General features: G+C 48.5%; 3 protein-coding genes across 7 annotated transcripts; 2 read left to right on the top strand and 1 right to left on the bottom strand.

The window, feature by feature from the left end:
* The first annotated feature begins 46215 nt into the window (after positions 1-46215).
* Positions 46216-97029, top strand: PSD2 (pleckstrin and Sec7 domain containing 2). The gene is made up of 16 exons (XM_057409897.1): positions 46216-46302; positions 60856-60958; positions 62650-62988; positions 66385-66873; positions 68263-68457; positions 70075-70155; positions 70702-70814; positions 72724-72782; positions 79992-80081; positions 80771-80814; positions 83879-84069; positions 85198-85268; positions 91367-91524; positions 92574-92718; positions 93627-93770; positions 95252-97029. Exons 3-16 carry the CDS (start codon positions 62711-62713, stop codon positions 95456-95458), a joined length of 2265 nt encoding a protein of 754 aa, XP_057265880.1. The 5' UTR covers positions 46216-46302; positions 60856-60958; positions 62650-62710; the 3' UTR covers positions 95459-97029.
* Positions 97030-99845: 2816 nt separating this feature from the next.
* Positions 99846-252028, bottom strand: NRG2 (neuregulin 2). Of its 5 annotated transcripts, none has more exons than XM_057409886.1 (12): positions 251537-252028; positions 158011-158182; positions 146298-146416; positions 142100-142165; positions 132562-132682; positions 123141-123199; positions 112877-112900; positions 108493-108595; positions 107447-107570; positions 105842-105969; positions 103223-103447; positions 99846-102233 (listed from the first exon to the last, which is right to left on the bottom strand). In XM_057409886.1, the coding sequence occupies exons 1-12, from the start codon at positions 251964-251966 to the stop codon at positions 101576-101578; spliced, it is 2229 nt and encodes a 742-aa protein (XP_057265869.1). In that variant the 5' UTR covers positions 251967-252028; the 3' UTR covers positions 99846-101575. The 5 variants fall into 5 exon arrangements, with proteins under 5 accessions (XP_057265869.1, XP_057265873.1, XP_057265870.1 ...); XM_057409890.1 differs by lacking the exon at positions 251537-252028 and adding an exon at positions 182234-182336; XM_057409887.1 differs by lacking the exons at positions 112877-112900; positions 123141-123199 and adding an exon at positions 123452-123528.
* Positions 252029-265892: 13864 nt separating this feature from the next.
* PURA (purine rich element binding protein A) lies at positions 265893-286571 on the top strand. Its single transcript, XM_057409891.1, is given in 7 exon segments — positions 265893-266774; positions 266776-266889; positions 267006-267080; positions 283380-283445; positions 283536-283591; positions 285444-285525; positions 286007-286571. Coding segments are annotated over 7 exon segments (1308 nt in total). The 5' UTR covers positions 265893-265907; the 3' UTR covers positions 286055-286571.
* Positions 286572-288358: the final 1787 nt, after the last annotated feature.

The raw sequence follows: 288358 nt of genomic DNA, 5'->3' as shown, positions 1-288358 counted from the left end.
TTCAGACACTAAACAGTCAGGGAGCCTCCTTCACCCTCCTCAACCTCACCTGGGACATCTGCATAGGGTTTCCACCTTAACCAAGCTATAACACGCATCCACCTTTGTTCTGGCCTCCCAAAGGACCTCCCACGCCTCCATAGAGCTGGTGACAGGCATGGGCTTTGGGGTCTGGCAGATGAGGCACATCTCCTAGCCTTATCCATCCCTCACTGCTGATATCAGCCCCAAAGGGTGTTCCTCTGCCAGGGCACTTTCTGGGTGGCTGACCAGATGGAAAGAACTGTGATCAAATGCAGCCATCCCCACTGCCCTTGCTTCATACATGGCAGCTCATTGTGAAATGCCATGCGCTGCCCTGTTTATTTCAGGTGAAAGTCTCCTCTCTAGGGCCCCTTTCCCCAGGCAGAATACTTCATTTGTATAAGTACTTCAGGAGGAAAGGCAAGCAGCACTAAAACTAAACCCTGCTCTCTCATCACTCCTGAGGAGTCCAGCTGAAACTGCTATAGCACCCCTGCTTTACTTTCCAGGAGGAGAAGAGATCCTTCCCATGGCAGGGAGACAGCTCTGCCAATGTTTCCTTCTCATACCTAGCACTGGCAGTAATTTCAGCTGTGGCAAGATTCATCAAAGTTAATCATCTGACCCTCATCTACATGAGATGATTTTTCAGTGAGCAGAATTTGCCAGTAGCCTCAGCTGGCATCACGCAGACCAACATGAGCAAATCACATCCTGTTCCAGGTCTGGCTTTCCAAATCCCAAGCAGGGAAAGAGAGCAGCGGGCGTCAGAGCCTGAGGAAGACCTAGATTCAATTCAGCGCTTGGTGTTCGGCCATACGGCTGCCTCAGGTAGCTCTTCAGTGCAAAGCTGACAGTCCCCAAAACTTCACGAACACTTCTGGCCCTGAGCGGCTGGCATCTTGCAAAACCTTCTGATCTGACAAGTTTGCCAACATCCTGAATGGTGAGCATCTCATGGGGTAGGCGGTTCTTGGGAGGCTTCCATGCATCTTCTGTCGGCTCTGAAAACCTGTCTGAAAAAAAACTGGTCTCCTTCTGGCTTTGCATTCAGCCCGGCACCAAACCTATGGAGGCAGGTTCAATTGGAAGGGTCCCATCTCTGCAGGGGTTTTGAGCCAACCTTCTGATTTGATGTGAACAGTATGTACGAATGCCACTGAATGACATGTTTCCATGATAAAGAGTGTGGTGATGAAATTCTTCTGCGTGCCAAGGATGGAAACAAAAAAGTCGGTGGGCAGCTGCAACACATCACAAGAGCTGGAAAACAAAACCTTTCCCTATTCCCAGAGGAGTTCTACAAGGTCTTGGACACCTTCCTGCCCCCTGTGAGGGACCTGTGCTCACCAGGTACACGCAAAAGCAGACGCTGTCACTGTATTAAAGCTGAACAAATACTTCACACAGGAGATGCTCGTATGGGGAGATATTGTTTGAGTGACAAAGGCTGATAAATCGTTCTCTGGATTTTCTCCTCTTTGCTTGGCTTCTTCCCATTGATCCATAGGAAATCAATGGGACTTTGCATGTGAAAATCCATAACCCAAAAGCCCATGCATTGATGACTTTGAGCAAGTCATGTTCTCAGGTAACACACCAATTTTGGTTTTCATTAGTATTGTTCTTCTGTAGGGAGGAGGGTAAAGAATGCCCGGGGTGATTTTTAAAGTAGGGACAACAGACCCAGTCTGTGTTCTCATGTCAAAGCAGCTCCCAGGCCCATCCTGGTGAGATGCAGACCAACCGTTTGTCACCCATCCCTGGTACTACTGGGAGCTGCAAAAACTGAACATGACCCAGCTTCAGTGTGCGCTTGAGCCCAGAACCCCCCCGTGTGCTGGGCTGCACCCCCAGAGCATGAGCACAGGTGAAGGGAGAGGATTCTGCCCCTCTGCTGTGCTCTGAGGAGACCCCCCCTGCAGTCCTGATCCAGCTCTGGGGCAACAGCACAAGAGGGATGTGGAGCTGCTGGAGCGAGTCCAGAGGAGGCCACGGAGATGCTGCGAGGGCTGGAGCAGCTCTGCTCTGGAGCCAGGCTGAGAGAGCTGGGCTGGGTCAGCCTGGACAAGAGAAGGCTCCTGAAGGGGAGACCTTAGAGCAGCTCCAGTGCCTGAAGGGGCTGCAGGAAAGCTGGAGAGGGGCTTTGGACAAGGGCCTGTAGGGACAGGCCAAGGGGAATGGCTTTAACCTGCCAGAGGGGAGACTGAGATGAGCTCTTAGGCAGAAGCTCTTCCCTGTGAGGGTGCTGAGGCGCTGGCACAGGGTGCCCAGAGAAGCTGTGGCTGCCCCATCCCTGTCAGTGTTCAAGGCCAGGTTGGACACAGGGTTTTGGAGCAAGCTGCTCTAGTGGAAGGTGTCCCTGCCTGTGGCAGGGTTTGGGACTGGATGAGCTTTAAGATCCTTTCCAACCCAAACCATTCTATGTTTCTATCTCAGTGGCTCTCAGGCTTTTAGGAACTGAGACCAATTATCTAAACACGTGGTATTGATGCAGATGATGCTTCATGGACAGCTGGAAGTTGGTGTATACCTGGAGGCTCAAGAGTCCAGCAGACACCCAAGGAGCTCGCCCTGCCTGCTCTGCATCAGAACATTACTCCACAGCTCCCCATCTTTCAAAGAGGGATGACAGCACTCACTGTGGTCTCAGCATGTAAGGATGCTTTTTCAGCCTGAAGGCTGTATATTTTAGGCCCACTGTGGTGGGTTGACCCTGGCCGTCAGCTAAGCACCCAGACAGCTGTTTGCTGGCTCCCTCCCCACAGCAGGATGGGGGTGACAATAGGAAGAGCAAAAGTGAGAAAACTCATGAGTCAAGGTAAAGGCAGTTCAGAAGTGAAACAAAGCTGTGAGGTAGTGAACGGAAGTGAAGCATTCATTCACTCCAGCTGGATGTCCAGCTGCTTCCTGGAGAGCAGGGCTTGCTACATGTGATGGTTTCTTGGAGAGACAAACATCTCCATGAACACCCCTGCTTCATCCTCCTTCCCCTTGGCTTTTACTGCTGACATCACTGAGTACAGAGCATCCCTTTGGTCAGTCCTGGCTCTGACTCCTCCCAGCCTCTTTCCCACCCCCTGCCCAGGGCCAGGACGGGAGTCAGGGAAATTCTCAACGCAACATAAACACTGCTCAGAAACAGCAGAGCACCAGTGTGATATCAACACTGGTTTAGTCACAAATCCAGAACACGGCACCATACAGGCTGCTGTGAGGACAATTAACTTCATCCCACCAGACCCAGTACACCCACAAAGTGCTGTGCCTGGGACATCAATTTCTGTCTGCCATCGACAAAAGCTGCACAGGGCTCTGAAGATCATATACAGAAATGGGTCCATCAAGACCATTTTCCCATGCAAATCTATTGATCCAAAGGGACATAGAGGCCAGAGGAAAGATCTAGTGGTTAAAGTTCAATTTAGGAAACTAGGAGACCTTCATCTCACTTTGATGTCCTGAAGAAGGATTGAGTCATCTCTCTTCCCTGTGTCTCATTTCACAGTGCCCAGAACAGAAGTTACAGTGCTTGTGTCCCAGGGGTTGGTGGTGATGCAGGGATGTCAGGGAGGGAGATGTAAAATCACTTGGCGCTGGCTCTGTTGCATAGATATTGTGTCATCTACCCTCTGTCCTTGTTTGTCTTTGAGCTGCCTCTTCCATAAGACGTAACCTCCACCTCCAAACGATTTGGTTTAAGACTCGCGGAAGTTTCCCTGCAGATCTGTGCCACAAGATGTGATGTGAACCTGCACAACATATGGTTCAGATCTCCTTATTTCATGTAAAATGGGACTTATCTCCATAAATCCTGAACTAAACAGAAAGAGATACAAGCAGAGCCAGAAGGGAGCATCACTGCCACTCTCCTGCCAGTTTTCTGGGTCGGCATTGACTTACACACATCTCTGCACAAGCGTTCAGCAATCAGTCAGTCTCACCCACCAAAACTCATTTCCAAGCATCCAGATGGGGACTGAGTCAGGTTTTAACTGAACCACTTCCAGGAGGTGTACCCAGTAGCCTCAGGCAAACCTTGACTTGCGCTGCAGCTCCTGTGCTGGGTTATATTGGCATGCAGGTCTGCATGATGCAGGGTATTTCTCAGCTTTGGGGTCCTGAAAGGGCTCTGAAGTGAGCAACCAGTGGCACTATTGACCCTGTGTTGGCAATGGGGGGGGGCTGACAAATCCTCTCTCTTTGTCTTGCCAGCATCATGGGACACAGCTTTGGATCATAAACTTGCCCATAAGGGCTTCTCAGTGTGGGTAAAGTGCATGTGCCCAGGCAGGCAAGCAGGACTTCGCTGTCGTTTACTCTCTGGCTGCTGTAGCTCTTTTTGAGCCTTACCCTGAGTTTGACCCAGGCTTTTCTACTCTTCTTTTATCCCCCACTCAGATGTAGTTATTCAGGTTTTCTTTCCTTCTTGAGTTTCAGCCCAGTGAAGAGTTCAGGATTCAGCTGCTTTGGTTGTTTGCTGGGTTTCCTTACTTTGTACCTGTATCCTTAAGACCATTTCTCTAAGGAACTGCCAGCAGTCGTGGTCTCTGTGCCTCTTGACCTCCTGCGAGCTCACCTCCTGGCTCTCGGAGGCTGTAGGGGATGTCTCTCAAGCCTATTGTCTTTCTCTTGCTACTCTCCTGCCACTCTCCTGCCACTCAGAACTGTGAACTCTCACAGCTGCTCTCACCCAAGGTGCCTCCCACTTTCTGTTTGCAAGGATTCCACATCAAATGCATGCAGCCTAAAGCTAACAGATATCCTTCCAGCCCATCAGCTCAGTAGGAAACTGAGATTCAGATTTTTACCGTCACTTGTTCCACTGTACAAAAGGTTCCCTGGGATAAAAGCTGGCTTCAGTGAGCACCAGCTCAGCCCTTCATGCTGTAGTCCTTCTGTGAAGGTCTCATCATGACATTTTACTGCAGATGCTCTCTTAGGATACAGAGTTGAAAACAAGTAACCTCAACAGTCCTAGATATCACATTTTGGCTGATTATAGGACTCTATAGTCTCTGCAGCCCAGAATCCCCCCGTGTGCTGGGCTGCACCCCCAGAGGGTGAGCAGCAGTCGAGGGAGGGGATCCTCCTGCTCTGCTGTGCTCTGGGGAGATCCCCCCTGCAGTCCTGATCCAGCTCTGGGGCAGCAGCACAAGAGGGATGTGGAGCTGCTGGAGCCAGTCCAGAGGAGGCCATGGAGGTGCTGTGAGGGCTGGAGCAGCTCTGCTCTGGAGCCAGGCTGAGAGAGCTGGGCTGGGTCAGCCTGGAGAAGGGAAGGCTCCTGAAGGGGAGACCTCAGAGCAGCTCCAGTGCCTAAAGGGGCTACAGGAAACCTGGAGAGGGGCTTTGGACAAGGGCCTGTAGGGACAGGACAGGGGGAATGGCTTTAACCTGCCAGAGGGGAGACTGAGATGGGATCTTAGGCAGAAGCTCTTCCCTGTGAGGGTGCTGAGGCGCTGGCACAGGGTGCCCAGAGAAGCTGTGGCTGCCCCATCCCTGGCAGTGTTCAAGGCCAGGTTGAACACAGGGGCTTGGAGCAAGCTGCTCCAGTGGAAGATGTCCCTGCCCGTGGCAGGGGGTTGGAACTGGATGAGCTTTAAGGTCCCTTCCAACTCAAAGCACTCTGGGATTCTGTGATATTTCTACAATTCTCCAGGTCTATTCAGGAGATTTTTAGCTCAAACTGGATATTGCCTGCATCACCAAAGTTTACTAAAGAGCTGATGTTCTTTTTTATACCTGTGCTCAGACAGCTGGAAAGAACAATCACACTCATGAAGAACCACTGTAAATTTACCAGAGGACCAGAGGAGAGCTGTGAGTCTGTCTTAACAGCACAGCTACACAAAGGAATGGCAAGGCTTTGTGCAGTTCCAGGGCAAGAAGACCTTCCTTTACAATAGTGTTGGACCTGCTTGGGAGGAAAACTTGCCTTCATGGCCTATGAGCACCAGTTAGCCAAGCAGGGCCAGTCCTTCCTTGGGTGTCCAAGCTCACATCCTCACCTCCCACCCCTGCACCTCCATATTCAAGAAGGAAAGAATGGATGTAAAAGAGAAAAGTACCAGTTGCTTTTCAGTACTCATAAGCGTGTGGCTGCTCCCTGGCTTTTACCAGGGTCTGCACATGTGTTAAGGGCAGGTTGCTCTTTTTGATGATTCACCACAAAACGCATCGTCCCAGCAGCATCCCCTGTAGCCAGCCCAGCTCTGCAGAGCTGTGAGTCATGCAGAGCAGCAAGATTTCATTCCTGTCACTACCACATCAGTTCAGCCTGATGCGCCAGGGAGCTGGTGGGCTGGGTAAGGAGGTGCCATTTTTATGTGCATTTTCCAGCCAGGAGTCGGACTTTTCTCAAGGTTTTTTTTTTTTTTTACAGCATCTTGGCAAATAAAACTGAGCACAGAGGGTCAGGACACACTGCATAAAACAGTCATTGCATTCTCTCATCTCCTGCTATCCCCTGCCTGCACCTCAACACTGACATGGCTTGCTGCTGAGGTCTCCAGAGGGACACACAAGTCAGCAGGGAGCAGGAGGACTCCTGGAACTGTCAGCAGAGGAGATGGGACACCACAAAGGGACTGTTGGATGGAAGGTGAATTAGGAAAGTTGGGCATAACCACTGGCCTTTGATAAGACACAGCCAGAGTTCCCAGAGAAGTTAGGAGAAGTAGGTATTCACCATCTGCTTATCCAAATTTACCCATTGTCCAATGGGCAATGTTATGGTCAAAGCAGGATCACACCTTGATCTTTCCCAACAGCCAGGAAGTCTTGGTCTCCTGCCTTGACCATGTGGATCCCTCTCCTGACTTTAGAAAACTAAATATTTCTTCCCTAAGGGACTCATCTGATCTCCTTGATAAGGAAGAGAGACCTCTCACCTCAGAGGCCATTTTGTCCCAGGCAGAGGAAAACACTAGCTGCAGTTTCTCCGGCTGTAATGGGAGCTCAGACATCAAGCTGTGATTTAGGTAAGGATCTATTGGGTGTGAGAAGCTACCTGGGATAATTCATGGCTTTGTGGGGTGTGGGAAAGGCTAATCTCCCTTTCCTTCTGTGAGTTGCTCCATGCTTTTTCTGTCCCTGACCTGGCTCTCTGGGCATACTTTACTCAAGAACAAAGGGACAAAATGTATCTGTTGAGCAAATGCAGTAGCTTAAAGCTTCTTGAACGGCTTCTACCCTAAACATCCAGAAATACTCCAATGCCCCTTCCTGGTCAAGCCTGGTGAGAGTGGGGCCCAGTGTTGAGAGATTCTCACACTGACTGAGGACCTGCCTAAATCAAGGTACATCAGTTCTCTGTAATTGTGTATATAATCTTTACATTTGCATTTTACACAAACGAAGTTTCTACAAGAGCTGAAATCTATGAGTGGACCAAAGAGAGCAGACAATAAAGGAAAAGGATGCATTTAAGCTTTGTTATTGAACAAAAGGGAAACCAATGCCTTCTCCACTCACATCCGTCACAGACACAAAGAAATGTTAATGGGAAGGGACCTCTGAAGATTTCTGCTCAAAGCTGGACTATAGCCAATGCTACGCCACGTCACCTGTGGTTTGTTCTAATTGTTAAAAGCACTATTTCTCTGTGACCTGTTCTGGCATAGAAACACCCACATGGAGAAGACATTTTCCAACCAGAACATCTCAAGCACAACTTGTGTCCATTGTCCTTTGTTTTACTCGTCACTGATGATTGACTAGCTTCCCACCACATCACTATACCACACAGTGATGGAAAGGAAGGTGTTGGCAAAGGTATCAGTCGGTGGGTGTCCCTGTCAGTGTGTGCATAGAAGAAAGGTTTCAGTGGGGTCTTTCTATGTGCATTGGGAAGCTACCAGAAAAACCCTGCACTGACAGCCTCACCAAGCAGGCAGCCAGGAGTCCTGCCCCTACTGTGGAAATAAGATATGCTCAAACATTGAACGGGAGAGGATCCAAGAGGCAGTGTTAAGCAGATTGTTCCTGGCAGGACCTGACAGTATGGCAGGGTCACTTGAGTCCTGTCCAGTTTGCTTGTATGTGGGAAGAAATTGTCAAAACCAAGTGCAACTGCTAAGCAAGATCTCCCAATTACCTGCAGCTGGAAGAGTTTTGATGCTTCTCGGACCAAAGACAGGAGGTTCTGCAAACGGCATTACTCCAACCATTTCAAGGAGCATTGATGCATGCAACTAATTGGTTTTGAAAGGTGAGAGATAAAGGTACCCCACTTAAATGACTGAAGTCCTTCATTCAGAACACAGAGAAGAGTGGGGTGCAGGAGAGGAACTTACTGTCTGGGGCTGGGCATGCATGTAGAGACAGAAAGAGTGGCTCCAGACATGTCCCCTTTTGCTTATAGCACCACACATCAAAATTCCCCCTCCCGCTGGGCTTCCTTGCCCATGGCAAAAGCTGGCAAGAAGCTTCTTTGTGCTGGATAATTGAAGCCATGTGCTAGTAGCCGTTATCTGGAGCTGTGGAGACTGAGAAAACGCCCATTCTTTCTTACCTATTGGCAGGCACAACGCCATCTCTGTCCAGAGGTGCTGGGTTAAACTGGGGGCTCTCTCAGCGATGTCCACAAGGAGTTCAGCAGCTTCTTCAACTTCCCTGAGTTGAAAAATGTTTTGAATGGTTGCCCATGAGCACAGTGAAGTTGCAAAGGTCTCCCTCCCAGAGAAAAAATTGCCATGGACCAAAAGCATTCTGTTTAAATATGGTTTCTGGAAAAAAAAAAGTGAATGATCATAATTCTGCAGCAACTGGCAAATGTCAGATTGAATTCGTGTCAACTTCAGCTTATTTATTAACAAGTGTCAGACTTTCCCTTTAAATAAGGTTCCATCAAATATTTTGACCAGCTCCCCTAAGAGTGGCTTTAATTGTGATCTATTTAACCTATCGGTGTCCATCAAATGACAGAGGTGAGGGCACAGCCCAAAAATTGCTTGCAAATGGTATCAAGGACAGATGAGGAATTCCCTACCCCCATGATAAAAACCCACCCACTGCCGAGGAAAGCTCATTGCTCAGACTTTAAACACTACAGCTTGTGCTTAATTTGGATACCACGGTTCTCCTGCTAGGAGGAAAAAGTGCCAGTCTTACTCCAGGCAAAGAAAAACTTGGGGCTTAGCAGAGCTGCCAGGACCCATCTTGCCACAGGAGCAATGCCATGGTCTATAGCAGTCACGGTTGCAGCAGCAGGTATTGGCTCAGACACATAAGAGCGAGTTAGGGATGGGCAGGAGGAGGGATTTTTTACATGCTGGGAGTCAGTCCAGCTCTATTTCACCTTAAGACAGAAAGTTATTTCCCTAGAGCACAGGCCGGTGTGATTAACCCACAAGGTCTCAACAGTGTGGAGGAGATAACAAGAGGCAATGGGCATTGGCTGAATCTTCATATCGGACATCACAGATCATTTCTTCCCCAGATGGGTGATGCAGCCCTGGGTCGGGTCACAGATGTGGGATTTTTCAAGTCCTGGCCGAACAAAGCCCCATCTGACTGACAGCAGTCCTGCTACAAGTAGGAGGCTGGACTAGAGACGTCCCAAGGGACAGGCTCTCTTGCAGGTTTTATTTCATGTCTCAGTCTGGCAGACTGTGCCATTATCTGTTTCACTGAGCTCAGGTGTAGCAGCCTCTGCAAAGGGCTCTTGTGAGCAGCCAGACCTTGGGAAAACACTGAGCCATTGATGTGCAATGATTTGTTTGGGGAAGGTGAACACATACAGACAAAGGCAGGATAGATGCTGCAAACATTTCTTAGCCAACAGCCTCTGTCCTTACAAAGCTTAGGAGAAGCACTGCTCTTCCCAGGTCAGCTGAGGTTACCACTGCTGGGTGGGCTTCGGACAACAGCCCAAATCCATCCAGGTCAATGAGCCTTCTCGACCTCTGGTCAGATCAGGACCAAGGGGTGGATTTGGACTCTTCTTGGACCTCAGCCCCCATCCAGGCTCCCAGGCTGGCTGCTTTGATTGTGCTCTGCCTTCCAACAGGGACGAACAAGGTGGAATTCAGAGAAGAGCAGCAGGAATGATTACAGGGGTGGAGGTAATGGCTGGGGAGGAAAGATTTAGAAATTTAAAGACGCATAGCCAGGCTACAAGCCTATATACAGGGATATTATCATCAGTCATTAAGCGACACAATACTTCAGAGCTAGGGCAGGCTCATGATTCAAGACAGCCCAGCCTCCAAAGTGCCACAGCCCACAGGAGCAGTGCAAGGCCAGGCAGCAGAAGCCCTTTCACACATGAACGTATTCTTTTCACCCTCAATCAACATCTCATATTAAGAAGTGAATTTCTGCTTGGCACTGGACAGTACCACAGGGACACCAGGGAAAGTAAACCTCAGGCTTAGCATGAGGGAGACTGTCTAGAAGCTGGAATTGACTTGGTGTGGTGATGATCACCCAAAGAAAGAGTCAGGACACTGAAGTTAGACCGGAACAAAGCATCAACCAGTAGACAATGGTGAGTAATCCGCAGACACAGAGTGCTCGGAGGAAGGCTTTCCCAGTGCAGATTTGCAGGAGAGGGGCCAGATTTGCCTCCGGTGTAATCCTCAGCTCGCCAGCCTCTTTGCGAGAGGTGGTGTGCCAAGCCCTCCTCACACCTTCACCCAGCGAAGAGCCGGGCTTGGATCGCAATGTGTTCGCACAAAGTTTGCAAACCGCAAATGTCATGCGGCGAGACGGGGAGGGAGCAAGCGGGAGGAGAAAGGAGAGCAATTAATATGCAGCTGGTGCACGAGCTGGAGTGAAAGGAGCCGACGATGACCACCCGGAGCTGACGCTTAGAAACGTACAATAAAAGCTGAACGGATGGCTGAATGCGAGCCCTAGCAAATCAAAACAGATGCAATAAGCTGAGGCCAGTGGAACCAGCAGCCAACAATGACAGCAGAGCCCACGGGCTGGGGGCACGTGGTTGGCACAGAGAAAGGAGGAGGCCAGAAAGAAGCGCAGATGAGCGCTACCAAGGGAATCAAAACCCTGCTGTTTTTGAAAGCCAGAACAAACGGCAAGTGTGCTCCTGCCACACATGGCACTGACAGCGGGAGCTGCGTGGTGCTCCACGTCCCTCCAGAAACCACCCGGAGGCTGCCTGCTTGCAGGCTCAGTGCAGGATCCTTCATCATCCCTCCTACCTTCCTCCAGGGAGGGCTGCCCTCAGCCACACACTGCTGGAGGGAGGTCAGGCGGCTGCTCTTCCAAAGCCTTCCTACAGCCAAAACTCCATCCCCCAGCATTCAAGTCCTTCCCATCACGAGGGAGGGAGATCATTCATCCCTCGCCCAGCATGCTTCGTGGGCTTGGTCACCAGGGGCAAGGGCTGCACTAGCTTGTGGTTCCCAGATTGGCTCTGTGATGTGGGACTCATGTGAAGACTTGGGAAGGGAAGAAAAGGTCCTCCTGTCCCTTGATCTGCTGGGGCATCGTGCTGTGGGTTAGCACAGCAACTGATGCCATGAGCCAAGAACACTGTGACAATACATCTTTTGATTTTGTAGCCAAGGGCACAGACACCCGGCCTAGGAGCTCTTGTGTTGGCAGCATCCATGAATCTGTGCAGGACATTTGTGCACATGCGAAGAGCAAGCATAGATAGCAAGCACTCACGATTCATATCAAACACGCAGGGTAGTGGATTTATGTACCTGGTGAGGAATGTCTGTAGTTTGAAATAGCTGGAGCAGATCTGCAGGGGTGTAACCAGCATGGGGCTTCTGCAAAGCTGTGCAGAAGAGAGCACCTAGTCCCTAACATCACGTGCATGGGTGCAAAAGCCCCAAGTCATTGGCTTCCTTCCAGCACACAAAGGACAACAAGACAAAAGCTGGGCCTATCTGCACTTATGACCTCCAGGAGCAGTAAACCTGCCTTGAACAACTCAGGCCATTTCAAGAAATAATAACCCCAAACTAAACACCTGAAAGGCGTCTTTTGACTCCTGGCATCTCGTCCATTTCCTTGTGGTCTCCCTTGTGAGAGACCATAAAAGAAGTTTTTGCAAAGGATAGGGGATTTTTTGAGATTCTTCTTGCTGCTCCCAATGCACAGCCCAATTTAGAGGAGTGTTGCTTTATCTCCCCAGCTCCTCACAGTTAACCTGTAGAGCAAGACAGGCTCGGCAGTGCTGTAACAACCCATTAGACAGCCAGTCAATCACATCAGTGATCACTATAATGGTACATACACCAGCAGGTGCTTCTCCACCAGAGCTGGGCACAGCAGTGGACCAGCAGGTCCCCCCCCATACCTACCAAGGGATCAAAGGATACTAAAGGGGTAAAAATGAAATACTCAACTTGATCTCTGTTCTGGCTGCCTCTCCCTCCTGCTTGTAACAACACAGCATCTTCAGGATGCCCATGGCAGGAGTGTCCTTTTCAGCTGGTGCTCAGCCCCTATCTGAAGCCTCATCTCTATTCAGCTCACCAGTACCCTCTTCATACAAAGCCAAAATCTGCCTGCAGGATGTGCTAAAGGCAGGAGTCTGTCCGTGTCCCTGCCATAGGCCTTCTGAAGCCTTGTGATGACTGATGCCGTCATGGAGATACCACAGAGGGAGTGTGGCTATCCAGGGCAAACTGGTCTTTGCTTTGGTACAGCACTCTCCTTTCTCTTTCCTCTTCCATTTTGTTATGTCCTGTCCCTAGAGTGGGATGGATACAGGGACCAGCTCCACAGTTACCTCTTGGTTCCAGAGAAGATGCACCCTGTAGCAAATCCCTCAAAATCTCGATGCAGACTGCTTTAGAAAACCACTAAGCCATCTCCATATCAGGAGATGGTTTTATTTCTCCTCCAGCCAGAAGCCCTCTAAAGAGTGTTGCCCATAGACTTAAGCTCTTTCCAGCAAGTCTCAGACTAACTAAAATATAAATATACCCCAAGTCTCCAAAATATCATAGAATCATATCCCAGAATGGTTTGGTTGGAAGGGACCTTAAGATAATTTAGTTCCAAGCCCCTGCCATGGACAGAGTCACCTTCCACTAGAGCAGGTTGTTCCAAGCCCCATCCAACCTGGCCTTGAGCACTGCCAGGGATGGGGCAGCCACAGCTTCTCTGGGCAACTTTTGCTAGTGCCTCAGCACCCTCACTGGGAAGAACTTCTGCCTAAGAGCTCATCTAATTCAAAACCTTTCATAAAACTCAGCCAAACCAGCAACCTCTCAATGCCTCAAACAGAAGGCTTTTCTGGAAGAGAAGCCTTGGATCTCTTCACATTACTGGACATTGTGCAGGGACAACTGGATAAGAGCATCTGGACTCTGCCAGTTAAAATGACCTGTTTCTTCTGGACTTAAAACTCATTTATCAAGAACACGCCAGCTCTGTACTGTGCCAGCAAAGCCTCTATTATAGATCTGCAACAAGATGTCCAAATTTACAGTAGCCATTGACACCACCATGACGGATGGGCTGGAGAAAGCTTGGGTAAAGGAGTGGCACATATATAACAAGGAATATGGTACATATATAAATATGTGCAGACTTCTGTAAGCAATAAATCAGTTGAGGACCCCTTAGTGTTTAGAGACAACCAAGCTATGTTCTAGTCAATCAATCTGTGGCTGAAAATAGTATTAATGCTTGGCATATAGATTTATGGTGAAGGCTAGATGCATGCAAAAGAAATAGTTGTTAGTGGGAAGTTTTGATGACTGTGCTGAAATATTAGTGAAAAGAAAGCTAAATGGAATCATCATGCTCATTTATCAGGGAACAGAATCATCTTCATCTGTTGTCCACCTTAACATGCAGGATACCTGGGCTCGCCTGTCTCTCCTTTTGCCTTGAATGCAAGTTAAAACTGGGTGCCTGTACACCTAACATTGTGGCAGGAGTTTTGTCATCATCATGTTATTCCCAACACAATTAGAGCTGTAGGGCCTCAGCCTGCGTTCAGAACCTAACAGCACGAAGTCACCGTGTAGAATGTCACCTCAGTGAGATCAAATGCATGTCTACATGCAGGGATGGACACGAGGAGGGAAGAGGAGCATCCCATCTATAGCCTTTGTTCAGCAGGGTGGTCAAAGAGCTCTAAAGAAATGTAGCATCAACACAAGGTCAATATGAAGAGCAGCTTGTACTACCATGAACATCTCTGACACTACTTGAAAGTTTGTGGACTGATGCTGTTGTATGGTTCTCTTTGCAGTGGTGCAAGTTGCAACCTCTCCTCATTCCAGCCCTGCTGGTCCTGTTCCCACTTTGCTATCACTACCTCCTGCCTTCCCCAAGAAGATGCCTGAGTGGCAGTTAGACCTGGAGTGGTCATTCCTTCTCAGCAGCCTACCTGGAAGTGTTCACAGTGTGGAAGAGCCATGACACTGAGGGATCTTTGTCAGAAATGCACTGCCGGGTCCTGTGGGATATGCTGACTTCATCCTGCCCTGCACCTCCATGGAGATGTTCAGGTATAGGCATGGATGAAGCAAACACAAGATGAGTTACAGTCTCCACAGCAGGAGGAGCTCATGACAGTTGCAAATGGAGGCCATCTGGACACTTCCTCTGCCATGCTGAGCAGCCCAGCTCTAGGACCACTGCTCCAGCATCAGCCTCAAGCTCTGCCCTTCCATCCCAAGGCCTTACACTGCCTGGCTCAGCTCTCTGCCCGCTCAGCTTCCTCTCTTCCCTTTACTGCTGTTTTTGTTTTCTTTCCACAGCTCGTTTTCTCGGTCATCCATGGCTTTGTGCATCATATATCATGCCTGTGTGTCCGGAGGAAAGAAAGATCCCCTCCAACCCAGCAGCCCGGTAACGGATGGACCTTCCCGATTCGCAGCTAGCTGACAGCTTGTGAGAACAACAGCTTGAATTACTGAAAGAACTTTTCCCACTGAGTTAATCTGCAATGGATGTAGGTGACCTTCTAAAGACATCTATTAATCAAAAAACCAGTGCCCATTCACTGTGCTAGGCTGAGCCCCTTGGGGGAGGGGGCTACTAATTTCCCTCTGAGATAAATCATAATTTGACAATAATCATCTGCCCTAATCACTCTGATTCTTCCCTTTAATTATTTGTACACACAGCTCTTCCTGCCTGAGAAACACAAAGGATGACGACATTAAATGTGGTGTTTGCAACAGTGGAAGGGTGAAACGCTGAAGGCTCCAATCACAGCCCTAAATCACCCCATGCAGTGCAGAGAACCCAAAGGAGCCAAACTGCCAGGGCTTGGGCCAGCTCTGGTCCAGCCTCCACCCAGGGAGCAGGGAGCAGAATTTCCTGGAGAAGAGACACCACTTCCAGCCATGGGCTGAGAACAGGGAGCAGTTCTGGGACCAAAGCATCAGGGTGAGGGCTGCTGGAGAGGAGATAGAAGAGAGATGAGGGGGTCTTGAGCTCTCCCAGCAGCCTGGGGTATCAACCATGGCTGGAAGAGGCTGGAAGCAGCATCCATCCCTCACGTCTTCCCACTTGGAGGACTCTGATAACAGTGAGGATGTGGAGAGCACGGGGTTAATCTCACATCAGTGCCCCTTGGACGCTGGGAGGAAGGGCCACGGGCTGGGAAGCCAGCAGACCGTGGGAGGGAGGAAGGAGGGAGGAAGGAAGGGAGGGAGGGGTGGCTTGGGTGGCCTTGCTCTGTGCTGATGCATTGCTCTGGCCTGGGGCTGTGAGGGATCCCAGCATGGGGTTAGACCCTCACCCAGCACTGTGAGGGGATGCTCTACAGGCACCCACAGCCCCTGGCCTGGGCAGAGGCTCTCAGTGATGCCAGAGTGAGCACGATGCCTGGAGTGAGCACAATGCCTGGAGTGAGAGTGGTGCCTGGCTGCCTGGCTGTACTCCAAGGACCCAGCATGGGCAAGGACTCCACTTCTCGGCATCTCCTTTCATGCTGGCCATGGAACTGCAGGGGTGTGGAGCTGGGTCTCATTACTGCCTCTAGCAGCTGGTCCTTCCGTTCAGCCACCTCGGAGCCATTGTGGTCCTGAAGGCAGGCAGGCTTCTCTGATCCTCCTGAGGCACTGATGGGATTGGTGATGTGTCCTTGGACACCTGTAAAAGCAGAGGGGGTGCTGACAGGGGTCAGGTGAGCCTTTTGCCAAATCCTGTGTCTGTGGGGTATAAGTATAAATGCCAGCAGTGTGAGAATTAGCCCATTGCTATGGCTGGAGTGAAGGCAGTGTCTGGTTTTCCCCATGACAGCAAGGGTACAGTGGTCCTCGGGTGTGACTCGCTGAAAACTGCTCAGCAAAACTCTTTTTCAGGAGATTCGTGGGATGAGGCAAACAGTGCCTGCTGTCCCTGGGAAAATGGGGCTCCTCCTTTTTCTCCTTGGGAAGAAATCCTCTAAAACTGGAAACAGCCAGGAAATGCTGCACAGCACCTCATGGGAAGTGAGATTTCTCACTGTACCCATCTCCTCTCCCACTGGCCTGTGCCCACAGCATCTCCCGCAGTTCAGGCTTGCAGGCACAGGCTGGGTGCATCCGCTCCTCACCACCAGCCCCCACGGGATGTGCAGCCTGGGGGTGTACAGCCCAATGCTGTACCCAGGATGGGCTCCCAAGTGCAGCAACATTACTGCAGAAACACACTGGCCACATTTCATCTGCTGCTATGTCAGGTTTGGGGCAGGACTTCTGGGGATTTAAACATCTGCCCTCCCAAAAAAAAACGAGCAGAATCAGAGACAGCCCCCACAAGCTTCCCCAGTGCTGCTGGGCTAACTTCTAGTAATTCCCGGAGCCCAGGTCAGGATGATGTCTTGCAAGCTGTACCATGGACCTACAGCACCGTATGCTGGCCTAGTTTAGCATCTACACGGCAGTGCAGCCTGCCTCACTGAGCCCCTGGTCTCTGCAAAGCAGTGTAGATGTGGAGCAGGCCATCTGGTCCGGGTCTGTTGGGGAGCTGTGGATGGGTGGAGATGCTCCCCACTCCCTGCAGTGGGGACACCCCCGAGAAGGGAGCATGGCAGTGCTGGACCAGTGTCACTTGTGTGTGCGATCCTCAGAGAGCGGGTTCCCGGGATGCCCGTTGAGCTGGTGTGGGCAGAGGGAGGTGGAGCTCAGCCTGAGCTGTGGCTCTGGGCAGGGCTGTCCTCCCTGACCTGCTCCAGCCTCGAGCTGCCCTGATCTGCCCTTTGTCCACTGCGCAGTGCTGTGCCAAAGCCCACCCTGTGAACGCTTCTCTCCAGTTTCAGCATCCCCGAGGATAATGAAGCTTCCCCCTGGGACCCCACAACTGCCCAGGGACCCTGTGGGGACCAGCAGCTGCCCCATGGGAGTCCAGTTGAGGCCAGCTTTGGATCCTGCCCCACCGGCAGTGTTCAGACCGGTCAGGCTCAGCGCAGCTCCTCTCATAATCCTCCCTCTGATGGGAGGGACAAAGTGACCCTGAGCAGCTCTGAAAGTAACCACATTAACATTGAGCTGTGGAGGCTGTTTCCCGAAAGTCTAATCCATGGGACTCCCTGCTGTGAGGAACAAGCAGTGCTAAGAGCCAAGGATACAGGAATAAAGACTTAATACAACTGATGAGGACTAACTGCATCACAGAAAAGCAAGGAACGTGCTACTATGTGCCTGATACCTTTGTCTCCTGTTTCTCGTCACTAGGTGCCCTATGGGCTGTCTAGCATGGACCAGGGAAATGCTACAAGCTTAGATTGCAGAGCTTGTCGTAGAGTCATAGAATCCCAGGTTGGAAGGGACCTCAAGGATCATCTGGGCCAACCTTTCTTGGCAAAGCATGACCCAGACTAGATGTCCCAGCACTGTCCAGCTGAATCTTCTGAAGTAATGAGGCATCACTGAGTACAGGCTTCCTGGAAGAGGCAATTCTGCACTGCCATGGTGTTCCACAGGGGATGGCTCAAAACTCCGTGTTCCTCTGGAGCAATGCTGGCAACAAATCTTGAGACTTGTTTGGGACACTCTGTGTTACTTGGCCTGTTTCTGAGTCCTGCCATGAGCATGAGGGATGGATGGTTCATCGTGGAAGGTGAGGCAGCTCTGAAGTGCATGTCCCTGTATGGTAGCATAGCCCAAACCAGAAACTGCTGGGAGAAATCTATTCTCATCTTAAGCCATAGACCAGCGCAGGTCTTTCCTGTCCATAAAGCCTGCAGGGGCAGAGCTGGAGCTCATCCAGTTCCAGCCCCCTGCCATGGGCAGGGACACCTTCCACTAGAGCAGCTTGCTCCAAGTCCCTGTGTCCAACCTGGCCTTGAACACTGACAGGGATGGGGAAGCCACAGCTTCTCTGGGCACCCTGTGCCAGCGCCTCAGCACCCTCACAGGGAAGAGCTTCTGCCTCAGAGCTCATCTCAGTCTCCCCTCTGGCAGGTTAAAGACATTCCCTTTGTCCTGTCCCTACAGGCCCTTGTTCAAAGCCCCTCTCCAGGTTTCCTGAAGCCCCTTTAAGCACTGGAGCTGTTCTAAGCTCTCCCCAGAGTGCAGCAGAAGTGGAGAATCCCATCCCTTGATGGCTGCTCAAGCTCTGGAGACGCAGCCCAGCACATGGGGAGTTCTGGTCTCAAGCATAGACTGAAGCTGGGTCATGGGGAGCTTCTCATCACCCAACATCCCCAAGTCCTTCTCCTTAGGGCTGCTCCATCCAGTCCCTACCCAGCTTGTGTCTGTGCTGGGGCTTGCCGTGTATTACCAGTCCACCACATGCTCCAGCTGCCCTTGATCTGCAGAGAAACATATCCTCCTGTTCTGGCTGAGCCTCTCCTCCATATGGGATGTGCCCATGAGTGAGAACATATTCAGTGCCCAGCAAGCAGAGAGATGATCCCGCAGTCTCACAATACGTGCTGTGTCCCTACTACCAGTTGCCCACAGAAATGTGGGACTCCAGTGTAGAGCCTGGGGAGAAACGAAGAGAGCATTTGCCCCCAGAAGTCTAAGAAGGGAAGGAACCAAACAGAATGCAAGAGGTCAGAAAACACAGTGCAGCAATTAGCACAGGCAGGTGGGGAGGAGACACCGAGACAATGCAATTTATGGAGTTCAGGAGAGGGAATTCTCTGGGGGCCCTACTCACGCACTCTAAATACCTTCAAGGTAATGACATAAATGGAGTGAATTATTTACCATCTCTGATGGTGGGAGGGCAGGAGGCAATGACCTGGATCTGTGGAAGGGAAGTCTGGGTGGGAGGAAGCCTGGGCAGCAGGAGCAGCCTGGCATGGGATGCGCTCCCGGGGCAGCCTGTGTTCTGAGCAGAGTCCACCTCTAACACATCCTTGGCGAGGCCCACGTCAGCACCAGTGCTGAGGCCGACTCATGGGCTGTGTGGGAGCTCCCAGCATGCGTGTCCCTCCTGGCGTGGAGGGAATAGATGAAGTTTCCTGCATCTCAATGGGTCTGTCCAATACATGTAGCCTGCAGCTGAGCAGGCAAACAGCTCCTCTTGCCTGCGCGAGTGAACCGTGTCTGCCTGTCCCCACAGAGGTGGGAATGGATGGAGATCAGGTTGGTGTTTGTGATAACCACCAAGCTGGGCAAGTCCCTTGTGGGGACACTTGAAGCGTCTTATCATGGCCAGTAGGTCCAAGAGATAGCCATGAGTCCCCCAGAATTGCTTATGGGGCAGGATAGCATTGGGGTAGCCACTCCTGGCAGAGGCAGATGCTGGAAGGCAAGTGACCAGACAGATAGTTCAGAGAGTTCAGATAGTTCTTGTAACCTCTTCAGGGAACAAGCACCTAACATGCAGAGTCACATCATGAGCCAGGGTCCTGCATGTGCTGTCTGAGCCATGCTGGTGCCCAGAGACAGGAAGAAGTCTCTTGCATTGCTTGCCCATCACTGCCTTGTGTAGATGGCATGGGATGGAATGGCTTCTGAAGCAGAGAGTCTAGAGGATGCTTGCTGGCTCTGCAACCACAGGATCTCCTGTTCCCTCTTACCACACAGGTGGTCGTGGGCAGGGTGATCAGCCTGACTGCTGGAGGAAAGCAAAATCCACATGGGAAGAACATGGCTTTGGCATCCCCGGGCAAGCTGCCTGGTCCATGTGTCTCCCATGGAGAAGAACTGTTAAATTCATTGTTTCTGGGCAGTGGCATGAAGCTGTATAGCAACAGAAGGGTAACAATGATCCCATAGACCCAAGTCAGTTCTGTCCTGCATGGGTAAAGATGCAGTGTCTGTCTCAGGCCCTGATGCTGTGTGCAGAGAACAAGAACATGGGTCTGGTCCAGCATAGGGCTTGAAGCTTTACAGGCCAGAGGAAAGAGGAAAGGCAAAGGAATCTGCCTCCTAAATGTGAAATAACTGGAGGCTGGCTCCAGCCCGTCAACACAAAGCCATAAATCTGCCTAGCCCTGCTGCGAAAGCATGAGACACCCTGGAACAGCCACATGGCGTCACAGTGTCCTTGATCTCTGTTTTCTCTTCCATCCCCTTCCTTTCATCCCCGCCACCCCCGGAGGCATGTTCAGTCTCCCGGTAACTACGGGTTTCTCAGCCTGCTCCAACACTGTTCTCTCCCGTCCTGCTGTGTTTTATAGCAGGCTGGGTCAGGTTGCAGTTGCTAACAGCACTCGCCAAGCCTGGCGCAGAGGGAGAGCAGCCCCATGAAGGACAAGGGGGACTGAAGCCCCACTGCAGCAGGAAGGTGCTGGCATCCTGCCCCAGCTCCTTGCGTCCCATCTGGGAGGCATCAGGAGCCCTGACCTGCGCAGGGAATGCAAACTGTGGCTGTTCTCCCCCTGGGGCTCGTGTTGTGTCATGCGCTGACAGCGCATCCCATCACATGGTGGGAGCGGGTCTGCGGCCATGCGTGACCCATGGCTGCAGTGGGCATGGAGCGCTGCCCCAGGCTGGCTGTGGGTCACAGGACCCATGTGACAGCTCCTGACCCTCCTTTGTTTGCTGGGCTTGGATTTCCCTTGTAAGCAGAGATGAACAGAGCAGCTCTGGGAAGGGTGAGCCACGTTGACGCCTCTTCCCAACGCAGAGCTGACACTGAGACGTCCCCCAGGGAGGCATGACCTAGCCCGGCTCCCCGCTTGCTTTAAAAGTGAGTGTGCTTTGAAGCCACAGACTTCCCTCCCACAACAGCAAGCGAGGAGACAGTCTCAAAGGCTGCCCAAACCACATCCAGGCAAGGCCATTGCCTGCTTGTCCCCATTTGACCATGTCCTGGACATCGTCTGGAAGTCAGGGAACAAAGCAGAAAGGGCATAAAGCCATCGCCTTGCTCTCCCCTGATTTAGCTCCACGGAGTGTAGGCAGAATCATCACGTAAGCCACAAAAAGTCTGTGCTACATTTGTCTCCTTTGTGTTTCTGAGCTTGCTGCACAAGGAGCAGGGGGAAGAGAAATGTGTTCAGCCTGTAACTAATGCCAGAGCCTAAGAAATGGATCAATTCACCCCCAATTTGCAATGCAAAGGGAGCTGCTCTCCTCTTGGTTTACTCCTCCCCACGCACAGACACATGCACAGCCCCTCTTTCCCACATCCCTGCTTGGGAGCAAAGCAGCCCATGGCCCCAGCGCAGACAGAACACTCCATCCCTCAGCCCCCACCGGCTCTCCAGGCTGATTGCCTCCTTCCTGATTTAAATCCCTGGCACGGGCACCCCGGTGCCTGGCCACCCTTTGGCACCAGCGAGTCTGGAGCCGTGAAGGCTGGATGCTGGGGAGGGGTAACCCCGCAATATTGGCAGAGCACATCTCAGCTCTCCATGTCTCCAAAGGTTTCTCTCCCAAGCGTGCACGACTAATTAGTAAACGGAGCCTAAACCTTTTGGTCCCCATCGATCTTATCTTTAAACCCTGCAGACAACAATTCCTCAATCGATACCTCATTTAATTGCAGCCACCAGGCTGACAGCTGGGGTTCTGGCTGCGGGAGCCGGGCTGTCACATGGCAGGTTGCCAGTGCCACCTTCTAATCCCAAACTGATTTATCCTCATGCCGCTCTTCCTGCCCCCCCCCAGTCCATGTGCGTGTGTGTCCCCGACCCTATTCCTGCCCCTCCTTCCTTGTGCAAGGGGGTAGGAGCAGCCCTGGCTGCACGCACCCCCCCATGGACACATCCCATCCCCGTGCTCCCTCGCTCCCGGAGCACAGCTGTGATCACTGTCACATTGATGAGCACGGAGCATAAACACGCAGGCTCCGTGCACGCTGCGGGACCCAGAGCGACCGGAGCCAGCCCATGGAGCAGAGCAGGGTCGGAGCAGGGGACGGGGTACCATGTGTCATGGTTCCCAACCAGCCCATGATGGGGACAGGCAGCTCCTGCCCTGCGCAGCCCGATGCTACATGTGGCCTCTGCATTCTTTGCCATTGCCTTCCTCCATGGGATCCATTGTGTGCTGGGCATGATCCAGTCACTGGCTGCTGTTTCTGGTGAGCCCCAGGAAATGGATTTTTAGGGATGGCTGTGGCTCTCTGAGCAGCAGCAGGTACACAGGCAAGCCATGGCTGCTATTCTGGCTTAGGCTGCACTGTGGAGTCAGGCTCTGACTTCCCTGTTAAGCATCTGGCTTGGGGCTCGAGGAGGTATGGCAGGCAGATAAAGCTTCTATGTTGGGTGCTAGCCACGGCTGCGCAGTGTTTGCTCTGGCTCAGCGTTTGGACCTTTATTTTTGCTGTAATTTAATAATAACCACTGGTGCAACTTGCATTGTTTTCAGTGGCAGATACGTGAAATATTGTTGTAACCCTGAGCTTTGATCAGTTTTGAGTTTGTCATCTGCAGTTCTTGATGGCCTCTGTGGTGATGCTGATTGCTTTGTCAGAGCAGTTTGGACAGGAATAGAACTTGTATGTGGACACATCACCAGCAGTACTACCAAAATGAAGCCTAGGCTGGCCTCTAGATTGAGATCGTGCCCCACGGTAAGAACCACGAGCCTGGGGTCTGCCTAGCAAGGATGTGCTTGCTTTCACTGGGACCTGTGTGATCAGCACATCTGCAGCTCAGCCCAGCCACTGAGACCCACTGCAGAGCTGGTCTTGGCCACACCAGCTTTCAAACAGCAGTACCTACAAATCCACAGCATAAACCGCTATAGAGACAGATCCCACTGCAGTCTGTGAACTTCCAGCCCAGGAGGGTTGGAACTGGATGATCTTTGAGGTCTTTGCCAAACCAAACCATTCTGTGGTTCTCTAACCTTGGCCAAAAAAGCAGACTGTGTTCTTGGTGCAGGCTGCTGAGGCTGGAGGACATGACAGAGGTCAGGCTGAAGTTAGAGGTACCTGAATCCCAGCTCTCTGGGACAGAAACTGTTTGCAGAGCCTTTGAGTCTGGACAGAACCTAGCCTGTATGTCCAAGGGGTCTTGCTAGTGAGCTCCAGCAGTGTCTGTAAGTGAGACACCCTGTCAGGGTGCAGTCTTAGGAGAAGCTCTGCCCTGTACCCAGCCTCCAGGCCGCAGCTCCCCAGTGAACCAGAGAGGGAGGTGAATGCTCAGTAGCTCCATTAATGAGGGCCATGAAAGCTTGCTACCACGCTAGTGGGAGTGGGGGGCTTGTGTGTTATCAGCAACCAATTATTTCCCCTGGCATTAATAGTCCTGATCTAGTTGAAGATGTCCCTGCATACTGCAGGGGGGTTGGACTAGATGGACTTTGAAGGTCTCCTCCAACCCAAACTATTCCATGATTCAGGACTGCTGTTCACTGCAGCCTGCTTGTGCCAGGTCCTCTGTGAGCCAGGCTGGAGCAAAGGGGACCCAGGCAGGCAGTCCCAGTGGGAGCGGTGGCTGGTGGCATGGGCAGGATGGGGCTGGCTGCTGTGCAGGCAGTGGCACAGGAGTTACCAACCCTGCAGTCGTCCCTCGCCTTGGTGCAAGAGGGTGCCTGACACATGCTGCTGGGAGAGCAGCACTTGGCCCCGAGCGTGCCCCAGATGGTTTAATGCCAGGGTGTTTGCACACAGCTCTGCCATTTAATGGGGAGAGAAGGCAGAGCTGATCCCAGCTGAAGCCATACACTAAAATGCTGACAGACTGTTTGTCGAGACACAAACATTGGCAAATGGCCCCGTTTGCCATATACTTAGAGTCACGGCAGAGAGCGAGGGAACCCAAGAACAGGGCTGTCTCTGGCAGTCACTGAGAGCCCTCCAAGTGCAGCTCAGTGCATGCTTCTGGGAAGGGGGAAGTCACCTTCTTGGGACATCTGAAACATCCTTCTCCAAATGGGTGGAACAGCTTCTAGACATGAGGCTGGGGGCGATGGGGATGGCTGGGTATGTTTCTCATACAGCAGAGTCTGGAGGATGAAGCATCCCCCCTGTCCAGGCAGGATGGTTCCTCTTTGATACCCCACGCTTGGTGTGTTCAGTGCTACTTCTCCAAAGAAAGTCAGCATCTTGGATGTGCCAGAGACTCCTCTTCAGGCAGGTAATGCAGGGCTGTGGTGGTGCTGGCTCTGCTCAGTGCCCTTCCAGGGCTGTGCCTTTAGCTCTCCCCATTTGGGGTTCCACACACCAGAAAGGAGGGGATGGGAGAAGGTTGCACTGAAAACATGGGTCAGAGCTGGGCAACGTGGGGCAGAAACCAGGGACCAGTGTTGTGCCCCGCAGGTGGGATGGGTCTGCTCACCTCGGGGTCAGGCTGGGATCTGCCATGAATTTACAGAAGGGAAGAATTACCTATGAACAGCATCTGACCTCTAGCGCATCCCCTGGGGTACCTGGCTTTGTGCCCTGGGAAAGCCAGGTCACATTCCCTGAGTTTTCAGCCCAGAAAAGCTAGCTCCAGGTGGCAAAAGGTTTCCGAAGTCACTGAGACAGACAGCTCCTGTTTACAGCTTCCCATCAAACTAGGGGAAAGAAGTGCTGCTCCTGTGCTGATCTGCCAGCAGGAGCCTGTTGGCTCTCAGGTCCCTCCAGTTGGAAGAAACTTTTGAACCTCATTGTTAACCTGCCTGGGCCTCAGTTCAAGATGACTGGGACAAGGAGTCCTGTGTTTCCAGGAGCACTTCCCATTGTGATAGCATGGGTGAGAGGGGCACTCGGAGAAAAGAAAACATGGCCCACATGGGTGGGGACACAGAAGAAGGGTAATGAGGAAGGGAGGAGCTGTCTTCTGGGAAGAATTACAAGCAGAGTAAGGCTTTTCCACTTATCCAGGCACCTCTCTGGGGCAGTCTGATGTTAAAAGGAGTCCACAGTTTTACATTACCATTAATGACCCCATCAAAACTAGCAGAATTTGGGGTCAAGGTCAATGAGCTAGGGAAGTACCACACCAACTGCTCATCCCCAGTGAGCCAAGTAAGACCCCCCCCCCCCCCCTTGTCCCTAGGAGGGGGAATGAGCCGGTAACTGAAATGCCTCTCTTCAGCATGATCTCCCTGACCTGAAACCCTCCAGAGACCTCAATCCAGGTTAACAACATCTTGCTGATGCTGAGCTCTTCCTCCTTGTCTTGACCTTAGTGACGTGGTTTAGTGGTGGACATGGCAGTCCTGGGATAAAGGTTGGGCTTGATGACCTCAAAGTTCTTTTCCAAACTAGTTGATTCTGATTCTATGATTCTATGACCTCTTTCTTCCCACTTCAGAGGTTTCCTTGTGAGGTGTGGGGGTGTCATTCATGGTGCCTTTAATGTCATCTCCCACATCGCCCTTCCCTTATCCAAAGGCTCCCTGGCGGCTGCATCCCCTCCTATACCGGGTTCAGTGCCTGGTGGCACCACAGCCTCCCGGGATGGGTGGGATCCTGTCTCTTAGCAGCACTGTATCCCAAAGGATGATGCGGGATGAAGGTGGGTCCCCCCACGCCGGAGCAGGTCGCAGTGTTGGGCTTTGGCCGGCAGAGGGCGGCAAAGGGGGACTGCGGCCGTCGCGAAGCCTCTTTGCCGCCCTCTGCCGGCCAAAGCCCAACACTGCGCCCGGTAAGGGAGGCCGGTTCCCGGTGTCCCGGTGGGTGCACAGAGCGGAAGCGGATTCCCGATGGCTGCACGCGTGTCCCGGAGCGGCGGGGACGTGGAAGCGGAGGTGGGCAGGGCAAAGAGGGCAGCGGTGAGTGCGAGCGTTACCTCACACTGGGAAAACCATCTCTAGATGTGGGAACAGTGGGGTCAGGAAGAGTGATTCATCCCCAAAATCCCTTCCCAGAGGTGTGTTATCCCCTGTGTTGGAGAAATGGGGTGTCTCTACGTGTATTGGCTGTAGGATGTGGGATGGGATGCTTGAGGTGATGCACGCAGTTCTCTGTGCAAGCCAAGCAGTGCCCCAAGCTGGTGTGAGCACCCCCAAGGAACACCATTCCTCTCACAAGCCCTGTTGCTTCAGATGACTTGAAGATGATTCCTTCTGCTGAGTTTAAAGAAGGCTGTCTTTCCCTGGAGAGCCTCCTGGAAGGAGCACTGGGAGATTAAGTGGTGTTGTGCTGTCTCAGAGGGCTGTGATACTTCTCAGTCTGTTCAGGGAAGAAGTTGATGTGTGGATTTTGGAGCATCTGAGGCCTGGCAGAGGGTTTTCTGCTGCCCCGTTCCTGGCCAGCTGCTTCCTTGTCCAGTGCCTCTCTGGCTTTCTTCTGTGTAACGGAGCAGGCTCAAATGAGTGGCAGAAACATCCTTTCAACCACCATCCAGTGGTGTGTAAGACATGAACCAGAGAAGCAGCATCCTGGCCAGGCTCTAAGCAGTGCTCCTTTGCTCGGACATGGGCAGAGGCTCTGGGGCGTGCTGTAATTCCCAACATAGAGGGAATGCTGAGAAGCAGAATTAAAAAGGTGTGACATGGAGAGCCCCATTCAAGCTCTCTTGCAGGTCACCTTGGTCTGATGGACAAGAATTGCACCGTGACGGTTTCAGGCTTTTCTTGGCAAGCAAAGTTTGCAACCTCTTGGCAAAGTTGTCTGGGTGGGACAGGGAGCTCTTGCTGCGAGCACCGGTCTTCTAAGTGCTGTTAAATGTATTCAGCTTCAAGTTCACTGTCAGTCCCTCTGGGCAGTGCTCGTAGGAGGAAAGCAGACCTTACCTGTTGATTAGAGTGCATCAGCTTTCACCTTTCCCCACATACTCTGGGGGAGATAGAGGCCAGGTTTAAAGCTAGCAGAATATTTGCTAAATAAGGTTGCTTTTCTGAAATAACTTTAAGTAAAGGAAAATATCACATGTTCAGAAATAAATTCTTGTTTGTGGGTTTGAGATGATTCCTTTGTGTAGAATGAGAGACTGAAGTAAAAAATCACTGTCTCAAAGCGAGTACCTCTGCTTCTTTCTGCCCAGCCAAAATCGGCACCCGTGTGGCATGAAAAGGGCAGAAAGAGTTTCTGGGTTCAGCGTGAGGGAGGCGGCAGCGCTGGTGAGGGATGGGTTGGCCTTCGAGCCGGCAGCTTGTGCACCTGCACTCAGTTTGCGCAGCTCAGAGACGGCGTCAGCCTGCTCCCTGCTGTCGGCAAAGTGAATTTCACTGCTGTGAGGCCAAAGGCAGCGATCGTCCGTCCCATCGCCCCCGCTGGCCCTGGAACAGGACTCGGGCAGCTCTGGGCTGGAGATGGTGGTCGCTTCTGTCCCACTGCTTCCTGTTACCCCATGGTGATGGGCTTTCTGCATCCAGATGCTGCCTGAATCTGCCCTGCCTGATGCGCAATGTAGTAACTCCTCCTGCCCCAAATGCCTGCTCCTTTCCTGAAGACAAGTGCTTGTGAGCAGCCGCTGTAGCAGCCCTAGCAAAGACCAAAGAAACCTCTCCCCACCTCTCAACTTCATCTTATGTAGGTGTGCAAGTTCCCTTAGCCCAGAGTGAGTGCCTGGGCAGCTGAATTCAATGCCAGGCAGTTAAAGGGACATTGTGGGTGATGATAACTCTGAGGTTAAAAGGAAGCTGATGTGGGGATACTTGTGAAATGAGCTTCATGGCTTTTCTCAGGGTGGGCTCAGCTGCCGGGTTAGCTAGATCCTCAGTTTAGGGTCTGTGAGGGGACTGCCAGGGCTCATACCTGAGTTCTTGGCTGCCCCAAGGCTGCTTATTGCCAGTCTGAGTCTAAGAAAAACCATACCCAGCAGAGAGACTGTTCTCTGGAGGGGCTGAAAGCATTCTGCAAAGGGACCTGGATGGTTTCCTGCTCCTTCCTTTGAGAGCAGCAACAACAAGGAACAGGGTTTTGAATGGTGTCCGGAGACCTGGTGCTCCAGGTTTCCGTTCCAGCACAGGGTTCTAAGCCAAGAAAACTGCCTGTCCTGCCAAGGCTGGGTAAGAAACTGGGCCCTGAAGCAGCTGGTCAGTGGCAAGGCATTAACTCCTCTCTGCAGACAGAGTGAGGCTCCTCTGAGGAGCGTGCTATCTGTGGCATTTACTTCCTCGCTTCTTGATGAAAGACTCCTCATGCCTGGCTTAGCTGCAGCCTGATGGCTGGCTGTTGGGATGTGGAGCTTTTGAAGATGGTAATGCAAGTTCAGTGCTGATCCTTATTCACTTATCACATCCTCTCTGAACAATGCTCTGCCAATAGGCTGGAAACCTGGCTAGGGGATAGATGCTGAGGTGCAAGGAGTTGAGCAGAGGTAGGTGGGCTTGAGCCAGTGGAGGAGGTGGCTTCAGCAGCAGAGAGCTTCAGAAGCAGTTTACAAGCATTAGACTTGGTCTGGCACTTGAGCAGTCAGGCACATAGAGTCTTCTCATGTTTTCCCTCTTGGGTTTAGCAGATCAGGTCAATCTGTTAGGTTTGGGCACACACATCCCACAGGCTCCTGGGGCAGGATAGTGCTTCTGGTAGGCAGGTACACTGCCTGTCAGCAGCAAGTCTACCAGTCATCTCAGAGCAATGGAGAGCTGCTCAGCTTTGACTGGGGACCGTTCATCCCAGCTGCTCACCTGAACATGGTACGTGTCTGTGCTGAGCTGTCTCCTGTCAGGTTAGACATGTGGATGGACAAGCAGCCTGTATCTGCTGCTCCTGCTGTGGTGACCAGATGTCCTACTCTTTAGTGATGTTGTCCTACTTTCAAGTAGGTTAATCTATTTTTGCTTGGCCTAGAGAGCTGGACTGTCCTTTCTTGTGACTTTGCCTTTCTACACATCCTGCGCCCGGCTTTCCCATGGCAGAGGTGGGAGATCTGCAGGCTGTGGTCCCAAGCAGTGTAAGCTGCTTCCCTTTGATGTGATTCCTGGGGGCAGCACTTGGTATTTGATAGCAATCAGTCTTACAGACAAGGTATTGGCCCTGTGGCCCAGTGCACGGGTCTGAGCCTGCCTCCTTAAGGATGATGACATACTGAAGGACCTCAGAGGAAAGGGTTGGGCTTCCAGCTTGCTGTAAGGGTCTGGATGTCCTTGTGCTAGCTGGCAGTCATGAGAAGGTGGTTGCCCTTGTTTGCATGTCTTGTCTTCAAGTGCCAGCACTTCCAGGATGTGGGAGAGATGTCTGAAGAGAAGGGAAGAAGGACTTTCAGGGCTGAGAGTGAGTTGGGGATGGAATTGAAGCCTTGTCCTATAGCTGAAAACAAGAGGCAGGTTGAAGCCTTGGTACTGCAGGGAACCGACTTCCAACTCCCAAGCCTTCCTCTGCAAATGCCTTGTCTTTGGCTTGCCAGTCCCTGCTGATCCTGATCTCTGGCATTCTCTCTTCTTAACCACTAGTTTACCCTTTGACTTTAAAGACAGCAGCTTCTTGTTTAAGGTAGCTGTGACATACTGAGGTCTGCACGTGTGAAGGGTCTGTGAGCTGCCCGAGGTGGACTCCAATTGTGCTGGCATGGCTGCAAGGCTGTGGTCATGGAAAAAGGCAAGGGAGCTGAACTCCCCTGCCAGGTACACTGTGCTGTGCTGGGAAGAGAGCACAAAGGGTGGAAACTGAAGGCCAATGAGCTTTGGACCAGTGCTGCAGTTTATTTATGGCCTGCTTAGCAATCTCAGGCAGGCAGTGTGGGTTAAGGCATCTCCTGTCCTGGATTGACAGTACCGATCCAATTAGCCATGAAAGCCTCTAATTATTTGTCCTGAATTGCTCTGGTGGTAACCAAGGCTCTGCTATCTCCTCCTTTTGTCTGTGTCCCAGCTGGAAATGCCCCAGTGTCCCAGCATCTAGAGCAGCAAGTGTGATGTGTGAGCAGAGTCAGCACAACCTAATCAAAGGGGACAGGCCCTGTGAGTTAATGAGGGGCTGGACCCGGTTCGTTAACTTTGGGGAGTTCTCAAGCCCTGTCCAGAGAGACATAGGACTGGGATTTTGCGTGGCCAAGATAAGGTGCGTGTAATGAATTGCTGCAGTGGGAGAGCTGGATGGAGATGCTGCAGACCACAGGGAGGGAGCGGGATGGCTGGAAGAAAAGACCTGAAAGCAGAAGGTCCCTTATATCTCTGCGAGGCAGTCATGTCCCTCAGAGTGCAATATCAATGCCCAGACCAGGTCACTTGCTCCCATGTTTCATTCCTCCCTTTGAAGCTGTGCTGCCAGGAAGGTGCTCAGGGCTCAGGAACAGCAAACGCTCCCCTTGGTCTGCCTGTTCTCTGCAGCCCTTGCTGTTGCCAGCTCTCCAGAAGGACACCTTACCTATGTGAATGGCATGTTCTCCTCTGGCCACAGTGAGTCAGCCCCAAACTCTTCTTGCTGCTCATCTGTGCCTGGTCTGTCAATGATCCAGTTGGCTCTGCAGCATATCAGACTGATGGAGGTGACTGTCCCAGGGCAATGCCCCCAGCTCTCTGGGACAGAAGCCAGGTCTCTAAGCTTGGCCAACCCAACAGTGTTGTGGGTTGGCAGCTGAAGTGGGGTTACACAAGCAAGGACCAAAGACTTCTTTTCTCCCAGACATAAGTGCTAAGTTACAGCTGTGGATTCTCAACTGCATCACTATTTTAAGGTGAAAAAAGCTTTGCAGGGCACTGATGGCATCCTCGTACTGATTCTGGGTGCTCATTGTGCAAAAGAGGAGTCTCAGCTGTCTGCGAGAGAAAATGTGTCATGTGTGTTCTTAGTAACCTTAACTCTGACCTAAAATGACAGCGAGTAGCTCTCGGATGAGGCCGGGCAGCCAGGCTTGGTTTTAAAGCAAAATTTTACATAAATAATATTCAGCTCCTGTACGAGGGGTCAGCTGAGGGCTCCCACCAGTGTTTACAGGTCACAGGGTCCCCAGCAATGGGGTTTACGTCATTGTCTTGAGATGCTGCCTGAAGCAAGCACGGCTTTGCTCACCACATGCATGTTTTCTCTGTGTGGACATATGAGGCCAGTACTGCAACAGACCCTGCCAGTGCCATGGCTCTGCAGCAAGAGTGCCCACCCTGGGGGAAGCTGGCAGCTGCTCAGAGGCATCCATGGTGGGACCCAGGTTGCTGGAGCACCGAATCATAGAATTATAGACTGGTTTGGGTTGGAAGGGACCTTAAAGCTCATCCAGTTCCAACCCCCTGCAATGGGCAGGGACACCTTCCACTGCAGCAGCTTGCTTCAAGCCCCATCCCATCTAGCCTAAGATCCTAAGATCCCATCTTCATCTCTCCTCTGGCAGGTTAGAGCCATTCCCCTTGTCCTGTCCCTACAGGCCCTTGTCCAAAGCCTCTCTTCAGGTTTCCTGCAGCCCCTTTAGGCACTGGAGCTGCTCGAAGGTCTCCCCTTCAGGAGCCTTCTCTTGTCCAGGCTGACCCAGCCCAGCTCTCTCAGCCTGGCTCCAGAGCAGAGCTGCTCCAGCCTCGCAGCATCTCCATGGCCTCCTCTGGACTCACTCAAGCAGGTCAAAACCTCTCTGTGCCCTCCAGCCAGGGGATGTTGAAACAGAACCTGTCTCTGCCAGGGCCAGTGTGGGTCCAGCAGGGCTAGGAAGCAGCTGACACATCCTTGAGGCCTCGGTGTCCTTCCCTGCCAAGTTCAAACCAGAGAGCTTCCCCCATACAAATGGGGACGAGGGGGGCGGGCTGTTAACGTACAAAAACTGTTTCTTTCCTGCCTGCATGGAAAGTGGAGCTATTGAATTTTAAGCAGCAAAGACAAAACTCTGCTGAAGAGCTCTCTTCTGTGCTTGCTCGGTGAAACCACTGATCGCAGTGGTGCGGGGAGCCCAGGAAGATGCCAGGCTTGGCCTTATTAATGACTCTGTTGTTGTCTGCTCTAGTTTGTTGGTCTTCGCTTTGCCAAAGCAGCAACTGTTTTCTCTAGAGAAGCTCTCTTGCGAGCTGCCCCCGTGGCAGGAGCTGTTCCCCTTTGTGGCTGGTTCACAGCACCGGCTCTTGGACCAGCCTGCGGAGTGCTGCTGGACTAACAGAATGCTCTGGGGGCCTCCTTTACGGCCACAAAACCAGAACCTGTGGGTAGAGGGGCCGTAGGTGAGAGGAGGCAGCGGCTCTGTTCCACCAGGAGCTTTTCCCCTCTGGCTTTTAAGGATGCCCAGTCTGCAGCTCAGTATCCTGAGAAGGGTCACCCACTTCTCCTGCCTGGGGAGGAGATTTGGCTGGGCTGGGGACACAATAGCAGCCCAACTCATGTTCTTCATCCAGCACTTTGACCATCCAGCAAAGCAGCTGTGCAGTTCTGCCCTGCACACCTCCTGTTTCCCACCCCAAGCTCAGAGCATCAGGCCCTCTTGCCGGTGTTTTTCTCCTTGAACCACCTAGTTTTAAAATAGAGCAATTATCTTCCTTCAGAAAGGAGCTTCTTTGCTCCAATCTAGGGCAGTTTGACAGTGCAGCAGCCTGCACAGCTCTCGCTGAGAGCAGGGCTGCGTTCCCAACATGGGTGCTGCTCAGAGGCAAGGGGGGTCACACCTGTGGCTATGGATGATGGTTGGGTCTGTGGCTCAGGGCCTGAGAAGGGGCATTGCTGGGGTTGAGCTGTGAGTCCTTGGTCCCAGTGTTGTCTTCATAAATGTGCATACATCAGGGGGTTCAGGCTTGGCTCCTTAGCAGCAAGGCAAAGATGTTCTGCCAGAGCTCACAGCCCTGCCTCCATGGCCAAGCCCAGAGGGATCTCCACATGGGAAAGCTTACCTTGTCCCTGGGACTACATGATAGGAGAACACAGACCTGCTGACTCTCTCCTACATGTATGTCAACAAGTGATAGATCTGCTGGGCTGGCAGGAGCTTTGAGAGGTGGCCTAGTCCAAGACAGGACCAGTTCTTATATAGTTTGCTGCCAGCAGAGGCTTCTCCAACCTGCTCCTAAGATCCCTGCATGTGACCCCTACCTCTTGTGCAAGGTGGGGAGTGAACTGACTGTGAATTGGGGTACACACTTGATTCTGGGATTCAATGCGTGAAATTTAAGAGACCCTTTGCAGTGATGGGTTCAGTGATGGAGCAGATTTCTGCTGGTGTCAGCTGCAGTGCTGGCAGTGGTGGGAAGGGTTTACATCCTTGGACAGCCTGATCTCGTCTGCCTTGGGATCCTTCTGCTTTCTCACAAGCCTGCACCCAGCTGTTGTTTAATTAAACAGGTAGTCAGAAGGAAAATGCAGCTGTTTTATTCTTTATGTGTCCTCGATGCTTTTGTGACATCGTGTCTGGGGACAACAGCTCTGAGCCTTCAATTTTAATTCTTGCTTTGCCAAGCCGATTGTTTTAGTTGGGAACAAAGCTGTGGACAGTGAATGCCCCATGTCAAGCAAACTGGCCCTGGTGTCAGAGCAGAATGATGCCTTCTTCCCCCTTTGTACTGCCCAATGGATCAGCTGGGGCAAGGCTTAAGCCATGGCCTAGGTGAGGAAGAGTTTGCTCTGGGAACAGAAAGACCAGGACAGGACTTTGGACTTCCCCTGCAGGACTGCAAAGATTTCATCCCATATCATAGGCCCCAGATCATAGATGCTGTCAGGGTTCAACCCACCAGCATTGGTCACTGCATCACTCCATTGCTACAGAGCAAATGCAGTGGTACAGAGCCAGCTACCGCTTTGCTAAGGCCTGGAGGCAGATTAGTGTCAGTCTTTTACTTGGCATCTGCCATCTGTGGCATCTTTGACCAAGGCAGAGGAGTGTTTATGGATTAAGCTCCACTGCACTCCTCCTGCAGTGATAATGTTTATTTTCCTACTGGAAATGGAGATTTGCAGAGGTGAAGGAAGTCAGAGCTGTGGGGAGGGAGAGGAAAAGAACCCAGGAAAGCTGTAAAGCTGCCATTTCAGTTTGTTCTATTGTGCCCTGAGAACATCATCAACGCTGGAGCTGCCACCCCAGCTGCTCATCTAATGGGAGCTTCTGGAGATTTGCAAGTAGAAGAGCTTTAAACAAGGGACAGTGTGGGTTGAACCTGACACCCACCCCGTCAGACTCTCCTTCTCTAGGTCCCTGACCACCAATAGGCACCTCTTTGGTTTTGCATATAACATGACCTATTGTATAAATATTTAGTCACTCTGTTGGGAACGTTAATTATAAATGGAGATGAAGCTTTTGAAAGCTGCCTGTGGGTCTGGGCACCCAATTTCCATTAATTTTAATGAGACCCAGGCATCTAAATCCCATTCAGCAGCTCTGAGCATCTCAGGGAAGAAGCTTCATTTGGCACTTCCCTCCTTAATTCTCCTCACTCTGCAATTTAAGAGTGAGATTTTGCAAATACCTTACAAATCCTGCAGATGCCTGAGTTGCCCTTGTGCCATCATTCATTGCTGGGGATGCTTGGCTGGTAGCTTCAGAACTGTTTGTAAGAAGTTCATTTAATCCATCCCATTAGTTCTTTTCCTCTGTATCCCCCGAAACCGTGATGCCTGAATGAACCCCCAGCCTGTGTGGTTTTTGCCAGAGAAGCTTTGATGCTTGTAAATGACGGCTGCGTGGAGCAGGTCTGAGATGAGTGATTGAATTATCTGACTGATTAAAGATGTGCTGTGGCTCGGAAGACCTGATGGCAATTGTTCATGTAGGCAACTCGCATGGAAGAGAGCACATGTGCATGTAGGGGGTGTGTTTGTGTGTGCATGGGCAAAAACAGCCAGTAAAATGTGGTGAACACCCAGAGCCGCTTCTTAAGCTCAAAATCCTTTCAAAAGCTCCATATCTGCTGCATGAGGCTCAGCAAAAGCTGACACTCAGTGTGGTTGTGGGGATAATGATTATTTAGACAGGCGTCAGCAGTGGTTTAGGAAATGCGAGTTAAAAGGTAGTGCAGGGTGAGGAACTACTTAACTGCATCCCAGTCCCATACCGACCTGTGGCTGAGGAATGATAAACTCTCCCATTGAAAACACGGTCCCCATCCCTTTGCTCATAGTGCAAAGGAGCCCCGGGGATGCCAGCTCCATGGGAATGTGTCCTGTGATGGAGATTTCTGAGGAGCATGAACCCCAGTGAGATTATCTATAAATGGTTGGAAGGATGGAGAAAGGAAGATTGGTTATGGCTGTGCCCTTGATGCTGTCTGTGATGGCAACAGATGTGTTAATGCATGAGAGACAGTCACAGCCTTTCCAGACCTATCTCAGCTTCCTTCCTAGTCCCCTTATAGTGAATTGTCCCTTCCCTATGCTTTACAGAACTCCGGCTCCACTAGAACATAAGCAAAATATCTGGAAGTGAAAGGAATGGGAAGAAATGCAATTAAAAGAAAGTTTCTTTGCAGATGGAACACATTTTGTCAGCTCAGCTAGTTCACAGCTTCCCACGGGAGTTTCACACAGGGAAAAAATCACGTTAGAAAGGTCACAGTTGTAGCTCTTTGTTGCAAATGCTCTTATTCTGAGAGTTTACTGAAATTGATTTTTTCCTAAATTGTTTAACTGCTCCCCATCTCCCTGCTTGCAGAAGATCACTATCTTCCTCTGACTTCTAGCTCAAAAGGGATGAAACATCGGGCTACAACTAATTGCTTTATCAGAAAATGTATTGGTTTAATCTCTCAGTCCAGCCACTGAATAATTTGTTCTTTGCCCCTTCCACTGCCATTAGCTGCAGTGATATTTGGTGTCTGTAATGGCTTTAGCCATGCAGTTTCGTGCTTCCTGTCCCAGTTCCAGTGGTCATTTCAACAAGATTAAATGCTACAGCTACAGTAGTCCTAAGGGCACCCATAGCTAATGGTAATTCATTGGTATCTGTGTCATCTCTCCATCAGCATTCCAAAATGTCCTGTTATTGAATCCACTTTAGCAACCCAGGAATGCTCAGAACAGAGAAGATGCTGGGATCCTTCTCTCAGAGGTTCCTGTAGCTGCAAGCCTCATCATTGCTAACTGCCCCACTGCAACCTAGCACCTTCCCAGATGTGGAAGTCCCATGCTTTCTGTGTGTCTGTTCCGCATATGTCCCAGCCAGACCCTAACTCTTGATCTTAAATGAAACATCAGATCATTCAGATGTGCATATCAATATTTATAGACAATATAAAATAAATCAGGTTTGTCTTTAATCCCCCTTCCCCTGACTCAGTGGAGTGCTGGGGCTGGCAGGAGCCCTTAGCTGAGGTAGACCTTTATGATTCTATGACCTGACAAATACCTGTGGTTAAAGGAGGAAGGTGACTCTGAACCATGAATCAATTTGGCTGTCACAGCAAACAATGAGCTCTGTAGATTTGTGTGAACAAAGTTATTGGTAAGCACCTTACAGACATCTGAGGTTGAAATACAGGGAAGTGGGTAGAAAGGAGATTGTGCAGTTGTCCCATACACCAATGCTGTTCACCTGGGCAATAAACAGACATCAAAAATCTCATTTACAGGAGTAAATAGGACATCCTAATGGTACTGAGACACAGTGACACAGGCCTGAAGCACTGGACACCCTAGTCAGCCAGGGCAGAGAGCTGGAGATGGGACCTTCATAGGAATCTAAGAGCCAAGCAGTGTCAGGAGAAAGCCATGCTCTGCCTGTCACAGCCACTAATGGAGAGATCTTGGTGAGCTGGGGAGGTTCCACTGTTCCATTGGAGATGCAGCAGAACTTTGCCTCCCTGGAATGGCAGTGGGGCAGACAGTGCCTTAGGGATAACCGCAGACAGCACCAATGGGGCTGTGGACATCTCTGGAAGTTGCTTTCCCTCGAGTGTAGTGAATGGATTTGCTAACAGATCCTTTTTGCCTCCAAATCATCGGCCTTTCCTGTGACAGTGACCACATGCTTGTCCTAATGCACAGCAAAGGGCTGCTCTTCCATTTAGGTTCAAGTTGATCTGCCCCAGCACAGATGCATCCCTGCAGACTACCAGATTGAACTAGGGGGCTGGACAAATAACAGCTTCCCTAAACAGCTTCATAACAAAGTGAAAGAAAATCCATGTTCCCAGAACAGCTTTTCAGCCTCAGGGATAGATGCTGAAGGATTCGTGCTGATGCCAATAACACAGCCCCAGAGTTCCTAAAAATGACAGATGATAATTTTCTGTTACCAAAAGCATTGCAGTGAATTTGGTGTAATTCTTTATCAGACCTCAGTCCGATAGATAAAGGTGAATTGATTCCCGAACTCAGAATTAATGGTTACTTAAATGACCTAATTGCATTTGTTACGAGCAGAATGTAACCCTCAATTGATAATACATATGCAAGGCACTTTGAAGTGGTCAATTTTCCAAAGTTGAGAACAATTACAAGTAAGAAATGGAGGAAAAACTGCGATAAAATAATGTGTATTATGAGTGAGGGTTGTTTAAGGAAACTTTGATAGATGCTATCTCCTCCACAGCACGCACACAGCTTTGCAGTCATCAAAGGTATTCTTAGATACAAATCTATCATTGCTAAGGAAGAGAAAGCAGAAATAATAACAGTAATAAAAAAAAACAAATAGAAAAAGAAGGGATTTGGCAACAAAAGCTATGAATTAACTGTTACGTTCTGCAGAGACCTGGAGGGCTCATGTGAGAGAGCAGTCAATGAAAATGATGTTTACTAGCGTTAAGGACTGTAAGAGAGTGTGTGTGTATTTCTATGCGTATATTTCAGGAAGAAAATAAATGCTGTGTGTTGGTTTTAGATGAAGGTGGTAAATGAGTCTGCTCTGATACTGTGAAACAGTGTCCAGCCAAAGATACATAGCTCTGGAGAAAAGCAGTCTGATGGGTTCATATCTTACAGAGATGGTGGAAAGCTGCTTGCTCCGGTAGTAACCAGGCAGCATGTTAAATGGCAGCTGGTAAACTGAAATGTTTGTACATATCTGGGACTAGGATAAAACTGCATTGAACTGTTTCATGAGACATGGCAGAGAAATCCTGTTAGGGTGTTGATACTTCATGTGTGTTTGTACCTGGGGTGCTGGGGAAAGGTGTATTTGCACCTCAAGTTAGTCAGACAAAATAGGGTGATGTTTGTTTAGGTGAGATGATGAATAGTAGAGAGGGGAGACTCATTGTCTTGGGATGTAACAAAAGATGGGAGAGATGCTGCAGACCCCTTGTAGCCAGAAGAACAGCAGGGTCCCTGTTGGACCTCCCAGAGTTTGCCAAGGGTACAGTTTTCATACACTAAAAGTTAGAAGAATTAGGACAAGTCGCAAGCTGACAGTGGTCAGATCTGCTTGGGGAGCTGATTTGTGTCAAGTGGGCTCTCTGGAGGAGAAATGCAAATTCATACCCTCAGGAACGAGCAGAGAGAAGATGGTGTTTTGGAGGACAGTGACTCAACTGGAAGTTGACATGCAGGAAGATAGAGCGTGATCATCCAGCAGCATCAGTCTTGCTTTCTGCCAAAACCTGAAATGCCAGGAATGATGTCTCCCATATTCCAGGCTGGGGTTTCCCAGGCAGAAATGCCTGCACTGGGCAGAGGATCAAAAATCTCCAGAGCACGTCAAGATTTCTTTTGCATGGGGTGACCAGTGCTCACACAGGAGGTTCGTGCTGTGCACAGTGTTGTCTCAGGGCTCCCACAGGGCACTGGAGATCGTGGTGGCTGGTAGTCAAGTCTGAGTTGTGGCCCAGCACCCAGAACGTTATCAAGAAACTCAGAGTGAACCATGGTGTAGAAAAATAGGCTCCTATGGAGCCACGTTCCTCTTGAATGTATATCCAGGAGGAGGTTATAGGGGGAATTGGTCACAGTCTATGCAGTAAAACAACTCCTAGGAGAAAAATGCTTGCAGTTAGATGGGCTTTGTCACCTCAGAAGAGCCAACGGTTGAGGGTGACACCAGACAGTGTGTTTAGATGCAAGTCCTGGGACTGGGGTTAGAGTCATTTTCCCCATGAGCTAATGAACTGATGGGGAGTCTGTCTCATGATGAGGTGCTTGGTGTAGCTCAGTGCTTGGCTGTCTTCCCCTTGTGCCTGTAACTCAGCCAACAGGCTGCTCTGGTGCAGAAATGCTTGGTGTGGGCTTTCTGACCATGTCTTGTCTCCAAGGACGCTTTGTTCCCCTTCTCATCCTCCTGCAGGAGCAGCTGCCAGTGTGGGCCATGGCCTCTGGATCTGGCAGTACCTGCCATAAGCAACACCACCTTCAGGCTGAGAGGCTTTTTTCTGTACGTAAATGGCAGCTTCTTTCCTGGAGCACACATTGCATCTGGGCTTTCCAAACCTTTCAGGCCAAAGAGTTTCCAGCTGGCTGTTAAAGCAGAGGCTCTGGCAATTCCCCCTTCATAGCATCTCTCTCCCACCACCTCCTGAACCATCATAGCACCGTGGTCCCCCCATGGCTCTGCGACCTCACACCAATCACGAGCCACCCCAGAACAAGGCATTGTGGAGCAGTAACAATGTGAATGGAGAAGAGGGGCCAGCTTTGGGTCTCATGCTCAGTGTCTGAGGCTTCAGCTCCAGTCCAGCAAAGTGTTGCACTCTATGGGGCCTCTCCAAGTGCACACACTCATGCACTGATGCACACAGACACAAAGGTGTGCGCTTTCCTTCGGCCCTCTCCTGAGAGACTCTCCTGTTCCTTTCCCGTTTCCATCTCCCCAGACTTACAAACCTGCTGGCCACCCTCCTGCCTCAGGGCTCAAAGGAGCTCTTTGCATGCACCCTATTTCTCATTGTTCTTTTTAAAGCATCATTTCTGTCATCCAGCCACCGAGGGGGAGAGGAACAAATCTCAGCTCTCCCAGCCCTGAGGAGCCATCTCCCCACCAGCCCTCGTGCCCCTGATGTGAACCACCATTTTCATATCTTGCAGCCAGCTCAAACAGCTCCAGGGGACACTTTTCAGGACAGCCATTATCCAGAGCAAAGAGACAATTTAAGTGTCAAGAGAAATGCAGACAAAGGCTTAGAATGATTGTCCCTTCTTCTTCAAGGGACCTTACTCCCCTCAATGTGCCCCTTCCCTCACTACCTGCAAAGAGCATGAAGCAAAGTCCTTGTAGAGCTTTCTCCTAATTCTGGGTTCTATCAAAGTGACTTGTGCTTGAAGTTAGTGAGTCCCAGCTGGGAATTCCAAGGGATTTCCTAAGAAAAACATCCGTGGGAAGACACAGAAGCAAAATCATTCCTGGATGCATGAGAACACTTGTGATGTTTTCATAGGGAAAATGAGAAGGCTGAGCAGCACCCAGGAGTGTCCTTTTGCCACACTAAGTACTGTGAGCAGGGCATGGTTGGAAATCTGCTTGTGACAGGGCTGCAGCATTTCAAACAGGCACTAAGCTGCATTTAAGGCACTTGTAAAATTGTAAGGTGAAGTCAATAAACCCTGTGGGGTTGTAGGATAAGTGGTTCTGGCTTCGCCACTCAGAATAAAGGAGGAGCAGAGCCAGGGTTGGAGCAGCCTTGCAGCTTAGGTTGTCAGTGCGTCGCATGGGAGTACCTGACCATGAACAGGACCACAAGCTCCCATCTTTTTCCAGGTGTCTCCCATCAGCCTAACTGGAGTGTTTCCATGGTCTGCATAGTGTAGCTGATGAACTTTCATGCCTGTTGTAGTGTTGCTTTTGGTGTCTGCAGTTCCCTGCTGAATCTTCATGCTTTCACCTGCTAGGGGCTTGAGGGGTTGGCTCCCCTGGTGTTGGTATGGAGGGAGGTTGGCCTTTCCTTTGGTTGCTTCCCCAGATCACTTCTGTCACAGGTGGCATTCACATGCACATCCAGGCAGTTAAAATGCTTGTCCAAACTTGCTGTAGTTTAAGAGCTTTCTTAAGTAAAACAAAGCAAAATGTTATCACGTACACAGGGCACCTAACACAGGTCTACCAGCAACACAGCAACAATCTCAGTACTACTGTCAGGAGTGTCTCATAAATGATAAGGACAGCACCACCACCCTGCTCCAGGGGTGAGAGGAGGTTTCTCCCTGAATCCAGCTGTTGATCCACTCATTCCCAGGAGCAGAATGATTGATAACCCAGTTATTTGGAACCCACTAGTGGAGGTATTCTTAGAAACGAGAACCTCATTTTCTCATGCTGCAAAATGTCATTTCCTAGGACTGGCTGTGCAGAAATTGGATTTTGTTACTTGCCTTCAGACCTGAACAGCACAATGGACTGATGAATATTGATCGTGCTTTTTATTTTTGTTGTTGTTGTTGTTAAAGCACCCTAACCTGATAGCTGGTTGATTACAAATACATTAGAATTGATCAGAGGGAGGAGCAGGGCAGACTTTTGTGATGGTGTAAGGTGAATCCTATCTCTCAGAGGACGGAATCCCAAGGGAGGTCAATCCAGTCCCACACCTGGATTTGTCCACCTTCTCACTGCCCTTATCCATGGCCATGAGATCCATTTCATGTGTCTCTTCAGCACAGTAACCTTCATTCACACTTGCATTTGTTGGATAACTCCTGAGTATAGCTGCAGGGTGGCTCATTACATGGTTCATTACCGATACTATCCCTGGCACACAACCCTGTGTGCTGTGCTGTGGGGTATCCCTTCTGGAAGACTATACGGCCGTGTTCTGCTGAGCTGCTCCAGGACATTATTTCATCTAATGGCTACACATTGTAATATTTTTCATTTGGGATGCTGGGGATTTGTCTGCTCAGTCAGCAGTGTGCATCCTCAGGAGCAAGCTTTCCAAGAGGCACAAGAGATCTAGGGAGTGCTTTTCTGCAGGGAATCAGGAATCCATTGGCTGTCTTGGAATACGTGTCTGGGACAGACACCAAACCCTTCTTCCTCAGCTGAAAGGTCTAGCCTGGGACTGCTTTTTCTGCATTACCCCGAGTAAGCCCTTGGTTCCCTGCAAGCTGTTAGAAGGGAGGATGGGATGGGATGCTATGGGATAGGATATTATAGGATATGATGCGATGGGATGTGATGGGATGGGGCTGCAGCTGGTGGGAGTGCCCAGAGGCACAGAGCAAGCCAACCTGCAGTGCTGGGGCTGCACCAAGGTGGGTCCTTGAAGCATTTCCAGTGCTGTACATCTGTGTCTGGAAGTGCATCAGTTGTTAACGACAGCATGAGTACATGGCAGGATTTCGACCCAAAACTTCAGCCTGAGCTTGAAGGGCAATGGTTTCCTGGAAGGATGCAGACCTGTTCCCACTGCTTTGCAGGTGCATGTGGGGTGACAAACCCCAGCACCCCTGGGAAAACTGTTGGCAGCTCCTGCACAGCCTGAGCCTCAAGTGGAGCCTCCCAGCCGGGCAGCAGGGCTGCTCCTGCCGTGTGCTCTCCGGGAGCTTCTCCAGCAAGGGCTTTATTCCATCCTTTCACTGGGTCCGTTCACCATCACTCCTTGCCTCCTCCCCTTCTCCCTGTCCCCTCCCACCCTGCCTGCTGGATCCCCGGCAGTCCCTTGACACCTTGGGGGAAGGCTGGGAGGTGTAACCATCGCCAGCGGGAGAGAGGGAGGGAAGGGAGAAGGAAGCCAGTAGCAGGGAGGTCCAGGAAGGCGGCGGAGGGGGAGGGACGGGGCCACTCCTCCATCGGTGGGACTGCAGATTATTTTGCATGGATTGTTGAAGAGAAAAGGGAGCTGCGTTGGTGAAGGGACCTAAAAATCCACAGAGCTCATTGCTGGGGTAAGTGCAGATGTGAGCTCCCCTGCGCTCGTTGTCATGCGGTGCCTTGATCCCCCCTCCCCATCCGATTTTGCTCAGTTATAGTGGGTTTGGTTCTTATCGGGATTATTCGATGCATCAGCTGTATGCTTCAGTTGCTAGAGATTGAATCTCCCGGATACGTGTGTGTGTGTGTGCGTGCATGGGGAAAGATGCCCGTTCTCTGAATGTACATTGACACATTTTTCCAGCTCCCAGTGGTGTCTCGTCGGAGATGTTACACTACAGCATGCTGCACACACACACTGACGGTGCTGCTGTTACTGCTTTTAAAATCTGCTCATCCACGCAGTGACAGCAAAACTGGTTTGGGCAGCTGAAAATTAAAGGGGGGGTGGGGGGGTGGTCTTAAATCCCAATGCTCACTGGTAGGGGGCTCGTCTTCTTTATCCTGAGCCTGACATGTTCAGTATTATGTTTTATAACAAAGCTACATTTAAAGATCAATTCGGCAGTGGTTATTGCATCCAAATTACATGGTTGTCATGGAGATGGTACAGAGAAGCTGAAGTGATATGACTGCATCTGGACTGGAGTGGGGCTTCACCACCGACTGAGATCCTGCCTTGCCTCCTGTGTCTTTTTGTCTGTGCTAGGTTACAATTTCTTTTAATCTTCAAGGGAGCAGTACCATATTAGAGGATTTAGAGGTCGAGCTGCTGCGAAGGGTGTGCGTTGCCCCCGTTCAGCACTGTGTTATTACAGTAATTGTTATATTAGCATCTGTGTCTCCCTGAATTTCTTCTACAAGTCTGGGGAGGAGGAAGGCGTGAGAAGGACAGAGTTTCCTGAGCACAGCCAGGGCTGGGAGTACTTTCCAAAGGATACCTGCCATGCCCACACCTCCCTGCCGGCTCCAGCATCTTGGGGGACAAAAGGGAAAGGGTTCTCTGATTTTAGCCATGTTTTTCTTCCATTTTCCTGCCTTAACTTTGAGCATACAAGAAGCTGTTCACCTGCTCATCCCTGTATCAAGGGAATAGCATGGATTTTTTTGTTACCATATTTGTTTCCTTTGCAACTGGTCATATGAATGTGTTGGCAGTTGGGAAAGAAAATCCATAATTTATGAGAATAAAATTTTCCTGCTTAAGGCTAGCTAGAATACAAAGAGTATATCTGTGGGAAGGGCATGTTATATGTTACAGATGTGGATTTCTCTAGCGGCTGGGAGTAAATCACACTATTGTGCTCATCTTCATTATTTTGGGGTGTTAGGCTGGCTTTAGTCAATATTTAATCTGAGCTCATTGTGTGCTCACACAATAAATGTGCAATTTGGAGCCTAACTTTGCACCTATAAAATGCTTTGGGAAGTGTGTGTGGCATTGTCTCCATAAATGCAATTTCACCCTTTTTCTGTAAGACCAAGCCTATTGTGAGGATGTAAATACAGGAGAAGGCTCTGGTGGAAACAAGCCCATCAGTATGGCAGGGTTTCTCTAATTGTATCACTAAGCATAAGAGAGAATTAATTACTAGGATAAACAGAGCTTTGTAGCTGTTGGATCAGGGTAATATTTGCATAGAGTTCCAGGCCTGCACTACAGTAGCTGGTATTATGGCTTAAATTCCCCCCATGCCAGTAGATAATGTTTTTAGCCAGGAGTGTAGTGTATTATCATTAGGTATTTTTGTATTAAAAATATGCTAAATCCCCATGCTGTCATTAAATTGTCCATTGCAACTGCTCCAAAGGGTGGGATTCAGCTAGGATTTTCTTTAACGTGATTTTTCCAGTCCAAGTCCAAGCTAACAATGGATAAAGTCTGAAAGTGGGCGACCGAGCCCAGAGGGGAAGTCAGGGAGATGGCTGATTCACAAAATGGATGGTTCTCATTTTGACTCTTCTTTCCCCCTAAAAGTTAGGCACAAGTGTAGTTGAGGTGGGTGGTTTTCCCTGGAGATCTCCTTGAATCCATGAGGCTGGAAGCCAAATAGTTCTGAATTAGTACTGAGTTTCCTCCTGTCTCCGTGCAGTGTCATCCTCCAGTCCACCCTGGGACATGGCTGTATTATCCTCTGGGGAAACTGAGGCTTTGGTTGGTCAAGTGACTTTGCCAAAGTGACAGCAGCAGCACTGGGCAGAGGATACAGGAGCTCTGACAGCAAACCCCTTTCTTTGGCCACCAGGCCAGTTCAGCATCCAGACTGTTTGGTCTTGTTTGTAGGTGCAGTGGGAAGCAGTCCATGCCCATGGAGACTGGGTGGATGGAGTAAGGGTGCTCTTTGCTGAGGCCACTCATTAGAGCTGCATGGCAAGAGGGAGTTGAGCAGCTTTCCACCAGCTTCTGTGGTGTGCAAGATGAGGACATGCTGTCAGACCCCACCTACAGGGTAACTGAAACAAAGCCCCCTTTGGTGTCCTTGTTACATGACCCTTTACATGGCTGTTCACATGGAGGTGAATGTTTAATGCTCAGCAGGAGATACTTGTCTTATTTCTCTTTATGGTTGCATCCAGCTCTGAGTGTGAAGCCTTTACAGGTGTCTTGGCTTTCCGCTGTCCCCACTAGTGCTGCTTACATGCTGTAATACCCTGTATTGCTCTTCCTGACTTTAACCTATAGCCCCATTCCTCCTCTTCCCTTGTCCTTCCCTTTTTGTCCCTTTCCTCCATGAGTTTTTCCACTGATGAAGATCCCTCCAACCAGTGTTGCCACAAGTTTTAGCCCATGCTGTGATTTTTATGTGCTGTGCTCATCCACGTTAAAGGGACTGAAGTGAAGTCTCCTCTCAAGTCTGGAGTGCCTTCTCCACCTGTGGAGTTTCCCCATGCGGTGTTGGTGGTTCTGCCCGGAGCTGGAGTTGGTGCTGGCTGCTAGAAAGAAATGGAAAGGCCTGCTCAGCTCAGACATCTGTGTGTGGCCCTGCTGACTACCACAGGTTGATGGTGTTGCCAGAAGGATGCTCTCAGGCCTGAGAGAGAGCTGCTGCTACTGCCACCAAAGCACTGGCTATCGGCTGAGTGATTCCTGCTGAGGGAAAAGTCTGCTTGGACACTGGAGTCCCTGGAGTGGGTGATCTGCTGCTCCAAATGGCCACATCTCTTGAGGCTGCTGCTTGCTCTGCTACTTGACAGCAGTCTTTGTTCTGGAGACGTCTTGCAGGATTTGCTGAGGGTGAAAACGTCCTCTTTGCCCTTTGGACACGTCTGACGCCTGTCAGACGTGTCCAAAGGAGTCGTACCATGAAGCTCACGGTGCTTCTCTGTGGCATTTATTGTGCAGGAATCATAGGTGAGAGGGACAGGCTCAGTTCTGGCTCCCTCCACTGTTACCCCTGGGAGGTGGCTGACAGGCTCACTGCTGGAGAGGCACTTGTCCCATCTGGACAGTAACCACCTCACCCTTCGTCCTCACTGCTGGCCCTTTGTCTTCCTGCAGGAGCTCCAGGAGACGGGTGGCTGAGATGCTCAGGGAAGTCCTTCTCTGCAGTCCATAACCTGGCTTTCCTGACCCTGGGCAGCACCTAGCTCTGCTCAGGTCCCAGGTAGGGACACTAGTGATTCCTTATGTAGAGCAAACACTGCTCCTGTCACTGGAGCAGCCCCAGTGCTCCCTCACTTGCACCAGGCAGGGCCAGAGAACATAAGGAGCTGCAGGCAGCCTGAACAGAGACAGTGCAGCTGAACCAAGCCTCTTCTTGTGCTTTCCATGCTTTTTCTGGGCTCTGGGCTTCAGCCTGGCTCTGGGCGCATGATTTGTCACCTGCTTCTTCACCACCACTGCTTACATGTCCTCCACTCCTTCCTCTTCCTCCTTCTCATCTCCCCACACCCTCGCCTCATGGTTTTTGAGCTCTGTGGCATGTGAACCATTCTTGAAGGGCCTTGCTTCATCTCCTCCTAGGTCCTAGTCTTATCTGAGGCATCCTGAGGAGCTCTCAATAAGGGTAATGTTGATGGGATGCCCTGTTGTTGCTCTTTGCCTTGAGGGCTCAAGAAAGGGGCAATGTTTCCTTTCAAGCATGATGGGCAAGGGATTCATCCCAGGATTTTCTGCCTTCCTATACAGCATGGGACATAGCTTGGTTCCTAGGATCATCTCCCAAGGCCCTACAATGGCAGAGCTGTAGTCCACTGGTTTTGTATCTCCTGCTGGAGCTTTAAGCACATTGTGAGGGTGGCAGGGAGCATGTTGGGGACAGGACCACTCCGTGATCTTCTGCATGAAGTGTTTTCTCAACTGAGAGGAGGCTTACAGCTGGATTTGGTGCCTTGTGCAGTCATTTCCCATCCTGCATCCCCCTTCCAGGCAGTGCAGCTGAGCTCCTCATCTCTCTGTGGCCTTTCTGCGGCTCTGTGATGGGCAACTGAATGCTCCCTGAACAGACAAAACCTGAAGGTCTGCATTAAGGGAGCAAATCTCAGTGCTGCTCCCTTTTTGGAGGCTGAAACATGTTCCTCTGAGCTCTCCTGGTCTGCATCAAGCAGGAAAACTTACATGAGACTCAGGTGACTGATACACTTACGGTTCACCAACCATAGTGAAACCCCCAGAGCAAATGATGTGAGCTCAGCTGCCTCTCTCAGTTCTCCTCCTCTCTGTGTCGCTTGTCTCTCTGTTATTTTCTTGATATGAAAAAAAACCCACCAAATTTGGCCCAAATATTTTTTTCTTTTAAATGCTTAAAAACTGGGAAGTTTGTAGGGAAGTGCTGTAATAACAAACTAAATGGAAGGGATTCTACTTTGGTTTCCAGTTTTGGTTATCTGTATTTGCTTAGATGCTCCAAAGCCAAAGCATAATGCTCTGTTCTTGTGACCTTTTTTCTTCTTAACACTTTGGGGATTCTTATTTGAATCCAGCTCTTCCGTGGCCTCAGCACAAGAGCACACAAATGTAGGTGCGATTCAGCTGAGCTAAAATTGCAATTTTCGGGCAATGAACAATTTTTCCAAAAAATTACCCATGGTTCTGGGAAAAAGCCTCATGGAAATGGAGAGGGAGCTCCCTGTGGTGCCTTCCCCACCTCCCTGCAGCTGGATGGGTAGAGGCCAGCTCAGAGGAACATCCATGTGCTGCTCCATGCAAAGCAGGACCGACAGTAGCATCCTCCACAGCAAGCCCTGTGCAGAGGCCTCTGTCCACTATATGCAGGGCCACTTGATGTTGGTCACATACAGAAGGAGACTGCACCTTCTCCAGTTGACCTCAGCCTTCCCCTATTGCATGTCCTGAAGCAGCAACTTCTTCCCACTGTGCTTCCCAGCAGATGAATGCTGCAGAGCTGGATGAGATGCACGAGGCTCCCAAGGCAGAGCTCCCCTGAGGTGGGGCTCTGCTCCTGCCAAGCTCTGCATGTTTGGTCCTCAAAAGGGCACTGCGTACCCAGGCAGTGGAAGTGGATGGAGACAGACTGAGACCCTGGTATTTCAGACACGCTCTAGGAACAAAAGCAACCGAGCTATGGACACAGCCTGCCCAAGCAGCACACGGGCATGATGGGGAGCAGAGGTGGTTTCTGGCCAGAAGGGGATACACAATGCAGGGGGATTCTGCTAAATTAAAACCACATATTTGTCTTTGCTGGTACCACGGAAGCGAGGGGAGCAGGCGAAAGGAAAGTGAGGAAGCTTTATTTAATTAGATTATGAGGCCCCAAAGGCTTCAGACTCATAAAAAATGAAATTATTTTTGTAATTGAAGATGGAGTTTTTGCCAAGTGCTGTTTTAATGAGTATTTAGGTTTCATCTCATAAGTTAGCAACACCAGGCAAGGCCAGCTATTCGAGCCACCCCTCACCAGAGCCCTGAGCTTGCTGCAGCAGGAGCTGGGTGCCTGCAGCTGGGAATGGAAAGGGCATCCTGTGTCCTTTCAAGGGTCTTCATCTAGGCCCCTTGGTATTCTCTTACCACTAAAACTCACTTTCTTCCCCAGGTCCCAGGAGGCAGCTTTCTCTATTGCTTAGGTGTGGAAACTGAGGCAGCAGATAACCACAGGGTTTGTTTTCCTCCCAGAAGCAGAGAGAATTAATTTGCTGCAGCAGCTGATGCAGTTCCCTTTGATAGCTCTTTCCTAGGTGTGATGGGTGCATGGCACTGTTGGACCGTGGCATCACTGTGGCCTTTGCTGGATGGATGTGCAGAGGGGCAGCCTGGCCAGATCTGCCTGGCTGTCTTCATCCCAGACAACCACCCAGAGCCTGTCACACACATGGCAGTAGAAGTAGTGTTCCTGGCCCCCATCTGGCCTGATTCCCTGAACCAAGATGGGATGTTGGGCTGAGAAACACTCAGCCACCCCCTTGCCTTGACTTTGGAGTGCTGTGTGAACTGGTCTCTGCTCCTTCTGACCCTTCCCTCTCCCAGTCCTGCTGTCCCTACTTGTCATTAAACCAGCAGGCTTATCCCAGCCAAGAAGCCTATCAGGAGCTGGGGCACACGGATGTTCTCACCTGGGGTGTCTTGATCCCAGCAATGCAGAATAGGAGAGCTGGCAATTGTCTTACAGAACAGAAAAGCATCCTGCCTGTCTGTTAGGCCAGCCCTTGATTTTAGGCTCCCTCTAATTAGTTGTTTTGAAAGGACTAAGGCAGGTGGTGAGCATTTGCAGCTCACCCTGTGTTGCAGGCAGTATTTCTGAGGTGCTCAGAAGCGCCTGTCTGCAAGGAGACAAAAGCCTCTGCTCATCATTTATTAACTCTTTATAAACTAAATACATTTATGCTTTATAATAAAGCATGACCTTCTTACTGGCAACCTCTCCCTACCCTTCCTTGGGTGGTCCTTGCTGTGGGCTGTTCCTCACAGGCAGCTGCCAGCCCCCAGTACAGCATCCATAACCACTGCAGCCATGGAGTCTGTCTTGTACCATTTCTGTTTGGGATGGTGCCTGCTCCTGCAGCTGCTTCCCAGTGTCCACACCATGTACTGTGCAAGGGTGTTTGATGCGAGGACCTGCCTCTGGCATGGAACCTGGCAGTGTGAGGCATGGGACACTAGGATGGTCATTATCCCTCACCCCCAAATCATAGCACTGTCTTAAAAGAGCAAGAGATTTTTATCCCAAGCTTTTGGAGCTGCCTGCTTTTGCCACTTGGAGCTCTGGTATTCTCCATGATTCCTCTGCAGTTCTTTCATTTTTGCATCGAAGAAGGGGGAAGAGTTGAGTGCCTGGTGGGAGTGTTGGAGCAGAGCTGCCTGGGGACCAGCAGCAGAGTAGCAGCTCCAGGTGAAACACAGACTTGGATGTGCAGCATCACAGCACAATCACAGCGTGATAGCAACACCTAAAATGCAGATGTGTTACTATTACCAGGAGAGAAGTGGCCACAAATTACAGCACCTCCTGGTAGATGTAGGGAATGATCCTGTAGCAGACACTTGTACTTTAACATTGATGCTTTCTGCAAGCACAAGCAGAATGATAGGGAACCCATTGCTCTCCAGGTAACAGCAGACTGTAAGGAGTGCACCTTGGTGGCCCTGTACCTTTAATTTTGTATGCTATAAAAGTCACATTCCCAGTGTCAGCCATAGGATGCACAGCTTGCACCATTGTCTCAGGCTGCATGCTCTCGCAGCAAGCCCAGGTGCCACTCCTCCTGTGCCACTGTGTCATTGGGTCACCCGATGAACCACGCTGAACGGCGTTCATCTCCTGAACCTTTATTTCATCTTTACAACACACTTATTTCTGGCAGACCCCTCTGGCCTCTCTGCATCAGTGAAGACTCAGTCCAGGATGTAATACATCAGTTCCTAAAGTTGCTGTCCAATGCCTAAATGTAATGAATCTAAGGAGCAGGAGAAAAGCTCTGAGAGCTCTGTGCTTTAAAGAAAGCCTGCTAAGGGGCAGAATGACATACTGCAGTCTGGGATAGCAACTCCTCTGTAGCCTTGTCACAAGATCTGGTGCAAGGCATTTCTTGTGTAGGGAGACTGGGAGAGCTTCAGGGTCCCAGAGCAGGTGTAGTTTAAAGCAGTGCACTGCCCTGACGCAGTTATGTCAACCTGATGGTGCTTTTTGCTCTTATAATTCCCTTGAGGAGAAGAAATGGCCCTGTCTCTATAAAGAACCTTAACATCAGTGTAGGAGCATGCCTGTTAGAGTTATATTCCTTTATCAGGAAAATCACTCCTATTGGCGTGGTTATCCAGCACGTCCATTAAGGGCAGACCAAGCCTCTGCACAGGAGCTGCAAAATGGCTCCATCAGGTTTGCAGTACCTTCTGGGCAACTTGCTCGGGTTTCAGAACAAGTCAGCCTCAACAGTTGATGCTGCTCAAAGAGATCCATGCTTAGAGAAGGGAGTTTTGGTTGTGTCAGAAAGTGATGTTCTGGGGGGTGTTGCTCACAGGGTCCTCATGACAGCAGCCCTTCCAGAATGGGGAAACCTACTCAGAAAACCTCACCGGTTCTTTGTGAAGCATCTGTTTGCTCAAACTGAGCGCACAGCAATGCAAGCTGGAGCCCCTTTCATCTGCCTGGGGGAAGAAAGACTTGCAGGTCTCAGGAAGGGCGGTTCTGTACTCATTAGCTGTGTGATGAAAGCAGAAGCCTGTCTGTGGACAGCTGTGTACAGAGGAAGCTTTTGCAGCTTGAATGTGGCCAGCAGTGCTGGGCAGGAGGCCTGTTGTCTAAGAGTAGGTGTCTGCATCATAAACCTCAGCAGTGCCAGGCTATGGAGGTCTCGCCACTTCACGGTGAACATTGAACCGGAAAAACAGAGTGTGTTTTTCTGATTGTAACTCAGACTCCTAATACATCTCAGATGCAGTCTTTCTGCTGACTCCTAAGAGAGCCTGGGGGCTGAGCTCAGCTGGAGGTGTCTGCATTTGAGGGAGATGAATCCTAGTCAAAGTGCTTTCCCATGTGTTAAAGCAAGTTCTGGTATAGTCAAGTTCCTGTTGCCATGTTAAAGATGGTGATAATGTACCGTATCCTAATGGAGCAGTGAAATCCTGCTTTACTTGCAGTGACTCCATCCCAGTCTGTAAGTTCTGTAAAGAAATATGCAATTACCTTTTTGGTCATTTGTTGACTCTCTGCACCCTGCAGGCTGCAGTCTGGGAGCCTGAGCTCCCATTGCTGCAGAGGTGTGATGGACCAAGCAAAGACATAGGTGATTTTCCTAGACCACTGTCTTATCTCTTCCTCTGTAGAGGCTTGCTCTCTTCAGTTTGCTTCCCAGATGTCTTGATTTGGTCTTGATGATGTGTAAAATCCCTTCATATTAGGTTGTATTTTCTCAGGCTGCTCCTGAGGTCCTCTGGGCAAACAGCTTTATGCCCAAGCAGAGCTGCTGATTTCAGTGGAAATGCCATGTTTCATGCCCTGACACTCTGCAATGTTGGGCAGTGAAGTTTTGGCCCTATTCCCTGTCAGCAAATCCTGGACAAGCCTGTGTTCTCAGGCCAAATGAAGTGCATCTCAGTTTGATTCGTGTGAGGGAAGCTGATCTGCCTTTCCTTCACAGGGATGCAACTAGAAAATCCCCACTTGTGGGAGAGATACCCAACTGTTTCCCTCACCTTTGGGCTTGGTTGTCTCACCTTACATCCAAAGTGGGCACTAGTTGATCCCATCTTAGGTTTTGCTTGCTGGAGGGCTTAGTCCTATCTGGACAATGTCCTGGCCTTCTCCAGCAGTGTTTTCTAGACTCAATGATTTCCAGGCCTGAACATCTTCAGCAATCAAGGTATGTGTTACGTGGTCATGGATGCCTTGGCATCAATGCTCTTGGTTTGGAGGCCAGCTGGAAATACAAGTTGGCCAGGTTGACAAGGGGTCACTCAGTAGCATTCGAGTCTTGAACCAGTTGTTGTTCTACATGGGGATCCCAAGGACATGAGGACCAAAGTGGTGTGCTGCTGTGGCCTGGAGAGTGAAAGATGAAAACACACCTGATGGATAGAGCAGGGCTGAGTCTCTGCTGGGTAAAACAAGGACTGTTCTTCTCTGCTGAAGGAGCCCTAGTTCCCCTCCTCATATAGAAGAGACAGAAAGTTATTCCTTTTTCACTGAAGATGGTCCAGGATGGAAAGGCAGACCTTTTGAGATGTCTGTGGATGTATATAATCCCCAATACTTGCTGTTCTCTTCCTCAAAGGGGGATTCTCTCCCTGCTCCTCCAGCTTTTAGAGTGGCTGTCCCATTCACACTAATGTCATCAGGTTGCTTCTGTTGGTTCCCTATGGATGAAGGACTTGACAGTCTGCTTGAATGAATATAGACCTTGCCCTTCACAGATGAGTTCTGTGTTGAGAAAAGGGAGATTTCATGCTCTCATGAATAAGTGAGGAGCTATCTGGTCTTCCAGGGTGATGCACATGAGCTGTGGGCAGCAGCAGCTGGGTTCAAAGTAGCTGTCTCTGATGTTAGCACCCACAAAAGCCTGATTGCTCTCTTCCCACTTTCTTGGCAGGTCTGGGAAGTGCTCAGGAAGACCTTGTTCCCTGCAGTGCTCTCCAGATCACTCTGAGCTCCCAAGCAGCCCAAAGCCAGCACCTAGCCATCTCTTCAGGTTTCTGTGCTGTTGGACTCCATGTCCCTTGGGCTGGGGTCCATTTGTCTTCAAACAACTTGTCTACCAACAGCATCTCTCTAAAGATCTGGTGTCTTTACTAGGCCTCTATGAGGAAAGGGTTTTTCCTCATCCCCAAATGAGAGGTTTATTGATGTGTTGGAGTATGAAGGGAAGTTCCTTTTCATTTCATTCTGCGTTACCAGTCTCCATCACGCTGGATGTTTCTTCTAGTGGACAAGAAGGATGGGCTGCCTCCTGCAACCTTGCTAAGGTCTCGCAGCAAGGCATTGCATAGGTTTAGTGTTGATGGCATGGCAGGAATTTCATTTTCTGGGTCTGAGTCAGCTGCCGGCCCTGTTTTATTAATTTGGGTACAGGGAGAATGTGGGGAGGGAGGATCAAAGCAAAAGGAGGATAAAAAGGGGGAAGAAGGCTGTTTCCATTTAGGGTTATGAGAAGCAGTTAGAGCTCTTGTGGACTTTTATGGAAGGTAACCCTGGCTGTGGGGAAAGCTGGGTTTAATGAATTCAATTACAGTGCTGCACGGAACTGGATGGAAAGGTCCCATAAACAGCCTGTTTCCATAATAAAACATACTGACAACCAGGACAGAAGCCCAGTATACAGCCACCTGAACTGTAAAGCCCCACATCAAGAGAAGGTGAGTACCAGAGCAAATAGACAAAGGTGAGGACGGAACCAGCTCTGAGCTGAGCTAAGGAACCCTGCTACTCACAGCCAAAGAGGGATAAGGTTTCTGAAGTCCCCTTTGACAACTCGTATCTTGAACAGCATGGGCTGATTATGAGCTGTTTGCTCTGCACCAACACAGGGTTTAAGTCACTGGGACCCACATGCTGCTCAGACAAGCACCCTGCTCTCAAGCTCTTTTCTTAGCTTGGGACTGCCTGAAGATGGGGTGCCAGGGCATAGAAACCCTCTGCTCCTTTCCCTCTGCCTTTGCCTCCACACCAGGGAGGGGTGGTACGGATCCTTGCACATTGGGAGTCTTTTGGTGTTCCTGTAACCTGCCTTTACAGCTGAAGGCTTTATACCTGCACTGCAGGCTTATGGCCTTAAGCTCCTGCAGCAACCAGCCACCTTGGCCAGATCCACTTAGAGGGGAGCATGGTCTTGGGGAGGCAGCAGCAGCAGCTGCTGCTATATAGACAGGGAGCTCCTATAAGAGCTGCTATAAGAACAGCTCCCTATCTATATAGGGAGCTTCCTATCTATATAGGGAGCTGCTTTTCTCCTCCTCCCCAGGGTGCACTAGAAGTTTGCCCTCCTTTGCTGCTCCCTCTCTGGATTCCTGCTTCTCTCTGAGCCACAGGAGGATTCGTGTGAATCACAGCAGCTTTCTGCCCATGGGGAGCCCTGCAAGGTCTTCAAAGGGGTCAAGGATTGCTTCTGCAGGAGTGGGGATCTAAGGCTCAGACAGACCCCACTAGCTGCTCTACCCCTGATAGGACCTTTGTCCTCCCATAGTCAAACCTGGAAGTCCTGGATGGGGTTTTAGAGGAGCCTGTTCCAGGAAGACAACTGACCAAACACGCTCTCTAGAATAGACGGACAATTCAGGTCCCTGTTCATCAGCTGCCTGGACCTTCCATCTCAAGTTCAGCTTCTCCTGGGGGACACATAAGTTCACTGTTCTTATGCTTTGGCTTTTTTTTTTTTTGCAGCTTAAGCAGCTCCTACCACCTCACCAGGATGTAAAGTGATGCTGCAGTCCAGCCTTTCACCATAGGCTGGAGGCGGTGACCGTGTTTCCCCTCTGCAAAGAACGGTCAGGTCTGAATGATGCATGCACAGGGCTGGAGTAAGGCTCAGTGCACAAAGTGCTGTGTAGCCAAGGTTTTAGCACAAAGAAAAGGACATGTGAAAAATACTCAGTGTATTCTCTTATGTCCCCTCTTTTAGCTGCAGAAGAGTGCAAACAGGAAAGCTGTTGAGGATTGTAAGATTCAGTTTTATTGTCTTCTATAAGCAAAACCCTGCCATTTTTTCCCCAAGCTGAAGTTTTGCAGGAGTCATTTGGCTCTGGAAGTGAACTAATTGCTCTGGGGGCTCTTAATAAAAATTCAAACTAAAGAGCTCTAGGATTTGGCTTCAAGAAAAAGTATGTTCCATGCACAGTGATTTCTGATTACCCAAAAGCTCCTTTTTTTAGCATGTAGCTGGTTTATTTTAGTCTGTGGGATATGTTTTATCCATGGCCTCTTTTCTGCACTGCAAGCAAAGGATGTAGGAACTGCAGTTTAAACTGTCGGTGATGGGTAGTTTATACTCATGGGACAGTATATTGCCCATGAGCAATGACCCGCAGTACCCCAGGGGCTCTGGAAAGCACATCATTGAGTGCTCATATTTCTTTGCTGAACCACATTTCCTTTTAGCCCAGGTGAGTGCTGGCATGCAGCGGTACCCAGGCTGGCCCTGGAGACTCTCATCTTGTTGGGTCCCAGAAACTCAGTTTGGGGCTCCCACAGCATTGCATTGGCCCTTGTCCACCCTAAGTCCCAACCTAAGTTGGGTTAGGAGTGGTGAATACACAGACCTGACCCTCTGGTGGGTGTCCAATCTCTCCCCTTCTGGAGAGCATCTCTCACTCCTTATAGCCCTCCCAGGGCACAGAGCAGTGCTCCTCTAACAGGTTTCTGGGAGCAAGAGGTTGACTGGATTGCCTTGTCTCAGAAAGGCTGTTGCAAAGCAGGGATAGGATGGGTTTTTTAAGTCACAAGTAACCAAAACTGGTGCTGTACAAATCTTTGCTGTGTCCACATCTTGAGTTCACTGGGCAGTATGCTCTCTCCATCTAAAGACTGTAATAGAGCAATAGGAGTAATAAACTTAGAGAAAATCCAAAGAAAGGTAGTCAAAAATGCTCCAGGGGGTGGAGCAGCTGTCAGATGAGAACAGGCTAAGAAGGCAGGGACTTCAATCTGGAGAGAAGAGGTGAGAGGTGATTATGATTGAGGTCTTAGAAGTCAGACAAAACCAGGCCTCCAGCTCATGGAAGAAATAAATGAGGATTTTCACAATAAGAATGGTAAAAGCTTTTTAGTTTCATCTGTGTTGAAAGGGCAGAGGTCAAAGCAGAGACATAAGAAGAAGAGGTACTTCAAAAGGAAGTACCATGGCTATGATCTTTCCATCTCTCTATGAGTTTGCCTCCTCAAAGAAGCCTCATTGTGCTCATGCACACAGCTTCTGCCCAGGGTGATGTGCTGCACCTGTATTGTGTAAATTCATTGGTGAGTTGGGTCATAAAAGCACATCTCTTCCTGCTCACCAGCCACATCATGGGTGGGATCAACATGTGTAGATCAAATAGCCATACGGCATGTTTCATTCCTGCTCCAAGGGGATGGGAGCTTAGAGCACATGGTTTATCACAGCAGAGGATGTTACTGCAGGCATTTTAGCCCAAGGAGTTCAAGGGCTCTCTCTAACAGGAGTGACCAAGGGAATTTTTAAGCTGTTACAAAACCCAAGCCAGATGCCCAGAAAACCAGGTTTGGCACATTAATGCTTCCTGCTCCAAGTAAAGCAGAAGTCAGGCAGAGCAGGCTGGCTGTAAAGCAGATGGGGACACGGCCCAGCTGCACACAAGGGGTGGAAGGTCCCAGCACCTTCCTTCCCCTGGGGTCTGCACCCAGCATACCCCAGAGTGGGGCAGCCTGCCTTGCACCCCTTCCCCTTGCAGGTATTCCCCCACCTCCCCACTTCCTGAGCTTGACTCTGAGGTTGTCGGATGAGCACAGGATCTGCTTTCTTTCTTCTTTGTCTCCATGGGATCCACATCCCAATGCACCTTTCTCCTCCGTGTCATCCCTGTACCTCCTGCTCACCCCTGGACACCCTTGCAGTGCCAGGGTGAGGACAGAGCCCTCATGAAGGAGCTGCTGCCCCATCTCAAGCCTGAGGAAACAGGATGCGGAGCAGCAAGGCAAAGGAAGGCTGCAGCATGAAGCAGCCCAGCTCAGCATGAGCTTGAGGAAAAGCTCATGCTCGACTAAGCAGCAGGATCCTTCGCTTTCCTGTGTTGCAGCAGCCAAGTGGTTACACAAAACTGAAGTGGGAGCCTTTCCAGTTCCTAACACAGGGAAGAAAATTAAAAATAAATCATTTCCCACCAGCCATTCAGCTTCAACAAAAGCTGGGATTCTTCCAGAGCCAGGCCCTGAAAGAGCTGCTGTGTGGTTTCCAACCCCTCACACAATCAAGGCAAACTTTCCTGTGTCTTTGCCCAGCCTCTTTGGGACTGGAGCTTCCCTGCAGTGGATGCCAGCCCTGCTTTGCTGTCCCCATTGCAAATCCAGCCATCATCCCGAAGTAAGTGATGGGCATTTCTGCTCTTCTTCCCCTGTAACCATCCCTGCCCCTCCTCCTTGTGGTCCAGGGGCAGAAAATGACCCTAAGGACAGAGCAGGGCTATAGCAGGAGTTGTTGGCTGTCCTGTGTTGTTATTCTGTGGCACCGGGCACATAACAGTGGTGGGCTGGTGTCTCTGGGATTCTGATAAATGAAGTTCATAGCAGTTGGCTTTCTTGGATCTGGCCTTCAAGAAACAGCAGCATCAGAGGTCCACAAGGAAAGGGATCCTCAGTCCCTTCTGCCTCTCTCCCACCTTGCAGTGGAAGCACCAATCCCAGAACTAAGGAGGACATGGAAAGGCTTTGGTTAGCACTGGATTGTGGACACCTTGGCTTCTGTTAGTCTTTCCTACAGCACCAATAGCTTCTTGCCAGCATGAATCCGTGTTCTTCTGTTCATGTGGGCCTTACAGAGCTGCTCTGGCTCAAATTGACGTAACTGCAGCTTCACAAGTGTCTACAAATCAGCAGGGCCACAGCCGCCATCAGTATGAACTGTCCTGGCCAGGACATGTACCAAGTCTGTCCATTTTCTTGCCAGACCCTTTTTCATATGCTAACCCATGTTACATTTGCAGGAGGCTGGGAGCAGTAGACATGCGAGTGATGCCCACCCTGCCCAGGGTGCACCTAGAGGAGCAGCAGTTACTTGAGAGGATGCCTGAGCCTGCAGAAAGGGCAAGACTCTGTGACTGTGTGCAAATCCATCGGTAGGAGCCCAGACACCACCCTCCATCCCTGAAGTGGGGGTGCTGGAGAGCTCTTGGCAAAGAAGAAACAGAAAGAAACCAGCAGGGACATGGGGACTATCAGCCTGCAGTCCAGCTCAGCCTCCTGTCGGTCAGGCTCTACTGCTCTGGGGCAATGCAAAGGAACCCCGGAGAGAGACCTTTGAACACCTGCTCCCCCCTTGTCCCTACCCTCAGTGCTGCAGTGGCCTGGTAGAAGTTGTGGCTGCTGGAGCTGCACTTTCATGCTTATTCAGAGCTAACAGAAAGGCACTGAAAATCCCTCTTTGGGCTCTGTCCAGCCTTGGCAACCTTCCAGATGTTTGCTGGAGGCAGATGTTCAACCAGCTGTTCCATCCTTGGATGTCTTCCTTTGAATCAGATTTGTGCCATCACAGCCTATGTCCTCTTCCCTTTGTCCATGTACCCCCAACCTCCCAGTTCCTCTGGAGCTCCCGGGAAGCCTCAACCACCCATAGCTGGGTGTGCTTCAAGTGACTGTCACTGCAAGCAGGAATCAAGCAGCTAGTGACCTGCTGGGTAATCCGTCATGGGCTGATAGACACTCAGTTTGCCTGCAGGCTTCAGGTGCACATCACAACCTCCATCCACGTGTGTGCAATGGAATGTGGATCCAACAAGAGATGTACAAATCTCAGAGGGGTCAGGAGACTCTGCTCAGAGCAGCTGGGAGCTGTTGGTCCTCCTGGCTCAGCAACAGTCTGTGCTTGCATCCTCCCAGGGCTTTCCTGGTGTCTCTTCTCCAGCAGGAAGGCAGGCCAAGGAAGAGCATGCCTAAGGGTTAACTATTGACTCCTCAGGCCTTCTTCCAGACCATGAATACCCCAGCTGGACTTCACAGAGGGTAAAGCAGAGTAGGCACAATGCAGTAGTTTATACACAATAACACAAATGTTATTTTTTATATATTAATCATATAAGTTGGTTAAAGTTAGGAGGGCTGGATGGGCCATCGCACTCCCTAAGGTTTGCCAACATTTCTTACTCAGGCCTGTCTCCTAACCGCATTTAGCTTCCTGTTTTCCTGTGCCAAGCTTTAGCTATTCGACTGGAATTCAGCTTCAGCAGTGTCTGGATGGCGGGGAGGTAGGGAATTTCAGCCCAACCCCTTTGGCTGGTTTTAAAACACTGGACTCAAAAAAGCTGCATTATTCATCTCATGTTAAGAAAAAGGCTTTGCTGGGAAGGTTCCTCCAAAGATTTGAGCACTGGCTTTGCGTTGCATGTCTATATTATGCCTTCACTATGGGAAAGACAAAATCTTTCCCACTTTAGGTTTTCAGTATTACTGGAGAAGTCAGTGTGGTCATGCTCAAGAAAGTCTTGGAGGTTTGGCAGATGAGCTCCTTGAAGATGCTGCATTGGCTCAGCCCTGCTGGCAGTGCATGGGAAGACCAAGTGCCTGGGACTGATTTTGTGTCCTGGATTTGGTGGGACAGAGATTTGCAGATCTTTCATCTTCATTTGGGATGGCAGAAGAGCAAGGTAGAGGAGACCTGGCCCACATGTGTGAAACCTGAGGAATGTCCCAGGTTGACCTCTTTGGAGGACCTACAGGTCCTGTAGGTGGGATTCTGGGCCACAAAAGGCCAATGTGCTGGTGTCCCAGGATGCCTAGGCTGGCCTTTCTCGTGCCACGGAGAAGTGGGCTGGCTGAGAGAGAGGCTGAAGGCCAATGAGTACCAGCCCAAAAGAGGGTGAAAGCGGATCCCTCCACTGGGACTTGACACAGATATCTGCTGCCAAGCTCCTCCATGGGCTCTTTCCAGCCATTGGAAAGCAGGTGTCCTTTTAGGGCTTGATCTACCCAGCCTTGACCCATAACAGCTCCCAGGCCATGGTACCCTTGTCTGTCTGTCTCTATCAACTCCAGCAAGCCTGGCCTGCTAGCTCAGGCAATAGTCTATAGATGACACACCATCGGTGATGACCAGACCTGCTCCTCCAGCCTGGGGTCACCTCAGGGAATGGCATCACTGCCCCTGCCAGCCTGCAGGTTACAGTATACTCTGCAAGAGAAATGTCACTACATCTGTGAAGTTGATAGGTCAGATTTGTGCCTCTAACCTGGGTCTTGGTTTGTTGGTGGGGCTAGCGAGGACTGTTGGGGGGGATCCCTCTGTAAGACTGCTATCTCCCTCTACGGATCTGGTGGGTGAAATCAGATGTTCTATGGACTCATCAAGTTTCTTCCTGCAACCTGCAAGCACAGGTTGCTCTGCTCTGCTTTAATTTGCTCTGATTTAATTGGTCAGGGAGACTTTATAAAGAGAGAGGTCCTTTCTAAGGATTGCTCCTGCATTTGGTTGCTCCTGAAAGCCAGGGAGTGCAGAGGGAAGAATACTCGCAGTGCTTTGCAAAGAACAGGCTATGGAGCAGTGGCAGGAGGTCAGTGGGGTTCTCTTCTCTGGCCTGAGTCTCACTTTCTGATCCCTTCTTACAGGCAGTGATCCTGCAGGAACTGGAAGCTCCTGGTTGTGCCTCGTGTGATAGGAGCAGTGATGCTGTGACAGCAGGGAATGTACACAGATGCACCTGGAGAAAAGGTAAAGCTGCCAGTGTCACCTGGGAGGGACCTGCCCCATCTCATGACTGTGGCATGTGCTACCCTTGATGAATGCTTCTCCCCAGACCCACCCTGTATGGGGCTCTGAACTCCTCAGCCCACCATGTATCTAACTGTGGGGAGCAGGACGTGAAGGGCAGGCCAGATCCTGGGTCCAGTTTTGCCTGGGTTGTGGGACTGGAGCAAAGTCAGCCGGGGATTGGGGTTACCCTTGGGGTCCTGCTCAGTTAGGAACTCAGCGCCTACCTGTGTGGATCTGCCTGTACCCAGGCTGTTGAGGGGTATTTAGGATTGAATCCCACCTCTCTCCTTGCCCAAGTGTAGAGGAATCATCAGCAGGGAGGAGGCTGCTGACACCCCCAGGGTGATGGGTTGTAAGAGCGGAGGAAGCTGTCAACCAGCACCTCTTGTTACTAAGAACTGAGAGCCCTGCACTGGCCCAGCAATTAGTGATTTTACCACTAACAAGGGCTGCAGCTCAGGAAGCTGGATCACCCAGAACCCATTGCTGGCATCTGAGCACCCTTGTGGCTTCTTAGAGGTGATGTATAATCCCTGGTTTACTGAGACGGAAGCTGAGGCCGAAAGTTGAAATGATCCGCTTGAGATGCGAGTTAGGAACAGAACTGGGGGAGAATACAGGGGTTCCATCTGCCTGCTGTAATTGATTAGCCATGCTTCCTACGCAGGTGGAGACAGATAATGTTTGCAAAATCAGCTGTTATCATGGTCAGCCTGAGCATCATACAGAAACTCCTGCTCCTACAAGCGATCATTTCTGGTGGCACTTGACTGCAGCTGCAGGGGTTGCAATGGAGAATCATAGAACAGTTTGGGTTGGAAGGGACCTTCAAAGGTCATCTGGTTCCAGCCCCCCGCGTGGCACTGTGGGGCTACAGCCCATGGCAAAGGACAGTGCTTGTGAGACCTGCAAACCTACTGTCCATGGGCATGTTTGCCAATAAGGACGTCTCATTTGTTGCAGTACAGCATCCTTCCCTTGCCCTCTAGAGAGCATTCCGGGGTATATTCAGTACAAATACTTTCGCCAGTCTTAGCTGGCAACGCATGACACCTTTCAGCAGTACTTGTGTGTTGGGAAAAGAGAAGTGTTACTCTGGCAGGCAAGAAGTTCTGCAGAAAGGCAGAGTCAGCAGGGAGAATCACAAAGCCTGAATCACATCCCAGCTGCTTAGATGTGTTCAAAAAGAATAAATCACACCTATCTCCTACTTCCCCTCTCTCTCCTATTTCTGCTGGGCAGGGAATAGTTGGGAATAGCACCATGGTAGCCAGTATGGGAAAATCAGAGGTGCCATATTCCTGTTCCCAGCCCTGCCATAGCTGTGTTATTAACATTCTGTGTGGTGCAGGTCACCTGTGCTTGATGCTGGGACTGTCTGGGGGTTGTGGGAGCAGCAGGAGAAGGTGCCTGGGCCCCTGATGGCTCAGGACTATGCTGGCAGGTTTTCCTCTCTGGCTCTCACTGTGCTGAGCAACGAGCACCGGTCTTTGCCAAAGTGGCAAACCCTAGTTTGGGGTTTTTGCTTTTGCTCTGAGGAGTCAAAAGCAGTGGGGGACATTTTGCTGTGCTCTGCTTCGAACTGCTGCCCCTCTGAGCTGTGATCAGCAAGCCCGTGCCTTTCATGACGTGTTTCTTCTCTGCTGTAGGTGGTGCCGAGCCTGAGCTGAGTGCGGGGAGGGAGCCCGTAAGCGCTGGGACGAGTAGAATATGAGCGAGAACAGCCACGTCCCATGGCCGGCTGCAGATGGCTGCGAGCAGCAGTGCCCAGCCCGCAGCAATGGGGATGAGCCACCTCCAGAGCCTGATGGGGAGCAGAGCCTGGCAAACGGTGCGGAGCAGGACGGCGGCATGGGCAGCCCCAGCAGCGCAGGTCCGGAGCACAGGAGGCAGGAGGACCCTGGTGAGACCCTCAGCAAGGAGCGGTGGCACAGCGTCCTGGGGTCCTCGGGAGCTCTGAGCATTGATGAGCAGGAGGAGGAGCTTGGGTGAGTGTGAAGCGATCCTACTGCTGGCTCAGGGCTGGTTTACGTGTGTTGGTTCTCAAGCCTCCCTGGTTTGGGTTACTCTGTTCCATGTGTAACTCATCAGCTTTAAAAGCTGCAGCTGCTCTCATGGCTGAATGTGGCTTTTCACTCTTTTTCTCTCTGGGCCTCTTGCACTGCTTTTCCCTGCTACAAATGCAGAGAAGCTGGGGTTAGAGCCGGTGTCTGCCCACAGAGTCACTAAAGCAAAGGAGAAGCTTTAAGGGTCTCGAGGGTGCTGGCTGTGATCACTTTGGGATGTCCTACTTGCAAGTTGGAGATTCAGCTGCAGCCCTTACAGCAGTTACCTGAAATAACTTGCCACAGAATCCTGGGAGGAGTATGGATGTTTCCCTTTGCCAACAGAAGTCATCCAGGGGTCTGTGTTGTAGTCACCTGAGGTCGATGCTTCTGTGACTCTCTTGGCCCTGCCTGTGTACCTACTCTGGCACAGGAGAGATGCTGCAAGCACCCATATGTTGGTGCTTCTATGATGTGTTTTTTTCACTGAATCCTGAAGTACACTACAAGAAGAGGCTGAGTCTTGCTTTTCCCACTTGAACCAATTGAGGATTAAAGGGGAGAAAAGTCATCCAGGGTTACTGACTCCCTGGCAGAGCTGGAGAAAGAAACCATGATTGCCCCACTGAAGGTAGGTTAGTGCAGCTATGCAGGAAATGGTTGCTAAGAAAGTCGAGGAAATAAAGTTTAGTACTAAAGCTAAAGCACAGCTAAAGCTAAACTGCTTGTGCTGCAGTCTGCATTAACTAGATCCGTTTTACCCCTTTCTAGTTTATCCCATGGCATCCATTAGCATGCCAATATATCGGTTGTTAAAGCCCTATTTTCCTATCATTGTGGCTTTGCTGCCTAGAGGTCTTGCACCTTCCTAGAAGCCTCTAGCACTGGCCTGGTTGATCAGGCAGGTCTCAGCTCTGCAGCCAGACTGTGAGCTTCACCAGGGAATGATTCTCTGCTTTCAGCCCCATGAACTCATACAAAGGTAAAACTTTTTAATAGAGGTATCCCCACCTTTGGCTTGCAGATGCATTTAGTACCCCAGGTTTGGGACTGCTGCCTTTGCCCACACGTTTCCTCCCATGGTGTCCTATAGCATCAAGCAAGTCAAGTTCCACTAAGTTTCAGAAAAGCTTTTCAGAAAGCCTGCAGCACGTGGTTGGGGAAGTGCTGATTCCATCATGTCCTGCTCTGACAGGACTCCCCGCTCCCCCAGCACAGTGAGGTAGGTTGTACTTTATTACAACTAATTAAACAGTGAGAAACGACATGTAAACAGCTCAGTGTATAAAAACCCAGTACAGTTTGGCTGCAATAGGAAGGCAGTGCATTGCTCTGCGTGCCTTGCCATGAGCAATAAAACAGTGCTTCAGAGCTGACTGGGAAAGGAGCACAGGCAATTAGATACAGTGTCACTTCAATACACTGACAAAAGGTGGTGATTACAATGCAAATAAATATATGGCTCCTTATTTAAGGAAAGCAATTGCCTTCCCTGCTGTGTAATAAGTAGGCACACTTCTCTGTGGGGAGGCTGTGTCAGGTTCATTCACACAAGTGAGGTCTTTCACTGTCTTCCACCTTAGCCTGGTTTTGCTTGGATTAGATGCAGACAGTACTTCTGAACTGATGCAAGCTCTAGGAAGTCTCTTTGTCTTCTCTGGAACCACACAAGGACAGATGTGATGTGCCTGACTTGTTGGTGCCCACTGACCCCTTCAGGGCCATGGCTCCTGCCCTGGTCTCTGCAGTCTGCCCTATGCAGCCTTTCCCACATTTTTGCCTGCTGTATGAATTTGGGTTCAAGAGATAATGAAAGGTCTGGAGAGTACAAGTGCTGTGATATGGACAGTTAATGGTAGTGTGATGGCTGTCTTGGAGGACCTGGGGACACTAAAAAGGGGTTTTTCCTTTGGAGTGGGGAGGATGTAGACCCTCTGTAGGGGAGGGGAGGTGGAAGTTCACTGGAGATGGAGGCTATTGCAAGAAGTTTGTCACTGCGATGAGCTGCCAGGGTAGGCCTGTAGTTCCCACTGCTGGGTGTAATGGAGGCTGCAAAGTACTTCCTGTCACAAGGGGATAGAACTTGTAAAGTTCCACCTGCTTTGTGAAAGCCAGTCTTTTCTGTACACAACATCATGGCCAGGAACTGCAGTTCACCCTGCAGGGATGGATGGATTTGTGAAGGCAAGCAGTCCTGAGGATGAGGGCTCTTTGAGCTGGAGCTGCTGTCTCATTTCTGCTTATGTCTGATTTGCTGCATGGCCAGATCTGATGAACTGGGTGACAGTTTTCTTAAGCCCTGAGCTCCTGGAATCAAGGAATTACGTGAGTCTACAGATTCATGTAAGTTTTTACCGTTGTGGGTGTAGAGCTAGGTTTGAAAATGGTGTGCAAGGAGAAGCATTACTAACAGGAGCTGGTTTAGGCATGCACAGGTTCAGCATCTTGTTCACTGGCACAGGAAACCTGCTTATCCCTGATCCACCCCCAGAATTCATCAGGGCAGCATGTTCTGCTGCAAAGTAAGACCATGCTCATGAGCAGGGACACTGGGCACAGCCATGGTGCTGACACAGGGTTTCCAAACTGAGACAACCGCTGAGGAGGTGCAGTGTGTTGACTCCAGCCAGCAACTAAGCACCTACCCAGCCACTTGCTCCTCATTGTTGGCTGGGGAGAGGATCAGAAGAGGAAAGTGAGCAGACTTGTGGGTTGAGATAAAAGCAGTTTAATAAGTGAAAGGTGGGGGAAAGTGACACAAAAGCAAGCACTCAGCATCTCCCACCAGCAGACCAATGCCCAGCCAGCCTCTGAGCAATGGCTCCTTTGAAAGACCACCCATCACCCCCTCCATTTTTTCCCTCTTTTTTTCTGAGGATGACATTATATGGCATGAAATATGTCTTTGGTCAGTTCAGGTCAGCTGTACCAGCTGTGTCCCCTCCTAGCCTCTTGCATACCCCCAGCCTACTTGTAGGTTCCTAGCTGTAATGCTGTGCCTGAACCCCGCAGGTTAGCTGTGAAGCAACATGGAGCCTCCCTTGCCTGGGTGTGTGTTCATCACCTTTTACATCTCTCCTAGTGGAGAGAAAAGTATTTGTACAGTGCCTTGCTCTTCTGGAGTGCCTTATCCAAGAAAAAAGGCTTAAGTTACAGCATATGAATTGCTCCCTAAAAGCTTCTGCTTTTTCTCTGCTATAAAAGGGATCAAGGACATTTGCTGCCCACATTTGAAGTTAGATGAAATGGCCTTGATCTTAAGGGTCTTCATGCTTTTGAAGTGGAACAATGCAAGCAATTGCCTTGACAGTATTTTTTACTTTTCCCCTTTTGGTCCAGGTTTGCTTCTGGAGATGCCAAGCTGAGCTGCAGTGAGGATGACAAGGAACATTTTCAATTCAAAGACATCAGGGATGGGTTCAGCTCAACCTTTGAGAAGATCGTTGAGTCTGACCTTATGAAGGGTACATACTACAGCAGCTTGGACTCTCTGGATGTCCTCTCTCTCACAGATGAGACAGACAGCTGTGTCAGTTTTGAGGCCCCACTCACCCCATTGATCCAGCAAAGAGTCAAGGACAGCCCAGAGCTCCTGGAGCAGAAACTGGTAGCCCAGCAGAGAGAAGCTCTTCACCACATGGCTGCTGATAAGCAAGAACAGGCAGCAGCAAAGCCAGTGGAGGGGGATTTTGGGAGCCCTCTCAGGCACTCAATCACCAGCAGCAGGTCAGAGAATGTGCTAAGCCGGTTGTCCTTGAAGAGTATCCCAAACGGGTTCCACGTGGAAGGGTCAGAGGAAGATGCCACCAAGATCATTAACTCCATCAGGTAAGACAGGCTGGAAATTCCTTGGGCAAGGCTTCTTTGTCTTATGGGGTCTCAGTCTAGGAGCAAGACGCAGAGGACATGCTAGAGATGGAGCTGCCTTTTTCCCCCTTGTGTTTCCTTGCATGTGCTGTCATGGCAGAGAGGCCAAATGCCAATGGGAAAACCTTTCCTACCTGTAAGTTAGGACTGCAGCTGGGGACCAAGGTCTTATGGCATTAGGCCAGGTAGTCACCAGCAGACCTGTGTCTGAGTCCTCACTGTTCTCAAACCCAGGACCCCAAACTGCAGTGAGCTGCAGGCTCCTGTAGGAGCCCTGCAAGCCCAGGAAAAGCCAAGGCTCTGCACTTGGTGTGGATGCTTGCTCTGGAACTCACCACCATTCATCTGGCTGCTCACAAATCCTGTCCTTGCAGCAAGCAAAGCTGGGACTCCTCTGGGTACACCCCTGGTCTGCCTGACATCTGTAAAAGCCCTTGGCATGTTGGAGGCAGTCAGGCACACTCGCAAACGTGCGCTGAAGGGCAGGGACACTTCAAGGTTCAGATAGGACTGGGTGCCCCTGTAGAGGCCTTCCCAAAGGTTCTTCTGCAGGCAGTGATATCAGCAGAGACTTCATCCTCTGGATCAGGTCAGACCCAAACGTTCATCACTGGGAGGCAGCAGCTTATCTGCAGGGTACTTCCTTGCATGAGGAAGGCTGGTGATGAGTAGGCAGGTCATGAGAGGACAGGAACTGGATGTCCAGCTAGCTTATCAGCCTTCAGTGAGTCACACTGCCCAAAACCATGTGAATAGGTGCCAGAACTGGCCTTGGGCAAGAAAATAAGTGGATGCATCCCCATCTACATGATGCCAGTGGGGCTGCTCAGCATTTTGTCTGTGGGAACATCTGGCCACAACACCAACAAGCAGCTCGAAGAGGAGCAAACCACCACTGACAGAAGCTCTGGTGCCAGTCCCAGACCTATGGCATGATTTGTACAAGGGCAGTTTCTCATCCTCAGCAAATAATCTGAACTGGAAAGCATATCATCCATCCCTAAGGTTCCCTGAAAGCTCAGAGCTCTGAAAGAGCTTGGTATCCCTTTCCATACAAGTGGAGAGAGAGGAAGCTTAAAAAGGTGTTGGGGCTGGTTTTCTGAAGGGTTACATCCTTATTTCTCAGGGAGAAGTCACCTTCCCTTCAATTATTCTCTACAAATTTGAAATTAAATTGTACTGTTTCCTTTGACCTGCAATGAAAGGGTTTGTCCAATGCCAAATTCACAGCTGTATTCTTGGTCTTCCCTACTTTTTGGTTAGGACAAGAAGAACTCAAAATATGTTCTTTTCTGTGGGTTTCCTCAAGTCACTTTGCTGCTCCTTGAATTGTTTCTTGTTTCTGTGTAGCGATGCCAGCTTAAAAGATGCGCTGTCAGACTCCGACTCTGACTTGGGCAGCACGGAGCAGCTTGACCAGGGCAGCACAGACACCTTGGCCAACGGCTGCAGGGCAGATAGCGAGGCTGCCAAGAGGCTGGCCAAGCGCCTTTACAACCTTGAAGGGTTCAAGCGCTGCGATGTGGCACGCCAGCTCGGGAAGAAGTAAGTGGGGATGTGGTGGGGAGGGTCCGGGGGGCACTGATCTTGATGGGAAGGTGGAACAAAGCAGGAAGGGACTTGCAGCTGTTGTTACAAGGGCTTGTTGGATGGAGCTGGGGCTGTTGGAGATCCTTCCAGTTGAAACTGGTCCAAGCACAATGCCCTGGCAATCTGAATCCTACAAGTTGCCTGTGTGTATTGGGTATCAAATGCCACAAGCTGCTGTCCACCAGAACCAAGAGCTTCCTGCCTTGGGAAAGGGCCCAGCAAGACTGCCCCTAAAGCAATCCCCAGGCTAAAGGATTTGGGATCCAGTCCTGGATTGCACTGTGCCACCTGCCAGTCACTAGGTTTTTCATGTCTATACCCCAACATCATCTGAGCCGGTCTATAGATGGCCTGAAGGGTTTGATGGAGAGCCAGCTACACACTGGGGTCCAAGCTGGTAGATTTGCCTGGGCAAGTGGAAGAGTTACAGAGATTTCTAAAAGACAGAGTAACAGTAACGAGTGTAGCAGTAACAGATTATTTTAGGATGCCAGTGGGTGTGAAGACACCAATCCGCATCATCCTTCTGAATCAGATATAATCTGTGTTGCTGGGGTGGTTTTTTATGTCTTTGAAATGCCTCAGTCCTGTCCGCATCAGCAGAACACAAGCGTCCCTCAGCAAATACCCAAGCTTTCGGTGCCAAGGATCACCTGTGACTCCCAGCTTAGTCCTGGGAAAAGGGAGTCCATGAATGATCTTCTAGAGGCTCTTTGCATCACTGGCAGCATCCCTGGCAGCATCCCTGTTCTCTTTTGCTGTGGTTCTTGTAGCAGGTGCATTGCTGGTTGCTGCTGCCTCACGTCTAACCTTCTTTCAAATTTGACGTCACAGCTTACTGTCATATATCATATACAATATGTTTAGCAATATGTTTTTCTTGTGGGGAGAAGGAAAAGAAATTGTATATGGCAAAGCCTGAGCATAGTGAGATAATCTTCCATTTCCTGCCAGAATTCATTGATTATTCTTGCACTTCCACTGCCTGAGTTGGCTTTAAAGCCAACATGTCCCCAAGCACCCCCCAAAAACATGGCAGGGGAGCAGCTTCTGGAGAAGCATTCAGGGATAAGCAGGGTCAGGATCTCAGCTGAGCTCTCCTTTTCCATTCCCAGCAGCATCCACCTGACATGCGAGCAGTGTGCTGGGTTGAGAGGGTGAGATAGGAGCTGATGTGGGGTGCAGAGCAGGAGTACTCAGGAGGGCAGGACCAGTTAGGAGAGAAGGTGCCTGCTTAGCACAGCACATACTTATGGCCTCCTTCTCCTGTCTGGTTTGGGAGGAGGCTCTGTCTGGCCAGCAGCATGGCAGAGGGGTGCAGTGGGTACAGGCATCTCTCCCTGTGAGCTGTCTAGGGCTAGCAGCTGCAGTGCTAGGATGGGGGCACGTCAGGGCCTTTTGGAGGTCTTCAGCAGCATTTCAAGCTAGGAGAAAGTCTCCCTGAGTCTGGGATCACATCTGCAGTGTCTCACTGGGAGCTGGGCTGGCTGGGTGGCAGCAGTCTGCTGTTCCTCTTGTAAACAGTGTCTTCTTCCCTGATGAAAGGGCTGACTGCTCCCTCTTTAATTACAGTAACGAGTTCAGCAAGTTGGTAGCAGAGGAGTATCTCAGCTTCTTTGACTTCACTGGCCTGACCCTTGACAAAGCACTCAGGTGAGCTGGTCTCTGGCGCTGGGGTGGACGGAGCAGCGCAGTGGGTTTCTCCTCCAGGCTTCCTGATGCCATGGAGGCTGCCTGTGTGATAGGAGCAGGGACTGGGGGAGCTCCAGGTTGTCATTTAATCTTTGCTTTGGTGTCACATTTGGCACAAGGTACTGCCACCAAAAGTGGGCTTCGACAGGAGGGCCCACAGCCTGCTTTCCCCATGGTGGAGAGCAGCTTTCCCAGGAATCCCATTCCGTACAAAATCAGAGCAAGTGGGAGCAACTTCTTCCCTGGGCACGGACAACCCATCCTGGTGCCATCAAGCCAGAGGTGGATCAGATCTCAGCTGGCAGCATGTTTCCCTACAGAGCCAAGAGCTGGCTCCATAGAAACCCTTTGTATTGTACCTGCAAGGGTCCAGGGGTGCACAGGCTGGGGGGAGTACAAAAGTCTTCCTAGCTGCTCTGAGGACCTCCTTTCCATCTCCTGCCTTAGCATGGATGCTGCCCAGCAGATTGATCCATCACATTTTTAAGTATCCATTTCTCTTTGCAGGACATTCTTGAAAGCATTCCCACTGATGGGAGAGACACAGGAGCGGGAGCGCGTGCTCATCCATTTCTCCCGGCGGTACTGCCAGTGCAACCCAGAGGAGAGCACGTCCGAAGGTAGCCCTTTTCGTTCCTTGGCTCTAGTGCCCATTGTACTCACCGTGCATGTTTGTCACAGCCCGAGTGTGAAACCACGCATCCACAGCTAGGCCTGACTAACACCCATTGGTCAGGTGAGGCTGATCCATCCCTGCTGATGCTCCTTGTACTGGTAGGGACTGGGTGCTGTACAGACCCTCCCAAGGGAGCCAGATCAGGATTTGACCCTTCAGGGTATTTGGAGGGCAGTGACTGGTCAAGCAAAATGCAAGCTGTGCCATGTGGGTAACAAAAGTTACAAAGCTGGGGAGGGAGCCACACTACAGCAGTGGTTCAGAACGGAGTTAAACTATTTCATATTGCATGGCCCTCAGTGGAGATGTCACTGCTGCTAGTGGGGTCTGTTTTGAAAATGTTACACTTCCAAATGGCACAAAACTACTAAGAATAAGGAAAAGTGGATCTGAAACCCATTACTGCTACTGCTGTTATGACCATTAACCTTCGCTTCATGTCGTTAAGCAGATACTGCAAAAGCAGGCACTAGATGGATGGTAACCTGACAAAGCTATTGCACGTTCTTCCTTCAGGAAGCAGTTCCTTGTTGCCTCCAGCCTAAACTTGCAAAGGGTGTTCTAGCAAGAAGAAGTTTAAGCCACTGTGTATTATCCAGATTTCTAAAGAATCACCTCTGGCTGTGATGGTCTATTGGCATAGAGACATGGAAGAGTCAGGACAGTTTTGTCTGGAGATGAGAAGGTTCTACAGCTCTCCAAGATATTTCAGGGTGTTGCTACATGCTTATTCAGTAACAGTTCCACTGACAGAGATGTGGCTGTTGCAGCACCCAGGGTCACTTCAGCCTTGAATGCTGGGATGCTGCAAGCAAAAGTGGCAGAAGCTGAGTGGGGTGACTGGTTTCATTCCCAGAAAGTGGTGTCTTGGGCACATTATTAATGCTTTTCTGTACTGGTGAATCCCAGACATGGAGGAACTATGTGGTTGTGTTGTGACACTGAGCAGAGAGAAAAAGTGAATGAAACTGAGCCCAGCAAGAGTGAAAGAATAGCAGGTTTAGGGACACCAACTCCCCCTTGGGGCCATGTGGGACGTGGTGTACCTGACCAAAGTGATACCGTAAAGCCAGGTGTAAGAAGTCAGCCTAGGACCTCACGCAGAGACTAAAATATACACACTGGGAAGGCATTTTGTCCTAAGCCTAAAGCTGCTCCTTGTGAAAGTGAAGGAAGAATCTTTCTGAGGAAGTGTTTCTCTTGAAGGGCAACGTCCATCACACCATCTCCCAAGGACTGCAAGCCCTCATAGGGAAATACATGATATTCCCATAAGAAATTCTTCCTCAGACCATGGCTCTTCCAAGAAAGAGAGAAGCTCATGTGCTCAGCTATCTTCATCCTGGGCTTGTGTGCTTTGCTGCCTTTAGCTGGCAGCATTTAGAGCTTGGTGGCTGACCTGGACAGGAACAGGACATAGCTGGCTCTCTGTGGCCGCACATCTACCTCCACAAGAAGCAACCAGTGCTACTTCCCCATGCAGACCTGAGGGGAAGTCACGCCCTGACCCTTGGGCAGCAATTCACAGAGCAGCATGCACAAGGGAAATAAGCCAGGAGCATCATGTCATGTCTGGCTTGGTTCAGTGGAGCAGCCCCTCTGTGTGAGCACACTGACAACTATCTTACACAGTTGAAGAAGACAGGTATTCTTTAAGGTCCCCAGATGTAACAGTTACCCTTGTTTAGCAATGGGTGGGCTGTCAAGACAGCAAACACCAAAATTGCATGGGAAGGGGGTGTCCGAGAGCAGGGGGAGGGCAAGAAAGGGGGGGGGAAGTGAGCGAACGAATTACCTGACTGGGTTTAAACCGCCGCAGTTCGGTAATCCTTGTTATCTGACTGTTGTTTCAGATGGGGTTCATACGCTCACTTGTGCCCTGATGCTGCTAAACACAGACCTTCATGGCCATGTAAGTAGCGCTTGAAGCTTCCTCCTCTCCATTTTCCTTCCTGGTATAGAGGTGTGTCCCCTTACGCAGGCTGTGCAAACTGAGATATTGTCAATACTCTGACGAGCTCCACATGGGGAGTTTTGGATGCCAGGTCCAGACATGGGGAAAAGCCAAAGTCACATCTCCTGCTGACATCAGCCATCTTACACAGGCACAGGCAATGCAGCTTCTTCCCAGGACCTGTTGCATGCATCAGCCCTGTCCCAGGAGCTCTTAGGGAGAGCTCTTCACCACCAGTCCCTGTGAGGCTGGCAAACAGCAGCACCAGTTGTGCTGCAGTTTCTTGCAGTGCAAACACCAGAAGCCCCCCCTCATCGCAGAAACTACTTCAAGGGAGAAAAATGACTTCTTATAGGTCTGGATTTGATCTTTTCTTCCCAAAACGTGAAGTAAGTCTCAACTGTTTGTCTTCCTTAAGACGTAACAGCCAGCCACTGGAGAGTTTTGTATCAGAGAGGCCTCTGGACAAAGGGCAGGATGAGCAGAGCTCAGTGCCCAAAGGACAGCAGAGGCTGTCAGAAGATCTCTCACCACCTTTTAGAGGCTCTTTCAGGTGCACAGGTTGTTTCTTTCCTAAAAGGTCAAGCAGGGTGTCGATAACAGAGCAGAGCAGGAAGAGAACTGCAGGGGAAAGATGTGCCAGGGCAAAGGGGATGACACTGGGACACTGTCTACCCTTAGAAGAGTGTAAACCCCTCAGGTTGAGATAAGAACAGTTTAATAACTGAAATATTGTGATAATAGAAATAATGTCAACGATAACAATACTGATAGTAATAATGGGGAACAGCAGAAAAGGAGAAATGAAAATTCAGAAAGCTAACTGCGGGAAGGAGACTGTGAGCCTCAGGGGGCTCCTTCCCAGGGGAGAGGGCTCATCAAGTCTCAGGTCACTGAGAATTACCTTCTTTCATAGCCCCTCTGGGAGCTCTGACCTGGAGCCACAGACTCCTCAGAAGTTACGTGAAGTTGGAGGAGGAATGGCAGTGGATGGGGTGGAGTGCACGTGTCTTTTTACTGCACCTTGTGCATGTGAAACCCGCACACGGTCTTTCTGCCCCATAAGCCCATGATGTCCGGGCTGTACTATCGGTGTCCTCTTCTGCCTCCGGCTGGTAACCATTGGTTGTGCGTCTGCAGGTTTGCCCTGATTTTGCCAGATAAGGAAGGAGCAGTAGGTCATCGCCCAGCTCCTTTTTTGTACACTGGTTTACAATCACCTTTGATAGGAGCCTTCTGTGGGGGGTGAGAAGAGAACACTACAGGAGTGCTCTTTACCTATAATGGTGATGATGCAAAGGCCACCAGTTCCATCCCGACAGTTCAGCTGGGGAGACCCTCCCCATCATTACAGCACAGACAGAGCCTTCATGACACTGGCAGGGCTTTGAAACAGCAGTCAGTGAAGAGTATTACTGGTCTGTGCAAGAGCATCTTTTCCAGATGTGCGCTGTGGCCTGCATCAAGCTGGCTACAGCTGCTGTGATCTCATCCTTTGGGGACCTGACACTGGGTCCATTCCCACCACATGGCTGCCAGTGATGTGTCTAGGCACACTGCCTCTGTATGTGGTGGGATATCGGTGGGGCTGCATCCTGGGAAGGTCTCACAAAGCATTCATCCTTCATCAGGGATAGTTGGAGCTAAGAAAATACTTTCAGCAAAGTACTTCCTGCAGCAGGCAGCATTACGGCAGAAGGCAAAGTATGCAGCTTGATTCCAAAATAATCTTATTTTGTCTAGATTTTTAGTGGAAAAATCCCAAATATGTCTCTGGGAAGATAGAAATCATTGAAAAGTCAAAAAAAAAACCAAACCAAACCCACCCCAACCCTCAACCTCTAAAACCTCGCCATTTCTATTTTTCATTGAGAAGCTGGCTAAGAGCCCTGGTAAGAAGAAATGATCTCATGCTATCTAGGCAAAGGAAAAGCAGCTTTCTTTTGGGCAGGTGTAGAAATGCCTGAGTGTTTCTGTGAAAAACCTTCTCTTTATTTTTCCTCATGTATAATATTAATTTCTTCTTCTCCTTCTCCTCCTTTTTTGTTTTCTTCCTTCTGCTCCTGGAACCTCTCTTTCTGCTCTTTAACCCTTTACCAGGTGGTAAGTGCAGTCATTCTAGTGTTTTGCTTTAAAGCACTGGCATTTGACTTATTTTTTCTGTGTTAAAGAAAGACTTTTGTTTGTCTGGATCCCTCAGTGGTTGTGCAGTGTCCCTCACTACTTAGCAATCCATTGGCAGCTGATATGCATCACATGAACTTCTGTGAAGAAACCTCCATAAACTGCAGTGTACATGGGATTGTGTCACTTGATCTCTCACCCCTTTTTGTTAAAGATGCTGTCGTGATATTGTCATCACTATTTATTTGATTTCCTAATTTGATATTGTGTGTGTCTCTGTTTTAGTGTGCATTGCCATGGAATGGGAAATTCCTTTGGTTAGGAAAGGGTGGTTGATTTGTTTCTGTAAAGGGGCAGTTCCCTACAGCAGTGTCTTTAGAGTGGGCTAGTTCACCATTCCAGCAGCATTCAGCATATACTGAGTCCAGACTTAAAAGTGGTAAGACTGGCTTTAAAATGTGATATTTAAAACATTTTCTACAGCAGGTAGACTCAAACTCTGTGTCCAAACTGGCCAGAAAACTTACTGTCTTTAAATGACATTTTCATTTTCATAGAACCACCCAGAGTTGGTGTTTAAAAGCCAGCAGTCACCATCAAACATTAGAAGCCTTGTAATCCACGTTATTGCAACTCTCTACATTGCTCTGCTGGTGCTTTTTGAGCTCCAGGAGATGTTATGGCAAAGTAGGTGCTCCTCTACTCCATCTCTGCCCCTTGGAGACAAAGCTTTGGGCTGTTTCCTTTTCAGCTGTCAGCGTTATCCCTCCTTGTTCAGAACTGCTGGCCATGGAAGGACTGTGACAGATCAACACCAAGGCATCACCAGCACTTGTGGTTGTGTTTTGGTACTTGAAGAAAGCCCAGCTTCTGGAGTCACTTTGTAATATGACAACCTTTAGCATTTGTTCCAAAGCAGGCCAGCAGCTCTCATGGCCACTAAACAAAGCCTGAACTTGGATCCCTGACAGCTCCTAACTCTACATGTCCATTCCTATTAATCTTGCAAACCCTCTCATATTGTCCTTAAGCCAAACATATGGTTTGGTGTTAGCACTGCTGTGTAAATAGCATTTGGACAGCTGAAGAGTCTTGAGATGCAAGCAATGGCTTGCATATTCTGCAGAGTGACAGCAGTCTGCCCACAGCAGCTTTGCCTGGCCGAGGGACCATTGGTACCCCAAGTTTGCAGGTTTGTTCCCTGCAGTTGGGTAGTTCCTTTCCTGCAGCCTAGATCACATCTACTACCAGATCCCTTGGTCCAGTCACACCAATGACTATCACTTCATGCTGATGCATAAATGTAGTTGTAGGGTATTTTCTCCTGAAGATTAGTATTTGGGAGAGATCAGAAGAACCTGGGTAAAAGCAGGGCTTCCTAGGGGCAAGATGCTCATGCTGGGGAGCTCAGAGGTGTGCACTTTGCAGCTGAGCTGTTTGATGCCTGGGGCCTCCAGTCAAGAAGCTCAAGTGGTTCAACACCTCACAGAGGGGATGCTGGGGAGAGCACCAAAGGCTCTGGGCCCCAGGAGAGCTCCTCCTTGAGCTTTTCACATGGTACCTGCTTTTCCCACTGAGCACCCAGCTCCATATTCACCTGCCCAGCCTCCTAATGCTGGGACTTGGCAAGAGCCAAGGAATGCCAGGCTACTGCCCAGAGTCTTCTGGAGGTGGACAGAGCCATCCTGCACATTTCAGGAGATGCTCTGCAATCATCTTGGGTGAGTCAGCGCAGCTGCTGAGGCTCAGGGGAGGCAAGGACCCCAGGAAATGTAAATAGATGAGTTACACTGGCTTGAAATAATGGGATGGCAGGATCAGCCCTCTTTATCCCCCATCAGATCAATCTCATCCTTCATAATTTATTCTAATGCACTCTAACTGCTGACATACACCTTATCTCTGCATCTCTTCATTCTCATACACTCTGTGTACATCCACCTCTGTCCATCCATTCCCGTACTTTGCCTACCCATTTATCTAACTATTCATTCCTTCTCATCTCTTTAATCCGCTGCTCACTCACTTGCTTTCCATCCAAGCACACCATGGTGCCAGCTGATTGTCTGATAGTGATTTCTCATGCTTTGCTGTATGGCCTGGAGCAAGATGGGATGAAGTTCTTTTCTGCCGGGGGGACATACCAGGAATAGCAGCTCTGTGTGGCTGTGAAGCAGCCTCACCGGCTTTTTCTATTGCTGGGAAGTGACTGATGCACCAGAAAATAAGCAAAGTATCTTTATCTGTGTGGCTGGCCATAAATGAAGGTGCATCTCCCTACCCAGAGGTCCCAGTTCAGCAGGGGACAGAGAACATCTGAACTCTGAGCTTTGAGGTGTGCAGATGCATTCTCCTGAAGGTTATGTCCGCATGTGATGACGTTGCTGAATCAGCAAGATGACCAACAGTCTAACAAGGCACCCTCCTCTGCCCTCAGAGTGCCCTTCCAGAGTTGTTCCTGGGTTTCCCTGTACTTGCTAAATCCTGAGCGAAAGCTTAGGCAGTGCCTGGTTCCTGAGTAACTCATGATCACAGAACTATTTCATTGCAAGTGTTGGTCAAGTGAAGCTGCAGTGTGTCCTGGAGTGGTTCTTTGTTTTCTCTATTCAGCTGGTGTTGATTTGGAGGCATTTGCAGGGCTTTGCATTTGCGTGGCAGGCTGCAGCCCGTTTCTCAGAGCAGAAAGCTGAAGTATTAAGATATTGTTGACTTGAAGTTGCACTTCATCTGAGCCACCCCAGCATCCTGTTATCAGTCCTACTGCCAGCCAGCCTGAATCCTGCCCCTGACTCTGCAGTGTTTGACAACCTTGTCCAACAAGCTGATTCACAGTATTAGCATCCTTGCTGGAGCTTTCTCATCACCTCTTCTGGTTGTCAGACAAAGGGTGTGTTTTCATCCTTCTCAACTGCTCACCAATTAGCCACTTCTTCACAGTGTGGCTGCTGTCTCAGTTTGAGCTCAGAGATCTTCTTGGGCAAGAGAAGGAGACAGATCACAGGATAAAAAAGAAGCCATCCCTTAGGATTAATATATACCCTGGATGCAACGTGTGAGAAATGCAAGAAAGGGCCTCAAGGCTGGTTAACTTGTGCCACTCTTATCTCTCTGTATCCAGTCATTATTAAAATGTGTTGGCCTCTGCATTTGTTGCTGGCTCACTGCAGAAGGATCTCTGCAGGCAGAAAGACCTGTGCTGTGCACTCTGCTCTCCTGCCTCCTGGTAGGGGTAGAAGTAGTCATCTTTTCTCTGTGCAAAGTGATGTGGCGCCTTAAGGTCCCAGGCAATGTACCTACCTGACCTCCAAACTCCTGCCCTCATGGATGCTCATTAGTGCATTTTGTACCTTCTCTCACCCTCCTTCCTTCCTCCATGTGCATTGTGCTGCTGGCTTGCTTTCTGTTATTTACTGGCCATCACATACACAAATCTGTCTTCCTTCTGCTGAAAACACAGCATGTCTGCAGGTTTCTCTGCAGCTCTCTGAGCTGGCAGTAGTCTCTAGCTATGGGGTGCAGTTACGGGCATCAGCCATGGGGCTCCCCTGTGAGAAAACAGAGGCAGCTGAGTCTTGATTTTTGCTGCACCATGTGCCCAGGCACTGCAGGTTTGTAGCAGTGCATTATTCCTCTTTTCCCTTCTCTCTCAAGGGTGCCAGCTCATCTGGAGCTGGCACTGACAGGAGGCATAATTATGAGACAGAGGTGCTCAGATGCAGCGCTGGCTCCCTATGTAGCCAGAGTGTGTCTGCACACACAGATTGGTGGGAGAAGGGGGGGCACACTTATTGTGGGCTAATCCCGAGGCCTCACTCTTTGCTGATGCTTTCTCTTGGGGAGAAGCCTCCAGGTGAGCTGTTGTGCGTGTTTGTGGGCAGGGGCTTCTGGTGTCAGTCTCTTTCGAGAGGTTATTTTCTTGCACAGAGGACCCATCTTCGCATGTCCTAAAGGATCTGCTGCAGCTTCATCCCCTTCCAGTGACTCAGTGAGGTCCTTCTTCCTCACTGAATCCCTGAGCAGGGTCCTGGCTCTGTTGTTCTTGGCCATCCTCCGAGGTCCTCCTGGATGGGCATCCTGGTGCAAAGCCCACTCAGTGTCAGGATCCTCTTAGGACTGCTGGTGGCAGCTTGTGCTCTCTCCTCACTAACTCCAATGTTCGCCCTATGCGCTGTCACCACAGGGTCTATCCTTGGGGACCTCAGGGCGTGAAGACTGCAATATGACAAGGATACACCTATGTTTCCTTTGTGGTGTCAGACTCCCCTACAGTTCCCACTGGCTCCTCCACACCTCTGCTAAAGTCCTTTGCAGAGGTATGAGTTCAGGAGGAGGCTTGGAAAAAGGCTGCCTCCAGCCCTTGGCCCTTGCAGGCTGACAAAGTGACTCCCCTGGCTATGCTCACGGGGTTTGGGAAGACAGACTGGGGTGCCAGATGACCTGGCAGCATTAGCACCAAATAGCCATGGCATTAGTTAGTGATGGATGGGTTCCAGGTTGTGCGTTTCCAGTGTATGTGTATTGCCCTCACATGCCACAGCACTCAAATTCACACAGTACCACTAGCTGGATCATCTCTTTTCGTAATGACTATCAGTAGTTTCTGTCAAGGACAAGTCATTGCCCAATGCTGGCTGTCTTCCGATGCTCACACTGCAGGCTCGCGCAATTCCTCATGTGGCAGGCTTGGACACCCATCAGGCGTTGCAGTTTCAAGGCAGTCTGAGTGGTTGGTTTGAGTTTTGGGACACAGACTGTGTCAGAACTAACATAGAGGCCAAGGTGAGATCACTTAGAAAGTCTGGAGCAAGAGCTGGAGAGGTTATTTTCATCTTTTTCATCTTCATTAAAAAAGAGGTCATTTGAAATGTCTGGTGCTGGCATTAGCAAATAAAGCCAGTAGAAAATCAGAGTAGTAGACCTTTCAGCATTGAGCTTTTGGGGCAAACCCAAACATGACCGCTACATACATAACTGCTCTTTAACACACTCTGGTTAAAGTCACACCTCTGCAGAAGTTTAATGAGCTGCTTCTTTGCCTTACAGAATATTGGCAAGAAGATGTCGTGTCAACAGTTCATAGCAAACCTGGATGGGCTGAATGATGGGAAAGACTTTGCAAAGGATTTGCTGAAGGTAACGTGATACAAATAGACAGTGGGATGCTGTCATTGTTACTGTAGTGCCACCTAAGTCCTGCTGGGACTCTGGGACACTGAGCCCTTGAATCAGCATTTTCCAGTGCACAGTTATTTCATTAAAAGAATGTAACCCACGTGGATAGCTTTGCCAAGCAGTGAGCCATCAGACATCTGTTCCCTGGTGGTCTTTTATCCAGATTTGTGGCATATCTGCCCTTAGAACATACCAGGGTCCCTCTTCCCCATGGTAGCTCTGTGATGCACCAGACCATGCACCAGACCATGCACCCCCCCTCAAATATGACCATGTGGCACTGATACTTAACTAAGACATCAGAGGTGTCTGCTCATACCCCAGAGTCTTCTACCATACTTGTGTAGGCCAGGATTGACTCATGACTAGATGCAGCACCCAGAACTAGTCCAAAATATCATATACAAGCCTCTAAGCTGGGCTGGCTGTCAGACCCCTCTGCTGCTGATGTGTGCAGCCCAGTACCTAGCATGGCACACAGACAAAAAGGGGTCTAGCAGGACAGCAGTTGTGCTGCTCACTGGTGAATACTTCTCCAGGACAGTTCAACAAGGAAGGTATCTCTCCAAGAGCACAAACAGGGTGTGGAGGAGATGGTCTCCACAAGCCAGGCATGTTTTCTATGAGCTAACACCATGTTTTTGTTTCAGACACTATATAACTCCATCAAGAACGAGAAGCTGGAGTGGGCCATGTAAGTATATGTTAAGCATTTGAGAGAGTGTCTTTCAAAGTAGCTGACAGGTTTTTAGTCATGGTTTTAGCCCCAGAAGCTCCCAGAACATTTCCAAGCCTATAAACACTGATGTCCTTCCTGTAGGTAAGCTGAGTTTATTTATGGCTTAGACACAAAGCAGATGGGGAGGCTGGTGGCAGTCTGTGGACACAGGGTTCACAGGCGCGATCTAAAAGAAGGGAATGCCCTCTTTGTTTACTATTACACCTATGGTCCCCCTTCAGGTGCTTTAGAGGTCTTTGTACAAGGAGCTTGAGATCTGGTGTTCTTTTGGTCACTGAGACTTTCCATCTCTTCCACATACTTTCTTTTGGAAACGGTATCAGCGAAATCACTCAGGCAGGAAGAGACCTTGTGAGATCTCCAGTCCAGCTTCCTCCACAAAATATGGTCAACGTTGAATTAAGACCAGGATACTAAGGGCTTTGTTCAGTTTGATCCTGAAAACGCCCAAGGATAGAGGATCTCAACCGAACTCTCTCCACCTTGTTGATGCCCTTTCCTGTACTGGAGGCCCAATACTGTTTGCTGTGTCAAGATGCGATGAGTGCATGGTAGAGAAGGATCACTTCTCTTGGCCTCCTCACAGTGCCGCTGTTACACAGCCGACTGACTGCTCCTGTTCATCCCGCTGCTCACCCGGAGCCTGAGGGCCGTTTCTGCTGAGCTGCTGCGCAGTCAGCCAGCCCCATCCGATCCTTCTGCAGGACCCCTCCACCCCTGCGCTGTACTGGCGTGCTGCATGTAGTGGTGCTCTTGTCCCTCTGGGTGGTGGCTCCATACCTCTCACTTTATATTGTCCGCACACTCAATGAGATGCACTGTCTGCTCCTCCACATCATCATTTGTTACCCTGAAACAAGTTTGGGAACAGCATGATGGCCTCTATGAGAGGTTCACGCAGCATCTTCCTCAGCCCTGCTTCCCCTGCTCTGCTACACATTCCCTGCTAGAGCAAAGGGCAGGACCCTCAGCAAGGAGTGCACTGTGCTCCCAGCCCAGATGCCTCCCCACCACTGCCATGGGGAAGCCCATGATAGACCTGGGGGTTCAAGCTAACACTGTGGACATCTTCCCTCTCCTCTCCTCCTTAGCCACAGACCACTCTGTCTACAGAGGGTCATGGGACTGAGCAGGACCTTGTAGGCCATTAGCTCCATCACCTGCTCTTTTCATTGTTCTGCCCAGAAAAGTGGTCTGATCCTATCTCCCTCCCCAGCTACCTGAGTCAAGCTTTGCAGAGCAGGAGCCTCCACTGCCAGCCACGTCCTGATGGCAGCAGTGATCCCTGTGGGGTGGTGTCTCCTCTGGAAGGGACAAAGCCAGCAGTGTCCCCGGAGGGGCAGTGGTTTCTTAGCAGGTGACATAGCACCAATTTCAGTTCAGAAATGTCATCCTGCATGGCGTCTGTGCGAGAGGCAAGCAGCGGTGCCAGCTCTGCAGCAGCAGCAGGGTCGGCTGGTGGACGCGGTCACGAGAGGGAGCTCTGCAGCTCCGCAGAAGGTGCCGGTGGGATGGTTTATGTAAGGGGAGTTCAGCAGAAGTGCATCTGCTCGCTGGATGCGGGCAGTGGTTACACAATGCCTGCCAGCACACGCTGCATGGCTGGGCACATCCAAGGGGTGTCAGCACCGCGGGATCCCCCTGCAGTGCTGCAGCTCCACTCAGCAGCATCTGCCCCACTCCTGCCCTCCTCTACCCACCCTGCTTGTATCCTTCCCCCCATCATTCACCCCACACCGGCCCGGGACCTGCCTTGCTGCAGGGTGTCCTGCTTGGTTGTAGATGGACAGGATGCAACAGGAGAGACAACTCTGCTCCTCTGCTGTGGGACAGATGCTCCTGGACGTGGGTATCTGGTTTTCTTTCAGAGATGTGGCACTGAGTTGTAACCTTACACGGGTTTCCCTCTGTCTTCTGTCCTTGTCATCCCAGAGAATGAAATGCCCTTGCTCGCAAAATCCAGTCAGACAGGCAGGTATATGGCCGTCATCCCAGCAGAAAGCCTGAGCTCAGAGGGGTCCCTCTGGTGCAGCTCAGAGAGCTGAGCCCCACTAAATCCCTACCAAGGCAGAGTGCCTAGGTTCTGCCTAAGCACCAGGGCTCCTGTGGGTGCTGAGGGCTGAGAAATCATCCTTCTCTTCATCCCAGATAGTGGATTCATCCCCTCAGCTGAGGTTTGGTCCCAATCTAATCTGCAAGCCAAGTTTGCAGATACCATTCAGACACTGACATGTATCACACAGAGCAGAAATTCCCTGCTTGCTCTCCCTCAGTGTCCCAGCGACACTGGAAAACATCACTTTCCATACAGATTCTAGTTTCTAAGCACCAGAGTAGATTTTACTTCATACAGGCGTGGTGGAGTCACTGGACACTTCCCTAAGCTGCTCAGCCCATGCTATCCAGGATCCAGGACCAGGATACCCGTGAGGAGAAGCAGGTTTTATGGAAATGACTAGTATTTCTTGCTCTCTCCTGGCTCACACTGAGGACACAAATGGGGAGCTGATGTATAACCCATCCCCGGGTTTGTGGGTTTCTGATCAAGTGGTCCATCTCCCTGATGTCTGCAGGGCTTTTGTTCCTCGGAGATGCAGAGGATACCCCTCAAGCTCCTTCAGTATCTAGGAGGCCCTAGGGGCTGCCTCTCAGAGGCTGAGAAACCCCAGTGAGAGCTGATCTTCAGCAAAAGACCTCTCATTTTATGAGACTGTCCCTGTGGGACGCTTGCAGTCCTCAGCAATGGTGTGTCTGCAGTCTCCTGGTGTTCAGACAAGCACTCACTCCCTCACCTGCTTTGAGTAGCCTCACTGGGACAGGTACCTGCCACCCACCCTCCTCCCAACTATGTCCTGATCACCACCATTGGCACACTGAGTGCTACAGTCCCTCTATCTCTACCTTATTTCCCTGACCGGACTTGTAATAAAGGAGTCTCTTTAAAACCCAAGAGATGGGATACACTGTGACCCGACCGGCATGTCCTCCACTCAATGTGTTCTCTGACTTTGTTTCCAAGCGATGAGGACGAGTTGCGGAAGTCGCTCTCGGAGCTGGTGGATGACAAATTCGGAGCCAGCGCCAAGAAAGTGACAAGGATTGTTGACAGCAGCAACCCCTTCCTGGACATCCCCCAAGCGCTGAATGCCATCACCTACAAGCATGGTGTCCTCACTCGGAAAACCCATGCAGACATGGATGGGAAGAGAAGTACGTGTTAATGGGGTGGGAGGAGATGTGCCCCAGGGAGTAGCAGAGCCTTGCCCTAGCCTCTTCCCTGGCTCTCCTGCATCAGCTCACCACTTCCTGGGGAACACGTGAGAGATCCCCAGATCCATGAGTGCCAGGGCACAGGGACAGGAGGGTCTCCTGAGGCATTTGTAGACATGTTTTCGGGGGGCCTCAGTCTTCCAAAGAACCTAACTGTGCCTGTCCCACAGAGGTAGACCTAGTCTTCCACCCTGTTCATGGGCATAACCCTGAATCCCACACTCTAAGCTGGTTCCACAGCAGTTGCCCATCTCAACCCCAACTTTGGTGTTGGTCTGGTTTTGAAGCTTTGTTTCTGTCCATATCCTGCCATGTGCCGGGAACAGCTGCTGTGTGCTGCCTGGGCAGCGGGATGCATCACAGCTCTGCTGACAGCATATGGAATGACAGGAAAGGTAAAGGAAAATATATTTGGGAACTGAGCAGGGATTAATAAAACCCTTAATACCCCCTTTTGCTGATGATATGATTGGCCCAGTCACCGCAGTCTTGAGTAGAGATTACCACCAAAGACCTCCCTTGCTTCCACCACTTTCTTAATAGCCTGTGCATGGAGGATCAGCTGTCTTGTGGTGGTGTAAATGGCTCCCCTCCCCTCCTGTCTCTTTCCAGCTTCCAGCAAGCTTTCTGTCCGCAGGTCCATCAAGACAGCTGGTGGTAATGCTCCTTAGACAGTGGAGCAAAAGCTGCCTTGTCCAGGCTGTATCTGCCTAACTTACCTGAAACAGAAGAGCTTAAGGACTGTCTCTGCTCCTCAAGCACTTAGTCCAAGGAACACGAACCTGGGTTTGGAGGAGCAGAGGCTTCCTGCACATGTCGGCTGTGCTCATCTCAGTTTTTAACCTGCTTGTGTTCCTGCTGGAAGGCTGCATATCCCAGCCCATGTCTCTCAACCATGTGTCCCTGGAGACAAGCAACTCATAATCAATAGCTTGGAGGCATATAACATCTGGCCATCAGTGTGTGCCAGTGGTAGGTCAGGAGAAGGGTTTGTTTTGTCAGAAATGTGGAGGTCAAACAGCACTGGCAGAAGCAGACATGTATAATTCAATGTTCTTCCTGTTCTAGCTCCCAGAGGAAGAAGAGGCTGGAAGAAATTTTATGCTGTGCTTAAAGGGACCGTCCTTTATTTACAAAAGGTAACTGTGGTGGACTATCCCGTTTGATGTTTCATGCTGTCTCCAAAGCAGTCATACTGTCCTAAAAAGGAGACCCACAGATGCAAGTAGAGGTGAATCCATGTTCTAATGCATGCATGGGCATCTGCAGAGCTCCTCCAGAGGCCAGTATACTGAACTGGAGGGTGCTGTCATCTTGATGGTGGTATTCATGCTGAAGGCACTATTCACAGCCTCAGAAGAGGGCAATACAGGAATAAGTGTGAAAGAGGGAACACTGAAGCAAGATTTCTGCAGAAATGTCCCAGCATGTAGGAGTTGTTTTGGAGGATGAATGAACAGATGGCATAGGGAGTTGGTGAAATAAGGTGAGACACGCAATAGGAAGCTGAAGAGGCAAAGCATCAGACCACTCTTATCCTGCCTATTGTTTTGTTTGCTGGCACAGATCTGATTATGAACAGCTTCACTGAGTCTGGTATAGACCATGCTGAAAGTTTATCTTCTCCATCAGGACCTTGCTGAACTGGGTCCCTCCATGGGTTGCCAAGTGACACTTTCTCCCTCTCTTCATCTCTGTTCATTCTGTAGCAGCCTTTAGTCAAGTATGCAATGTATGCAAGTATAAATCTCAGGTCCTCACCGGAGGCAAAGTCACTATGGATGAGCTTCCTTGCATGCTATAGCATTCCTATCTCTGCCTTTCAAGACACTTGGATGCTAGGAGGATTTTCATGGATAGTCTTTTCTGTGGGAAAATCCAAGAAGACTGGATAGGGGCTCACTTGAATGTCAGTGTGAGCCAGCCAGGGATGCCAAATGTCTGTTCATCATGCATGGCATAACCCACTGAACTAAGACTGAACTACCTTAGTAGGTAGCTCATGCTATGCAGTAACCCGTTGAACTCACCTTGCTGGAACAGCACTCCCTGTGGGTAGGTGTTCCTAGGCATTGCAGCATTATCTCCAGAGCAATGAGAGTAAACAAACATTGGATTATATAAGGAAGGCAGAAAGATCCTCAGGGCAGCATGGAGTTATGACTCAGAGCTCGTAGCACACCCCAGTGGTTCTCATGTTTTGCCAGATCCTATGGCACATGTCACAAAGCCAACAGACGTCTGGCAGCAGGCCGTTGTAATTTACAGTATGGGTTACTCTTAGCCAAGTGGTGTTTTTACAGCCTTGCCACTGTCTCCTGCAGCTGGGGGAAGCTGCAGCATACAGGAGAGCCCAGATTTTCTCCATCTCTCAAAGCACGGTGTTCAAGTCAGGAGCACTCTTCTTACATCTCAGTCTCTTGTCTTGTTACAAGCCTCTACATGGAGTCCACCAAAGAGGTCCTCATTCTGACCATGAGGATTTACCATCGACATTAATTTTATGACAATTTTTCGGGGGTGGGGGGAGGGAACGGAGGGAATGCAATTTCATCAAAATCACAGGAACCATTTAGAACTAAAAGAATTTTTCACCAAGACCCATGTCTCTTGGGATGAGTCTGTTCAGGGAGTACATTCAGAATGAAATACACTTTCAGGACCGGATTTTCTTCCCACGCTGTTTACTTCAGTTTACTGAAGGTTTTCCTGACTGCTTGGAGAGCAGTAGAAAGAGCCATGAAGCCAACACTGAGTGTCATTGTTGCTGATGGGGCAGAGGGTTTGGGTTTTCTTTGCTGTGCAAGGCTAGGAGCATGACCATCCAAACTGTTGTATTAACACAGTTCCTTCTGTTAGTACTGGGTTTAAAATTAAAAAGAGAGTGAGGATGAGACTGACATGTCAGTTAGAAGACCAGTGTTATTTACATGACCTTCGGGTTCAGAGATTGAGGGCTTTCTTGATTGAGGGCAAGGACTCAAGAAGCAGAACACATGAGATATGGCTGGATTATGAAACTGTCTGACAAATAACAGCCATGACTGATATGTAATCAATCAGCAGGAGAGACCAGAATTGTCAAGGGTGCCCCAAGGAAGTACAATTTGGAGCAACAACAAAAATTAACCTGATGAATGTTTCGACAAAGGATTTGGGCAAAGAGGGGTTTCTTAGTCTTGAGATGCTGTCAGACTATATGTCCCCCTTCAAAGGATTCCTTGGGCTGGGCTGTAGACAGTGTCTATCAGGCTTGCAGAGACAGGGAAGAAGCATGAGACCATGAAGACAAAGTCCTTGCTCTGCCACTTCCAAGCATTCCCAGCACCACAAGAGGATGTTAAACGTCCACTTGCCCTGTGGATTCTTAGTGCAATTTCGTGCCTATGGGGTGGTTTGCAAAACAAGAATTGCACAATATGGGAAGGAAAAGTGCCAGCCTCCCAAGCTCTCAGTGGAAGATGCCTGCAAATAAACATGAGTAGAACATGGCTTTATCACAAATCACTGTGAAAAGCTTTTCTGATGTGAAGAGATAGAAGAAAGTACCTGGTTCCAGACCCACCTGATGCCATGGAGCACAGGTTCAGGCTATTCCAGTTTTTTGCTCTGACCAAACTAAGGATCTAGGCTTTAATAGAAACTTCCCAAAACTTTAATAGGAAGCTCTCCTCAGTTTGGTTTTGCAGAGCAAGTTGAGTAGAAATAAGAGAGAGATGGAAGAAGGGCCTGGGGTGATGTATAGAAGGAAGGAATGGGCAGATGGAAAGAGAGGTGGACATAAAATAGGCAGAAGAATGGGTGGGTGGACAGGTATAAGTTTGTTTGAAGCAATTCGGGCAGCAGCCATAACCTGCTGATGGGGTGATGTCACATGTCACTGACTCGCCAGTGTTAATTGCTGGATTAGTGTGTTCTAGCATAGTCTGTTGAAGCAATTGTTTGATCCCCTAAAGGGATGCAGCACAATCTGGGGGAAGAAATGCAGGGAGCAGGGCGCACCTCTCCTGTGCTCTAATCTGCACTGGGCACTGACTCACTCCATGGCCTTTGGCAACTTACTTCACCTGTGTGAAATGGAGATAATAACCCTTAATCATCACACATAGAGGGGTATTGAGAGGCATGATGGAGAGCTATAAAGCATGAAGTGCTTTTATATGGAAGTACTGGAAAGGGTGCAGGTCTTCCAGCCCCACACCGTGAAGGAGTTCCCCCTGCAGCCCCAAGCCACAGATGCTGTCCCGTGCAGGCAGGCCCTTGACATGGTAGTGCTACTTGGAGAGCCAATTTCATGCCCAGACTGAAAAGGGCACAGTGGTTGGTTTTCCTCATTACATGGTTTGTTTAAGGTGAGATGTGAGCTGAGGAAAAGGAAAAGGAGGAAAACTCACTCATCAGCCAGAGCATGAGAAATCTCTGTAATTCCATGTGCATATTCCAGTGACTGCCCAGGGCTAGTGTTGAGTAGTGCTGACTACAGAGGAGAGGGCAGCAGGACCAACACACTGGGCTCTCTTGCCCCATTCAGGTTCTCTATGGAGTCAGGCACAAAAGATAGGCACATTTTCTTGACAAAACAAGTTTTAAGCTGGGGAATTCATATTAGTTATGGATCTCCCACTGCTCACTCGCAGGAGTGGGCAACAGGGGAGAGCTGGCATGAGAAAAGTGAATTGAAGACACCATGGATGACTGCCATGGCACAGACTAATCCCAGGCAAGGGGGTAGTCATGCATGTTTAAGCAGAGCCTTTGTGAAGGCAGGAGAGGCACATAAATGCAGTCTGTCTACACCATCAACATTAAAAGCTGAAAGAGAATGAGATTAATTTAGAGGGATTCCGAAACAAAGCTTCCACATCTGGGCTCAATTCCTGCATAAGATATTACCAAAACAGACCCTGAAAAATTGTTGCACCTATGGGGAAATAAACATGTCACCATTCAAGGGCTGGGGGCTAAGGGTAACTGGAATGGTGTAGCACAGCATACCTTGCCCATTTCCTAGTGGGAAGTATCTGTGTGAACAGTGCAGGACATGTAAGAGAGAAATTCAACATCCCTGTGATACCAAATTAACTTCTTTGCCAGGAATTCTGTGGCAGGATAATAGCACCGAGAAAAAGGTGAGAGTGAGGTTAGCGGTACTATAGCATGGGCAAGACATTGCCTGAAGTTACTCCAAATGTGATACTGCCTGTGTTTTAGTATGAATTGGTTTATTTGAGAGTTAATCCCTTCACTGAAAGCGTCTGAGTTACTGTTATGGTTTTGGACATGTCTCTTCCTCAGCAGCAGTTTGTGCATGCACTTAAACTGACATCAAAGCCCATAAAGGGAGTGAGCAAAACATAGAGAAGCTGCTGGAGGCTTCGGAGAAGAGCTGACATGCTTTGCTGGAGGGCATGGGATTATTCCCCAGGGAAGGGCTACATGGTGGAGCCTACACTATGGTGTCAGTGCTGAGCGCTGTGGTGGGCTCCAGCTGTGTGTGTGAGGCATTGTGCAGCACTGGAGCTGTGTGTGGAGGGTACCTGTTTAAGAGCACAGAGAGGTCTCCCAGCAGCAACAGCCATACACAGAATCACAACTATTACAGCACAGGCATTAAGTGCCTAAGTGAGTCTCCAGCATCATGTCCTCCTGCAAACACAGCCTGTTTCCACCAGCAGGGAGGCAGAAAAACCTGCTTGATTCAGCCTTATGCTGGTTTACTGGGCCAAGTGTTAGGAAAAAAGATTTGGCTTTTCCTTACATCTACATTGCTGTCTCTGAGCCTGAAATCAGTAGAGGCAATACATGATGATACCATTCGAGGTGAAGATCTGCATTAGTCAAACCAGTTGGCAGTGGTGGTAGTTTCTCCTTGTCACATGCCATTAAGCCTAGCAATTTGCACTTGTATTTTTGGAAAGCTTGTCTTGAAATGAGAAATGATGGGTATCACAGCCAGATTTATTCGGATCCAAAGAGCTTCAGCCTTGGAAAAACATCCAGAAGTGGAAATCTCTTTACAATACATGAGGCCTGAGCAGCAACTATTTCTCTCGAAGTGAGGTAACATATTAGGTCATCATAGGACAAAGCATTTGTTGTTCATTGTTAAAAAGTTAATAGCCCTTTCCTCTTGCTCCTGAAATCCCCGCTGTAGAAAGGTAATCTATACTGCCATGCAGTGCAGTCCTTCTGGATGTCACCCTGAACGCAGGGTGCCTATAGCAGCCACCCCTTCCTCTGCAGGAAATCTAGGGCTTTTCTTTGGGGTTCACCCTTAAGAAGGCAGTTGTATGAGCCAGGAGCCCGTACCAGACATCTCTGGGCTCTAGGTCCCATGACATTTCTTTGCACATGGGCAAGTATCACGTGCCAGTGAACGCAGTATGGCAACCACACCAATCATCTGGGATGATTGCTTCTAAAAAGGAAGGAAGGAAAGGCTTTGGAAACTTATTTCTCATCAGAAGCAAGGATCTGGGTGAGCCATATCCTTGGGCTAGGGAGTGCTGGTTTCTGGTGCTCTGAAGAGCAGCAGAGGAGACTTTTCTGACCAGCGCTGGCAACCAGGAAACTAGCACAACTTTTCCCTGGATTTGTACCAGCAGGACACAGGAAAAAAAACATCTTTTCACAGATCTGCAGAACAGACCAAGGCCTAGCTTGAAAGCTAAGAAGGGCTGGGACATGTAGACCATCGCCATCGGACAGAGCCATCCCTGTGCTGACAGCCAAGGACAGCCAAGGGAGGCAAAACACAAGAGCAAATTAGTCTTGTAGGTTTGCAGTGTAATCAGCAGGGCAAGCCAGGCTCATCCCCCGACCTGCACGGAGGTGCACTGGCTTCAGACCTGCCTGAGATCATGCAGAACCCAAAGCCAGATGCTCTACCACACAGCCGCAGCATCAGGGCAGGTCACTGATACGGGCTCTGCACTGCGGGAAGCTCTGCAGAAACCCTCCCGCAAAGCCTCAGGCATGTGCCATGTTAGAGAGAACTATCGATAATTACATTTAAAAGTTTCATCTCCTTCTTCACATCTTCCCAGTGAACTTAATGACAGACGAATTTGCCAGATGTTAGTTATTATCATTATCAGCTCCTCGCAGTTATGGTACAAAGCAGCGCTTTTCCTGCTCTTGGCACTCTGTGATTATAACACACAGAGAAAGGCAGGTTCATTAAAGTAGCCCACAAATGGTAGCGGTGTCATTATCCAATTAACGTTCCTCTCTGCAGGATGAATACAAACCTGACAAAGACCTCTCTGAAGTAGATCTGAAAAACGCCATCCGTGTGCACCACGCCTTAGCCACCAAAGCCTCTGACTACAGCAAGAAGTCCAACGTGCTCAAGCTGAAGACAGCTGACTGGAGAGTCTTCCTCTTCCAGGCCCCGTAAGTACCAGCTCTTCCCACAGAACCTCGAGGGGCAGCCTGATCTCCAGCCACCACCAGACTCCCTCCGACCTGGCCAGATCAACACACGTATTAGGGGACAAACCTGTGGGGAGGAAGGTGCTGAGCAGGAGAGATGAAGGTGAGGTCTGTAGGGTTGTGCAAAGGACTTGGTCATAGTTTCTACCTGTTGCTCTTGACAGCTTGTCAGTCCTGGAGGTCCTTTCTTATGTGTCACCAAGCTGTGCTGAGCAGGATGGGCTGGGATATAAAGGGCCGAGTAAAGGACTCCCCTTACCTAACTTCTATTGTCAGTCTGTGGAAGGGAGAAAATCTATATGGTGCACTGAACTAAGGAGCTGGTGGTTCCCTTTGTCAGCTTTTGATGGGGAAGCTGTCTAAAGCTTATTAAAGGAGTCTCCCCAGCCAGGCTATATCTTTTTCTTCTTTAGTCCACTGCAGAGGAAAGTTGCTCTGCTAGTGAGTGTCAAGTGTGATTGAGTCATCATCTGCCTGATGGTTTTTTTTTGTCTCATACTGAGATAGGTGACATTGCCTGTTAAGTTGGGCTGAGGTACTAATGTCAAGCTAAAGCCTGACATCTGGATTTGTGCAGTGAAAGCCCACTGGAGGGCTGGAGGAGCAGTTCCTGAGCACATCTGATGAGGGATCCTGTGTCCTATAAATGGCACAAACGAGGTGTCCACGCTGCTCTGTGGGACCTCTGCTATGTGGCTCTAACTCTCCAAAGAGCAGGATGTCCGTGGTCATGGACACCATGCTACCTCTCCCCAGCTCCTCAGGAAATGCAATCAGTTGAGGAGGAAGGGAGGCCTCCCAGGGCTTCAAGAAGCCCACAAGAGCCCTGGAATCATTCCTCCGTGTTTTCCTCTGCTCACAACCCAGGCTGGCACAGGAATGCCTTCAAAGCAAGGCTACCAGTGGCACTCCTGAAAGCAGGTGGAGCTCCAGGGCTGTTCTGAGCTGGCTGGTCCTGGGTCAGGAGCATTTACAAAAAAAACCTCTATTCTCCCCTCCTCCTTAAACAGAAGTAAGGAAGAAATGCTCTCCTGGATCCTGAGAATCAACCTTGTTGCTGCCATTTTCTCTGCCCCAGCCTTCCCAGCTGCAATCTGCTCCATGAAGAAGTTCTGCCGCCCACTCCTACCTTCATCCATGACCAAGCTGTGCCAGGTAAGGTGTGAGAGAAGGAGTGATGGAAGGGGGCCCAGAGCTCAGCCAGCCCTTCGGCACACAGCTCAGTCTGTGCTTGTCTGCAGCATCCCCAGCTACTGCCTGATTCAGGTGCTCAGGGCAGGAACAGGGAAGTGGAGTGGGCAATTTGGACAGACCATGACAAATTCTGGTGTCTGGCCAATGCTTCCTATGCAATGGCTATAGAACAGCCCTATGCATACACACGTGTGTGTATGGCTGTTGATTCCTGCTTGTTCATTACTCTTTGCCCATCATATCCCAGCACCTTTCGGTTGCTGGAGTTGATGCAGCTGGTGCTGCTCAGCCCAACAGCTGGTTATAGCCCTGGTTTATTTTGGATGGCATCTGCCATGCAAAGAGTAGCTTTTGTTTGCACTGGCCAAGGAAAGCCCAACATGACTTAGCATCTCCAGAAAGTAGGGACACACTGTCACTGGTCCCCGGCAAAAGGGAGGACAGCCTGAAATGTCAGGGCAGAGGCACAGATCCTATTTGCTAAACCAGATACGGCCAGATGCTGCCTTTCTCAGAGTCCAGTCCACTTTTATCTGCAAAAAGAGCAGAATGAGCAGCTCTTGGGACACTGCTGGTTCTGCCTGGCTGTTAAAGGGTGTAGAGCATTTCGTGTTTATGATGCTAAAGAAACCCAGGTTCCAGAGAAATCTACTCGTGGCACTTGCAGCACCTGAGGTTTGATCTCACTCAAATACCTGTGTTTCAGCTGCTCCTTATCAGATAAATTTGCAAATGTACTGCACACCTTTGGCTCCAGTGTGGTAGCTGAGCTTCTGTCCTTGCAGAAACAGATCCCACATCAATAGGCAGGCGGTGCACTTGGGTGTTGCTCTCCTGTGTTTTAATACCTGACACGCTTCTCTCGGCAGGAGGAACAGCTGAGGTCTCATGAAAATAAAATGAAGCAGATTGCAGATGAATTAGCAGAGCATAAATTACATCCTGTAGAGAAGAGCCTTAAGTCAAAGGAGGCTGAGGAATACAGACTCAAAGAACATTACCTAATATTCGAGGTAAAGGAACTTTCATCTTTTCTGTGATAAATGATATCTTGACTGATTGAGGAGAACTAAGAACTCCGGAGTGGATGCTATGAAAGGAGGGAGAAGGATGATGGCTCACAAGCTGGATGGATGTCTTGGGGCAGCAGCAAGCCTCACTGTTTTGCACTGAAGCTAAAAAAAGAAATAACAGACATTTCCTCCCTCTGTCATCTCTAGCCAGAGGAGAGGGAAACTGATGAGAGAAATAAAATCTTCCTTTACTGTGCAAAACTTGACATTTCCTCAGGTCCCAAGTAAGAAAGTGGTTCAGTTCTCAGTGTGAATCAGTCTTTTTCAGCAGCATTAATGAAAAGCTCAGGGAATTCCTGGGAGAATTAATCTTGGTTTGCTGCAATCACTTCTGTAAATAAAGCCAAACCCAGCATTACAGCTGATTGCCCTCCCTTTGAGGATGCGTGTAGCTAAGCTGAGACTCTCTGAGATGTTTAAGGAGCATTTAAATGGGAGAGAAATGGGATATTTTGTTCCAGTGAGAGCTGAGAAGAAGGTATGATTCCTGCCATATAGATGTCAGTGGGAAGGGACTTCTGGAAGCCTCTAATCCTACTTCCAGCAGCAGCTTAGATTATCCCCCCATTAGCTCAGGCTGAGTGTTCCACTTCCCTCCTACCAGGGCTGTACCACTGTTTTGTATAACACCCAGCCTAACTCTCCAAGCCAGTTTCTGGCTGCTAGCTCCCTTGTTTTAGTAGCAGTCTTTCAAATAGTTGCTTATTGCTATCTCATGTTTTACAGACATCTTATTTTGGAAGCCTGCAGTGCAGTCTCCATCTGAGCTGCCTTTTCAGTCTGCAAGGAGAAGCTGGCACTTCGAGTATAATTCATCTCATCTTTCTTACGAGATGTGCTCTAGAAATGCTTGTTTCTCTATGCAGACAAAGAATTGAGTATAGACTGCCTCAGAGAGGTTAGGGGAAAGAGGAGTGTTATACAAGCCTATGAAAAGAGGTCCCATCTTGCCTTGGAATAAAGATGAGATGCCTCCCTTTGTGTGTGCTCTATGAAGAGCAATGGGGACACAACTCATCAGCAGTAAGTGGATCACTAGATGGGAACAGTGGCAAGCAGAAGCATTTGAATCAATTGAGGGGAACTCCTAAATAAGGAAGGAGCAGATCTGTTAATTTCATTTTGGCATCAGTATCTACCTTATACAGAGTGGCAGTCAAGACCCCTAAAAGCAACTGGAGAGGCTTGTATAATCTTCCCATTTCTCCTCAACCCTTTCAATGATGTGTTGATCCCTCTTTGCAGGCTTTTCATAGACCATGCATTGTGCTGTGGTTAAACAGTACTTGTTGTGTGTGAATAACAGCATCCCGATGATACAAGATGGGTTTTCCTACAGTAGCACATGCACTGCATCTGCTTTCCACATATGTCATAGCTTGTCCCTGTTCCCAGGCTTTCTGTACCCTCTTTCCCTGCAGAAGAGCCGCTATGAGACATACATCAACCTGCTGTGCATGAAGATAAAAGTCGGGACCGATGACCTGGAGAGAATTGAAACCAGTTTCTTTAAGGTGGAAGCTGACGACATTGCTTTGCGGAAGACACATTCCAGCCCTTCCTTGAGCCAAGGGCACATGTCCATCAGCTGTAAGGTGGAAAAGGACATTTTAGAGCAGAACACTTAACAAGGAAGGTGTGCACAGCGGGATGAACCGGCGATGCTTTGCTCCTGGAACAGATTGATGAGCACAATTTTACCTAGGAAATTACATGAGCAAAACCATAGACGTGTATGACACGGTGATTGCTCTAGTGAAAGAAATCAAAGAAGCTTTAGTTGACACTCTCTGGCAATGCTCTGGCGTTTCAGCATCATAGACACACCATCTCTTCCTCATCTCCAACAGCACCAGTGGCTTTTATTTCCCTCCTACCACAGCCTGTACAACAAATGGATATGCTGGTTCTCTAAGGGCCAGGTTGCTCTTTTCTCCACCAGCCCTCTCTCTCCTCCTCCTCCTTCTCTCCCTGGAGTCCCCTCCAGTTCATGTCCACAGCGCTCGGCAGTGCAGGAAACTGAGCTGAGATGTTGGTCTGTGGCACCAGCAGTGCTCCCAGAGGAGGGCACGGTGTGGCGGGGAGCAGGTCCCTCCCGTGAGAGGAGCACCGGTCGGCAGGGTGACAGCACGGGTGTCATGAGCCACTCACTGACCAAGCGAGAGGCGTCTTTAGCACAGCCTGTGGGCACATCATCTGCCCGCGGCGGGAGAGGCCTGAAGTGCCCTCTGTCACCTTATCCTTTCTTTTTTATATATATATATATATAAATATATATACATATGAATATATATAAATATATATATATATATATATATATATAAGGAAACTTTAATGTGGGTTTTTAACCTCAGTGTGCCAGTGAAGGCTAGCTGCCTGGGGAAGACACAAGAGACCGTGGAGGGTCTGACCAGCCCACCAAGATGTTTTAAGAAATGCAGTAGCCTATGTGTCCTTTTTCCTTTTTTTCCCCTCCTTTTTTTACTGGAATGGAAATCCCACCTGGCTTTGCTGTGAAACATCGCTCTCCTGTTCCTGCTCCTTCAGACAGACTGCCCAAGTGGCTGCTTATTTAGCATCCATGGCATCTGCCACTTGGGGTTCGAGGCACGATTGGAGCCGTGCTTCGAATCCAGCCAAACCTTCATGTGCAGGAGTGATTCCACCTGCCCATCACTGTCGTACTGCCTACATTTGCGATGCACATGCTATACTCTTTTAAGCGGGGAATTGTGTTTCTGTTCCTTTCTGCTGTCTGTGGTCTAATGATTTACTGTTGTGCTAGAAGTGATTTCTCTGCATTTCCACACCACGACTGTCCTCCCACACTTTATTTATTTATTTCACTGTTTGCTTTGGTCCTTTATCTCAGATTGCTTTTCCTTCCCCTAGGTGCATTCACAGTAATCAAGTTCCAGTTTTGAAGGATCTTGTAGCTGCTAATTACAGTCATTTATGGTTTATATTTTGCAGCTTTTTTTAAAACAAACAAATAAGATTTATTGGGACCTTCAACGTTTGAGAGCCTATGGATTACTGTTTTCCATGATGGTTCATGACACTAAAAACCTCTGCCCAGCTTTGTCACCTCTTCTTTTATCTCTGTTTCTTTGTACAGTTTGATAGTTTATTTGAAATGATGCACTAATAATCATGTAAAAAAGAATAACAATAAAGCTGAATCTGTTGGTAAAGAGAACTGGTCTGAAGTACAGTTCCACCATACACTGGATTGGTCCCAGGCTTCACAGCACTGAATGGCTGGGCTGACACAGACCTCCACCAGTGCCACATGGAAATCAGGTTCCTATGGACAGACAATGCTGGAAGATCACAGTGCCTTTCCGTGAGTGAGTACCAGCCTGTCCATCCTCCTGGGTGCTGAAAGCAGTGGCCTGCTTGTGCTCTTGATGGATAGCTCACCCATGGAGCAAGTGTGGACAGATGGGCTGCTTTGGGAACACATTCAGGTAACTCTTCCCTTCACCTGGTGCATCCCACGTCTGTCTGTCCACATGCAACCCAGAGGTTTATGGGAGGAGAACAATGCCAATATCTGCACTGGTGGTTGGAGATGTCCTGGGAACTGTTCCCAGAGGAGCCCAGGACTAAACTGAGTGTCATGGCTGTTTCTCTGAGGCATCATTTGCTTTGCTGTGTCAGGCACTGTACAGGCATCCCTTTCACTGAAGACCTCCAAGATGCTGCTACTCACACGAAGCATCTGGTGCCCAGACTCACACCGTGAAAACCTGGGGGAAAGCCAAATCCTCACCAAAATCCCAGGTAATGTTTGTACCTCAGCCTGTCCTTTCTGACTGCCCCCTCCAGCAGGCAGTGATGTCTCCAGTGTGTCTGAAGAAACCACCAAGGGCAGCTCAGTTCTTCATGCTAGAGGTGCCAGGCAGCCATTCTCAGTTGGGAGTAAGCTCCAGGGAAAAGCAAGATCTTGTGATCCTGTGGGCACCAGGGGAGGGTCTCAGAGCCATGAGACTCACCACCTAATGAATGTGGAAAGGGGTGGCAGACGGTGTTAAACAGCCCTTGGCAAGGCAGCTAGGAGGGTTAAACTGGCACTTTTTACAACCAGCAGTTTGCCCTGATGCGCAAGTGCTGATCTGGATGCATATGCACGTGGAGATGTGCTGAGCAGCCAAATTGCCTTGTTTGACCAACCTGAAGCCTCAGATTGTGACCAGGAAGAAAATGCTTTCTTTCTCCCTTTTTCCCTCCCATCTCCCATCCTTATTCAGCCATTCACCAAGAGGGAAGAGCAGCATCTCAGAGGAATTAAGCAGCCACATCTTTTTCTCACTGAGGTACCCAAATGCACTTTCTAGCACAGCCCCACCTGTGCCAGCCCCTCCAGCAGGCAGTGCTGGCACTTGGACAGCATGCCCTGGCAGCGCTGGTGCAGCCTGACCTTCCTGTCAGGCCCCTTCTCCCAGACACAACCCGACACCAAATTCAATTTAAACATACATTTTGTAGGCTCTTCAATCCCAAAGCCAGGATCTGATGCTCCTCTCCTGCTTGCATCACCCCCTCTGTGCCAGCAATTCCTTCCCCCCTGGGAAGGGTGGCAAAGGCATCATACATGTGGAATAGAGCTGGCAGGAGGCTGCCCCCACCTGTGAAAATTGCTGTAAAATGTTTACAGCCAAAACCTAGGAATACGCATGGATGGAAATGAGGGGTCTAAAAATAAACCAGTCAGGGAAAAAGGAGAGAGATACAAGCTTCCTTTAGAGGCAATTGGAGAGAAAATTGAAGTAGTGTAAGTCCCTCCAAATATAGAACACCATTATGGGAATCAAGGGGCGTGTTGAACAAGAAATCACTACAAGAAATCACGAGGCTGCCATGGCTCAAAGCTCGCTGTGTCTCAGCAGATGCAAAGCATCACAAATCCCAGTGAGCAGTAAAACATCCCTCTGCATGGGACAGCACTGGGCAAACCCACAGCTCCTTTCCAAAGGCATCAGAGAGCAGATCGTGATGGTGATGCCTGGTGTGGATCAGCTGCACCGAGCACTGAGCACACCCCACAGCGCTGCACCCCAGCAGGAGCTGCAGCCTTCTTGTAATGGAGATGCTGCTGTGCCAGCCCCAGGTAGACTTAGAGAATGATGTGGGATGGAAGGGACCTTTAAAGCTCATCTAGCCCAAGCCCTCCATGGGAACAATTTCAGCCACATCAGGCTGCTCTGAGCCCCATCTAATCTGGCCTTGAACACTGCCAGGGATGGCACATCTCTCACCTCTCTGGGCACCCTGTGCCAGTGTTTCTACACCCTTACTGTAAAAAAAACATTTCTTCCACTGAATCTAGGTTAAGACCATTGCCCCCTGTCCTACTGCAACAGGTACTACCAAAAGGTCTGTACCTGCTTTCTTATAAGCCCCCTTAAAGTACTGAAAGGCCACACTAAAGTCTCCCCAGAGCCTCCTCTTCTCCAGGCTGAACATGCCTGGCCCTCTCAACCTCTCTCCAGAGTAGACAAGAGTCAAATGTCCACACCAGGTAGAAAAACACCCACCTCAGTGTCTCTACAGATGTTTATGTGGGGAGAGGCTGAGGAAGCTGGGACTGTTCAGCCTAGAGGAGGCTCGGGGAGGGGGGATGCTATCCATGTGTATAAATACCTGATGGGAGGCAGTGAAGAAGGAGGAGGTGGGCTCTTCTCAGTAGTACCCAGTAACAAGACCAGAGGCAATGGGCACACAATTAAAAACCAGGAGATTCTGCCTGAACACAAGAACACACTTTTTTGCTTCGAGGGTTACCAAGCACTGGCAGGGGTTTCCCAAATTTGTGGTGTCACCACCCCTGCAGATACTCATACCTGATTGGGCACAGTCCTGGGAAACTATCTGAGTGAGCTGGTTGAGAAGGTGAGTTAGAGCAGATGACCTCCAGAAGTCCCTTCCAGCCTCAACCAGCCTGTGATTCTGTGTATGGTACCAGCTCCCCATTTGCTCCCCAAAGTGCCTGAGATTAATGCAGCCCACAGCTTGTTATTTCTTATTTTATTTATAATATAAAAAATGTTCAAGTGTTAAACAGTCGAGAATTCTGACATTCAGACAATCCAGAGCAAACTTTGACTATCATCTTATGACAAATTAGCAGAGTTTTCTATCTGACCCCATCATGGGTGAGGAATAGAGGGTTTAGTTACTTTATTGCTAAAAGTTAAATGAAATAATACACTGTCAATTGTTGTATTATCTTCTCAGTCACAGCTTCACCATGCATCCAATCTACAGTATCTGAAATGCAAAGGACATGCAGAAGTAAAAATATAAAAAGAAAAAAGTCAGGCTACAATGTAAACAGGTTTGCTGCAGAGAACTGAGGAGAGAGGGGCACTTCCACGGGGGTGCTCTGCTGCCTGGACACGCAGGACTGTCTCTTTGCACCACAGAGCTGATGGCCAGAGCTGCTCCAAGCTTGGAAACACGATGTCCATCACCGGTGGCAAGATGTGACGGTAACAACTGTTTTTACAACACATGGCACAGAGGAATCCGCTTGCTGGGGCTGCCCCACGCGGGGCCTGTCCAGCCAGCACAGGAGTGACAAGCAGAGCTTTGGCACCTACCAAACCCCAGACAGCATGGCTGGCAGACGGCTGGCACAGCGACCAGGACAAGCCTTGGCCGTGCTGTGCCTTGGGGCCACCTCCATGCTTCCTCCCACAACCACCTGAACCATGGTGTGTGGGACACCACAGCCCCGGCAGCCCTATGGCAACACCACGCTGCAGCTACACTGCTCTGTGAAGGGGATGCTGCAGTTGGCATGGCACTGGTACAGCACCGCAGCTCTGTCGGGACCACCACACCGTGCCATCTGCCTGCCAGGGCAGTGCGCTGGGCTCTACCCTGTGTGATGGGGCATTATCTCACCATGTTCATATGGGCATCTGCCTTGTCTGACAAACCTGTGCCAACCCAACTTGAGACCCACGGGTGAAATGGCCAAAGGTTGAGAGCTATTCTGTAAAGGCTGCTGCTTCTGCGACTGTGTTTTCTCTTCCTACCTGTGTGGCAAAAGAAGCATCACTTCTCCATTCCAGTATGGTGCTGTTGGATTTCTTTTTTCTTCTGATTTAAGCGAAAACACGAGCGTCTTACAGGGCAAGACAGATCCCCATTAGACATGATAATGGTAATGATCCCACTCCTGTCCATGATGTGTGTTTAAACAATACCTTAAAGAATAAGATCATTAATAGCAGGGTACGGGACAAAGTGGCAAGGCTGTTTTCTTCCAACGGAGGAGCGCCCTTGTGACAGGTTGTCTCCCAAACAAAAATATATGATCTTAAAAAATGCTACTGAAACAGACTCCTCGGCATGAATCCCAGCACTAGCGTACAGCAAAAAGGCACCACGATAGTTTTGTTTTTCTATTTTTTAAGTAGTCAAAAATTGGCCCACTTTTTTTTTAACTTTATTGTTTGTTTTCTTTTTTTTTTTTTCAACTTTTTTTTTTTTTCTTGGAAGCTGTAAATCAAGACATTACATATAAATAGAGATTCCTTATAAAAAAGTCATTGTCGTTAGCTATTATAAGACAACTTTGCTAAAATGAAAATAAAACATTTTATTTGTTATAATTTCCTCCCCCCCCTCCCTTCTTTTATATAAAATAAAAATATTTATCTTTGTTTTGTCTCATCCCTCCTCGGCCTCCTCCGCACAGCTCGTGTCTGTGGGCGCACAAGTCTGGGAGGTGCCTAGAGAGGATCCGGGTCGGGTTTGGGCGTCGTGTGCGCCAGGCTGCTGCGCCCGCTCTCCCCAGGCGCGCTGTGCCTGCTGCAGGAGTAGTGAGTCCGGCTGTCACCCGGCCGGTGCAGCGGCGGCGACCCTGTGTGCACCACCTCATTGTTCTGAGTGCTTAGGAACGGCGTGCTCTCGGCCACCAGCTCCTCGTCAGACTCACTGTAAGAGGCGCTGCTGAAGGAGAAGGAGTCCCGGACGGCTCTGGCTCTGTGAGGGATGTGCCCATTCAGTTTGGATTTTTTCCACCGCCTGTTGCTGCTGGCTGTTTTCTTTGGCTGCTCTAGCGCTGTGACATACTCCTGCGTCGTCTCATACTCGTCGTCCTCCGTGATGCGGAAGGGGCTGGAGGGCAGGCTCCCCATGCTGTCGTTTAGGTAGGTCTTCCTTTGGTAGTAGCTGTCGTACCGCTGCGTGTCCTGGAAGGGGAGCTGGTACCGCCGCAGCAGGGGCTGCTGCTCCTCCACGCGGAAGCTGATGGGGGCCGCCGGGGGCAGGGACACCGCGTGCGCTGAGTTGGGGGATGTGATCTCGAAGGTGGGCACCTGCGCGGCCATTGAGTAGTGGAAGTCGACAGGCGACAGGCGTGCTGGTGTGGTCAGCGCTGACACGTACCTGAGAGAAGCAACGCATCTGTTTAGATACCAAACAACCCCAAAACCTCCAGCTGAGCCTCTGCTCTGCTGAGCACCCGTGTGGGCTCCAACGCACATGGTCCTGGAGCTCAGCATCTCCTGTGGAACCAGACAGAGAGACCTTGCACTGCTGTGCTGAGGGAGGATGAGCTGCTGGCTTCAGTGGGTGCTTGGGCACCACGCACCATGCATCCCAGGACTGCCTCTCCCAAGGGACTTGGTGTGCAATTCCCATCCTGTGTTGCTGCAAACCCTGTACCATCTCCCAGCAGACTTCCCTGCTACTCATCTGCCTGACAGCTGCTTTCTGTTCTGCCTGGAGCTGCAAGGGTTGCATCTGAGGAACCTGCCCAAAATGCCCTCCCCCTGCTCAAGCCACAGATGGGGAAAGCGTGGGCATTTCTTCCTCTAGCTCAACAAAAACCTTGTGTCTCTAAAAGGCATCTACTTCTTTCATCTACTCTAGTGAGAACATCAGTGTGACAACTTGGGTCTGGTCCAGCCCCTCTCCAAACAGCCCTTCCTTCGGCATTACCTCTTTCTAAGGAGCACGTTTCATTTCCTCTCTGTAGCGCCGATGGGGGTGTCTGCTTATTCAGCACACCTGCTCATCAGGCGATCCAGGACTACGCCGAGGATGCGCATCTCTCCCCCATATACCTGAGGGCCAGATCCTGCTTGAGCTGCCAGCCTACCAAGCTGCCTGGGGTGTATTCTCAGCCAGGTTTTCTTCACCAGTTGCTGACTGCACCCCTGTGTTTCAAACTTACATTGTCACCATGTGGGCAGGGTTCAGTGTTTGCTGCACTACCAGAGTGGCATCCTGGGGTAGCGGCTTTCTTTGGTAGGACCAGAGCTGGAGTTTCTCCAGTGCCACCACAGGACTGCTGGGCAGTCATTTTTGTGTCTGGCACAGAGGGATGGCTCTCCTCTGCTGTGCCAGAGCAGCACCAAGCAGTGGGGTCTGACCTCTCGCTGTGTGGTGAGTCCCGCAGAGAATCCACCGAGTCACGGTACTGTGTCATGGGCCTCCGTGAGTCCTCGATGCAGAAGGTGGCCCCGCGGCGAGCCCGTGCCTCCACGCACGCAGGGCTGTTACATTTACTGGTTCCCACCGAGGACAGCATTATCCCGGACTGGGAATCTGAAGTCAGACTCTCCGTCCGCTCCAAGCTCCAGGTGTGGCTTTCATGTCTGTGGACCAAACCCAAATGGGCAGTGAGCAAGGAATCCCCACCAAGGTTTTCTCCAAAGAGCTGCATGCAGGTACAGCTCACACTCCGCTCTGCATTGGCATCCCATTTCTCTCTCTCACTAGGATACATCTGGCCTGGGATGCCCAACTTCCCAACCCTGCCTTTGAGTTGCTTTTGCTACTTCTTGAAGATATGATCAGAGCTTAAAGGCAAATCAGTGCATTCCAGGTATTTATCACACCACCTTCTGACAGCTGGTGATAGGATGGGGCAGCCTTTGGAGGAAGGCCAGGGCAATTCTCCTTTGCGCTTGTGAAGTGTTCTGGGTGTGGAGCAATGCGCTGGCCTTGCCAAGGCAAGTCTGCAAAGGATCTTCAGATGTGCCATCTGCATTGCCAATCGACAGCCCCTTCAGAAATGCTACCAGAAAGGAGCCAATAAAAACCAAAAACCCCACTCTGCTTCTCCATCAGCAGAGAAAAGCATCTCAAAGGTAGGTCTGGATGTTCAGTTTCCACTGGTTTATAAAAGATTTTGGCAGCAAAACACAAGGTGCTAAACAAAAACACTGATACAGCGGATAGACCCTCCTGAGCACTTGGAGCTCCACCTGCCCTAGTCCTGGTGCGAAGAAGACATCCCACAAGGGTTCTCTGGGGATGCAAGGGGCCACGTGCACACTGGAGGTCCACCTGCACTATGGCCACAGGCTGACCCTGCTCCATAGCAGAAATATGTTGTCTATTACAGCAGAATCTCCGAACTCCCAAACTGCAGCAGATGGAGCTGTGCCGACAGAGGATTTGGGGTGGGGGTGGGGGGTGCAGAGGACAGCAGCCCTCATTAAGACTTCCCAAGAACTTGCTAATTATTGATGGCTCCAGGCACATGCTTGGCTGCAACCACCACATCATTTATAACTTCAAACAGCGTCCTCATTAGAGGCAGGCATTGAGCAAACCAGAGCCTGATCATGCCAGTATTTTGCCTCTGGCATGACTTCAAGAAACACCTGCTTGCTGCACTTGACTCAGGAAGATTAGGTGGCAGGTAGCCAGGACCAGAGGCTATGTGAGGTAGGTGCCTCCCCGTAGCTGTGATGGGTTAATGCTGCCCTCCAGACACACCTTTGCATCTTCAGGAGGTTCCCAGAGGTGGCCCCAGGGTCCCAGGGCTTTGAAGTGAGCATGGGAAGCCAGCAAGGTGCAGCTCTGCAGGCACAGGGGCCTCTGTGCAACTGGCTCAAGCTTGCACACACCTAGCCAGGGTTGGGCTGCAGCATACAAATTGTAAAAACCCTGGAAAACACACCAGGAATAGGATTTCTGTGGACAAAGGCAGCCATTTCCAGCCCTCCAAGTCATTCTTGGCTCCCTCTCTGCTTGCTGGAGGTCTAGCCAAAGGATTCTGCAGAGGAATTCACCTGAAAACCTAAGTTCAATATCTGAAATTGATCTGACACGTTGCACCGTGAGAGCACTTGCTCATCCCTGATGAATGACTGAACGCTGAAGAAACCTGCTGGGAGCTAACTTTGAGCTTTAGCTGAAAGGATTCATTGCTTCCTGGGAAAACAGAGACAAACACATCGGGCTACAGCAGTAAACAAGCCAGGACATGTTTTGCTTTATAAAAAGTCAATGCAACGTGATCTATACATCACTGACCCCGCTGTACCTCCAGTCACTTGTCAAAGGCAAGTGGTCTGCTAGGGAAACACTGTCACTGGAATAAGCACAAGAGCTGTGTAAGAGGAAGAACCTGAACACCCAAATTCAAACCAGCACAGGACTTTCTCTAGGGTGATCTCTAGGTTGTGATTCTGATGTAGCTTTCTGGACTGTGATAAATTGCACAGGAGTGGGTATTTTTCGGGTGAAAAACCATGGCTCCCAACTCAGACCCTAACTTGGAGGAACTGCCCAAAACATTTTGTGATGTTTTGTGTACTTTGCCTTCCACAAGGACATACAGTTCAAATACATCAAGCATGAAACAACCTGAGTGTGCTTAATGAATTATTGCAGTTATCAGTGTGGCTGCAAACCCCGCTTGCGAAACCTTTCCTAGATGCAGCCTCCCATTCATGTCTGTGCAAAGCAGGAAAGCACAACTTCATTTCCTCCTGGTTCACAGTCATGTCAGTGCTGCAGGCTCCTGCTGGCACCTTGCTGCAGGTCAAGAATCACACCTTTCCACACCTCTCACTAACTAACTCACTAGTGCCAGTGAAGACCAGCAGTGTCACCATGGCCTGCATGCCAGCACAGTGCCAAACAGCAAGTGAAAACAGGAAAGGGAGGTGAAAGAAAAAGCTGTTCCTGGCTTTGAATCTCATAGCATCCTAAGGCAAAGAGGGGAAGAAGGTTCAGGGGAAAACAGTATACATCACCTCTGGCTGGACGTTGGAGTGGCTGTGGAGCAGTGATGAGATGGAGAGCAGGAGTGACTTCCTGAAAAGGTTGTCTCTGTTTCCCTTCGGATCACATGCTCAGTGGCAGAAACATTCTTAGAGATATACTGTAAAACATGTAGAATCACACACATCAGCTCGGCCATGCTGCCACAGCCAAATTTGGCTGGCTTAATTATTTCTGGTGAAATCAGATGAGGACTGAGTGAACCCAGTAGCTTCACACACCATAGAAAGACAAGGAGGCTGGAGCTCTGCCCCTGCACTTTGCACAGTGTCATGGGGACTGCAGAAGGGTAAGAAGAGCCAAGGGGCTCCCCAGAGGACAGTGGTACCACGTGTAGCTATTGAGCAGAAAAACATCTCTGCTCAAAGAGGTTATGCACCCGACAGAGTACCAACAAAAGACAACCACACGAGATCAGTGAGACATTCAAGTCCCACAGAAATGCCAGGTATCAGCCAAATATTTATGCTGAGATATTGCTCCATCCACCAACAAGCACTGCTTTTTACAGGTACACTGAGATCTCTGTGGGAGTCAGCACTTCAGTTCAGAGGGATGTGGTTCTTAGAAATTCCCTTTCCCTCTTCCTTCATAGCTGGGATTCAACCAAGCTAAATTTTAGCATCCAAAGGGTGACCCAGCAAACCTTGTAACTGAGTCACTGTAGTCATTTGATCATCGAATCACAGCCTGGTTTGTGTTGGAAGGGAGCTTAAAGCTCCTCCAGTCCCAACCCCTTCCACAGGCAGGGACACCTTCCACTAGAGCAGCTTGCTCCAAGCCCCTGTGTCCAACCTGGCCTTGAACACTGCCAGGGATGGGGCAGCCACAGCTTCTCTGGGCACCCTGTGCCAGCGCCTCAGCACCCTCACAGGGAAGAGCTTCTGCCTAAGAGCTCATCTCAGTCTCCCCTCTGGCAGGTTAAAGCCATTCCCCTTGGCCTGTCCCTACAGGCCCTTGTCCAAAGCCCCTCTCCAGCTTTCCTGCAGCCCCTTTAGGCACTGGAGCTGCTCTGAGGTCTCCCCTTCAGGAGCCTTCTCTTGTCCAGGCTGACCCAGCCCAGCTCTCTCAGCCTGGCTCCAGAGCAGAGCTGCACCAGCCCTCACAGCATCTCCGTGGCCTCCTCTGCACTCACTCCAGCAGCTCCACATCCCTCTTGTGCTGCTGCCCCAGAACTGGATCAGGACTGCAGGGGGGATCTCCCCAGAGTGCAGCAGAGGGGGAGAATCCCCTTCCTCAAAGTGCTACTCATGCTCTGGGGGTGCAGCTGCAATAGCTTAATAAACAGGCACCATCAGGAACATCTCTCTCAAACAGGATCACATTTTATTCATCAAAGTAAGTCTGTTCCAAGTGCCCTATTTTCACCCTGCCATTCAAAGTAAAATCACTTTTCACTTCAGATATCATTTTTGGAAATGTTTCTATGTAGAATCTCATCTTTTCATTCAAGTTTGTTACTGTTTCACTCCTCACACACATGCCCACAGGTGTATAAGCACCCACATCCACATCAAATCCCTGGCAGAAAACAGGAACTCAGTAACATGCATCGAGATGGAGACAAAAGGTCTTACATCGGCCATTTGGATTTCCTCGGGATCCAAACGTGGATGGCTTGGCCCGTTCGCAAGGCTCCTGTTCTGATGGGCAGGGCACATGTTCTGACGTAAATGATTATGCATTTGTTTTCTTTGTTTCCTTTAAAACAGAAAGGAAAAAATCCATCAGGAAGACTTATGGGGCTCTCTGCCCCAGAGACACCTGGAAGATGCAAGATAGAGAAGGCAAGTATCAGACGTGCTTGTTTCAATGGTGTTTGTGAAAGCTGCAAACAGGAGGAAACAATGCATTCAACACTTGCCACCTTCTGCTGCTTCTGCTATAAAAGATGAACATTTCTTATCATGGGCAATTTGGGAAGCTGGGTCCAAGGTCTCCTCTTGCAAGGCAAGGCTCAGCACAATGCAGTGGAGCCAGGGGTACCATGGTGCTGGGAGCAGAGGAGAAAAGCAGGGAGGTGGAAACCGGGAAGCAGGTCCTGGCTTGGCCTTGGTGGCAAGGCACTCGACCTGTCCTTCATTAAGCACAAACTGGTAAAGCCTACAATAGCAGGGCATCCACTCTGCAAGACCCCTCATGTCCCAGGGGCACCCTGGACTGAGGTGAGGCGCAAGTGAAGTAGGGAAAAATGTGCTGCCCAGGAAGAAAAAGCTGGCCATAAAAGAGGTCCCCAAGCATCTTGTTCCATCAAGATAACTCTGAAAGTCCCTGAAATGTACATAGCTGAGCCGACAGCTCCTGCACAACAGCCCAGTGTGCTTCTGCTGTCAGGAGATGAGCTGCTGCCTTGAGGACCAGCTTTACTCAGTAACAGAGCATCACCTGGCTGGAGGAAATGATGCTGATTCAGGGGATAAGCAGATGGTCCCAGGAAAACATCCTGCTCAGGCACAGCCTGCTAGGTGGCTTCACTGTTCTCCTTCATGAGACCTTGCTGGGAACACCACAGCACAGCATCTCCTTAAAGTAGCATTTGGGTGAAGAGCATGAAAGCACAAAGCATGATCACGGCCACTCCGTAACCTCTAGCCAGTGCTGTCTGCTAACCACCCATACTCACTTGGTTTTACAGTAAGCTACCACACAGACGATGCCCACCACAAGCAAGGCAACGCAGATTCCTGTGATGGTTAAAACTCTCTTCTGGTAGAGCTCTTCCGCTTCTGCAAATGGAGAGAAGAAACCACAATGACAAATGGGCTCCAGCACCAGGGATGCGCCTGGCTGCACAGGAACCAGCACTGTGTGTGGGTGAGATGGAGAACAGGGCTCAGTCAGACCTCCTGCCAATCCACTGCCTGTCTCCAATAGCTGCCCCAAACCTGAGACCAGCTGGCCCAACCTTGCTCACCCCGCAGGAGACCTTCACTGCTTTTGCCTCTCTGCACCTTTGCCCTCTTTCACTCACCCCTTCTGTGCTCAAACACGCTGCTTGCTTTCCTTGCCCACAGCATAACTCAGTGACTAGTCTCAAACAGTCCCACGACTCTCCTCTCCCTTCCAGCACATCCCTCTTCTCAGGAACTCAGTAGCCTTCAAAGAAGCCCCCGAGCAACCCCCATTCACCACGTACACCCATGCCCTGTGATGCTCTCTCCCATCACAGGCTCTCTGCTCTGACTTAGAATGCCTTTTCCTTGCAGCAGCTGCATGCCCTGGAGCTCTGCGGTGTGGCTAGAAACCACCAAGAAACAGGCTCCAAAGCATGTAGGTGCTGAAGAGGACATCCTAAAACAGTCCAAAAGCAGAATGAGGATGGAAAAGTGATAGTGTGTGAGACAAAGAAAAGGGAGTGGAGCAGTTGAAATACAGTAACGGGTTACAGTTATGGATCTTTAATGAAACCCTAGGAAATTATTAATTTCATTGCACCAGATAACTGAGATGCACGCACAGAATTCAAGCAGCATGCTGCTGCTTCTCTCAAATACCACCATTTGTCACGGACCGCCTTTCAAACCAGGAAAGTCAGTCACTTGCATCAAAATCCAAACCATGCTGAAGTGAGGTAATTGTTCACATTAATCAAGGCTTCAAGGGAACACTCGGATGCCGCTTGCTGGGTAACTACACCTAGGCAGCAATCACATGGCAAGGGCACCTCTTCCTCTGTGGCTACACCAGAGCAGATGCTCTTCACGGCAACATCCAGCAATCTCCACTGAGATCAGCAGAAGCAATTTGTCTCTGGGGCTGGAGGACTGAGAGAAGGATTCAGTGCACACCTGCCATGAGCATTTTAGTTCAACATCTATGGGAGATGTCCTGATGCCTGCATAGTTACATGTTAATGTTAATGGGATTTGTGCCTTCTTTAATATTCATTGAAATATTTTTTCATATAGATCAGGCAACAAAACTCATGCTGTGGCTGCTGTGCTCACCATGCCACACTAAATAACCTTGAATGGACTATATGATAGCCCCAGACAATGAAATTCAAAACCAGAAAAGAAACAGGTCTGGTGTTAGAAACTCTGGACTTCAGCAAAAAAGCACGGGGCAAGCAATGAAGCATTCCAGATAACTGGATATTTAGACAAATTTCACCCTTTTGTTTTGGGAAGGAAAAGGCATTTTTGGGAAATAAAAAAAACCAAAAGTGCTAGGAAAAATGTTTATCTCTTTCTAACTTTTAAAAAGAGAACGAAGAAAGATTTGCTAAACAAGGGCTGAGAACGACGGCCCTGGCTTGGAGATGTAAAACATCATCAGTAGAGCTTTCTTCATACCTGTGCTGCAAAATCTCAGTATAAAGCAACACATTTCCATCCATTTTGTTTCAGCACTGGCCTCTGGCTTCATGAGGCACTCAGGGTGCTGCTGGTGGGTCTCCAGGAAGGCCATGTGCCACCATTCACTACAGGCAGCTGAGACTCTCCCACACTCATGAGGGTGTGGACCAGGAACAACAGATATGGGTCTCCTGTGGCCTGGAAGTTGCTGCTCCGTCAGCTTCACCAGCTAGCTGCATCCCTCAGAGCCGACGCCTGTATGGCCTGGGACCTCTTAGAGGAGCAGCTGGGTGCTGGCTGACATACTCCTTGTGCTTTACTACAAGGAACAATGTGGAGCTGGCATGGGGAAAGAGCTCACTGAGGTGAGACACCTCCCTCAGTGACATGTTCCCATTGCACGGATGCCCTATTCCAGGCATCTGCAACCATGGCAGACAAATTTTCTCGCTCTTGCACACCTCTAGGACCTGGATTCTAGCTCTTCCCTTCAGCCAGGAGTTTCAGGGATTTTATCAGGGTCAGGAAAACCAGCCAGGTTCATATCCTGGCTACAGATGGCACCGGTGAGAATTTTGGTACTACCCAGCAAAAGCTACTTTTACAAAAAAGTAAAGCCGGAGCAGGTCAGTTTCCACCATGGACTCATCCATCAAGCCAATTTTTCCAAGCGCAGTGTCCTTCACCAGCTATGTTTTTTACTACAAAGACTTCTGTTCCAAGCGTAAATCGTTCCCTTTGAATCATGGAGGAGGGAGAAAAAAGCAAAAAGCAAAGCTATTAGCTAAACAACACAATCTTTTGCCCGAGGCTCAAATCCCAGCCGCTGTTGTGATGATCATGTCATCTGGCTCTGGCACGTCTGACTGTTCCAAAGCTTCACCTCAATTGCACAGGGAATGTTTCAGTTCATCAGAACTGCAGATTTAGCCTCTCTGTCTTAAGCTAACAGCTCTGCTATGTGAAGCAGTGACGTGTGAGGCTGTGCTGCAAAGCTACAAGTTAAATGACCTGCTGATAGTAATTTAGCTTGGTTCCTCGCATCTCATTAAAGCTGATAAAGCTCCGTAACACAGTATCTTCCTGTTGCACAAAACCATCTCAACAATGACAGAAAGAAAATAGGAGAATGCACACTACAATTCTGTGTTTGAGAAGGTCCTGGAGCAGAACTTGTCCATTTGTGCCTCTGTGCTCTACAAACACCACAACTTCAGCAGCAGCAGCATCGTCACTCTAAGCAGCAAACACTATGAACAAACCATGTGGTGCCACATAATGCTGACAGAATCACAGTCCAGCCATGGGTGTCACAGCAACGCATGAGAGTGACAGACGAATGACAGAGAAGAGACGACTGCAGGCTGGGAACAGGATGTGTGCGGTTCTGTGATGACATTGAGAATGAATGAGGAAAAGGACAAGAGGTCAACAAAAAAGGGATGTCAAAAATCCTCAATTTTTAAGCTAATTTCAGTGTATTGGCATTAGCAGCACCGCTTTCTCTGAAACACCTGACTACAAAATGAATGTTTTCTGCAGTAGGGAAGAGCTGCTGTGGGATATAAACCCATCCTGGTGGATCCACCCCATCCTGGTGGACCAGGCACAAAAGAACCAGAGGAGACAAGTTTCTCCAGCTTCATTCAGCTACTGTATGTCCCTCTACCCTGGGGATCCAAGAAAACAGCTTAGGATCCAGAAGTGAAAGACTGGTGTCCCCATACCTCTAGTAAATGGAATTGTAGCATCTTCACGTGGAGATCTGCTTTGGCTGGCACTGCCAGGTCAGTGTTTTTAAGTTAAATGATGAATCTCTTTGCTCTCATCTGACCAGCCTCCCCATGATTGGCTTGTACACTCAAGGGAAACCTACCCTCAATAATCTGATTTCCCAGGTGCTTACTCAAGAAATTCTTGATGTATTTCTAAAAACAGACTGAGGAGAATGGAAGAAAAATAATATGATTATGAGCACTTGGGCAGGAGCAGGTAATTGCCCAAAGGGGATATTTTTAAAAGCCTTTAAAACACTGCGGCATTTTTCCAAACTTCAGCTTGCCAGCATGATGCTCAGAATGACACCCCCCACTCTCATGGGAGACTACTGACCTCCCTGAGCTCACTGTGTTCTATACTAGCCCATCTCATGTCATCTTTCTTGGAATAATTTTCTCCTGGTCAAGAACCAAAATAAGCCACTAACCTTTGGGAGAAAAAACAGCAAAGCTCATTGTGACCCTCATAGGATCCAGTGGAGGTTAGTGCATCCAGGGTGGTAATTTCTATAAAAACCTTGATCTTTCTAAAACCCACCTTCCTGGAATGCCTGCCCATTCCCAAGTGGTGCCTGCTGGCAACCTCTGGGATGGTCACAAACTCCAACTCTTCAGTTAAATACAGAAAAGCATGTTGAATGGGGAGACGTACGGCCATTATAACACCCCAGTCATGGAACACGCACCAGCCTGCTGCTTAAAACAAAGAAAAGAGTGCTGCTAAAGATACACGTGTATTTTTATAGGTTTACATTTAGATTTTGTGGTTGGTTTTGGTTGGTTTGTTGGGGTTTTTTCAAACCAAACATCTCTCGTGGTGCCAGGGAAGAGAACAGAAGAGCTGATTTTTTAATCATCCCATTAAAGCCATAAATATAATGTGGGCAGCTTTTAATGGCTTCTGATTAATAAATGAATGGTTGGTCCATACCCTTTAATTCAAATCCAAGATGCTCTGCCAATGCAGAAAGAAGACAAGGAAGAGAAAGAGAAAAAGAAAAACAGGTCTGTCAGAGAACTCTAATATGCAAACACACACACTGTGCAGTTAGAGCAGGTTAGCTTTCTGTAGGCTCAGCAGCAGTTACACGAAAGACAGTGTATGCTTCAGAGCATTTCAAATCCCCACCAGAGCTTATATCTAATGTAAAGGAAGACCCAAACAAATTGCAGTGGAAGTTAATTATGAATTCTTTTAGTTAATTATGAATTCTTCTGAGATGAGCCATGTTTGTTAGTACCTGATATGGAATTCACAGTTTAGGCAGGGGGGAAAAAATTGAAAGGAAAAAAAAAGGTACACTTGTTCTGAAACAACTCCTGACAGGTCAAAACACACAGCGACTGCATGAACCTGGTACAAATCATTCACTCACTTTCTACAGGCAAAATAAACCCTGCGTGGTTTCACATGCCCATCTCTGCCTGGGACCTGCGCATCAAAGCAGGGCGCTGTGCAGACAGATGTGTGGGCACTTGTACAGGCCCTGAGACCTGCCAGCACATTTCTGCTGCCCATCACCTCGAGTCTGGTCTCGGATGCACAGCATCATCTGGCAGCAGTGCCTGTGAATCACCTGATGGCCTGTCAGTTGTGTGAGCACTGTTCCTGATGGTACAGTTCTGCAGCTGAACCACTGATGCTGCAAGTGACTCATCGCCTGGCGCAGGCAACGAATCCCTTGCAGATCTAAAAGTGCAAATTGCACTGGAAGTTTCCCTCAAGTCTGTGATCTTCCACGTTTCACTTCTGCTGTGGTTCTGCATTGTTTTGGAAACAACAAACATGCTGAAAAAAGCACAAACAGGAGCATCTGCTTTCAGATTAATATTCATTACAGGATTGCAGTTTGTCTTGCAGAGACAGTGCTAAGCAAAGTAGTTTACATAATGAATCAACATACAGTCATCCAAAACAGGTATCCTAAATTTTACTAATTGTCCTGGTACAGGCCTCAACTAAAGACAGTTTTTCTTACGTAAACATGAAAGTTCTCCGTACTTACCATTGCTGTTTCCAATCACCATACACACAAGATTATTTGCAGCTTGGAGATGTCCAGATTTATTTACTACATTTTCCATAGGAACTGCTTTTTTTTTTTTGCTGCACAAAAATACTGGCTTTCTTTTGCAATGCTGTTCAAAATTTAGGCGGGGGGAAATCAGCACTAATAGTTATGGAACACATAAACACATTTTCTAAAGCAGGTTCTTCTCTTCAGATCAATGCTGATGCTTGGGGGGTTTGGAGGGTTTGGAAGTTGGTTGGGGTTGGGTTTTGTTCAAATTTTGTGTAATTTCAAGGCCGCAAAACCTGGCTGCTCTCTGCTTCACATCTCACAATTGTGCAAAAAAATGGCAAGCTCTAACATGCGTTTCACAGTCACTTTGTACAAGCTGCAGTGACATAGATGCAATGTGGTGGGCAGCAGAGAACTGGACAGAATACACCCAGCCTAAACCTCTTGATTGTCACATCTAGCCTTGACCTATTACCAAGGCATGCTGCCATTACACACACACAGTTTCACCTGACACTATGACAAATGCACGTAAAGACACGTTAAATTTCATCAGTATGGCTACACTATCTATCCACCTTAAGCTGCACACTGCTTATACTGCCACATTTCCTCCCTGTTCCAGGATTTACTGCAACTTCTGCAGATACAAATGGATGCAATTCGAAACACTTCCATGATTTTCTTTGCAAACTCAGAAATGCTGATGCAAACAGAGGTGGTGGGAAGAACCTGAGGGACTTTCACCTTCCCACTGTCACTCTCACATTACAGCTGCAGTTTCTTTTGGCTCCCCAAACCCCTGGAGCAGATACAGACAGGTGGCTCATTGGATCTTAGCTACAGTTTCCCTGAGTAGGGAAGAAAACAGTAGCTTTACAAATAAAGGAATTCTTACCCCAGCCTAAGCTTCTGCATCTGATGTCCACAGCTATTATCATTTCAAGCTATGGACATTGCTTCTCTATTACTCATAACTGAACACATTGAATAGGGAGCCACTCTCCCTTTCCCCTTCTCAGGAGTTCCTCCCATCGTGGGCAGGTATTGCCTTCTGTGCTGGGACAGTGAAGGAGGAGACACTTCAAGAGCACACTGGCGTCTGGAGGCTTTTTCTCTTCTCTAAAGAAGAGTCTGTTCAAAATTAGTCAACAATTTACAATCAAGAGGCTAATGAGGTGACCCCAGCTCTGGTAAAACATGGCTTCAAAGGATAATCATTCTGCAACCAGCAGAAGGGTATCACCTTCACAACAATGGCTTACCACATAGAGTGTGCCTATTTTATACCAACAGTATACTGCTTGGTAGCAAACATATTTGAGAAATTGAAAGTTCTCCTAGAGACAACAGTTTTATTTTGGTCTGGAGATATTTCTGACTACCATGCTTGAAAGAAGTCTTCTTTACTTTTTAAGAGGTTGATCAGGAAAAGTACTACATCTTTAAAAGCTTTGGTTTATATTTGCTCCTACGTGGAGAAGATGCTCAGCACGATGTGTAGCACCTCCATTGTGTCCTGCAACAGTCCGGTCAACCTGCATTTTACACTCCCAGTAAGACTGGCAGTCTGTTTGGCTGCTGGGGATGCCTAGAAACCTTTGAGCAACAGTCCACGCTGTGACATTTAACAATACAGAAGGAAGCATAAGATCTAGGTAAGTCCTCCAGCTCCTCCAGGCAGTGATTCACTGCACACTGACAGAGGTGGCTGCAATGTGGAGGTGTATTGCAGGAGTCTCATGGCAGAAGGAACCTTTGGGATAACTAAAATTAAATGGATTAATCCTATCTGTAGAGACAAACTGACCCATGCCAGCAGCGCTGGCAGAGTGCAGAGTACTCTCCAACTTTCACAGACAAGCTCCATTGGAAGCAATAAATTCAGAGGCTACCACACAAACTACAGTGAGGCAGCATTAGGCTGAGGATATGGGTGTACTATTCTTCTCACATCATCAGCCTCTGCCTGAACTCCACACATGCTCCCTGGCCATGGCAAGGAGGAAGGGCTGAGCACCCTGAACTGCTGTCAGAATCCCCAAACTATTTGTAATGAGGATGTTTTCATGGAAAATTTCATTCCATATGTGCCCGCTGAACCTTTCTGAAAAAGTTGGACTTAAATAGCCATCAGTGTTAAGGAATCAGTATCTACTGGCTTCTTTAATGCAGTATTTTGCAGTGTTTACATTATTTCTTGTACCTAAAAGGTAAGATAGTCTTTTCTGTGCTGATCTTACAGGAGACTGGACCCTAGTTTAGTAGTGTTCAAACACCTAACTACTGCGCGCATGACAGAAGGCTGTTCAAGAGAGAAAGGCGGTATGCATGGGAGAGATGAGGAAGGGAAAAAGGGAAAAAGTTGAAAGAGATGACAAAAATTATTCATTTTCACACTCTTCATTTCAGCTGCAGCACATCTGTGTGGGATTCAGGCCAGACACCATCACCCATATTGGTAGCGCCCGGCTGCTCAGAGCAGGGCTTGCTGAAGAGTCAAGTGATGCATGGACCTTCACTCAAGTCCCCAAAAGGTTGACAGTCAGATGAAGTGGAGTGAAAGAGAAAACCCAGTTGGATTTAGGAGCTCCAGTAGGGTGGGTTTTCTGTGGACCCACTGTCACAAACCTTGCGGTGCATTCTTTTTCTCATCATCAGAAAAAGTCCTACACTTACTTGATCCCTATCTATGTTTTTTTCTGTATAACCTGTTTCAAAAGATGGACAAAAACATTTAATCTAAAATAATATTCTATGGGTAACACTTCAAGACAAAATAGCTCACACTTGACTGTAGATTTAAGGGATGATTAAGAAAGATAAAAGCCTTAGCAAATAGTTGTGAAAACTGGCCCGGTGCTCACAATGACTTGAAATTGCCCAAGAAGTTGTTAAGATGTTTAGTTACTGCATGCATTATTCCCTGCAAGCACACTTGAGTCACCCAGAGAGCTCTCTGGGTCACAGAGCATGTTCCAAGGCATGAAGCAAAGTGGAGAATTAACATCTGAAGACCATCAAGACAGACTATTGGATAATAAATTGTACTGACAAGAGTAATACTTGCAGTACCCTGCTCCAGGCTTCCCCCAGGGGGTACAAGGAGCAATGCAAGACAGTCCTGTGATGCTGGGGACAAAGGATATTATGCTCATGTTGAGGGCTGGGCAACACATGGGATCTCCACGTACAGAAGGTTAGCAATCTTTCCATGAACTGCACAGCCATTTAGCTTGTCCAGTACTGTATAATAAAAACAAACAAATAGAGAAATCTGCAGGCCTCAAGGGTCCAGACACATAACAGTAGAGTGTTAGTAACCTGATGTGGATTAGCATGCAATTAACTTCAGAAGATCCTAAAGGGTAACCTGTCCTGCCATCGAGGGGAGAGGAATAACCCTGTTATGATAAACCACAAAAGCCCTGTAATTACCCAGCCACACCACAGCACAGACATTGCCCTGTAATTAAGTGGTCAGTGGTTACCGTGTCATTGAAAAGAAGCTGCAGAATGTTTGTGGAATTTAAAAAGCTGCTAAATATTGTTTTAGGGCTCAGAGGAGCAAAAGGTGGAGGAGGAAACAGAAAGCAGGTAAAAAAAGAAGTATTCGTCCACTTGTTTTCATATCACAACAGGTAGGAAACTGCTGCTGAATAAATGAATTGAAGTGAACAGTAAAGCTCAAATTGAGATCTAGACCTTTCCAGTAGAGCTTGAAGTGGTACGTTTATGCCTCTGGGATAAATGATCCCACAGGGATCTTCACCTCAGTGTGAGAAGCAAATGTCCAAACCCTACCTGTCAATAAGGTCATTTTTACATGTCAGGGTGATGACCAACAGACCAACACTCCTCTGCTGCATGCTGGTGGCTTCAGAGTGAACTGGACCATCCCTCAGAAAAATAAGAAGCCTCTCACCCAATAAACCTCCACTGCTTTGCTTCCACAGCGGTTGAGTCAGCAGCACTGGAGCCAGTTTGTGAGCCACTGTGGGAACATGCAATTCTGTTTCCAGTCCAGTGAGCCTGATACGTATCAGGACATTGCAAGCAGAAAAAGTTCATGTTTTTCTGGCTAGATAGGCTCCATGAGAGCAATTTCCTTGGAAAGAATGACTGGTGGGAAGACTCAGACGTCCAATCTACACCAAATGTGCTATTGTAGGGCAGAAATCATGCTGCTGAGATCATTACACAGATCATGCCAGTGACGGTGCAGTGGATGCTCAAGAACAGATGGTGGTTCTCGTCTCAAAAATACCTGTGCTCATCATCTGTTGTTGGAAAGAATCTGTAACGCCTATGCAAGGCAGATGTCATGCCACACAGCAAAGGATCAGGAACCAGACCCATCACACTCAACTTTTGATGGCTTCAGTTAGAGAGTCCTGGGAGACATATCAAGCTGGGAACTTGGGATCTGCTTTTGTATCAGTGTCTGCTGCAAGCAGAACTGGCCAGATAGTCTGCAACTACAAGACTGATTTCTCAGCTCAAGCTCTTCTCTTCCATGTTTCCAGACGACTACACTGAGTACCTTGCAACAAAATGGGCTTTTTATGTCCCCTTTGGGAAAGGGATTTGATGCCTAAATAGCAGACTCTTAGTAGATCCCAGAGTTGAAGACAAAGGCTGCTCTCCCAATACATAGCAGAAAATGCTCATCTGTGCTTCCAAAACAGGCCAGTAGGAAGACTCCTACTCCAAATTAAAATTCAATTTGTAAAGAAAGCAAGAATTAAATATGGGGTAAAAATGCAGAATATGCTAGAAATCATTGTATAAGAATGCCAGCGCTATTCCAGGATGTTTACAGGCAGGCTGCAGACTTCAACTGTAATGAGGTCACACAGTAGAAAATTAAAACGTTTCACTAAACAGGAAGATAAATGGTTATGACATTTGTCCTCCAGATCAGTGACAATTATTTTGGGAGATGAATAAATAGCAAAGTTAAGATGAAATTTCAGATTCCACAGACAAGAGGCAAGCATGTGCATAAAAATTCATCCCAAATTTCGAAATTGTTCCATAAACTGCAGGTGGAAAGCATCCAAATGTGCAGACTTAGGCAAGGAATAAATGTTCTCACTCACAATGTTTAACTTGCAGTATTTCAGCACCACCAAGAGTGAAATAGCTGCTAAGATGGTTTACAAAACCTTTACAACCAGCCCAAAGCTGGGTGGTTTATTGGTAAACTTCCAGCAGGGTTTTACAGAGACCTGAAAACTTTCTTGTAGAAGAGAGAAGATAGAGCTAGAGGCAGAACAGGCAGGCAGCTATGAAAACAGGTGCCAGCACAGGTTTAAAAACAAGGTTTCTGACAAGGAAGGATGATTTCGGACATGCTTCTATCTTCTGGAAAGCACTGCAGGACGTAGATGTGCCTCTGAAGCTGAACTCGGGAGACAGCTGTCAACTGAGTCTGTAGTGCCCACTAGAGGGTCTCATATTAGAGTTCCTTGCTCTTCTCATATCACTGAACTTTTCACCCACGTGCGCCGGCAGACATGAAGATCTGACTGCAAAGGCAAAATGGTCTCAAGGTACTAATGCTATGGATTAATCAGGCTGTGGATCAACAGTTTGATGGTTTTCAACTCCTGTTCTCCCTAGTGCATGGACAGCCAGACGCAGGTAATCTGTGACTGCAGGCACCTGTACCAGGTCTCTGGGAGTGACATCTGACAGCTACTTACAAGTCTGTACTCATCACCTTCAGTGCCTCTGGAGTAGTAGTTTTAAGGTTTCATGAACGTGGGAAAGCCATTTGTCATACTGTGTCCTAAAACTGACCTACGACAAACAGGACGGAACTTTTAAGTTTACCTGAGACTTTGCCCATAGTTTTGGGACGGGGATTACTATGCACCAGTGATGACAACCCCCTCATCTGTGCTGCTGCTACTTACCAGGTTATTGTCCATCTGCTGACTAATAGTAGCCAACTGTCTGCACATACCTAGTCACTGCTGAGCAGAAGAAATGTGCTGCCTTAGATCTCATTATGGCATGAGTCTTGCTAGAAAACAGACTGTCAGGGTGGCTTAGACTAATGCTGGCTTAGTGCAAAGACAGGCTTAGAGAACTGACACAGGTACCGGAGCTCTGCTCAGAAGTGGCACCTTGCAATGTTGTTTGCATGTATTTTCTTACATAAGTTTTAGCATGTTTCGTTTTTGTTTTCTGCAGTATCTCAGCACATTTCCCATCACATTTGTATTACAGTGCGAGCAAAATAAAATGTAAACTCTTTATAAGCAGATAGGAACTGACCTCCTAATAAGGGCTGAGCTGGGACAGGCTGGCAGGTCTTTGATAATACAGTAATAAGCCCAGATACAATTCCTAGTGAGTTTCTCTCTATATATCCAGAATGTCTGGCAGGTACAACCAGTAACTGGTTGCTGGTTGGTCATAGGGTTGTAACAACAACATAGAGAAACATCACATGCAAGAAAACCTATTTAAATACACTTGATTTTCATATTCATAATTGCAGTGGTGCAGCAGGTATTTCAGAAAATCGGATTAAATTAAATCTCCAGATCTACCTGTCAACCAGGAAAAGACAGCCTGAGCTCCTAGGGAACGTGGGGAGCTTTACCTCAGCAAAACCTGAACAAGGTTTTAAATCAGTGAGATAGGAAGCTGCTCCCAGAAGGAAGATGCACAACATCTGGCATGATGCTGGGATGCTGCACCATCTCCATCTGTGGCCCAAATTCAGCAAATCAGCTGCCGTATCTTTTCAGAACAGCATCTTAAATTTAGTTCACTCTGCAGAGACTCTCGCTCAGCCGTGGGATGTACCTACTGAAAATCATATTGTAATGTTTAATATTTATGATAAAGAATCAGAAGGCTCAAATCTAGGCTTTAAAACCTAAAATACCCAAAATGCATTTAAAACAAGGTGTCATTATTTACTATTTAAGTATCTGTCAAGTGCTGGCAATGATCTCAAAACATGAATCAGGACAGAGCTATTTTATTTTCAGTGGAAATGCCTGAACCTCATTTAATCTATTTCAGCTTTTGACCTGTCAGAACCCATTTAGAATGAAGCACTGAGTGAATTATAGAGCAACAGCAACTTCTACTGTGCCCTAATTATTGATTAAAGTAGAAAGTAAGCATTTGAACAGTCCAGACTCAACTGAAATACGTCCCCTATTCAGATGAACAGCAAGTTCAGTGCATGCTTTTCTGTGGTGCTGCTGCTATGTATGTTACCCAACTGTGACCTGAAAGTGAAAACAGCTATAAAAACATATGAATCATCTTCTTAGATGAATTTTATCCAAGTTCAGACAGGTACCCTGGATTGTTAAGCTGTTTTTACCTTACTATCCTGTGGTTAAAGCAGAATTTAGGCAAGGAAAAGTACATGTGTCTGTTTCAAAGCTGGCATTGCTCCTCTAACACACAAATAAAATTTAAACAAATCTCATTCCCATAAAAAGCTGGATTCTGCAGGCTGGGGAAGAAACACAAGCTGATTACTCTTGCCATTAATGTTCTGAAAAGTGATTTCCTGACATAAAAGTCATTTTCACCCATTTTGGTTTTGCAGCATGGTAGCAATAATGTTTAAGCTTGTTGGACACCATCTCATGAAACCCATCAGCTTCATTGGGCAAGCATCCCACTGCTGTCTGGAAGGAATCCTCTTCGCGCTAAGTTAAAGATCAAAAGAGAACATCTTGTTTTGTCATTTTAAAAAGAGCTTACTTGGATATTTCAGTCTGGAAGAATACATCAATGGAGGTTTCAACTTTGGAAGCCAATTTGGAACAAAAGGCAATGCAAAAACATCAGGCTGTCCCAGGGGCCTCGCAAAGGCCATTTGCATCTTGTCTGTATACTCTCTAGCAGAAGGAAGACTAATGCCAGCATGTACCAGCTATTAGCACGTGCTACTGAGACGCCTGCTATTGCCAGTTCAGGATGAGGACTGCAGGTTTTCTTACATAGCACGGAAGAGGGGGTACTGGCAGTCAAGGAGTCATCATGGAAAGGCATTTTTTGTCTGGTTCTCATTAATTAAAGCCTCATTTGTGGCTCTTTTAAAAAAGCCTCTTCAAAACCACCATCTGTGGTGGCCCAAACAGCCAGCATGGAGTCAGGATAGGGCACACAAAGGGTCACCATGTCTGATTTCCTGCCCTTTAGCTGCACCTCCTTTCAGGTCAGTTCTTATCCAGAGCAGGGTCCCACTGATGCTGAGACACCGTATGAATATGGACCCAGGAAAGTTACCTGTCTTGAACGAAATGATGTTTATAGGTGAGGCATTTGTGGACACCTAGGCCCTATAGGAACTAAAAACTAGAAACTGGGAAAGACTAAGTGCAAGGGCTTTAGAGTATTTACATCCACTGAATATGAGGTTAAAGGATCAATCACTGTAGATACACATAACCCATATGCAAGGATGTTCAGGCCCCTAGGAGAGAAAGGAACATCTCTGTGTCTGGGAGGGATATAATCTGAGATGCCCAGTCAGCAGATTAAGGCCATACCCTGCATGGCACTGAGGTGTGGGAAGCCCTGACAGTGGCAGCCACCAACATGACCTCTGGGGTTCCAGGCGTGCATATATGCCCTGTCCAGACCTCTGGGTGTGCTCCAGGATCCAGTCTCCAACCATCTCATCTGAACAGCAGCTGATGCTTGGTTTAGCTTCTGGAGACAGAAACGCAGCCTCACCTCAGGGGAAATTTCATTACAGCCCTCACTGTGATTTCCACAGTTGGTACAAATTAGACTCACACAGCCGCTCTCAAGTCATGGGAAAATGTTCTTCTCTTTCACTGCACAACACAGTCCATCTTGAGGCAGTAATGCTACCAGATACAGCTTATCACACAGACTGTTCTCACACAGCACACCACACGAACTTCTGCCTTACTTGCATTTTGCGTGAAAAGAGCAAGCAACATTCAGTTCAATCAGAAATGAAAGCTGAACCCATTCTAACAAATAGGAGGTAACAACGAGCCCTGATTCTCCTCTTGGACATGATCGCAGCTCCTCTTATGGCCAAGCAGAGCTGGGAGTGCACAAGACAGGAAGAGGGCTCTGGGAGAAGAACCTGCTTTAAGGACACAACACAGAGCTACAACAACCAGGCAGAGAGAGAAGTAGAAAGAGACATACTGGAGAAGCTGACCATTGCGAAATGCTGACACCGGTCTCCTGTGAATTCGATCGGACACCTACCGAAAGAAAGAAAACCAGAAAGAGAGAAACAAGATAGCAAAATGACACCCAAACAGACCGTACTGAGGCCCCTTCTGATCCTTGACATGACTCCTATCCATCTGCTCTCAGCCTTCACCCTTACCTGCATCCCTAAGCCCTAACCCAAAGCTGACACCAAGAGCCATCCCTGACTAGACCACTCTACATCCACCGCTGTGCCCGGGAGGTTTTAAGTAGTGTGGTGCATTTTTTGTCTTCAAACATACTTTGCTTAGGATCTGGCATGTACAATCGCAAAGGCAGTTTCTCCAAACATCTCTGTCCGAAGAATCCATTTGGACATCTGGAGGGGAAAAGGGGAGAAATCACAGAACATGTCTGGCACCATTCTCGAGGCTAAGGTCAGAAATAAAAAGTGCATTGTGATGAATGGAAAAAATAAAGGCTTAATGAGCACATTTATTCTTCGCTTTGCTTTAACCAGGCACCTGCAACATCAGCATTCCAGCTCTATTCTTTGGCCTGGGTCTTCAAGCAGCCAGCCAAACCCCTTCTTTCCTCCTCTGCCTGCCTCCTTCCTTCTCACCTGCTAGAAGTACCCGCTGTCAGGAAGACTGAGATGGGCTGGATGCTACTTTCAGAAGCTCTCCTTGGAGCTGCTACCTAGACAAGACTGGCAAGAGGCACCACAGAGCGGTGAGTAGCTGCTCAGGTGACAGCGAGCACTGTGTGTGGCAAGCATCTTCCCATCATTACCCCAGAAGTACCCACAGGATGCTCCAGGGAAAAAGGTTGCCATTAGAGAGGAAGCATGTGCAAAGTCTCTGTGTTAACAGAGAGAAAGGGACAGAGAAGAAAGCTGAACCCAACAGGTCTCATTTGCTGCCCAGTTGAGAGGCTGTCTCAGGGTATTCCTGAAGTTATGTGATGGATGGAGATGCGACAGCTCATGGGGCACCAGTTGTACCTCAGCATGATGCTGTAGTGGTGGAGACAGTGCCCTACTGATGAGGGCTGCCAGGCATGTGCTATTCAGAGCAGCCTGCAGGCTGAGCTAGGTCTGGGGAGCAGGGGGACAAGGCAGGGGTGCAGCAGGAGCTGCTGGACCACACTCAGTGCAGCAGCACTTGCACCCTCTGTGCTGTGACACACCAGCAACCAAGGGTGAACCTGGGAGGCAACGGGAGCTCAGCCAGGGGTGGTCAAACACTTCTCCATCAGGAACTTATCTCTTCCTCCCTTCACATCTTCTGGCCTCCTTGGATAGTCACTCAAAGCTATCCCTAGGCTTCTTGAAGTCACAGCTCTTACGTGCTTGTCTCATAACTGCCTCCCTCCCCAACTGAACTCTCCCTCTTCTGAGCTTAAGACACAGCTCTGAATCCAGCATGATCCAAGGAGAAGATACAGCCAATAAAAAGCTGCATAATCTCTTCATCCCATCTACTGTCTTTCCCCACCTCATCACCTCCGCAGCTCCAAACCTGTCCATCTTTCCCCTAAAGAATGCATTTTCCAGTTCTTCAAGGCAGGGTCCAGGGAGACATATCACCTGCTGTCCCTCTCACAGAAGAAAGCTTTGCTAGACACTCCATGACTGACATGACTTTGGAATTTGATTTCTTGCTGATTTTCACTGCAGTTTTAGTAGGTCTGCACTGAGCAAAAAAAGCTGGTGCACCCTCAGTGCCCATGACTAAACCTGTTTTCTATGCTACGTAGCATTTGGTTTCCAGGACCTGTGCTAACACTTCCATATGGGAGTGTGCTGGACTATTTGTGCACCCTGAACTGCTTGGGGACAACTTAAAGGCATGGCTCTGCATGAGGCTTCACTAAACTCCCCCGTCATCCACTTCAGTTTTTTGGTATCCAAGTAACTTTTGAAACTGGAAATGGCACTCCCTGCTCAGGCAGATCCTTTAAAAATTCACCCTCTTTTCTCATTCCTGGACATTCATCTTGGAGCACAGGGAAGGGAGACATACCAGCAACACTGTTTCAGTACCAGGGAGTCCAGACAGCTCCCAAGTAAAGCCCAGCCCAAGGGGTTACCATCAGACACGAAGGAGACCTGTTGACCTTCCCCACGATGAAACAGAGGACGCTGGTGCTGGGGAGTGGATTGAAGAGGATGCCTTGTTGGCAATCAAAGAGCACAAACCTGAGGCAGTTGGGTGATGCAGACTTACAAGGACATCCCTATGGAAGCACAACTTTGGAGCAACCTTTAAGAGATTACATTGGGGTTTGAATGAGGCATCCAAAATAGAGGGCGTCTTCCCAATCTTTTTTGAAGTTTATTCATCACAACTGGGAGGGTCATGAATTTATCCACAGGATCTTCAAAGGTATGCAGTTTAGCTTGCAATGTGCTGTCCATTTGTCTGGGATCTGAGATTTCACATATGTTGTGAGAGCTCTGAAGGGTCTCTGGCGCTGCTGAATGAAGCAAATGTCCTACCCACCTCAAAAAGGGCACATTGCCTAAAAAGGGTTTAAACTATCTCAGGTGCACATCTGCAAGAGGTCAGCCAAGGCTGGAACTTCAGTGTGACTGAAGCTGCATGCCATTAAGGAAAGACTGAAAATTATGTGCAAAATGGTGGAAGGAAATAAAAACCCAGAGAAAGAAATTGGTGAGAAGTGTAAAAGCAAAACTGAAGAGTGTCAAAGAAGCTTTGATGCCGTGACAGCTACCATATAGCCCTTTATCATATCACTGCAGTCAGCCTAGTGTGGGTGGGGAGAAGATCTTGCTAGACAGAAGGCAGTAGACAACAGTCTTGTCTGTGTCTAGGACAACTCAGGCTTTTCATCTTTAGCTACTAGTGAATCAGCAGTGGGAAAAGTGACAGAAAATAAACCCTCATGAACACGAGCACCTTCTGTCACCTCCCAAGCTAGTATACAAGTTGTCAAAACACTCTGGCATCCCTGGGTCCTGATTCCTCATAAAAAATGTTGCTGGCATCAACAGTGACCAGCAGACCTTTGAAAGTCTGCAATGCTCCTGATTCCTTTTTTTAGCTGTCTCATAGTTGTAAGCTGGTGAAGACGGTTTGTTATTCATTACTATGGCTCTAGACATGAAATTTCCAGTATGTATGGCACATGAGTCTCCCTGTCAGGACAGGAAGAACAACGGAAAGGACCCCTTCTGCATGCAGGATCTGCAACGTGTGGTAAGGGCTTCTGGGCAGCTTTTCTTCAGTGGCCAAGCACATGCCCTGAGGGATACGTCTGAAAGTTAAGGCTCACCAAGTTCAAGAGGCATGAGATGGTCTTTGATCATGGCATCCTTCTTCCTGCACATTTGACCCTAGTCAAGCATGTCTTTCCTCAAAGGCCAAGGGAAGTGGACAAAGCTGGGCCTGTAAGACCCGTCTTGGGGAAGTACAAGGCTGCACCAAGCTCTTGCAGACAGCACCTTGTCCCCTCTCTAGTCTGTGGGGACAACCCCAAGACTGCCAAAATTTTTATGTCCAGATTCTGTTGCTGGAAAATATCCAAATCTTTCAGTTTTGATCAATTGCTTAAGACCTTTTTTTTTTAAACCCCATATCGAAAACATCCACAAAGTTCTGTTCTTGCTTTCAGGATAAATTTATTTACACGGTAAAGAAAACTGCAGTAAGATGATCAGCCAAATAAAGCACTTTCAAAAGTACAAACCAAAATGGTTTGAATGACCCATTTCTGTGTTGTTTGAAGAGCACTTTTTTATGAAAATTGAGAAGCTTTGACCTTTTGTCCCATATCTGGGCAGAGCAAGAATCATTGTTAATTATTATTTGCTACTCTTAATTAATAACACCATTATCATAATGTTTCCTGCTGGAAGCAACACTCTTTCTGCCCAGCAGTTGATCTAAATCTTGCAAGGGTTGGCACATTTCCTTTGCTCCCCAAGATCTTAATTAAAGAGTGCCAAATTTGGTAGCTCTCAATGCAATCCATGTTACAGAACAATGTGAAGGAGCAGGTGCTTCAAAATAACAGGCTAAGGAGAAGCTGCAGCGAAAAAGACACAATGCACTGATCTAGCAAGTGGAGAAATGTTTCATGCATGTTGCTTAGTTGTGTGAAGGGCTGAAAAAGAAGACAGTTCTGTCATTGTCCCCTGACCAGTCCCAGATGATCAGGTTCTGGAGAGCCACAAAAGGCTGAACTCCACAAAATCACTGATGGGAAGAAAAGAAGGCAACCAGAATAAATTCAGAGGCCTTATCCAGAGCAGCTAATCAAGGCATGTTTGCTGTACAGTAGAGTCCAAACTGCAGGGACACCCACCTATGAGCTCAGTGAAGACAACAGTGCAGCTCCAACCGAGCTGTGGGAACTCAGCAGGATCTGTGATGTTGTCTTTTCTGAGCCTCACTGTTGCAGGATCAGTTTTCACACTGATGGTGCTCAAGGGTCTGCTATAGTTACAGGTGCACTAAAAAAGACATATTGGATGGGATTCATTGGGCTACTTGAACCTGAAAAGGTAGCTAATCTCATCACCCATGATAAACAGCACACAGGACTCAATGAATGAGTCCTGGTTGGCTCAGGAGGTTTGGAACAGGATGTGGAGATTTTCACCCGTAGCTCAACACTGTGGGCTCTTCATTTCCAAGGACATTGCAACACCTCCCCACAGAACTGCTTGTATATCCATGACAAGGAGATATCCTTGTGTCTGTGCAATGTGCAGCTTGTGCTGACCTATCAGTAGAGTTATCAAGAGGGGTGGCATAGCTCCTGGCATTACAGGGGAGCTGAGCAAGCTGTGCTGCAGGGAGGACAGGATCAGCCTGTTTACCCCTTTGAATGGTGCTCTGGACAGCACAGGCAGCCTGGCAATGTGGCTAACTCTTCTGAATAATCTTTCCTATCTCCTGGGAAAACCTTCAGGAAACAACATACATGGAGGAGGCTCCTAGGAGGTGAACATGTAGTTTTGTAAACTGGTGATTTGCATACATCAACTGGTTTAAAAATTATTTGATCTTTTCTCCTTCACTTTGTTTTGCTTTTTATTCTCTCCTTGACTTTCACTTTTTGTCTGAGATCCTCCAGGCCCCTGACCTCACTCTCTGATGTAATGCAGTGCTGTCAGCTCAAACCCAGACAGTGTTTATCTGTCAGCATTTGTAAATCCTTCAACCTGGCTCTTGCAAGCACAACTAGTCCAACACAAAGAGGGGATGCTGCTCTGTAAAGCTCTAAGTCTTCTGATTCCATGCAATTTAGGAAGATCCTGGCCCATGGTACCAGCCACTTTGATTACATCCACCACACAAATGAGTCATGAAGCACATTTAAGTGGGCAGAAAGGACTGTGCAGTGATGAGACTTGGCTTTGCTTCTTTGTTTGCTTGAGAAGACCCAACTGTAGATAACATGTGCCAAGACCTAACTGGAAAAAGGAGTAATTATGCATGGCACTCAGGAATAAAAGATTAGAGAGACCTCAAACTGCTCTAGGTTGTGCCAAAACCCTAATGGGCTGCAAGACCAAGGCAGACCCAAGATCAGAGGCTGCTTGCCATCCCAAGCAGCACGTTGAGGTAGACACAACAAACCAGCCACTGTTCTCCTGCACCCCAGACCAGCTGAAGACCTCGAGACATGTTTGTGAGCATCCCTTCTGCAGACACTGGAACTTGTTCTACTCAGACTCACCACTTCCCCACAGTTATGGTGAGAAACCAGGTCAGCTCGTAAGGTCTCTCTGAGCAAAACAGTGTGGAGAAGGATCGAGAAATTCTTCCTGTCAACAAGAGCCTAGGGCTTTTTAATTTACTGTTGAGTCAATTCTGTATGTGTGTAGCTCAGTCGTTTCCGGGCTTTACGCTGACAATTTGCAGGACATCTGAGGCAAATCACACTTCTCCCATCTACCTTCCAGCTGGTCTGTTTGCAGAGTCAGGATAACAGCACAGATTGTATCATGTTCAGGTTTCCTTTGACACTAGCATGTGTAGAATTCACTTCAAATTAAGGACAAAATTATGGAAAAACAATCTAAAAAAGACAATTTCTGGAAGAGCTGGAAGTCTGTTTGGGCTTTCCCCTGGGAAGAAAACATTCAAAGTCCAGCTGAAGAGTATTGAAAGAGGATGAAGAAAGTGGCTTCACAGGCAAACAGTTTGTTCCCCAGAACTTAAAAGACCAGGAAGAACATGTTTCTGTGAAGCCTGTTAAAAAAAGAGGCCACATGCCAATTCAGGGGATATCTGTAATAGATCAAGCATGAGCCATTTCAGGAGAAGAAATCATTGGAGAACCTAGCTGCTCATTTTGCTCTGGAGTGCCAGCTTAAAATCTACAGGAAGGATCTTCTATGTTTGTGGGCAGCTGCAAACCATGAAATCCAGCCCAGGAAAGTGATACAGGATGGTGACAGGTAGGAAAGAACACTCTAAAAGTTTCTGATAGCCACTATTGGAAAGCCTGGTAATATGAATGGGTGCCCAGGTGCTAGAACAAACTAAGCACCCAGTGAAGGAGGACTACAAGCTGGCACTTGGTGCCAGAAGACAGCACCCCAGGCCCTATTGTCTCTAATCAGAACAGCAAAGTGGGAACACTGCAGGGACATATGCGTTGTTCCTGGTTCTAGATGCTCATGTGGCTCTTGTTTGACCTCTGAGACATTTGAAGATGTTGTGTGCAGAAGAACCTATTGATCTCCATGCTCATGTCTCAGAGACATGGTGTGGCTGGAGCACCAAGGCTAGCTCCCGCTTTACAGAGGTCAGAAATGCAGGTCAAAGCCTGCCTCTTTGCCTCCTCTAGTTTCTCCTCTGAATCTGTACCATTGTACCTTTCACAAACCACAACAGCAGATCTTGTCTTGCTGCAACAAAGCAACTGTGAAACATTCCAGCATTCTGCTAGTTTTCAGGCAGACAAATGCAAAGTCTGTTTATTCATTGTCAGCCTTCCCCAAGAATCATCTCTGTTCTGTTACTGGAAAAGCCAATTTATGAGAAATACTATGTCAAGTTCAAACTTCTGCATTCCTTAATAACTATTATCTTCTAGAGCCCAGAAACTCTAAAATTCACCACTTCAGAAGCCAGGATTTCTTATCTTCAGTCTATGATTTGATGATAAAAACACTCAAGGAGACTGAGCATCCAGAGATCTCCTCAAGCAGTAAGATCAGAAGTTACTGTACTGTGTGAAAGGCATTTGGGTCCCCTGAGTTCCTGTTAAGACAGAACTGTCTTTTCTGGCAGATGAGTAGTGACAGTGCAGACCTTCAAAGCACCTCGTTTTGGTTAACACTTTGCTGCCCTTACACACACACATTCAATTATCATCAGATTTTAGCAATTGGTACTTTGGGACTTATCAGAAAGGAAGTAATTTCATCATCTGCAAGTAAGGAATTAAGGCTTTCAAATTATATGACATAATTAGGTCTGGATTGTAGGGCGTATAAAATCTTAATGGAATCCATCACTGATCTTCCCCTCTGTTCATCAGCTGTTGTAGCAGCCTGGTTTGAAGGTAGACTGTTTCGTTGCAAGGCTGGAATTACATTGGCTAAAACAGCCTGTCTGCCGAAGACACTTGATAATTACCATATGTATTCTCTGTTAAGAAAAATGGAGCTTTACCATCATAGCTGAGGAGTTCAGGTAACTTTTGCTGTAATTAGAAATTGGCCCAATTTGAAAAGTCTTGATTTGGATTCAAGTTCTTCTCAGAAGAAATAGTCTTGAGATATATGCTTTTGGCATCACCGCATTGCTTAAGAGGTAGAGATACTGATTCATACATTCCTCTGGTCTTCAAGGGTTGGCCCTCCCCAGCATGGAAGGACTGGAACTGCTGGGGATTCCCAAGGCTACAGCTACACCAGAATAATGGATGTGACTGATTCACCATACGGAGCTTCCTCATGTTTCCTATTGGGAACCCTGGCAAGATGAACTTACAGTGCCATCAAGAAGCCAATGGCAGAGACAGCTACCCTGAAACACAAGTCTGTGGTGTGCAAAGGCTGCTCTTGCAGCTCTTCACACACATGGGAAACGTGGAGGACCACAGCATGTGATTTCTGTCCTACCTGGCTCTTTTCATGTGTGAAGGGGCAAGCCTGGCAGAACTGGAAGATGCTGTTCATCCTATGTCCTTCCCACCACAGCTGATCCTGCATTGGAAAGTAAGAGCACAGGAGCTCAGCAGAATGCATTTCCACATGGCCTTTCCTACTGCTCCCTGCCAAAACAAGAGCTGGGAGAAGGGAAGAGCTGTGCTAAGCATAACCCAGCTCACAACCCTTCCAAAAGGAGTGATGGTTCTCTTCAGATGTGTCCTTCAAGGCCTGAGGAGCTGAGGTGTCTGGTGAGCACCACACCACACAGCACCAGTGGTACTATCTTGACATACGTACAATTTACAGATGTAAATACCTTTGGCTGTGCATCTCCATGGAGAGGTCTTTGGGCCATGCAGGGAGAAAACAGTCAGCTCTGGGCTTCTCCAAGCTGGCACAGTGATCCTGGATCCCCAGGTGAGCTCAGGAGCTGACTGCATCTGCTCAGCACACACAGGGCACCATCTCATGCTCAGTCCACAGGAGCCCAGCAGCAGGTACAGATATGCTTTAGTTACCTACATTTCCAGCATGGACAATCAGACTGCACTTGTCGTTCACAGTCCCCATTAGGCTTACAGGGTGAGCTGTGAAATGCTATTAAGCTTGCTGGCTGTGATAGGTTTGAACCAGAGGTGAAAATGTCTCACATCCCATTCCACATCTCTCAGATTATGCAGCCCCACTTCAAACTCCCCAAGAAATTCCATTTTAAGGATAACTTGGTATGTGTCCCTGGTTGGGTTTTGGGTTTTCATGTTTGTTTGTTTTTCAGGTTTTAACATTTGAAAGGGAGAAATAACCCACAGTGGCACAGTGTGGTGAACAGCTATGTGCTAAACCCACTTCTGGGCCCATGAAGCACAGACAGCAGGGGTCAGAGGCAGGTCTCAGCAAGGAACCCCTCCAGCCATGGAGGATGGAGGTGGCTATGCCCTGGGAAAAGCCCTCCCGCATGGATGGGAGGATGTGTCAGCTTTGACCTAGCTCAGGGAAAGCAAAGGGGACCTGACCTTCCCTGAAGCTGCAGAGGAGAAAGGGAAGAAAGGGAGAGGAAACAGCTGGGACAAACACATTCTTGGAGAAAAAGTCAGGAAAAGTGAACAGTAGCACACACACAAAAAGGAGCTATGACCCCTCCTCCCCACTTCTGATCTCCCTTTCTGAACCTGTACAGCTCAAACTGCCACTGTCAGAGGAATTCCAGAGCAGTTGCAGTCTCCTCTCCCCCAGTGAAGTAATTCCCATATTGACACAAGAACTACACTCACTTACTTGCAAGACAGCTGATTAATCCCCTCGATGTAGTAGCATACCCCACCATTGACACAATAGGACTTGGCTGTTTCGTTGCATTTTCTAGCATGCCCGGACCAGGACGAGAGAGTTGTGGTTACTGCAGGGACAAAAATAAACACACAAAAAGGATATATTGTTATTTCCTTTGTTGGGCAATTCTGTTTTCTTAGACAATGTTCAATTAGTTCATTTGCCAAAGTGAAAACCCCAGAGATACAAACCTTAGCCTATGCTTTTAGACCAACCTTCACCTCTCCAGGTCCTGGAGCTGCAACTTGACCTTTCCTTTCCCACTGCAGTGGCCAACTGGGTGAGGAATTGAGGACATGCCTTCCTCTAAGCAGCCAGCATGTCAGGACAAGATCATCCTTTTGGCAAGCTGTAGTTACAAGCTCCCCTTTCCCATCTCTTCTTGCCCTCCCCTTACCCATACATGCAACCCTGCACCAGCAGGCTCACAGAATCACAGTGGCATGCTGCTGAAGCCTGATTTGTGCCATGATACTGGACCAAGATCCAGAGATATGGCAGGGAATAGTTCATTTCTCCACATCTCTGGGAGGAAATAAGTTTTCGGAGCCAGAAGCAAGTGCCTTCATTGTCACCAAAACAGGTCCAGCTCAAGCAAGATCAGCTCCATCTCTCCCCCCCTGCATCTGAGCATTTCTTTATCATGCCCCAGTGGGGCTGCCTCAACAGATCAAGCAGAAGTTCAGCAGTAGAAGTCAGTCAGCCCCAGTCTGTGCTAAGAGGGAGGCAGCCAGCAGGTTTCCTGGGGATACAGAGGCTTTTCCAAATCCAGCTTGCTTTCTGGAGAAAAGCTTTCCAGCCATGTAAGCTACAAACAAAGCTGACAGGACTCTGCAGAATTTCACTGCAATTCCTATCTGAACGATTCAGACAAATTTACAGCCCAGAACATAGAGTCTGCATGGGAAAACAAAGGCTTCTAGACAGGCAAAACCTTTTGTTAAAGCAACTGATAAAGGCTACAAAAGCAGACCAGCTTTGGGGAATGCAGAACCATCTTCACACAACTGAAAGAAGGGCTGGGCATTCAAAAGCATCTGCTTTTTCCAACTGAATACTTGATCTCGTTAAAGATAGTCCTTCTTCCTGGACTACCCACCTTGCTTATATCCTAACACAGTTACATCTCCAGCTGTGTGGTTGCTACCCACTTTCCCGTGCCTTTTATACTGCACTCAAGGTTTCTAAGGAGATACCCTCCTGCACCCTGTTTTCCAAAGCATGAACAAACCTCATGGAGAGGCTGGTGCCTTCAGACCAGTCGCTGCAGACTGAACACCTCATTGTCTCAGGAAGAAGGCTGGAGCTCACACCACCAGGGCCATGGTCTCTGTCCTCACACTTCAAGCTCCATCCCAGCACCTGCACTCACCGGTAAAAGAGGGCTCCCAGCACCCTGTGAAGCCTCTCACATTTGGGTGATGCTTGGCACATAGCAACCAAACAAGGGCGTTCTGTCTCTCTTACTTTTAGTAAGACTCCATGGGGCCCATTCCTCTCTGAATGAGGAGTTTGCTCACCAGGCTGTGCACAGCAGGGGTAGCCCACGCTGCTACCTGCACACAGCTCAAGACAGAGCCAAGCTTACTGTTCATTTTGCTTGAACCAATGCATTGCCCAACCCCATTGTCTTCTGTCCCCACAGGGAAGTCAACGCCTTCCACTGTCTGACAGAGACAGAGTTGTGCACCAAACAGAGCTATTTCTATGCTTTGCCTTGAATAACCATTGCCTCTGGGGTTGTCTTTTCACAGCTATCCAGGGCAGAACAAGTTGTCCCAAAGTGCTCTGCAAAGAAGATAGGGCAAATACTTCAGTAAAGACTGAAAATGCACATGGCCCTGGGACAGCAAATAGCTGCTTCCCTCCTAGGGCATGCCAGTCTGCTGGGAGCCGAATGTGCAGAGCAGGGTACACATACTGGAGTGTATCTGGGTTTTAGAACAGATCCTGATTTGGCCAAGCCACCAAAGAAGGCCTTGCAAAAACTCCTCAAGTATGAAAACTTCCAAACTTTAGTAAGGAAATTCAGTGCTCAGTTCCAGATAAGATTAATGGGAACTAGAACCCAAAGCCATCGTAATGGCTTTGTAACAGGGACAGGGACACAGGAGACAGACACTGTCCCTTTGAAGGGTCCCTGAGCGCTGCTGGGCCAGCACTCAGCATAGGAGCTGTGAAAGTTTTGCTTTGGAGTGCATGCTTTTGGTGATGTACCTTATAACTGCACAACGAACAGGTCTCTGCTACAGCTGCAAGTGTGCCATCAGATCAGGGAGCACTGAAGCTTCATGAACAAAAGCACTGGTGCAAACTGAAAGATACACTGATGGAGAACAAGCACAGCCTGCAGGAAGCCGTCACCCCTGCAACCATCAAATGTACTGGTTGCTAGCAAGCAAAACAATGCATCTGGCAAAGTCTCACATCATAAATCCTACAGGAAAGGATTCTGGAGCAAGCCTTCCCACAGTAAGGGGGAAGCAGAAAAGGAGAAATAAAAACAGGCCAGAAACCTGCCCATAAAAAGCACCTCAGATAAAAAGGTACCATTTCCACCAGAAAAGGTGGACAGTAAGATGCAGTGCTGTGTGATGTTGTGATACCAGAGTGGATTACAGTGCTGACCAGCTAGAGATTGCATGGGATTTTCATCTCATATGAACAATTCTGTTCCTTTTAAACAAATACAAAAGAATCTAACATGACTGAGGCTTGGAACATGCATGTTGTGTACTGCTAGAAAGAGAGCTGTCAACAGAGTTATGCCTGTTGTAAAAATACATGGTTCATCAGTTCTCCTAGCAGCATCTTATTGTCATGTTTTAAATCCTGTTTTCTTCAAGTATTGTGCCTTTTCTCCCAAAGAAGCACAAAGTGTTTTAAAACTGAGTCACAGATTCATATTACCATGGTCCATTTGTTAGCGGCAGAGATGTAGCAAAGGCCACAAAAAGAGGCAGTCAGCCCAGCTCCCTCCTGAGAAGAGAGTGTCATGAAATACAGGCCTTCATAAGACTATAAGCTGTGCAGTACTGGTCAAAAGAAAGCCCTGTCTTGACTCTGACAGTGGAAAATAGGCAATGCTTAAGGAAGAAGATAAGCACAAGCATGCAATGATCATTTTCTTCTGGACATCTAGGATGAGCTGCTCAGAGACAACCTAAGTCAGCCACAGTGTCTTGACATTTAATAGCCTTTGATGGGTTTCTCTTCCGTGAACATGTGTAGTTACTGTTTGAACAAATCTTGTAACATCCACACTATTTGTGACAAGAGCTCCAGTGTTACGCACACAGTGTGCAAAGACACATCTCCAGCTATTGATTTTAAACCTGCCTTTTCCTGGATCTTATATTAGAAAAAATAGTCATCATCCCCTCTCATTTCCCCTGAGCTGTCAGTGGCCTTACAGGCACAGCCAGCACCTCCTTCCCTATCTGGAAAGTCCCAGGGCTGAGAACAAAGCAGAAGGGAGTAAGGAGGTGAGGATGGGGAAAAGAGGGCTGTCTCTTGATGGATGTGATTGAGAACAACCTGAAGCCACATTTTGTTGCTGCTGTTCCAGACAGTGAGCATAGTGCAGCATAAACACAAGAGAGATTCAAAGCACTGCAGTCATTCAGAGCATCTATTTTCTATCCCACACCAAGGTTATTTGGGATTAACATCAATGACAGGGCAAGAGAGGAGAGCCACAGACACTGACATTGCCGTGCGGACTTCCCTTCATACAAGCCATCTGCGCAGAAAGGCCATTAATGATGGTGCACGGATCCTTTCACAGTTCCTACCATGCACGTCATTTAACTTTTACAGGCAGCTCACCAGCCCGCTCTCAGAGATCTGGTGAAATACTCACCCTGCAGAGTTACTTAATGCAGCTTGGACTATAAATTACAGTTGGTTTTTCACAAACTACAGCTACTGTCGAGGAGAGCAAGGAGACCGCAACAGGTTCGCTGCTCCTTTGCGTTATAACTAATTTTGACTGGGGGGGGTGTTCATAGAGTACAGACATTTCATTCTCTCAATATTTAGACATTCAGTTAGACAGATGAACTCAGCTGGTTGGAGACTGTATACAGATTGCCTGCTCTGTATATGCCTCATGTACTTACTGATAAAACACAGAATTGCTGAGGTTCCTCTCCACCGAGTTCATCCAACAGCTTGTCAGAAGAACATGGATGAGAAGGTGTCTGGCCAAGCTATTCCTTAGCTGTAGCACTGTAATCCTGGCGTGAGCCACACTAAATCCATGATTTACACTGATTAATGCATGGAGGAGCTGTTGATCCTAACCATTCTCCCTATGGCAGGTTTCTGTATGTCTGGCATGACACCCTCTTCTCTTAATAAACCTGAGCAGAGAGGCTAAATGCTGACTGCTCTCTGCACACAGAATCAGAAGGGTCTGTGCAGACTGGGGCTCACCTGGCAACAGTCTGGGGACCTTGGAGCTCGTAAAACTTCTGCTCCTGTGTGTTTATTCATTTGGAAACAACCCAGTATTTACCCCTGCATTTTACTGAAATAGATCCTGCTGGAATTATGTTCCCAGTTCCCGTGGGGACCATGAGGATCAATAGCTGGAGATTTGAAGTTCATCCCAAAATAGAAATGCCAGACTGCAGGACACTCATTTCAAGAACATCAGATAGTGCTGATCAAAACAACACAGGCAGCACTGCCCACATCTCCCATCTGCACTGTTCAGGTGTTCCACTGAGAAGGGAGTTTAAAGGTTTCCAAGTGCCAAGGGACTGCTTGCTTCCATAGGACAGGAAGTTACTGCAGGGACAAAGTCCTGTGTTATTATAAAGCTTCTAGTTGCTCTTCCAGGCTGATCTCTCCAGCACTTCCTATGCTTTTCTCTACCACAAGGGTCCCAGAATGCGTTAGTGCTGCAGCATCTTATTTTGACCAGTCCCCATCACCAAATGTAGTAGCAGCAACATGATACTTCAATGAAGGATTTTGTGCAACCACCTAAAAAGCCTTTTGCAGGTGGGACAGTTGAAGCCAAGGAAGTGAAGCAACATGCCAGAATCGCAAGATGGATTCATACAGAGCAGATCTGATACACAGCCTCCTACTCTGAATGCTGGGTTTACAGCCTCAGTTCTTCCAGGGGACATCAGCTTCCATCCTACACTTCATTCCATACTACCCATATTTGCCTTAGAGTCACAGCACCCTGTCTTTAGAGTAGTGGAACTGATGGTTACTTAAAAAACACACGGTGCGGGACCTGACAGCAGACAGGCAAAACACAGCTCTCCCTGCAGCCTGACAGCGAGACGTCCAGCACGTACACCTCAGGGTCCCATGCCTGCCTGCATGCAGGTGCCACTCCATTATCAACCACACCTCCAGCCATGGGGTTTGAACCGTCTGAGCACAGACCACACCAGGACTTATTTTTAGTCTAATATTGAAAACTGGTCTGTCCACATGGCCCTCGGTGGACTGACTTCCATCTGTTCTATCTGTGCTTGGAGGTAGCTGGACAACCTTCAACTCCAAAACAGCACCATGCTCATGTCTGTAGCATTGTTGGCTCCAGCACAGTGGCTTCTGACTAAGAGAGACCAGAGAATGACATTCAGGTCTGCCATGGTTACTCAGAAAAGGTCATACCAGACTGCACTTGAGATACAGTTTGGAGGAACTGACTGAACCTGAAGTACATGTCACATCTTACTGTGCTGTATGCTGAAGCTTCAACTAGATGTGACTTACAAACCACATCACAGTAAAGACATCATTGAGCCATTGCGCTCATGTGAGTCCACCAAGCCTATCTCACCTGGGAGAAAGACAGTAAGGAAAACATTTCCAACCCAGCCATGTTAAGAATTGGGGAAGGTATTAAATGGGAGAGAACCTGAATAAGTCTAAACCGATAAGTCTACAGATTTAGTCCACCAATTTTATCACCAAGATGACAGCTATGAAACCTGTGGATCCAAATTGGTGTGTGGAGAGTTAGACATAACTGGAGAAAGAAGTGCTGTTTCACCTACTTTCCCTTGAGGACCTATAAAGGGACTTCAGGGAGGGCTTGTGATCCCCAGCAGTTGAAATAAAGCTCCCCAAAATCAATCTGAAGAGACCAGCTTTCATTTATCCTCACATTATCCCCCAATCCTCATGTTCCCAGCAAAGCTCAGCACTGCCTCTTCTCCTCTTTCTTTCTCCCTTTTTCATCTCTCATCTGATCCAAAACCTCTCTCTACTGCAGAGCATCTGTAGCCTGGCCAGCAATGTCACCTTACATGACACTGGTAAAGGCACTCAACCAGATTAGCTAGATAGCTACCCAGACAAAGGGCATGAGCAGGGTAAGCAGCTGCAATGATCCACATGTTGGTTTAGAGCATCTGCTCATCACTGGTGGATTCTCTTCTATCCTGAGAGTATCCAAACCCTGCTTTCTCCACCCAGCCAGTAATAACTTCTTACCCTCAAGACTTCAGCTGTTTCTTAAAATCAAGGAAATAAACTAGAGGGGAACTCAACAGCAGAAAACACGCAAAAGAGATTACCTGACCTTTTAAAAGATTTCAATCAGTATCTTTAAATACCATTTAAAAAGGAAACTTTTATAAGATTTAGTATCTTTGTCCTGCATATACCTGCTATCTCAGATTGCTCCCAACTTTCTTCCATTTTTGCCTCCAACAAAATGTTTCTAAACTTTGACACTAATTCCTATTCCTTTTACCAAGCAGGTCTGTAGCCACAGACCCCCAAACCTCGTTTAGCTGCTCCAAGCTGCACACTGACAGGATCACTTTACCATTTTGAGCTCTCTGCATGTTGAAATGAGTATAAAGGATGTTTCTTTCTGCATTAGGATGCATGATCAAGTTACCCCATTCCTGCAAGTCCCTGCCTGTGAGCTGAGCTGCTGACCACCCAACTGCGCAATCTTAGCCCTTGACAAACACAAGACAGCATGTCTTATTTAACAGTTTTTCACTATGGATGGAGCTACTGCAACTATGTCATGCTTACTGGGCTCAACAGGAAGACTTGATAAGAATAGTAGGCATTTCTTCTCTTTTGGGCCCCAGTGCTTTCTGAAGAAAGCATTTCTAGGGCTGCTCTGGTCTGTCAATGCTCAAACCAATATATACTCAGAGGAAGGTGTAAGACTGTGGTACACGGCATCATGGAAAGACTTTCCCAGAGACCAGAGTCCCTTTCTGAATCTGGCCCTCAGATTGAGGAAGGCAGGGGTGACTCAGAACATAGCAGGATTTGCTAGTAGCTACACTCAGGGGTGGTAAGAAAGGCTTAACAATGCTCCAAAGGTGAAATATTTGACATCACACTCTTTTTCCCAAGGCAAGGGTGGCAGGGAAGCTCAAACCACTGAGGAAGGAACTGGGACATTTGGGAAAAAGACTAGTTAAAAGCATATACACCGGGAGCAACACAGCTACAGGGGGTGAGGCACGTGGGGCTGCATGGAGTGATGGGCTTCTATCTCCTTGCCCATAGGGGCTGTCTGGGCCATGGCGAGAACACAGTGAGCTTCTTGGGGTGTAGAGTCTAACACCCTTGCCAAGCCTACCTGCTAAGATGCTTGCCTCACACCACAGGCCAAACAGAAGTGACCAGTGCCATGACCAAGCTGTCTATGTAAGGCAGTCTCTCCTTTACCAGGGAACTACAGGTACCACCAACTTCGCATGGTGCTTTCTCAACGTGGTGTTTAAAATCCAGTGGATCATTTACAGGCTTTCAGTGAAACAATGAGGGGCTGGACAACCTACAGATGCCAGACAAGCTTTTGGATACAGATATTTAAAAGATACGCAAGAATTCGACAAGAATGAGGTATTTGTCAGCTTTCCAAAGCATCACACCTCACAATATCTTCATTACCTTCCCATATGTTATACAGATGTGCAATTCTATGATAGATCATCAGTAACCATAAAAATCAGAAGGACTATGTGTTATTTAGGTAACAATTGAAAGAGATCATGAAAAAGGAATGTGAGGGAAAAAGTCAATTACAGCTTTAACTCTGGAGACTTTACCATCTCTTCACATCATTAAGGAAAAAAACCCACAGTCAAGGATGATGTTCCTCCAGAGGAAAGAAGTGTTTCAAAAGGAGAAACTTCTGTGCAAGCCACACGGTATTTTGCCAGTTTCCTTTCTATTGTTGAAATTTGGCTTCTATTAAAAATAGCATATATCTAATGTGATGCAAGTCAGCAGCATGGATCTATGCTGGTGAACACAATGGAAAAATCCTGGGGAAGGATGGTATGGTCATTGTATTAATGGTGTTGTGTCTCAGCTTGATGTCCCCAGTGCAGTGGAAGGCTAAACGCAACGCAAGAGCACAACACAAGTACAGTTTTCTAATCAGAACCTTTTAAAGGATACTTGGCCAGTCCCTGCTGTGGCTGCAATCACATTTCCTTTAAAATCATCAACGATCGAGCTTTCCAAGGAGGAAACATCCCCATGAACTCTGCAAAGCGGAATCAACAGAGAGGCAGAGCCAGCTGTGCTGCCAGGGCAGGTTGTGAGCAGCTGGAATGTTAACAGCGCAGACCACAAATAACTGCCTAGTCCTCAGCCCTCTGGGTGCCTGCTCATTTAGAGGGGACCCTGCTGGGCTCTTCAGTGTTCCCCAGTACAGAGACACTGTCACACACAGGAATAGTGCCTCCACTAGGAAGAGCCAAGCCAGTGGCCAGGCTCCTGCCTTCTAGACCTGCCCTTGTAGACATGCTTTGATTTGTATTTTTGTGTGCCCATTTTCTACCCCATTCATGAATAGGAGGGAATGCTAAAAAGCACTTCCACCACATTAAATCAAATTAAATGCTTGGGGTAATCTGTTCTTACTTTCTGGACACTCTAGGAAAAATGTGATGGCAGAACACAGATGTATTTCTGCAATTTTCTTCTGACTTATGCTTAGAACTCTTATGTACTTTTTCTTGTATTTCCTATAGCCTCCTTTGGTTTTCTCACCTATCCTCAAAAAAAAAAAAAAAAAACCCAAAACAAACAACAAACCCAACCCTAAAAACAAGCCAACAAAAATTCCTGCTAAATAAAAGCACACCTTACAAGCATCAATAAGTCATAGAATAGTTAGGGTTGGAAAGGACCTTAAGATCACCTAGTTCCAACCCCCTGCCATGGGCAGGGACTGTATTGCAAGAGCTGTGAACACTTAAAAACCCGCTGTAATTTTAAGTAGCATGTTCATATTCCCATTGCAATAGTTATCAGCCTCTCCCTCCCTAGTATAGACACCAGCAATATAAATCATATTCTTTGAAAGATCCAGGGAAAGATCAGTGGCTTTGGCAGAAATCAAAGGGAAGTGGTGATTAAAGAAGATTCCAGGAGGCAATAAAGCATTTATGCAAAATGTGTCATAAAACCAAAACAAGTAAGGGGAAAGGAGCTATATTGGGGGAGCGGGGGGAGAGGTACTTACACTCTTCTTCCATAACAACTATTTTAGTTTCTGAGGCTGGTAAGACTTGTGGTGCTTTCGTTGTTCCTGGGGAAATTAAGGTAAGAAAGTAGTGAACAAAATATCTATTTTGAGCAGTGAAGGGTGGGCTTAGCTACTGCAGGGGGGAAGGACAAGAGGAGGTGCTGCTGGGTGGCACAGGCTGGCATGGCTGTCAATGTGTTAGTAGTGGTTAGAAGATGCTCAGATGGGTGACTGGGTATCAGAGGCAGGTAAAGGAGTGCCCCTGCATGGGATGGCACAGGGCACGTCAGTCCCCTTGCTGTAGAGGGCTTCATGCCATTAGGATCTCTGTCATGAGAAAAGGGCTCAGGATTCACCTGGCAGGTGATGAGCAATACTGTGGGGAGGTTTTCTTAGCCCTGGTGGCTGTGAGAGTGTAAAGATGGGATCACAGAACATGACAGTGAGAAAAATGTGGAGTTAAAGAAAAGGTGAGACCATCTGAAGAGCCTCCATCCCACATACAGGTGCAGTTCTACAGCACAAAGTAATGCTTGTGTAAGAGATGGAGGTACATGAAACAGATGAAGGCCATGGCCCCGGGCAGTATGGGAGCCAAGCACATCCAGCAATTTCCTCTTTATAAACCAGGATACTGGTCCACAGTCACAAGCTCTACTCAAGCCTCCTGGCAGCAACAGCTCCTTCTGGATCAAAGTCCCTCACCACCTCTAGATTCACAAAGGAGAAAGCACCAGGAGCCTACACTGTGCGGGCAGCTCCCTGTCAGAGGTAGGCACTGAGACCACCGTGGAAAGGTAAAAGCAGAGAGAACTTTTTAGACAAGTTTGATTTTTCCTGCAGCGTTAAACAAAAAGTGGAGGGGGGAGATGTCAGTTCAGGAGGAGTCTTGAAGTTTTCTGAGGAAAAGAGCCTGAAACAGGCACATTCCAGCTGTGTCCTCATGCCCACGTGATAATGTTCAAATACTCAATGAAGAGAGCTGTGAAATCGGACATTTTTCTAAGAAAGCATCTAATTTACCTCAAAGTAATGAAAATCTGAAAATAGCACCAAAGCACAATATGTTTTGGCTAAGCCCAGAAGCATTTCCTCAGAAATTGACACCCTCCCAAAGCTTTTCAAGGCAAGAGCATTTATCTCTGAGCAAGGCATTTTGTGGAAAAACCAGAATTGCAGAGCAGACATGAGGTGATGGGTTTGGCTGATGGACGTTTTCTAAGTGACAAGGGGTCGCTGCACTGCAGCCACTCTCTTTCTACAGAAAATCTCTCTTCAGTGTGGGGGTTTTGGTGATTCACAACAGATCCACATGGCTGAAACAGTGCTCTTTAGAAACTGGTGTAAACTGGAAAGTGGCAGTAGAATAGAGCAAAGGGTACTTTGCAACAGCAAAGCTGCCTCGGGCTGAGAAACTTTTGCCAGCAGACTGCTTCTCAGATCTTTGTACCCATGTGCCTGAAGGTACCATGTGTGAGCCTCCTCTCTGCCAGCCAGGACTCAAGTGGGCTCAGGAGCCTCTGTACCCCTGGAGGGCAATGGCATGCTGGTTTGAGGACTCCTCCCTCCTCCATGATGCTCATTTCAAGCCGCAGGACACCTCTTGCAATGGCACCTCTCTACAGAGGCACCCAGAGATGTCCACAGACCTCATTTCTCTATATCACAAGATACAGTATTAGCTCAGGACCTCTTCCCAGTCCTAGATTCACATGCCTGTATCACAGCAACATTACAGGTCCTCCAGCAGGACTGCTAAATGTCAGATCAGAAGGTGTGCTTCCCGCAGACGGTCCCAAAGCATCGGTACCAGCCAGCCTGCCCGGGACAGGCGAATGCACCAAGTTCCAAAGGAAAGGCCAGCACTTAAGAAGCAGAATATTAAGCAGCAGAACATGAAAACCAGCAATAGCTGGAGTGAGCTTCTGGGAAGGGCTCCAAGGGCAGGCCAGCTCACACATCTGTTCTGATCAATTGTTATAAACTGCTAGAACTTCACAGAGCACTCTGTTGAGAATTAGCCACAACAGGATCAGCGCTAAGGGGCCTGGAGAAGAATGCAGGCAGGGACAGAAGACAGGGCACATGTGGATTCAGGGACAAGCAGATGCTCTGAGGAGTTTTCTACTGAAAGGTATCACAGAAGAAGGGAGCTTGCAGAAGTGAGGGAAGCTATCAAAGTCCCAGGAAGGTCCAGCCGAAAGGAAAGAGGGAGACTCCAGAACAGCAAGTGCTGGGCACAGGTGAAGGCTGCTTGGTTCTGGCTAGCTCAAGGGAGAAGAGAAAAAAGAGTGCAAAGGGGGTGACAGAGCTGCAAAAGCCTACAGTGAACAGCATCACCTTGTTTACAAGGGACTATAACTAGCAGTTACCTGCTGTCCTGCCAGGTGACCTGCAAGCAGCAGCAGCAAGGGGTGCATGCAGTTGAGAGTGCCAAGTCAAAGGCAGATTTGCAAGGAGCTTAGAAAATGGATTAATCAAGGCACTGCCCCAGCAGGGCACAGCAGGCAATTGACTGGATCTGCAGCACCTTGCAGCCTGCAGCTCCCAGGAGGAAAAGGTATAGGACAGATCTCTGTGTGTCTTTGGTGACTTTTCAGGTCAACATGTTTCTGGGCAACTCAGGCATGTCCTCATACTCCCTGTGACCGAGTGAAAGCAGCTGCCTATCATAGAATCATACAATACCAGGTTGGAAGGGACCTCAAAGAGAATTTGACCTTGTCAGATAGCATGCCTTCCTGCAGAGGATGAGTTCAATCCTGTCAAATACTGCCATTACCATCCCTGGCAGTGTTCAAGGCCAGGCTGCACAGGGCTTGGAGCAACCTGCTCTAGTGGAAGGTGTCCCTGCCCATAGCAGGGTGCTGGAAAAAGATGACCTTAAGGTCCATTCCAACCCAAACCAGTCTATGATTCTATGTGGGAAGGGGCTGTTTGAAGCTGTAGTGGCCTGAGGTGCAATCCCTGGTGCCATAAATAGCTTGCAGGATGGGAGTCTTGCAGCAGACACTGCTCAGTCACACTCCTCCTCTCGTGAAAGGGGATTGCTAGTGCCTGGAAAGAGGAGGCGTGGAGGAGGCAGATGTGGGTCTAATGGCTGGCACATGCTGCCTGAGCATGTTGCACATGGAAATTAGATTTGCACATGTAGCCCCCAGTCAAAACAGGAGCAGTTTACATGGTGGTGGAACAGCCAGAGTGCAAGTCAGAAAAGAAGGAAGTTCCACTGCCTCAGCTAGCTTATTCTGGACACCTTTCCTACCATGGTTCAATAGAAACACAGCAGACCAGCTGTGCTAACTTCGTAGACATGAAGCATGAAGGCATGGAGGTCTGAGCACGGATGGCCTTTCTGCAGGCTTTGCAAGCACTGGGTTTTTACAGGCAAAGTAACCAAGGGGGAGGCTATATGACATTGCAGCTTCACAGAATAGAAGATTCAGGACTTCAAACACTGCTGAGACAGAGGTTAATAGAGAAAATAATGCCAGAAAGCAGCAGGAAAAAGGTACCTTCCTTTTCATACTGATGCTAGTAAGACCACAACAGAGAAACTGGATCACACCGAGAAGGGCTGCAGAACACAGAGCCCAGACTCCCACAGTGGCCCATTGTGAATGGCAGAAGGAAGAGTTTAGGAACACAGTCATCCCTTCCCTAGTTGCACCCTCCTGGCTTCTGGCAACCACTGTAGAGACTTTCTGAGCTGGAGGGCGCAACCAAACCATCATGTTAAGCAATATAATTATTATAACCATGATAATAATAAAACCACCTAACCTCAGACTCCATCCGCTGAGCTCTAAGAGATGGAGCACACATTCTAGGATGAAAACCAGAAGCAACTTCACTCATCACAAAGCTATGGTTTAATTACTTGTCTTCTGGCGAGTTTTGCTGCTCAGAAATTCTTTTAGAAAAAGAAAACATTGAGCCCACCAGCTTTCTTTCCTCTGTACCCCCTTAAAAAAAATACATAGACTGTAAGTTTATTTAAAATGTAAATTAACCACATTGCCACTGACAGATAACAAAGATAAACATTTATGCTAAGCTGCATTTTTCTTATCTCCCAAGACTGTTTTACTCAATATCCTAAAAGCATGAAACACAATAAAAGACAGATCATGTGCAGAACCTCCCACTTTCTGCGTGAATGGCAGACAAGACATTTGCTGGCTTCTTCACTTACCACTTTTCACATTCAGGCTGCCTTTTGCGGTGTCTTTCCCTAAAACGTTCTCCGCTTCACAGCTGTATTCCCCAGCATCTTCCAGCTTCACCTTGTTGAACTGCAGTCTGGAAATCTTTCTGTTGAAAAGTACAGCAGATATTTCTTACTAGATTGCTAACCACCCTCATGAACTGATAACCATTCCTGGCCCGGGTACACTGCCTTGGACATCACCCCTTCTTGAGACAATGGCCTGCCTGACCTCACGCGCTGAATAGGCACCCAAGCCTGGTCAGAATTCAAATGAGACCCTTCCCAGGAATCACAGCCACCCTTATTTCCTAAATTAACATCTCCCTTTGAGCCCACTGCTCTTAGCATGTTGCCATGGTTTGGTCTGAGACCTGCTCCCACCTCTTGCTAGGGGTTGAGCCCACCAGCATCCCAGCAGACAGACTTTCTTATGCTGGAGAAAAGCCATTTTATTGATGGACAGCAGGATCTTCCTGCGAGATGGAGAAGTGGAGATGTGTGTTCTGCGCCTTCCTCAGCCAGGAGGCTGAGCAGTCCAGTGCTTCAGTGACTGCACTGAGTGCCACACACTCAAACACAAACACCCACAGTGTCTGGGGGGCACTCATCCTTTCCCAGCCTGCAAATCGAACCCTGTGGTTTCACCCAGACAGCTAGCATGTAGCTTCATCCAGGCCTATTAATAGGGGAAGTACTTTGTATCCCCCAATTACACACACTCCAATGTACTACAGATATGTGGGGCTGAACTGCACACAATCATTAAACCAGTCAGAAGCACCTAGAAGGAGCAGAAGATGATGTATGGAATGATGCCTGTGTCAGCTAACAACCTGTGCTACGCGCTACATAGGACAGGGAGCAGCTCAGCAACAGAGCTCTTAGGTGCTATGGAGAAGACGAGCATCACCCACCTATGGCAGACGTCTCATTCTCTGGGATGCCTCTCTCACTAATAGCCAAAACCTTTTGTTGCCTACTTTAATAAAGATCTACAGGAGTCTTCAACACACACTGAGTAACACTCATGAGCCAGCAGTGGGACTCCCGCATTAGGCCCTCTGTTTTACTACATCTCCTTTCATGTTAGCCAGCTTATCAAAAAACACCCTGTGGTCTCTTCTCATGAGAACATCTCTCTGCTTTCTACCCAAAGCTTTTATCTCAGGTCTGTCATACAGTCACTTTATTTAGAGACTTGGAAACACTGCCAGGTGTAGAAAGAGGTCCCAGTGGCCTATGGCTCTGACATGTGGAAAATAATCATTAGCTTTGGAATGTTTACAATGCTAACGTGTCATCTGAGAAGGACTTTTCTTTGGGCTGTGCACATCATCATCCATAGGAAGTCCTTCACAGAAACAGTCATCTTTTTAACACCCTGACATCCTCTTCTCATGGGAGGCACAGTGCAAGGACTCAGCATGAACATCTCACTAGTTATATTAGTAAATTAAATGCACTTGGAGACAGCTTGGTAGAGCTCCCAGGATATGGGCTCTGCCCTGTTTTACAGGATGCGGTCAAGTGCTCAGTTGCACAAGTTTAGGCCCCATGTGGTGCAATTTTTAAATGAATGTTGACAGTATGCAAAGATCTCTAAATCCCTAGGTCTCCCCTAAGCCACTGTGCCAAGCCAGTTATGTGGACCAACATGTTCCAACATAGCAGCCTGAAGAAGCAGAGTGGTGCAAAGCCGCCTTGGCTCTGTGCTGTGTGCTCCTCTGTATTTTCTCAAGTCTCTTAGAGCAACCTGTGACAGTCCTGGGCACCGTGGTCCTCACTGCTGTGGTGCCTTAGGAGTCAAGCAGCAATAGACAGTGAAGCATTTATAGGCCTCCAGGGCCTGTTGCTGCCTGGTGGCAGTTGGGTTGTGCATAGAATCACAGAATGGTTTGGGTTAGAAGGGACCTTACGATCATGTAGTTCCAGCCCCCTGCCACGGGCAGGGATACCTCACACTAGACCATGTTGCCCAAGGCTTTGTCCAGCCTGACCTTGAACACTGCCAGGGATGGAGCATTTACCACTTATTGGGCAACCTGTGCCCCCTTAAAAATAAACCACAACAGAAAAACTCAACAGTATTTAAGGCCCTCACATAAACTTCCCAGGTAAAGTACCTCAAATTCATCTGCCTCTGAGCTAAAGCTTTCCCATGCATCTTGCTGGGAAGATACAATGGGTGCCCAATGAAGGGGTTGCCTCTGTTGGGCTGTAGTGCAACTCTGACAACACTGTCCCTAGCACACCCAGCCATTGGCTGTCTCAACCCTCCCTGACAGACTACACCATCTGTTTCATAAACTACCCCTACGACAGGCTGGTAGCTATTGCTGCAATGCAGAGCAGAAAAGCAGGCAGCACGTGTTGAAAGCAGCTTGGAAGAGCTCTAACTCCAAGTCCTGTAGAACACACCACCCTCGCACACCATGCTGAGGCTATCTGCCGGAGCAGAGCTGAAAGCATTAACCAACACACTGCCTTCAGCTGCCGGAGGACAGATACCCTAATGATAACTGGCTGTGTTGCAATCTCAGTTGCACAGCATGTTTCACCAGGTGTAGGAACTGGAAAAATCCACTACAGCATTAGAATATCACCTACGTACATGATCTTCTACAGATAAAGGGGTTTAAGCCCCAAAGATAGAAATCAGGAAGTTATTAGTAACACAAAAGGGTAATGAAAGGGGGCACACCTGGCAGATTTCTCTCTAAGAACAGGATGGGAGGCATTTGGTCTTTTACCTGGAACTGGAGAGGTATGTGAGCAGAATAAAAAGCAACGTTGGCATTTATAGCTTATCAGATTCAAGGTGAAACCAAAGAGGATTAATTTGGTTTAATGCACAAGACTGTTGTACTATCAAAAGTGCTTATTTTTATTATTCAGCACAGTTTGAAGTTCTCCTGGATTGCAAGATCCCCTTGAAAAATTCAAGGTCTTTTTCTTGCTTTTCATACTCCAGACCAATGGCGTAGCTACTCTTGGCCTTCACTATATAATATAATGCTATATAATGTAAAGTAACAGACTTGGAGGGGAGAGATGAAGAGTGCAGATGAAGATTAGTTTTAATATTGAGGGTGGCCATAGTAAAGACAATTTCCCTATCCAGGCAGCACTGAAATAGCCAGAGATAACTTGTTTCACAGCATTAGTCATGTGCCTTTTAATTCACATGGATAATGCCTGTGCATTGAAGAACTGAACCGAAGGATGTAAAAGAGACTAGACCTTGGTCTGTGTGCGGCAAAGATGACCACTTTGTTTCTGTTATATTCTACTATCTCCAAGGGCTACTGAAATACCTCAAAACTGGCTAGGGAATGGTCATTTTTCAAGTCTGCATCCTTCCTCCTGCTGCCCCCAGGCAGGTACTTTGTTCACTTGAGGTCTGAGGAGTGGTTTTACAGCAATACCAAGTAGCAGCATACAAGGAATTAAGCTGTGCACAGGAGTTTTGCATCAAGTCTCCTGCTACCCTTGTGGGCAGCGTGTCTCTTGGGGACACCAGCCCCTGGGAAAGCCCCAGACTGCTGGTTCACAAGAGTGCCTTGCTGCTAGAGGATGCCATTCTTCTGGAGGAAGGCTCTACCCCAGGCTGTTTGTTCAGTGAAAGGGCCAGGGTCACTGACAGATCCCATCATTTCACTGCAGTGCAACTCTGTTGACATTTCTTTACTCCAGGGGAAAATCTGCCTCATTGTCTTTTCTGACCCTCAGCACATATGACTTAGCCACGCACTAATTATCTCCTGTAGTGCCAGTGGAGGAATAAGCCATGGGGAATATGTTGTCTGCAAGCTCTGGCGGATAGCATTCATGAGGAGACCTTCAGCCTGGCCAGAAGAAGATCCCCACCAAACACCTTTCTGGCCATGAGAAAAGTCCCCCCAGAGGGCAGTTTGGAGGGATGAGTAAATCACCCTTTGCAGTGTCAATACCAGACCACAATGGGAAGCAGGGAGATTAGCCCTTGGCTGGGACCTACACAGAGACCCTGGTAAATTCTGGCCTGGAAGGGTGGCCTCATCTGCTGTAATTTAGACATCTCAGAGTCAGACATCTAATCGTGAGGCTGGGCCTCCGGTATAGTCAGAGGAAAAGAAAACAGGCACTTCATCTCAGCCAAGGAGAAACTGTTCACGACAGAAGTCATATTCTCACCTCCACTTTGGTCAAGCTTGAATCATTTTTGTCCCCTTACCTACTGCCAAGTGAAAATGCGACTGTCTTCCCAGGTCATCTCCTCACAAAGCCATTCGTTTCTGAGCAAGAATGCAGCTGCCAAAAGCTGCTACCAAGACACCTACATTTTGCTGTGAACTCGGCACTCCCTGTGTGAGTTCAGCCTCTTCTGCATCATTCAGGACACAAATAGCTCTAGGATTACTACTGTTATAGTATTTTATTAGTCTTCTAAAAATAGGGTAGCTAACATGTAAGTAGTGAAGTCGAGGAACTGGCCGATGAAGAGAATTTGAAGACTACACTGTATATAGCCCCTAAATTGTCAATGAAGAACACTGCACATAGTAAACACACCCAAGATCCTAGGAAAAGGAAATTCCCAAACATGACCCTTGCAAAGGACACACTGAATACACTGCTGTGGTTATCTATTAACTCCATTCCCCTCTGTTTGCACAGAGCTGGTAGCAGGAAGCACACCAATATTGCAGAGAACAGAAAGGCCAGTAATTGCTGTAATGTCTACTGCTCACATTCCTGCCAAAGATTTAATTGGAGCCTATGTGCTGTCCTGGCACTTTTCACGGTGGTGCATTTGCCCTGAGAGAGCAGATTAATGATTGCAAAGAAGATTCAGAATATCTAATTCTTCAGCTTAAAGTAAGAAGAGGTGTCCAGCAACCATCAAATCTGAGGCAGCCCCACCGGCTGGAGCTGGGCTATCAGAGCCCTGGCCTCTGAGAAAACATTAATCTTCCTCAGCACGCAGGGGGATAAAATCAGGTAGAAGGGATCACTGCAACACAAAGCAGAGTGGGGATGGCTGTGGCAAAGCACCTCTGTCTGGCAGGATGGAAGTGGCAACCAGGAGCATCCTCTGCCCTGCACAGACAGATGGAAACCACCCCAATGTCTTCCTGCCCTTCAGAGGCAGTTACACAGAGCTGGCAGCACAACAGAGCCAGGCAAGCCAAGGGTGCCTTGGAGGGCTTGAGGAAAACAAGTGGCTCTATGCTGGCTGCTAGGCACTCTAGGGCATGATCTGGCTAGCTCAGGATTAGCTACAGAAACAGCAAATGGGAAAGGGGAAAAGAAATTGCCTCAAACAAAGCAATCACATAAAAGGGGTAAGGACAGGAAGACTCAGACTTTGCAGCTCTGCCACCATCCCTTCTGCCGGGGGAGAAGTCCTCCTTCCTCCCCTCACACCATCATCTGCCCCACTCAGACTTTGAGCTGCAGGAACTGTGGGAGAACTGTAGGACACAGTTAAAGTCCTTGCAGGTGCCCAGGACAGGACCATCCCCAGTCCATATGGACAGAGGTTCCATCCCCAGATCCCCTCTGCCTTCTGTCTCCTACCCTTGTCCCCCAACATTAAAGTGCTGTTCTAACCTGAAAAGCAGATTTGCCCCTTCTCTGCTCAGCAGTGCTGTTGTCTCTCTGTGCCCAGGCTTGGGACAGGCTGATTTTAAACTGAAGACTCGACCAGTCCTCACTCTGTAGAGCTGACACTGACACTGGTCTCAGAGTGAGAGCTGGAGTCCCTTCTGGGTCATGCAATGTCAACAGAAGGGAACAAGATCAATAAGTACACTCCAAAGAGCAGGGTCACTTGTGCAACCCCTCTCCATCCTGAAATTCAACCTGGGGCCACATTGCTGAGCTGCCACAGATGTTCCTGCAATGGGAAGAGGCGTAGGGCAAGAGAGGCAGCGTAATGCAACCACACACAAGTCCCTGGAGCGGACTTTGTGGCCGCTCTGTTGAGAGGCAAACCTGTGTGTGCTGCTGCTCTTTGTGCTAGGCCAGCCTGCAGCAGCTGCCAGGGTGTGAAATCAATACCTACGTAAAAGCTGAATTCTGGGTTAAGGCTGATGCACAGGTCAAATGTCAGCACAGGATCCCTTGTGTTACTTGTCATAGAACCATAGAATCACAGCACAGTTTGGGTTAGAAGGGACCTTAAAGCTCATCCAGTTCCAACCCACTGCCACGGGCACAGACACCTTTCACTAGAGCAGGTTGCATATCAGTCTTCATCTGTGATATGCTCCCAAACCTAGGATTCTAGGGGAACCTGGAAAATTCATGCTTATAGATACATAACGTGCTGTGTCGCAGGTGAGCTGCCTGCAACCTCAGCCCTCCAGCCCTCCTTCCCCATGGCAAAACATTTTAACTCACGCTGGATGAATGGGATTTCAGGTCATGTCTCAATGAGTGCTTCAACCTATCTATGACATTCTGCAGCCACAGTGGGCTAAGGTCTGTAGGGAGAAATTTTATCCTCCCCCGCTGTTTTTTTTAGCAGCCAACATCACTGGAAAAACCACACAACACTGCAGGCACATAAAACTCCTTCCACCTCTCACTCTGCACACACCATCAGTTGAAGCAACCCGGCATCTGACCGTAACTTGTTAGCCACTGTAACTGAGACAAGTTTCATTAAATACCCATTCCCTGAATCTCCTAGGAGCTCCAACTTGCAAGGCTTGTGGATTGTTCTAGCTCAAGACCCAACTGCTTCTCCTTTCAGTTCTCAAATTCCCTGGTTCAGTCCCAGGTGCATTGGCCAAGATGACGTCCATCATCTCCTTTAAAACAACAGACAGGCAAACAAAGGAGATGCTCTCCTTCACACCCCCCTCCAACAAAGTGCCTTCAGCAGCTAAAACCAAATCCCAAGTATCGGAGACTTATAATGACATCGTGAGAGTTAGCAAGGCAGAAGCTCCCCTGGTGATTATAACAACACCGGTGCTTGAGAAGAGTCTTAGCTTCGAGGCATCTGGAATTGCTCTTGCAAGATCCATTGTCAAATGAGCTTTTTCCTTTGTTTAAAAATGTCAGCCTGAAGACCCCTGCCAGAGTGGTGGTATAGCCTGCTTGGGTTCACTCTGGCTCCCACAAGGCTTCAACAGCTCTCTTTGCCCCTCCTTGTCTCCAGGCTCAATTAGGAAATCATTTATCTCTATTGGCACTCTCTTTCCCCTGCTGCTTTGGCATTATGATCTCTTTTTTTTTGCCTTCATTCCAGAGCAGTGAGCTGTACAGGGAAGACCACAGCCCCATTCATTGTGGGTGGGGAATAATCTACAGCAGGGAGCATTACAAGGAAGACCCCAGCAATGAATCTGCCCCAGCTAGGAATGCCTGAGGGACTACTGTACAGAAACAGGAGAGGAGGGTATCCCTTGGCTCCACTTACAGGCTAACAATAGGGATTCCTGGTGATACTGAAAGTAGGACACTACTCCCATGGGATGTCATATGGTCAGCCTGTCCCAAACTGAACTGCCACAGCCCTCTCCAATCTAATGATGCGCCTACTTCATCACCACAGCAATCTCCCTTGCTAAAAGAGCACACAAAGAGAAGAGGCTGTAAGGACAGCCACAGTGAGGAGACTACCAGGCTCCTGAACCCCCTCTGACTCCAGCTGGGAATCTACATGTCTCAGGGCTGAGCCCTGAGCACAGCCTGAACTGAGTCAGGTTCTCTACACCTCCACAAGCAGAAACTCTCCTGGCTTTCTCCACAGTTGGCATTTGACCATTTGCCAGACATCCAGAGAGTCAGAACCCAGCCTCAGTCCCATCTCAGATGCACTCAGCAGAGAATGGCATCGCTTTGGCAGCTCAGAGGGAGAGCCACTCACTGTGCTGTACTTCCACTACTGCAGGCAGTTCTTTCTGGGTAATTCCTCTAGGTTCCCCATCAACTGTGTTTTATTTAAATGGAGCCAGAGATAAAATTCCAGCCAATAATTTCTTCTACCTTAAAGAGAAGTTTCCATTTTGTGCAAGCTAGGCTTGCCCCTGCCTGTTACTAATTACAGATGGAACATGCAGTTCAGAAAGGAGGAATCAGGATTGTTCCCCTCCCTTCAGCAAATATCCATCAGAAAAAAAAACCTGACTCCTTTGGCTGATGGTACCAAACTTTTTGCCAGTAAGTTTAAAACACAAGAGGGAAGAGGATTGATGGAGAAGCTGAAGAGCTGAACTGCAGTTAACTGCTCCTCTCCTCCTTACAAACACATACTGCCCTTACTTTAACAGAGATCTACTCTAGTGGGACCAGATGAAAACTTGATCACAAAGAACAGTCTTCAGTCACAGTTGGTAGTTAGAAATCTCAAGGCTCTTTAAACACACAGAGAGGAAAGACAGGCACAGAGCAGGAATGAGTCACAGAGGGCAACCCTATTCTTGCCTTCCACCCTAATCCTCTGCATGTTGTTGAAGGACCTCAGAGTTGCAGACAAATGGCCTGACAATCTGCTTGGGATTCACTGGACCAAGAGAAACAGTATGGAAAACACCTCCCCATCCTGGCAGGGCTCGTTTGCCTGGCTCCAGCAGACAACTAGTGATCCTGCACACCTGGCCAGATGCTGTGGAGCTTTTTGTGTACTTTCTCTATGGAAGTCCCTCCCCAGTGCTCTATTTCCAGCCCTCTGGAAACCCCACTCTGCTCCGAACTGAAAGGGTGAGTAGGGATTATCTGGAGACCAGTGTTATCTCTAAGTGGAGCCAGATGTATAAACCCCATTATTCTTTAATTAATCATCATAGAGTAGGACTTCCCTTCCGAGTTTTACAGTTTAGGATACTTACCCTTCCCTGGAGCCTCCTCCTAACAACATGCTGGAAATAATTATGCACACCCATATCCCATATCCAGTTTTGGGTCCCACTGCTAAACTCAGATACTTAATGGAGATATGCAAAACCATGAGGGCTCCCTCGATACTCATGCTGCTTGCACAGAGCAATTTTTAGTGTTCACTGCATGGTATCAAGACCAAAAAGAGACAGGTCCAATACCAGTAAGGACTCTGCCCTCTTAAGAGTTTTCAAGCACTGAGACCTAGCAAACTCCATGGAGAGAAGAGCCTGAAAGCCAAGGATGCCAGACTCGGTGCGCACAGACCCATCCAGATCTGCTTAGAGTGTTCCTTTACTGCTGACTATTCAACAAGGGGCAAATGGTCAACACGGGGTTGACCTTTTTCACCATTCTGACATCAGAGCTGTCCCAGATCAACAACTGCTTGAGTCTAATCTCTGTAGCCAGGCTCCAGCCCCACATAGGCAAGCTCTCCACTTAAGGACATGTTTTAATGACAGCAGGGAGCAAAGGCAGTGATGGGAAGCTCTTCCAGTACCTGAAGGGGGTCTACAAGAGACATGGAGAGGGATGTTTTTACAAGAGCATGTAGTGCAGGACAAGGGTGAATGGCTTTAAACTGACAGAGGGGAGATTGAGATTAGGCATTGGGAAGAAATTGCTTACTATAAGGGTGCTGAGGCACTGGCACAGGGTCCCCAGAGAAGCTATGGCTGCCCCATCAGTGGCAGTGTTCAAGGCCACGTTGGATGGGGCTTGGAGCGTAGTGGAAGGTGTCCCTTGCCATGGCAGGGGGTTGGAACTGGATGAGCTTTAAGGTCTTTTCCAACCCAAACCAGTCTGGGATTCTGTGATTCTGGGTTGAGAACAGTGAGGGCTTTGGGCTTACACCTTTGCTGCTGAGGAAGCCTCAGGCACTGTAGGAGGCAGGTGCTCAGCTTTCTTTAAAATGTTTATCCTTGGGCTTGTTTTGCCAGCAAGAAGCACTTCTAGCATGCACAGCGTGTCTCTGGCCTGTCACTGGCAGGCTGTCAGCCAACGCATTGCCATGGAAACTGGTAAATGCAAAATTATGACTTGACAGCAGTGTCCTGAGGAAAGAGGATCAACCTTCTTCCATATGTTTATGTCCCTGACACAGGGAGTGCATGAACTCCTGCACCACTGTGGGTGGGATGCCACCCTGTCACAGCTCTGTGCTGGACACGGGGTGCCAGGAGGCAAGAGGGACTATGGTGTCTGGGAGCACAGCAGGGAAATGCTGCAAGAGGCGCTTGTTGTTATCACCAGAGAGACTTGATGGGTGTTTAGTCTGGTGCTGATTGCTCTCTAGCTCTGAGGGAAACAGCACCCCAACATCCCTGTGAGACACAGCACCACTGAGCTCAGGGTCCCACAGGCTGCCTGCCTGCAGGATGCAGTGTCCACATGGGTGGACCAGCAGGATTCCCACGCAGGGCTGCAGTGGGTGGTGCAGACATCCCTCCTGGGCATCCCAGCTCCAGTACCCACCAGTAAACAACTGAGGCCACGGGGCTAACAAGGCCCACAGAAATACTGAGGACAACAGAGCAAAGAGACGGGCACAGTTCTGCCCTTCCTCTGCTGCCTGGAATCCCAGACAGCCCTTCCTGAGCAGACAGCATCAATAACAAGCCAGTTATTCTGGATTCCCTGGTGTTTCTAGCCTAAACCTTATACTGACCACCTCTCTGCCTTTTCCCAGAACAGCCACAAACCCTACAGTTACTTTAATGGAGGTCAACCATTCTACATGTGACTTTGAAATCAGAGCCAACAGGACCAATGTTAAATTGGAGCAATTGATAATGACTCATTCCAGGACTAACTGATCTAAGCGATTATTTAACGGCTTCTAATTTTAAAGTTAATACTCTTTGAAGTCCGTAATGAGAAGAGACGAGCTATTTTTCACACACTCAGACATAACATATGTTAACAAAGAATTAACAAGTTTTCCAAGGGCTCGGGTAGTTGCAAGCTGACTGTTGCTGGCTAGGTCAGGATGTATGAATGTAAGCATAGTCACAATGATGGAATAATTTTAAGCATATCAGATGTAAGTAGTTGGCCTTGAAAAATATCAACATGGCTTCACTTAATTCCAAGTGAGAACCCCTTAGCTAGTCACCTATTTCTCCTGGTGTTTTTGCACTGCCCCAGTGAGGTGGTCCCTAGGATGATGCTCACTGAGAGCAGCTACCTGAGGGCTTCACTTCAGGGGGGAGTTGGGGCAGCCACGATGGAGCTTGCCCTGGGTGCAGCAACACAAGGTCTTGCGTGAGATACGGTGACTACAAATCCTAATCAGTATCATGATGTGCTCTTGCATCCTTGCAGTTGTCTTAGACAGCTTTGAGTCCACCTAAGTTTGGGATAACAGTGATTCCTTGCCCACTCATGGATGCCTGCTGTGGGCTGGTGGGGTGACTGCTGGGTTTGCACAGCTTCTGCATTCAAACCCATAGTAACAAAGCAGAATTCACCCCAGGTAACCTGAGCTGCTTGCAACCAGTCTACAGCTAGCAGGTGAAGAGTTATCTCCCACCTCGGATATCCAATGACACAGTTACCCAAGGAGAAGCCCGTCTACAAACCCAAGAGCTATCCTGTGTGTGCCTTGCTCCTCTCTCTCTGCTACTTTCTTAGGAAACTGAGAATCTTGCTCACTCTCCCAGGCATGGTAAGTGGGTTGGGCATGGTCCTGTGACTCCAAGGAAGTGCCACAGTATCCCTCAGCTGCGACACAGAGAGCACAGCATCACTTCTACCCAGATGTTCCCACAGACCCAGACACTCAGAGTTAGTGAGCAGAGGCCAAGCAGCCCCATGCCATACTTACTTCCCATTCCCATACTTGATCCGGATGTCTTTGCTCTTCTTCAGCTCTTTGCCATCTTTAAACCACTTGTAGGATGGCTGAGGGTTTCCAGCAGTCGCCTCGCATTTCAGTGAAATCTTCTCACCAACGTGAACGTTTGGGCTTTTCAGTTTCTTCAGCTTGGGAGGGACAGCTACAAAACCAGAAACCAGACAATGTGAAACCTGCCTCTTTTAGAGGCTGCACAGAGCTATGTGAGCACACCGAGCCCCCTCCTTGACAAAAGCACTGCTGCCCACTCACCTGGGATGGCTGGGGAGGGGCTGCACACCAGCTTGGCTCCCCAGGCTTTACCAGCACATAGGCATGGAGTCAGAAATGTCCATGTGGAGAACAGGGGCAGCTCCCCAGGTCTGGCTTGCTCCAGACTCCACTGCTCCATAGCTGTCCTTACACAGATAGAACCCATGTGTTTTCCTGCTAGTACAAGGGTTTGTGCTGCTCTCCAGGCTCTCCCACCAGCCCAGAGCCAGGATGCAGGAGGCTCAAGCTCTTTGGAGACTATTTTCCCTGCATCCTGCCATTGCTGCTGATGATTACCAACACCTACATGATCTCTGCCACTGCCTGCAGGTGTGTTGCCAATCCCGCACCACACCAGCCACAGCAGGAGGGTTTCACTGCAGATGGATCAGAGGCAGGTCATGGGGTGCAGTCCCCAGTCCCCCAGTAGTGTGTGATATGGATGCTGTATGCCAGCTGCTAAAGAGGATGGTCATTCAGCTTGACAGCATCAGAGCAATAGCCATTGAGAGGGGCTGCAGTGGAAACCTGCACAAATGAAGGATGAGAAAGGTGGGAACTGGATGAGCTTTAAGGTCCCTTCCAACCCAAAACCGGTCTGTGATTCTGTGATTCTATTTAAAATGGTCTTAGGACCTGCAATGTCAGGCTTTCCAGTCTGAAGCCTGGTTCTGCATGTGAGCTTGCCTGGGTGTTTCAGACAGGTGGAACATCACGAAGAGAGGGAAACACTTCTTAGCAATCTCTACCAGGCTTTATATTAAACCTGACAAGAAGCATTAGCAGGCTTGCAATTTTTCATTCAACTGGCAGCTCCCCTTTTCCTTTTCAGCATTAACCTTAAAAAAAAATAGCAAATTGCTGGGTTTGGCTGAAGAATATTCATAACAATGATTTCCACTTGTCTAAGATGTGTTACAGATAAAGTATTTCCTCTCTCTAATATGCACAAGCCGTCTTTTAATTGCCTACTGCATTCTGATTGCTCTTCCACCTCGCAAGATCAAAGGAGGAGGAATTGGATGGGTTTCATTAGAACAATTGCTATTTTATAGACCTTTGCATGTCTCCACTCATTCTTCATGCCAAGCTAAGTCATCATAGGTTGTATTTAAAAGTTTTTCACAGCAAGTGATCTTATACAAAATAAGAAGCACAGCAGTCATCATGTGTATGCTACAGCGTCAGGAGGCTCTGAGGACTCATATTGGTTTGGTTTATGCGCAAGGGCATGCGAATCTAAACTGTCCTCAATTCAGTAGATATGGACAGACATGTACAGTTTGGGGTAACATGGGTAGGTCGGGCAAAGCTCCCAGTGACTGAAAGGCAAACCCAGACCAAGTGTCTGGCAGCACATGGGTGGGTTACACAGCAGCTCTGGCTCCAAGCACACCAGGTCTTCCACTGACACAGCTACATTGGCACCAAGGCAAAGAAGCAAACAAGACCCAGGAGTGCAAAGGAAAGAAGTTTAATACACCAAGGAAAAAAGGATAAACCCCATCAAATATTCTTCCTGACTTACTTTTGCACACTGAAGCCTGCTGTAGGCTCCCTAGAAATCTATGCCACAGTCAAGATGGGGAGGGCTTCAGATGTGCTAACGTGGTAGAAACAGCATAAAAAGCAGCTTGGACAAATGCAGACGACTGCTTCAGGCTCACACTGTTGTCTTGCGCTGCTGCCCAGGTCTCTGTGCTTTGGCACTTCTGAACAAAATTATCTCAGTTTTCCCCAAATTTCATTAGTTCTGTGAAGATCCAAGCGTCCTGGGTTTTGTGAAGCCAATATCCCTGATCCTTGCCTGGAAATGGGTCACCCAGAAGAGCAGCAGGGCAATGAATGGAGAAGAGGGCTTGCCTCTTCTCAGAAGACTGTGCCCAGAGAGCCAGGAAGGTAAACAGAACCTTGCTTTTATAGGGGTCATTTTGGGGAATAGAGAAATAGACTCTGTCAAATATTTATTCTGTCTGAATGTGTGTGTCCGTTGGTTCCTATTGTGCACTGAGGTCACCCTGTACCATGCCAACAGCATACGTGTGCTTTAAATACTAGGAAGGTCCTAACCTTGGCACTGGTGCATCTGCTTTGTATTATTTCCAGGTTTGCAGTCTGCAGAATTATGAAGCAGGCAGCACGGCCTAGGAGAAAGATGTGTCAGTCTTGCCCCTCTGCCCAGAAAATGCTGGTAAGAGCACAGCAAAGCCCAGAAACATGGAGAGTATTGAAGGCAGAGGGCCAAGGACAAGCAAGAAACCTTCCAAGACCTCTATTCCCATTTCTCCCTACCAACATGAGTCACATCTCACTCATACCTAGTTACTCTCATGCCTAGTGCTTCTGTGATAAATTACATGACACTCCTCAATAGGCAGGTCCAAAGAGACACATACCAGAGGTGGAGTGGACACTCACCTAGAGCAGGCGCTCTGCCTGCGTTGCACCCCTCCAGCTGAGCCTGCCCAGAAAAATGAAGGAGAAATGCTTCCCTGTATGTCTTTGTCTGTCTCACAACAGCAGGGAAAGGGACTGCACGCTCAGCTCACAAGCCACACTTCATGGACTGTAATTCCCTGCTTGAATCCAGCCAGTGAAAGGGGAATCCAATCCAGAAATATTTTGGACTCTGCAAAAAGCATTGAGCACAAAGAAAGAGCTGTGCTGCCTGACACCAGCACATCTGTGTGCCTTACTGTTGCCCTACAAGAGTGGCTTGTGCTTGGATGGCAGCATGGGAAGAGCAGGCAGAGCCCCAAGCCTGGGATGCAGCATCCAGAGCCATGCACAGGCTGCTCCAGCTGAAAGGAACCCCCAGCCTTGGTCTCCTGCAACAGCTGCTCTGGGCTGGAAAGTCTCTCTTCCTAATTCCTGCATCTCTTAGACACAGAACTCTCATTCAGAGCCATTAGCTGCTGATGAGCCTGCTTAATGCCAGCCCAAGACCTTCCACTGGTTTGTATTTGTAGTGTTTAAACTGCAGGCCTTTTTCCCAGCCTGAATTTCTCTGGCTTTGGCTTCCAGCCAAGAGAACTCTGCTTTTCTCTGATAGATTTGAATCCCATCTAGCAGCCAGAAACCTCTTCCCTTTTTAGGTACTTGTAAACTATGAATGAATCACCTTTCAACCTCCTCCAGCAGTAAACTACAGTAGTTTGAGAGACCAAAGCAATGCATGGAGTGCTAATGGAGTATGTCAAAGAAAGTTTTACATTTTGGTTCATTTTCAGCTTCAACATTGTCCCATTTCCTATCTCTGCCCTGTCTAAATCACAGACTTGTAGCTCAGAAAGTCGTGAGCTTAGCTCAGACATGAGGATTTTAAAAGTGTCCCCTTTCTTTAATGCTCTGAACATTTTTGGTCATTTTAATCTCCTGCCCTTTCAGTATTTTTTCAAACAAATTGGGGAAACAAAGTTGCTAGCTTCATACATACCAAGATAACATACAATCTGTGGCAAAGGGACTCAGCTGTATACCAGCTGGAGTTCAGGTCCCATTTCCCCATGTTTCCACCAGTTCTCAGCTTCCCAGCCTCATCCACACGAGTTACTGCTGCTTGGATGGGGCCAGCACATCTTAGGTCAAGCCAAAACACCTAACCAAGGACACACAAGTCACCTGTCAACCACTCCTCTACCTGAATTTGAGTCTCCTCTCCATGGGGTTGAAGAACCACCAGCCTCACAAAGCCTGAGGTGATGGAGAAAAGAGACTGCGGCTCTCCAGGCAGTTCTAGCAGACAACCATGCCAAGGGTAAGCTGTGCTGCAGAAAGGAAAAAGCAGCACGGCCTGATAGAGCCAAGATCAACAAGAAATACAGATTTTCTACAGGTTTTTGCTCACTCCAAGGTCAGATGAAAAGCAGGAAACCACTAGATCCCAGCCTACACCAGTTCTGCTAGCCGTAAGAATTTACCCTAAAGCCAGGATCAACAAACGCTCACAATTCCCTAACCTGTTTTAAGAGTCATGTTTCACTAAGAGGCCTTTGCAGGAGAGGTTTGCCCTCTGACAGCAGTCCTGGCATCTACTGCCAAGTTACCACCATCTCATGGAGAGAAGAGGCTTACAAAAGCCTACAAAATTGAGCTCTAAATTACTCCATACAAGTTGCCTGAACATCCACCGTAAGAGGACTTACATGTACACACTGCTTTAACTAATTCACTTCTGATTACATTTGATATTACATTGAAGTACCTTGATGATAACAACACCTCTTTTACTTCTGGTACCTGAAGTATGCCTGAAAGCATCTTAAAGCCTCAACTCAAAACATCATTAATCATGAACCGGCAAAGTGCCCAAACAGAGTCCAACAACGGAGCAGTAACAAAACCACATCCCACCCACACAGCATCATACATAAACAGCCCCTTGGCAGCATGAAAGAGAAGCAAGTCATCTTGGAAAAGGTGCTCAGTGAACTCCTTCATAGCCACAAACACTGCAGTGTCTTGCTCACTGTGGGAGATCCTCCAGAGTGGACAATCTACAGACACATCTGGGACCTCTGGGCAATGGATGTCATGAGTAGGCATGACTTATCTTCCTCGCCTGCTCCAGAGGATGCTATGCCAACCACTGGAGGCTGCTCCACACTGCCTGGCACACAGCAGGTGACTAATTAGGTAGGTGGATCTGGAGAACTGGCAGAAAAGGATCCTTCTGTGTCCTTCTGAGCCACTGAGGGAGAAGGTAACTTAGCTTGAACTCCCATGGCCATGGAAAAGAGGGGCTGAAAAATGCTTTCTGCAGCTGGGACTCTGAATGGAGTTCAGCTCTTTGGTGGCAGGGTCACAAGAGCTCCTCTGAGACCTCCAATGCTCCTGAAGGTAACAGGGCTGTATTTGACTAAAGCCATATCTGCAGTATGACAGACCCCAGCTTTATTCAATGGATAGACACAACTTCCACAAACCATGCACAGTCCAGAGCCTATCAAAGAGAACCTTGACGTCACACTGACATATCACCCTATATCAACCTCTGCCACAACTCACTAGTGATTAACTACAGGCTTCAAATTAAGAATATAAAATATAACAGATTATCTGTAATATGCTTTAGGCAACTTGCATTTCCAGTTAATGCAAAAAAGGATGGTCAGACTTTATCACAGTGCTGACTGCGCACACTGCAGCATCTCAATCAGATCTCTGCATCCTAGGCAAGAAAGGCACAATGTCAAACTTAAATTTCCAAGGGGTAGCATTCTGTTACGGCCACTGCTAGGCCTTTTAATTAACACACATCCATGTTTCTCTTACTCCATCTGTGATGGTAGGGACACCACTGTGGGAGCAAGCACTAGATGACGTGGCTCGCTTTGGGGCATGCACGCCTTGCCTCCACCGTCCATGGGTCTATCTGTGCAGTAACTGCAAGGGCATAGGCTTAATAACCCAAAGCTCTCCAAGGACACAGGAGATGTGCTCTGTGCCTAGCATGCACCATGCTGCTGTGCCCTTCCTGCAGAGGTACACCAGCAGGAGTCAGAGGCATAACCTTGTGTTCCTGGAGGTGCCTTACCCTGACAGCTGGAGACAAGAGGTATGACAACAAAGGAACCACTCTCCCATGTCCTAGAGGGCCTGCTGACACCCACCCAGCTGACTCACAGAGATGTGGAGAGGACCCAAATGAGTGGAAGTCTGAAGATTCTGAAAAGACTGAAATCAGCAGACTTGGGGTTGTAATGAAGCTTGGAAACCTTTCTGGAGCCAGAATGACCACATTATTCTTCCCTTCATGTCCCATAGCATCTCTACCATACAAGCTCTTTTCCCTTAGCTAGGATCCTGTAGCCTTCTAAGTCAGGGAGGAGTAATGACTACAATACCAATCCACAGCATTATGTATATTTAAAACTGTGACTTCCAGCAATCACTATTTCCATGATAATTCCCATTAGCCAAAGGAAACTGACTGAAAAGTCACAAACAGGTTTGCTGATTTAGGATCCTTCTGGCAGCTCAAAGCACAGGAATAAGTTCCACAAAGCCAGTGAGCTCACTCTCCTCTTATAAATACTGGCTCCTCTTACATAAAAGCGCAATTGATAAATTCCTCCTCCTCTGTCTTTCTCTTTCCCACACTTAATATTTAGTTATTCTTTCAAGGGAAAGTTTTTAAATTGGTGTATGATTTGGTCCAGAGCCCTAGGCTGAAATCTCAGCTCCAATGAAATCAATGAGCATCTGGCCACTGGGCAAGGATGTCTTCCCAATACCCAGGGCTTTTCAGCCGAATTGCTAAGACAGCTAGGGCACTCTTCTATCACAGATTGGGAAGAGATGCTAGAGGTGCCCGTCCATGTGGCCACTCCAACAGTTACCTGAATAGCACAACAGCTACAAGTAATTCACATACAAATATCTAATATTAAAATCCAGGACTGAAGTGCTTGGATTTGCCAAACCTAGTACTCTATGAACGCTAGCTGGTTTGCAAACAATGTAATTGGAGTAGAATTGCTATTGTGTTTGTTTGTTTTGAATATTTTTGGCCAGGAAGTTGTCCTGGAGGTATAGTTGAGCATAAGTGGTCTGGTGGAAAAATGTCATTCATTCTGTTCCTATTAAAACCAAAAACAATAGCCACACAAAGACAGCAGTGACAATTTCTGCTCTTCATGCCTCTAACAATGTGTTTTCAACCCTAAAGGCAACATCTTGTTTATACCCAATTGATTCTGGGATCATATTTTCTATAATCAAATATATCTTTGTTCAAAGATATATTTTATGAACTGCTCAATTTCCACATGACCTTGAAAACAGCAATTCATAAAATATAGCTTTATCTCTATCTTCACAATCAGTTAGAAAAATGGCCCACCCATATTCTGTGGATGGCCAGTCAAGACCCAGCCAACAAACAGATTACGCAGAGCATCCAAAACTTCAAAATACATCTATTCTTTGTTTTAGCCACTGAACACTAAGGACAAATTGCTTGTCCTAGTATTCTGGTAAAGACCAGGGTGGCATTCATTATCTTTCAATCACCAAAGGAAAGTGTAACCCTCACCCCAGGAAATAAAACAATCTAAGATAACAAAACCCCTTGTTTCATTACAACTTTCTCATGAGATCTGTACATGAAACCACATACAGACCCCTTAAGGCCGCAGCAAAGATAAAAGCAATTTTCAGGTTACAGAGAAGGATTTGCTGGTGTACAATGGCCATCAGTGGAACATTATCAGTTCCAGAAAGGGATGAAAAAACTATTTGGTGTTCTACAGCTCTATCAACCACAAGAGTGTTTCCAAAAACATGGGTAAAAAAACCCCGCTCAGTTAAACGGGAGCTGAAATTTATTTAACAGAGACTGCGTGCACCACCTGGGCTCTCCCAGAGACAAGAGGACAGAAGACACACTTGCAAAACCAAGGGCTACAAACATAAATGCAACCTACGCCTGTGTGAGGCACATGAACAAGTCAACCTTCCTCTCTCTGTCTAGCTCATCTGTCTCGTGCCCATCTAAGTTAGGTGCGAAAGCAAAGGACTAGGGATTCACTCTTAGCACAACTCTTCTGGACATCCCTGTCCTCCTTTCTCAATATATTGTATTTAAACAGAATGAGGAGCCCAGCGGTGAGGTCTAAGGTCAGGAAGACCATAAACACCATCTGCAGCACCTCACAGCTCCATTCAAACCCAGCCTGTATCAGCAGAATGCCAGTGCAGGATCTGCCTCCTTTCCCTGTCCCAGCAGGGTAAAGTCACTTTTAACAAGTGTTTTTGAACATGCCTAAACATCAGCAGGTACGGAACAGCAAACACTGGGATCAGTTAGGAAGATGTTAACTTGGGGCAGGTAGAGGTCAAGTGAGCGCCAGATGCAACAGTCCAGCTTGCAACCATTTTGACCTCCCATGGAGTCCTGGGCCAGACACATCCCAGTGTTTCATACACAACCAGGTGGAAACACTGCACAAAGCAGGCATCCATCCAAAGAAGAAAACACTTCAAGAGCTGGACAATTAAATTCGATTAGTAGTCTCTAACACTGAGGTGGGAGGATTTTTAACCTATAAAATCATGTTCTCCAGCATTCCGTGACAAAAGCCAACCACTTGCAGCCTTAATTACAAGATTTTTTTTTCCATGTCTCTGCTTAACTTTGAAAGTTCACCATTGTCTCTGGTAGGGTTTTGACAAATCCACCAGAGGGTATTTCCAAAACAGAAAGCAGTGTTTTTATCAGGATCTCCCCACAAGAGACCCTGGGGCTTGCATTAAAGGCTTGTTTGTTCTCTGTAATGTTATATTAGAAAGATTAAAAGTTTTGGGTTTTTCTTTCTGTTAACTCAAGAACTGCTTTAAAGCACTGGTACCAAAAGAACCTCAGACAGTGACCGCGGGTCTGGTTTTCATCCTAACACAGGAAAAAGGAAAGAAAATAAAGCTAATCCCTGAGACAGCATTTCCAAGACAGCCAGATACATACGTGCCCAAGCCCCACTAGCTGAGGATGGAATTACCACCCTATAATATAATGAGCTCCCAATGCACAGGATGCCCTGGGTCTCTGCTGCTGCTGGAGTGATGACCCACATCAGGCCAAGTTCTGCTCTTTTCCCACACACTGACCTCTCCATTTAAACCAGCAGAAGCCTTTGCACATGGCAGAACACTGTCTGCAGAGAGGGGTCCAACAGCACTGGCCGAGCCCACGGAGCGCCTGAGCCCTGCAAGGAAGGGGCCACCCTCCTCCATGGGCTGCAGGGAAGCAGCTAGCTGTAAATTCCATTTGGGACTCTGGGCACTGCCCAGTGGAGACACTAACACAGCGTGTCTCCTGCCTTGTCCAGAGTGCGGCTTCCCAGCATTGTTCTGAATAGCTCCGGACCCCCACTGAAGCGCAGCGATGGGTGGCTCACACTGAAATGTCCCCCAACCAGGCTGCTTTATGGCTGCCAGGAGTCTCAAGGATGTCAGCTCTTCCTGATTAATTTTTTTATCCTTATTTTCCCCCATTTTATACTTGGGTACTGCTTATTGCAATATTCTCCAGAACTATTCTCTGGAAAGCCATCCTGGCTAATTTTTGGCTTGTAAATTGCTCATGAGCAGTTTGTGGCTTGTGCTTAAAAGAAAAAAAATCAAGTAACTCCGGCTCATTTTGGTTGGATAAAGAGATTTTGTGGCCTCCATCAATTCTTGTCCCTGACAGCAGTGACAGAGCTCTTATTATCACAAACATACAGTTGCAATTTTACGATTTGCTTCCTGTGACTCTTTGTTTAAATTTAATCATCAGTTTCTGCTTCCACAAACATTTTTGGCACAAAGTTCACCTTATGGAACTTTCATGGGCAACAAGTAAGAATGAGGTAAAGCAAATTTGAGGTTTTAATGTGAGCAAACTTGCTGGCTGTCCAGCTACTCCACCAAAGGACTTGAGGAAGAGCAACAAAGGAAGGTGTGACACAAGTAATATTGTAGGTGACACTGAAGAATGAAAGTAACCAGAAACAAAGACCAATGATGCGGCAGCAAAATGTGGGTGAAGAAAAGACAATGAGCATCATAGTGGTGGCCTAAGCAGAAAGATTATTCTGAGTTCAACATTAATGGGGGTTTATTAGACCTGCTTTATGTCTAGCTATAGATCACAAGGTAGGAACTTCAGCCAAACTGGCCAACAGATCCTGCACAACACAAACAACTTAAGGTGAAAACCAGAGTTCTGAACAAAGGATGGTTATTGAGCAAAAAGCTATTAATAGTGCTGGGTTTTATCCCAGAAATGTTGCGCAAAGTGGGACAATTCACAACCCTTCTCTGCGCTTCCATTTCCTCTCTCAAAGATCCCACTTAATATACTTGGGGCAGGGACTGTCTCTTGTTATGACTCTGTGCTGTGAATAGCACAAGGGGAACAATGCTGCAGCCAGGACCTCTGGATGCCACCACAAATGCCAATTTTAAGCTGCAGTGACAACAAGCGGAAGGAGTTTGGGATCCAAGGAAGACCTGAGAAAAGACAGGGCACAATGTGGGATTCATATTCTATTATAAGCATGGATGGTTCCCATCTCTATGCAAGAGTGACATGGAAAAGCAAGAAGGCAGTTAAGCTAGATAACAAAGAAGGCACCTCTCTGTCCAGACACTCCAGCTTAAGGAAAATTCCACCAACCATCTAGAAACCCAAGGAACGGATGCTCAGGGGTCTGAGACACGGTATGGAAAACCTGATGGAAAGAGTGGGAACTCCTCTGCTGGGGAACATTTCTGTAGGAAACATTCAGTCTAAGTGCCCTGTGTGTCTGATCAACACGTAGAAGGTGCAGTGGTGCTGAGGAGCTGACCTGGAAAGGCCTGGTTAGACCTTTACCATCTTCAGCATCTACAAAATCAACTTGGAAAGGCCCAAACAGAAGGTTCAGAGGGACAACACATCACAGGATTACGAGAGTAAGCTTGGAATAACCTTTCAGAAGTTGAGCAGATCACATCCCTGCCCTAAGATGGGATCAGCCCTGCAACATCCATCCAATTCACCAGGATCCAGACCCACAAACAACCTACACATCTACTCTACATCCCACAGAGTGCCCCAGGACCTGGCTGACTTCAAGGATATAGCTGATCCCATCCTCTCCAACAGGCAGCGCTAAATCCCCTCTGGGTAAATGCCTGGGTCCCTGCAAGGAAGGCCATCAGCACAAGGGCACAATAGTTAGCAGGTGATGGGGAACCTAGCCACATTATCAATTATTGAGACCTGTGAGGCTCTTTTGGTCCCCAGCTGCAAAAGAGATGTTCCACCTGTTCCCAAAGACAAAGCTCATCTCTCCTTTTGTCTTCCAGTTCTTTACACTGCCTCTTCTATCCATTTTCTTCTCTTTGCCCATACCAGCTGCCTCCAGTCACAAACAAAATCACTCATCTTTGTCCTTCTCTCAATTCACCTTGGCTGCGAGATGCATGTTTTTTCCTTCCTTTGCAAAAACCAATGATCTTGAAAACCTTGAACATCATCCTTAAACCCCAGCCTCATCTTCCTCTCATTTCTGGAGATGCTGCCTACCTCCCACATCTCACTGAAGAGCTTCAGGCAGCCTTCTCATCATGAAATCGAGAGGGCCTGAATCATCCTCTCAAACAGGCACCTGAATACTGGTTTTCTGCCAGTTTGGTATGGTGCATAAGGAGCTCCACTGTCATAAACAGCTCAGAAATACTTCAGTGCTGCTTCAAGGCTGTGTCGCTTTCTGGTCACATTCTCCCCCTGGCTGCAGGACGTAGAAGTTGAGCTTCCACTTGTACTCACACTGGGCAAGGCTCTTCACCCTCATGCCCTGTCTGTCCCTGCAGGGACAGTTCCTCTATGCAATGGTCAAGCTTGAAACACCAGGAGTAGAAAGCCTTCCTGCTCAACTAAGCTCTTCTGTTTGTAGCTACAGGATCCCCGAATGTGTACAGAGGAAAGATCCTATCCCAAATCTGCTTTTTTAATGAGCAAGGACACCTGGGTCTCACCCAAAGCCAAGGGATCCTGGAGACTGTAAACATCACAGTCAAGCGCAGCCTACCCTATTATGCTTTTCATGCCATTCCTCAGCTTGCACCCCTCCCTTTGTAATTAAGTAGTAAATAAATGTCTGGTCAAAATATCAGACAATTAACTGGGAAAGTCCTTGCGAACACGAACAAAAGCTGAGCAGACACCTCAGACAACCACAGATCAGCCCTGCCATCTGAAGGATCCTCTCAAACACCTCCCCAGGTAACTAAAGACAAACACATCCAACTTCCCAACAAGCCTCACGCACTCCTCTTCACCGCTGCAGGAGCCCCCCGGAACCACAGCAGAGGTTAACCATGCACGGCTCACCACGAAGGGCAGCAGTTGGCAAGACTTTAGCTCCCAACACTGCGCTCCCCTTCGCTCCCCTGACAATTTGACACACTGCTGTTTATCCTTATCCATTGTTCATGGTCCTCCCCACCCAGCTTTCAGCCCATGTGATACTCCCCTGTTCCTACCAACTGGAATTAATTTGGGGTGCTAGGGCTCTATCAAGAGGCTTTTCTACAATCTAAATGCTGGCAAAGCATTACCTGATTTCATACAGATAGCTTGGCCTTTTATCAGACACCCAGACTAAACAAGCAAGCCATCATATTTTTCTGGGGCAGCTGGCTTGTAATTCCTGTGTCAGTGATGCTCTGATAACCAGGTAACTCTGAGGGGGAGATCCTCGTCAGCAAGGACCATTTATCAACATAAACTTTATCCTCCCAGAATTCTCCCCTACCTCTAACTTGTTATGTAAAGCTGATGCTGCTAAAACATTTAGCTGAGCTTAGGTCAAGATAAGATGGCTTTTGAAAGACTCCCAATGGCTCATTTGCAATAAACTGCTGAGGGATAAATCATTTCAGCTCTGATGAGTCCTCAAGCAGCCAACTCAGTTAGCAGGGCAGCTCCAGCAGCGAAGAACAGGAGAAGGCTTTGATGACGCACGGGGGCTCGTGACAGGCACAGAGAGCAGCCAGAAAAGACCACCATGCTGCAGAGAGGTACCATGTTGGGTTAGACCATGCTCTTTGCTAGACAGGGACCTCCACTTCATGGCAGCAAGTATCACTTACTCCTTTTGAATAACTTCCCAGTAGGGAAGTCTTCTGCATTCTCTCAGGACAGAGCTGTTTTTCTACCCTAATGCCCAGAGGCTTGTAACTCCCGCATGCATTTTTACCCTCATTAATCCAGCTGACAGCAGGCCTATGCTTCACATCAATGTCTCTCCCTTTCTGCCAGTCCTGCTATGCTCTTGTCTTCAGTGACTGCAGTGACAACTTCCAGGGAGTACAGATGTACCAAGTGAAAACTGGCCAGCAGCAGCTAGGGATGTCTGGGCTTCCACCTTTGGCCTCAGTGGAGACATAAAGAAAGAGTGCTTCATTTATGTGACCTTCTGTGCTGTCATGGTGTCCCTTCAATCCTCTGGGCTGAAAGCTGTTTCCAGGGTCTTTTCTCTCATTCCTAAATGCCAAGGTTCTTCCCTACTCATACAAACCTTGCAAAAGCCACTGTAATGATTCATACAGAAAGCTCTAGCAGACTTGCACCAGTGTGACTGGGGCATGGGACCTCCATCGGCCTCCAGGAGCCAGGCTGGGGACCACTACCATGCCTCTGACCTTAGCTTAGCAGGTATAGTCCGCCCATGGGCCACAATGAACTCCCCATAGAACCATTCCCCCAGCATCCCAGGTCAGGCATAGTGGGGCTGAGACAGCACCGGAGGGGTTGGTTTTAGGAGAAGGCTTCAGGAAGCTTCATGCTGTGGCACATGAAGGCCACAGATGGCAGCTAGGATGGCCAGTCTGATAGCGCTTGGTGAGGACCGTATTCTCAGTCTACATAGCAAAATACCATGCCTACACAGAACTCCTGCAGCACACTGCCCCAGCAACTCAGGCAGCTCACGTGGACTAAGAGTGCCGCACGAAGGGCTGCTGAGTCAGGGTAATTCATCGAGTCCCAGGCTGCTCTGACAGGTTTGGACTCGAGCAGATAATCCAACCCCAATCCTGACGAATGGGGACCGTCAACTCAGGTTGGTCTGTGCAGCCTCCCTGTTTGGGGTGGCTTCTCCAGAGGGTAGCAAGAACCCCTCAAGTAGGCTCTGCTCTGATGTGGTCCCACTTTTCTGGGTGGACAGAGAGCCTGAGGGCACCATCCTCTTCCCTGCCACCTCCATGCCTCCTCCACAGTGCCAGCTGGAGCCAGCACCAAGAACCCAAGCTCAGATCAGAGCTGCCCCGCAAGAGCCTTTGGTTGCTCAGGTCAGGTGCAGTGGATCAACCAATTCCAGCCAGCAGCATGGTAAAAATAACAGCCTTTGTCTGCAGAATAAGACCGTTTAAGGCAGGAATCTGGTGCAGAATAGTTCTTTCCCTTTAAATTCACACCCTAGGCCAAGCATGTTTTGCAAGAGCCTCCCTGTGCAGACAAGCCCCGAGGCTTCAGTGCAGAAAACTCCTGCTGGGGGAAGCACCCAAGACATTTCGAGGCCAGGGCCCCCACTATTACAATGAGGCTGCTGCTGAGCCTGCACGTGGCAGAAGAGATGGGGCAGCCTCAGAGACATGTAGTTCTCCATGAGTGTGAGCAGACAGCAAATACGTACAAGAGGAATTTGGTGTCCACAAAGAGAAGAAGGAGAATGGATGAGTGGACAGAGAGATGCTCACACTCAGCTCAGCTCACCTGGAAATCATGAATTGGGCTGCTTCTCCTTCTCAAAAATTGTGATATTGGATTAAATGTAATGAGCTATCCACCTAAGGATGTGTTGGGAGTCCTGTTATTGTCTTTGGTATTGTGAATGTTTAAGCTTTGCCCTGCGATGACAAAGGACAAGAGAAATCGGAGAGACCCAGAAAATAAAGCCAGCACAACACCTGGGGCTTCACGGGAAATACCAGATTATCACAGTTCTGGCACTAAAACCAAAGCTGTTGGCAGTGCTTCAGATTCCTCTTGCTGCTTTTTCTCCTTTCTAGCCCCCTAAAAATGCACAAGACACCTACCTAACCCCATAAGAAAACCAGAGCTGTGACTCATGCCGTGTCTCTCAATCACCGCCTGAAAACATTACCAACACAAAATGTTACAACACATGAAATGAGCAATGGCCCTGTTAACACAAGGGTTGATCTTAAAATTCATGGCCTGCCCACATTTTCTAAATATAGGATAGACAAGGAAACCTCTCCAGAAGCACTAATAATTCAAACAACCAACCCAAGACATGCTATGTGGACAGAGGTGGATAAGAAAGCTATTATCAACATATTTCCATTGCACAACATTTCTTTGCCACTCCTGCTTTCTCTTCAGCCTCATCAGCAGCAGGTAGAATGGATAAGCGCAACCACAGAAAGGAGCAATTCCCTGGAATTCAGGTTAGGAAAAGCCATAAGGAATAACAGCAGCATTGCAGCTGCTCTCTGCAGAATCAGGAGTCCTACACCTAGAATTTTGACAGTAGAAGAGCTAGAAGTATTACTGAAAGAAATTAAAGCTTGAGAGGTCTGTGGAAGCTGAGATCACCTGCCCTGTGAAGGGTCTGCAGCACCTACATCATCATCAGCAGGACCCACGACCCTGCTTTCACAAATCAGCTGAGATAGAGGAGCACTGAAGAGGCAGAAGCATGCACTATAACCAGTACATAGAGGCTAAGTGCTAGGCCTATACAGCCCAAAGCTGCATCATGCCTTTACTGCTGCTTTCCCAATACTGGTACCCAAGCAAGCAAAAGAAAAGGTTGCTCAGAATGCCTTCACATAACAATGTTCTCTCCTGACTGCTCTGCAGACATAGCGCTGGCTGGGCAAGGACTGTTTGCCCATGGCAACCTTTTTCCTTGACAGCTCTTCTTTGGTTATCAACAGATCTCTTCAATCTCATGTTTGAAAGTGTACAACCATGAATCAGGAAAGCTGAGTCAGATCCTCAGCCTTGTTGTCAAGGAACGGGCTGCTGCAGTGCAGCATGGATACCTATAAGCCACTGTCACAGCATGGGATGGACACTGTCCACCCCTGCAGGAAACTCAAGTGCTCATTTAACCATCATACACAACCATTCCTCCAGATTTTTACCATTTTCTCCCCCATATACCAGCATCATTTGCTAAGATGTCCCTCCTGAAATCCACCCACTAACATGTCTTCGGGGGGGTCCCAAACCAAGTTACCCAGGAGTTTATCACATCTCTCCTTTGATGTAAATGTGTCCATTTGAGACAGCAGAAAGGTTTCCTTATTCCTAAACAGTCTCACTAGCCCTCTTGGACAAAAAGGTGGTACCAAGGGCTCATCATGGGGGGGCAATGGGAAGGACACCCACAAGTAGGTAATTCATGCTGCCTCCTACAATCCTGAGATGACCTTTTTAGGGGAAAAGTTTCAGATTCTGGAAAAAGGGTATTCATACCTGGAAGGACTGGGAGAGGTAACCAAGGACTGAGTGGGAAATGTTTTTCCAAGTAGGGGAGAAGCATAGATATTATTATACACATGCTGCTTTTTGTACTGAGTCATCATTTCAGGTAAGATCCAGGATAATTTCTGTTTCGGACTGAATCTCTTTTTCATAGTCATATAACTGGCATCTCTGCAATGTTCGTACCTCTTCTACAATGCAAATCTTAGCTGTGTTTGTTACCCAACAGCTAGCCAGAGAGTTTATTTTAGCATTCATTAAACGTGCCTCTCACGCAGACTCTCAGCACAAATACAGAAACCTAATCTCATTTATTGACAAATGTGAAGCAAAATACACTGCCATGCCAAAGAGGAGTTCATTGCATTCCTTGTCCTTGCCCTTCAGGCAAAAGCCTGAATGAGCTGATGAAACATGCATGATCTCTGCAAGAGAAACAAACTGCTGCTTGGGTAGCAGCAATCAGGCATGCTCCTGCCCTTTTGGAAAGTCAGCTTGCCCAGCTCCAGCAGCTCAACCTATGGATCCAAGACCTGTTAACAAGACTTTCTGGACCTGAATCACTGTAACACCTCAGTCATTTTCAGGCAACCAAGATTCATAGCACAAGATCTGCAATTTGCTCTGCTCATGGCAGAAGTCACGCAGCCTAGCACTGGGACACTGTGTGATGGAGAACTGACAATGCTGCACAAGCTGCTGTGCCCATCAAGTGATTGCACCGTGGAGTAGGCATAGCAGCAGTACAGGCTGGTTCTGGAGACCTGCTGTCTGAGAAAGCCTTGCTTTGCATCGTCTACCCAAACGGGAGCGAGGTACCAGCAGCAGTAACCACTGGAGCGTCTCCCACTCTTAACCCCATCAGCATTCCTCTTGCTTACAAACCCTGCAATGCAAGTCGGGCAGGTGATTTCCCTTTTTGTCTTTGTAGTGCAGCTGAGGCTTTTCCCCTGCAGAGAGCAGCAAGTTAGCATGGGCACGGCTGAAGCTGGTTTCCCTGCTGTGCAGAACAACTGTGCTACCAGCTGAAACATCCTCCCTCTGCCTGCTCCAAACTAAGCATTTCTCTGTCAGTTCTGTCCCACTCGCCAGAGCTTGGAAAATGGCACAGGAGACAGGCATCTGAACACCCATGCAGTACAGGCAAAGGACATGGCCAGGCTCAAGGCAGTGCCTTTACCTCAGCTCCCTGGCCAGTCTTCTCCCAAGAGCATCAATAGCCCATTCTATGCTGGGACCTGAGCTCACTTGCTGATCTGACTTGTCACATCATGAATCTGGGAGTGCTATCAATAATCTGGCCAACACTAGCTGCTCTGTGAAGACTTCACAAGCCCACATTGCTCATGCACCACTCCTGAAGCATGACCAGTTTGCCCCCAGAGCAAAGAGGCTTCTCTCCAGGAGCACTCGGGTGCTTTGAAGCAGAGACAGCTACTGAGCATGGGTGTTTTGTCAATGATTTGACTAGAGGAAGAGATGTTCAAGAGGCATACAAGGAGCAACAGGATCAGTACAGGCATTTCCAGAGTAGTGTGCAGGCCAAAACTGTATACTCACACCGCCTGGAGGGCTGGAATGCATGAGGAAACAGGGGACTCCTGCAAAGTGCCATGGGCTTCAAAGTGTAAAAAGAAGTTCACATGAGCACAAACATATGGACCCATGCACACATACACAGCTTTGGGAGTGGGAATAAAGACCCAGTCTTCAAATCAAAAAGCTGCTGAAAGCAAGAGGGTTGGGTGCTCAGCTGGGAGAGATCACATACACACTCCCCAACAAAGCCAGAAGAGGTAGGTCAGAGAAACACCTGCTGAGAACCTGGCTGATGGATTTTAACCTGATTTTACCCTTAAATTAAGCAAATGTGCAAATTCTGACACCAAAAAAGATGTTTCTCTGAAGGGCTTCCAAACATGAGTCAATGATGTAGGAAATCTGCTTCAAATTTTGGGCTTAAAAAACAAAAAAAAAAAAACAACTCAAACCACTAAACCACCTGAGTTTTGTGCAGTTTTGAAGTAAATGAAAGTTTCACTGCTTCCCTAAAGAACACTTTTCTGCCCATCTCACACATCCGTAGCAGTCTTTCTGAGATGGCATTCACTGAGTCTCAAACTTGGAGAGCAAATGTGGTTCCTTTCACCTCCCCATCCTCACCAGGCATGAAAATTCAGCAAGAAAAACTGGGCTCTGACTTGTATGTGTAGTCAGAAGTTTACGGGGTTAGTAAGGATGCAACAAGCTGTAGAAAAGTTCCAGGACATTGGACTGCTCAAAAGGTTGATCATCACCCCTACTGCGTGGAGACAGCCTTGTGTGGCTTAGTGCTACTCTCCACAAAGCAGCTCTCCCTCACATTCAGAAGCTCTTACCTTCCAGACATGCCTAACTAAAATCCATTATGACTGAGTCTGCCAAGCCTAATTACCAGAGTTATTAATTACCTAAATGTTTAATTTTTACCACTATTACTTGTATTTGTTATTGCAATTTGGAACATCTCAAAAATGCAGCAACATAACACTGCTTTTGTCAGAGACGAGACAGCTCAAGGTCACGTCAGCTCAAAACACAGCTTTCTGTCTAGAGCACAGCACAGAAGCCCCAACCATGGCTTGATCACAGCACAGGAGCCCCAGCCATGGCGTGACCACAGCACAGGAGCCCCAGCCATGGCTTGACCACAGTGGATGGCCAGCCTTTGATGGGACATAGCAGTCCTGCGACTTCTCAGCCAAAGAAAATGACCGGAATTGATAGTCCCAGTCATGAGCTGCAAGCTCAGCTGCTCTTGAACTTACATCCTTCAAGTTCTCTTCAAGAGACACTTTGTTTTTATGGAGCTTTGCTCCCAGAAGAAAACAAGCACATCCAACCAAGAGCCATGCATGACCCACACATGGCTCCACTCATTGATTATTGCAAGAGCATGACCCCACTGTAACAAAGTTCCCAGGCACTAAGAAAGGCATATGGTCATACCACCCCCATGCTGAACCCTTCTCATGCACCTGAAAGTGTTCACTGGAATCAAAGGGAAAAAGAATGGAGAAATTGGAGGAAAAAGAGCCTCCTTTCTCCTCCTCTCACTGCCTCTGGAAGCGAGATGTAGGCCCATGCGCTAGTCTTATCCTATCTCCTCCAGTCAGTCTGAGCTCAAGCACTGCTGCAGTCCCACTAGAGCTCAGTGCTGAACCAAGACAGGAGATCAGTGGCACTCAGAGCAGGAGGCCAGCGGTGCAGATACAGGATGCCAGAGCCATGCTGCTCATGGCAACATGGCTTTGCAGCTAGAGCCCGTAACATTAACCAAAGCAAGAGAGTGAGCCACAGGCATGACTACAAAGGTCAGCAGCCAGGCTGTGCTCAGCCCCTCTACGTGTTCCTCCTCTCACCAGAGACTGCTTTTCCCAGGGTACTTACACCCACCTCCAGAAAGGGATTGAAAATGGGATGCCAGGGGTTCTGAATCACCAGCTCCATAGTAGGATTACTTACGTACCATTCTGATCCATTCTGCCCCTCTGGCAATTCCCAGCCCTCTAGTCTGTCTGAATGGAGAGATGGGCTATTCCTCAACCCTGATGGGTCTCTCTCTCATAACCTTGTGTTTGTATTAACACCTGAGATATGAGCCACATAAAGTGGAGGAACAGAGCTGCATGCTCATTTATCCATCCTTCCTTCTGCACAGCTAGTGAGCTTCAGCAAAAACACCAGAAAGCAGCTGGGACATATAACCTTTTCCTTTACCCCAGCATGAATCACTGGAGCTTGTGAGTCAGACCCCCCCCCATTCCCATGCTGAGCAAGTTACTGCACGTTGGCTGATCCGTAGTAACTGGCTACATGTGTGCTCTCAGCCACATGGCAATGGCAGCAGCAGGCTATTAGTTTAGCCAGAGGACATGATCTAGTGAAACCATGCATGTGGACAGATCCTGGAGTACAGCTGACATCTGGTACCTTGTGTGTCTGGGTGTTTATAGAGAATAAAACTGCTACTGTAGGAGATCTGCTGTGGGTTATCCCTCTGGTAAACAAACCTTCTGGCTAATGCTTCTAAGAGCTCCTTACAACTGGAGCTTTTCCTGTGCACAGAAGACTGAGAAAAAAACAAAAGCACGTTCACCCTGCAATGTGGACATAGCTCACACAGAGGTACCTTAGCCAACAGTGAACTGTTTTGGTTGCATTACTGTTGAGTGTCTCCACTAGCGTGAGCTTCCACCACAAAGCTTGCACCTAGCATCTGCAAGGGACTTCCACATCCCTCACCATCTCTGTGTTAATGTGGCAGCACTCTAAAGCATCCCAGGCTGGTAGATCCTGGCTAACGTACTGCCGCAATTGCGCCACTGGCTCATGCCCAGAAGCACCTTCCTTCTGAAAGACCTCAAGTTTCTATTGTAATACCTTTCTGCACAACTCTTCCACCAAAGCCTGACTTGTCTGTGAACCGAGATCAAGCTGGTTCCTACCGAAGCATGATACCCTCTACAGAGACTCCTCACATGCTCTCCGAGGAGTTCTCCAGCATTAGCATTTGCCACAGGCATTTCAAGAGAAAGGTACCATTCCTGTGTTGCCAATGTTATTAGCATTGACAACACAATCCTTAAGCACACGCAATGTTTTCCTTACCGCCAAAATAAGAGAGAATGCTTGGAATTGCTGGGGAATTTGATCAAGCAAATGCTTTACATTTCCCTGGTCTTCTCTCCCCAATTGACCTCACAGAAGTACATAGGAAATAAAGCCTGTCCCAGTCCCGTTGCCCTTCCCTTTCCAATTCACTCCTTGCGTACCTCACTATCAAGGTTTCCTCCAGCCCTTTTGCTTCTTCTCCTGCCCATCTCCCAATGAAGCTGGTGCACTGGCTTCCTAATCCACTGCCACAGCTCTGGCAAGTGCTCATCCTGCTCTGCTCTCAATCCATTTGTTCCACTTCTCCAAAGTCTACCCCAAATCTTTCTATGTGAAAGGGCAGCTTCCTTTATACCCACGGTCTTGCCCGAGTGTCAAGTCTTTGCCTGCCCCAGGCCATCCACTGTCTGGTAAAGTACCATCTCCTCTTGCAGTGAGGTTGTTCTCTTCCAGACCTGACCTTTGCCAGCATCGTGGGAGCATTATCCATGTATTTGCTGGTTTGTTGCTACATTCTGCAGCTCACGTAGTCCCTACAGGGTGTGCCTTCTATGTGTGTTGGGTGGGGGACAGTCTACTTTCCAATGAGTGCTACAAATGTCTAAAAGAGGGATCGTGATGGTGCTTCTTCATAGGTGGACACCATCTCCCTCTGGAGGCCTTCACAGGCTGTTCCACTGCCTAGATTTTTAGCCAAGACACTCACTTTATGTTGGCTGTATAGCAGCATAAACATGTGAGTTTAGGTTAAAGACAGCCCTTGTCCTCAGAACAAAGCTAGCACTTCACATGAGATCAGCAATCTTCTGTTACATACTCACAGAAGCCAAAACAATTGTGTTAAAAGCCGCAGTGGAAGAACCCTCTCCTCCCCTAAGTTTGAGAGACCTCAGGGGAAATCTAGCAGTCGCCACACAGCACATCAGTGCTCTTTCCTGAAACTACTGTTTCAGCTCATTCCTCCTCTAAGAGGTTTTTCTGCTGCTCTGATTCACTGGCAGTCAATAGCTTTACTACATGGGGCAATTCCCCAGACCAGTGGGTAGGGCTGGGAGATCACCTCTGGAAGTCGGGAAGTGTTACTCCATGACAGAGCTGTTCAGGGCTCTCTACGGAGCACACCAGGTATGGGTGTTTGAGGGTAATTTCTCACGCAGACACCTATGAGCACAAGGGTAGATCAAGGCTATCAGAGTGTCATAGGCAACAAAGTTTGACCCTCAGCAGCCAGAGAGTGGTCAGGGATGCAGTGTGAAGAAGGAAGGCTTTCCACTCTGTTATCATCCTGAGTCTCCCTTGTACTGCCAATCAAGCAAACGTTCCTGCCTGGACCTCCTTGGAGTCTGTGTAAGATCTCTGTAGGTTCCTCTTCTCCCTCCTGGTTTCAGAGGGGTCAGCACATCCCACTTGCATGGAAATACTACAACCTGGAAGAAACAACACAAATGCCCCCTGCAGTGCCCTGGAGGTTGCCTGATTTATGCCAGGGCTCCATTTTGCATCAGCCAGATCATGCCAGAGAGGCAGTCTGAGGTCCAGCCACAAGCTGAAGAGTCCACTGCCTGTAGCGAGGGTCTGTGTACCAGGACTGGGGCATCTGCCCATAAGTGACTGGAGGAAGAACTCTTCTCTTCTAGAAGTCCCTTTGGGGAAGCATTGCTGTGCCCCTTAGACCACACAGCAAAGCTGACCTATGATGGGAAAAGGTATTCACAGATTCCACTGATCCCAAACAACCCGACATAAAGTGAGACTTCGTTCAGGGGCACCACAGACAACCAAGTGTCTTCCTCTGATGGACCCACAGAGCTAACGGTGGGGAACCTCTGCAGGAATACAGGGCAAACAAGTGACCTGGATCTAAGTAATCTAGTTAGTAATTAATGCAATAAAAGGACCATGCTCATACTGTGCAAGCCAAACCCAGAACCTTTCTTTTCTTTGGTTGAGATACAGACAGGGTGAATGCAACGAGACAGCCCCCAGCTCCAGCACACTTTAGAGCCCCTTGGACAGATCTGGTCATCTTCAAGCAGCTGCTGTCTCTGCTTGATGGTTTCAAGCTCCCTGTCCTGAAGCTATCCCAGAAGTCTCCTCCCAGATCCCACAGCAACAGCTATGGTCTGATGTCATAAGCAGGAGATCATGCGTGAGGTGAGCCTGCCAAGGCATCAGCACCCATTGCCACCCTGGCAGCTCCAGGCACCGCAGGGTGGTGGGTCTCTATTCAGAGTAAAGGCATGGAAAAGGATAGGGGCGAATCCTGCCACCAGTGATGCTGTATGAAGCCAAAACAAAGCTCTTCAGGTTGAGAGCAATCATTGCTGTCATGGTATCAGGACCAAGAGCAGAACTGCATCCAGAGAAGTGAAGAGGTAAACTGACAGACTCCTTCAGGACTGGTCCAGCTTGTAGCTTCTCTTAGCACTGATAAAACACAAGGGCTGAGAGAGTTGCCTCTCTCTCCAAATGCATTGCCAGATAAACCACAGATAAGAAACAGCCAGGGATAATCCCTCTCTGATACCATAACCGAGAAAGAAATACCACTGTGCTGCATTACCAATCCTTCTGTAACTTTCCAAGGCAGTTCTCATATTGCCCCAACTCATACTCCCCGTTTACTCAGCAATCAACCTTCATCAGTTAAAGGCAATGTAAACATTTTATCCTGGCAACATCTGAAATATTGCCTTGCTCATTTTGCAAGGAACAGTCAGATCTCCTCTAAGGAACAGCCTGATTTCACTAATAAGTGTATCAGCAGAGAGTGAAGGTTTACAGTCCTCGTGTCTTTTAACTACAACTCAATGCAGTTACGTCAGAAAGAGAGACTGTAACTTTTATCTAATCTCTGAGCGATGGGCTTTCCCAAGGAACAGTCCCTGTGATCCTCCAAAATAGTGGCTTTTGATATTTATCTCAGGAAGAAGCAAGAAAACAGCCAACCAAACATCAAAACACAACACACCAGAACCCCCCAAGAATTAGCACAAACCCCCTACAATTACCATATCACCGTGACAGGAACCAAGTGCTGCTGGTTTTTGAGAGTACATTGCCCTGAATTCTTGAGGCTTTGGGTATTTAAAAAGGAGAACAAAAATAAAATAGAGAAGATCAAAAGGCAAGCAGACCTATAGCAGCATGAAATATGAATGAGATGCAGAGATTTGCACACTTGCCTAGCAAACGCTCCCTATCATTTGCACCCTCATGCAACCCACAAGTACTTTCCTGCTGGTTTTCTGGCTTCTCTCTTCTTCCTTTAAGTAAAATTTGTTAAAAAATGGGAAGTACCTTTTCCTGGTTCAGGTTCTCTTTCCCCTTTTTTCCCTTCTTTGTTCTTTTTGCTCTTTCCTTTCCCTTTTTTCTTGCTCTCGGACATTCTGCACAAGTGTTTACAGTCTCAGGAAAAGACAGTCCACACCAGATCTATATGCCCCACGACTGCTACTCCAAATGTTACTTGCCAGCTGCAACTTCCGACTGTTCTTATATTGTTTCTGACACAGACAACACCCACCACTGGGTGGAGAAGCAAAACTTTAACCATTTGCTCCCTGCTCCCAGTTGTCTGAAAAGATGCACTGGGTTACAGTGGGAGGACAAGGTGAGCAGTGCTATGGGGTGGGAGCAGCTCTCCCAAGAGTGTCTTGGACACATGGAGTCTAGAGATGGTTTTCCACTTGCTGATTCTGTCTCTGCCTGCAAGTAAGCTCTGAACTTCTGGAGCATCACAGAAATACGTGTTTTGGGGAACTGCTGGGGCTCAGATCTCAGTGATATGTGGGAAGCAGTGGAGTCTAAAGAAAAAGCTAGAGGCTTGTAACCCATTCTTACTCCACTTTGACCCTGCAGAGGGATTAAATTGGCCTTTCTTCTCATGCTGTTGTTCCCACCATAAGTAAGAGTGACTTCACCTGCCCTTGCACCCAGCTCTTTGCTGTCTCAGGAGGTCTTTCCAAAAGCTAGGAATAGCTGGAGAGCCCTTACCTGCAATTCTCGTATCTCTCCTCCATCTCTGGGAGCTCTAGGTGGTTGATTAAGCCCATGTCTCATCTGCTTGGGGGTTAACAAGGCCCTTTTCCACAGGTCCAACATGTGATGAGTGACTCAGCCCAATCTCCTTCTGTAGGGCAAGCCATGCCCAAAGTCCATCAGGATCCCCAGCTGGAAAGCCCCAAAGTACTGCCAAATCATTCCCAGATGCAGCTAAGGGCTTCAGAGGCCCAAAGGGGCCATAAGCCATAAGGCACTGGCTAGCGCATTCGATCCACTTATCCATGAATCAAATCCAAGTCCACGGCCGTGAGTAAAGCACGTCCTCCAGAGCAGCACTCCCGCCTGCTTATGGACATCCAGAAATGAATGAGCTATCGGCCCCCTTGGGATCTTCTCCCAGTGGTTAATCACCCTCATTGTTAAAAATGCCTGCCTGCTCTGAAGTAGAGTCTCTGGCTTCACTGTCCAGCCATTGTTTCTTACTCTTGTTTTCTCCCCTAGATGAAAAAGCCCTTCAGCAACTGGTATTTTCTGCCAAGGAAGTATTGATGCACTGTAATCAAGTCATCCCTCAGCCTTTTTCTTTTCTGATAAGCTAAACTGATGAAGCTTTTTTCTACTTCTTGGTGTATAGCATTTTCCCTGGCTCAGGGATCCTATCTGCGGCTATCCCATTTTGCAATATCCTACTTAAGCTAGGAATACAAAACCCAGGCAGTATTCCATCGTCTTTTGCATACAGAGGCAAATACAGAAGCAAAATCCCTACTGCCACGCATTCCCAGCCTTTTAACCCCCAAGAGTGACATTCGGACACTGGGCTTCATGAGGAAAACCCATTCTTTTGTGTTGCTACTGCAGCTTCTAGCAAGTCCCTGCTTTGCCAGGCATAGTCCCCTGCTCTCTAACTAGCAAGAATTTCTTGCTCCTTCACCGTACCACTCTGTGGTGAAGCTTCATTTTGTTTTAGAAGAGCCATGGAGCCAAGCCACTCAGATTACCCGCTCCAGCTTCTTTCTTCCCACTGATGCTTAAAGCTCCATCAGTCGCTGCGTCACCCTGTTAATTTTATGAGCACGTTCATTCACCTCCAGGTTTCTGGTGACAAGTCTCACTAGAGATTACTGCCTGCCTGCCAGCAATGACTTTTTAGTGTGTGCTACTCACTCACTTCTTTGCCTGTATATGAGGTACATTGGAGAGCTTACAACGCTTATTTTCCAGTTTAAGAGCAGTTCCAGAGGACATTAGCACACTGCATAACTTGTATATAGCTTTACAAAAGGCTAGGAGGCACGCACTGGAGAGCACCTAAGCAAACTTGCTTTCAGTTATTAGATAAAAGTTACCAAGCCTGCTAATTTGGAGTTTGAGCCTAATATACATTGCTTTAATACCCTCTGTGGACAGTACTAGCCCATCATTCTGTTTCTTTTCTAAATGCACGATAATAGCAATTACTGACCAGTTAGTGCCTTCTAAGTCATTATGAATGACAATTTCCATATGGTTATTTCACTGCTTGGCTCATAACCATAGTTCTCTTCACTAATATCTTTCTAGAGTCCCTTAATTCTGTGCTTGAGCTGTACTTGATAGCCAATTTCCCTCCAGATGTCTTCAGCTTGTTGTCTACACACCATAACTCCAGATGCACGTGGACTGATACCTATTTTTCTCTTTTCTAAATCTGTTAACCTTATTACTGCTTCCAGTTGTTGCTTTCATTACTACCAAGCTACGATGAATATTAGCTAAACCTTGTCCTCTTTCTTGAGTGAAATCTCAACTTTCTTGGCTCCTGCTCAAAGAGCTCCTGGTTCTTACTCATATTTTCCTGTGAATACTTTAACACCCAATCAACTTCAAGGTTTTCCTCAGCCTTGGGAAATCAGTTCCTTTGAATCCTCAGGAGTGTCTTATTTATGATTAGGACTCTCATCTGCTAGCCCATATGAACAAAAACTCATCTTGGTCACTAGTGCCATGTCAACCACCAGTGATTAATTCAGCCATCCAAATCAATAATGAGGCCTGAACAGAATTCTCTTGCTTTAGTATGATAACTTAATGTTAAATCTACAGAGTTTTGAGGGCCTTTGATGTTTTACTGCCAGCCATAGCTCCTTTGCCAGCACATGTCTCCCAAATGGATGTGTCATGAAAACCACATTTCTCTTCCTTTCTTTTCCTTTGCAATTTTATTTTCATCTTGAAATATACTTACTATGGGTATCTTCATATGAATGCTGCAGTATTTTGCTCCCCCCCACCCCATTTCTGAACTAGCTCTTCCTCCACTCCATCAAATCAGTGCCTTTGTTCCTGTTAAAGACACAGAGTCTGTGTTTTCTTGGGATCATCTTTCTAAAGTGCTTGACTTCAGTGAAGATTTGTTAGAGTTAACAAGTGCACCTCAGATGGTGCCCTACCTTTTTTCCCCACTAACGAATAACCAAGATTCCCTACTGCTGAACAGTGCTCAGAGGGTGAGGCTCTGCACAGCAAAGCACGGCTCAGCTTCAGCATCACCAAATGAAAATTACCAAGTCAAAGAAGCAAAAGTGCAGCGTCTGACTTGGCCACACTGTCCTAACCAGCCTGGAACATGTGATCGGAAGAAGCAGCACCAGCAACACAGGATGCATGTATTTCTGTCCCTTGGAAGCAATCACAGTGTCACCTGTGGCAGATGAGGAATATTATATGCAAATTATTTTTTGCCTTGGCAGGTGCACATCTCATACATCTTGATATCTTTTCCAACTGGCTGGCCCCTGTCCAGGGCAGGGATCCACCCCTCTAGATCCAGGTTTAGCATCACAGATGTGTGGAATATGCTCTTTCCTGAGCAATCCCGATACGCACAGGAGCTAGCAATACTGATATAATAAAACCTACCAATGGGAAGGATATTCCAGTTTGGTGTCCCAGGTGCCTCATCTGGTAGGACATGTATTTTAAAGGCTGTGCTCTCACAAGTCACTTCATACTTCATTCTGAAACAGTTTTTAATGCTCACTGCTCTAAACAGTCTCATGGAGAGTTATAACCTAAAACAATACCAACCAGTGTTTTTTTCTAGTCTTACAATTCCTGTGCAGCTTTAAGCTTAAAAAAAAGGAGGCATGTAATTATTTAAGAGACTGAGCCATACCATAAGCACAGCTAATCCTTGCATGAAACCCAGCACACTGATTTTACACCACCATGCAGGGCAATTTTACCAGACAGTGTCCTTACCCATTGTTAGGATTTGCCTATATGCCAACCTAACAAGTTGGGCTCCTTAATAATCAATGCCCAGGAGGTCAGAACCAAGATCAGGTGAAGGAGAACCTCCCTACCTCTTCCCCCACACAGTATCCATTGCAGTCAGCGGCTGTAAAACTACTTCTTCAAACAAAAATCCCAGGTCGGCTCGGTAGAGAACGGAGTCCGCAGCTAAGAGTCACACTGCTGCATTGCATCTTGTCTTCTTGTCTGGGAGGATATAAGGCACCACTCCCATGCAGAAGAGCAGTGCACTCGCCAGGGGAAAGCCGGGTAGCTTGCAACGGCAAGTTCTGCATCTGGAAAAGAATTATTAATACAACATCTCCCGGCCTGAGGGAGATTAAAAACCAGCGCTGACCTATGAGTGCTACTCGATATCCGCTGAAACCCAGACGGCGAGCCCACTCCAGCTCCTGCAAATTTCAGAAGCAGAGGCAGGCGCGCATGCTCCGCGAGCTTCCAAGGCTGTATTTATGGCAGCAATCTTGGGAGCACAATGGCCCATTTTAAATCGTGGCGTTTTCAAAAGCTCTTGATACCAGCTTAACTCTGCTCTCACTGCCATCGCCAGGAGGTGGCCATCAGCTTCTGGGGAAGCTCCGTGCCACATTACATGGTCTGTCCTAGAACTGTCAAGCTCCTCTTCAACAGTGGATTCGACCCGAAATTGGTGGCAGCAAGAAATACTTGCACGTTATTTCTAGAGAGGTAGAGTAAAAGACAACGCAGCAGGACTGTACCTGTCAGCATCCCTTTGGCTTATCAAGGCAATCCACTAGGCACCATTTCTCCATGACCCTCCTCCTACAAAACACTGCAGATTTGACAGGAAGACTACAGCATTGTGAAAGCAGCAAAGCTCAGTCTCCCGACCCACCACAAGTTGGAGATGCACAGAATCCTACCAGCAGGTTCTCTGAAGCAAAACTATTGTAAAGCAGCCTTCCTGTCACTGCTGTTCATACAGCGCCTTCACAGACAGGGTAAAAAACAGGTCCTCAGTGTTATCTCCTCACAACAAGCATCTTGTGCCAGAAGAAATGATGCTGGCACTTGCTGGATCATCAGCTCAACAACAGGTTTGTCTGCTGGAACTGGAAAGCTAGGAAAGGTATTTTTAAACTGAAAACACCATCCTTCTTTTGCACCTTTGCCATACCTTTTGTTGGAAAACAGAAAAAACACACAAGTGCAGCTATTTATTTGTCCAGTAAGGGCCTGGATAAGCTCCATCCGACCATCACCTGATGTTCTTCTTTTGCACACATGGCATGTTGCCATGCTCATGTTTCACATCTGCACTCTCCCAAGTCCAGCCTTATCTCCCACTTCACTTCAAACACAGCTCCGAAACAGGACAGGTTTTGTGAATGATTGATAGACACCGGACCCCACCAGCCCCAGTGGGATATTTCACATTGCAACGTCTTTTCCTTTTCATCCTTATGGAATGAAATCCTCACCTTGACACGAGTCATTACATAGCTGTTATGTCTAATAACCATATACATTTTTGCTTACAGAAGGGAGCTTATGTTATCGACTCTCATTGAAACCCAGCTAGATTAGCTTCTGAAAGCAGGCAGGAAGACAGGGAAGCCACCACTGATTTGCCTCCTGAAGATGGTCTCTGCACTCCTGACACATTCCGCAAGCCCATCTCTTGGACTCCGATGACAGCAGAGGCACTGCCAGCTTTGATAAACCACAGCCCTTGTTTGCAGCTGCGCCATGGGGGTCCAAAGTGGGGCTAGACAAGGCTCCATTGCCGAGATGAGGGGTGCTATGGTGTCAATGTGGGTGCCTCACGCTGGTGCCCTTCGATGTTTGGGTGCCCTCACACAGCAGGCACATCAGCCACCTCGTGACCATGGGTGCTCCTGGCCTACCATAGCCATGACGGTGCTGAGCTTGGACGCAGGTTTCCTCCTCACTTTGGAAGCAGCAGCACTGAGGGCTTTTCTGCGACAGGCCTGAGCTGATGGGCTTCAGTGGCTGGCTTTACATCACAGACTTACCCTTTGCTTCTTGCAAATTGAGTCTCTGAGGCTGGTCAGAGTCACCCCTGCCGTGAACCAGCCCAAACTCAGCAACCAGGCTCAGACAGCTCCAGTTAATTGTCATGTCCATATCTACAGATGCCCTTTAAAAGCAGAATCAGCTCCGTGCTGAGCCAGCTGCCCTCAGAGCCTCCGAAACCCTCCGGGACACTTTTCATACCAGCTAGAGACATCTGCCATTTCCTTCAAAGCTTCCTCTTTATTTCCATTCCCTCCTCCTGCAATCAGCAGCATTTTTCACGTGAAACCAAGGAACAGAGCATCCTCCATTCACATCCTAAGCCTTTCAAGGCCTTTCCTAAGCCAGAAAAGGCCAGGAAGATTTGTGGAAAATTCCATGAATTCTTACGGTTTCATTTCTCTAGATGCAACTCTGCTGAAGTGCTGAAGGCCCCAGCAGGTTAGAGCCTCCTACAGAGAAATCAGAAGGTTGCTTTTAGGAATGTTTATATTGAAGTGATAGCACAAAGCCTCCCCCCTCGGTCCTTCACCCACCTGCACACAGGGTCAGTCTGTGCTGGAGGAGTGGAAGCAGAGGCAAAGCCTGTGCCTAGCTGGACCCTGTAATGAGAGGCTCTCTAACACCTCAGTTGTTTATCTGAGTGGATCTAAGACTGATCCTCGGCTAAGCACTGTGCCAGACCCATGCACAGCCTAGGGAATTCTATAGGAAGTACTGCTTACATGTGACCACTCTAACTTGTGCATCCCCTGATCCATCATTACCCCTCCCTCTCACAAGACCCATATATCCATTAGTTCCTCAGAGCTATAGCCTAAAGGCTGCTGCCCAAACGCAGGTGCTGTTTTACTAAGATGAAATGCATCCAAAGCCACAGACACATGATCAAGGACAAAAAAGGCACATTTGATATGTTAGTTCCCTCATTCAGAAGAGAACTTGGACAGAGGAAAGGCTGGACAGGTGAAACTGAGAACACCTGGAACAAGAACACTCAGAAGCTGCTCTTGTAGTTTCTAGAGATCTGATCCTGGGTGAAAGGCTGCATGTAGGGCATCTCAGATGTGTAAGAGTTCACAAGGCTCCCTGAAGCAAGGGGATTCCAAGGCTCACCTCACCATGAGTCCAGCTTACCTCTGGTTCTGCACAAGCACCAATGAGTGCAGGTGAAAGGTCCTATCAGTGATATACCCACTGGATCTCACTACTTGGAAAGGCTCTGCAAGGATATCTACTGGAACACCTAAACTCTGACTTACAGAAATGTTTAAAAAAGCAATTAGAGAAGATATCTCTACCTAAATGAAAGGGTTCTTCCCCAGAAGCCTCTTCTGGAACCTTAAAGACTGAGAAAAGCAGATACAGCATCACTGATTGCAGTGCTGTGGGTGGAGAGTGTGATCAGATGGACAAGTACATTATGCAGGGCAGATGATGTTCTGTGTTGTATTTGCCTGATTAAAATATGCCTGAAGCAACAGAGTAATTGGATCTGCTGCATTTGATTCAATGGGGCAGATGCTGTGGGTTAACCCAGGTGGGAAGCAAAGGACTACACAGCCACTTGCTCATTCCATCCCACCCCCAGTGGGATGGGGAAAGAAGAAAGGAAGAATAAAAGCAAGGGGGGGTCAGGGTGAAAACTAGAAAATATTGACTGATTTCTAAGTGAAGGATGAGTAGAAGAAGAGACAACAAAACAAAATACTGATGCAAAGGCAATCAGTCATCACTTCCCATGAGTGGACTGATGCCCACCCAACTCCCAAGCAAAAGATGGCTAACCCTTTCATTGCTGAGCATGATGTTACGTGGTATGGAATATCAACTTGTTCAGGTCATCTGCCTGGTTGTGTCTCCTCCCAGCCTATTGCACATCCACCCCCAGTCTATTCGCTGGAGGGGCAGAGTGAGAAACAAAGCCAAAGGTGGCTTTGATGCTCTACAAAAACTGATTAGCAAGACTTAGAACATTAGTGTGTTATCAGTATTGTTTTGGTCGAAACACCAAAACGCAACATCATATGAGCTGCTACAAAGAAAATCAACTCTTTCCTAGCCAGGAAAGAATCAAAGAGCCTGTTCAGGGAGGGTCTTCATGTCACCTCCCCATGCCTGTGCAACTCTAGGGATCATGATCCCCGTGGGCAGGGTCTGCTGGCACTGACACCACAGCCGTCTGCGCTGTTACAGGCTTTGGGGACAGCAACGGAGCCAGGCCACAGCTGTCAGCTCTGCTCCTCTGCTGCAGGGAGAAGATGGGCCATTTAAGCATCTGTTGCTGTCTCGGAACATGGGAGGAAAGAAATAGGGAGCTTAGGAAGCCCTGAGTATAGTTCCATGCTCTCCCTGCACAGGGACCCAAGCAGTCAGGTGATGCTCAGAAAAGAAAACAGGCTGCAGAGGGGATTCCTCCATGATGTGTGGGAAAGAAGGTGGAAAGGGGGTGTCCCTGGTGATTCCCAGTAATAATTCAGCATGAAAAGACCTGAATTGACAACACTGGGTACTCAACCAAGGTAAGATCAGCCTGCATGGATTTTAGGCTGCCCTCTGTCCCACAGGGACACAGGGGAGCTAATCTATGCCTTGCTCTATGTTGCCTTAGGATCAAGGCTATGCAATGAGCATTTCCTTTGCATAACTTCTTTAATCCAGAGACGGAAGAGCCTGGGGGAATGGCTTGCCCCTTCTTAGCAGGAAAGAAGCAGCAGCAAAACCATGTTATTATTTTTGTCCTCACAAACAGGCTGCCACTTGTGCAGGTGTGAGGGCACAAACCACAAGAGCAGCCATCTCCAGACGCCAATTCACTCCCTCTTCTCACAGCTGCTCTATTTGACTTCTCCAGGCTCAAGGAAAGCTTCCTGCCATTCACCCTCCAGCCCATGCTCTTCGAGGGGTCACTGCCACTTCACCTCTGCCTTGTTCGCTAATGCACAGTCGAGGCCACAGCTCAGTAACTCTTGGTACCAAGGAGGTATTACCCACAGCCATCTCTTCCTGCAGGTGCCCGAGAGTGGAGAGCTCAGCACCGCTTTGTGTTACAGCCTGTGTCAAAGTTGTTATCTGCTCATGCAGCCAGGGCTGTCCCAGAGCTGCTGCTTCCCAAACAGCTCCTCCTCATTACATAATTCTGCCTATGATTGCTCTTGCCCAAAGGTATTAGCTGTGTTTCTCACAGATCATAACCATGATTACCCTTTTCTGCTCATTGTCAAAATCCTCTGTCTTGCCTTTTATTCTCTGGTCCTTCCTCCTATTTGCTTCTCCCTTTCGAGAATCCAATGTGGGGGTTTTCCACACTGGATCCCCCATGTCACCGCCAGCATGTTACATGGCGCATGGAGTGACTATATGCCTGAGCAGCATCTCCCCTTCACCCTTGTCTCACCAGTGCTCCTTGCAGCCAGTCCTCCCTCCATCAATCCTTTCCCCATATTGCAAGCTATTCCAGCTAATTGGCACTCCAGTCTCCACCAAGGTCTACGCCACGCCACACCACAGCACACTGCGAAGGGTTATCCACTGTCTTCCCCAGTCCACTAATTGTGTAATTATGCAGAAATGGCCTGTCTGGTACAATCTATTTCTCATACTCCCCTGTGGTGCTTGTTGCTTACAATGCTCATTATTCCTCTAAGTATTTGCAGGCCTTCACCCTCCATCATATTTCCACAAATTGCAGTTCTATTAACAAGGGAACAATTCCTGAAGTCCTTGCAAACATTGTATTCATTTTCTCAACTGCTCCCTCCTTTCTGGTCAGGAGCTCTCCCTTGGGGCTGGCTCAGGCTCCCCTGCTGCCTCAGTTCAGCAAAGGTGCCTTTGCTCTTGACCCTCTCCCATGCAGTGTGCTCACACCCATGAGGCTTGGCCATGCAGAACCTCAATGTGCAAAGGGAACTGTGCAGTCCCATGCTGACTGCCTGCAGGGTCTACACATCTTGCCCTCTACGACGGGTATGTACTGCTGTCTCCTTGCTACTCAGTCCATCCTGCAAGGAGGAGATAAGCAGGCTCTTTGCATCACGCAGGATTTCTGCCTGGTCCCAAACTCATCTGTCAGTAAAATTAAGCACCAACTAAGGCCTATTCTTCAGACTCTGCTTCCTGCCACAAGCATGCAGGAGGTCCGAGACTGGGACACCCCACTTCAGAGAGAAGGAACCCACACACGTTAGAATGCAACCACCATCCTCTGCTTTCATATGCACCAACATGCCTGGACAAGCTTGGCACCAGACCTCTTCAGTCTGGACTTCCTGAGCTAGAGGAAGGCTAATGGCCATAGGTCAACTGGCAGCTGAAGAAACATTTAGGATAGGCAAAAGGATGCTTGGGCTTGGTGGTAACGGTTGGGTTGGTGTTTAATTTTGGTCCATTTGCTCAGCTTTCTTTCCTGGCTTATCCCAGCCCCTGACTATTTTCTTGGCCCTTTCCCAGCATCAGATTCTCAGTTTCTGTTCAACTTGCTGGTGCTTCTCCCTTACATTTTCCTGCCCAGCTCCAAGCAGCCAGCTTGGTCCTGTGACACCCATACCCTGAGCACACACTGAGGCTGAAGCACAGAACAGCTCTGATGAGACTGACTCATCCATGCAGTTAGGAACTGATGCACCCTTCTGGAAGAGCTTGGGAGGGCTGGGCAAGGCAGGGCCAACACACTCCTGCCAGGAGCACATCTACACCACGCACCTTGTCTACCAGAAGGACTCACAGTGCAGAACTTGCCGCAGCAATGCCTAAGTTACCTCTAGGCACCTGTGGTCCTTTCACAGATCCTTGGCAAGCCACAGCCAGAAGATGTTAAGTGACCCCCAGACACATAGAGATGAAATCAGGTGAACCTGCAGCTGCTCCACTCCTTCATTTCACATCCCTCACCCATCATGCCCCAGATGCCTCCATTTCTTCTGCACCAGACAACCTCCCTTTCTTGGAGGGCCCTGGGAGCAAACCTACAAGCAAAGTTGTTGTATCCTGTGCATCTCATGAGTGGATTAGCAGAGAACAGCAATACCGGGATGGTCATGCAACAGACAGGCTCTAATGAGCCTAGGTGGTCATTAGGCACATACATAATACATCTTTGATCTATTCCTCTCTGCCAGACACAGTGCCTATGTGTCCTGTACTTTTCACCCCAGAGTTAGGCAGCAGACCATGCAGGCCAGAGCTCAAGGCAATAGTCCCAAGTCTTGCCCTTATCTGCAACCACCCAAAGAAAGGGCTCAGAAGATGAGGGATGCTTCTACAAGAGTAAATTGAGGTTTACTGCAGAGCTGGATGCTCTGGGCAGTCTGACTATCAGTGATATTCAGAGGAAGCTTATGTCAGGCTTAGTTTCCATTTTGAATTTCCAGTACAATTTTTGGTTTACTTGACTTGTGCCACAGACACAGCACAACAGGAAAAGAGCTGCTACAACTGTTGATCATAATAGACCAAGTATGTTACTAAGCCTCACACAGGGTTACCTCTGTCATAGCAATCCACAGGAGGATTTACATTTCCCTATAAAATTTAATTTTAACTATTTTTCTCCTAGATATTGCTGAAAGGGGGTCTCCCATGAGAGGCCTGGTGCTCTCTGCTTTCACTAAGTCCAGACACTTCATAAAGCAGTCTCTCCTTTTACTGGTCTGGCTTCCTCACTGTAAGCCAAAAGTTGATAAGACTTCACAAAAAGAGAAGAGGAGAATACATGAAAAGAAAAAAACAAACCACTTTGACACCATTTGGTCAGCTCAGTTGTAGATCTCAGCAGAGTTAATGGAGGAGCATGAACATGCTGCTCAGTCAGACATGACTCCTCCATCCTCTTTTAATGACAAACCAACTGCTTTTGTAACTACCCCCTGAAGATATTAAAGCTGAGAAAAATCCTTCTCATAGCAAACCACAAGAAGAGAAGAGATTTTTTTCTGGAATGCTGTGTTAATTAACAGGATGAACTTCTTAGAACTAAGTCTGAGGGCTGTATCTTAGGCTTCTCAGGCTAGGAGACGATTCACAGATACACCTGGATGAATTATACACTGCAAGTAAATCCACTGAAGAACTAGATATCCCTTCCTGTTTGTAAAACATTTCTTAGATGATCTTACCAGCTAAAGATTACAAATACATTTATAAACATCTGCTGAATAGTTTACAGGAAGAAATGTCAGGCTGACGCAGGTCATGCGTTATGATCTGCATTATGTCCACGCACCAATCAAAGATACAGTTGTTGCAGTCACGCACAGAAGCCTGTGGGCTTTTATCTGACCAGCACAGGTAAGTGCATCAGTGAAGAGCGAGCTCAGGACAAACCAGAAGCCAAAGTACACAATACTTATCTGCTTTTGTGCTACCCCGGCTCACACTAACTCCCCTGCAGCTATCATTTTCGTGTCTATAAACTTGTGTTATAGGACGTAGTGCTTTGGCATCTCTGCTGCTCAAGATGCTTGTGTGCTAGGCAAAGCGAGGTCACAAGTCCCAGCAGTTCCCCTAAACACCAAGCACAGCCCCATTAACAATAACCTACAGCTGGCAAATGCAATGCTCAAGAAATCAGAGGAGGCACCCTAGAGCCCAATCTTGTCTGGCCTTTGCCGACAAACTGCCTTAGACCAAGCCTTTGGTAGAACGCAGAGAAAATGAGCTGCTTGACAAGTCTGACTGATCTCCAGTGGCCTCATTCAGTCCCAAGGGAAGTTTCATGATGGAGGCCCTTTGCAGTATACCTCCTCTAGCTGAGCTAAAATTGAAGCAAGCTGGAGGGAACCCTAGGGAAAGGGCCAGGGTCTCAAGTGAAAGCCTATGTTGCACCACAGGCATGAATCAAGTGCTCAGGCACTGAAAAAGTGCTGCATAAGGACAAGTGAGGACCTTAAACTGGCACACTGAAGATTCAGAGGGTACACTGCAGTGATTGCACCTTTCTATGGTGTTAAATGCCCCCTACCCTGATGAAAGAATCTTCATCTGAGAGTTCTGTTGAATCAGGTAAGTGTACACAGAAATTAGTATCTTCCTCTATAAAGCAGACATGGCAGAATTCCTGGCAAAATAACAAGTTTTTATCCCATACATTCTCCCCACTTGTGGAGAGAAAATTCTCTCCCTTTCCAGCATTCCCAATCAGAGTCTTTGCTTTAGGACTCTGTCTGCAATTCTTTGGTCTAACATAATGAAGTGTTTTTTCTGCCTTTTGTGCCATAATGAAATGATAATGATCTTCTCTGGCAATTATTTGACCCTGAATAATTTGATCCATAAGCAATGGAAATGCTTGTCCCATCTGCCTCTGTTTAGAGCATGGCCAAGTTGTTCTGCTTCTCTTTTCAGCTAAGGCATAAAACTTAGAGTGACCCCACCACTCAGTCCTGTCCTTTGGGTTTCCCAAAGGTAAGATGCTAATTTAAAAGGCAAATTCAGTGCAGATGACTGAGTCAGTAATGTCCACAAGCAACCTAAGGGCTCACTGTGCTCCAAGACATCAGAGTCCCATGTGTTCCCCTCAGTGTCCCAAACCAGGAAGGAGACTCCCATGGCTCAGAGGCACAAGGTGGCAGGACACAGCTCACAGCAGCCTGTCCCTCTTGACTCTTTCAGTCACATGCATCAAGGTAGATAGATGGAGGCATACAGACCAGCCCCTGCATCCCTCAGCCCTTTGGCATTCCCTTTACCCAGGACTCCTGCACTCAGAAACATCTGACAATCCAGCTCCCACTGGCCCTGGTCTTGGAGACATCACCAACTCTTCCTGGCTATCTTCCTTCTCAGCCCCAGCATCTGCCTCTGCTTCTCCTGGGACAGGGTGGCTGGGCCACAGCACTCAGACCTAGAGTCCCCTCACAGTGCTCCCTACATCCAGGACCTGTGCTTCCCAACTGAACTTTCCTCAGAGGAGATCTTGTATAGGAGTGCTTTGCACTTTCACCTTGAATCACAACAGCCTTTACCACCTAAAGCCATATGACACACAGGATGGCAGCTGAAAACCAGTAGGGAAGTTAAAGGATGAGCAGCTGAAAACCAGTAGGGAAGTTAAAGGATGAGTATCCTTGGGTCAGATGAGCTCAGAGACATGTATTACAAAGTCCACATTAGCCTCTCCAAAGGGCAAGTCAACCCACTTCAGACATCATCCTCAGGACATACTTGTATCGGTAGGAAGGGCCTAGGACACAGCCTTCTTGGATGACCCAGCAAAATGAAGTGCCTAACCATGGTCTCTGTGACAGAAGTAGGGTCAGGGGCATTACCTTTTGCAAGCAATGCTTGCCCTCACCTCTACCACAGCAGCCCAGTTCACAGTCCAGGGAACCAAGGTGATACTAGGAGAAAATCCCAAATATGACATTATCTCACACAAAGTTTAGCAGGTGAAGGGCCACCAGGGCCAGGAGCACTCCTTCACAGGCATGAGAAAAACAAGTCACCTAGCAATCATGTCCACTGCCTCAGGCAGAGTGACTGGAAGTGACTAAAGGAGTAGCAGGGATTTCTGGAATGGGAAAAACTCGGAATTTTTTTGGAGGACAGCAGGGAAGAGATTGAAACCATGCACATATTAGCCTAGATGGAGAATTTATGCATGGCATAAGTATTTCTGATTATGCCTGCAGTCCAGTTACAGTATTTTTAAGAGTGGAAGCCAGTCCTGGGTGCCCACACCAGGCATCTGGTCTCCCTCCACCAGTGCTGTGTTTGAACACTCACCCCAAGGGTGATCCCATCTGAGACTCTTCACAGTAGCTGTGAAGGATGAACAGGCTTAGATTTAAAATCTTCCATGCCTTCTGGCTGCCCTTCTCCAGTTCTCGGAAGGAAAAGCCCTCAGTTAAAAAAAAAAAGGTCATGGATGTCTCCTTTCATTCTTTATTTGGATGCCCTATACCTCTCTGGGAACTGACAAACTCACCCATCTAGAAACACCAGCTGCTTGCCAGCCCTTACACAGGGTTTCACATCAGTCCCTTTCTATAGAATAAGGCTGGACAGTGCAGCCTACAGTAGGATTTTATTATTATTATTATTGCTTCCTATCTGGCTTTTTTTTTTCCTTGCCTGAACAGAGACAGTAACAGGTCAGCCTCATGCTGAGAAGTCATTTCTCAATGGCTCACCTCTGCTGAAGACCTGGTAATGACTTCCGCACATTCTCTGGCTCTAAAGGTTAGGCATAAATCAGTGTCAAAGTCCCAGGATGCATTATTCTTCTAGCTGCTTCTTGGGGAATTACCAATGTTTGATTTCTGAACTGTTGCAGATAGCCCAGAAAGCCAGACGTCATGGCTGACCAGCTAAACTGCTCAGCAGTCTACAGTCCTACTGGGAACAAGTTTTGAGAGCTCCACAACTGAAAACCACTTCTCTCAGGCTCTAATTCTGCTAACTGCACTTTCTACCCCATACGTCAAGTTGCCACAATTCACACTTGCCAACAGCTGTCTGACCCTGCTTGGGTGGTGGCAGGAGCAAAGCAGAGGAAAAGTGGAGCCAACTGTCTAAAGGACCAGAGATGTTCTTGGCAGAGACGGGGAGAGAACGCAAGACTGGCAGCTTCAAACAAGAGAGCTGTGCACTACACCAAGGTCCCAGCTGTGCTTCTTGGACCCTCCCAAAAGGACTAGTAAATTCATGCCCTGAAGGAGTTCTGACAGAGACTGTGATCAAGCCCTGATGCACAAAGCTAACCAGTACAGGGTGGCTCAGCTTTACCTGGGCAACCAATGCCATTTGGATGGACTCCAGTACCTGCTGACTGTAGCCTTGCTATGCCAATCTGATATCCCCTACTTGAGGACATCTCCACGGAGTTGCAGACCTTCAGCACCCCTAGCACCAGCCCTGCATGCAGAGCTACCAACAGTCTGCGTGCTCGTGTGTGTTCTTCCCTGGTCCAAGTGGTAATGCATGAGAAGAAACCTTGGCACTGGCCCACAGACATCTGAGCTTAGTAGCAGCATTTGACGACAGATGTGTGTCTTGCAACATCGCTACTGAAGTGTCTTTTCCTTTCAAAGAAGGAATCATTTTCCTTCACGTAATAGTCCAGGCAAATATAATCCTATTAACAGTACTATTAAACTAAACAATACTTGGCATGCCATGACCTAAAGAAACAATCCACCGACACCGGCAGCTTGTAAACAGCCTGCCCCTAAGGCGAAATGGGCATTTCCTATGCCCAACTGCCCTCCTAGCCAACCCCCTCCCACCCCGCTGCTACACCAAACTCTGCAGGACACCCAGTCCTTAAACGTGTGGGAGAGCAATTAAGTAGGAATCTGGTGTCTTCATAAAAACTGTCTTCCCCGAGACAAGCGGGCCCCTTTCCATCCCACCCTCCCATCCTCTAAATCAACTTTACTGTCCACCCTAATTAGCATTCACTCAAGTTCACACCAAGACAAGGCCTGGATCTGTGTTGGCATCTCTGCCATGTCTCTAATCGCTTAGGTTTATAGCCCTTTTGCTCTTACATATACCAGAATTTCCAATCCAGTCATGCCCAACTTGAAAGCCTGAGCCCACATCTCTTTCTGGTAGGGCTGCCAATAAAAGCTTCTCCTCTTGATCTGGTCTCTCCACTGAAGTTCTAACCCTTGCTTCGCTGCCTCAAGGATGCAGCTGGCCCTTCTCTGCCCTCATCTGCAGCTCTGACAGGGAATGAGCCTTAACAGCACTACCTTGGGAGGCCAGGAATGCTAGGGTGCACAGGTACTCCATGTGCAGCCCCGGGCATCAACTTCATCTCTGTAAGCCTGAAAATAGCTATTATTTCCATGGTGCTGCAAGCAGGCAAAAGAGCAAGGAGAAGAGTTTGGCCTTGGGAGCCATTTAGAGCTGCATGAAATTATGCAGTTGCCCACAGATGCCACATCCACTCCATGGGGCACTAAGCTGTGATCAGTAACGGAGGAACCCACTGAAACTAAACACCGATGTTGATGACCGAATACAGTCTTCTCATTGCTCCTCAGAGCTACCCACACAATAGGACCTCAGCAGATCTACATGCTACATAAACCTGGCACCCTGTTGGGCTCTGCAGGTGGTTCCAAGGAGAACAGACACACTTGCCTATCAAAGCACTGCTGGTTTCCTTCTCCTGCAGTGAGCTCAGAACAAGATTGGAGCAATGGCCTTTCTCTGCCTCTCTGCCCACACTTCACTCCCTCTCTCAGTATCTACAGAAGCGCTCAGAGTGCCACTGTACTGGCTGTAAGAAGCTGTCATCTCATCTGTCCTTTCCAGTTCATCCTTCAACCCCTCACGCTAAGCAGTTGTTTCCATGAGCTGAGATCAACTGCAGGCAACCTATTAGCAGAGGTCATTTACCATGTGGGTGAGGGATGTTTAATCAGCATGCCAAGCACAGTGGCCAGTCCCACAAAAAGAAGCAGAGGTGTTCATCCACATGTCAGCTGTCAGCCTTGTCTACATTATGTGTTAGAGCTGGGCTTTCCAAAAAGATTCACCATCCTACCGCTCTGCTTTGGAAGGAGTTCTGCTCCAGCCTCACCAGCTTATGGAAATCGGATTCCCCTTGAAGCTGGGGAAGGACAACCCAAAAATCACTAGTAATTTTTCAGTTCCTTTGTTACGGTATATTACCTTCAGAACCTTTGCAAAATGAGTAATGCAAACAAATCCAGATCAGTTCTCAATGGACTGTGGGGATCTCCAGAGCGTCTCAGCCAAGAAACCTAGACTAGACAAAATGACATATGAAGAAGCATGGTTAAAATTGCTCATGGTCACTTGACTCTTGCACAGCCCAGCTACTTCATTATTTTCCCCCAGCCAATTTGGATTTCCTTGCTGCTTCGCTGTATGGGAAAGGTTTTGATTATTGCAGCTTAAGATCTCCTTCATCTGCTTTTATGGGGAAAATGTGCTGGAAATTCACCCTTACACAAAATTCCTGCACAACGTGAAGCAATGACAAATGAATCTCAAAGGATTTCTGGACCAGTTGCGTTCTTAATGCTCTCATCGGGACAGGATCCGAGATAAGGCTAAGATGAGCAGACCAGCACTAAAACACTGGAAGGGATCTGATAGCATGAAGATCTACAAATCTGCCCGTATCAGAAAGTACAGTCAAATTGCAGGAATTAATTCAGGTAAACAAGTAATCCCCAAACATGTCACAAGGTGTTTCAGTCCGATGACAAATAGACCAGATATGGCCCCAGCCACTTAAACTGACCACAGCACTTTTCCCTTCCCTCCTCCCAGTTGAATTCCCGGAATAACAGACATTCTGCCTTGTTCAAACAAACACTATTTATTTTATTCTTACGTAAAAGTGTACGGGTTCTGCAGATCTAAACATGAGTAAACATTACCTCCTTTCCCCAGAGCTGCACTGCACGGGAGTATCAGAGGCAGGAGGAAGACCATGGTGCCTGCATTCAACTCCCAGTTCTGCCAGACCTGCCCAAAGAACTTGAAAGTGGTCAAGCATCTTGGGTTTTGGTCTCCATCAAACCAAGCATCTAAAGCCAATTTCACTTTAACATAGATCAACACAACCTGGCTCTTAGAGGTGTTGAACTGCAGTAGCTGTAACCAGCATTTTCAGCATTTGACAGCCAGGCCACTTCAATTTATATAGCTAAATATTAAGATATTGACAATAAACATTCAAATGTTTCATGTGTTTAATCATCCAGGATGAGAGCAAGACAGTTTTCTTAAGTGGAAAGCTGAGTTCAGCTCTTGGTATCAGTGAATAGAGGACAGAAAGAAGCATAGAGCATTACAAAATGAAGAGCAGCAAGTGCATATGCTGGATTCAAGAGGCTGATTTATTTCTCTTTTAGCAAAAGCATTCAGAGACTTACATCTTTGTCTCCTCACAGTGCTAAGCCAGATTGTCCTACTGTAACCATTACTGACTGCATCATTCAATCATCTCCATTAATCCCCATGAGGAGGCATGGGTAATTCTGGAAGGCTAGTGCAAGGGAAACCCCAGTGGAGCTCATTTAGTGCTTTATAAACACTTTTGGAAAGCTGAGTTCCTGCTTTAAGCCTACAAAGCCAAATATTAGCTCCAGCCAAGATTAAGAAAAAAACCCTACCTAGTTTTCTGCCAGGAAATGTCATGCAACTTGGTTTCACCTTTCAACCAGCACTTTGGGGGTTGCTAAGATTCACTCGGGATGAGGATCTAAGACCCATCCTTCCACAAACTCACCAACCCCAGGAACAGGGAAAAAACATGAGGAAAAGTGATAATTGCAAATCACACCACAATTCCTTGCTGCAACACCAGTTGCAGGGTGCTAGAAGGATAAGATTGAAGAACAGTGATCCCAGGAAAGGTTATGAAATAAAGACCAATAAAGAGCACATCTAATTGCTCCTCAGTGCAGACCAACCCTGAAAGAGAGTGATCTCTTCCAGAGCATCTTCCTAGAGGTTATGCACTTGTTTTCTAAGCACAGTTACTTGGGAAACGGGTGGGAAGCACATAAGAACTTGAACATGTTATACAAGTCCCTGTGCTAAAAAGGCAAAGCCTTTCCACCACTGTCTCACCACCCTTCATGAAGCCAAGGGCTGCAGAGCCTATGGAGCACCCCACCTGGCAGACAAAGGGCAGAAGGAATGTTTGAATAGATGATTTTCAACTGGCACAGGGAATTGGCCATTCCCTTTCCCAGTCTCACATGGTTTGCCGCTCTCCAAAAACACTGGGAATTAAGGACTGTGTTATGCCTTGTAAGTCTTAAGGGGTTTGTCTCTTTTGGAGCACCTTGCGACCAAGGTGATTTCATTGTGCAAAAAGATGAGAACTTCTAATGAATTTCAGATGCAACAAGCCATTGCAAAGCTCCCCTTCATTACTCCTGACAATTTGTCAGGTTTAATTTTAACAATAATATCATGAAGAGGAAACTATGAAGAAGCCTGATGATTTTTCTATCTCATTTCTCTGTGACAGAAAGAAATAACAGCAATCAGTACAAGTTGAAACATTGCCACATGGGGTCAGATTTTGAGGGCTGCATCCACGGAGAACAGACAGCAGAAAACACCTTTTTATCTGCCCTTAGTCTCTATTCATGTAGCATTTAAGCACCTGCTCAGATCCCAGAGCAGCATATGTGCCTAAGCATTGCAGGGAGAAGATACCTTTCCTGGACCTCTATTTGACTACAACACAAGATGACTCAGAAACCTGGACTTAAGAAACACATTTAAAGTGAGTTGATCACTGGGGTAGGAAATACACCTGCAGGAAAGAGCCTGGGGACACAGCAATAATTTCTGGGGACAGCTATATTGTTATTGGGGTACTGGTTTATCATGGGAACATCTAGCTTCAAAGGAGCTCTGATTTCAAGTGGGGCTGTTTAGATCCAACATGCTTACAGCACAGACAAGGCAGAAGAAAGATGGACTCAGCCTGCGCTTTGGAGGGGAGGAATGGCAGCAGGGTATGCCTAGTCCCAGGTCATTAGTGATATTTCAGCATGGGATGTGGATGCTTGAGTTCTACCAAGTCTTCTGCCCTGACAGTGAAAGCGTGTTGCAGACCTGCTGGGATCCACATACAACAGCGAGAGCATGACTGCACTGAGTGAAGGCAGAAGGGAAATCAAATGAGGAGTTAGAAAGTTTGGATGAGAGGATCTGTGTTTAGCAGATGAGGGAAGCACAATCAGTTTTCAGTCCCCACCAGTTACAGACCCAATCTGGAACTTTGTGTAAATCAAATCAAGCTTGGCTTAAAAGTGCTGCCAGTACCTTCTCTCTGTAGGGCAGCCTACAGACTCCACAAAGAAGCCTGGCCACCACAGAGATGCAACCACTAATGAACAGGAGAGTCACTCAGAGCAGCCAGCCAGTCAAACTAACTAGCAACAGCAGCGCTGGACCTCACACCAGCAGCCCCAGGAAGTTTCCATCCCCAGCATATCATCTAGGCAGCTGTGCCCAAAGCTTTGCTCCAGATGGGGCTGAGTAGGCAATGCTGACTCAGGTGGTCCTGCAGGCTGATTTCTCTAGAGCCTGAAAAGACTACAGGGTGCCTGTCTGAAACACCCTGATTCACGTAGTGAGTTGGAGGTATGACCATCATGTATTGTCTGTGAGGTTGCTTCTCTATCTGTGTCACTTGTGGCCCTATTTCCCCAGGCATACTGAGGGAGTTTGTAAATGACAAGGCAAGGAGCAGCTAGAGAGAGTTTGGTGATCAGACCTCCTCCAGAATCATCATCACAGCTCTCGGCAGGTTTATGACCACTCTGCAGTTCAAATGACTGAGAGAAAAACCCCAGCCTGGTCAGCTGAGGCAGGACACAGTTTTTGCTGTGTAAGTGGCAGTGGAATTTCTGGATACCACAACAAGAGGCTCAAGTGATTTGTACAGACAGGAGAGTGGGCAGGCTGGGTGGTCCATGGAGATACATGGGTTGCAGCCTGAAAAAAGACCCTGAGGCCATCCCCTTTCACTAAATGAAACTGAGACGCTTTCTTGTTCCAATTAGAACTTCCTAGAGATAGCAAAGGTCCCATCTGCCCTCCCACCAGGTTTGGAAGCTCCCACTCAGTTCAGCAGCCAGTCAAAACATCTTCTCTCCCTCTTGCAGGGGACCACAACTTGGTCCTACAGGCTTTTCCAGCTAGATGACATTTATGCATGTCCTATGCAAAGGGCAACACCAGGCCCGAATTCACCCAAACTCACCTAGATTCTCTTTCCACCATTGGCACGACCAAATCCTCTGAAAAGCCAGGGCTCTTAACACATACTTTCCAGAGCCATCCCCAACCCCTTTGTGCATGCTAACCCTCTAAGCTTGCTGACACACAGATTTTGGATCACACAGGAAAATACAAAGATAGGGATCCTGTTTGGGATTTTATAAAACCAGTTCTGCACCAGATGAGGTGAGAGAGGGAGAGCCAGTCCAGGGCTCTTCCTTAATCTCAGTAAGAGAAGCCCAACAGTAAATCCCTTAATTCAACACCTGCATTAATAAGAATTGAAGAGAAATATTGATAGCAAGCAAATCCCTTCAGATGCTGAGAGCCCTGCATTTGTGCAACATCGGGCAGACCCCAGATGAATTTTCCTACAAGGCTGCACAGATCTTCTCCCTGGAGAAGATCTCCTTTTTGGTCATCTGAGCTATTGTATTCTTACCAAAAAACAACTCTGTTCACCATGCGGACTGTCAAACAGAAAGGACGTTCACATAAGAACTTCTCGCTGCACAGTTAAAGGCAAGGCCATGGAGGTGGTGTCATTGATGGTATCGAGTGAGAGCAGCTACCAGAAGCTGTCGGAATCTGTCCTGCAGCTATGGGATGTGTGCTGCACAGCCTGGAGGCCATGCTGGACACTCAGCGCAGCCCAGCCCAGCACAGACCTGAGTGTACTCAGGGTCACTTTGATGTGGATCACTGACTTCTCCATGCTCAGTGGCTCCTGATCAGGATCACTGCATTCACCCCTTGACACACATACAGTTCTCCTTTCCAAAGGAATGATAAGTTACAGATTATGTTAATAACATACAGGCTTCCCAAGCCCCAGCTATGAGGTGCAACGGAGCGTATATGGCACGTTCAAGATCACTGACTCCTCCAAGACAATGTCTTCCACAAGGCTTCCAGTGCTAAACCTCAGCATCACCAGCCATGCAGCAGCAGGTCCAGGGGCACTGCTGCCGAGCTCATTTTTATGAGGATTGTGCTGTGATTTATACACTCTTGTAGAATTCCATTTGTCTTGAGTTGACTTTGCCCTCTGCCTAAACATGCCCAGCAGGAGCCGGAGATGCCCACACAATCCTCGTAACGTCACACCTGAGTGACAACAGCTCTGCCCAGCCACCTCCTATCCTTCTTCTGCTTGGCTGGCAGCGGTCAGCAGGTCTTTGACTCAGCACCCAGGTTCATGTGGGCTTGTGTGGCCACTAGTAGTGTTTGAGAAGGACACACAGCCGGCCACATCAAGCTCTGCTCTTTCCCAGCAGGCATCAGCTCCCCCTGGCACAGACCTGTGCTGCTGAGCTGAGCTGGTACCTTTGGCACAGCCTAAACAATGAGATCTCTCTTCCACCATCCAAAGCAGAAAACCCTCCCAAGGCTTTACTCAACAGAGCTGCTTCAGCGAGGAATGGGGAGGGGGGGATCGACAGACAGGATCAGATACTCAGATTTTGATCTCATTTGCTCAGGTCTAGCCACCATGGCAGCAGCTTCATAAGTACAGAGCACCCAGCAGAGCTTGCAGAGCAGCCCAGCAGCCCCTCTGAAGGGGGGCACCCAGAGACACAATAGTTGTGCTGCTTCAGCTCACAAGTCTTAACCTGGACTTTTCTTCCTGGAGGAAGCCAATATCAGTCTCAGACCTGCATCTGAATCCTAACAACCCTTGGGGTTCTAAGAACCAGAGAGTCTTTTCCAGTGAGGGCAACAATAGTGTCATACGGGTTTGCATGCTTGTACAGCTCACAAGTGGGCGACAGCATAAAAGTCATGCCACATTTTAACACCCGCACTCAATAAGGAAGAAAAACAATTTTGAACTCATCATTCAAATATACCTGAGTCATCTTCTTCACATAAAAAACACTTCTAATCCTGACATCCTGGGCAGAGCACTCTGATTCACACGCATGCCATTTGCTGTCGCTGAATGTGATCCCTTAGCTCCAGTCCTGCTTCAGGATCCAAGCTACATTTTGTTCACATTTCACCTCCCTCCTCTCCTCACAAGAATTTTCCCAAAAGAGAAGCTGAGCTGCTGCATGCACTGAGAGGCAGAAACTACCTTAGGTAATCTGGATTGGGATCAGCCACCAAGACGTAACTTCATTCAGCTGACTGTGGATCAAAGCACACATGACATTTCTCATCACAGCATCTTAGTATCCAGCTGTGGAACTGATGCTCAAAGTATCAAAGCCTTGATGCTCATCTCGGCTCCTGCTCCTCAACAACAGAGTGAACCATGCAAAAAGCACAGACACACGTTTGCATTCAGTGCCTGGTTCTCAGGTCAGCCTCTCTTGAATCAAAGGGACTTCCCAGAGGGTAACTGCTTCCTATTGGAGTGGGTCCCTTTGCTTCCATTCGCAGGAAGCTAACAGCCCTGTGGGCACATTTTATCTGGAAAATGTGCCACTGGGAAAGCACAGAGAATTTTCTTCTGCCTTTTAAGGCAACCGAGCAACTGGAAGCAAGAGGAAAGCAGCAGCGGTGAGCAGATGAGCATCTGAGAACCATCATTTTAATGATATTTGCAAGCAGAGCCTGTGATGTTATCCCTCATGTTCCAGCCAAACAGAATCTAAATGCTTCTGAGCACAATGAACACAAAAGTACAACAGGCCCAAAACCACACCATCACAGAGACCGCAGGCTTGTAAGCAAAGTATTAGAAGATGATGCTTGGCAGGCAGGCACATTGCAGTCATTTTGGAGTTAATGCAGCTGTTCTTGGTGCCACCACCAAGAAAATCAGCATGCATGAGTCCAGAACCAGCACAGAGCACTGCAGCCACTGGGGGTTTGCAATGGAGGCAGCAACTTGATATAGAAATCCCCTCCTCCCTCAAAGGGTAGCAAAGAAAAACAAGTCTTTCCTAGACCCAAGGTTATCGGACTTCACAGCCATAACCCTGAGGTCTCTATAGCAGTGGCCTCCTGGCCAGAGAGCACCTCGATTCAAAGCCTCTCTGCTGCCTTGGATGGATGCCCTGGTTGCATCCCAGGAGATGTCATGCATACACGCTGCTGGAACCACTTCTGCTAGCGAATGGGAATCCTCCCACATGGCTGCTTAGCCCAGAGCTGCAGCTGTCACTCACTCCATGACAAACTGAGTCATTCTGAGTAACCACTACTGATGGCAAATTGACCTTTGGGAGCCACTTCAGCTATGCACAAGGCAAGGGTCTGCTTACTGTGAGCCACCGTGGCACAGAGCAGAACCAGATGACTTCTAAGAGCCACACAAGTGGCACTGTTTGCATGTATAAGCTGAAGGCACTTTCTGATTTGCACTGACAGACATCCGCTGATGTAAAGAATCATTAAATGAGCCAAACATCATCAGAGCCCATTTCTTCTCTTTTGTTGCAACCATTCATAATGGGTATGCTTGTACAGAACTCAAGGGATGATGCTGAAGTAACTAGGTGAGAGAAGCATCCAGACTCTTTGCTGGTATTAAGCTATCGAATAGGTGAAGTCTTCATCACACACAGGCCAGGGCACCACACAGCCCTAGTGCAATTCAGTCTACAGCCTGGAGCCTTTCCAGAGGTACACAATGCCCTGCAGAGCTGAAGTCTTGCTGCACTCCTGCCCAGAGCTGCTACACAAGGCCACCCTGCAAAGCAGCAGCACCACCAACCCCAGGCTGCTCTCCCCAGCCCCAGGTTGCTCTCCCCAGCTCCAGGCACCAACCCCTTTCCCTGGCATCCATAACTAGCATCAGTCTCACCCAATGCAGCAAGCACAGCTGCGTGTGTTTCGTTCACCCAGAGTGGCACTAGGGGTGGAACAGTGACCTTTCCCATGAAACCATATGGGAAACGAAATTCCCTCTTTCAAAACTTTGTCATGTCTCAACTAGCTGCTCTGCAAGTAATTTTTACAAAAGGAGGAGGGAGCTGTCAGCTGAGACCTGTCAGTGACCGAGAGCACAAATCACACCACCTCCCCGAGCCATGGAGACAAAGCAAAGCACTTGGCAAGGCGACTGCTAACCCCACTGCCTTGGTGCCAAGCTACCCAGGCTGCCTCCTCCAGCGGGTTCCTTGGAGCAATACAGACTGGAGGAGCTGGCAGCCTCTGTGACAGGCAGCAGGGGAGGGCTGGAAAATCAAAGAAGGGCCATTTCCACACAGAGAAACATTCCCATGCCTTGAAGCAAGCAGGAGCTTGTGCCTAGAAGCGCATGTCCCATCCAGCCTGCCTTGTTAACATTGCAGAGCACATGTGTCTTCTGCTCCCGTACAAGCCACCTTAGCAACACGAGTGTCAGTGCTGCTGGGTGAACTGCAGCTCCCATCCTAGTGAGTGAAGCCACCCAAAGACCAAGCTGGGGGAGGTCTGGCTCCTTTACCCCTCCAGCCACAGCAACAAGGTTAAAAATCTCTTTGCTTCCATTTGTCAGGCCCTCAATCACAGAATTTGGCAAAGGTGATGGCTTACAACTGCAAGCAACACCATTAGGAGACACTGAAAGACAAAGAAAGCTTTGACATAGGAGATTTAAAATGAAAGGGGCAGAGACTGCTACCTGCATAGGAGAGACGTGTCTATCTAAGGAGGGGATATCCCAAAGCATCCCATTCAACTTCTGTTTCAAAAACATGTGTTGAACAGGGTAAACACATGCTTCTCTGCAGTAAGATAAATACATGCAGAGGAAAATCACCACCTCCAGCTCTATCTGAGCTCCGGGCTGTTTGCTCATGGCACGCTGACACTTTCATAACTTGGGGAAATCTGTCACTTCAAAGTCACACTGACATATGAGGAGTGACAGGCAGGAGCAGCCTCACATTTGCATGCTGCAGCTAAATAAAGCAAGTTGCCAAGATACATTTACTGCTCTGAAGTATGTTGCTGAGCATGATCCAGGTGTGCAGAGATGTTAGACACAAGCACTCATCATTATCACTATGATGGACTCATTGGTCATTCGTACACCAAAGCCTCTTTCCTCTGCAAGGTTCTCGCTGTATTTTGTCCCTCTGCTTCTATCCCAGTTACCTGCACACAGAGAGCAGAAATGAGATCAATTCCTAGCCCTCAAAGGGCTTAGGACTGGATTTGCCAAATAATCCAATGAAAACACAGCCTCTTGCTTGCTTTAGATCAATGCATTTGTGTGCAGAAAATGAGCAGCTTTACTTAGCCACTAAGACTCCTGCAGAGGCTTGGGAATCTTGTACTAGACTTTCAGAGGTTGATGGCACAAAATTCTGCTGTATCAAGGGGAGCCCTTTAGCTTAGACCCAGCCTTTTTAACAGCTCTGCTCAGCAGCACTAATTACTTGGTTGTAGCTTCTTCCTTTTTTTAATGGGCTCTTTTGGGAGAGGATTATGAGCAAAAGGAATTCCTAAGGAGTTAGAGACCCTCTCTAACAGCTGCCTTGAAAAGCCTGGTCAGTGCTAAATGAGGGTAGATAAAGGTACCGGCAAAACTCTTTCCTTCAGTCAACAGCCATACTGACAAGATCCTGCTCCTGCAGTGAGGGTGTCAGGATTATCCCCTTACATCCTGTGGCACTGTAATACTAAGGTTCATGTGACGCCCTAGGCACATAATGAGTCAGCTCTGCACCAGCTCTGCTTGGTACACCAGCATCCTGTGATGTAGGCCCAAAAATCTGCTCAGCATCTCTGCTCAGGTCCCAGACCCTCCACAGCTGTGGGTCCATCCGGGGGAGAACCACAGTTCTAACCCACAGTTAGACTTCTAAGAGTGCTTCAGCCACTTGCTCTGATGGAACAAGGCACCTTGGCACTGCTGAACTTCACATCACTGGGTTGGCAGTGCCAGAACCATGACAGCCAGGACCTCTACAGCCCAGGAAGGGAACCCATGCAGCTCCAGCAGCAAAACAGAACCCTGCATAAAACAAGTCAGCCCAAAGAGAAATCTCTATTAATGACTATCACTGAAATTATTAGGCATAGCAGTAAAATCCATCTCAGTGTTACCCCAAGAGTGCTAGTGACTCCCTGATGTGAATAGAGGTCTTCCATGCAGCACCTGTGTCAGATTTCAGGTCACTAGGGACATGGCATGAAGATATTCTAGACTCTAGATGCTCCAGAACTCTGGATATGTTCTACACTCTAGCCAAGTCTAGAGATCTGTGAAGCAAAGTATCCACAGTGATATAAAAGGAAGATTTGATGAAAGCAGCACAGGCCTTGGTGTTTGCCAAAACTAAGGCAAGAGGTTATCCAAAGCCTGGATACTTAAATATGGACAACTTAAAACTAAAATTGGAATAAAGAGAGAGACATTTGGAATTATCAAATGGGAAATGAGTTCTGCTTAGCATCTCTTCCCAAAAGATCTTCTCAAAACCTTGGCTGTCTTCTATAGCACAACTCACCATGGCAAGGTTTTCCCCCTCTTCCTAGAAGGCTCTTTCCTAGGCCCTTCTCTACCCAGGACTTCGTTTTCTCTTTGCACTGTGAAGTCAAGCTCTAAGCTTACCCCCTTCAGTTCACTCCATTTACTGCCCAGAGACCAGAGAAAACTGCAGGTACATCACCTCCTACACAGCATGAGCTTCCCATTGTCCAGTTGAGGTCTTTTTCCCTGCGCACCAGTTTACTTCAGAGTATTTTTCAGCATGTCTCCTATCTTTTCCTACTCATGTCTTCCTCTAATAGCCCCCAGAGATCACCCACAGGGAACTCTAACAAGTGGCTCTACCAGCCAAATTCAGATAAACACCTTGTGGTCCCATCATCCACATGCAGCTCCACATGCTCTCCACAAAGCCCACATCCTGGGAAGCAAACCTGGGAAGTGAGCTGGAGCATCACTAGCCCACTTGGGCAACATCCACTTGAGTGATCACTCAGGACACTTCACACAGCAAAACAAGGGGGGTACTCAGGCTCAACTCTTGGAGGCAATCAGCAACACAGGCAAAAGCCTTCCTGCCATCTTTTACCTTCTAAGATAGTGCAGGATGCCAAAGGAATGGTGTTTTCTCTGTACATCCTACAGGTGAGAACTCACAACATGGATCAGATACCATTACAGGAAAGCCAGCAGTAAACATTCCTCCCATTTCTGGAGGTTTTCATAGAGGCATTATGATGTTACTTAATAACTTAAGGGGACTAAGAAAAGAAAAATCAGAGTTTTTGCAAATCATACCATGGCATGGTATCTACTGGAGGGTCTGAAGGCAAGGGCTGTGTTTTGTCAAGCCAGTAGGATCTGCTGTTATGAGCTTTCCCTGGAGATAATGCACCTACCTCTAATCATCTCTAGCTTCCTCACTCCAAATTCAGCCAGCACCCTACACCCAAACCATGGTAATCACTGCTGCAGAAGTAGCTTATAGAGATGATCCCTCATCTACAGAGCCCACAGGACACTCATGAACAGTTTTTTCTTGGACAAATGTCTGGGTAACTTTCTTCCCACACCATCAGCTACACAACACACCAAAGTCAGAGCAACACGAGAAGGGACTCGTCCCCAGCCCTACAGAGCAATCTCATCTGCTGGTGTAACCACTGCAACCCTGTGCAGCCAGCTGGAAAATGCACCAACAAGACAGATCTGCAGGCACAGGGAGAGGGATGCTGAGGCAAGGAAGGGAGATGCCATTTAGATGTTGTTTTGGGCTCACAGCTGGAATGACAAAGAAATTAGCATGGTCAGTGCAAAACTGTCAGCCCAGAGCTGCAGCAAAATGAGACAGTCCACCCTGCCACTCCAGAGCAGCTCACAACTGTGCTGCCTGCTTCAGTACTAACCCAGTGTCTATGTGGCCTCTGCAGAGACCACACAAGCTCCATTGCTCTTCCCAGATAAGCTGATGGCTTGGGGAACCGGTGGCCAAATCTCCATCCAGACAGTAGAAACCTACACAATTACAGCATCTCTCCATGTCTGCTTCCTGAGAGCCTTCACAGGGCCTGCAGGACAGGTAACAGCATCTACCCCATCTTAAAAGACCTGGGAATATCTGCTGTCCCCAAAGGAGATAGTCTTCTGCTTCTTTCTGGTTCTAGACTCAATGGGAGCATCTCCTCTGATGTCCACATTTTCAAGCCAGCTTGGGTAACATTTTAGAGCCAGGCACCTGTGTGCATGCACTTGCTAGACAGCCAGGCTTGTGCAGAAGGGGACTGCTTGGACCTGGCAATTTCTGAGAAAACAGAAAGAAATCAACAGCACTGCTCAGAAAGAAGGCTACTGAGCAGCCTCTTAATGTCTCCCATAAGAAGACAGGCTGAGAAACTTGGAGCTGGTCAGGCTGGAGAAGAGAAGCTGCTTGGAGACCTCAGAGCAGCTTCCACTCTTGTAAGGGGGCCTATAATGATGCCAGAGAAGGACTCTTCATTAGCGACTGCAGGGATAGGACAAGGGGTCATGGCTTCAAACCAAAACAGGAAAGGCTTAGGTTAGGTATAAAGGAACCTCCCTGTGAGGGTGCTGAGGCACTGGCACAGGGTGCCCAGAGGAGCTGTGACTGCCCCATCCCTGGCAGTGTTCAAGGCCAGGTTGGACACAAGGCTTGGAGCAAGCTGCTCTAGTGGAAGGTGTCCCTGCCCGTGGCAGGGGGTCAGAACTGGATAAGCTTTAAGTTCCCTTCCAACATAAATCGTTCTATGATTGTGATCTCTTGACCAATATGCAAGGACCTGTCCAATCCACCCTGCAGCCACAACATTCCCCTGCTTGCCCTCCTCCATTTGTGTGTTCAGCCTTGCTTGCACTGCAGTTGTAAGCTCCCCTGGTGAGACTTCTACCTGGGACAGTGGGACTCGGAGCATGTTCAAACCTACTTGAACTCTTCCTCTAGGAAGCTTCTGATGTTAAAGTATTTTCCACTAATTGCACACAAGACATTTATTAAGAAGAATCTAAAAGGTTATATATGACATTCTTCAGCGTCTCCTGCTTTTATCATGTATTTGATGACACCCTCCAGGGAAAACACTCCTGCATGAACAAGTAACAACACAAGAGGGAAGCAGAAGTAGGGCCATCTGAGTTCGGGTGATAATTACCAACTCATAAAAATATCATGAGATACACTTAATTTCACATGAGGCCGCAGTTCTGGCTTTGCAATTCCTTTACCATGATATCATTTTTACGCTCTTAGGCAACTGAAAGTAACTCAATCTCAGGACCAAACGGACCAAGGAGTCAGCAGAGTGAGTCTGCGCCCTTTCTCTTCTCACCTTCCCACTGGCATTGAAGTTGGCCCTAGAAAACTAATGCAAGTTCTCCCTGTGCTTCCTCTTCCTGGCAAACCAAGCCTCAGTTCACCCTGTTTTACCAGACTCCAAATCAACAGACACAGCCTCCTCTCAGCTAACCTATGATTTGCTTTGGAATAAAAGACTGACCGAGGTCTATACTTGTACAGGAAGCAATGCCTTCTTTTGGTCTGAGCAAAAGACTCCCAAAAGGAGATAATGTAGACCTTATTTATCCAGCTCTGAAGAGTACAGATTCCCCTTACTGTAATGCCCTGGGAGTTTCTGGAATTAATTGTGCCCTTTGTGCTGGCCCACAGGCACAAATCCTACAGTGCTGCTTTATCACTGTCCTCCTTCAAACTGTGCACTCTTGTGCTAATTGACACATCTCACTGAGCCGCAGCATCTGAGACAACAGACCCACCCCCAAGACATCTCCCAGCTCAGGACATGCACATGGTTTTCTTTCTACTTACACTTCTGCCAATGCACTGAGACTCATTCTCTGCACAGCTCCCCTGCAGACTGCCTGGGAAGTCCAATAGAAGAGCAACTTGAACACTATGGGCTGCCAGCACTGGCCTCAGGAGGTGTCACCACAAGCTCAGAAAGTCCCAGACAGCAAACAAGGCTTAACAGTCATTGAGATGATGATGACTGGGACTGACAACTCTGGAGAAAGGATTTCTAACAAGTAGGCAGAATCCATACTACTCAGAGGCGGCTTCAGGGAAACCTTAAAACAGCTCCCAGTGCCTAAAGAGGCCAACAAGAAATCTGGAGAGGGGCTTTGGACAAGTGCCCGTAGGGACAGGACAAGGGGAATGGCTTTAAGCTGCCAGAGGGGAGACTGAGATGAGCTCTTAGGCAGAAGTTCTTCCCTGTGAGGGTGCTGAGGCGCTGGCACAGGGTGCCCAGAGAAGCTGTGGCTGCCCCATCCCTGGCAGTGTTCAAGGCCAGGTTGGACACAGGGGCTTGGAGCAAGCTGCTCTAGTGGAAGGTGTCCCTGCCCGTGGCAGGGGTTGGAGCTGGGTAAGCCTTAAGGTCCCTTCCAATACAAACCATTCCGTAAGTCTATGATTCTGTGAACCAAAGGTCTCCTGGAAACAGCACATCAACACATCAAGCAAACAGATAGGTGCTCTCCTCCAAGATCTTGGATCCAGGAGGCAGAAATGAAAGACAGGTCTGGAAACAGGGACTAAGGACATCAGTGTTTTACACCATTGCAGGTACATGGGTCTTGCGTAAGGGTGAGCTGGTAGGGTTGAAGCCCACAGGAGCCTACATACCCAAGTTTTTTACCTAAGCACCAATATCATCAATCAAAGCATATAAACATGCTCCTCAGGCCCTTCACTGTGCTTCTCATATATAGTTTTATGGCTGAGCTATATTTTAGATAGGGATAAACCTGAGCTTCCTTGCAAAAAGGCTTTCTGGAGGGCTATGAAGTGCTTAATGCTGGTCCTGCAGTTTTCAATTCAAGACAACCGTACCTTTATTTAGTCCACAAAGTTAAGGTTTTACCCCAGAGAGAGTCACAGGACCCAAAGCCCCTTCTTTCATCCCCAAACACATAATGATGATCCAGAGCATGCTACAGCAGAGAAGGTCACAAGAGAGGACTAAAGCAAACATTCAGAGCACAGTGACAACCAGCTTTGTAGGCATATGACACTGTTTTACCAGACTGGGAATGAATGTACAGCTAAACAACTGCATAACTGTATCTGTAATCCTTCATACAGCTCAAGTTTGACTCCTGGAATAAACAGCAATGGTAAAGTCTGACAGTCTTGGGAGAAGAGAATCTTACCAGCTCCAAATAACCCTTTGTTGGGCTCAGACCAATCTGGATCTGAGAAGTTCTGCCCAAGTTTTCTGCTGCCCACAGCCAGTCTGAAATGTCTTTTCCACCCAAGTCCCTGTGGCACTGTTATATTCCCCCCCTTACATCAGGTATATACAGTAGAAACAGCAGTGGCTTAATCTGTGCTTTTCACTCCTATTGTTCTCTAATGACCTGCTGTAGCTATCCAAACTGAACAGCATCATATCTTACCTGGTTCAGTCTGTTCCTAGTGGGCTACTGACCCTATCTGGAAGCATTTGCTTCTGGTGAAGTGTCCTAGCAGTGACTGATCCCCTCAACAGAGCAAGTCCAGCTGCAGCTCGAAGCTGGAAATGGCCACTACTGCATTCACAGCAGGGGGAGAGCTCTCACAAGCATTCCTAGAGCTTCACACCCCAAGACGGAGAGAAACAAATGTCCTTGACAGAGGGAAGAAGGGAAAACAATGAAAATACTTTCCAGGTGTCCTACTACAGACAAGAACAATCGCGTTCAGACAGGAAGCTTTATTATCAACCTGTTAGCTTTGGTGGGGTTCTGCAATTTGATTCTTTAAGACTACACGTTGCCTCTTTCCAGACTGGTTTGTTTTGGCTTCCTGTGCCAGCAAGCCAGGGGGAAAAAAAAGTCTTATCAAATAGATGATGTTTTCCCCTGGCTTCCTTTTCTAAGGCTGCTGAAATGAGGTGTGCCAGCAACAATTACCACCCTGTTCTTAATTCCTGGTTTGGCTATAGGAAGTGAAATTGAACTCCCTGGGTGCACACAGTTAAATTAACCACCTGACTGGAGTGTGCACTCATCTTTTGAAAACCAAGAGATCAGAAGGTTGATCCTCCATGTTCTCCCCTGGCAAAGCTGCTATCACCCACAAACACATAGTGATTCAAGGATGAAGAGCCCATTTGAGAGAAGGTTGTTACAACATTCCTGTCAGTGTTCAAGGCCAGGTTGGACAGGGCTTGGAGCAACCTGCTCTAGTGAAAGGTATCCCTGCCTGTGCAGGGGGTTAGAACTGGATGGGCTTTAAAGTTCCTACCAGCACAAACCATTCTATAAGTCTGTGATTCTATGAACTGCTCACTTCATTCTAATTCCTCACCATTGTAATGGTTTTGTTGCACCTCCTGCACCAATTACTCAGGTATCTCCAGTGATGGAGATCCCCCACCTCCTTACTGACCCACCCTCTTGCAGAAAAAGACAAAGGCATACATAGCCTTCAGGCTGAACGGACACAGCTCCACATATATCTGCCACCAGCACTGAATGGCAGTCTGGGCAGCACAGGGATGAACAGCCAACAGGCTCGCTGCTGGACCGCTGGTCACCATACAAGGATAGCTCACCCTGCTTCCCAGGAAAGCTGCTCCAGTCTCTTCTGCCACAGGCTTCGGCACCCTGCCAAGCTTTTGCATTGATGGGGTAAAATAAGAATGCTCCAGTGTTTACAGAGATGGAGAGAGGATTAAAGCCCTTTGTGAGCAGCTCATAACCCAAACCAGAGGTGCAGGGCAGAGATTGCATGTCATGGCACCCTGAGTACGGAGTGGGATATGAAAGGCAGATTAGGATAATTTCACACACCAGACACCAGGAGAGACCTTGCAGTCCAAACATGCTTGAACTTGCTGATAAACCTGTTGCCTTCAGTGGATAACCACCAAAGCAGGCTAAAAAGCTGGGGCCACAAAGCAAATGCCAGGCCTGATAACAGGCATTTAATATTTATTAGAGGAGGGTTATGAGCCCCTCTCTGTACTTCTACCTTTGCTAACAGCATCAGCCCTTCTGCAATCCCACCAGGAGAGGGGCCTTTCCCTGGTCAAATGGTTTGTGTCAGGCTGACACCAGACGCCTCTGTGTCTCACTGAAAGAAGCAGTTTTATGGCCAACTGCCAAGATTAGTTTATAACTTGTAACTGGTACCAGCAATCCCTGTGTCTGACTGAAGGGAAGGTGCCCTGATCTCAGGTCTATGGTTATGTACATCAGGAGCAGAGCTGACTGTATTGCCATGCATACTGCTTTAAGGTAGCTCACATTAACACATTAACCCCTCAGGCTCGGGATGTGCTGCAAAGAGCATCTGCCCTCAAGTACACAGTGTGAAGAGCTGCAGACATGCTGGGGAGTACCCATTCTATTGTATTCCAGCCTGGGCATTACAGGCCAGTGGTCTCTTTCCATCAGATAGTCTCCTCTCTGGCCTTGGGCAGTTTTTTCTATGCAGACTTCTATGGCTTGTAGAAGAGTACTTTACATCTCCTAACAGTCTTGAGAGCCAAACAATTGCTCATTGCTTACACCAACACTAAAATACTAGTCCATTTTTTTTTTTACACATTCACTGTCATCATTACATGATCTCATACCCATGAAGCTAGTGACTGTTTGCAGCCAAAGCAGCACCTGAAGTAACTGGCTGCTTCAGAGGAAGAGCAGGCTATAACATGGCAGAAATTCTCTTTATGCTAGGTTTGTATCAAGGTCAGACCCACCAGCCTATGGTGTATGGATGTAAAGGACTATATTTCCTAGCACTTAGCACCTTCACAGTGAACAGGATGCAACACAGAGACAAAGCAAGTGAAGGACTGAAAACTGCAAGAGGAGTGCAGAAGCTTTCAATGAAGGCAAAGGAAAAGGTCAAAGGGGAAAATGCTCTAATGGAATAAGAAAAATATACTGGATTGAGTTATCATAAGCAAAATGGGCATACTTTGAAACTTACTTGGCATACTAGAAGGAAGAATGATACGGAGTGATCATGAAATAAGAGGAAACTCAACAGCAAGTAGACAAGGTCTGCAGAAGAACCTCAAGGGAAGGAAAGCCTTCTGGCAAAAGCAAGGTAGTGGCAGGAACATGGACATCCTTGGGACAGTCAGCTTCAGCTCCTGTGTGTCTTTTCCTATGGTAATAGATATTGGACTTCCCAAATGAGTTGCTGGCACACAAGAACTGCATGTAGTAGCATCCTTGTAGTACAAGGGTCCCCACCACTACTTCAGTCTCCATTGTATTCACGATGCAAATTACCAGGTGCCCTATAATCACTAGTGCATCTAGGATATTGGCCTGGATATCCTCTCACAGTGTATCCTGGTCCGGCCCAGCTGAGCACCAGCAGGTTTTTAAAGAAAACTATACAGGCAGGAGAAAGAGAAAGATCTCATCCAGCCCTTCAACAGAAGATTGTCTCTACTCATTCCCCATATAATAAAGCAGTCCTTCTCATCCACTAACACCAGCAGAATAGCTCATGTCTTTGCTTATCCCACAGAGCTGCACACCACTTCATTCCAGCCCGATATCCATTACTCTGAATGAAAAACAAGAGCACCAGTGCAATAAAAAGCCTTCAGAAAGATTTCCTGACTAAAGGGTTTCACCACAGCCCTTCCATGCCAGCCAGGGGTAATAGGTACTTGTGCTGCATGATCCAGACATCTCCATGACAAGTGCTCTGCAATCTCCAGCTCAGTTATGACCTTGAGAAGCCTTCATTGACACAAACTAGATGTCAACAGCTTCTTGGGTGGTAAAAAGATGCACACAAAGAGTCCAAAGTACCTGCAGGTCATCTCATCAACGCAGGGAAAGGACCACAGTTTTGAGTTTGACCATGCTTCTCGAAGATCTAGCAATACTATAGGAATGAACACTTGCAAGGTCGTCTTTGCTCTGTGATGTGTATCAACTATATAGCTAGCCCCTACATGTCACAGGGTACACCAGGAAGGAGAAAGCTTTCAGCATCCCACATTCAAGTGGGAGAAAAAAAGAGATTAAGAACCTTCTTTCTAAAATAGCCTGGTAATTTTGCAGGGGTGGCTACAGCAGAAGTACAACAGGTCAAGACAACAGTATCCAGGAAGAGGCTAATAGAGCTAAGTCACATTTGCCATATGAGGAGCACAAGGAACCTTGCATCAGTTTGCCAAATGCCCTGTAGATGCTAGTTTAAAATAAACAGGAAGGCTCTATAAACCACCAGAATTATAATTTACTAGGTGCAACAGACTGGGAGAGCTGAAACCGAACAGAGGAAAGTATCAGCCTGTTCCAGAAGGACAAACAACAACGTGTGTTTCAAGGACACAGGGTGCAAGGAGAATGGAAAACTCGGAGCTACAGAAAGCCCCAGCAGCGCAGAGAAGCAACTCTGGGGACAAAAGGGCAAACTACAACATACTGAGGACAGGAACAGGGCAGGCAAGTGATAGTTTTACTCTCAGGAGTGACTCAGTGTGAACAACTGGGGAGAACAGGGAAGGCAACATGGGTGAGGGTGATTGACCCGAAAGGGCTGGGAACTCTTCAGAAAGGTTGAAATGCTGATTTCAGAAAGTCAAAGCACCACAAAGTCTGAGCTTTGGCAAGAATATCTTGGAAGGCTGAACTACAGAAACAAAGAGCAGCAACAGATCTGCTAGTTTCCTGAAGCTGTCTTTGAGCAATCCCTCTTGCTGCCAGAGAAAGGGCTGGAAGAAAGGGAAGGGACCAGCACAGCTGAATTGTGATATCCTTGTGGAGTTCAGAAGGAGGAACTGCAACTAGATTGGATTATCACTGGGAGCAGGTAAAAGCAATCTCACAAGCACAGAAGGACAAAGCTGAAAAGCCAGGACAGTAGCTTTTGCAGGAACTGTGGGCAAGAAACTGTTCTAAGAGGGAGACATGGCATGTCCACCGCTCAGAGCCTGAAAGCTATCAGCTGTCTTGGCTACATTCTGAAGGTCACAAAGGCCAGTGTGAGAGAACAGCAGCAGTTGATGCAGCACAGCTATTACCAACTACGAAAGGACAAGATTTAACCCTCTGGTAAGACAAGAGCAGAGTTAAGGAGTACTTTTCTGTGTGAAGGGTTTCCAAAGAGATGTGCCTGTTAAGCCTTCTCTCAGGGCAGGTTGCTGGGTTCTGGTCTCCAGATATAATCAAGCAGCCTTAGAAGGCTGCAGAGAGGGCAAAAGAAGTGATGTTTTACGAATGGGAGAAAATGAAATACGGGCAATTACGGACCCAGTACCTTAGTTTTCATTACCATTAAGTACTGGAGGCAAGCAAGGAAAGGTGCAGGAACTAACACAACCTCTTCAGCCCAACCCAGCTTCCCTGGACAGCCAGGCAAAAGACCTTTGTAGGTGCAGAAAAAGGGAGATCACTCCTTCATGTTAGACTTCTGATATTTGCTTGCCAATAGCCTCCTAAGCAAGTTAAGAGAGCTTCAAATGACACTATGATGGGAGAACACCTAGAAAAAGTATATTCAAAGAGTAGTCATAAATGGCTTACTGTCTGATGGAAGATGCATCGAGTGAGGATTCACAGAAATGGCATTTGGGTCAATCCTAATTAGCTTTTTTACTTAGAGCCAGATAACGAAAAAAGAAACAGGTTTCTCCATCATGAAAATGATGCCAGCACAGAAGAGGTTGCCAGTATATCACAGGACAGGCTTTGGATTCAAACCAATCTCAAGAACTTGGGAGATGCAGTCAAAAAAGAAATAAACAACTGAGTCAGTGTGAATACACCATGCCAGACCTCAGCAGGGCACAGAAGGGGCAGAGAAGGATCTAGAAGGTCTTGTGGGTCACAGCCTGCACAGGATCCCATGCCCACTGATAGGCGCAGCGGGGGGGGGGGGGGGGCATGAGTCCCATGGGTTTTAAATATCTCCATAGAAGATGACTCCACATCCCCTTTTGGCAACTTGTGCCAGTGTTTGATAGCTCTTACAGTAGAAAAGGGGGCTTTGCTCAGACCAAAGCAAAGAAGGCTCCAAGTATCTCAACCTTCTCCATATCTTTTGTTACCACGTCCTCAGCACCATTCAGGACGGGTCCACATTTCCCCTAGCTTTCTTTTTGCTGTTTATATATTTGCAAAATCCTTTCTTGTCACCCTTCACAGTCCTCACCATATTCAACTCCAGGTCATCCTATTCTTGAAAGGCCAGACAGCAATACACTCCTCCTAGGTCACTTGCCTCTGCTTCCACTTCATGTATACCCCCTTATACATCTGAGTTTAGTTATGAGCTCCTTGCCCATCCATGTGGGCCTTTGCTTAATTATTCCCAGTTCTCTCTCTCCAACTTTGTTTTACATATGAACATTTACTACTTCAAGTCCTCATCTAGGTCTCTCAATGGGAATGTCTTTGCTACTCTAAGCCATGTTGTCTAAAACCAACCTCCACCCCATTAAATTTTTCTGATGTCACGTGGATATTCAGCTCTGCATCATGACATATCTTCTTATACGAGTCAACTGTGGCATTTACTTATGTGTGCTATGTAAGTGGAGCAGATGGAAAAACCACAAAGGAAGTAGTGGTAGCTAGGACTCCCCTCTTACCCTATTCACCCATTTAAAGCCTTGCTGCACAACATGATATGTTTCAACACCTGCAGTGATAAATAGCACAAACCAGGAACAACCACTTGGTCATGTTTATCCTCAAGTGTTCTTGGTCACATTGCAACCCACAATAGCATTCGTTAACAAGTGTTAGAACATAGTTACAAATTGCAGCAAACACAAATGCTCCGTCAGTGTTATTGCAGACTTCATTAATGATGATCCTTCGCATTTCATCAACAGCCATTCAAGGATCTGAAAACATTTATATGCCTCTGTGAGCCAAGTGTCACACTCCATGTGTGAGCCAGATGTTCACAACATCATTTTACAAATGAGGGAATGAAGTTCACAGGACTGACTCCAGACCCCTTTCCTCCCACTGAGTAATCCACTGCCCACCAACTAGTCATAGGGGAATTATCCAATTCAAGGCAAGGCAGGATACCATTATGGTCTCTTTGTTTCCTTGCATTGTCTCTATTCCCTTGCTCCTCATCTTGCGTTTAGATTCTAGGCCTGGAGGGGTACCTCTGAGCGTGTCCACTGCAGCACAGCATGGAACAGAGATGCAACTTAGCACTACTCAGTCCAGCCATGCAAGTGGAAATGGTACCAGAGTCTGGATAACAGCTTTTGAATGAGCTCTCCAGCAGCTGCATGCCTCAAACCAGGCCCATTATAGACAGAGAAAGCCCAGCTAATTTCAGTAGCAGCAAAGCCAAATAGTCCAACATCTCTCCCATTCCAGCCATCTCCCTCTCCCCTGCAGAGCATACAGTGTCTGCACAAAGGCAGAGCCCTGTCCATCTTCAAAACTTTGCACTACCAAGAGCCAAAAGGAGAGTCAAGAACATAATTCCTGCTTAGCAAACTGATCTCTTTAAGGTATTCAGCTCCTCCCTCTCCCCCCAGACCTCACTGCCTGAGCAGGACAAGAGATTCCCTTGCAGTTAAACACCTATGTTTATGAAGCTAAAGAGACTGCAGCTTCTCTCCTACATCCCTCCTGCCAAAACGCTCCAGCAGCTGCACCTCCGCATCGTGTCATTTTCACAAGATTAAGGAAAAACCACGCTCTGCTCCCTCTAGTGACAACCTGAGCACATTTAAGCAGCCCGGCCACTGCTCACAGCCCTACTTCAATACTTGGGTTTAGGCACAACAGGCAACATTTTCACACAGGACCAGCTCTCTGCCACTTATAGTCTTATCTCCCATGGCTTTGGCATAACTGAACATACCTCAGTTGCTCTCTCCGAGGCTGCTGCTCTGCAAGCACAGGTCTCTTCAAGCTCAAGAGGCTGCTGACAGGATCTGCAGAGCTTCATCAGTCCTCAGTTAAAGTCTAGTCTGAGCTGAGTGTGACCTCAAGGTAAAAGCACTGGGTGCTGCGGTCACCTGGGCAGGGTCATTGTGTGTGCACGCTGCCACTGGCACCCGCTGATCAAACAAAGGCAAGTTCTAGAACTAGAAGCAGCTACGCAACAGAATAGCCACAGCTCAAGCCAGATTCCAGCCCCGGCACTCATTCCAGGGACAGCAGAAGGTTGATAAACCCAAGTTCAGTCACCGCAAACTAGAAATAAAACCAGATATGACACCTTCATGGATAAAGCAAACTGAGCTGGGCAAAGGAAACAAATGAAGGGAAGATGGAGTTATAACCATTGCTTTTCTACTAGTTCTAGACCATCAGCACAGATGAAGACCTAAGGCTCCAGCTGAACAGAAGCATGTACACAGAGACTGCAACCACCTCACTTCTATAAGCCCTGATGCAGGCAGAACAGCTCTGCACAAGTCCTTCAGACCTGCTTTCCAATAAATAAGAAACAAATAGATAGCTGAAGAGGAGGAATCTGTGGGAAGGTCCCACAGCCCTGAGGGAAGGGCATGGAGCCTGGGAAGCTGTAAGGGAAGGGCAGGACACCCGCAAGCTTTGAGTTGGAACAGCACACACACAGGGGGATAACAGCACCACAAAACCCCACCAAGCACTGCGAGCAAGCCTTGACCAAGCAGGTCTGTCCCACTGAGCATGTCCCTCCTTACGGCATAGCCAGGACCTCGCTGCTGCGCACACCCACACTGAGTGGACAAGGCAGAGACCAGCAGCTCTGTACCACCAACAGCCACTCCTACCACAGCTCCAGTGGAAATGAAGAGGACCTCAAAGGCTGGGGCAGGTCAGAGAGGACAGGGAGAGGCAGACATGAGCACAGAGACAAGGATGGAGAGTCTTCTGTTGCCCACAGCCACTCCCGGGAGCAGCAGCAAAGGATGGTGGGATGCTAGGTGGGCTCATTTAATGCCATTCAATTCTCACTACAACAGATGTTTAAAATTAATTAATTAAACCCATCACAGTGCTATAGCATCCCTCTGCCCCCTGCAGATAGAAAGTCTTGAGCAGAGCAAGGTGTAGGCAGATGTACTTGATATTCATCATGGGAGCAGGAGATCACATCTACTGGACTAGGTGAGAGAAGACCCAATGAGGAGGGGATACTGTGTGCCATGTGCTGGCTGCTGCAGTGACAGGGCCAGCATGTGATATGCTGACTCCTAGCAAGGCAGAGCAGGAGGGCAAGAAACGGGGACCTCGCACACCGGTGATGCACGAGCCCTCAGCAGGACATGTGAGACTCGCTGCCTTCTAATGAGGAAAGGTCAGCACACACTGCTCTGGCTCCTAGCAGGACACGGCTGCAGGGCATGCACACACTTCTGGAGGGACACGTGGGACCCATTAGCTCCCAGCAGGACACGTGTGACACACTGACTCCAGCCAGCCAGGGCTGATGTGAGATGCACCAGCTCCGCACTGATGCCCCTGACTGCCAGCAGGATGCATGTGATGAACTGACCCCCCAGCAGCACTGAGTGCGACTGAGCCCCATAAGATGCACCAGCTCTAGCTGGACACAAGTAAGTCTGATTCCCAACAGGGAATGTGCAGTGCCAAGATTCTCAGTGGCACACCAACTTCCAGCAGAATACAGGCAACGCAACAGCTCCTCACACGGCAGCACAAATGTGCAAGGTACCAGCTACCAGCAGAATAGATGCAAAACACACCGAATCCCAGCAAGGCAGAGCCAATTTGTAACAGTCTCACCAGAGCATGTGTGCTGCACCAGCTCCCATCAGGACACATGTAATGCACCAGCTCCTAGCAGCGCGAAGCCTGCTGGTGATGCACCAGGTCCCAGCAGGACATTGTGATGCAGTGACTCCTGATGATGCAGGACACTCACAGTGCACCAGCTCCCGGTGAGATGCATGCAAAACAGCTCCCAGTGTGGCCAGGTCACTGTGTGAGGCACAGACTCCTCATCTGATGTGTAAAGCACTAGCTCCTAGGATAACAGGCACTGTGTGAGAGACACTAGCTCCTAAATGACACACCAGCTCCCAGTGGAAAAGAGATGGTGTGCGACTGCTCCAGGTCCAGAGGAGCCATGGGTGCTGCGCTGGCACTGGAGGGGTGCAGGGGCTGACCAGGCTGTGTGACTGGGGGGACAGGGACACCGTAGCAGGGCTCCCAGTGCCACCTAGTGGGGGACAGGGAAGGCTCAGGGGCCACCCATCCCCGGGACCTGGGTGCCGGCAGACCTTTTCCAGCCAGGCGATACCTGCCTGCCTCCAGCAGCCACCACAGCCTTATGCCTGGGACCTCGCACAGCATCATGTCCTGCCAGCTCTGCTCCCACCATCCCTCATCCTGGGTCCTGGAGGTCGTTTAAAGCACTGCCATGGGTGGGACAGAGGAATTGACTGCAGCGTCCATCCTGCATGGGGTGAGCACAGAGAAACCTGGTCAGAGATCCAGAGCTTTTTTTGCCCATGAGCTGTAGTGTCTAGAAATCATCAGAGCCACTCTTGTAAGAAGTTGTTTCTAGAAAGCCCCACAGAAGTATTACATCTTCTGAGGTACACACTGATACTAGATGCATTTCCTTTTATCTGTGCAGCTACCTGTGAATTATCCCTCATCTGTGCACATTGACGCAGTCATGCATGTACAAGAACGCATCACAGTCACCTCAGCCAAAGAAAACACAGGCACAGCAAACAGCTTGTGTGATTGCATGTGTTTTATTTTATAGGCTTTCTCCCCCAAAACAGAGCAGAGGTTCTGAGAGATGGAAAGAGCAGACAGGGCCATAAAGGTGCAGTACAGAACTACATGAAAGTTTACATATGAGAATGTTAAAAATGAGTAACAAGTGCAATGTAACGTGGGGGAGGGAGTGGATTTGCAATCCTGGTGCATGTGAACGCAATCTCTCCTTCCATCTCTCCACCCAGCAGGCGACCTTCAATCTCTTAAGCCGTATCTCCACTCATCTACAGCCGTTTAATCATTTGGCATTTTCCTCCATTCCATCTGCATCCTCAGCCTCTTCCTTCCTCACACATCCTCAGCCTGAAAACAGTCCCTAGGGTATTAAAGAGAAAACCATGACACTTTGTGGAACAGATGGAGCCTTCCCCAGATAAAGGCACCCTCTTGAATACTGGGGGTGTCACCCAGTAGGTCTGCCCAGTGTAGTACAGCCCAAACAGTGAAAACAGACCAAGTAGGGCCCAAAAAACCTATTGGTTTCCAAGAGATGCTACAGGTTCACCTACTGATCAAACACAGCCCCTCTTTGCTCAGAGGATCAGCTACCAGATTTTTGTTGGCCTTAATCATGATTAAGCTGAGCATCTCTCCAGGGAGTTTTTCCAGAGAACTCAAATCCCTGCAAAAATTCAATCAGCTGCAAGATGCTCTATTATCCTCATGATCCACCCTGAAATCAAGGCAAAGGCTGAGGCTAGAAAATCAGGCACATCATGGTGAGGATCTCAGCTAGGCTGGACCCCAGACACTTCTGCATGAGACAAATGGGGAGAGAGGAAATACATTCAGAAAGAGATGGCCACACGGTACAAGGCAACAGGAGGGAAGGAACTAACAAAGTCCTGTCATTAAGAAGGCCATTGGTACAATCCAAGCCCTAGCCAAGCTAATGGGCTGGGCACATCTCTCCAAACATGAACACAGTACAAAGCCAGGACACCAGCTGAGCTGCTCAGGTATGTCCAGAAGGGCAAATGACATCTCCACAGGTCCCACCCTCCTGAGCCCCTGCTCCCTAGGACATTCCCTCCACACCTACAGCAGAACCCCTGCAGGATCCCAGTGAAACCCCTGCTGGTCCCCAAGCACATAAACTGAAGGCTGCCCTCTTCCTATGGACTCACCTCCTCTGCTCTCACACGTCTGACTATTGCCTGTTTTAAAACCAGCAGAATCTGGGATCAGCGTAGTCAAGTGAGCTGTGGTGGTCCAAAAGGCTTCCATATGACTAGTGTTCTCCAAGAGCTGCCCTTTCCTCTCAGAGCAGCACAGCCTGAAAGAAAGGAAAAAGATGGGGGCAAACATCACTCTCGATTTGAGCTGCTCTAGCTGCTTAGGACCAGGTCATTATTTAAAGAGCACTTACATGAGAGACAGAATAGCTTGAGAACTGCTAAGGAGGCTTGGCTTGGTCCCCTCTGGGTCACTGAGCACTTGCAGGACAGCAGAAGCAGTTCCAGGCTCTTGGCTCTGTTAAAATTTGGTGGCAAAACTGAAAGACTTGGTAGATGATGTTTTCATTTTGCAGATGTTGCCAACCTGCCAGGACACACTAGTGATGATGAGCTGCGGAGATCTGGGCAGGCAGTAAGGGCAGCCAGGCTCAGCACAGCAGAGGATGGTTAGCACAGTGTGGGGAAGGAAGGAGGAGACAGTGACATGAGCTTAGCAGGACCAACACTGTTACCAGGAGAGGGGGGAAGGCTGCGGAGAAATGTGTTTGCAGGTGGGATTATCATATCCTAGAAGAACCCAGGGATAGTCAGACCTGTTGGACTCTGCACAGCCCAAATGATCACAGCAATCAAACCCCTGCTGAGGCAAAGCCTGTCCCCATGTCAGAGAGAATGATGCTAAATACATGAGGCCAGAGTGGCTTTAAACTACCTCCAAGCCAGGTAAACCTGCTGAACACTCAGGTAAGCCCTGATTCCCTCAGCATGTGACAGCTGGCATCTGCATTAGGAAAGGGTCCCTCAGCAAGATACATCATCTAAATCCCAAGAAAGGTATTAACATTGCCAGCTGACTCTAGAGAGGCTTTAAGGGTCTTGAGGAATGAAGCAGGTAACCCCAACATGACTAGAGAGGACAAGGAGCTTCTCACCTGCCAGACAGAGGCTCTAGATCCTAGACCCTACATCAAAGTTTGGGTCTCAGACTAGATGCCTCCATGGAAACTGAGGTCTTCTCAGTCTTCTCAGACTTGCCTTAGCAGTCCAGGGCAATGCTTATCATGGAGGCAAGACAAATAGCTGGGGTAGAGAGTAAGTGGTTATCCACAAGCCCTGTGGACTTTAGCTACTCTTCATCATGTGGGATGGGAGTCAGGCACTGTTCACAGAACAAAATCCCTTGGTAGTAGATGCTGAAGCTCTGTTCCCACCACTGGAGGAAGCTCAGGAACCTAGTTGTGGTTTAACCCAACCAACAACTAAGTAGCAGGCAGCAGGTCACTCACTCCCTGCCCACCCCGTGTGATGGGGAGGAGAATCAGAAAAAGGTAAAATGCATGAGTTGAGATAAGAACAGTTCAATAACTGAGATAATGCAAAATATAACAATGAGGAAAAAGAAGGAGAATAAGAAAACCCGTGAAGCACAAGTGATGCACAATACGATCGCTCACCAATCGTTGAATGATGCCCAGCCCAACCTGAATGGCAATCTGCCCTTCTGGGTGACCCCCCCCAGTATATATATTGGGTATGCCGTGCTGTGGTATGGAATGCCCCTTTGGCTAGTTTGGGTCAGGTGTCCTGCCTCTGCTCCTTCCAGGTTTCTTGGTCCCCTCCTCACTGGCAGAGGATGAGAGACTGAGAAGTCCTTGGTCAGGGTAAGCACCACCGAGCACAACTAAAACACCGGTGTGTTATCAGTACTATTCTCATACTGAATTCAAAACACAACACCAGCTACTAGAAAGAAAAGCAACTCTATCCCAGCCAAAACCAGAACACATCTGTACCTGCCCCATGCACGGGGACCCATCCATACAGGGTCAGAGCAACAGCCTGCCAAGACTAGTGCTCTTCCCCAGCAGTGGCAGGCAGCGTGACAAAGGCCACAAGAAATGAGGTGAGCATAGAGTGACCCTACCCCTGAGAGTGCCCTCCCAGCTGCCTGCACACTTCCCCTCAGCCCACCTGAGCTTGCGATGAGAGATTGTGATGTCCAACAGCACGGCTCAAGAGGACACATTCTGACTCCTGCCTTTCAACAGGGAGTGAGTAATCCCTTCGTACCTCCTTCAAAGCTTTTCAAAGAGGAGTTGCACAGAAATACCTGCAAGTTTAATGTTACTTTTAACCAGCATCAGCCAGGGTGCCAGCCTGTTTCACCTTTCTCTCTGCAGTCCTGGGAACCCTCAAATGAAGAGCAGACCACCTCCAGATGGGCAGCAGAGTATCTGGCCTTCACACCTCCTTAATAGGTCTCTGCTCCACAAATCAGAGAAGCACCAGTGTTTGCCTGTGTATCAGCAGGGACACACTACCTTGGACAGCTTGCAGTTCACCTTGCCTGTTAAATACTGAGGACCTGCTACCCTGGTATGCCGCAGCTCACTGCTTCCTGGGCATGAAGGCAAAGAAACATGAAGAAAACTGCAGCTCAGCTTGAACTGTTTTTTTTTTTTCTCAGCATCAGTCACTCCCTGTAATTAATTAGATCCCCAAAATACACAAAAACCTAAGAAAAACAACAGCCACAAGCTAAGATGACTGCACTCTATCAAAAAAGCTTTTATCTCTATGCAGTGAATAAATAACTGACGTAACCACACACAGCAATTTTTCATGAGATGTTCTGAGTATCAAACTCCCTTTCTAGACCTACCCTGATACAGCTCTTGGCAACTGTGCTGATGGAAAACCACTGGCTGCATTCACAAATGTGTCTAAAATCTAGCACATGAATCCAGGAGAAACTGTTCCAAGGACCTACCACACCACCTCCTCTTTCTATAGCAGTGCCACCCTGCAAGCCTCAGCATCTCTCTGTGCACTCCGTGGGTATTTTAGCCCATAGCCTCACTGTGGAAAACAAAAATGCTGCTTTTTCAAGGACAGACAAGAGGTCAAAAGCTCAGTGGATATTCCCAAAGTCCCTCAGACATCTTGAGGGATCCTGAGTATTCAAAAACAGCTTTCCCAGGTGTATGGCAAACAGACAATCTGTACCGAAACCAACGCCAGTAGCTGATGGACACTATTCATCTCCAGATTCCCACTCAGCTGGAGTCAGAACCTCCTGATTTCGTGTGCCACCAGCCTCCAACTGCAGGGCAATGCAAACAAACAGGCTATTTCTGCACTAACAATCGGCCCTTTTCAGGGAAGGTTCTTTCATATCAGGCAGCCCATATTGCCACCGCTTAATCAGGCCGAGATTTAAAGAAGCCCGCTGTGAGATGACACAGATTGCTTCCTCCCTTGGAAGCTGGCGAACACCACAGTGTGTAACTGGCAACCCCTGCAAAAAGAGTCCCCAAACACAACAGCTGAGCCCTCTTCTTCCTCTGACGGCACTTGGCCTCCACAGACCTGGACTAGGACCAAGGGGCTCCATGTGCTCGGCCATCCCGCAGGTTGACCCCTCTCTTCATTTCTCAGAGGTCTCAACTAGCCACAGTACAGCAGTGGGAAAGCAGGCAATGACAGAGGGAATGTGTAACTGTTCACACATCTCTTCTGCGTCCCATGTCAGCCCAGTAGACAGAGCCTTGTCTGGGTGTGGATAAAACCATCTGCTCCGTGTCTGGCAACTCTGGGCAGGAAAAGGGCAGGGAAGGCTGCCATGTCCTGCTGCCTGAAACCCAGGCAATTCCTGACTATGCTGAGCAGCCAGAGCAAGGGAACTCTGACTGAGAGGGACTGCCAGTAGGGATGGAAAAGAAGGATGGAGCCCATTCCCTGGGACGAGTCTGGAGCAGAGCGCCAGGATCAGGTGAAACAGTTCCAGTCAGCTGAGACCTTTTGATGAGCCTCCTTCAAGGCCTCTGTGAAAGATTCAGCAGATCATAGAATCATAGAATAGTTTGTGTTGGAAGGGACCTTAAAGTTCCCAGTTCCAACCCCCTGCCACAGGCAGGGACACCTTCCACTAGAGCAGCTTGCTCCAAGCCCCTGTGTCCAACCTGGCCTTGAACGCTGCCAGGGATGGGGCAGCCACAGCTTCTGGGGGCACCCTGTGCCAGCGCCTCAGCACCCTCACAGGGAAGAGCTTCTGCCTCAGAGCTCATCTCAGTCTCCTCTCTGGCAGGTTAAAGCCATTCTCTGTCACTACAGCCTTGTCGGAAGTGCCCAGACCCACTGCTGTCACAACTTATCTGAGCACTGTCTTTTACCAAGCCACTCATTAGCAACGCTGCATGGATATCTCTGCACCCTGGAGATCAAGACAGAAAAGACCACTTTGTATGGCAGGTATGCAAGGAATCAACTGGAAGTCACAGCAAGCTCTTAGTGCTGCACAGTTACAGCTGCCTGTCATTGGCTTCCCTGCCCCTGGAAAACAATCCCATGGGAAGTTCTTTAGAATCACACAAGGAACAAAAACCACAGTTTTAGAAGGAAAGTGTCAGCAGTTTTCCATGGAGACATAGCTTATGATTATTAAAATATATATATTTCTGGGGTCTGCACATGAGTGAGTACCCAGGCATGACCACAAAACAGAGATCTGCATGCCCAACCATTTTCTGTGGCAAACCAAAAAAGAAAGCCTTGGTTTCTTGGAGTCAGTTCTGCCAAAGTAGAGGTGGGCTAAAAGTGATGGAATGAACAGTACTGTGCATAAATACACCATCCAAATTGCTGAAGGGCTGCTTTTATTTGTAAGACTTAAATAATCCTTTAATAATCGGAGGAGTCAGGGATGTATGTAACAACCTAAATGTATCCTGGTTGTTTCAGCATGCAGAATAAGAACAGGACTTGTAGATGGCCCCAGACTTGTTCCCAGGCTGCTCCTACATCCCACTCTGGTTTCTTTAGATGCAACTGGGGCCCCAGGAGATCCCGCACCAGCATGCCCAGCCAGCTCTGCAGAAGCCAGGAACCAGCAGGGAACTAACAGGACAGCACCAAAGCTGACAGCTTCTCTCACCTCCTCCGAACTGGAAGATGAGGGAGTACCAGAGGCTGGAATGAAAACAAGGACAAGTGCACTTGATTTCTAAACGTTGCCTGACTTCAACTCATCAGCTGTGCCATTAGAAACGAATGCAAGGGAACGCATTATTATTTCTAATTATATTTTAATCTAAGAGTCCCTTTCAATGCAAAGTGGTAGCTGTGTTGCAGCTGAATATCTCAACACAGGGAGATTTATCCACAATGCTGTGGCAAGAACAGGCTGCACACTAAGGAGGTTAGAGCTGATGTGGATCATTTCGTAAGACCATCATGGCCCACCATTAGTAATGGTTCCTGCCTATTAACCTTCATTATGACACGGGTGATGCTTTCACTTAATAGGTCCTTAATTAGGTTCTGTAAAAATTTTGGTCATAGAATCCCAGACTGGTTTGTGTTGGAAGGGACCTTAAAGCTCACCCAGCTCCAACCCCTGCCACGGGCAGGGACACCTTCCACTGGAGCAGCTTGCTCCAAGCCCCTGTGTCCAGCCTGGCCTTGAACACTGCCAGGGATGGGGCAGCCACAGCTTCTCTGGGCACCCTGTGCCAGCGCCTCAGCACCCTCACAGGGAAGTGCTTCTGTCTAAGAGCTCATCTGTATGTAAAAAGTTTTTAAGTACCTCATTACACAACAAAAATTTCATGCAACACCTGACTGCTGCCAAGGAAAGGACTGTGTTTAGAGTTACTTTGTTAGAAGATACCTAACATCCTCTGTATCTTGGTTTCCCTTCCATGTTTTTCCAAGCCCATGGGGAAAAGCCACGTCATGCTCAGACCAGCAACTCCATGGGATCTGGCTGACTTCGTCACTTCCTCCTCAGCCAAGCTGGCACCATGTCAGAGCTGTCACCAGGTCTCTCCTGTCCCACTTTCCTGTGACTGGTAGTGAGAGCCTTTGAGACTCTGGGACTAACACACACAGTTTTCTAGGACAGCATGTTCCAGTTGTGAGCTCCAAAGAGCTTGTTGAACGCAATGGAGAACCAGCTCCTGCCCGGGGGCAGTTCTTAGCACCACCAAAGGCAAGTTTAGGTTCCTGCTTTGTCTTGGCCACCATTCCTTCTGCAGAGCCCACTGGCAGAGCTTGGTCCCTCCCAGGGATGCTTCTCCTGAAGGGAAGGACTCTGAAGGCCTTCACCATAGAGAAGTCATCTTATGAAAACCTTTCCATGCACCTTGACCTGCCATGGCTTCCCATCCTCCTGCAGCCCTGTGCCATGAAGAGCAGTGAGCAGACCCAGCCTGAAGTTTCCACAGCCTTCCCACACCTCTTCCAGGAAGCTCAGAAGAGTGGTGGTGGTAGGAGCTGTTGCTCCTTCCCAGCACCCCTCATGTCCTATGACAGGATTAGAAGAGCGCAGTTTGACAAACGCTCCTTCTGAGACAGCCATCCCAGTTGGGCTGCCCTTGCCTTCCCAAAAGAATACTTCTGAATGCTGGGGCTTTTGCTGGATTACAAGCACAACAGGACAGCAAGGGTTGACCATTAAACAATGTTCACCCAAGTCCTAAGGCTAAGGTGTTACATCACTGAGCACCATGGAGTCTTGCTGCTGCTATTAGCTGTGATCTCTCGAAAACCAGACACTAAAATATAGCAATATCAGTATATTAAACTGCATGAGGATAACATGAGCATCTGCACTTTCATGCTGATGCAGACTACTTGACACTGTTTTATCTGGGATAAAACAATGCCTGGTCACAGTTCAAGAGCTTCCCTATAAGTAACCCGTTTTCAGTGGCTGTGTTCAATACCATGGACACAGGCTGCATGTTGGTACTTGTGACAGAGAACAGTCTCACAGCAATGCAGCCAAGGGATTTAGAGATGAGCCACGGCAAGAGATGTCCAGCACCAAGTGGTAAAGGAGAGCCAAGTTTTCCCCATCTTCACACAGTGCTGTGAACCACATGTGCTGCAGGCAAGAGAAACAAGGAACTGGGCAGCCGAATTCTTGCCTCTGTTTTATCTCCAGCAAATAAAGCATTAAAAAAATCAGTAGACCAACTAAAACGCAGGTCAGCCCATCCCTCGCAACAGCAGGAGAACAACAGCCAGCTGGAGCTGACACTTAAATGTGTATCTGAATGTACATCGCAACCTAAAATCCTTACTCAGTGGAACAACGCCTCAGCATCTGACAAGGCAACTGACAAATTGCTCTGTCACCTTGGAGCTTTGTCAGAGTCTGTGCTGGACACAAGTCTTCAGTGGAGCCTGCATGGAGAAGCAAAGGACCTTTTGCACTGCACTTGGCCAAAGATGCCCAGAAGCACACTAGGACTGCAGTAGCTTCAGCCCTTCCTCCAAGGGAACCTTTGCTTCATGACCTTGAGGGGAGCCACTGCCTGGCTGACCATTCTGTGGGATCAGGGGGAGTCATTTGCATAAATAAGATACTCAAGGGGTTCACATGTGTTTCCCCACCACATCTCCACCAGCTCTCCTACACTTCTCTTTCTGCTACTTCCTCACATGTGCTGTCCTCTTCCCTCCTATCTTATGATCTCCTCCCAAAGATCCTGCCTGAAAAGCAGCAGGAAGCAGAGCAGAGACATTCTCAGTGCTCAGAGCAGAGCACAGGACCACCTGCAGGCAGACCTCTGGCAAACACCCCTGGGGATAGCAGCAAGGAAAGGTTTTCCACCCAACAGGGTGTTTTTAGCCTTCCCCACTCAATCCCCTATTGTGCATGAGGGAACGATGCCAGTGCACGACAGCTCCGCAGCTGGGACAGGGGACACAGACCCCACGGCTTCTACTTCTGCATTACACAACTGTGGTGCTGAGACTGAGGCCAGGACAAGGCCAAGCTATGTGGCAAGCCCCAAGTTTGGTGATGGGCAAACACAGGATCACGCTGGGCTGGAGCCTGCAGCACCCAGCTGCACCAACAGGGTGACCAGGGGCACTTGGAGAAAGGCACCCCATATTTCAGGGGTGCTTCAGCAGCAGGAGTGGATTGACAGTGACCAGGAGACAGCTGTGCATCGAGGAGCTGGTGATTCATCTGCAACCCAAGTACCCTCATACCTGCACTGCTCTGAGTGCAGAGTGTTCTTCAGGCTGGGCCAGGTTGCACAGATCCCTGAGCCACAAGGAAAGCTCCACTGGCTCATTGCAGTGGAGGAGCCCTGCCTTTCCCAAACCATAGCAAGGACTTCCCATGGGAACGTCTAGGAATACAGCTGTTTTCCTTTAAGAAAATCATAGAATGTCTCTAATGACCAAAGGGGAGAGCTTCTCTACATGAATGCAATCTGCTCTGAACCATGGGATAAACCTGTCCAGGATCTGTCTGATGCTGCTGCTCAAACACAGGGTGCCCAGCATCTGAAGGGATTTAAGATTTACTCACTATATATATATATATATATACTACTTATTCTGTCTTATTAAAACTGCTGTTCCATTGAGACAGTTGTTGGGCTTTTGCTGTTGAGCACTGGCTCACTCTCAGCTCCCCCCTGCCTGGTGCAGAACAGAGGCAGGGAGCTTTCCTGATGAGCACGGGCATCATGCAGGACAATGGCTTAAGGCACATGAGGCCTGTGTTCAGGGGCCTTCAGGAGGCACCTGAAGTACAAAGAGGCCAGAAGGACAGCGGGGATGTGAAGCACTGGGGGAAGAAGCAGCTGAGGGAGAGGGCTGGGACACAGTCCCTGAGCAGGGCTGAATCTCTGCAGCCTCAGGCAGCTGGGACTCCCCACTGCATGTGAAATGCTCATTCCAGTGTATTGCTCTCTTTTGCCATGGCTTATCCACTCTGGACACAGCCACAGCCCGACTACAAGTCCCAGCCGGGATGTCCCGGCCCATGCCTGGACCACTCTTCACTCATTGGACAGCACCGCACTTAGCAACGACCAATCCCAAGAGGTTATTTGCTGGATACTGGGTAGGAAGATGCTGGGATTTCTCCTCCCTACCAATCTCCTGCACTGATCATTGCTGTCTCCAAAGGAAGCCTCTGGCACAAACACACGGACATACACACAGTTCCTTCCCCAAGGTCCCTGCTCCAGGAGAGCAGCACCGCATGGCCGCACCCACCTCATCTCGTGCTGCAGCTTCCACTGCAGCATGATGTGTCTTCAAGGCAGGTCCCAGATGAGAACACAGATACACAGACGTGGGGGATCAGAGAGAAGAGTAGCTGCATCCACCTACAGCTCTGACACAGAGCCTCCGGGTTGTTACAGCTTACCCACAGGCTGCAGCTGAGACTCCGCTACCTTGTGTTGTGAGTCAGGGATACCCACTGATAACACTAGCCGGGGCTTTCACTACAGTAACAAATACAGCCCCAAGGGGATCCAGAATGAGTCCCCTCTTCCCTGTAACAAGAACATGGGAAAACAATATGACTGCAAAACACTGCCCACAAAAGCAAAACAATTGAGCCTTTCCTTGACACTCTTTTGGGTGGGAACTGCAGAGGAAAGAAGCAGGGTCTAATGGAAATCCACAGCAAGGAACTTGAGGAAAGAAATTACCTCAGACTGTCCCTGCTTTATGACGCTGGTGCTGTACCATTGATTCTGACTATGACTGAGAGACCTGAACCTCCTCAGAAAGATCTAAAGTCTAAATAAAATTCTGCCTGCTGCCTGACAAGGGTTAATATGTTGAGCACGCAGGGGCAGACCTTGTGCATAAGGTGAGGCATGCCAGAGGACAGACCGGCAAGAACTGGTGTTCTTCTAAACCCTGGCTAACCTCCAATCCCTTACCAACTCTGGGAAGAGTTGAAATTCTTGAGAACCTAATGAAGACCCTGTCAAGAGGTGACAAGCAGGACCTCATCCATCCATTAGCCATAGGGTTTGTAGCCTGGTCACCAGGACACCTTCCCATGGCACAGCACTGGAGAGCGTGGTGCCACAAAACCTTCTGAGAGGCTGCTGAGACGTCCTCTCCCAGCCAGAGCCTCCTTCAGGTAACAGCACCAGCCCTTGGAGGAGGTCAGAGCTGCAGTGTCTCACACTCTCCATGGCTTGGCCACCATGGCTGGGTTTCCCCAACCAGGCTCACAGGCACACATGCAGTGAAAAATGCAGGCATTCAGATGCAGCCCTCAGCACACTCAAATCTGGAGTTCTCTGGGGATTTGGGGAATGTGGGGAAGCACTATGGGGTGACTGTCAGCGAGTTAGCAAGAAAGGACCTCAGATCAGCCTTGCCTTTAGGCAGGCTGTCAGAGGAGTGTTTTGCAGTGGTTAGACCTAAACTGATGCTTCAACTCCCTTTTCTCACCATGCCAGCATGGGACTGGCGATCCCACTGGGGCATTGGCTGCAATGAGTTCAGCTCCAGCAGTTCCAGCTAGAGCTCACCTTGGCCATGTGTCTAATGCCTCTGTAATCTGGTCACACAACTCATGGTAACTTTTAAGGACCTTGTGCTTGTGCACGTTGCTGCTCTCACATCTCAGCAGCCACGACCGCTTCGCCGCCAGGTGTCCCAGGCTCCCCAAAGCGTCTGTCGTCTTATTAGCAGAGTCTCCACTTGGGATTTATCTTCCATCCAGAATTTAAGCTGAATTGATGTATTAACTAAAGACTATTAGTGCCAAAAATAAGTGGGATGCCACTTGCTCAGCAACACAGGCCTTACGAGAGACCACGTGGCTCAGCCAACCCACCCAATCGCAACCCCAGAGAGGATTTTTATAGACACCCACGTCTGATGGAGTGCAAGTGATGCCTGGCTTGCTGCAAGCTTTGCTCTGCAAGCATCTCATTGCAGGGGGAGGGGAGGGAAATGTCCCACATCCACAGGCAGGAGGCACGGTTCCTGCCTCCCTGCAGGCTGGGTAAGTGGCCAGGTGGAACTACAAATGGTTTAGGAACAGGTAGTGGCAAAGCTGCCTCACGTCCCTGCCATAAACAACCGTGCATGCAGCGTGCAGCTTCTGGCACACAGCACACATGCTGCTGAGTATCTCAGTGCAGTACTCAATGTAGAATCATAGATTTATAGAATGGTTTGGGCTGGAAGGGATCTTAAAGCTCATCCAGTTCCAACCCCTGCCACAGGCAGGGACACCTTCCACTAGAGCAGCTTGCTCCAAGCCCCCATGTCCAACCTGGCCTTGAACACTGCCAGGGATGGGGCAGCCACAGCTTCTCTGGGCACCCTGTGCCAGCGCCTCAGCACAGGGAAGAGCTTCTGCCTAAGAGCTCATCTCAGTCTCCCCTCTGGCAGGTTAAAGCCATTCCCCCTGTCCTGTCCCTACAGGCCCTTGTCCAAAGCCCCTCTTCAGGTTTCCTGTAGCCCCTTTAGGCACTGGGAGCTGCTCTAAGGTCTGCCCAGAGTCTTCTCTTCTCCAGGCTGAACAAGGGTCCTCCACTTTGCCCTAAGCAAGACTGCTCGAGGCAGAATAGCAGTTGTGCAGCATTGTTGAGTTGTAACTGGTGGTGGCTTCTCTGTTCCCCAGGTTGTCCCCAAGGTATTTTTTCCATTAAGTACCCCCCCCTCCCCAGCACCAGAAGGGATGCTGTGAGTCCTTCCCGGGAGGTAGGGCCGGCCTGCACATTCTGTATATTTCATGTCACCAGACAATTGCATATTCCCACTTCTTATCTGAATACTGAATTTCAGGAAATTTCCCTTAAAAATTGGTCTAAATGGAAAAAAAGGTCATTGAAACACCTTCAAGGTTTTAAACAGGGTGCAGTCTCAGAGAACACTGCAGAAAAAGGAGCCAAAGCCATCATTAAAAACATGTTCGGGTTTTCTTAGCTCAGCTGCAATTATTGCTCTGAAAGCTGAGGATGTACAATAGAGAAGAGTGTATGTGGGAGGGAGGAGAGGAGAAGGGGAAAAGAGAAAGACAACAGCAGCATGGAAGGAAATTCAACACTGCCAAGTGAAAGCCACTGTGACAGGCAGAATTATTTCCTTGCAGAAGGGTTTTCCATGTCATCCATTACACAGAGGAGAGAAAAAATCCCATTATTTTGAAGAATATCTGCCATGAAAGTAGGAATTCAAGGAGGGGGGATTCCCTGAGATACTGCACCCAGGAGATTGCCCCATGTATGTCATTCCCCTACTCTCCAACAGAAGATGAATTTAGCCCAGCATAAAAGTGCTTCACGTCTAATCCTGTACTTAGCCTCAGTTGCTGGAACGTGTGTTTCTGTTAGAGCAAAGATCTCCAAACCTCCAGTCCCCACTGCTGGGCAGGTTTCTGCTGCAGGGACATGGGTGCGTTTCCCACAGGCTCCACACTCACCCCCTTCCCACCCACCTGACAACTCTCCTGGGAGCATCATTTGCCTGACAGGTTGCTAAACTTAGTTTTTAATAGGAGCCCAGGGCATGGTTCCCCCATGCAGGCACTGCCCATCACCAGGACCACTCTTCCCTCCTCAAATCTGGCTACCAGGGTGCAGTGTCCGGGGACCTGAGCCTCTGGAAACAGCAGGCATCAGAGCTGCAGGAGCTGCTGCCTGATGGGGTATCACTGACCCCACTCCTCACACCCTCAGCCCGAAGGAGACAGAGCAGATCTGCTGGGACCTTCGGAAAGGCCCCTGGACCAGTCTGCTTAATAAATACTTGAGTTAAAGCACTCTGCAGCTTCTTTGGGCCAGAATCAGAGGCTTGGCAGAGCTCATCTGTGCTGTGCTTCAGGTCAGGTTTAACCTGGCACCCCATGGGAAGGGAAGTGCCAAGCACTTTATTGCCTGCCCAGAGACGGGCTAGTGCTGTTCTCCTGGCTCTGGGACACAGCCCGATCCCCAGGCAAGTGCAATGGGTGGGAAACTCCCTGAAGGCAGAGTGATGGGAAAGGGCACTGAATTACAAAAGAGATGGTGGGAAAAGAAACGCTGCATCCCTTCCCAGGACGTTCACACGATGCTGTCAGTAAATCTTGTGCAACATAAGGGAACATCACAGATGGAGATCAGCCTTATCCACAAAGCCTCAGCATCCCTCCTCCCGGACACAAGCCCTGAAGGGATCTGTGCAGGGACAGGGGCTGAGTGACCTGTCTCAGACCCCGACCCACACAAGAGCACACACAGCCATACATGTCCCTATGCGTCAGGAGCAAAGGACAGAACAAGACCTCTCTCAAGCTGCAGAGCTGCCCAGCACCATAACTTGAGGAGCCACCTCCAGCCACAGGAGCTCCTGCAGGCAAAGGTGGCCCAGCGCTCAGCACCAGCATCTCACAATCACATCCCATGCAGCCAACCAATACCCAAAACAGCAATAGGCAGCTGCAGTACTGCAGCCACTCAGGGCTGCCTTGGCACCAGCCACTGCAGGAAAACCACAGCCATTCTCCCAGCAGGAAGGTTTCAAAAGGTCTAATGGCACCTTCCAATGTGCCTATCTGCCATTCTGAAGTCAGAACCTTAGAATCACAGAAAGGGGGAAAGCCATTCCTCCTTGCCCTGTCCCTGCAGGCCCTTGTCAAAACCCCTTCTATAGCTTTCTAAACCACGACACCCTTTTAGGTATTGGAAAACTTATAATGTCTTTCCTGAGCCTTCTCTTCTCCAGGCTGAACAAGCTTCTTCACATCTGTATGATCTGGCAGTTACCAGCTCCTCTCCTGGATGCTTTAAGGTATAAATACGAGATTTGCTCGTCCCATCAGCCATCAGCCATCAGCCAAAGTTCACCACGGGAAGGTATTTCCTGTCCTTGCTCAAAACTGTGCAGAGCCTCCTTCCTGCAATGGCCATAGCTTTATCCACAGTTCCCAGTCTGATCACAGTGACAGCATGGGCTTTCTTGGCAAATTAAGTTGGCTTTTCTATAGGTGTATCAACAGGATTTCCTCCGGTTCCTTGCACCTGCACTGTCCTGGTGTGACAGCTCTGGTCTCTGTGCTTTTGCGCTGATGTCATGGAGCAGAAGGCAATTCAGGCTGCAGTGCCTGGGAAGGAAGGAGAGGCCTGCAACCGTCTGCAACCCGAGGCAGGAGGGCTCCCAGATTAGCTGTCTCAGCACAGGCAGAGAGTGCAGTTGTCTTTCCTCTCACCAGGAAGAGTCTGCAGAAGTAAACATGCACACAGACCCTGCCTGTCTGGGTTTACATCACCTCCAGTCACATTTACTGACACACAGCATCCCCAAGAGCTGGGGAATGGGCCCTGATGGCCACTCTCAGGGTCATTTCAAGCCAAGAAACACAACCCTGATCTCTCAGCTCTGTGCAGCAGCTGTAGATTTGAAGAAGTTTGTAAGCATCAGACCAGCTGCTCAGACTCACCCGAGCATCCTTCCATCACAGCGTGAAACACAAAGCTGCTGAGCCTTCTAACAGCTTGGGAAACCCTCTCTCCACACCACCATGCACCATCGAGTGCCCTTGGGGATCTGCGCTTGCCCCCAGCACACCCAGCTGGTTGTGAGCACCAGAAAAACAGCCTGGATGTCACAAGCTTGCATGTCAATGAACTGACAGAAATCATCTCTTCACATGTCATAACTCCCTAGTGCAGATGGAGGTTGGCTCTGCCGATCAGAGACAGGTTTGGGGACCACAAGTTTATGTCTCTGGATCTAACACCTTTGCTGTGAGTGGAGCTTGGCTGCGAAATGCTCACAGTTAGATGGCCACCAAAGGAGAGTCCACATGTTGCTGCCCAGTACCAGGCAGGTCCCTTGCCACTGAGGTCCATCAGCGGAAGGCACTGGAGGCAAGAAGGGTTTTGTCACCATTTCTGCTGATTACAGACACTGATACACTGGTATGAACCCAGCACACTACCTGCTCCCTAGCAAAGCATGTAAAGCAGCATACTTCCTGCTTGCCAGGCAGGGAATCAGTGTGGGGATGCTAAGCAGCTTTCCTACTGTCAGTGGCACAGATGGGAACTGAACCAAATCTCCAAGCACAACCCTCTTGCCTGCATCGGTTCCCTCCAGAGTGTGAAGCCACACTCACACCCCTCTCTACAGTGCATGCACCCAGCACAGCAGCACAGAGACAGGGCTCAAACCACCACGTGGCTGGCTTTGTGTGCTGAATGCCTGGATGCTAGAAGTGGGCTTAGATACTCCACAAAGCTCCTTCTCTGGAGCATGTTCCAGGCAATGGAGATGAGGCTCCACAGAGGAATTAAGGATCGATAGATAAGGAAACATGTCATTGCCTCCCTGCAGAGCAACACCCTCTTGGGGCTATAACCACAGCACTGCCTCAGCTTCCTACGGTGCCTCTCCCCACTCCTTCTGGCAATGAGGCATCTGGGGAAATGCAGAACCAGCAAGTGCACTCCAACCACACTGTACACACAGGCATGGCCTCTGGGATCCTCTGGGATCCTTCTTCCCTGTGGCTCCAGCAGACTCTGCAGTAAGGCACTGTGGAAAAAGGGACCTTCTTTGGGTTACCTCATTCCTGCTGCTTCCCATCACCTTAGTGCTTGTAGGTATAAAAGAATTCCAAGTTTCCATTCAACTCATCCTACATCTACTGCCATATCCTACCCAGTGCCCCAAAACCTCAGGTCTTTCCCAGTATCTCACCTGCATCTGATCCCCCAAACTCACCAGAACACCTCATCTAGGTTTTCCCCTCCTTGCCGCCTGTGAGGCCATTTGGGGTCTAGGGCATCATCAGGCCTGGGGCTCCCACAGCTTTTGCCATGGCCTGCAGTTGCTGCTGCAGCTGAGCATCCAAGAAACAGCAGTCATCCTACAGACCCTACAGACCCAGCATCTGTGTCCCCTATGCCAGGAAGACCAAATTAAATCACCAGCCTAGGAAGAAAGTGTGAGAGAAGAGAGACCCCTCTGTACCACAGACCTCCACACCAGCTGCATCCCCATTTCCTGGCATCAAGGCATCTCTCTGGGAGTGTTCAAGATCAGGGCAGCACTGGGGTGGTGGGACACCCATTTGATATTTGCCTCATCTGCTTGGGGCCCAGAAGCAGTGCCATAGGCTGGAGGAACAGGGCTGGAATGCGCACTGCCTCCTCCTGCCATGTATATGGAGTGTGCCAAGTCAAGCCAGGAGCCGCAGGAAGGACCTGGCAGGGAAACTCCTCCAGCTCCTTCTTGCTGCCTCAGCTCTGCAGATTTGGGGACGTGTCTGTGGGACTCAGGCTCTCCAGCACCGTAAGAAAGGGTTTCCAGGTCTCTTTAAAGCCAGCAGGTAACACCCCACCACACCAGATCCCGCCAGGACAGGAATCTCCACTTCATTCCAGCACAGGACATACATGTGCAACTGCCCAAGGTTGTACCAGCCCAACCAGGCAGCTCCCATCTGAGCACAGGGCCAGCAGCACAAGAGACAGTGCAGCAGCCAGGATGAGCAGACAGCTCCTTCTCTCAGCAGGGACAGAGGTGGATGAGGCCCCACATGGCAGTGGATCATCTCTGATGACCTGGGCTCCACTTGGTCATGACTGGACTACCAGCAGCAACCACCAGCCTGCCTTGAGGCTGACAGCAGCCTAGAGGAGCCTAGAAGTCCCCACTCCTCCTCTCTTCTGCACCAAGCCATGCAGAAGGGAAGCTGAGGAAGACCAGAGGGGTGGAAATGAGAAGATGGGAACACCCACAGAAGCAGCTCCAGACAGGGGACAGGGGCACCAGTTCCCATCATTGCAGTTACTAAGCAATGTCGCATTAGGAAGATCCAGCCCTCAAGCAAGGCATCCTGACAGGCCTCTCACACTTCATGTCATACTCCCAGGGCTAATGAATATGTTCACACACACGCACCTCTGCATCCTGGGAAAGGCCACATTACATTGACAGAGGCCGTGCCTGATCCTGACCTCATCAGTGCAGCCCACCCTACACAGCTAAAGCGGTGCCGCAGCAGGGAGCCAGGGTCTGGTGGGGACAGGCTCCAGCAAACGCAGCAGCCAGGGCTGGTGCATTGCTGCCAACTTTGAGACAGCCCAGAACGAAGACCTAATTCCAATGCCCACCCTCCTGCCAAGCCATCTGCCTGTCCTGAGACCACCGAGAGGATCCTGAACAGCACTTCAGCACTAGCGAGCCATTATGAAAAGTGGATGAGCAGTGATTGATTATAATGAATGCAAATACCTGCCTTCTGACCCCAAATTGGCAGGACCTGACTAGCTCTCCCACTAAGTAGTACAGCATGTCCTTCCACAGGCTCTGCAAAGCCTTCCCATCCTCCCCAGCATTTTCACAAGCCACCACACACTGCACTGCCCATCCAGACCTGCCCTAGAAAACCATCACATCCAAGATCTGCTCTCCATCAGCCCCAGGGCCCAGCTCCCACCCATAGATCCCACAGGCTCATTTCCAACACCTGATGCCATTGGGAAGGCTTTCCCAGAATCCTTAACTTCCTCAAGAGGACAAAGGGCAATACCCTCACACGAGGACAGGGTGAGAGTGGGGCTCAGCAGAATGGGAACTGGGCACTGTCAAGAGTATGACACGTCCCCACTCACTGAGCATGTGTGTCCCACCCCACAGAGATGTTGTGCCCAGAGACAGCAGCCAGCTCTCCTCCAGGAGGCCACCAATTATGAAGTGTTCCTGCAAAACCAGGACACACACTCCAGCCTGAAAGGATGAACTCAGTTGCCCTCCATGGGCCAGCAAACAGTAAGTGACAGGAAGACAGGAAAGGATGGCACTGTCCTGCTGCAAATGGGGCATGGGGCAGGTGGAGGGACCAGTGAGAACCACTGCAGCCACCAGTCCCAGCCCAGAGACCTTGAAGCACTGCCCTGACCAGGGAGAGATGCTGTGAGCAGAAGCACCTGATCTCTGGGCTACAGTATCAGACAACAGTGGGAACAGACTTGAGTACCTATCTAGTCGCTAGTCTCAGATCCTCTGAGCAGGCTACCTTGCTGCCTGCGTGGAGGTCACCCATACCAGGGTCACTCCTGATGGGTGTCTGCCCAATCTCTGTCAAAACTCTCTACTGATAGCTCTCAGCTCCAAACCAGGCTACAAGGGACAAGGGGATAAATCCTTTGCAGAAAGGCAGATACCTCTGGTTTGCTATTCCTTGCCAGGACTATTCTGGCCTCTTTTCTGCATACAACTTCTTCCCATCAGCCCACTGAAGGTGGCACACCAGCATCATGCTCAGCCCATGCCACCGCCACGAGGTCCAGCCCAATTCCAATCCTTGATTCATGCTGGGGATCACTTCTAGGAGGTCACCCTTTGGTCATGGTTTGGACTGCAGAGATACCTTAAGGAAGCAATTGGCTGGGGTAAAGACCCCAAGACAAGAAGACCATAGAGGATTCCCTGGCACAGGCAATCAGACAGCAATGTCAAGAGCTGGCTGACCCTAACGCAAACAGAGACAAGAAACCTCTGCTCAGCTGACCACCAGTGCCCTGGGTCTCCAAGGCAGCATCTCCTGTCCCCCTTTGACACACCAGATCTCTTATTTGCTCATTTCCTTTTAATTCCCTAACATGAACTCTCCTCCTCTGAACAGCTTCAGTACTGTCGGCTGCAACTTCCATACAAAACTCCCCAGATCCTCTGAGCACAGAGGTGATCCCCCACTACCTGACCACATCCCAGGCTTCCTGGCCTGGAGTTACACAGATCATTTTCATTTAAGCTGCAAATCATCTGCTCCCCTCTAGTACCTCATGCTCTGGGGAACCTTTTCCTCCTCCTACCCAGGATGGAGCTGGACTGCGGGGATTAAAGGAAAGCCATTTTCACTGACCTGTCCGGCTTTGCAGCACACAACCAGCACGGAGCCGCAGCAGTCCAGCCCTGGGAGCATGGTCATTCGGCAGAGAAGGAGCAGCAGTGATTCATCTTCCTTTGATCTTTAGCCTACCCTTGCAGACTCAACGCTGTCCCCACAACCTCCGGCAGTTGGCAGACCTGTCCACACCCCCCCCACCCCCCCCCAGACCTAAGACAAGTGCTGAGAGGTGCTGGCACCCTTTAGGGGCCCGGCTGCTGCGCACCCCGTTCAGTAGGCGAGCAGATGCCTGCCTGCCAAAGTTGCCAGGGAGATGAGCTTCCTCCGGGGCTCCCCGCGCCGCATGCGCCCGCCTGAGCTCCGCCACCATCTGCACCGGACAGAGCACGGCACTGAGCAGAGAGCACCCCCCGGGAGCAGGGCAGACCCTCTGCAGTCATGGACATGAAAGAGGGGTGCAGCAGTTTGAGAGGGGGTGTGCTCGCATCCCGGCAGCCTCCTTGGATCAAACAGGATCTACTGGCATCTTCGCTACCCACAGCACAGCTTCCCACCAGCAGTGACCATGCTGCTGCACCCAGCGGGTGCAGGAGGACTGACAGAAGCTACCAGACATCCCCAGCACCTCCTGGCTCAGAGGAGGCTCTATCACTTCCCAGCACTTTATCACTCGGGCTCCTCTGCAGTGAGGATTTCTCAGACGACCAGATGACCACAGGCTCTCAGCCTCGCAGACATGCTGCCCACCAAGAATCAACCTCCTGCAGTTCTTCCTAGCCAAGCACACACCGCTCACCTCTGCCCTGCCCCTTGCATCCACACTCTTGCCTGCCAAAGGCTGTCACAGCTCACTAGGGAAGCCTACACGCTGCTGCCGCCGGCAGTACAGCTCTCATCAACTCTCAGCAGTGTCACACCATAGCTCAGGAGCAGAAACGGAGACAAGGCAACTCCAGCACCAGTATCTAGTGTCAAAGCAGCAGCTGCTCCTCATGGGATGACACACTGCTCATGGGAACTGGCAAACCCATCAGATGCTGCTGGGAGAGGAATCCTCAGCCCCAGCATCCAAGCACCCAACTTACAGGTGATCCCTTGCAGGACTTTGCAGTAGATGGGGGCAACCACAGCACCTCTGGGCAACCTGTGCCAGGGCCTCACTATACCTTTATAATAAAGAACTTCTTCCTACTGTCTCATCTCAATCTCCCCTCTGTCAGTGTAAAGACAGTCCCCCTCGCCCTATCCCTATAGGCCCTTCTAAAAAGTCTCTCCAGATTTCTTGACAGTCCCTTTTAGGTATTGGAAGACTGTTATAAGGTCTCCCCTGAGCCTGCTTTAAGGCTTAAGGCCCTGGTGACCACTGTGCATTTTGCCTTAACACAGCCCAAACTAAGTGGGGAGCCCTGCTGTGGGAGAGCATGGCTCCTTTTTGCCTGACGATGTTTATTGTCTCCATGCTCCCAAGCATGTGCCAATTTCTGATCCAGATCTAAATCCAAGCCAAGGTGTTGCCTCTAATTTGGAAAGGACATTATGTTTTAGGCACCATATCTAAGGGTTATTAGCTAGCAGAGCACAAAGACAGCAACCGAGCGGCAGCTGCTGTCCAGAGGCTGTGCATGGGGAGGCCCTATATATAAAAATCGGCACTGCTGGGATCACACAGAAGCCTTTTTCATCTCTTCTTACTCATAGAGATCCTTGGGGAGATGCTTTATTTAGTCAAACATTGCTGAAAGGAACTGAGAAACTAGCCAGGCTTTGCTCCATGCACAACATGTGCCTGGGAGCGGACAACTTCTGTTGTTTCAGGTACAGATGTGTGCCACCCCTGCAAGGGGTAAAAGCTTTCTGCAGCAAAGTGACCACTTGCTCCCCATCTGCAGAAACTCAAAGCAAGAAGGAAGCCAGTTTTCACTCTTCTGTGAACCTAAGGAAGTGTGATTTTCTGAAGGTGGTGAGAAACAGCTTCAGACATCTCCAATTAGCAGGGTGGCACGTGAGAAAATCCAGCTTTGCTGGTCCCTGCTCCACAGCTGTCCTGGGACGAAGGGAGAGCACCAGCACGGGTGGCTGGAGCCCACACACACCCTTCCCCTGTGCCTGCCTGGCTTGAAGCAAGCCCGGTGGTGTGTAGGGCAGAGGAGAGGGATATTTCTGCATGAGCTGCTGGTTCAAAGTTGCCAGTGCTATTTCAGGCAGCAACACCTACACCGTCTTCCAGAGGGCTGTATTTTCCAGTGGGCACTTCAAATCAGGCCTCCCTCCTCCCCTCACAGGCCCGCTGTAAGCAACCTCCCTCCCAGAATCAACAGACAAACAAGCCCAAACATCTCATGGCCACTGGGTCCAATGCCATAGCCCCAGCATGTTCTTAGATCCCACCAAGGGCACGGCACCTTCTGACTGAAACAAACCCCAACGCCTCATCTCCCAAGAAGTACCTGCTGCAACAACAGGTCCTCTGCCTGCAAATCCTCCCGGGGATCTGCCACCAGCAGATTACATGCCCAGACTAAGCTTAGCTAATCCTACAGGCAGGTCGCATACTTCATCCTGGAAGTGCACAGCGTTTTCAGTGAGGTGCTCCAGGAGATGCACAAGTTCTAATCAAAGCTACTTTACAACTTTCTGCATATGGAGGCAAGAAGATATTTGCATCTCTGTGAAAGCAGAAATCAAAGCCCAAAGAGGTTAAATCCACACCAGTGAGAGCCCCTCCTGTATAGAAAACATGTGCAAGTATCTGTTCCACACAGGAAACATGGACTCACGGAGAGCAGACGATGATACAAGCAACTTCGAAAGACCAGGAGGGTCAGGACCATAACTCCCTTTCTGGACTCAAATCAGGAGGACCCCCAGCAGGGATACCAGATATCACACAGCCACCCCACCAGTGAGAGCCAGCACCATGTCTTGCACTTGTTTCTTCCACCTTGATCTGTGCATGTAGGCACAAAAGAGATAAAAGACAATCCAAAATTAGGGAGCTAAAAGACGTAAAGAAAAGAGACAGGAAAAGCAATAACAGGCATCATTATATAACAGTAAGGAAAAAAAAACAGTAATACTCCCAGTGCAGAAGAGGTTTTAAGATGGGCAAGTGGGAGGTGAGACCCACAGGGTCCTAGTCCCAGGGCCCAGATGCTCCCTGTGTGCCAGCAGGATGCCATGGCTGGGCAGAGTTGCCTCGGGATGTGGCAGGTAGGGAAGTTCCAGACTCCCAAGCCTCCTCAGCAGCAGTGAGCTGGCCAAAGTGGGAATCTTCCTGCCTGGATCTCAGCACAGGGGGGCAGACACAAAGTGGCCCAGGCAGTACCGGCATAGGACAGCTGCACAGACTGGTTTTCCTGTTCTGCATCCCACTTTCCATGCTGCCTTTGCCTCTCCTCCAGCCTTCCAGACTGCCCAGCGAGGTTCTGGATCCCATGCAGAGCATCACCACCCTCTTTCTCTCCTCCAAACAAGCTGTGAAAGCAGCAGAAACTGTTCCTTGGAGAGACAGACACAGTGATGCTCTGACCACACACCTAATCCTGCCACTCATCCTGGACTCGACAAGCAGTGAGAGCAGAGGACACGCAGCATCTTAGCCTGTGAGAAGGGGATGAATCACTGAAAACAGACCCAGGCACGGAGCCAGAGTAGGGAGAAGATGGTCCTGCGAGGCCTCCATCTTTGGGAGTGGGGGGACTGGAGTGATCAGAGCTATGAGGTCCCTCTCCATCCACCCAGAAGTCCACCCATCACCTGGCTCCCTGACTTCATAGTATCCCTTACAAGGCTGCAGCCTGGCTGTGCCTCAGAGTGCACATCATGCCTGCACACTTCACCCCCTCCCAACTCTGGAGTTGTACTCAGCCACCTGTACCCCTCCAGATCTCCCCTCCCAGCAGAAACAAAGGAGCAAGAGGGCAACTATGGCCTGGTTTTCCAGTCTCCCTTTCCATCAGCTTGGGTGCTATGAATCAGAACTTCCTGCCAGGAATGTCACCTTCAGCAGTCACCTCTCAGCTGAACCGAGAGCATGGAGTGCTCAGGGAACCACAAGTTCAGCAGGCTGAGGCTCCTGTTTCATCTTCATCACTGAACCAAACCACAGTTATGACAGTTCCCAACCACCAGCTCTTATTTTCCTTCTGCCACAGAGCCCTGCTGAGACAATGCTCCCAACAACCTGCAAGAGCCCCTCAGCCCAGAACCCTCCTCAGACCATCAAAAATATAGAGACAAAAGCATCAGCTCCAAGAGGGTGTCACAGGCACAATGACATCCCTTAACTTGTTGTTACATCAACCTACATGTTAACACTTTGGGCCTGATCCAGGAAGCAATGGAGCAGCCTCTGTTCCTCTTAAAGTCATACCCTGCTGCTGAGAGATGTGCGCGTTCGAAATCCTTGCTTAAAAAACTCAAACAATAAAAGCCACGTGCCATTTGCTGTGGTTTCATCAGATGATGAGACCACAGAACCAAGAAATTCCCCCATTTCCCCTTTTTGTAACTCTGCAACAGCTACTTCACAAATTATGTTCACGATGGCCCACATACAGATGCACATGAAATTAGTTTCTTCCAAATTAGTTTTCTCGTATGCAGTCCAAGCCCATTTTCCTCAACAACATATTATGATACGCAAGGTTCCACCTTTCTCCCAGGAAACACATCTTCTAAATTTATCTTTTGGATAACTAGAAGAAGAGACAGGTCCGGCTGTCAAAATCTGGGGTCAGCAGTCCTGATGGCAAAGTATTCACTCCAGAAACACCTAGTTACTAACACAACAACCACAACACTCGTGTGTTCATTACAGAGGTAAGTATAACTTGATGAGGCCCTTTGCTTTTAATGAGGCAAAAGGCCAATTAACCTGATGAGGAAGTACAGCGTGCTGTCATTGACTGGGGGACCTGGATTCCCTGGAGATATGCCCTGTATATCATAGAATAACAGAATCACAGACTGGTTTGGGTTGGAAAGGACTTAGAGCTCATCCCGCTCCAACCCCCTGCCATGGGCAGGGACACCTTCCACTAGAGCAGGTTGCTCCAAGCTCCATCCAGCCTGCCTTTGAATACTGCCAGGGATGGGTCATATCCTCATAATCCACCGAAAACGAGAGATTCAGATCCATTTCTAATGGCATGGCGCAGCACTTGGAACTGCCCGGGTTAACACCGGCCTTCTCCGGATTCTGTGACACAGTATCTGAGCGTTCAAGCTGGACCAAGGGCCAGCCTGGCATTTCTGTCAGCTCAGATCCTAACCCTGGGAAAATGCAGTCATTGTCTTTGCCCGGTCCCCCACAGCCCAGCCCATCGCAGGTATTCGCCCTGCCGGAGGACAGCACGGGAAATCCAGGCGCAAAAAGAGTAACGCTTCCCGGTGGAAGTCATTTCATAATCGCGTTCACGGAGGTGGTGGAGGATCAGAACACAGCATGCACACAACAGGAGAGCAGCGCCAGTGCGTTGTCAGGAGACATCTAAACGCACTGAACGAACAAAAGAAACCCCCAACTTCACACCGCGAGGCCGTTATTTTGAAGGAGGAAAAACTTCCCGGCACTTAGGGCACACCTCGAGAGCCAGCATCAGCCCCCGGCCCTGCAACCCCGCAAAACGGCCCCTCTCCTCATCAGTAAACATGCCCCGGGGCGGGGAGCACATCAGGCAGCACCGATGCGCGCAGAGCGAGCAGAGCCACCACCGCACGCCGGTTCCGGCTCTCCCGACCTGGAGCCGCCTGCCCTCACCCGGGCGAACAGGGGAAAACGGCACCCGGGGCGGGGGGCGCTGGAAAAGCGCCGAGAACGAGGGCTCCAGCGCGCTACCGCCCGAAGGACAGCCGGCGGCCCCGGGCGCAGAGGCAGCCGGGCTGTGGGCCTGTCCCCGGGGCTCGGGGCTGCGCTACTGGCACGGCGCCGGGGGACCGGGGCAGGACCTTGAGCCGGGAGCCCGGGGGAAGAGCGCGGCCGTAGTGGCCGGGCCCGGTGGAGCGCATCGGTCTCCGGTGCAGGCTCGGCTCCCGGTGCCGGCCGGCGGTGAGGCGGGGGGTGATGGCCGGGCACCCCTCTTCAGCCCCGGGGGTAGGGACCCGTCGCCCCGCGGCAGCTCCCCGCCGCCGCTCCCGCGCGTCCCCCGGCCGCCGCCCCCCTGCCGCCGCGGCGCGGCCCGTACCGCAGTCGGCGCAGAGGATCCGCGCCACGTCCCGCTTGAGGTTCTTGCCGCTGGTGTCGAGCGGGGCGAAGGCGGTGCGGAAAACGAGCGGCTCCTCGGTGGGCTCCAGGAAGAAGATGTAGCGGTGGTTGCGCTTCACTTTGAAGCAGGGAGCCTTGGAGCCCACGCTGATGAGCTGCTCCCGCTGCAGCCCGCCGCTGTTGAGGGGCCACAGGTCGAGAACCTTGACCAAAACCCCCCCGGCAGCACCGGCGGCTCCGCGGCTGTCATTGCCGCCGCCGGCGGGGGGGCCCACGGACTGCACCTTGCCCTCCAGCACCACCGCCGCCGTGTACGCCTGGTCCTGCACCGACTTGAGGCTGGGCGAGTAGCAGGCGAGGGAAACGCCGAAGAGCAGCATGGAGAAGCCGGGCGCCGGGTCGCGCCTCATGCCGCCGGCTACCGCTCGCTCCCCGCCGGCCCTGCGGCGGCCGGGCTGCGGGGCTGCGGCGCGGCGGGCGCGGCGGGGCGGAGCGGAGCGGCACGACGCGGAGCGGCACGACGCGGAGCGGCGCGGATCCTCCTCCGAGCGAGGGAGGTGGGATGCGCTCACCGCCGCCCCTTCCTCCGGGATGCTGACCCCCACCTGCCCCCTAAAACGGTGATTCCCCGCCCGGGACTCCCCCCGCCTCGGGGATGCCCGCTGCAGCAAAGGGGATCCCTGCATCCCTGCATCCCGCCTCCTGAAGCGTTGGGGGTCCCGGGGATGGAGGCAGATCGTGCTGTCTCCATCTCAGCCGTGGAGCCAGCCCCTCGCCAGGCCCCCAGTCGCCTGTCCAAGATGCCATCAAAAAGGCACGCTTTTGGGGGAGGCTGCAGGTGCGTGATTTGCAGGGCCAAGGAGCCGGGGGGGGGGTCCTATTTTCCCGATGTTTTTATGGAGCGGGGAGATTTGTGCCTGAGATCCCCTGTGCACCTGAAGAAGAGAAGACATTAACCCAGAGACAAATGGAGTAAGGTAATAGCTGAGGAGACAAAGCCTCCTTTCATGCCCTGATGCCTGCTGTCTCTTTTTAATAAACAAGTGCTCTTCCCCTGCAGTGGTTTCCAGGAGGAGTCAGTTTAATCTCCAAAAAGTGGCTTATTTCAATTTATTTTTCCAAGCTGATCCTGAAGCATCTGTACTCACAAAGCCTCACCGCCCAGATGCTACGGTGTGGAAGGGATCTGAGGTGCTAAATTAACAGCAGAGGACTTCACAGTTGTTGTTGCACAGGATTTGCGTTGGCAGGGAGGGGCCATAGTCCCACCGCGGTGGAGGTGACCTGGAGGCAGAAAGCCGGGCTCAGCCTGAGGCAGAGGGCTGGAGCACAGACTGGAAGCAGGGACACGGCTCCTGCCCCAGTGGCTTTACAGCCTCAAGAGAATCCCTCAGCACACCCCAAAAGCACCAGCTCTTGGAGTGCATCAGGGAGAGCAGAGGAACACAGAAGGCAAGATCCCATTTAACACAGTGCAGCCAGAATCATCAGGAAAAATGGGAAGGGAGCAGAGCTCTGTGCCCAGCACAGGCACTGCCAGCTAGCTGCTTTTCCTCCTCTCCAAGGGGGATAACAGCTCTCTGAGCAGCTCTGCCATTGCAGGACCTTGATGCTTCACAAGCAGCACAGTGTGTTAACGGCAAGGCTTGGGGAGCATTTCTTGTGTGCTTTTTCTCTCGCTGACTCTGATTCTCTGTGGCTGTTTTCAGATGTTTTTGAAAGCTTTCTCTCCTGCCCTGTTTGGTGACAGTGCAAAACTGCAGAGGAACACAGGTGGAGGCAGAAGGGACCAGGAGTGTTTCCAGTGGCAGATGGAAGGACAGTCTTTTGGATTCAGGAAGCTGCTTGAAGGAGTAGGGAAACCACCTGACCTCCCTCTGTTTTTGACACAAATCCTTGTGGAAATTCCCCTATCCCTAACACTGCTCAGACAGCAACACAGGTTCTGCCTTAGAGGGAAGGAGATACTGGACAGCATGACTGGATCTGGAGCTCTCCTACTCTACCCTGCCTCTCACCAGAAAAGATGGTTTAATTCCCAGGCATTTGAGTTGCTAATCCTTGTCCTCTCCCTGCTTGCAGGTTGAAATCCCAGTGGGACCACAGTGGTTCAATCACTGAGAGAAATTCAGCACAAAACACCTGTGAAGCCTATGGGGCAGTCCTGAAAAGTGAGGGGTTTCTTTGTCTCTGGGGCATTTTGGAGTCAAGGACACTTGGCCTCATAAAAAGGCACTGGCCACATCTCCTTGTAGCAGTATTTTTCCTTCTGTTCAGCCTAGCTCTTGTGAAGACAACTAGTCTTCATCACCAGAGATGCTTGAATTTCTTTTACCATTCCCTGCTGCTTCTCCCATATAAATGGAAAATCATTCTTTTCTGTAGGTCCTTGGGTATTTTGGCACATGAAATGAATAAGGCAAGGCCTGGGTGCAGTTACCAGCCCAATCTGAACACTGGTTTCAGAGAATAAAGCCTAAATAACATACTCTTCAATTGCCTTGCAAAGACTTGACCCTGTTCACAGAGTAACAGGCTAACTAAGGTTGGCAAGGAACCTCAGGAGGTGTGTGGTCCAAGCCCCTGCTCATAGCAGGGCCAGCTGGGGTAGCTCGCTCCAGGTCATGCCTAACACAGGCTTGAACCTCCCTGGTGAACTTCTTCCAATTTTGACCACCTTCATGGTGAAAAATGCTTCTCCTTATCCCTAATGGAAATTCCTGTGCTTCAGCTTGTGCCTGTCATGTCTTGCCCACCTCTGCCCCTCTACCACCTCTCTGAGATGGCCACCAGCAGCTCCAAAACCTCCTGCTCTCCAAGCTGAACAAAGCCAGCTCAATGAGGCTTTTCCCAGATCTCCTAACCTCCATCCCCTGACCTCTGCAGCTCTCATTCTAGTCTGTCAATGTCTTTCTAGCTGGAAAGTCCCACCTCAACCCAACCTCCAGCTGGGATTTCCAAATGCCACTTAGAGGGGAGGGATCCCTTCCCTCACGCTGCCTGTCGTGCCCTGGCCCTACAGCAGGTTTTGTGGGCTCTAGGAGAAGTTCTGTTTATTAGGGAGAAGACCAGCAAGGGGCCAAAGAACTTCTTCAACTTGCTGCTTTCAGGTGGCTTATGCTTGCCTGCAAGTCATGCTTGCGTTCGCTACGGATCTCAAAGAGACAGCTGGAGGGAGGAGGTCCTAATTCATACTCCAGGGCTGGAGGCTGTGTTTCCTGGGGGATGATGGGGATGCACAGGGAGATAGCCCAAAGTGTGCAGGGACAAGGCTGACCATTACCCAGTGAGGGCAGCAAAGCCAGGCAGGAGGTGCTATGGTTTTGTTGATGGGAAAGTGCACAGGGAAGAGTGATGGCTTACATCTAGCATGCCCATGGGCTGGTGATACTGAGTCACATCCTTCCCTAACATTTCCCTCCCAGGCTTAGCATTGCCTGGTGGCATAGGCAGTGATCAGGATCCTTTGCCTCTGGGCTGTACCATGCATCACCATAGAATCGTAGTTTGGGTTTGAAGAGACCTTCAAAGCTCATCTAGTCCAACCCTCCTGCAATGAGCAGGGACATCTTCAACTAAATCCGGTTGCTCAGGACCATGTCCAGCCTGGCCTGGAATGTCTCAAGGGATGGCACATCCACTGCCTCTCTTTTCAAAGCTTTCTAGAAAGATCTCAGACGAGCAACAGTGTTGGGGCTCAAGCATTGTGCCTTGTTGCAGGTCAGGGAGTTGCACTGATTCTATCTGCATGGGCAGATGAATAAAAACCTTTGGGCTCCACAACCAGTTTGCCAAATAGAACTTCTTAAATCTCACCCTTTGCTTCTAGATACATTCCCTGCAGCTCTCGTATCTGCTCATCAGAGTAGAGACCCTTATCCCCATTTCACTGTGACTGCATCACCAGCTCTCACATCTTTGTGACCTCTTCTGCTATGCATTTGGTCTCAGAGTCTCCTCCATGATTGTTATCTGACATCATCTTTGCTTAGGCTCAATGCTGACATTTTCAAATTTTCACCCTGTGAAGGATGGTCAAAACTGTGGCGAATTTAAACACTTCCCAGCTTCTTCCCTATTCTGCAAAATCCACTGCGCCTTTCAGTAAAGAGGCTTTGTGTCTGTCATCAACCAGAAGCCAGACCTTTCTGCACCAAACCATCTCAATGCAGTTCTTGAATACTTGTGTCTCTGGCCCATCCATACTACTTCCCTTCTGGGATTTTATTTCTTCATCTTCCATGTTTTCCCTTTGTCAACCAGCAAAGTCAGCTCATTCTGCATTCAGGCACCAGCTGGGATCCTTCATGAAGAGCCATTATTTCAGAAAACAGCTGTTTCATCCCCTGGCTGCTTTAATTTCTCCAAAGCCTGTTTCTCCCCTACCTCCCTGCTGTGAAAACCCATCATATTTGGACCATGAAAGGAAGATGGAGATGAGCTCAGCCCACATCCCACCCTTCCTGGAGGACTCCAAGAGGTTTATACCCCTCAGACGACTGCTGCAGGGGCTGGTTTTTCATTCACCTTTAGTTTTGCTCCTCCAATTTCACAGGGTTGCTTGCAAGACAAATCACTTCTCAGGTCTCTTTCTCTCTGCCAAAGGAGTTCCTGGCACAGAGCTCTGCCTGGTGACAGATGTCACAAAGGGTAGTGTCCCAGGAGATGCCACTAAGGATCCCTGTGTCCCTCCACACTTCAGGGAACCCTGAAGCTCTTCTAAAACGGCATCTGCAGACTGACTAAGCAGGACCATGATCAAAATAAACCATATCTGGCAGTCCTTCCAGGTAGATAAGGACTAAGATGGAGAGAGACCTCTGAAATCTATTCCACTGGCCTGTCAAAGGCTCCAACAAGCAGAAAAGGAAAGCAAGACCCATTCCAGGAGTCCTCCACCAGCAGTGCTGCCATGGTCTCCGTGGTTTCCTCAGCTTACTCCTTCCCTGCTCTGCTCCCATATCTCTTGCCTATAAATGTCACCTCCTGGACCAGTGCCAGCTGGGGCAGGACCAAGGGATGTAGCTGTAGTCACCAGTGCTGCCTCTCCCAGAAAGAGATCATGATGGCATGGAGGCGCACTGAAGCTACCCCTCCTGCCCTGAGCTCTAAGAATATTGTCCTACTGGCTTGCTGTGAGATCCTCAGGAGTCCAATGAAAAGTTGGGCACCTTCGCTGTTGGAAGACAACCCAGTGCTTCACTAGAGGAATTAAACCTATCCCAAGAAACCTGCTCTCTCTGGGCATATGGCAATCCAGGGGAAGAAAAGCCAAGAACACGTGGTTTCCCAGGGCAGAGAAGCTATTAGGGTTCCCTGAAGCCTCTTTGTGCCATATTAACCCAGGTGCAAGGAATTAAAAATCCACTCATCCGTTGAGGAATTAAGTGTTTCTTATTTGCTGCCCTCCCCAACAAACTTATTCACTCCTTGTCCACCCACACCAGCAGGAATGATGAATGAAGACAAAATATAAACAATTCGGCCTTGTCTTTTTCCTCCCAACCTTCCAATCAGATGTTTCAGTCCATACCTTAGCACCCTCATTTGGCCTCTTGATCATCCTGATGCATGCCTATACAGCCTGGGCTCACCGTGCCTCTCACACACACTGTTTCTTAGATTTGTACATCTGCACATAATACATTTATTAGCAGCTCCAGTTCTGGGAGGGTTTCACACCACTCAGGATGGAGGAGACAGAGGGGAGCCTGCCTCTGAAGAGCAATTGCCACGTCATCACTGCCCATCGTGTCCAGGCCAGAGGACTCCTCTTGTGAGACAGGCAGATACAGGCATCAGCAGAAAGCTTATGGACAGGAGACAACACTTCTTGTCTGTGCTCCCTGCAAAGAATCTCACACTGGTTTCAGTTGGAAGGGACCTTAAAGCTCATCCAGTTCCAACCCCCTGCCACAGGCAGGGACATCTTCCACTAGAGCAGCTTGCTCCAAGCCCTGTCCAACGTGGCCTTGAACATTGCCAGGGATGCATGAGGGTGCATCTTCAGCTCCTGGGCACTGCAGTCCCCAGTCTCCAGGCCATCACCAGTGACTCTCCCCCATAACTGTTTTTTCTGCCAGCTTCTGATTTTTCTCCCTTTTCCCTTCTGTCTGCATAACCTCCCTACACTCACCCTGTGTATTAAATAACTACCACATTTACACCAGTGTACACCACCAGTTGGTGGATTCAGAACCAGTTCCTTATGGAAAAGTTTCTGCATTATGAAAAAGACTTGAGGAAACAGTTTTTTATTAGCAGTTTGGGCAGGAAGCCAGAAGGACTGAAGGGGTGATGGAGCCTCATCCCTCACCTTGCCATCTTGCCATTTGGAAGGAGAGCTGGGACTGGGAGAGAGGTGGTCTGTGCCCAGGCTGCTGCATGGGAGGGGCAGGAAAACCTGGAGATGAGATCTGATTGTTCCTGGCATACCAGCCTCTCATCCTGCACCTACCAGGGCACACTGGAGCCATTGGAGTCCACTGGAGTCCTTGGACTATCCAGCCAGGACATCAGGCTTTTAGGTAGTAAGGTCCTGAGTGCACCCTCCTTGCTGTGATGCCCAGGTAGCTGGATCCTACCCACAGGGCACACCATGACACTGCCACTGTCCTCACACAGGTAAAGGGATGCAGACTAAAAACCAAAGACCAAGTTGCTTTTCTTTCTTTGCTTCATATCACAGTGTAATCCTGCACTCTGCAGTTTAATTGTGTCCTTATGTCTCCTTTTCTCAATGAGTTAATGAAAATTATTTCGGCTCCAAGGTGGAGCACGGAAGCCTCACTCTGTGCTGAGCTTGAAAGCAAAATACAGCCCAAGAGGCGCATGAGCTGCTGCTGTGCTGGGGAGTGATGGGTTGAATCAGGCTCCTAAGCCCCTCTAAGTATCTGAGCCTCAAGTTTCAGTTTTCAGCTCCCTCTCCTCCCTGCAAAGTGTTCAACAGCAGTGGGAGGTTACAAATAGAGCAGCTCATCTGCTATGATCCGTGGGCACACACGTGCATGTGCCAGAGCCTCCCTCCGCAGGCACTTCGCGACATTCCCCAACATATCCACGGAGCGACGGCCACGGGCTCTTTGCCGGTCTGTAGCTCCCTCCTCAGCCCTTTGCTGTGCACGTCCTGGCTGGAGCCGAGGATGAGGACACAGGCAGCAGCACCACACACAGATTAACCCTGCAAAGTTAGGGACAACAAATCGTGTTTCCTCATCCAAAATTCATCGCCTGGGAAAGCTGCCCAGCCAGCTCTGCCAAGAGAGGTGCTTCCGTGGGAGTCTCTGCTTGCTGCAGGAGTGATGGTGTACAAGCATCAACACTGCTTACCTGGCCAGGCGATGCTGTCATTGCCTACTCTGTCCTGTCATGAAATGCTGGGAATAAAGGAACACACATACATGCTCGCTGGGTTGGGGACAGGGACTCAGAGGGGGGGATAATGGAGGTGATCTCGTTTATTCTGGCTGAGAGGATGGTAAGGGTGAATTAATGGTGGCCAAAAACTCCCTGGAGGGCAGGTACAGAGGCAACAGAGCCAAAGTCTCCTTGGTGGGGCATGTCACAAGGGACATATCCCTAAGCTACACAGGAAAGAAAAACTTGTATTAAAAGTCATAGTTTTAAAAGGAAAAAGAAAGCCTTTGGGACTGGCATCCTGTCTTGCAGCATCCTTTGCATGGCCTCTGTAGGGAGGGTCGTGATACTGTGGATCCCAATGCTCCTATAGAGCTGTGAAACATCCCTTCTGGTTGAACGTGGGGGAAGACCTGCTAAAGTGTTGGTTTGGAATACAAAAAATAAATAAATTAAAAAAAACTAATAAAAAATAAAACAAAATAAAATAAAATAAAAAACAATTCAAAGCATTCTTTTCCTGAAAACTGAAAAAAAAAATCTCAGTTCAAAACTGTTTGCCCCAGCCCCATAAGCAACCTTGCTCCCTGTGAACAGGGCTGCATGCAGTAAAGGACTTGAGGAGGAACTTGCTGTACATTCATAAATCCCAGCTGCCCTAAGGGAGTGGCTTGTCTGGTACTTTGAGAAGACATTGGGTGAGGGATAAACAGGGTGCTGATCGGGACAGCAGCATGATCTGGACAATGGCACCAACAGTGGGGCCCCAGATGATGGTCTTTAATGACAGCTTGCTTCTGCGTTTTCTGTGTGTACAAGCACGCTGCTGAAAAGCGAGGAGGGATGGAAGTGGGGAGGCAGCCCTGTCTCAGCTTTGGACCCTCAAGGTTGTAACCTCTACTTCTCTACCTGCTCAAGTGCAGCATCACATTGGAAACATGCCAGCTAGGAGCTGGGAGAGGCAGTTTCTCAGTGGGGCAATGGGAAACAGTGTGGGGGGACAGCAGTCTTCATGAGGAAGACTGACTCCTGAACTGGAAATATCCCACTGCTTGGGACAAGGTAATAAGGGCTGGAAAGTGCTAGCAATGAAACCCCAAACTCACTGCAGGGATGGTACCTGGAACATTCATTAGAGTTACAGGATGCCAACAAGACAAATTTATTTTTCAATATTCCTGGTGGATGAGGTAGCCCCGTGGGGAGTTTGGCCGCTGTAAGCCACGGGGCACAAAGGTCCTTTTCACACACCTCCCTGGCCATGATGAATCATGGCAGCTCTGACCGGGAGCTGTGGCAGAGCTACACCAGTCCTCCAGTGCCAGTTACCTCAAGGCACCCAACAGGCTCAGCAATAAAGAGCCTGAAGAGATGGCTTTACCAGCAACAGACCATGGTCCAGGAGGGAGAGGTCTCCACAGGGCAGCCACCTGTCTTCCACTCACACAGGCAGAAAGCTGAAAAACAAGCTCAACCATGAGCTGCTCTTACAAAATAACTTGTTCCACCTTGGCGTCCCTTCCTGCTCTGGACACAGCAGAGCAAGGACATGGGGACATGAACTGATAGAGGAAATTTCTGTCAATGATGTGACAAGTTAATGCTCCCACTGAGACAACACTGCAGACAGAAAACTACTTGATCAGCAGTTTTGGGCCGGCACCTGGGTACTATCCTGATATTAAAGTGGTGAGAAATGATGGGTGAGATGATGGGTTTGCATGTCTCTCAGCAGGGCGTCTGAATGCTGCAGAACACACAAAATCATTTCAAAGGATTGTAAAATATCTAGTCCATGATTTGGGAACTGCCAACACCCTTCCATGCTTAAGGAAATGCGGTTTAAAGCAGTGGGAAAGAATCACCAGCCTGCAAGAAGCTGGATGGATGAGGATGGATTCACAGCCCACAGACCCCAGCACCTCCGTAGGTCTGGAAAGAAGAGCAAGACTCTCAGCTGATTTGCTGCACAGCTATACAAGTCAAGGACCTCCAGTCATGCCTGTAGGAACAGTATCCCAAGACCATCTGGGCACAGCTCTGGAGAAACAAGAAAGGCAGCATGAGGACAGTGGGAATTGTACAGCAAAAATACAGGAGTGTCCTCATCCTAATAAAAGGCCAAGTAGTGCACCAGGAGTCAAAGCCAGCTCTCCCACCAAGCCAGCTATGGCCATTCTCCTGCACAACCCTGGGGAAGAAGCACCTTCCCAGCCAATGCCCTGGGCATGGGAAGAGGGAAAGGCAGCAACAGGCATTGCACTGCTTCAACTAGAGAAAAGCAAGCCAGCTGGATCTGGAAGGTAAGCTGCTATAAAGCAGGGTGAGCGTAGCCCAGTCCATATGGGGATAGGTCTCTGGTGTTAGGCCAGGGCACTGTAACTTTTAGGGGTTGCATAACCTTTGATAACTACTGTACATGATGCTGGGCTCTACTCCTTACTCCTCCTTAGGAGGCAAGGAGCAGAAAGCCCTGGTTTTGTAAATCTTTGTCACTGAACACTGAACAAGATTAGAATTTGGTGGCCATTTGTTGCTAGTTTTCAACAAAACAGCAGCCAGCACTACTGGATTATGTGGGGAGCTGGAGAACCAAGAACTGGCCAGGATCCTCGCTCCCTGAAGGTGATGACACCGCAGAGTTTTCCATGGCCAAAAAGAGAAAGAACTGATGAAGGGGAAGCCAGCTTGCTGAGAAAAGGGTAGCAGGGAGACCTGCAGGCCAGTCAAGAGAAAAGAGAAAACACTGCATAATTGGAACAAGCCATCATGAAAAGTTCCAAACTTAATTCACTTGGATGGGATTTCATGTGGTGCTTACAAGAATTAGCACTTTATCTTTGCAGACACAAGAAACAAGAACTTGTTCTGCCATTGTGCAGTCACTGATTCCCTTTTTTCCTCTTGCTTTTTTCCTGAAGAGCAAGCAGAAGAGGCATCTGTACAGCTCACCATGGGTTGTGGGCTGCTGTTGTGGGCAAGGAATGGCTGGTATGTCCTCAGGATATCAGTCTGTAGCAGGTGGCCAGAGAGACACAAACCCTTGGATCTAGGCTGTACCCAAGGTCAGCCTAGATCCAGCTGTGCCCCACTGCTGAAGACCTGGAAGCCAGTCTCCCTGCAGGGAGCCTCAGTGCTCAACTGGAGCATCAAAGAAACCAAAGTGACTTCTCTGGAGAGAAGCGGTTACAACTGGAGGGCTGTAGTTAACCGTGGCCAAGCTCTTCCATTGTTATTTCACAGTTGCTTGATGTTCTGAAAGATATTCAGAAAAATTACTTTAACTGTCCTGTGCCAAACTGGGCGAGGGTGAAAAAAAAATTGGAATTTGGCAGACATGTTGTTCATTCAGCATGTAGTTTGGATGACGTCCAGTGACTGACACAGGAGTTTTAACTGATCTGGGAGACTAAAACCCATTCACAAATAATTTGATTTAGGGTCACTGTGATTTCTTTTTATAAATAATTTTAATTGAGATGTATTTTTCTAATTAGGATCGACAGGCCTAATAGCAACTCTATTGTGTGCACAGCTCATCGTTCCCATCTTCGTAAATGACTTACAGATGTGATGTGCTAGTTTCTTGTTCACTGCACACGATGGGGCTTGTTCACAGGGCAACTGATGCCCCACAGACAGTGCACAAGCCATGCTGGACTCCCCTCTCCAAAGGCACGCTCTGAAGAAGACCCAGATGGAAAGCAAAGGAAGATTTCACCATCCAATTACATGCTCCAATTTGGGGGCTGGTCTAAGCCTTTGTGCAGCTTCAGACATCCCCACACTGCTGTAACTGCCTTCTAATTTCTCTGGCTCCAAGAGATGGTAATGACAACTTTGCTTTGCTTTGTTGCTCTAACCTCCATCATGGCTCAGGAAACACTCTGAACCAGAATATAATCCCTTTTGGACCAAGGCAAAGATCTAACACATCCTGGCAGAAAGCTGTGTCCCATGGCAAGTCTAAACTCAGATCGCCCAACTAGCCTGAATAGATCTGGAGAGACTGCAAGAGAATTCGGACAGCAGATGGGAGAAGAATGGCTCTGCAACTTGAATGCATCTTTCTTGGCAGCATCCTTCATGTGTGACAGCCTTCTCTTTGACTTGCATAATAACAATTGCATCCCAGCCACTTTCGTTACTAATTGTATCTGTTGTTTGAATGGCTCTTAGATTCCCTCCTGTGATTATAAATGTTCATACAAGTTCCTGGAGTCAGCAGTTGTTGTTTTGTAGCTGAATAACAGGCTTGAGCTCCAAACTTTGAGATGCTCACTGCGATGATCAGATATGTTCTTAAAAGCCCTCCAAACTGGATTCCCAAACAAAAGTCCCATTGATCCTAAGCCTGAAATCCCAGCCATTACCCTGCAAACCTTCTCCCTTGTCTTTCAGAGGAACTGAGACTGGTGTGATAAAGGATGACTAAAACAGTCAAAGAAAGGAGGATTTATCTTATGATAAACTTAGACTACCAGAACAAGGGCTGAAGGGGATATAATTGCTACTGAGAGACACGTGGAAGGGGAGAAAGCATGAGAAAACCTTGTGAAAGCTCCAAGCTGAAAGTTGTGGAGCTATAAAGAAGACATTGATAGATGTAGGCTAGGGATGAAAACATTCCTGATTTTCAGAGCAAAGAGGTCTGGAATGGGTTTCAGCAGAACCCACAGAAGAAGCCTAGCATGAAGCCTGCTTAAACATATGGGATGTATTGATATGACTGCAAAAGCAAGGGAGGGCAGCGTGTGACCTAGGAGGTCCCTGCAAGATCCCTATCCAGCCTTTGGCTATACCTGTACAAAGTATGAAAAGATTCCGTTGGCTCCTGCATTTGTCCATTGCCTTCATCCATCCTGTTTTGCCCCTCATCTCATTCAAGCAGTCATCCCAGGCTTCCCTTGTCCACATGAGCTAATTTTAGCGCTGAGCAGACCAATACTGCAGCACAGTCATGCCCAGACACACGATATGCCTATTGAAAAAGATTTTACCTATTGGAAAGAAAAAAAAAAATGCACTTTTTGCTTTGTTCTGTTTACCTAAATAAGTAAATGCTTGTATTCAAGCCAAATTCAGACTCAAATCCAAAGGATTGGGTAGCTCCTGTGAATGGCAACACAGCATTATGCTGGACAAGCAGGGTCCCACCAGCACAATTCCATCAAAGGAGAAATGTTGGCAGCTCTGTTTCTGGAATCACCAGCATCCACCTGGTGTGCACCCCTTCTGAAATCAGCAACACTGGCCTGTGTTAGTGCTGTTGAGGGGGGAAATAACCTCTGCTGCTGGCGGCACATGACCACCATCATCACCACCAGCAATTCTCACCCCATTGCAGTCAAAGGCAAACCAGTCAGTGCTTCCCAAGTGCCATTTTTTTCCCAAATGCACTTCCTCAGCAGTTACACATTTCCCAGCTCTACTGTATAAATAAGGAAGTGGTCTGGGCTCCATAAGGATACCTGCTGGCGTCAGCAAGAGGCTGCAATTAAGGTACTTTAATGTCATTTGTCTTCAGCATGAAATCAAGAGTGAGGGACTGCAAGAGCACCAGCCCTCAGCCCTGGCCTGGCTGCACCTTTCCCACACCAGGAGCCCACCGGGAGAGGTCTTATGTCCGGGTGAGATGAAAGGCAGAAAAGCAGAGTGTGTCCCAGGTGTCCGGGGCCTTTCTATCAGACACCATACAGCTGCTGACAGCTTGCAAGCTGCAACCCACTGGAGCTCCGAAACATGGCTTCTGGGTGGAAAGGAAGCTGCTTTCCTTTTTTTTTTATTACCCATGAAATCAGTAATAACCAAGGCTTTAATCACAACGATGGGGCAGACTGGGGGTCCCTCCCATGACACCTAAGGCCCTGAGACATGTTTAACTCTCTTTTTCCCGGATGAATGTGCAGAGCCCTCCACGGGCCACCACTAAACATGCCTGGCAGCAGGACTGCCTTGTGTAGCGCCTGCAGGGATTTGGGATGCTCGAGGTAAATCAGTGCCTTTCACACAAGTCTGCACCCGGTGCCCTTGCAGCAGCAGGCAGGGAAGCGGGCCGGGAAGGGACTTTCAGCCAAACGCAGTTTGCTCGGTGGCCCTCAACACCGGGAGGAAGCATCCTCATTTGGGGTGGAGCTGGCTTGGGATCCAGGTTTTGGGATCCCGGGTTTGGCAATAGGGACTGGAAGCTCAGAGATCTCCAAACCGCCCCGGAGAGCAGCGTTTGGATAAAAAGCCAACTGGTCGCTGCGAGGGAATACTGGGGGGACCCTGCGAGGTGATGCTGGCGGTACACTGCCCGCCGGCACCTGCCCCTTCAACTCCGGTCCCCATTCCCGCTCCGCTCCGTCAGGTCCGGCGCTCCCGGTCCCCGCCATGGATGTATTAATGCATTTAATTATCAGCCCCCAATAAATACACATGCCGCTCCACGCTCCCACCCGGGAAGCCCTTCCGCCCGGTACCCCGATGCTGAGCGCTGCCCCGGCACAGGGATGGCTGCATCGGGATGTGCGGGCTGGCGGACCCCGCTGCTCCCGGTCTCCCGCGCGGTTTCCTCCCGGGAGCATCCCTCCCGAAGGAGCTCGGGAGGCGGGAGGGGCGGCGAGGCGCCGCTGGCACGGGTTCCGGTGATAGCGGCGGTGGCAGTGGCGGTGGCAGTGGCGGTGGCGGAGCGCGGCGCTGCTGCCCGGCTCGGCGGGGCGGCCGGCGGCGGGGGCCGCTCTCTGCCGCCTTCCCGCGCCCTCTCCTCGCTCCCGCAGATCTCGCGAGAGCGGCCGGCTGGTGGCCGCGGGGGCTGTTGCAGCAGCGGCGGCGGCGGCGGGCGGAGCGGCGGCGGCGGCGGGCGGCGGCCGGGGGCGGCCGAGGAGGAGGAGGAGGAGGAGGCGGCGGCGGAGGCGGCGGCGCGGGCGGCGGCGCGGGGGGGGCGCCGGGAGAGAAGCGGCGGCGGCCGAGGCCGAGCGGCGGCGGCGGCGGCGGCGGCGGGCGGCGGCATCATGGCGGACAGAGACAGCGGCAGCGAGCAGGGCGGCGGCGGCGGCGGGGGCGCGGCGGGCGCCGGGGGGCCGGGCTCGGGCGGCGGCGGCGGCGGCGGGGGCCCGGGCGGCGGCCTGCAGCATGAGACGCAGGAGCTGGCCTCCAAGCGGGTGGACATCCAGAACAAGCGCTTCTACCTGGACGTGAAGCAGAACGCCAAGGGCCGCTTCCTCAAGATCGCTGAGGTGGGGGCGGGCGGCAACAAGAGCCGCCTGACCCTCTCCATGTCGGTGGCCGTCGAGTTCCGCGACTACCTGGGCGACTTCATCGAGCACTACGCCCAGCTGGGGCCCAGCCAGCCACCCGAGCTGGCGCAGGCGGCCGACGAGCCCCGGCGGGCGCTCAAGAGCGAGTTCCTGGTGCGGGAGAACCGCAAGTACTACATGGATCTGAAGGAGAACCAGCGCGGGCGCTTCCTCCGCGTCCGCCAGACCGTCAACCGCGGCCCGGGGCTGGGCTCCACGCAGGGCCAGACCATCGCCCTGCCGGCCCAGGGCCTCATCGAGTTCCGCGACGCCCTGGCCAAGCTCATCGACGACTACGGGGTGGAGGAGGAGCCGGCCGAGCTGCCCGAGGGCACCTCCTTGACTGTGGACAACAAGCGCTTCTTCTTCGACGTGGGTTCCAACAAGTACGGTGTCTTCATGCGGGTGAGCGAGGTGAAGCCCACCTACCGCAACTCCATCACCGTCCCCTACAAGGTCTGGGCCAAGTTCGGCCACACCTTCTGCAAGTACTCGGACGAGATGAAGAAGATCCAGGAGAAGCAGCGGGACAAGCGAGCCGCCGCCGCCGCCGCCCCCCCCGCGGGCGCCGGGGCCGAGCCGCCCCCCGAGGCCGAGGCCGCCGCCGCCGCTGCCGGGCCGCCCGGCGCCCTGCTGCAGGCCGAGGAGCCCGAGGAGGACTGACCGCCCGCCCCCCGGGACGAGGACTGGCCCCGCCGCCGGCGGGAGGGCGGGCGGGGGGCGGCGGGAGGGCGGGGGGGGGGCGGTGGCGAGAAGCCCTCCCCTCGGCCCGGAGCCCCCCCCGGCAGCGCCGCCCGCCCGGCGCCCCCCGCCCGCCGCCCGGCAGCAGCGCCTCCGACCCGCCACCCATCGCTGGATGTTCCTCCACTTTACCCACCGTATCAAACAGTAAGCAGCTGCTAAAACAAAACAAAAACAAAAAAAATTACAAAACAAAACACACAAAAAAAAAAAGAGTCAAAAAAAAAAGTAATAACATTATATATGAACTGTGTTTCCTACTTGATTAAAAATATAAAGAACTGAGTGTTTATTTCCCTAATTAACCGAGAACTTTTGTACACGTTTAAGCTATTATTATTAAAAGTGTTTGCAAAAATGGTCAAGATTATAATATTGCTGAATTATATAAAAAAAAAGTCCTTTTCATGTTGAGCTAACATTTGACTTTAGCACAAAAAAAAAAGAGATATTTTAGAACACGTAAAATAATATTTTTAGTTTTTTCTTCTCATTTTGTTACCAAATTTCGAACCTTAATGGAGGTTACTATAGTATATTTGACACCCTATATACCTGTGATTAGAGATGTGTATATATATATGAGGGCTAGGCATGCTGTGTGTCTGAGCTTTGTCTAAATGTTATGCAGAAGTTTGTAGAGTTAAAAGGTACGTAGGTTTAATTCATGCAAGGTAAACAATAAGTGCTCTCTTTTATACAATATGCATTGCATCTGGACCTTAAACATATAAAAATGGTCAGTGAAACTTCTGTGAACATGAAGAAAAATTATTAAAAAAGGCATTTAAATGAAATTTGCTAACTTGTGATTTTTACGTTTGAACCAAAGTTATTCAAATAGTAAAAAAAAAAAAAAAAAAAAAAGAAAAGAAAAAAAAGGCAAAAAAGAGAGAGAGAGAAAAAAAAAGGAAAGGATTTCCTCCCGTACTAATTTTTTTCTGCACCTGTTTGGTTTACAGCTGAGTAGGCCTATTGTCATTGCTGTGTATATGAGATGTACTTGTATTGTTCATAATATATATTTTTTTTATTCTGTGTACTTAAAAGTACTTAACCTGATGTGCAGCGGTTTCCAGTCGACCTGTCTTTGGGCAGCAGGTAGCAAGTCTTTCTGTGTCGCCACTGGCACGAGCACTGTCTCTTATCTCCTAACGTGGTGCAAGGTCCGAACCCACGCTGGGACCCCCCTGCCAGTGCCGTTAACTTCTGCAGGCTGGTAGAAATCAGAGCGGTGCCATCGCAGAGTAACCCCACTGAGCCACGGGGTTTTAAAAGTGGGAGCCAAGCCGGTGTGTGTCTGTAACGGATTTCCATGTAGCTCTGGTGCTAGTTATTACTGGCTACATACCTGGCGAGCCTTGACTATGCCCTCCCCTCCCCGTCCCAGCAGCTCCGTGCGCGCTTGCGGGCTCTGCTCGAAGCCTAGGGTAGGGAAGGGTAGATTGGTCAGAACACTGAGCTGTCCAGGTGTGTTCTCCAAATTGAAATTGTTTGTAATAATAATGATGATGATAATAATAATAGACTTCTACAGGTTGTTCTTTTTTGTTGGTTTTGTTTCTTTTTTTCCTTTTAAAAAAGTCGGTGTGCTTTTAATTGACTAACTTGCTGCTGTATAGTAAAATAGTAATATATTTTTATCATTAAAGTGCTGCATGACTATCATCGTTATGAGTGAAGAGAAAAACGTTATAAAAAGATGCCTTAAACAGTGAAAACAAAACTTTTTTTTTCTTTCTTTCTTTTTCCTTTTCTTTCCTTTTCTTGGATGGAATGCAGTAGACAGCGTTTCAGAGAAACTAGGATCTTGGTCCACTCAAAAGTTTTTTTGGGATGCAGTCGTTTTAATGGTTTTGGAAGCTGGTAGACCTTGCGGCTGCGCTGCTTAACTGGTGGTCAAGGATGGAGTGTTGGAAGGGTGGGGAGAAAAACAAAAAGAAAGAAGTTTGTTATAAGGAATTTTATTTCCTGATGTCTTTTTATTCCCATTTGAATTTATAATTCCCTTTCTCTTTTTCCTTTTGAGATGTACTGTAAGTGTCCAAACAAGCTGTCTCCATTGTACCCTGCGTTATTTCCCTTGACAGAAGTTTTGCTGTTGGTGTTCACAGAAAGTTAACTATAAGCTGCCGGTAGCGAGGTGTTTCTGTTTCTTTTAAACAATCACTGGAAATGTTTAATATTGCTTTAATGTGCACTTTCCTCTCTCCCAGTAGTAAAATAAGCTTTTGGAGTGCGTAATGTGACATTTGACATGGTTCTCAATTACATGTAAACATTTGTCTGATAACCTGCTTTTGAATCGGAGGCTCTGGATGGGCAGTTCCATCGGTTATTGTACTTCAACTGTGATGTGTGCAGGACTGCATTCTCCATGCTGCTAGACGTAGTTAGGACATGAATTGCTTTGGTTTTGCTACTTGACTGATTGATTGTCTCGGTCCTGCTGTTCACCGCCCTCCCTAAAGTTGTCGCGCTGCCGACGGACACGGGCCGGTGCTCGTAGTTCCACGCCGCCACGGTGTGTGCCCAGCAATGAGTAGCGGGAGGCGATGAGAGCGCAGCGAGTGTCCTCCTGTAGCTTTCCATGGCCAACGAGGGGTCTTCTGACCCGCGCCGCCTGGATCCTGCCTGGGATCCGGCTGACTCGAGCAGCGCAGGGGCCGCGTGGTTCCAGTCCAACCAGTCCCACCAGTACAGCCCCCTGGCAGTTCTGTGAACAGTGTCTGAGAACTTGTGGTCAGTTTTTGTCTCGTTTTGGGTTTCTTCTGCGTGTTTCATAGGGTTTTTTTTTGTTACTTCTTTCAATGCACATTATGTATGTTCTAGGACTTGATGAATGATGCTAATTGAAAGACAAAATGACTGTAAAGGTTCGTGGGATTTCGCTCCTGGTTTTCTTTTTGGTTTGATATTCTTTTTTTTTTTGCTTATTTTTGTTTTTCCCAGAGGTGCTCGGTACTTTACCAAGGCTCTGATATATCAGTATTTAAAACAAAGTACAGAAAACCCTGTTTAATGTTAGAAGAAGAAAGGTATATTTGACCATATGTGTTGTTTTAAAATAAGACAGTATGCTCAAATGTGCCAAGATACCTAATTCCTGAGAAGTATGCCTTATATTTTCCTTGCTGATATGCTTTTAAATGTCTTGTAGAATAGGTCCAAGAGCATGACAAAAACTACTTTATAATGACTACGTGCAAGAAAACTTGAAATTCATTGCAATACTGACTTTATTTTATTTTATTTTTTTAAGTTAAAAGGACACTGTCAAGTAATTTACAGTTGAAATACAACCACCCTGTAAGTGGTTTTGTGCTAATGGAGAAATGTGCTCCGAATTTAAAGTATTTTTTTGGTTGTTGTTAAAAAAAATAAAAAAAAAAAAAAGAGGAAAATTGCTCTGTCTCTGAGAAGTGAAATAATAAAGAACCAAAATGAGCTGCTGTTGGTTCCTGCTTCTTCATCATGCTCCCTCTTGGGACCCATCCTGGTGCTGGGGCTGGGGGTCCCATGCCCATGGGCAGCAGCTCAGCAGTGGGGTAACAGGCAGGATGCTGGGCTTCCAGCACGGTGTATCCCTAATGCAGAGGAGAGCTTCTTTGGAAAATTCTAATTGATAAAAACAGGAAAATGGGAAAAAGAAAAAAAAAAGACTGAATACTTGACAGTGTCACTTTCTTGCGTATCCCTCGCAGGGGTTGAAATGTGCTTGGTGGGAATGCGGTTCGCAACCTGCCACGGGACCGCGGTGAGGTCAGAGGGGCTGCCCTTGTGGGCAGGGTGCAAGGCAGAGGTGGTCCCATGCAGCAGGGAGGGAGCGGCCGGTGACTTGAGCCCCTGCCCAGAGCCGACTGGTATCTTTTTGTTTGGGGGGGAGCAATTACTTTGTTGCCTTTACAAATAGCACTGTAACCACCTTTTTTTATGATTAGCTGTAGTATAACCTTTGTCCCTTCAAACTATGCAAGCTATGAAATGTAAATTAGGGATCAGTTAAAGATAGTTGATTATATTCAATCAGATGACATTCATGCACTAACTGGAGTATATACAGATAAAGCTATTAGAGTGACTTGTATGCTAACAGCAAGATATAACATACCTACCTATTCTAAAAAGAAAAATGATTATTAATATTGTATAACAGGACTGTGGGGGTTGGGAGGGGATGTTATCTCTTACCTTCTTAAAGGGGGATTTAAGATTTTTATAACTGTTTTTTCCATCAAACTTTAATATTTTTGTCAAATTTTTAGGTATTTAATTTGTAAAATAGATTTTACTTTGTACTGGCGTACAGAAAACAGGGGTTGATTTAAACTTTTTTGAAGCCAAGTGATCAACTACATTTGTAATAAAAAGTCAATGGATCTATATCAGTCGTACTCACTGTTTTCATTTCTTGTACGTTCTAATGCAGTGGCGCTGTATGTCTCCCAAGGAACAAAAAATTGGGGAGGTGGGTGGAAGGAGAAGGCAAAAAACGTCAGCTTTGAGGCTGCAAATTGATGTGTAGGCAAGTGGCCCGCGGTCAGTGGAGATTTGGTAGCTATGCGTTTTTACCAGAACCACGGTGCACTGTTTCAAGAAGGGGTTAAGAAAACCTGACGTTTTTGGCATGTCTTCACTTCATGCTTCCACCTTGGTGCGCATAAACTCTCGAGCCACCCTTTGGGAAGTGCTTAAGAAAACCAAACCCAAACCAAGCAAAACTCTGATTACTCCTAAGGTGGTGAACTACAGCACATCACGTTTTTGCACCTGTACACGGTATCTCTCTTCCTAAAAGGTCTGCCGCTTCCTTCTTTTCTCTAAGTTCAATAGGTTAAACTGTTTTGGTTTTTTACCTTAATTTACATCACCAAGTGTTTTGAGTTGAAGACTTCAGCAGATCCACCGAGGTTGGATCCAACACCTTGCAGAGCACTGGCACGATTCTTTTTTGTTTGCTTTAAACCCAGACCTCCCATTTCCCCTTCCAGGGCATATACCAAATCTGATTGACTTGTCTGTGGCAGAAGTTGTGGGAGCTACAACTGGAGAATCATGACATTAATGTACAAGAATGCTAAAACAGGTTTACATTTGGAGGGGGCTCTTGTGAAACACAAAAACTCAAAGTGTAACTAGGACCAACCAGTTTCCTGGGTTTTGCTGGTCCAGCGGATAGGAAGCCAGTCTCTCATAGGTGTGTTGGAAAGGCAGCGAGGGCAAACTCTTCCCTGAGTGTGCAGTTTGCTCATTCAGAAACCTTCTGCTTCTTGCTGGCTGGGATTGCTTGCTGGGAGGCAGGGCTCTTCCTAAAGCACTGCAGTTTCTCTGCTAAATCGACTCTGTCAAGAATGGGTTTATTTTTAGTCACAAATTTAAAATACTGATTTGCACCTTTTTTTTTCTTTTTTTTCTCTTCACCCCTCTTCCCTTTGCTTTTTGTCAGGCTTACCCAAACTTCCCTTTTATTTTCTTACTATCCTTCTTCGCTGGCTGCCTGCTCTTTGTTACAGCTCAGTTTGTGTAACTGAAGGGTCACTGTCCATGTGGGTGTTTGGACTCTCTCGAAGAGGAGTCTGGCGTAGTTTTAAGATCTCGTGCTGGGCTTTGTAGTTTTTGCACATGCACTTCTCTCCCTAAAAGTTTGACTCTCCTCTGCTTTCTTCTGTAACATATGAAGCTAGGTGAAAGGATCTGAATTTCTGGTAGCAGAACAGAGAAGCGGGTGCATGCAAAGCGTTGTCAAAATGTTTTGACAAAGCCGACAAGGTAAACAAGAGAGTTCCATTTTTATTCTTGATTCCTTCTGCCGTTGCCACTTGCAACAATGAAGGATAATTTCATCCCAGAGCTTTTTTCCAAGCCTGTGGTACCTTTTACTCTGCTCACTTGCACGTGATGCAGCTCGCTGGCACCACAGAATGCGGTGTGTGGGTTGCAAACGTGGCGAGGAGATACATATATAGTTAATAATATATATAGTTAAGCTAGTTAAGGTTAATCCAAATGGACTTTCAAAATGATAACCTTTTTAAAAAGCCTGTTTTAACCAGAGCCTAATCTTTGGACCTGAAGTTCATGGCACTTTTTGTCTAAGTGGGATCTCTTGTGATGGTGATGGTCTGATGGCACGGGAAGGGTGCTCCTCTCGTGTGGCAGCTGGAGTTCCTCTGCCAGAGTCGAGCTGCCTGCTCTGCTCCCATCAGCCATGCTGCATCCCTGTTCCCATATCGCTCATGCCAGGTGATCTCGGGTCTGCTTTGGGAGTTTCTCTTAGCCTCCTGTCTTTCTTTTTAACTTCTTATCTTTTCAATGCATTTTGGTCCCCAGTAGGACCGTGTTTTAGCAGCAGTAGAGTCTGGGGGAAAGTCAGCCTACCCAGGGGTCTGCAGTGCATCCCACCTGTGGGCTGTGAGGCTTTACTGGGCTATGCATTGCTTGGCCATGCAGGACTGAAGATAGCAGAGAGAAGTAAACACCAAATCATCCACTTTTAGGGGTTCACAGAGTTACTTTTCAGTGGTACATTGGATATTGTATTGCAATTTGGATGGCATAAAAGCTGCTGCTGGAGGAGTACCTTGGAGGGGAAAGGATGAATGGGTTTGGTGCTGTCCCACTAACAAAGTCATCTCCTGAGCCAGCAGAGTCAGGGGCGACCGAGCCTGCTAAAAAAAGTTTGTCCTGGGGTAGAAGCTCCCAGCAGTCACAGCAGAGGAGGTGTTGTCTGTCTGAAGCAGAGGAAGAGGCTGTCAGAGCAGGACAGGAGGGTGGGCAGCCGAGGGGTGCCTTGGCTGCTGTTCGGGTGCTTCAGCATCTCGACTGGTGTTCGGGGTGGGTGGTAGTTGGTGTGGAGAGGCCCGTCAGAGCCAGATGACAGCAGCTCTTGCAGCACTTTTGCCTTAGGAAGCCAAGGGGGGTCATGCAGCTGATCCCACGGGCCGTGGGGCTGAGCTCCTCTGCTGGGGCAGCTCTCCTGGTCCCATTTCTGCTGGTCCCATCTCTGCAATATGGTGTCTGTACATGGCTGAAGCCAGACAAGCAGACGTGTGTGTTGGGAGAGTCAGAGCATGTTACTGTAAAGGTAGTAAACAGTTGTGTTGGGAGTGTTTGAGGGAAAATATCACAGAAGGAGAAATGTTGAAGTTACACGGTGAGGAATGAGGCATGTTTTCATGGAAGAGTGTCAGCTGGAGATTAAGTGAGAAAAGGTAAAGATACAGGGCTTGTGGCCCTGCTGTCTTTTGAGCGTTGACTGATTAAAACAAGGCACAGCAAATGTCTGGATGTCCCCAAACAGCGCATCACTGTCCCTTTGCGGATCAGTACTGCCGGCGCTCCTTCGCCTGAAGAGGGGATGTGGTCCTGAGCCTTTTGCTCTGGAAGACACCATGTCCAGCCAAGGGGAAGGTCAGGCTGGCGGTAGGGTTTGCCTACGTTTGGATATTGTCTCATTTTGGGTGCCCATGACCCTGCACCATGCATCTCTGAGGCTGAGGTGGTGTCTCCAGTGGCTTTGCAGCTCGGGTTAGGCGTGAGCTATAGTTGCTGAGCACTGTCCTGTCTCTGCGTGATGTACCTTGGCTTTACTGTGGAGCTGTCTCAGAGCACACGGCCTGATTTGTTTGTGGTTTAACTAAGCCTAAAGACAAGCTCTACCAACCGCTGGCATTAGGTCAGACCGATCAATGGGAAAGTACAATCTCCAAAACACAGATAACATGACTGTTGGGTCCAGAGTGTGACTCCTTTGCTGTTGAACTTGGCTCTGGCTGTGCTGGTTGCTCATGTAGATGTAGCCCTGGATAAAACAGGAGACTGCCTGTGTAGGTGGCTGACAGGTTTTGCACCTCCTTGTCTTGAGGCTTAGGTTCATGACATGTGGCATATTTCTGCTCCTTTCTGGATCATCCATCAGCTGGGAGAGCGCTTGCTTTGAATGGGCATCTTCTGGATCTCCCCAGTAGGTAACTTGGTCTTAACTCAGATAATTCCTTGGCTTTGCTGGTCATCAGCTGGGTTGCTGTCCGTGTTCTCATTAGCTTTGCAAAAATATGCACCTTAACCTTTCCTTAGGAATCTCTTTCACAAAGGAGACTGAAGTGAAAAGAGGACTGGCTGCAACACTGGCAGTGGGAGTTTGAGCTGAGCCTTCCTGGCTGTGGTACAGAAGAGTTTTTTCTTGAAACACTATCTTGAAATATGCAGGAAGCAAAGAAAAGCTTCATTCTTTCTGTTGTAGATTGGAGAGGTGAGAGGTGTGGAGTTACATCTGCAGCATGGAAGGGTATGTCCCTCTTGCCTTGTGAGACCTTGGAGGATCTGGTCTGCTGTGTGCTGCCAGGAAGCCAAAGTGCATGCCTGGAGAGATTAGACTGCTTTTAAGGAGAGCCTCTAGATGCTGAGCTGTCATCCTGGTCAGCATGTTGATTTCTATAGAGAGCTGCTCATAAAGGTGGCTTGCAAATGGCATCTGAATCCCTGTGACCATGTTGACCCCAGTGAGTTTGGATTTTATACTGGACATGGTGCAGAGGCTGTGCGGCAGCCCCATGGGTGGGCTGTTGTTGCAGGAGATCGTGTCTCACTGACACATGCCAGCAGTCTGGACTGTGAAATGGCACTGTAATGCTTGCAGGAAGGTCTGGGAGCCAAGCCTGGGCTCTTGGGGGCACCTCATCATTCCAGTGGACTGATGCTCTAGGGAGGGCCAGCAGTGGCACCACAGGCTTCGGAGCTGGCATGTGAGGACATGTGAGCTATGGGGTCTGTGCTGCAGGGCTGCTCCCCATGGGCATGTTTTCTGGTCCTCTGTGTCATCAGCTGTGCTGATGTAGCAAGTGGTGAGATGGAGCTGCAGGCTTCATGCAGCGTCTGGAGGAGCTATGTCTCTATCAGATATATGCATGGGTAATTTATATTGCTGGGAGTTGGGGGTGGAGAAGACAAGCAGTGGCAGTTTTTAACATTGCTGGTGAATGTCTTGATGTGCAACTTGAGCTCAAGTCTTTGGGTGCTCATCACATCCACAGTGCCCTTCAGTTGCTGTATTAGCCCCGGTTAAAGACTGGAGTAGGCTTTGTTCTTCTAACTCTGGGTAGAAAGGCATGTGCCAGAGTGCAGAACAACATCTGCACATCTTGGCCAGGACCTATCTGGATAGGACATCTTGCAGCAGCCCTGATAATTGAAGGTTCATTGCTTTGGTTTGAGTGTCTTTCTCTCCCCCAGGTTGGCCTTGCTGTACTCTCTTACTAGGCAGTATGCTTCATTTCTCCATGCTCTGTCCTGGTTGCACACCAGTTTGTGAGTGCAATGCTAGTTGCTGGATTTATTACCTATGGTCTCCTGAGGTTTAGAGCTTGCCTGGGCTTGCAGTTTGCTCAAGTATTTAGCATGGGCAGAGGAGCTTAAACCAGCAGCTCCTTGGGAGTGTTCATCAGCACGATGGCAGCAACTGGTCCTCAGAACTAACCTGAGGATCAAGAGATGGCCAGTGAGTTTCCAAGGGCCAGCTCTTCTGCATTGGTGTAGCAGAAGCAGGTCCAGCTGTCTCACTTGTAGGTGAACTGTGAAAGCTTGCTGGTCTATGGATACTTCAAGAAATGCTGGGGCTAGGAAGCGTGGATAAAGGGTTTAGTGAGATACGGTGTTTAAACCTCCCACTCGAGTGATGCTGAGGAGAGCTGGCAACATAGCATTGGCTCATCAGGAGCCGTGTGGGCCGAGCAATTTAAGAATAATGTTGTGTGAGCAGGAGCAGAGGTGAAGGAGCTGGTGTCTTGTCAGGTGCCAAGTTATAAATGGGGTCAAAATTTCCTTTTATTAAAGATACTGTTATTTAAATAATAAATGGCAGTAGGATCAGCATTGCCAGGGGCTGCTGAAGGGCAGGTGGGCAGGTCTCTGAGCAAAATAGGGACTAGAGGCTTTAAATTATTTTCTAGCATTAATAATTCTGAACTGAGCACTGCAAATTCATGTAAATGTCATCTCTGCTTTCATACATGCAGACAGTTTGGTTTGTGGATGGGTCGTTTGACAGTGCCACATTCAGAGGCTCATTCCATCTTTAAACTAAAAGAAGTTGGCTTCTGAGAAGCAACTGTCAATAAAAGTCCTGGTAAATGAGTCCTTGCAGGCTTCTGCATGGCTATATATAACTTATCTTGTCCAGTGAAAGTCTCTAATTGGTGGTTTAAAGTAATTAAAAGAAAAGAATCTATTAACAGTCTGGTTTTAGTTTAAAGATGGACTTCATGTGGTCATAAAGTAAAAATCCTAGCTTGATTGTGGGAATCAAAGAATGTTGGCTTGATTGCACTAGGAACTGCACACAGGAGTGCAGAGAGGACACACTTTACGAGTGATTATGTCCTGATAAAATACTATGCAGTGCAACAAATGGAGGTGCTCCAAGCTCCAGAAAGTGTCTTGAGGCCAAAGTTGCTGAGCTGGTAAAGACGAGATGGCATTAAATCATCTTCAGGTGGTTGTGGTCCCTCCTCACCTTGGCGCTGGCTGCCTTGCCTTTCGTTTGTGGAAACTTGACTCACAACTGGGCAGGATTAAAGGGGCAATGTATAATTTAGTACTAAAGCCTTGGTTGAGAAGTTGTTCTCTGTTTTGGAGATGCCTCCAGAAGCTGTGGCAGTAGCTCTGAGAGATTAGGATGGCAGAGAATTTGGCTTTGGGAAATACAGGCTCTGCTCCCAGTGACTGGGAGGTCGCTTGTGGTGAGTTACCTGTTGAGTGGACAAGTAGATCCTGGAAGATACCAGAGTGTTTGGGGCTCTCATCCTTGAAGCTGGGATGCTTGGGTATTTGGGTGCCTGGAAGAAGACAGAATTTAGGGCATAGTGGTACCTTTTCCTGAAGGCGAAGGTACCAGACGGGAGTGCAGGAACAAACTGTGTGCCTGTTTCTCCTGGAGGACAAGGAGCAGCTTCTCAGCACAGGGTACAAGAAGGTTGAGAGCAGAGTTGGGTACGTGGAAGGGACAACCAGCTGCGGGGCTGCAGATTGGGATAAGAAAAGGGCTTGTGGTTCAGACACTTTAAGTATCTGTATACCAGTATGGAAACATGAAACAAAAGTAGTTGTAGGCTGCTTGATGGTGTAGAATGACCTTGGCATAGCTGGCGTGATTGAAACAAGAAGGGGGGGGTGATGAAAATCAGTAAGATACTGCATTATCTGCCATCAAACTATACCAAATAGGCACTCTAGGTCATAAAGGTGTGAAAGAACACTAGATCTGACAAGTTGCTGTAAAATCTGAGAGGACACTGGAGTAGTGACGACCACACAGCCAAATTTATGTTGGATATAAATCTCATATTTTAATGACATGGAGGTATTAGGAAATTTTCTATTCCAGACAAGAAGAAGGTTATGGGGCTGAGGAGAAAATGAGGCTCATGTGTCTTCATAAACCTGTATGAACAAGTAAATTCAATTATGTCTATGCTATCTGGCCAGATTGTTCGGGAAGAAGCTGGCTAGCATTTTGGTGAACAAGCATCTTGATTTACTTGAGGGATCATTTCTTGTACCAACCTGGTATAGACTTAGCCTTGATTTAGGACTAAAACTGGTTTGAGATGTAATTACTGTTGAGTCATTTAGTAGCAGTCAGTGACCACAGTACAATTACAGGTTCAGCATCCTCGGGGGTGGAAGGTCTTGGACTAAAAATGAGTCTTGTGCTATAAGACATTGCAGGGGAAAAGATTAGAAAAACAGAGTCCTTAGACTTGTCAAGGCAGCCCCATAGATACCTGGAAAGGTTACAGATAGCTTGAGTTAAGCAGAGCTTCAGAGCTGAAGGGGAAATCAGTTATAAAGGAAGGGACTTCCGGAGTCCAGCAAGACTCCATCAAAAGACTGGAGTCCATCTCTTGCAGTGGACTGAAAGAGCCATGCTGTGTGGCAGGCAGCCTGTAAGCTGGACATTAAGCAGTTTAAGAGGGGCTTTGAAGAGCCTGGGTCTTAGGGAGCAAACACTGCCTTAAGTGTGTCAGAGAGAAGGCTGGGGACAAAACCTTAAATGTGCAGGACTGAAGGCACAGTTAATTTTCAGCGCTACTTCATACTACTTAAGTGACTTATCCATGTCATTCTGGAGCACAGGGCATGTTTGAGAGCCTGCCTATGCATCACCTTGTCCTTTTGCATGGTAAAGATAAGGAACCTCCCTATGAACTCTAGTGTTTGAGGCAGAGAAGCTGGAGCAAAGTAGTGAATTTAAGTGGAAAAGCAAGAGATATACCTAGGAGTTGTAAAAGAGCTTGAGACTGAAATGCTAACATTACTAGCAAAAATAGGGCTGTTAAAAACTAGCTTTACCATAGAAAAACTATGGTGTTCTCCATAAGTAGCTAACATCCTAATGTCAGATTAGTATTTTTTTTAATTAAAGTATTAAACGGGGCGCTGGGAATTGCAGATCAGCAACCCAGCACTCCGGTTTGAGAAGGAGAGACTGAAGTGCTCTAACTCTTCAGTATGTGATAGGTTGAAATCAACATGCTTTCTGCAAAGAAAGGTAGTTGGACTACATGGTCTTTGAAGGTCCCTTCCAACCCAAACCATACTGTGATTCTATGATCAATCTTGTTTTCTGGGTAATCTAACAGAATCTTTGAACGTGTTGACAAGCAGTTGGAGGTAGAGAATCAACTGATCTTTATTTGGTTGATTTAAAAGGTTTTATCAAGTCCTCCCCAGAAGGTACTCAAAAATTACGCTTGTAATGAGAAGTGCAATATCTTGGAGTCCTTCTCTATTTGCAGCTGATGTTGATCACTTGGGCAGCAAAAGGTAGACAGAGGTCTAGTTGGAGATGGTGATTGAAGGCTTCCAGGTCTGCATCTTGAGTAGGTCTTCAACCTTTGAGCAAATGAGTTTCCTGTGGAAAACACTGATTCATTAAAACCAAAGATGCCAGGTGGAGAAGGGTTGATTTTCACTGAATTTTTCTGGTGAGCTCATCTAGGTCCAGGACTCAAATTCTGGTTGACTGCAGAGGAGAAACAAGCCCACAATAATGGGTAGCGTGGCATCTAGATTCCTCCTTTAACGTGACACCCTCCTATTCAAATTCCTACCCTGAGCTTGACTTGCAGGTCTGCCAAATCCCAGAGCATGCCTCAATAGCTGATGTGGAGGATATGTTCTGTTTTCTTTTGGTTTTATCAGGAAAAACCTGATTTTGGTTTTGGCAATGGGCAGAAAGGGAAAGAGCAGGGAAAGAGCACTGGTCAACATCTTCCAGGTCTCATTTTGGCACTGTTCTTGAGGGATTGGTGTCCATGTGTGTGAGTGCGTGCAGACCTGTTATCTCTCTTCCCAAGAGACCTAGAAGGACCCACAGCTAACTGGTGTGAGCTGGAGCATCCCTTTGCTGCTCTAGCTTGGTTTCAGGCTCCTTAAAAGTCTAGAAGTCATAGAAAATACACTCACTTCTCCCACCTTCCCTGTCTTTATTAGATCATGGTACCAAAGAGTAAGTGCTTTGATAAGTCATTGGATTTTGCAAGAGGAGCAGGTTAACTGCAGCCACCTCAAGTTAGAGTTAGTGTTTAGATAAAAGAATTAGCAATTGAAATTGCCCCATCCCTGGCAGTGTTCAAGGCCAGGTTGGACAGGTCTTGGAGCAAGCTGCTTTAGTGGAAGGTGTCCCTGCCCATGGCAGGGATTGGAACTAGGTGGGCTTTAAGGTCCCTTCCAACCTAAACCATCCTGTACTTATACGAAAGAATAGAGTAGTTGGTTTATACCATAGAAGTGACTTCAGCCTGCCCGTGACTGGAAGTTCCGAAGATCATGATGAGGTCTGGTACTGTGAGCATGCAGCAGTAGGTGCCGGCTCTGGGAAATGCAAGACAATGGGCAGGGGGCGGAAAAAGGCAATTTTTAATGCTCCAACAGTATTGCTGGGCTTTAAGTGATTTGCTCATTCAGGAAGAAGAATATTGAATTCTGGGTAGCAAAACCAAATGAGGTGAAGGTTTATAAGCTGCCATAGAAAATAACTGTGTGTTAGAGCAGTAGGTGCTGAGGTCTGAGACGCTGCAGCGCATGAACTCTCCCGTGACACGGTTCATCAGACCCTCGCGGTGCCCCTGTGCTCCTTCCCCTTGGTAATCTGGTGCTTGTCACTGATGCAACCTTTGTCCCTCCCCTTAGAAATACCTATTTAATGGGATTACTCACTTCTAGTTAAATTGTACCAGCTGACTTTGAAGTACTTAATATCAAAATGTTGTGGTATGCTTGCATGATAGCTATTTGATGTAAGTACAAAAATCTCTTGTGCTCTCTCTTTAGGAATTTGGGCTTTGAGTTTCATTGGGGAGCGTTGTACGTACCCAACTGCACGGGATCAGGCCCATCTCTTTTTTAAAATGTATTTCGTATCTGAGATTAGAAACATTCTAGGAGACAAATCAGAAGATAAAGTTGTCTGTTACAGGCTCAGATGATAATAGCGACTTGTGCTAAAGGCTGCCCGTCCACGTAGCAAACTGCACGGCTGCTTCTGTTCTAACTGCTGTCAAAGGTCCGGCATTTTGGTAATAGTATTTATTTTCTAAATGTACTGAGTATACTTGCCTTTAAATCCTGTTAGGTACAGATAATTATTGTTGGTATTCTGTAAATTAGCTCTATACTAGCATTCACATTGGAGTAGGCTTAATATTGTGAGTGTCAAAGATGACTTGAAAAAGGAAAATTCATTTATACCCTTTTAGTGCAGTTGTACCCCATACAAGGTGTTGTTTGTGGAAGTACCAGGAGTGCTACAACTGTCTCCCCCACTTTTACTTGCTGTGATTTTCTGCAGGAGAACATACAGATTTAAATCAATTTTTCCATCCTTCGGAGACACTGAGATATTATCACAGTGAGGCAATAGATAAACTAGGCCATACTGCAGAGAAAATGTATCTTTTCCTTTTTTTTTTTATTCCTTCTGCTGTTAATCAGGCCTCCGAGCATTTTTATTATTATTATTTTTAATTTAAAACAGTTAAATTGTTTGAGTACAAATCACTTCCCCCGTGTCTGGTGCGACATCCTCTAAGACACCATAGGTCTGTTCAGGCTGGATTATTTGTGGTCTTCCAGAAAAACTAGATGGCTGGAATCACTAATGCCAAAATTTGCCCACGGCAAGGGAGGAAAATCCTTACCCCATCCAGACCCTTTCCAGTCACCCCACAGCACCCCATAAGGGTATAAATACCTACTTTTTCTTTTCCAGGTGATCTTTAAGGCCAGGCAGCAGCAGGCAGGGTCGGTCTGTCTGGGCAGAAGGGATGGGGCTCTTGCCCTGCAGATTTACCCTGCTTCGGCATCAAATCCAGCCGGTTTTAGGCTGAGTTTCTGTCCCCCGAGCAGAGCTCAGCCCCAGCACAGCCAGCCCCAGGGCTCTTTGGTGCTCCTTGCATCTTCTTGGGTACAAGATCTCTGTGGGTGATGGTGCCCACAGATTGCCCAGCTGCTCGGTGTGCATTTAGGGAGCTACATGTGGTTGGATTTCACTGTGTCCTCAATTGTGATCCCCAGGGCAGAAAAATTAGGACTTTCTTCTCAGTTAAATTAAAACCACAAAAAGTGAAGCAAAACCTCTGGAGAGTGGTGTTACCTGTGGTAGTGACCGCCGTTCACCACCCGCTTCTGTTCAGCCATGACCCCTGCTTTGGTTCTGCTGGGTTTTTAGCCATCTTGACCTCTTGTTTGCAAATATGATTGGTAATATAATGCTCTATGTACAAATGTCTGTGTGGCTCATGTGTATGTTTCTGTGGTTCAAGTCAGCCACAGAGTTCTGGAATTTCATTGTACTTTGGTTAAATGTTGGACTTTTAACTCTTCTACTGTATGGCTTCTTGATTTCTCTTGTCCAATGTGGACCAACTCTATTTTTGGAAATAAATAAGCATGTAAATAAAATGAATGGGTTTATGCCACTTACAAGAAAATGCTTTATTTAAAATATACACTCAGTCTTGTATATTTTATGGTATCTCAGGGAGGGACAAGGCTCAGGCACCGGCAGCCTTGGTGATGAGGTACCATATTATGTACAAATTCATTTCCAAGTGGTTTCAGAAGAAGACTTTCCATCTCCTGAGTCAAACCCCCATAGGACCAGCCTGGAGGAGGAGGAGGGTGGGGGGGAATCCAGAAAGAATCACATAGCTTAAGAGGAGTAAAGGAAATAAACACAACTTTCCTCTCAACACAAGGCTTCTGGTTTGAGGTGTCTGGGTGCCAAGGATGCTGCCGAGTGCAGGGATGCTGTGGGGCAGTTCTCGGCTCCTGCCCAGGAGCATGTGGAGATCAGGAGCATGATGACTTCTTTTCTTTCTCTTAAATTTCTCCATATAAACCAATATTTACCAGTAATCCTGTGTTTCTGTTTTTGTTTCTTGGCAGACTTTTACCAGTAAATATCGGTTTATTCCTGAAACCAGAAGCCCTAAACATACCTTTGTTTATAAGGTCAGTTGTCATTTTGTCTCTCTCGTTCCCCGCTCCCCCCCCACAGTACAACCTGGCAGGTGATTGAAAGGTACCAAGTTTTCTTTCTAGTTTTCCTGCTCTGCATCTCTGGGAATGGAGCCCGCAGGACCTAGAGCCTTCTGTTGGTAACGTAGACCTGAGTTTACAAATTCTTCTTTTACCATTTTAAAGCCTGCTTTTAAGGACAGAGGTGTTCCCAGCTGCGGGAATGGGTAGAACCCCCACAAAAGTAGAAACACCTCTCTGAAGCCTATGGGTAGGTCTCTCACAAGCATCTTCAGGCTTGGGGCTGAGGAAGTAAGTTATCCCAAAATATACACTGAGAAATGCCATTGCTGGTTTGCAGGGAGCAGGACTGGGGGAGGGAAGGGTGAGAAAGGAGTTGGAAAAAATCATTCCCCCCCCCATTTTTTTCTGATTTACTTCAAAGTGTGACGTGGGGAGGAGGGAGAGAGTTTGAACATTGCCCTTCCTGAACTTGGCGTAAACTCTTCTCCAAGGCTGGAAGAAAGGGCAAGTGCAAGGTCTGATCCTTAAAAGGACATTGCTAGGTGTCTGAGACCCCAGAAGCAGCTGCACCTTTAATGACAGGAACCACTTTAGGTCATCTTGTCAGAGTTTTGGTTATTCCCAGACAAATCCCCTTTGGGAGCATTGAAGCCTCCTGTATTTTTGTGCAAGTGTTTGCGACCCAAACACAACAACCTTGCGCTGATACTCCAGAAACAGAGAAGCTGGTGAGGAATAGAAAACGAGTTCTCTGCATGGTCCCAGCCAATTTTTCTTCTCCCAAGTAAACAAAATGCCAAAAAAAAACCCAAATAAAGCCTTCTTCCAAAATGCAACCTCCCAACAAAGCAAGCCAAAATGGATCTCAAACGCCTACTCTGGTTGTATCATATGTGGTTGGTGAGAGCTCTTTCAGCCTAGCTGCAGCCTAACTATGTCCCTTTAAGGAGCACCAGTGTCTATTTTCCTCTTAATGAGCACCAAAGCTGAGGGGTTTGCAGGTTTCAGATGCAGGCTGAAGTTCCTGCAGCCTTAGATGGAGTCCAGAGTGAGGGGAGCCCTTCCAGCTGTGCACTTTGAGCTGAACACTACCTTTCCTCCCCTTTTGCAGCCTGGGTGGTTCTGATTGCTGGCAGTTCTGTAACACAACTTTAATCTGAGCAATTGAGGCTGGTCCTACCTTATCTTCAGACGTCTTGCGGAGGACTCCTGTTACCAGTTTGGTACCCAAAAGCTACACCCCACCATCAGAAGTCACTTACTCTTTTTTTTGTCCAAGGCAGTGATAGATCACCCTCTCTAGCTCTAATGGAAAAAAAGATAATTGCAATGCAACTTTCTAATACATTGTTCATATATACATAATTCCATTGCAATCCCAGATTGGAGAAGAGATCTGTTAAAGGTATATATTAGTCTAGATTTTTTCTTATTGTAAATACTGTAATTTTATAATACTGTCAATATTTTATTAACTTAGAAATATTTAACAGAGTTTAATCTATGGTAGTTGATTTATTTATAGGTTTATGTTGCAGCCAATATTGCATTACATTCTAATGTAAGATTAACTTTCAGCATGTAAACATTGATTTAATCTATCCCTGGAAAGATTAAGAAAGAAAACTTAATCTGTATTTATCCCCCAAATCCCAGTTTGGAATTCTTTAATGAGATCTTAGGAGGTTCCAAGAGCTCGGGAATCTTAACAACTGCGGTAGGATTTGAAAACTTGAATTTGCAAATGTGGCTCTTTCACCCTGTGAACAAGTTTGCTTCAATACCTGGTCTATACAGTACGGAAGTCTTTATTTTGAGCAAAGGGACACTCTCAGATCAATCGTAGATTCTCGGGGTTTTGGAGGGGAGGGGAAGCAAAACTGGCCCCCGTGCATGTGTGTTAATGCTTTCTTAATTGCAAGGGGTAAAAGAAAATATCCTTTTCTTGTTTGGCTCTTTGGCTGGAAGCATTCCTGCAGCACTTTGCATCCCTGTTACGAGGAGGCTCCAGAGGTCCTGCCACCGCGGCACCGACTGCAGCCAGCGCTCGGTGAGATGGGTACACGAGCACCAAGTCTAAAACCTGCCAGTTTTTGACCAAAGTTTTTACCTTTTTTATTTTTTTCATTCTCTCTCTCTCTCTTTTACTCTGATGGTGTCCCTTTAACAGCATAAAGATGTTCACGTTCTCCGCAAAAAACATTAAGAGTTATTTTCTTTAAGGCAGGGCAGAATTGGACTGTAATATGTTTTGCATAAAAAATACCAAAACTATATAAGGTTTTTCATGGGAGCTGGTATTTTTGGAGTGTAAAAGTTAATCTTTATTAGAGATGTGCCAATCTATACTGCTTTATTGTAGTGTTGTTACACTTAGGCCTTTCAGTTAACTTACAAATATATACTGTAACAGTATACTTTGTACAGATTTATTTAAAATTTATTTGAAAAACTGAAATAAAGTAGGCAGACAATAAAGATATTTATTTTTCATTTGACTATGTAAGAAGGTATCATTCTTTTGGTTTTAGTGCACTGGTGTACCAAGCCTCAGAACCACTGCTTTCTCCAGCTCATAGGATGCTTTTCCGAGACTGTGGATACGTGTATGTGTACTGCTGTGTTGATAAGTAAATGCCAACGATGGAGTTCGTTGCTTTTATACATCCCAAAGAGAAGTTCTCCACCGTTCATTTTTCTGTTTTCTGACTGAAAAGGCGTGTGTTTGTGAACAGTGTTCACACAAGTTCTGCCATCCCACCCTCACATCAGCTTATACCAATGCCAGGATGGGAGGATTTGCCTGCGAACCTTCCCCAAAACACCCCGGTCCGCAGTGGCATCGTCAGGGAGCAGTTCAAACGTGTGTCCTCTGGGCTTTGTGTAAAGCAGATGCAGAACAAGAAAAATCACGATGTTAAATCCATTAGAAAACCAATTCCTTATTGTACAGTAGTATGGAGATCTCTAGTCAACCTGCCATTAATAATAGATTCTTATTTTTTGAATGATCTATTTAAAAGAACAGCAAGCATTGTATTTGCTAGTAAATCTGAAGTGTTTACATGGAATTACTAAATAAATTATTTGATCTAAGATGGCTCTCATCAGTGCTGATTTTTAATGCTGGAAATTAATTTCGGCAGCTGCTTTTTTAGTTCATGCTGTTCTTTAAAATCTCCCAGAGCATTTTTTTTTTTTCTCTCAGTGCATCCTTGTGGGTTGAACAAGGTTCTGAGGAAGATGCAGAGTGTGCCTCTCCCGGTGAGGTCTGGCAGGAGTGCTAGCTAACGTTCTGCAACCCCCTCCACGCCATGAGACTGCCCCTTCCTATTCCAGACAACTGCTTGCAGTGCTGAGACAGAGAAGGATGCTCTGAGCTGGAAGCCCTGCGGCAGATGGAACTGCTTAGCTGCAGTTTTCGCCCGTCAGAGCCCTGGTGCATGTATATAGATAGATATATATTTTATAGCAGAAAGCATTGGGATAGAAGTAAAACATCATCCTTCAAGGTAACAAGTTGTCAAACCCAGTTCCAGCATGGCTTGGTCGTGCTTGCTGCTGTCACAAGGCTGCAGGAAAGCCCCGTGCTCCCAACCCCATGACCTTGCTCAAGGCCCTCGTGTCCATGGGCAGTCACAAGGAGCAGAAGCAGATGAGTGCTCTGGATCATCATCAAGGCTGAAGGTGAATTCAGGGGTTTCCACCCCTCTGAGCGCCAGGGCACTGGTGCTACTCCCCGAGGTGGGGAGCTGGTTGTGCAGCTCCCGAAGCACTCTGCTGCTCCAGTGTAGAGGATGGAGTAGGTGATGTTCTGCACTGGGGCTCCAGCCCAGCGTGCGGAGCTTCTGGCAGTGGGAGGAAAGCAGCAGGAGTGCAGTTAGTGAGAGTGGTTGGAGAAATCTATGGAGAAGGACCAGGCAGAAATAGCAGGCAGTCGCTGCAAGTGCAGGGTCTGGCCACACTGTGTCCCCCTCTAAGCACTGCATACACTCATTCCTTCAGAGGCGTTCAAACCAGGGAAAAAACGAAACTATAAATAATGCAATCTATCCCGCATTCCTCATTTCCCAGGCGTTCTCATACAGCTTGCCAAGTCACCTAATGTTTAATTTAATGCTCTCAGTGCTCAGTGCCTGGTTAGAAAACCCGACAAACGCTTACATTATGCATCATTTGGAATATTTTTGGCCATGGATTTCACACTTCACGTTCAGGGCAGGATTCCCACACCACCACCACCACCCCCGAGCTGCTGGGGAGTGTTGAGCCCAGACCCTGCTCCATGCACACAGCCAGTGTCCCCAGTCCAACTGCTCCTGCTTCCCACTCCTCTCACCCTCACTGTTTGGGAAGCCCTAAGGTATCTGTCCCTGGCCCTGCAGTGCAGCCCCTGCTCCCCCCAAGCCTTTCACCTCGCCGATCACAGCACACTGCACACCATGCTGCTTTCACTGCAAATAATTCTGCTCTTATTCTCCTGAATAGAGTATTTATATGCATCTTCTCCTCTTGTAAGAGCAAGCACGTGGTTCTGAGCAGTGTATTGCTAGTAATTTGCTTTCTGAATTGAGCAGAGTGATAAAATAGCTATGCTTATCTGCGTTACATCAAGAACTTACTTGGGATGGATGTTTCTTCACATTGATACCTACCAGCCCTAGCCAATGGTTGGTGCTTGAGAAGAAGCTGAAACAGCAGCTCTGCACCTTGCCGAGCCTTGCAAAGCCTTATTTTGGAAGAAAACATTCTCTCATTAGCTTTATTTCCCGTCCCACCCCACACACTGTCTTTTTAGCATCAGGAATTAGGAGCCATAGGGTAGGAAATTATTCAACCCACTGCTGAGCCTCAACGATGCTCAAGCTTCAACGATGCTTTAA

The sequence above is a fragment of the Pezoporus wallicus genome, unplaced genomic scaffold (assembly GCF_028554395.1).
Source record: "Pezoporus wallicus isolate ANWC-B61680 ecotype Strahan unplaced genomic scaffold, APGP_CSIRO_Pwel_v1 contig_4309, whole genome shotgun sequence".
NCBI lineage: Eukaryota > Metazoa > Chordata > Aves > Psittaciformes > Psittacidae > Pezoporus > Pezoporus wallicus.
Note: the sequence above shows the minus strand (reverse complement) of the source record. Positions and strands in the feature narration are given on the sequence as shown.

Excerpts from the sequence above, each read along its gene's own strand:
- PSD2 (XM_057409897.1), top strand. The coding sequence starts at position 62,711 with ATGAGCGAGAACAGCCACGTCCCATGGCCGGCTGCAGATGGCTGCGAG. Across the intron at positions 62,989-66,384 it reads GAGCAGGAGGAGGAGCTTGG|GTTTGCTTCTGGAGATGCCA; the intron begins GTGAGTGTGAAG and ends CTTTTGGTCCAG. Across the intron at positions 85,269-91,366 it reads CCGTCCTTTATTTACAAAAG|GATGAATACAAACCTGACAA; the intron begins GTAACTGTGGTG and ends TCCTCTCTGCAG.
- NRG2 (XM_057409886.1), bottom strand. The coding sequence starts at position 251,966 with ATGAGGCGCGACCCGGCGCCCGGCTTCTCCATGCTGCTCTTCGGCGTT. Across the intron at positions 132,683-142,099 it reads AGTTGTTATGGAAGAAGAGT|TAACCACAACTCTCTCGTCC; the intron begins GTAAGTACCTCT and ends TTGTCCCTGCAG. Across the intron at positions 102,234-103,222 it reads GACTCACCACACAGCGAGAG|GTACGTGTCAGCGCTGACCA; the intron begins GTCAGACCCCAC and ends TGCTTCTCTCAG.